Genomic DNA, 239,803 nt, shown 5'->3' on the forward strand with positions numbered 1-239,803 from the left:
GCAATATGTTATAAAACTTTGTATTCTTTATTACATGTCCTTGCTTGGATATTGATGCATATACTTTTCAATAAGTTTTTGTGCATTATCTTGTAATCTTTGATAAAGGATATTAATGTCTATAAATACATAGTATTACTATGATATATTAAAACAGTTTCAAAAAAGCTTTTTGCAGTAACCCTTTAAAGGATGAAAAGACAACAGAGTTTAACAGATTTTTTTCAGTAAAAAAACAGAAATCTGTTATCAGAATTGGCCTTGGATGGTACAAAACAGTCACAAGCACAACCAGTCCAATTTGAAGAACATCAATTATTGAAATAAAAAATGATAACTCCAAAATTGAATATAGTCTTCCTGACTGCTGGACAGTGCAACAATAGAACTATTTTAAAGAAAAATATGATGGACTAGTAATTTCTAACAAAAAAGTGAGTATTGTGGAAAATATGACTTCATAAAAGAGAGAAGTGTTCATGTGTCAAAAGAATGGAAATGTTTTCAGATTGAGGCATCAGGGAAAAATAAAGAGGTACAGCAAGCTTCTCTAAGAAAAAAAAAATTGAAAGAACATTTTGCATCAAAAGCTCATAACATTTGTAAACACTTAAAAAAATATGAGCAGGATTCAATAACAAAAGCAATAGATATGATGATTGAAAACTACTTAAATACTATATGTAGAATATTTAATATAGTTTACAGCCTGGCAAAAAGATGTAAACCATTTTTAGACATAAAGCTGAGATAGAAGTGCAAATTATAGAGCCCTGGCTGGCTGGATGGCTCAGTGGTAGAGCATTGGCCTGACGTGTGGAAATTCCAGATTCAATTCCTGGCCAGGTCACACAGGAGAAGTGCCCATCTGCTTCTTTACCCTCCCCGCTCTCCTTTCTTCTCTGTCTCTCTCTCCCCCTCCCATAGCCAAGGCTCCACTGGAGCAAAGTTGGCCCTGGCGGTGAGGATGGCTCCATGCCTCTGCCTCAGGTGCTAGAATGGCTCCGGTTGCAGTGGAGCAATGCCCCAGATGGGCAGAGCATTGCCCACTGGTGGGCATGCCGGGTGGATCCTGGTTGGGCTCATGCAGGAGTCTGTCTCTCTGCCTCCCAACTTCCCACTTCAGAAAAACACACACAAAAAAGTGCAAATTACAAATGGATTAGATACAGGAATAGTACTACATTTGCATAAAACTGCTGTGAACATAGTTGATTTCATTGCAAAAGAAATTTAAAAATATTTACTAAAATTATTAAAAATAATATAAAAGTATGTTTTATTATTGACAAAGCTTTAACAATATCTTGCATACCAGTTATTATACTTTTCTTAAAAGTTGTGGATTCAGTTACATCATCAACAATTTTTGTTGAGCTAGTTGAATTGGAAAAACAATATGCAGAGACAATATGTTCTTCAGTTATGGAAAGTTTAAGTAATGTTGGGCTTGCTAAAAACAACCTAGAAAAAAGTTTAATAGGATTTGGCTCCAATGGTGCCAGCGTTATGCTTGGGAGAAGATCTGGAGTGAGCGCTAGGATAGCAAAAGAGTTTCCAAACATAATAGGGCACTGTTTAAACCACTGCCTGCATCTTGTTTTACATGATTTGATAAAGGAAATAAAGCAAGTAAATTATTTAAAAATATTTATTGAAAGGTATATACTATTTTTCATCAATAAGAACCAAATTGAACTTACCAAAATATCCAAACAGCTTGGAATTGAAATGATAAAGACTGGTAGAGTTTTGGGACCAAGTTGGGCTGCCTGTAGTTTAAGGTCAACCCCAGCTGTGTGGTTACACTTATCCAGCGCTACATCACTATTTTTATTCAAATAAATAGTACTTAGGTATGGCTGCCCGTCTTGAAAATATATATATTTTATAACTGATTTGGCATTGATGATTGATATTTTAAACAAAATTTCTCTTCTTTCAAATGCACTGCAAGCAAGAAATATAGACGTAATAAAGGCTGAAAATTTTATAAGACCTATTAAAGCATTTCTACTGTTTGGAAAGAAAAAGGGTCCATATAAAAAAAAGTTGATGAATTAATTATTTCAGAAAACTTCAAAAATATACAATTTGTAGAAAATCATCAATTTATTGGGCTTCCTCGGGAAAGACTTTCAGAAAACATTATAATGAATTAAAAAGAAAAGACTAATGGATTGTGAACAATTAAAAGCAAGTTGTAGCCAATTTCAAGATAGGAATAAATTACAATTTCTCAAATTTTTGAAGCCAGATTACTGGAATATTAAAGAAAAATTGTTTTAAATTACCAAATTGATATTAATAATTATTGAGATTTTTGTGGAAAGCATTTTTAAAAATTCCCAGAACTGTGCAATTCCTGAAAGTGTTCAAAGAGCTAAAAATATTGTAAACAATTGCTGTAAGCTCAGCAGAAGTGGAAAGGGGTTTTTCAAACATGAACATAATATGAGAAGAGAGGTCACCTGTTTGTAATATATCAAACACAATGACTATTAGTCTAATAGGCCTACTTCTAAAGGAATGGGATCCTACTCCTACAGTGAAAAGATGGTTAAGGATAAATTACACAGCTGATGATGCTCGGATAAAAGTGAAGAAAATTGCAAGTGAGGATGTCAATCCAGAAGCAATATGGAAATAACAGTTTTATTGTTTTTTGTCAGGTATTATTTAATATTTTTTATTAATATTTTAAAGCTCATAACATAATTTAGTTTTGTGTACCTCTTTTATTGTTCTTATTTAAATATCAAATGCTTGAAATAATGAACTACCTTTCGGTATATAGGGTTTTTTTATACCAAAAAAAGTCATTAGGGCAGAGAACTGGTTGCTAAATTATTTGAATTTCACCATTGCCTGGATGTTATAAGGTTTCTCTAACCATATCCTGTAGTTTGCTAAGAGTTTAACAGAAGGACTGAGACTTAAAACTTTTTTCTGTACCTATCCTTACACTGCCCCATCCCTGACATTGACGATTGCCAGAGCTGTTTTGTTTTTATTGTTTGTTTGATTTTTAGGGATAAGCCCAGAATGATTTGCAGGAACAGGGGGCTAACGTAGCACAGACCACTTGAGGCTGGCCTAAGCAGCTTGGAGGTCTATTTACTGACCTCTTTATAAACTCTTCTAATTATACTCTCATTATAATACTAATATCTCCTTCCAGGGGCAGAGATTTTCTACCATCTTGAACATGTGATGTGTATATAAGCATGTTTTTTAATTGTGCATGCACAGCAATGTCCCCACTTATACAGGTGATGATGAAGCTCACCTTTAAAAAAAATTTTTTTTTATTGAGTTTATTGGGATGAGAGTGGTTAAAGAGTTTCAGGTGTATAATTCTATAACACGTCATCTGTATATCTTCTTGTGTGTTCACCGCCCTAAGTCCAGTCTCCCTCCATCACCCTCTATCCCCCCTGGACCCTGTTCTACCTCCACACCCCCTTTCCCTCTTGTAACTCCCATAGACAAAGTTCACCTTAATGTTTATGCTGGATGTCCCTGAATAAAAATGTAGCTAATTCTTTGCTTGGGGCCATGCTGCTTTGAGAATTCACACCTTCCTTTTGTGTCCTTGCCTGTTGGCCTGAAATAAAGTGTGTTACATCTCGTAAAATCTCAGAGTTGTCTTTTGGCTGGCAGCTACTGCGTAACTGGACATGGTTCTGTCTGGTTATGGAAAGACCCAGGGTGCAGGGCTTTATTCTCTTTAATCCCCAATCCATGTTATTTCTGGGAAGGACTTTATACTTTCTCGATTAGAAACCCTTAAAATCAATGTTACAAGGTACCTTTGTGCCACTTTTGAATAAGAACCACAGAACTATGTGAACTATGGACTCTGGAGACCATGGTGGATTGTGTAGCCATCTGCTTGTTTGTGGGAACCAAAAAGCTTTGGGGAGTGGATTAAGAAGAAAATAATAAGCTCAAAGGTAGTACCTCCTGTCTGGGAAACACCTATTTGACTTGTGTTAAACCTTCAATAAAGATTTGACAGTTGAGCCCTGGCCGGTTGGCTCAGTGGTAGAGCATCAGCCTGGCGTGCAAAAGTCCAGGGTTCAATTCCCGGCCAGGGCACACAGGAGAAGCGCCCATCTGCTTCTCCACCCCTCCCCCTCTCCTTCCTCTCTGTCTCTCTCTTCCCCTCCCGCAGCCGAGGCTCCATTGGAGCAAAGATGGCCCGGGTGCTGGGGATGGCTCCTTGGTCTCTACCCCAGGCACTAGAGTGGCTCTGGTCGCAACAGAGTGACGCCCCGGAGGGGCAGAGCATCGCCCCCTGGTGGGTAGAGCATCGCCCCCTGGTGGGCGTGCCGGGTGGATCCCGGTCGGGCGCATGTGGGAGTCTGTCTGTCTCTCCCCGTTTCCAGCTTCAGAAAAAAATAATAATAAAATAAAATAAAAAAAGATTTGACAGTTTAGGTCCTGGCCGGTTGGCTCAGTGGTAGAACATCTGCCTGGCGTGCAGAAGTCCCAGGTTTGATTCCCAGCCAGGGCACACAGGAGAAGCGCCCATCTGCTTCTCCACCCCTCCCCCTCTCCTTCCTCTCTGTTTCTCTCTTCCCCTCCCGCAGCCGGGGCTCCACTGGAGCAAAGTTGGCCAGGCGCTGAGGATGGCTCTGTGGCCTCTACCTCAGGCGCTAGAATGGCTCTGGTTGCAGCAGAGCGATGCCCCAGATGGGCAGAGCATCGCCCCCTGGTGGGTATGCTGGGTGGATCCCGGTTGGGTGCATGCGGGAGTCTGTCTGACTGCCTCCCCGTTTCCAACTTCAGAAAAATACAAAAAAAAAAAAAAAAAGATTTGACAGTTGAAAGGATCAATGAGTGAGTGGCACCACTGTTTTATGAAGAATGAGAATAATTGTGTGGAGGAAGGAGAAACACTAGGAGAAAGTGGAGGAAGTGTGGTGTGTCCATTGGGGTATGGACTGGGGACTCAGAAGTGGGTTCAGATCCAAACTCTGCTGCTTGTAGGCACTGTTGCTTAGAAAATTTGCTCTGAGTCTCAGTTTCCTCACTTACAAAATAGGGATGATTTTACCTATGTTACATAATGTGGGGCAATGATGAGGCATGTGTACAAGTTAAATGCTCAGTGAACAACCACTGTCATAGAGAGGAATATGAGAGAGAGAGGAAAGCAAGGCCCCTATGGAGTCAAGGAAGAAGTCTCAATCAAAGGACTGTCCCCAGCCATAAAGAGAGCCAGACTGGATCAGAAACCTGGACTCCGTCTTTATTTGAACTTCTGAGTATATAGTGTCAGTAGTCTGAACCTATTGGCATCTTATTACCTTTGGTAGAATACTTGCTCTAGTATTCTGAACATCTGATGTGCGTGCACAGTGGTTGTTCTGAGTACTGGCCAATGCTGAAATAGTATGACACAGTCATCTTGGTTGATAATAAGCCAAAGTAGCAATGGAGCGGAAACATGTGGCTGCCATGATTTACTGGTGCTTGCAGTCTGCTCCCTTGGCCAGTTCTGTGTTGTCATATGGAGGAACTGATACTGTTTGAATTGCTTTCTGCTGATAGTATTTGTCAGTATGAGAGGGGAGAGGAAGACAGGTTCAGCCAAAGCGGTGCCTTTTCTGAATTCTCTCTTTTTTTTTTTTCTTTGCATTTCTCCGAAGCTGGAAATGAGGAGAGACAGTCAGACAGACTCCTGCATGCGCCGACCGGGATCCACCCGGCACGCCCACCAGGGGCGACGCTCTGCCCCTCCGGGGCGTCGCTCCACCGCTACCAGAGCCTCTCCAGCGCCCGGGCAGAGGCCAAGGAGCCATCCCCAGCGCCCGGGCCATCCCCGCCCCAATGGAGCCTTGGCTGCGGGAGGGGAAGAGAGAGACAGAGAGGAAGGGGTGGGGGGGTGGAGAAGCAAATGGGCGCTTCTCCTGTGTGCCCTGGCCGGGAATGGAACCCCGGTCCCCCGCACGCCAGGCCGACGCTCTACCACTGAGCCAACCGGCCAGGGCCTCTGCATTCTCTTTTTAATGAAGACCCTATGACCATGTAAAGGTATATTGAGTTTCTGACTGAGGATATAGAAATGCTCCCTGAATGTTTAGAATGTTTCAGAATATATATATATATATATATATATATATATATATATACACACACACACACACACACACACACACACACACGTATTTTGGAAAAAGGAAAGCTACTAAAATTAATGTTTGTTTTGAAGGCTTCTCTGAAATCATTGGCTTTAAGTTTAAAGAGGCCACAGTCAGATCATTTCCCAGCTTATGGAAAATGTGTTCATTAGGAGCCTTTTGGCCAAGGGAGACTTTTGACCTGTGGCTGGTGTTAGGCTGTGGTAGTGGCCCCTAGCAGGGGTCAGAAGTGAGGATACAGTGCATTTGTAACACAAACTTCCTTTTCACAGCAGGCAACATTACAAGCTTCAGTGAGCCTTGTAGGCTTCATACCAGAGGCAAGCCGACGAATTTGCAAGTGTTTGCTAGCTCTGTTTCTCCACAGGCTCCAGGGATGAACATGTAAAGCAAATGGCTTAAAAAGAAATCATGTCCAATTTTTGCAGCTGGCATAGTGTTCACTTTGGAAGCATTACTAGCCCTGGATTCTGGAGCATATTTCCAGGCTCGTGAGCTGACACCAGATGACTCCATGGAGGTTGATCTATCTTCCCATGTGGCCCACAGTGGACACTCAGAACTCTTAGGGCCAAGTGGTCACCTAATGAGGTCCCCCCCCCCCTAAGGCTCCTGGTTTCTGAGCACCAAGTGTTCCAACTGCAGGAAGGCAGATAAACTGAAGCAAGGAGTATAGCCAGAAGGTGGTGTTCCTTGTGTTTGTACAATCCTCTGCACCACTTGTACCCAACACACAGCAAAAGATGTTGGCGGTGGCTGTGGCAATCAGTTCTTCCTTCAGGAGAGGAAATGTCAATGTATTCAGCACAATACCTTCCATAAACCATTAACATTCTTCGAGTGTCTATTCAAACAAAAAGTCACCCAAATTAGACGGGGAGATATCGGAAATGTCACTTTTAACATATGTTGAGTGTGGAGAACTGTGACAGTTTGGTTTCCTGTAGATCTGGGCTGAAAAACTGGTTTAATTTCTCAAGATGTTCAGGGCTTAATCACCAATTAAAATCGGTAACAACCATGGATTTTCTCAAGCTCTAGGAAATTCATTTTCTTCTGAGGAATGAAGAGGGCTCAAATTCACATATTCCTCATTTGACAAAGCTGATGTGGAATTCAGAACCATTTTCCTCCTGTGAAACGGAGGTCAGAGTGGAGAGGCAGCCAAGCAACAGAAAGACCTGCTTTCTGTTTTGATTTACAGCAGCTTGTCTCAGACGCCCAGGACTGAGCGGAAATAAGCTGGAAGGGCTGAAGCTGAAGCCAGGGGACAGGAGTCACTGAGCGGTGTGGCCCCTGGAGGGCAGGTGAATGTTAGGTACTGGACAGCACGGAGTTCTCTGTTGTCCAGTTGTTTTATCTCTCTTTCTCTCTCTCTGTCTCTCTCTGTCTCTCTCTCTCTCTCTCTCTCTCTCTCTCACACACACACACACACACACACACGTATATAAATTCAGATTCATATCAGTATATTTAAGACTCTAATAAATCTTCCCTTCAATAACCTAGTATTTTCCAAATTTATTTGGCCTGGAAACCCTTTTTGGATACTCTTTTTTTTCTCTCTAAAATTTTATTATGAAAAATTTTAAGTGTACACTAAATTTTAAAGAATTTTACAATAAGAACACGCATACAGTATCTATCGTTTTATTACCTCACTTGATCACACATCAGTCCATTTGTCTCTCTATCCACATATCAATTATTTTTAATGCATTTCAAAGTTACTCACAGGTATCGGTTTACTTCTCCGTAAATACTTTGATATTTATACCATTAACTAAAATTCAAAATTTGTTCCCAGTTTTTTTACGGGTAAAATTTATAGACAAAGGAAGACACAAACCTTAAGGGTATACTTTATGTTTTCACAAAAATATATGCATCTATGTAACTTGAACACCTGACACGGCATAAAACATGACTATCTTCCAAGAAAATCCCTTCACGCCCTTTTCCCAGTCAATCCCTGCCAATTCTTCACCCTTCCAGCCCCAGAGGCAAACACCTCCTGTATCTACCCTTTATTTCTACCATTGATTCTTTTCAGTGTGTACTATGTATGTAGTTTTTGTGTATGACTTCTTCCACTCTGCATAACATTTTCTTTATTTATTTTTAAATTTATTTATTATTATTTATTTGAGAGAAACAGTGACAGAAATATTGATTTGTTGTTCCACTTTATTTATGTATTCACTGGTAACTCTGGTATGTGCTCTGCTAGGAATCAAACTAGCAACCTTGGTGTCTTGGGATCACACTCTAACTAACTGAACTGACTGGGCAGGGCCACTTGGACAACAATTTTAGATTCATCCATGTTGATAATTCATTCCTTTTTATTAGTGAGTAGTATTCTACTAAATAAGTGTACCACAATTTATTTATCCTCTCTTCCATAGATTGATACCTGGACTTTTTCTAAATTTTGAATATTATGAATACAGCAACTAAGAACATTCTGTGTGTGTATGTGTGTGTGTGTGTGTACAAGTGTATGTATGTATGTATATATGTTTTCATTTTTAATGGGTAAAATGCTGAAGTGTGGGATTGCTGGGTCACAGGGTAAATGAAAGTTTAATTTTTAAGAAATCATCAGACCTACTTCTAAGGAAATTTGTCTTTCTCTTAAAAAAAAGACCCACTGATGAAAATACCCCAATACCTCTTTCTTCTGGGTAAGGTTGTATGTAGATACAATACCCAGAACATCCGCAGCTCTGAGAACAGAACTGACACATGGAAAAGAACTGGGTCCTAATAATATCATTGGACACTGAAGCGACCCATTGTGGAGCTGCCTTTCTTGGAGTCATGTGAGTCAGTAACATTTCTCATTGTTTCAGTCAGTTTGAATCAGACATACTTTAAATTTTTTTTCTTTTACCAAATAAAATTTTTTTTATAAATTTTACTGAAGCATCACCTACATACAGAAATATATCTACAGATTAATTTTCACAAACTAAATATACCTAAGCATCTGGCCTTCAGTTCAAGAAACAGCACTGCAGTGTGTCAGGGTGGCCCTGAGGATATAGAGCTGTTATTCACATTGCCAAAAGTAGAAGTGAAAAATAAACTTGAGACCTGGTTTGGTTCACTGGTGAATTCGGACAAGCTTTTAAGGAAGAACTTGGACCAAGGCTGTACAATAACAACATTAGACTTCCCCCATCGGAAATCCCTCACTCTCAACTTCTCTCCCCTGGCTTCTCCATCTCCCCCAAACCTCCCCTTGCAGTCGCTTCACGGACACGTTCTCTCTCCAAATTCCTCTTGGCTTGCACATTTCATTTCCATAAGGCCAAAACCTTACCATTAGTTAAAATAGCAATCACTCAATTTTCCTCGAGTCATCCTGGGTGTGAGGTGAGGACCAGTGTGGTGGAAGTGCAACTAGATAAATACAGTAATCCTGCAAAGTGCCCGTTGTCCACTAAACAGGTTGGAAAACTAGGGGTCAAGAAGTCAGTTGTGTTGCTTATCAGCTGGGTGACATTGGACATGCGGCTCCTTGAACTTCAGATGTTATTTCATCTGTGAAATGGGTAGAATGATAGCTACTTTATAGGACCTTTTTGAGGGTTGCTGGCAAACAGCTTACATACATTAAGAAGGGGCATAGCAAGGGTTATGTTCTGGGGCTCATGGGGTGACATCTTTCCTTTTCTCATCCTAAGCAGGAAGGGATTCTTCCCACCAAACGCTGTTGGCTGAAGCACTGAAGTGGACTAGTGTCTCAGGAGTCACATGAAGACTCAAAGGGGGTCACTTGCTGGAGTTTGAGAGCAAAGCTGCCTATAACCTTTAACTGTCAGAAGACTGGCCTTGTCTTGTTCAAGGCTTATGAAGGAAAGCATATTCTTTTCTAGAAATCAACCCAATTATAAAAGCTCACATTTGAGTAACCTTTGAGCAATCAGATATGAACACTGAGTGAGAATAGTCAACAGATGCTAGTTCTGTCCTTTGGTATTGGATACACCTCCCCTGAGCAGACCTCATGTGAAAAAAAAAGGCAGTGAGGAGTCATAGAAGACAGTGAGCCAACTGTCAATGAATAAGAATTTGGATGAATCAGAACCAATTTACTGGCTAAGGCTTCTCTTCTCAGAGACCAAATTTTAAAGATACTTACATTAATTGGATATTAAATTATATACCAGTAGTTTATGAGTGTATAGTTGACATGATCTTTCCCCATAACTATTTTTCATTTGAACTGTCATTAAATTAGCATTTTTTCCAATAAAGTACTTAAAAATTAGTTTAACCTCACTCTATAATTTATATTTCTAATTCACATAAAAATCAATATATAATTATCAAAAGAAAAGTGTCTACTCTGTACTACCTGAAAATATATCACTTGTTGGGATACATTTTTCTCTATCATTGTCTTTGCAGACATTAGCTGTGTCCAAACCAATCTCAACAAGTCCTTTTTATAAGGTCTTGAGCTAAGGAATCCTCCAGATTTCCTTTGCAGAGATGCCCCATGCTTGAGTTCCTTAACCAAACCTATTTCTCTCACTCTCTTTCCCATCTTAGTCAAGGTTAACCCTGCTCTACCAGTGCTTTAGTCTAGAAAGCTTTGGAATCATTCTTGATTCTTATTTCTCTCTCGTCTTTATAAACCCAACAAGAAATCCTGTTGGCTGCACCTTGAAAACACATCCATATTAGTCCACTTCACATCATTTCTGCTTCTAGCCTTCAAGTCCTACCCTCTTGCTTGGATATTGCAAAATGCTCCAATTACTTTCACTATTTTTACACTTGCCTCTCTGAAGTGGGTGTTTCTCATCCAATCTAGGTGATAAATAGTAGAGTAAGCTTTCTAAAGAACAGATTATACCACTGCTCTGCTCAAAAATCTCTAATGACCTCCGTCTCATTTGGAATAGTATCTAACATCCTCACCTTGATCTGGAAGGCCTCCCCAACCTCCATCTCCTGTATGTCTGGCACGCACGTGCTGACCTCCATTACAGCTGCTCCATCTCTTGTTCTCCCTGCTTATGTCAACCTGGGCATCTTTTCTTCCTTCAACCCATTAAGCACGTTCTTGTTTGGGGATCTTGGTGTCTGCTACTCCTTTTATCTGGAATGTTTTTTCCCCAGGAATAAGCATGACTTAAACTTTTCCCACTTCCGGCCTGACCTTTGGTGGCACAGTGGATAAAGCATCAACCTGGAAATGCTGAGGTCACCGGTTCGAAACCCTGGGCTTGCCTGGTCAAGGCACATATGGGAGTTGATGCTTCCAGCTCCTCCCCCACTTCTCTCTCTCTGTCTCTCCTCTCTCTCCCTCTCTTCTCTAAAATGAATAAATAAAAAAAATTTAAAAAATTTTTTTCCCACTTCCTTCAGGTGTCAACTGAGATATTATCCCACCAGAGAATATACTATATAAAACAACTTTCTCTCACTTCTTACTTTTCCTTATTCTTTTTTTATCATTTATAACCTAATAAATTATATTTAATTTTATTTTTTGTTTCCCTTTCTCCATTTAGAGTGGAAGCATCATGAAAAGAAGGGCTTTGTTTCATTTACTACTCTATCATCAGGGCCTGAGTTCTTGGCCAATAGTAGGCAATTAATGAATACACAAATAAATGCTGGGTTGGATAATACTACCTGACCATTAGTCAAGATTCTGGTGCCCAGATAGAGCAAAACCAGGTAAAAAGTGCTGTATTCTCAGGTCCCACCCCCAACCTGAGAGTTATAGATATGCTTCATATTATGTGGGTAGTAATCTTATCAATCAATAAATTTATTCATCATTATATAAACTGCTACAGAGAGATATAGTGAAATAAAAGGAGTTTGGACTCTTGGTGGAATAGGACAAGTCCCCATTAAAAAACAACAACAACAACATTCAAGACCAGAATTATAAAGAATCAGACAACTCAGAGATATTAGTGGGTCAAATGGTCAGAGAAAGCTTCTTGAAAAATATGGACCCTGTCTTGATCCCTGAAGGAGGGTGTTCTAGTTATGTTTGCTATATTACAAACACCTCCAAATATAGTGACTTAAAATTATGATTTTATTAAGGCTGACAGTTTTGTGGGTAGGAATTTGGCTGGGTGATACCTCTGTTCCATGTACATTGCAGGGGTTTACTCCTTGGTATTCTGTTGGTGGGTGGATGGGTTTGGAGTCTAAGGCTGATCCATTCACTTATCTGGTGCCTTTGTGGGGGTTGCGGGAAGGATGAGTTCAGGTGGAACTGTGACTGAAGCACTACGCGTGGTCTCTACAGTTTGATAGTTTCAGGATTTCCAGACTTCTTATATGCTGACTCAGAGTTCTGTTAAAAACAAGACAACAGGGCCAAAATGGAGTCATTTATACTAGGCACCAAACCACCAGACTGAACCTTAATTATGGTTTTGACTTTCCCAGAAATGGAATCTTAAATCAGTAAAGTCAGGAATTGCCTGATTAGCAGTAGTTAGGTATTTTGTCTGATTACACCCTCACCATCCCCTCCCTATTGGCAAGAACCTTGCAATAACGAACCTGAATTTTTTTTCCTGGTACAACTTTCTTGTCCTTCTCCCTTTTTGCCTACAAAAGTCCTTCCTTTTATATATCTCTGTTGAGGCCCTGAATAGGAACATAAGACAGGGACAGAGTTCAGTGACCTGAGGTAAAGGCCACAGTGACTTTACTGACAAAAGTACTGAACACAGTACTGTGCTGAACACAGCACAACAGAGATAGAATTAGCAATTCTGATTAATCCATAGGTGGGGACATTTGAGCTACTTGTGCCCTTTAATCTGCTTTAAATAAGTTCTCTTCCTGACTTCCTTATTCTTGTCCCTGCTTTCATTTTGTATGTATCAATAAATAACTGTAAGGACTGTGGGTCAGGGTTGTCTCATGAAACCTGTGTAGGGGATTGTGAGGCGGTCTCCCTAGGTCCCTCGGTGCCCTCCATGGGGTCTCTGCGCAGTCATTGTCTCCTCAGATCCCCCTTCTATCTTCTAGAATGGATGATATCTGATTCTTGAATCACTGAATGAAGTTAATAAGGTCTTTAAAATGTAATTAGTTTAATTTTGTTTTTCAATGGGCCCAAGAACCAGTCAGTGTTCTAGAAAACATGGAAGCTCCATGGCCTTTTGTGACACAGTCTCAGAAGTCATATGGCATTACTTCTACAGTCTCAATTGTCAGACATAAGCTGTAATGCTGGTGGTTGAGGCCAGACTGGTTCCCATTGGATTCAGGTGGATGATAGAAGAACTGTGGAGATGGAAAGTGTTGGGCTATTCCCGTTTATTAGATTCTCACAATGGTGAGTGAGCAGACAGGCAGGAGAAAACCTTTTCTCATGGTGGCAAGTGAGCAAATAAGAAAATCTGCCCCTTGCAGTGACAGGTGAGCAAACAGTCAAACCACCCCTCATGGTGGAAGGCCAGCAATCTGCTCTGAGGGAAAGTACCTGGAGCCCTATGTAAGCTATATAACCACGTGGCTCTGCCACATACTCATGCACTAATCATGCAAAGTGCAAGCGAGCAAGCCTAACACAGCTGTTTCCCCACATTCAACCCCTTCAAGGCTACTCACCTTACAATCTATGTGACAGGTATCTTCTGTGATGGTTCTTGTGTGGAGTGAGGTACATTTCAGGCATCCCCAAACTACAGCTCGAGGGCCGCATGCGGCCCCCTGAGGCCATTTATCCAGCCCCTGCTGCACTTCTGGAAGGGGCACCTCTTTCATTGGTGGTCAGTGAGAGGAGCACTGTATGTGGCGGCCCTCCAACGATCTGAGGGACAGTAAGCTGGCCCCCTGTGTAAAAAGTTTGGGGACCCCTGAAGACTGTAGCAACAGCACAAGCTATACCGAAAATGACAATAATTACAAAGGTGCCCTTCACAATGCTGTCTCCTTAAACACTCAAGATATAGTACACTTATGTCTTAAGCAGCCAGTTGCTGGTTGCCCAGGGAGTTAACTGGAGACCCACCTCTACTCGCCTACCCCACGGTGCCAACAAGGCCACCCGTCGTAGGTTGGGAAGCCTACACAGTCCAGGGCCATGTCCATTGAAGCCATTGGCCTCTCAGGAGGGCTGTTGGGTCAAGCAGGAGCACGTTGCCCTGCTGTCCAAAGCCTGGCTTAAGTAACGTGTCCTGGTGTGTATCTGCAACTGGATGGGAACAGCTTCCCGGTGGAGGAGGGCCTCCACAGATGCCACCCTCCACCAGGGTCTCTTGTAGTACTGTCCACAGTATCATGTCCATCCAGCAAGGTAGCTGGTGCGCCCTTCTTATTGCAGCCCCTGCTTCGAGTCCATTACACTGCTCAATGACAAGTCCACGATAGAGAGCCCAGCTGTCTGTGCAAGTCACCAAGGTAAAGGTCCATTATAGGCAACTAGCCATTTATCTCTTGGATAACGGACCTCAACACCTTTTCATAAGTGTTCTGTCTGTTGCCACAAGAGCCATTCAAACCCCCCAGCCAGCTCACAGGGCCTGGTGGGGTCAAACACATTTAAGGCTTGTGCCACCTTAATAGTTTTCTTAGCTGCTGTGAATGCACCTATTATCTTCTAAGGCCAATACCTACTATACATTAGAAGGGGACCAGTGGGTTGCCAATTCCACATGGTGTCTCTGGTCCCTGCCTATCCTTGTTAGACAGGTTCCTCAGCCCTTCCCCTATTCAAACTGGCTCAATGGATCTTGGGGATCCTCCTCTCCCTCAGATGTCTCTGTTATATAATCTTGCAGCCATGCACCATGAGCGCCAATTGTTTTCTTGGCAGCTGCCAGGGCCACCAACTTCCCCTGCTTTTTCAGTGGCTGGAACCTCTGTTGCAGCTTAAGCTGCAGCCAAAGCTCTAACAGGATTCTATTAAACTTGCCATCTAATTTCTCTCTATCTGCCCTGGCCATGATCAAATCTACCCACATCTATGTTCGGCCATTTCTCTTGTTAGTTGCGGGGATGAGCAGCACAGGCAGCAGCTTGCACATCCCTATGGTTCCCCACTGCCTCTACTTCCCCCAAATCTTTCACCATTTGTGTAGCTGTGTTGATGGGCTGCCCCACATAGGGGTTCAAGATAGCCAGTAGTGACCCAAAAAGGGCTGACAGGACACTAACAGAGAATAAGGTCCTTCGCCCCTGCTGTAAATACTTTCTCACCTGGCCCATGGGACCTCATCTTGAAAGCTGCATTTCTCATACCTAGTTCCCAGAGGACCTGCTGCAGCTCAGTATATAACTGCCACCCAGCAAGTCTCCAGCATCCTGCCAGACCGCACAAATGGCAGCCATCTCCGATTCTGATAAGGTATTGTATTCCGGGTTGTCATGGCAGTTCTGAAGATGGTGCCTCAAGGAAGAGTTGTGGTAATGATGGCTAATTTCTCCACTTTTGTTCCATATAGTATGATAACAACCACCCCTATGTCCCACAACTGCAGCAACCAAGCTGCCAGAGACTTAGTGGGCTTCTGCCTGAATTTCACTTCTAACTCCATCAACCCTGTGTGGTGTAGGGCTGGACCACAGAGTGCTCAACTACGTGTGGAGGGAGTTGTGACTGCCCCTGAGGCATTTTCTTCTGCTGAGTTTTTACCTTCTGGGTGACCACTGGCTGAGCTCCGAGTCTGCCAAAGGCCATTTTAGCCTGAACCTCCTCCTCCTCAGAGGAGTAAAAAATGACTACTCCTGCTGACTTAGAGTTACTCCAGTGGTACAAATGCAGCTCCTTCTTCAGCACCCGCTTTGGCTCCTGTGGTTTCCAGCTCTCAGCCTGAAGTTGAAACTGGAGCTCTTGAACCCATAGCTGTTTCTCTAACAACTGCCATTGCCAGTGTTCAGCTTCTAGTGCAAACTGGAATTCTCAAATCAGCAATTCCTTCTCCACCAATTCTTTCAGCTTCTGCTGCTGTTGGCACCCGGCTCTCGAACTCACACAGCCTCTTGCACAGAGCTTTCAGTTTTAGTTCGCAGTGCTGTAAAAACACCCAGCCCAGGGCCCCAGCAGTGTATCAGTAGAAAACTACATACTCAAGAATGGCCACCTCTCCATCCCCCTCTTCAAGGGTGTTGGTGGCTCCATTCCAAGCTGATCTGAACCCTGCTGACTATGCCAGATGTAATGCTGGTGGTCAGGGTCAGGCAGGTTCATATTGGATGTGGGCAGATGGTAGAGGAACTGCAGAACTGGAAAGTATTGTGTCATTCCTGTTTATTAGATTCTTGCAATGGCAGATGAGCCAACAGGCAGGGGAAAACCTCTTCTCATGGCAGCAAGTGAGCATACAGAAAGAATGCCCCTCATGGTGGTGGGACAGTGATTCACTCTGAGGGAAAGTAGCCATAGCCTTACGTAGGCTACGTACACATGGCTCTGCCACGTGTTCCACACTAAGCATGCAAAGTGCGAGCAAGCAAACCTAACACAGGTGTTTTCCCTACACAAGCCTACCCAGATTCAATGGGAGATGACATAGATCCCGGCTTTTCCAAGGATAGAGTATCAAAGAATTTGCAGCCTGGTTTTCAAGCGGCCTCAGTGAGTGATGATTGGGTTAAGAGGCTAGTAGTTGGGAAAGTGTTCGGGGTGAGGGTAAAAGTTTGAGGAGGGGTAGATTAGGGTGGGTACGATTAGGAACCATAAAGAGACCAAAAGTGAGAGTGTGACTGGGAGAAATACCAAAGACAGATAAAGAAAAAGGTTGGGCTGGGGTGAGTTTGAATACCTGGTAAGGAGTCTAATTTTTGTTCTGAAGACAAGTAGTCTTTAAACTCTATGCTTACATATTTCTGAAAGAATTTTGAGAAACACATTTTTAGGTTGACATCCAGTCTCCCCCCCTTGTGCCCCCCATAGTTTAGAAGTAACTGAAAAGGTCAGCAGCTCTATATGGTCATCCAGGCTGGTGGAGATTCTTCACTGTCTTCTTTCTGAACCGCCAAGGTCACTGTCAATATCTCCCTCCCAGTCTGGACCTGCAGCATACAGAACACACAGAAGGTTTTATAGGCCAAGAATGGCATTGGTGCATATCACCTCTCACTTTCCATTGACCAGACCTCAGTTATATGGCTACTCCTGACTGCAGTAGAGCTGAGCCAGAAGAGGGGAACACAGGTTTTATGGAAGAGCCAGTGCTACAGAACATGTTCAAAGCCTTAGGCACATTTGCCAGCATACCCTAAGCATTCAACATAGTCGCTATAGCTATTGTTATAATATCAGCATTCTTATTATTATACATTCTGTCTACAGGCTGTGTTCTGTGCATGGATGGATTGGCGCTTCCTTTGCTGGAGCCTGAAGGCCCCCAAAGCCTTTATGGAAAGGAGGCCGCAGAGCCTTGGAGCCCAATTAGTAGCTAATAAACCTCAGCTGGCAACTCTACAGTTCCTGTTAGTGGGACGAAGAGGTAACCTGTGTAATAACTTCCTAACTCCAGTTTCCAGCACAGCTGCATGTTTATTTCTTGCCTGCCTGCCAGAGTGCATCTTCTGTCGGATACTTAAACCCCTCCTCCCTGACTTACACTCAACTGCTCTTTCCCTGTAAGTCCCAGGGTGGGCTCTGTTATGGCCTGAAGAAAACCAGGGACTTTCCTTAGGATGAGGGGCAAGTTTTGTCCTTATATCTGCTATTTTAAGTGACTCACGAGTGACTGTAAAAGTGACACTAATTTTCTTGAGGAATCCTAGGCTTCTGTGCTTCCTGCATGATGGGAAATTCAAAGACCTGATCACACATTAAAGTCTTTGCATTTTCCCCCTGCCTTTGATACCTGATAATCTGGGCCCCAAAGGGTTAGAGGTATGAACTTTCCCCTAAGGCCCTTAGTAATTATTGATTTGTTTTAATATTGTGATACTATTTAATACTCCAATCTACAGGGAATTGATGTTTAGTTTTTGCCCCAGAAGAATACCAGGGAAGGCCCTGGCCGGTTGGCTCAGCGGTAGAGCGTCGGCCTAGCATGCGGAGGACCCGGGTTCAATTCCCGGCCAGGGCACATAGGAGAAGCGCCCATTTGCTTCTCCACCTCTCCGCCGCGCCTTCCTCTCTGTCTCTCTCTTCCCCTCCCGCAGCCAGGGCTCCATTGGAGCAAAGATGGCCCGGGCGCTGGGGATGGCTCCTTGGCCTCTGCCCCAGGCGCTAGAGTGGCTCTGGTCGCAATACGGCGACGCCCAGGATGGTCGCAACATGGCGACGCCCAGGATGGGCAGAGCATCGCCCCCTGGTGGGCAGAGCGTCGTCCCATGGTGGGCGTGCCAGGTGGATCCCGGTCGGGCGCATGCGGGAGTCTGTCTGTCTCTCCCTGTTTCCAGCTTCAGAAAAGAAAATGCAAAAAAAAAAAAAAAAAGAATACCAGAGAAAATGCAAGCACTGTCTTATTTGCTTCCCCAAACTACCAAGGTGACCATGTGTAATCGATTATCTCCATTGGGTTACAGCCTTTCTAGAAAATCAGGGGCATTCCCTTTCCCAGGCTTAACTCATTCATACAAAATGGTCCTCACATCTCCATGCTGCTTTGTCCTGCAAAATCTCCTCTCAGTAGTGTGGAGCTGATGAGGTGGACAAAAAAATCTGATATTTTCCAAATGAAACAGGAGAAACAGGACAGGATGAGGAAATAAATGAGTCCCTCCCAGGCTGCGTATGTACAGGTACAAAATGAGGAACCCCAGGTGTGATCTTCCCAGGATGGTACAGGGGCTCTCCCATGAGCAGGCTCAGCTGGAGTGTGTCCTGCCCTGTGGTGAGTCAGCATGCAATTAGTTAAGTTGGCAAGCCTTTGGCTTCCTTGGTTAGAATACCCAGCCTCCGAGAGTTAAGCTGCAATGCTGCTCAGAAGAGCAGGGGCTGAGGGTCCGAAAGCATCGGGTGCTCTGGCTTGACGGAGGAATGACGTGCGGTTGAAACAAGCAGCTGCTGCAGTAGGTCTGGGTACGTAGCTCTGCTTTGATTGATAGTGTTTTCTTTTCTCCTGAGAGAACAAAGCAATGGTTGTTTATGTTTGCAAACTAGATCCTCTGGACATTGAGAAGGAACAGATGTGTATTAACCTGCTGTTTATGATGAGAATAAGTAATAAGGATTGTGTGGGGGAGCACATTCTTCATACTCATTTATATTTCTGGTTGAAACGGCTGATTTTCTTAATTCTATCTGAATTCAAGTGCCGTATGGTCAGGTCATTTGAATGTCATGGTTACAATGGAATTCAAAGGGTATCTTTTGGCTCTTATTTTTAGAAATCTTCATATCTACATTCAGAGATACAGATTTGGTTTGCAGAGTTTTTTTGCTGAATTGATAAAGTCAAGTGTCAGAAATCCATTTTCCTACCCCATTTTGGAAAGCAAGAGTCATCTCCTTAGGCTTAAAGAGAAAACTTCTCCAAATGTATCATATGCCTGAGTAAAACCAGTGGCATCTTGGATATAGTCTTTTTCTTTCTCATTTGATGACTTTAGTTTCAGAAGTATGCAGCATGACCTGAAATAACCTTTAGAATCCCGAGAGGGGGTGTCTTTGTTTTGTTTCGTTTTGTTTTGTTTTGTTTGAGTATACTTGATTGGGTCACACAGGCCTTCCCAATCCTTGGGATGTCTTTCTCTGTTCTACCAATTAAAAAATATCTGAGATTCAGAGTAGATTAGAACTATCCCCAAAGACTTGGATTGGATGGAGTTTCCAAGGACATTGGGACTTAAGTTTGTCCGGATCTCACTGCATCTCCATCGGGTTCTGCGGCATCCTCCACTGGCTGCCTGACTCTGACGACTTCTCCCCGGTAGCACTCCCGCAGACTTCAAATGTGGGATGCTGCTTCTCCAGCTTAGATCCCACTTAACAAGTAACTGCTTCCCGGTACGGTGATCAAACCTCGTCTTAAACTGTCTTGGAATCATATATTTCCTCCCTACAGTATAGCTTCTTTTATACTCACCCAAATTTCTAACCAATGGGAGACCCCATTTTGAAGACAAGCTTCTCTTTAAGAAAAAAAAAAATGCAAACACTACCTTAAAACTTGGGTAGGTTATCAGTTATGAATACCTTTGTAATATTAACACCTTCCCATTTAGTACCTCTTTAATGCCACTCTCCCTGAAGTAATGGAGTTTCTTGAGGATGGAGGAAAGGTGGTGAGAATTAGGACTTTGGGGCCTAGGCTCTGAAGGCAGAGGGTGGGCAAGCAGAAGAAACCCGAATGGGTGTTGCAGTAGCAATCAAGGAGGCTGAGCTGAGAAAACAGAGTCCTGAGAAGGGGAAACTGAGTCATGAGAACAGGATCTGATGGCATTGTACATAGTGGTACAGGTGCAGGTGCCCGTGACTTCCAGGGATACATGGCACAGTTAGCACCTAAGGAAATTAATTCTCAGCTTCTCAACTTCAATTTGAATAGCTTTCCAATTGTTTTTTGGTATGAGAACTCAGAAAAGCAAAGCAAGCCAAGCCAACAGAAATGGACCACATCTCATTTCATCTAGGTTTCAAGCTCCTGCCAAAGACTCTCTTAGAATTAGAACTGAGTGAGAAGGTAGTCATGAGGACAGGGTGAATATAGGAATACATTTATTGGAAATAAAAATGAAATAGATAGTTTCTAACAGTAATTCTGATTTGGCTGCCTGATCTGATGAGTTTTGTTTGGCTATTTAGGGTCCTGTAAATATTTACTGTAAATTTAACATGATGCTTTTGCTGCTCAAAGTTTTGCCAAAAACATATTTAAAATATGTGTAAAATATACAAAAAATTAGACTCTCCGATTTTGCAAGTATTTAAGCATACAAAATCTTTAGATATCATCTTTTAGAATGTGTAAAATTCTTTTAGGGGCTTTGTGAGCAAAAACGTGTGAGGATTGCAGGTATGTGCTGTCTAGTAGGTGAGACGAGCCTGTCTGACAGCAAGGCCTTCACCCTCGGACTGTCCCAGAGTCCTGTGCCTCCTGCACCCCTCCACCTCTCCCCTCGACCTCAGGGCCCTGCAGTTCCCATTGTTCCACCTCCACTGCTTCTTCTATGAACCAACTGGTTGATCTCTTTGACGTTTTCAGTAGTTGCCTAGTGATCTGAAGATAGAATGTGTAGCGGAAAAGTTTTCATAAGGCTAAGGGTTGAGGAAGAGGAGGATTTATTCACTGATGTCTTCATCAAGCATTTCCCCCCTACACCATTCATTACTTTATTCATTCAATGAACACTTACCCACCCAATTCCTCTTATGCTAAGCAAAATCGTTAAGCAATTGTCTCGGCCTCATGTGTGGCCCGAGTCTGGTGGAGGAGGCAGGCATGGACATGGGGTAACAATTGAATGTGATCAGTGCTGTAACTCAAGGCAGGAACAGGGTTCTGGGCAAGCGCACAGCAAGATGCAGCGGACGCAGGAATCAGAGTCCCGGAGGGCAGAGAGGAGACAGCTTTTGGGCTGAAACGCTGAAGCCTGAGTAAGTGCTTTTTTTTTTTTTTTTGAAGCTGGAAACAGGGAGAGACAGTCAGACAGACTCCCGCATGCGCCCGACCGGGATCCACCCGGCACATCCACCAGGGGCGGCGCTCTGCCCACCAGGGGGCGATGCTCTGCCCCTCCGGGGCGTCGCTCTGTCGCGACCAGAGCCACTCTAGCGCCTGGGGCAGAGGCCAAGGGGCCATCCCCAGCGCCCGGGCCATCTTTGCTCCAATGGAGCCTTGGCTGCGGGAGGGGAAGATAGAGACAGAGAGGAAGGAGGGGGGGGTGAAGAAGCAAATGGGCGCTTCTCCTATGTGCCCTGGCCGGGAATTGAACCCCGGTCCCCCACATACCAGGCCGACGCTCTACCGCTGAGCCAACCGGCCAGGGCCGAGTAAGTGCTCTTGAAAGAAGGGAAAGGGCATGTGAAGCAAAGAAAAAACTGAAGGAAGGCCTAGAACTAAAAAGGATAGAGCTGCCTGGGGGATGAGCCATTGGGCTGCTTTCCTGGAGCTTGGAGTGGGGGGTTGGGGAGTGAGGGAAAAAGATGGGGCGGGCATGCTCTTTGGAGACCTTTGTAAAAGGAGGAGAGCAAGTTGGCATTCTTGTCTAGCTGGGACTCAGTTCTTGTTCTTGGTCTGGGCCCAGCTCTCCTCGATCCCAGCAAGGCTACTGTTTCCCCAACACTGACCTCTCTGCTTTATGGGGGGTGGGTAAGTAGAGGGGGGTGGAGGGGGAAAGTGTGGCCTTTGAAGTCCTGCCCTGCGGGGGACAAGCTGAGGAGGGGCTTCCTGTGAGGACCCAGACCCTGCAGCCTGAGGGAGAAGGGCTGCCCTGTCTCTTTTCCTTTGTCGTCAGGCACGTTCTGATCACCTACTGTAAGGCCAGTAGTCACGGCCATCGCCACCAGGCACTGCAGGTTCCCATCAGTTTCGGACAGACCGTAATGAAACTGTGGAGCCAAAAACTGGTGGGCCATGCCTTTATTCTAGCCTCGCAACCAGCCGACTAGTACAAACTGAGGAGCCACTGTGCCATTTCACCCCCAGGTGTTGTAAAGTACCAAAGGCTACAGAATTAATATTAATATTTTAGGAGGCTTGGAGAACATTTTATTAATTTGGGTTAAGGTGTGCAGAGAAATTGTGAGAATAGTCTCTGTACTGTGTGATTGGCATAACCAGGATGGCTCTTGCCATTGTATTGTAAATGAAAAGGGAAGGAAAGCATGGATTCCCTGACATTCCACCACACCTGTGGGGAAAGGAATGAATGGCTAGCCAGGTGCAGGAAGGGAAAAGCCAAAATAAACCTTTTCTTATAGCAATGAGTCATTTGCAGGCATTTGTCCCCACGGAAACTACCTCTCCTACGTAAATGAGTGTGTGACTCTGGACAGAGAGATAGCAGATAAACACTAGATAATATAGGAAGGCCTTTAATATGTAAAGAGACATCTTTCTACCATTGTGTTGGCTTGTAAATTTGTTTTCTCCAAAATGATATATGGTTTGCAAATTGAATGTGGTCCTATCATGTTAAAGGACATATGACTATAACCAATAGCGGTAAGGGGCTCCTAATTGCAATTTTTGCTTCTGTACTTCCCACTTACAAAACTATAAAAACTAAGTAGAACAAAAGGCCGACGCGCTCTCCATCAGATTTCTGTCAGAATTCCCGCGGCTTGGCCAAGCTAGACAATAAAGCTTTGATGTGTAAACGACGGACCTTGCTCCTGTCTTCCATATTTCGGGTCCCTCTGAATTTGGATTAACAAAAACAAACACACGGGGCACCAAAACCCACTCACATGTTCTCCGGTTCCACAACCATGAGAATCTTTTCCATTTTTTCCTAGAATCGAAGGCCCCCACCAGTCTAAATCACCTCTGGTTTCCCATCTGCCACCATGTTTCTTACTCTCTGCACAAACTGGCTTCTCCTTCAGCACTTTGCCATCTTGACTGCTGCTTCTCCTCAGCACACTTCCTCTCTCCTCTCACTCTGCAAAAACATGGCTTCTTTCTTCTTCTCCTTCTTCTTAAAACTCTTTGGTGAGAAAACCCCTCCTCCAGCACACATTAGCATAACAAAGCCCTTTTTGGAGCAGGAAGGTAATTAGCAGTTTCACAGATCACATATCTGGGCAGCAGCCATTTTTAACAATAAAAGTGAGCAACTCAGAAAATACAAATTTTGCAAACTCATTTGCTCAACACCTACCATGTGTCAAGGTGATGTGATCATTGCAGTTGGAATCAAAAGATGTAAATTCAAATCTTATGTCTGCAGCTTATTCATTATATGAACTTCCTTGAGCCTCTATTGCTTCACTGGAAAAATTGGGATTCCGTGTGCAAACTTCTGGGCAGTTCTGATGATACAGAGAAAGATAGAATGGGCTCATAAACCAAACTGACTAGTAGAGACACTCACTCATTACATAGTACCAGAATAGAAGAGTGTGTATAGTTTAAGAGGAAGAAATGGGTTAAGCCATAAACTCTGGGGGATCACTGTTCTAATCATTCACATCTTATTAGCATTCTGTGAGCTACACAACAATATCACATACTTTCTCTCTGTATTGCCTCCACAATCCTGTGAAGTAGAATCTTGGAGAAGGGTGAGGACAGGCCTGTCCCCATTCCAATCACCTTTAACAGAGGAAACTATTGTGCTGTGAAGTGATACCCAGAAACCTTGCCTCATTGTTTAAAGCAGAGATGCCAGGAGCTGGCTCTGAATGTTCTTCACATAGGCACCTTTCCAAAGCCTTTCTGTAATGACCTCTTTGCCAGCCTCTTCATTTCCCCCTTGGAAAAGAAAGTGCCTGCATGTCTGCTGCTAAGAGACAAGGTCATGTCTACAGTAGGTGAAAAAAATGGAGAACTTGTAAAATCTCTAGGACACTTTCACTGTTGAGAGGTAGAAAAGGAACTAACCTAATCGGACCTCTCCCGGGGCAAGCACTAGGAGTTCTAGCATCGGGGTGGAATAGGATCCTTTGAAAAAAAATGGTCATCGAAACTTTGAGACGGCCAATTATCCATTCCCAGGATCATGATTCCAAAACAGAAGGATAAGAACCACCCCATATGCTGAAATTAAATTATAAGTTACCCTAAAGAGATGGAACTCTGGGCCCTGGCTGGTTGGCTCAGTGGTAGAGCGTCGGCCTGGCGTGCAGAAGTCCCGGGTTCGATTCCCGGCCAGGGAACACAGGAGAAGCACCCATTTGCTTCTCCACCCCTCCCCCTCTCCTTCCTCTCTGTCTCTCTCTTCCCCTCCCGCAGCGAGGCTCCATTGGAACAAAGATGGCCTGGGCGCTGGGGATGGCTCCTTGGCCTCTGCCCCAGGCGCTAGAGTGGCTCTGGTTGCGACAGAGCCAGGTGGATCCCGGTCGGGCGCATGCGGGAGTCTGTCTGACTGTGTCTCCCTGTTTCCAGCTTCAGAAAAAAAAAAAAAAAAAGAGATGGAACTCTGACACCCAGGCTCCCTGCAGTAAGGGACACTTTGTGACAAAGTCTCAGCATGAGGAAACTTGTCCCACATTTTCCCCAAAAGGTGGGAGTCCAATCACATGTGGACTCAAGGTTCATGCGGGTTTTTCTCATACCTTCGTGCAGGACAGCTTCAGAGGCAGTGTGATGTTTGAAAATAAGTGAAGAAGGTGGTCAGGGGTTAGTTATCCGGACTGTGGCAGCTAATGAAGCCACAAGAGGGCAATGCAGAGAATGGCACTGGTGACTTTGAAGGAGAACTTTAACATCTGCCCAGGAGGGTAACATGAGTTTCTTGGGATTTTGCCAAGAAATAAGGCAGAATCTCCTGAAACTATTTCCAATATTGTTTTTAGTGCTACCCACATTTCCTGATTGCTCTTGATGTTGACCCTGGGCTGGGATAAGCAACTGACATAAAGAAAACCCTCAAAATGTATTTATGATACAAAACAAAGCGATATATACCACAAGGATATGGTTTCAACAGTCACTTGTAGGATCCAGTCTCAATTCTTGCTACATGTTATCTGTGGGGACAGTACTGACATCTGAGACTATACTTCAGACTGTCCTTGGTGGCTTAAGAGGTGATTTGTGCAGTGACAGTGGTGTGTTGAAGAAGTTCATGTTGGTTCATTGGGACCAATTGTACACAGATCTTCACAACTTTACTTTCAGTGACTTTCTGTGGTAGCTTGACATCAACCATGGTAGGAATATTTACACCACAGAAATGGACAAATATGATACTCCAGGGCTTTGTATTTCTGGAGATCCAGCTGTTAAACATTTAGCAGCACACCACTGTCAGTACTTGTTGCAGAAAATTCTTTGATAAAGAAATTATGTACTGGTTTAAGATATTAGGATAAAAATAGCTTTAGAAAGAAATTATTTTGTATTGTGGTATTGTATTGTATATGTGGTAGAACATTATGACAGACATAGGATCAGGTTTGCTTAGCAGAACAAATCCAGAGTTTGCAAATGGGGAATACTCTGGCCAGGTCACCTTTCCAGGACAGGCTACTTCTTTCTTTCTTTTTTTTTTTTTTTTTTCATTTTTCTGAAGCTGGAAACAGGGAGAGACAGTCAGACAGACTCCCGCATGCGCCCCACCGGGATCCACCCGGCACGCCCACCAGGGGCGGTGCTCTGCCCCCCAGGGGGCGATGCTCTGCCCATCCTGGGCGTCGCCATATTGCGACCAGAGCCACTCTAGGGCCTGAGGCAGAGGCCACAGAGCCATGCCCAGCGCCCGGGCCATCTTTGCTCCAATGGAGCCTTGGCTGCGGGAGGGGAAGAGAGAGATAGTGAGGAAAGCGCGGCGGAGGGGTGGAGAAGCAAATGGGCGCTTCTCCTATGTGCCCTGGCCGGGAATCGAACCTGGGTCCTCCGCACGCTAGGCCGACGCTCTACCACTGAGCCAACCGGCCAGGGCCTACTTCTTTCTTAAATGATTCTAATTTAACCCCTGAATGATTCTAATTTAACCCCACAACCCTATATTTATGTTACTATATTAATAAGAAGAAGAATGTATAACTAAACCTTTGGAGCTCAAGTGAAAAAATACTTTAATCATTTAGGTTTTTGGATTGGTAGAAGTAGAAACAAGAAATCAACTAGACCCAGATATGAAAGCTCATTTGTTGAAGTTCATTTCCCTAACTTCATATACAGAAGGATAGGGTAAGACTGGCATCTCACAGTAGATTAACTCTATGGCTAGCATTACCATATGTCCTCTCAAAAATGGGGAAGTCTTTAAGAAGTCTCATCATAGTAATCATCCATTCATAAACAGGCTCTTGAAGTTACTCATCTACTCATGTAAAACCAAAGGAAAATTTCCTTTTGGAAAAAAAAAATGTGAGAATTTCCTAGGGATTATATTAATGTATAAAGTGAACTACTCATTAGCATTTGAAAGTGTGTCCATACAAAATAAGTAAGGGTAATTATGAAACAATCACATTTAATAATTGAGTGCATTTACCCTGTATTTTTCAATTAACCCTCACACCCATCTTAAGATGTGGTTGCTATTATATTCTCCATTTCAAAGATGAGGAAATAGATGCATAGAGAAGCTGAGCGACTTCTTCAGGTTAGGGCAGTGCTGGGGTTTGAACTCAAGGATATGTTAATCCAGAACTCATACTTGGAGTCATAATTCTTTATTATCTCCCTGCAATGGAAATTCAGCTCCTCTCCAATGAACAACCCCCCTCACCCCCTTTTCATGAAACATGATGTCAAGTGAAAGGTAGCAGAGCATGAATTTCCTAACCTGATGAAGTGTTTAACATATTTCATGAACTCAACTTCAGACAGAGAGCAGAAGCTGGAAAGTGGGACAGGGAACTTCAGGTTTCAGCCTCTGCAGCTGTGGCCGCGTGTGCAACGCCCGCGTCATTTCTCCCCATTGTTTCTAGAGCAAAAGGAAAACAAAACTCTCTGCCAACCACTTTTTCACCTTTTTCCTATTGTGGGTTTTGCCAAGAATTTGGAGCAATGTTGTAGTATTTTTAGATAAAATGAGAAGTCTGCTTCTCTCCTACACACACATTTTCCACGTTGCTGGAATCTTGGAAGAAATGCTGAATCCACGAGATTTTCATGTTGTGTTGTCAGTACAAACTTTAGCCTCGGTGCTCATTCTTACCGTCAATAAACTTTATTAAATAATATAATTGCCATTATTATTATTATTATTATTATTATTATTATTATAATGAATCGGTGCTCATTCTAACACTTTTAGGCCTGGAGTTATTATACCCAACACTCAAACTGCATTGATTCCTTCTGAACTTTACAAGTTGTTTGTTTTCCTAAGTTTCCCTTTTTTCTTTTTTCTTTCTTTTTTTTTTTCTTTTTGCTTAATGGTACCACAGTTCCCTCCTAATCTTTTTTAAAAAAAAAAAAAAAGTAAGAAAGAAATGTTCGGTTTACCCCTCCTTCACCTCCCAACTGAGCAATTGTCAAATCCCAGTGACATACAACACACATACATTTTGAATGTATTCCCAGTTTTCATTACTGCATACACCTTGGCTCTGCTGCCGTCCCAAACGGGTTCTCACCTTCTAAATGGTTGCCTGTCTCGAGCCCCATGGTAGTCCTTAGGTTCCGATTTATTTTCCAGCTCCTCCTCCTTCTACACCAGCAAAACACTAGTTAGGAAGAATTTGGAGGATGTATCTGGGTTTCTCCAGAAAAAGTTTCTTGATTAATTAGTGGTGCCTGTTGCCTGACCAGGCGGTGGCACAGTGGATAGGGCATCAGACTGGGATGTGGAGGACCCAGGTTTGAGACCCCAAGGTCACCGGCTTGAATGCGGGCTCATCTGGCTTGAACAAAAAGCTCACCAGTTTGGACCCAAGGTCACTGGCTCAAGCAAGGGGTTACTCGGTCTGCTGATGGCCCACAGTCAAGGCACATATGAGAAAGCAATCAATGAACAACTAAAAGTGCCACAATGAAAAACTGATGATTGATGCTTCTCATCTCTCTCCATTCCTGTCTGTCTGTCCCTATCTGTCCCTCTCTCTGACTCTCTCTCTCTCTGTCTCTTTAAAAAAAAAAAATTAGTGGTGCCTGTCCTGACCAGGGGATGAGAAAGAAACATTCTCTAACAGCATCTCTCTGCTCCATTGTACCCACTTTTGTCAGATGCATGTTTACAAAATGCAGCTCAATTTATGTTTTTATTGCACTTAAAAACATGCAGGGATTCTTTACTGCCTTCCCTAAGGTAAAATTCACCAGCCTAGCATTTGAGAACATAACTTATCATCTCAGCTGCATCTTTTATTGCTCCCCTAGGAAAGCTGACATTTTGGCTCTCAAACTCAGTGTCACAATGGACCAGTGGGCGAGAGAGTGTGAAGTGATAGCCAGGGACCTAGAGGTCTTATTTAACACCACATCCTGTCTTCACTCTGGGATAATCAGCATGTGAACGTGGGAGAGTGTCACATCTGAACATCACCCTTTTTCAGGAGGTTAAGGTCAAACTGACTGAGAACCGCTGCCCTCAGTTTTTGCCAAACCATGCTGCTTACTATCATATACATATATATATCTATATGTATATATCTATATGTGTATAGATATATACATATAGATATATATATGGCTTTCCTGTACCTTAGCTAATTAATACTGAGACTTTCACCTTTATATGTCTACCTGGCAAATTTTTTTTGTTCTCCCAATTTCAGCTTGAATTCTACCTCCTTCATGATGCCATCTCTAATTTTTCAAAATATTTAGAGATGATGTCTCCTTTTCATAAGACCCCCCCCCAGAGCATTTTATTTAGGATGCTCATGTTTAACGTTGCATTATATATAAATATGTTTTAGTGAAAGAGAGATGGAGAGACAGACAGACAGGGACAGACAGACAGACGGGAAGGGAGAGATGAGAAGCATCAACTCACGGTTGTGGCAATTTAGTTATTCATTGATTGCTTTCTCGGTATTATATTTTATATTTATTCTGCATCTGTCTGTTCCTCATATGGATAATAAGCAGAGAGAAAGCTTTTTATTATTTTTTATTTTAAAAAAAAATCTCTCTATGTTACTGGGCTGCCTACATGGTAGACCCTTTATGATCTGGCCTCCTCTGACCATACTTGGCACATCTTTCCTCAGTTTCCCTTTTTCCTTCTTTTCTCTTATCATACTAAACAACTTGAGTGTCCCAAACACCATCTGCTCTCTCTTCAGACCTTTGCACATGCCATGCCTTCTTATCAGGTGAGGTAGATTGCTAAAATGGCCACAGTTCTCCACCCACCCCTTCTGCAATGTGACTTCCTTTCAAGAGGTGGTGATATTTCTCTTCCCCATAGTCAGAACTGGTCCTGGCACTGGCTTCGATGCAGAGCAGCTGAAGTTGCTCTGTACTGGTTCTGAGTCTAGTCCTCAAAAAGGCTTCTATTTTTCCATTTGTTCCTTGGAAAGTTCCCCAGCTGTCATGAGAACAACCCTGGGCTAGCCTGCTGGGGAATGAAAGACCACGGGGAATAGAGATGAGCTGTCTCAGCAGAGGCCATCCTAAACCAGCAGCTCTCAGCCAACCCCCACCAATCCAGCAGCAATCTGTTAACAAGTCTCAGATCAGCAGGATTGCCTGGGTTGGACAAGCTGAATCATGAGCTAAACAAGTTGTTATTATTATTATTATTATTATTATTATTATTTGTATTTTTCCAAAGCTGGAAACAGGGATAGACAGTCAGACAGACTCCTGCATGTGCCCGACCGGGGATCCACCCGGCACGCCCACCAGGGGGCGACGCTCTGCCCACCAGGGGGCGATGCTCTGCCCCTCCGGGGCGTCGCTCTGTCGCGACCAGAGCCACTCTAGTGCCTGGGGCAGAGGCCAAGGAGCCATCCCCAGCGCCCGGGCCATCCTTGCTCCAATGGAACCTCGCTGCGGAAGGGGAAGAGAGAGACAGAGAGGAAGGAGAGGGGGAGGGGTGGAGAAGCAGATGGGCGCTTCTCCTGTGTTCCCTGGCCGGGAATGGAACCCAGGACTTCTGCACGCCAGGCCGATGCTCTATCACTGAGCCAATCGGCCAGGGCCAGCAAGTTATTATTTTAAGCTATTAAATTGTGCACTGGTTTGTTATGCAGCCAGAGCTAACTGACATTAGTTTAAGAGTTACCTTTCTGGTCTTAACATAAACATTACTTCTTTGGTGAAGTCATTTCTGACCCCCTTCAAATCTGGGTTAGACTTTCGTGTTATGGACCACAGAAGCACATAGTCCAGTATTATAATTGCTTGGTAATAATCTCTATCATACATTAGATTGCAAGGTTTTTGAAGAAAGAAGTTCTGTCGTATGAACAGTATCCTTTAGGTCTAGCCTAATATCTGGTACTCCACAGATGCTCAGAGAAATATTTCTGAATGAAGCAATGGATTAAATCAGAGGTTGCAATCTGTGGCCTGGGTATGTTCAGTTTGTCACATATAGTGTTGACCTACATGATAAAACAATTATTTTTTTCAGAATTGCTTATGTACACTTAAAAATCAAGAAATTTAAGATAAATACCCATTTTATTGACTTTTCATCAAAAAATGGAAAGATCTGTCAACATTGGGCTTTCATTTCCTCATGGCACCAATAAATGGTGGCTGTCCCCTTTAGACGGGCACACAGTACTTCTGATCTCTTGGGTCTGTCTCTTCAACACCCACTGTTACTTGTCATCACATCTATGTGGTTCTGTTGCAGACATCTGCAGGTTTCACTTAGCAACTTCCCTGTTATAAAGCACTCAACAGTCAGGAGAGTGGCTGATAAATGTATCCCACTTATTCGTTTCTGCCTCTAATATGAGTGTGACACGAAAAGCCTTTCTCCTCCTGGGTAAGATTTTAAGCATTGCTTATGGTCTCATTTTTCTCCTGTACAAATTGAGTTTGTTTTTTCTCCCTGTAAATGGTTTGCAAGGATAATTTGGCTTATAACCTACTTAAACTAGAGTAAGACCTTTTCTTTCATCTTATAATTCAGTTTTATTATGGCAGAAATAGTGGTTTGGCCAGAGGTATCCTCACTTCTCAGCCCGCCGTGTTGGAAGGCTTATCAGGGATATCATGCTAGTTTTCTCGTTTTTTCTTTTCATTGGGTGTTATAAAGATCTACATAAAATCTACTATTAGTAGCCTTTGCAGTAAATTTTTAGAATTTTTTTAGCAGAGTGAATTGAGATTGGAGGGTTTATTTTTGTTTATTTTTTTTTATGACTACTCATTCTACTTAGAAGACTTATAATTTACTGGTTGGGTGTTTGAAAAAACAACAACAACAACAACAACTCCTCAGCTAAATTATAATTTCAGGTTTTACATTGTTAAGGGAAATCAAAAAAGATATAATGAGATGGAAGAATATTCCTTGTTCTTGGATAGGAAGAATAAATATAATCAAGATGGCCATATTACCCAAAGCAATATACAAATTTAATGCAATTCCCATCAAAATTCCAATGATATTTTTTAAAGAAATGGAGCAAAAAATCATCAGATTTATATGGAACTATAAAAAACCCCGAATAGCCAAAGCAATCCTAAAGAAAAAGAATGAAGCTGAGGGCATTACAATACCTGACTTCAAACTATATTATAGGGCCACGACAATCAGAACAGCATGGTATTGGCAGAAAAATAGACACTCAGACCAATGGAACAGAATAGAAAGTCCAGAAATAAAACCACATATATATAGTCAAATAATTTTTGATAAAGGGGCCAACAACACACAATGGAGAAAAGAAAGCCTCTTCAATAAATGGTGCTGGGAAAACTGGAAAGCCACATGCAAAAGAATGAAACTGGACTATAGTTTGTCCCCTTGTACTAAAATTAACTCAAAATGGATCAAAGATCTAAACATAAGACCTGAAACAATTAAGTACGTAGAAGAAGACATAGGTACTAAACTCATGGACCTGGGTTTTAAAGAGCATTTTATGAATTTGACTCCAAAGGCAAGAGAAGTGAAGGCAAAAATTAATGAATGGGACTACATCAGACTAAGAAGTTTTTGCTCAGCAAGAGAAACTGATAACAAAATAAACAGACAGCCAACTAAATGGGAAATGATATTTTCAAACAACTGCTCAGATAAGGGCCTAATGTCCAAAATATACAAAGAACTCATAAAACTCAACAACAAACAAACAAACAAACAATCCAATAAAAAAAATGGGAAGAGGACATGAACAGACACTTCTCCCAGGAAGAAATACAAATGGCCAACAGATATATGAAAAGATGCTCATCTTCTTTAGTTATTAGAGAAATGCAAATCAAAACTGCAATGAGATACCACTTCACACCTGTTAGATTAGTTATTATTAACAAGACAGGTAATAGCAAATGTTGGAGAGGCTGTGGAGAAAAAGGAACCCTCATTCACCGTTGGTGCGAATGTAAAGTAGTACAATCATTATGGAAGAAAGTATGGTGGTTCCTCAAAAACCTGAAAATAGAACTACCTTATGACCCAGCAATCCCTCTACTGGGTATATACCCCAAAAACTCAGAAACATTGATACGTAAAGACACATGCAGCCCCAATGAATCTGTTCATTGCAGCATTGTTCACAGTGGCCAGGACATGGAAACAACCAAAAAGCCCATCAATAGATGACTGGATAAAGAAGATGTGGCACATATACACTATGGAATACTACTCAGCCATAAGAAATGATGACATCGGATCATTTACAGCAAAATGGTGGGATCTTGGTAACATTATACGAAGTGAAATAAGTAAATCAGAAAAAACCAGGAACTGCATTATTCCATACGTAGGTGGGACATAAAAGTGAGACTAAGAGACATTGATAAGAGTGTGGTGGTTACGGGGGGTGGGGGGAGAGGGAAAGGGAAAGGGGGAGAGGGAGGGGCACAAAGAAAACTAGATAGAAGGTGACAGAGGACAATCGGACTTTGGGTGATGGGTATGCAACATAATTGAATGACAAGATAACCTGGACATGTTTTCTTTGAATATATGTACCCTGATTTATAGATGTCACCCCATTAAAAAATTATAAAAAAAAATAATTCCAGGTTTTAAAAAGAAACCAAGGTGGGTTAATGTTCAGCAGGAATACATTGGCTCAGGTATACCAGTTGTTTATCCTGGCATCTGTTTTAATTGACCAGTACCCAGTCTGAATCAGCAATGAAATCTTTTGAACATATCAATCCTGAAATTGACACATTGGAATGGGAAATATGCTAGTTTTTAATCACGTCTTTACCTTTGGACTAGTTTATGAGGCAACAGGTATAACAACTTGGTCATATCTCTATGCCACCTGGTGGTATCAATTCTCTTATGTAAACACCAGTGTAATTATCTAATTTAGAAGAATCTTTATCTCTTACGGGGCATCCAAGGTTCAGCTCCTCTGAACATGAAAAAGCAGCTCAGCCTGTTTCCTCATTAGTGAAATGAATAAGCAGGTGGAACTTGGCTCTGCTATTAGTCCTGACTAAATTAGTTGATGCCACAAGTCCCGTATGACCATACCACCGACTTATGAACTCATCCAAGATGGAGTCGGAAGTGAGCAAAGTCTGTTTCGTATAGGAAGAAAATAAACAAAAACTTTATTTTTAGTAGCAGTTATTCTTCATTTGACAATGCATAACAATCAACTAGCAGACTTCATGCCTCCTTTATTTTTTATCCTAGTTGGAGAATTACAGTATTTACTCCATGTCTCTTTTTCAAATTCTGCATTCATCCTTTAAAAAAGTTAGCTTTTAGCTCTGGCCTGGTGGCTCAGCGGATAAAGTGTTGTCCTGACACACGGAGAGCATGGGTTTGATCCCCAGTCAGGGCACCTAGGAGAAGCAATCAGTGAGTGCACAACTAAATGGAACAACGAAGTGAAACAATGAGTTGATGCTTCTCACTCCCTCTCTCCCCTTCCATCTTTCTCCCTCTCTTTCTCTTTCCCTCTCTCTTTATTTTTATCTCCCTCTCCAGCTCCCTTCCCCTCTCCTTCTTTCCCTTCCTCTCCCTCACTCAAAACAATGGAAAAAAATTTTTAATTAGCTTTTACTACAAAAGTATTCCATGATTACTCGAGAAAAAATTTAGATATGGTTAAGTAAAATGCAGAAATGCACAAAGTTTTCCCAAATCCTACCTTAATAAAATACTGTAGCATTTTGAAATGGATCAGTCTGGTTATCTTTTTGTCTGTATCTTTCTTTATGTTTTTGACAGTTTTAAAACTTGAAGTTCTTTCTTTTAAACCCTGAACTTAAAAATAAAACATCTTGGAGGAAAATTTTTTTCAAATATTTTACACATTCTTCTGCTATCTTAGGGATTGTTAAACAAAAACGACTTAAGTTGTCACTTTGACCACTGATTACTGTAATGGACTGAGTCATTTTCATTTGAGTCTCTTTCAACTATAATTTTTGCTACTTCTCAACCTCCTCCTCCTCCTCCTCCTCCTCCTCCTCCCACTCCTCCTCCTCCTCCTCCTCCTCCTCCTTCTTCTTCTTCTTCTAATTCAGTGAGAGGAGGGGAGACAGAAAGACAAACTCCCATATACACCAGGACTGTGATCCACCTGGCATGCCCACTAGGAGGCGATGCTCTGCTCATCTGGGGCATTGCTCTGTTGCTCAGCAACTGAGTTCTTTTTAGCACCTGAAGTGGAAGCCATGGAGCCATCCTCAGTGCCTGGGGCAAACTCGCTCCAATTGAACCATGGCCGCAGAAGGGAAAGAGAGAGAGAAGAGAGAGAAGCAAGAGAGGGAGAAGGGGGGAAACAGATGGGCACTTCTCCTGTGTACCCTGACTGGGAATTGAACCCGGGACATTCACATGCCAGGCTAATGCTCTTCCACTGAGCCAACTGGCCAGGGCCACCTGCTTCTAGAAACCTGGAGTATTCTAAGTTTCTGTCATTAGAAGAGAAAGAATGGTTGGCAAATTGTATGTACAATAAGTTAAAAGCAGTGATGGGATTCAGCTGGTTCTCACTCATTCAGCAGAATGGATGCCTGATTTTTGTTGAGTTCATGGAACCAGTTGTTAAAATGGTTCCTCTCTAAGGTGGGTGCCGGGGCAGCCACCCAATGTGGAAATTACAAATTTACATTCCTTACTCTTTTTTAATGTTCATCTGTGCAACAGTGTATTCTAAGTGCCCATGGTAATGTTCATTCTCTTCATATGTGAAAAAAGTTGCAAGCAGGGATGCCAATCAATTAGCATATGGAAATGTCTTAAATAACAGTTTTATTGTTTTTTGTCCAGTATTATTTAATATTTTAAAATTCTTTCTTATAACATAATCTTGATTTGTGTACCTTTTTTGTTGATCTTATTTAAGTATTTTTTATTTTTTAGTAAGAGAGACAGAGACTGACATACAGACAGAGAGAAGGACAGACAGACAAGAAGGGAGAGAGATGAGAACCATCAATTCTTCATTGTGGCACTTTAGTTGTTCATTGATTGCTTTCTCATATGTGCCTTGACTGGTGTGTGTGTGGGGGGGCTCCAGCAGAGTGAGTGACCCCTTGCTCAAGCCAGCGACCTTGGGCTCCAGCCAGTGACCTTTGGGCTCAAGTCAGTGACTACAGGGTCATGTTTATGACCACACTCAAGCTGATGAGCCTATGCTCAAGGTGGATGAGCCCACACTCAAGCTGGCAACCTTGGGGTTTCGAACCTGAGTCCTCTGCATCCCAGGCCGATGCTCTATGCACTGCACCACCACCTCATCAGGCTTATTTAAGTATTAAATGTATAAAATAATAAATTACCTTTTGGTATATCATTTTTTTTTATACTTAAAATGGTCATTTGGGCAGAGAACTGGTTGTTAAATTATTTCAATCCCACCATTGATTAAAAGTCACTAAGTTCGCCATATACCTAGGAGTCTCTCCTTTGATATAAAATGCATGGACTTCATTTCATAAGTTTCTGGGTTTTAAAAAAGACTATTTCTCACTTTTAATGATGTCTTAGAGTTGACATTGCATGAAATGTGATCTCTGAATTAGAGAGATTTTAACATATTTTGAAATGTAATGTTAGCCTGACCTGTGGTGCAGTGGATAAAGTGTCAACCTGGAAGCTGAGGCTTGCCTGGTCAAGACACATATGGGAGTTGATGCTTCCTGCTCCTCCCCCCTTCTCTCTCTGTCCCTTCTATAAAATAAATAAAAAATCGTTAAAAAATTGCAAAAAAGAAAACTATGTTTAAAATAAAAGTAATGTTAAACATTTTTTCATGTACCTGTTCACCATTTGAATGTCTTCTTTGAAAAAAATGTATTTAGTTCCTCTGTTCATTTAAAAAAAAAATAAATTTGTTTATATTTTGGTTATTGAGTTGTGTGAGTTCTTTATATATTTTAGATATTAAACCCTCATCTAACATATGGTTTGCACATATTTTCTTCCATTTTGTAAATTGCCTTTTCATTTCAATTGTTTTCTTTGCTGTGCAGAACTGTGTTAGTCTGATGTAGTCCCACTTGTTGGTTTTTACTTTTGCTACTTATGCTTTTTGTCATATCCAAAAACTCACTGCCAATACCGATGTCAAGGAGATTTATTTGATTTATCCCTTCGTCTTCTTTTAGGAGTTTTACAATTTAAGGTTGTATGTTTAAGTTTTTAATCCATTTTTGAGTTAATTTTTATGGGAGCTATAAGTTAGGGGTGAAATTTTATCTTTCTGCATTTGATTATCCAGAAATAAAACCATTTGATTAGTAGAATTTATTGAACTGTAATAAACTTTAAAAAAAGAGTTATAATTTAGCTAAGGAGTCATATTTGTTAACTGGTGTTAATCAGGTGACTATGTTAATGAGGAGGGGTGGGAGACTTGCTGAGGTAACAAAAAACCCTCTAAATTTTAGTTGCTTAACACATCAGCATTTGTGTCTTGTTTATGCAAAGTGTATTTCTGGTTTGATGACTTCCTGAGGTCGATTTCTACCAAGTGATGACTCAGGGATCTTGTAATGTATCATCTGGGACATGAAGATATTAGGGTCACCACAGCAGAAGAAGAGAGATCCCGAAGAACTCACACCCCCTCTCAAATGCCTCCACATTAAAATACTTCAGTCAAGGAGTGCCACATGTCACTGCCACATGCAGTCCACTGACCAGTAACTACTAGGAAGCTGGATGCTCTTCCTGTATGCCCAGGAAGGAGTGGAGGACCAGATATGGATGAATGCTGCAAGTCTCCATCACAGTGACCTTGGCAAGTAACTTACCTTCATCTCTATGACAAAGGGGTTGAACTAGATGACTTCAGAATCCTTATCTCTTCTCACAATCTCTGACTCTAAGTAGTTGATTTCTTCTAATTATGAGCTCTGTGTTTCTGACTACTTTGTAGGCATTATTTTATTGTTATTCTAAGGATATCAGGTATATGAATACTAGTAAAGGGTAGATGCTTAGGATGCATAGTTGTAGCTGATGGTTAAGCTAGAGGGCTCTGAAAGCACACGATCTGGTTTTGAATTGAGCTTGATCTCATACAGGTAGTATGACCTTTGGCTTTTGTTTTATTTCTTTGTAACTCACTTTTTTTTTATTTGCTTTTTAAGTCAAACGTAAAAAGGGGATAGGAATAGTACCATCCTTATAAGATTACTTTAAGTAGTAAATGAATGAATTCATGTGATGTTATTATAACAATGTATGGAACGTACTAAGAATTCCTTAAGTTTATTTTTTATTATTTTTAAAACAATGACTGTCCTTCTTGCCCTGGCTTGATATGTGTCTACATAGTAATAGCTCAATAGTTGTTGTCTTACATGTCTTGGGGTGATTAGCTAGCCCAACCCATGCCTGTCTCTTTACTCTACTGACCCATTAAATGGAGTCACAAATAGTACTTGTAAGTGATTTGGGTCTTTGCCCAAGACCACCAACTCTTTTGACCTTGTGCTTCATCTCTTTAGCTTAGATTCCATGCCTACTTGACCCTGTCTTGGCTCTATATTCAAGTTGGATCCTGCCTTTGACTCCTGCAAGCTTGGAATTCCTCCCAGGTTTCCCATGTCATTGAACTCAGTTTTATCTCATGGACTTCCTAGGATGGCCCCTTTGATTCCTGGGGAACCCACTAATCTTGGGGGGAAAACTTCAAACCATAACCTGAGCCTCTCAGAACCCCAAATCTGCCTCAGGTTTTGATTCCGACTGAGGCTTGGTCCTGGCTGTCACACTGTGGAGGGAACATCAGACATATAGCTCTTCTCGTTTCACTGGCTATACCCATTGAGCGTGGATATTTCAGATGCCACCTAACCCTTATCAGTGACAAATCTGGGCTGTTTCAATCCTCCTGCAGGCCTCACTGCTTCAAATAGATACATATGAGCAAGAACTTTTTTCTTTTCCTCCTGGATCTTAAGTGTATTGTTCTTGGGAACGAATTGGACATCTTGCAGCAAGAGGGAAGGTGAGAAATGGTGTGTATTTACTCCCTAGTACAAGGATGGTCTGGTTCCCTTCTCTTTTTTTTTTTTTTTTTTTTGGCTGATCTACTGGGGGATCCTCTGTGAATGGTTGCCAGTACCTCTGCTCTGGGTAGGAAAGAGAACAACCTTCACCAAGCACTATCCTTCCTCGGGCTTGGTTCTGCCCAATACAAGAAACACAATATGCTTTCATATCAAGGTCCACTCAGGCCATCCTTTCCCCCATTGGCCAGAGAGAACCGTGAGTCAGGCTAGAATTTGATACAAGTAAGTTATTTTCTGTTTCTCTTGGTTCTTTCTTTTTCATGTCCTATCAGTATGGTATGGATACTTTGTCCACAGTGCACAGCACAGGTGGGAGATACTAAGCCTCTGAGATTTATGTAGAGGGGAAGAATTACATCAAAAAGGTACTGTCACCCTGTCCCTGAAATACTGATAAATGTAGCTGCAATCTGCTTTTCCCCAATCTGCCTTCATAATCTTGTATGACAAACAGGTCAAATTTGTCACTGCCTAATACAATAAATTCTTATCTATGGTTTTGGAAAATGATAAATCATTAGAGAATAATTTCCAAATACTCTGCAAAGGTTCTACAGCCCCATAAAGTTTATCTAACAGTAGCAAAGTAGGGAAGTTGTGCAATTTCAATTTTATCTAAAATTTCAGCCCTTTGGATGTTTGAGAAACAGTAAAAGACATTCTTTCCCCCAAGGCTGAATTTGTCAAACTCTAATAGGAAGAACTTTAGAACCAAACATGAGGAATACACCAAGAAAAAAACAATGGTATCAGGCTTAAGATGCGTGAACCCTACTACTCACAGCCTAATCAACATAATAACTCATTCACACACTGTAGAGTTAGCAAAGAACTTAAAAAAAAAGTACTGTCTAGGTGAATCTTTCGGCAAGGTAGGTTTTTGTTAGTCTGGATTTTTGCAATAAAGAAAATGAAGGTCACTGAGGAAAAAAAAACCCAAATTCCAGGCCTTCCCAGAGCCTCAATGTCTCTCTCTAGCATTTTGCCTTTTGTGTTGAAAGTAGGACTGGGATAAATTTGGGGAGAGAAACTCTGTAGCCCTCAAGTAGTTTCTCTCTCCTCTCCTCTGAGGAGAGAAATGTCAGTATTCTGGGGGCAGGGGTTCTGTGAGTCCCCAGTGGGAAGAGGGGCCCTGGTGTGATCCTCTGTCATGCACCATCTTCCATGCCCAGCCACTGTGGAGTAGCGACTTCCCTCATAGAATGAACTTGGGCTCCCACCTGCACTGAAGTACATCTCAGGCTCAGGACAGGTGCAGAAGGGGTATTAGAAGAAACATTCACTCTGGCTTGGAACAGAAAGGAATCTGTTTTTTTCTTCTATTGCTGGTTTGTGGTTTGAGGTCAAGATTCAACTGAAACCAGTAAAAAGATGATACTGTAAATAGTCAACTGATAGTGGGACTGCTTTGGGGTTCAATGAAAGTTTTTAGTTCTTTATAAAACCCATGAGCTGGTGAGGTACCACTATGGCAGCACTGGGGTGTACTTAGAACTGATTTCTTTAATTTCTTTTTGGACCTAATGAAAATTTATTGTGCCAGACTGCTCATCATTTTGAACTTTAAAAATGTCCCCAGAGGCAGCTAGGCATACACAGTATCCAATGATTGGAAAGCATTTCCTCTCCAAAGGGAGGTCCACTCTTCACTTTTGTGATGTTTAGCTCGGATGGGTTTGTAGTTGAAGGTAACAGGATCCACTCCAACTGGCTTAAGAAGAAAGAGATTTGTTAAGAGGTAGCGATAACTTGCAGAATCTCGGTGAAGGCTGCAGACAGAGACTTGAGGCTGAGCTGCTCGGGGATGGGCCGCTTTGGTCAAGGAATAAGGAAGCAGCAACAGCATCTAGAAGCAGCCACCAAGCTGCTGGCGGAGTCACGCTGCCATGATCCAGATCAGTAAAATAGATGTCGCAGGCCCTGCCTTTCTTCCCAAGTGGCTCAGTTCTGAACCAAAGTCTCCCACTAGGGCTTCTGAAAGGCAGAACCTAAAGCAGTACATCTGGAATTCTAGGCAAATGAGTCCAGCCTGTGCACAGCAGATGGGTTTAAAAGGAGCGTTGAATGAAGTGCTCTATATCTTAACCTACCCCTTGGCTGTCCACTGCATATTAAATAACAAAGTTTATTTCCCATTTATTCATTTGTTCTTCCATCTGTCCTTCTATCTGGCTGTCATCCATTCATCTATATATTCATTCATCAATCAGACCTTTGTACTTTGGGCATTTTTTTTTTTTTGAGAGGAGAGGGAGAGACAGAGAAAGAGAGAGAAGAGACAGAGACAGAAGGGGGGGAGGAGCTGGAAGCATCAACTCCCATATGTGCCCTGACCAGGCAAGCCCAGGGTTTCGAACCAGCAACCTCAGCATTTCCAGGTCGACGCTTTATCCACTGCGCCACCACAGGTCAGGCACTTTGGGCATTTTTAAAATTTGTTTCAAAATGTATCAAAAAATATATTTTTTAAAAAGCACAATTACAATATCATTATCACACATTGTTAATATTTAAAACAATAATCTCTTAATATCATCAAATATCTAGTCCATGTTAAAAATTTCCCAATTGGCTTATGATTTTAAAAGCAGTTTGTTTGAATTAAATTCCAAATAATGATGATTGGGGCTTAGAGCCGATTGGTGTCTCTTTGGCCTCTTTTAATTTATGACTTTCTTCTCTCCTCTCCTTTCCTTCCTGGCCCCTCTCCTCCCCCATCATTCCCTCTCCTCCCCCTATCTCTTCCTCTCCTCTTCAGTCTTTCTCCTCCTCTTTTTTTCCTTCTGCCTCTCCTCATCCTCTCCTCCACCCTCCTTTTTCTTTCCCACCTTCTGCTCCTTCTCTCCCTCTCCACTTCCAATATATTTGTTAAAGACACTGGGTCATTTGTCTTAGAGAGTCTCACAGTCTGGACTTTTCTTCCTGTATCTCCACGTTATCCTCTAACATATTCAGTGGTCTTTGGTATTTCCTATAAAGAGGCACTTGTATCTAGAGGCTGATTCAATTTGGATTTAATTAGAATACTTGAGAGACGAGGTTGTGTACTTCATTCAGAGACTTGCAATTTCTGATTGTCTGATTAAGCAGCCCGCCGTTGATGACCATTGCTTCTATCCCTCATTTCACTGGGGTTTGCAAAACATTTAGATTCTAAGTCCATCATTCCTTCCTCATTTACTAGCTGGAATACTTTGCTTGTGAGAAATAGCCCCTCAACAGCAATTTAGCTTTCTCAAGATACTTTTATACAGGAAAAGCAGACACATTCTTGATTTCTTCTTCCTCTACCTTTATTCCTTACCAGTTTCCAGAAAAAAAACTTCCTAGCTTCTTTTAATGTTAATCAAAAGGATTTTTTAAATGATATCATGGATTTAAGTAAATTTGATTTGCTTCAATCTATTGCAGTTTTTAATTGAATTTATTGGGGTGACTGGTTAATAAAATTATACAAGTTTCAGGTGCACAGTTCTCCCAACTCATCTCTACACTGTATTGTGTATTCACCATCCCGGGTCAAATCTCTGTTTATCACCATTTCCTGCCTGTACTCTCCTCTACCGTCGGCCATGCCATCCCTATCCCTGGCAGTCACCATTCTATTGTCCATGTCCACGAGACCCCCCCCCCTTTTTTTGTCCTTTTTTGCTTGATTCCCCACCTCTACTCAGCCTTTTTTTTTATCTATTAGTCTATCTCTTTTTTGCTTGCTCATTTTGTTTATTAGATTCCCCATATGAGTAAAATCATAGGGTACTTGTCTTTCTCTGACTGGTTTATTTCATTTAGCATAATGATCTCCATATCCACCTATGCTGTGCAAAGGGCAAGATTTCCTTCTCTTTTAGAGGTGAGTAGTATTCTATTGTGTAAATACATCACGATTCTTTTATCCACTCATCTGATGGGCACTTGGGCTACTTCCAAATCTTGACTATTATAAATAACACTGCAGTGAACATAGGTGTACACATATTCTTTCAAATTAGTGTTTTGGATTTCTTCAGATAGATTCCCAGAAGTGAAATTGCTGGGCCATAAGACAGATCCATTTTTAAGTTTTTGAGGTAATTCCATATTGCTCTCCACAGTGTCTGCACCAATCTTCATTCCCACCAACAGTGCCTGAAGGTTCCCTTTTCTCTACATCCTGACCAACACTTGTTTGTTGATTTATTAATGATAGTCATTCTGACAGTTGTGAGTTGATATCTCATTGTAATTTTGGTTTGCATCTCCGTGATGATTAGTGATGTTAAGCATCATTTCATATGCCTATTGACTATCTGTATGTTCTCTTTGGAGAAGTGTCTATTCAGGCCCTTTGCCTATTTTCAAATTAGATTTTATTTGGTGTTGAGTTGTATAAGTTCTTTATAAATTTTGGATATTAAGCCCTTATCAGATGTATCAGTGAATATGTTCTCTCATTCAGTCAGTTGTCTTCATTTTGTTGATGGTTTTGTTTGCTGTGCAAATCTTTTTAGTTTGATGTAGTTATGTTTATTTTTTCTTTTGTTTTCCTGATGCAGTTATTCTATTATTATTATTATTATTATTATTATTATTATTATGCTCAAATTGACCCATTTTTGGCTAGTGTGAAGCTCTGGTTCTTTCAGACACATTTTTTCCCTTCTTTTCTAAATGAGAGGAGGGGTGATAGAGAGATAGACTTCAACATGTGCCCTGATCGGGATCCACCTGGCAACTTTAATCTGAGGCCAATGTTCTGCCTGAGGTGGAGGCTTCACGGAGTTATCTTCAGTACCTGGGGCTGATGCACTTGAATCAATCGAGCCATGGCTGCAGGAGGAGAATAAAGAGAGGGGAATTCAGAGAGAGAAACAGAGAGAAAAGGGAGAGGAGGAGAGGTGGAGAAGCAGATGGTGGCTTCTCCTGTGTGCCCTGAGTGGAAATTGAAACTGGGACATCCACACACCAGGCTGATGCTCTACAATGAGCCAACCAGCCAGGGCTTTTAGACACAGTTCTAATCATCTTGATGGCTTTCTTGATTTCTGGTATGAAAAAAAATTGCAGGTTTAGTTTGTATATTTTCTGCCCCAGATCCAGCAACTTTTCAAGCACCTCTTATTCCTTACAGCAAAACATAGTATTTAGAGACTATAAAATCTAGGTGGTATATTTTTAAAAAAGTAATTTAATCTTCAACTATACCAAGAATTAAAGAACAAAAATGGATGCAACCATGGAGCATATGAAAGTCACATCAAGCCTTCTAAGGCCACTACCTTGTAGGCATAAGTAAAATATTAAAAGAATTATGGTGCTAATGATTTTTTTTTTTTTTTTTTTGGCAATGATGAAGGAGTGGGATTTTGGGAAAAACATTTTTTTGGCTCGAATACAGTTTGTGTTTCACCCAGCTGCCTTCACCTTGTTCTGGGTAGTTTCTGCCTCAGTAATGATGTTAAGAGACAGAGGACATGGATTTACTTCATCATCTGCTGATGAGGAATGAACACACGGACCTGCATACCCCCAGAAGCTGCTGCTCCCAGGCCCTGGTCATGGCGATACAGACAGTAAGGGTTTGTGAGAGGTTCTGTCCAAGAATCTGGAGACTTGAGCTTACATCCTGGAGTAACTATTTTTAATAATCCTTTCCCATGCCCATTCTCTCATCTGTAAAATGGGTAGAATATGTGTGCTTGAGTGAGCATCTTGGGATGGAGAGTAGAGAAGAATAGTCATCCTTATCCTAGCTAACAAGATTTATCTGAGAGCCATCCAGATAAATAAAATATACATACATGTTAAATATTTACTATGATTAAATTTTCCTTCATCCCAAGGTAGTCTTATTCCTGGCTATAGGACTCAACTGTTTTGATGGACACTAGAAGTCCCATTGGCTCACCATCTCTTCTCTACTGGCCCTGCCACAGTGCTTGGAATTGTCTCAATTCTCACCCCTTAGCTTTCAGGTATGGGCCTTCAAATGTTGTCTGAGAGAAGTGATCTTATCTGATCAGATATGTGGGTCACCCAGCAGGTCTCATAGTGAATGAGCATGGCAAGGCTGCTTTTCAAGGGGAGGAATGTCTGGAGAGGTCTGGAAGAGACCACAGGGGCAGTGTAGTGGCTGTCCCACTGTGAGGGATAAGGATATCTGATGCAAGGTCACCAGTAGTATCTTTTTTGATCTGCCTTGATTGTTTTTGGAGAACTACCCATTCCTCTTTGGATAAGTCTTATTGGGAATTCTTTTTAAGTATTCATTCAGGGAAGGGATAAGTATATTATCTAAGCTAGGCCAGTCAGATGTGTGTTTCAGGAATTAAATCCCGAGTAGATCAGCACAGAGACTATCTACTTGAAGGGAATCTACTTTCTACCTTAATGGCGATGCCCTAAAGAGACTGCTCAATACCTCCATCCACTTAGATCAGATCAGCAGAGCTTCCCTGATGCTGGCTTTCCTGACCCTGAGTCTTCGATCTCTTTTCCTGCCTTTCAGTGAATTTACTTCACTCTCTCTTTTCCTCAGCCTTAAGTAAGCTCTGTTTGGTCACTGTTGCTTGATACCAAGAATTCTAACATAAAGTCTCATTCATTTATTGTCGCCTGCACTTCCCTTGCTTTTGAATTCATATTCATAAAATGTTCTCTACAGCCAAAGTCCATAAGTTTAGTACCTATATTTTCTACTATGTAATTTATTGTTTTAGATCTTATATTTAGATCTTTGATCCATATTGAATTATTTTTTGTGCATTAGGACCAACTGTAGTCAAGTTTCACTCCTTTGCATGTGGCTTTCCAATTTCCCCAGCACCATTTATTGAAGAGGCTTTCTTTTCTCCATTGTGTGGTACTGGCTCCTTTGTCAAAGATTATTTGACTATATATATGTGGCTTTATTTCTGGGCTATCTATTCTGTTCCATTGGTTTGCATGTCTGTTTTTCTACCAATACCATGCTGTTTTGATTATCATGGCTCTCTAGTATAATTTGAAGTCAGGAAGTATGATATCTCTGGCTTTGGGTTTTTTTTCTCAGGATTGCTTTGGCTATTCAGGATTTTTTTGGTTCCATACAAACCTGGTGATTTTTTTGTTTCATTTCTTTAAAAAAGGACATTGGCATTTTGATGAGAATTGCACTATATTGCATTGGGTAATATGGCCATTTTAACTATGTTGATTTTTCTAATCCATGAACATAGAATGTTTTTCCATTTCACTGTGTATTTTTCAATTTTTTAAATAATGCTTTGTAGTTTTCAGTATAAATTCTTCATACCCTTTACATTTATTCCTAAGTATTTAATTTTTTTTCTGTTGCAATTGTAAAAAAAGATTTGTTTTTTTCAATTCATTTTCTGAAGTTTCATTGTTGGCATATAGGAAAGCAGTAGATTTTTTTATATTGATTTTGTATCCTGTGACTTTACTGTATTTGTTTATGGTTTCCAATTGTTTTTCAGTGGAGTCTTTGGTCTTTTCTATATACAGGATCATGCCATCTGCAAAAAGTGATACCTTTACTTCTTCTTTCTCAATATGGATACCTTCTTTTTCTTTCTCTTGCCTAATTGCTTTGTCTAAGACTTTTGCACAGAAAAAAAAATGACAACAAAACAAAAAGGCAGGCAATCAAATGGGAGTTGATATTTACAAACAATAGCTCTGATAAGGGGTTAATATCTAAAATATATAAAGAACTCACAAAATTCAACAACAAACAAGCAAAAAATTTAGTAAAAAAAACGAGAGGGGGAGAGTTCCAGAGGGGGTGGGAGAGAGGGTGTAAAGAGGGACAAATATAAGGTGATAAAAAATGATTTGACTTTGGGTGATGGGTATACAACAGGGGTAGTCAACCTTTTTATACCTACCACCCATTTTTTTTTTTGAGACAGAGAGAGAGAGTCAGAGAGAGGGATAGATAGGGACAAACAGACAGTAACGGAGAGAGATAAGAGCATCAAGCATTAGTTTTTTCGTTGTGACACCTTAGTTGTTCATTGATTGCTTTCTCATATGTGCCTTGACCGTGGGCCTTCAGCAGACCAAGTAACCCCTTGCTCGAGCCAGCAACCTTGGGTCTAAGCTGGTGAGCTTTGCTCAAACCAGATGAGGCCGCACTCAAGCTGGTGACCTCAGGATCTCGAACCTGGGTCCTCTGCATCCCAGTCTGATGCTCTATCCACTGTGCCACCACCTGGTCAGGTCCTGCCGCCCACTTTTGTATCTCTGTTAGTAGTAAAATTTTCTAACCACCCACCGGTTCCACAGTAATGGTGATTTATAAAGTAGGGAAGTAACTTTACTTTATAAAATTTATAAAGCAGAGTTACAGTAAGTTAAAGCATATAATAATAATTACTTACCAAGTACTTTATGTCGGATTTTCGCTAAGTTTGGCAGAATAAATCTTTATAAAACAACTTACTATCATTAAATCTATCTTTTTATTTATACTTTGGTTGCTCCACTACTGCCCACCATGAAAGCTGGAATGCCCACTAGTGGGCGGTAGGGACCAGGTTGACTACCACTGGTATACAGCATAATCAACAGTTCAAATGCTGTAGAAATGTTCACCTAAAGCCTATATACTCTTATTGATCAATGTCACTCTGCTAAAGTTAATTTTCTATATAAAATTAAAAAAATTAAAAAAATAAACATGGATATATTAAAAGCTAAAAATAAATTAGGAGAGGAACTGAACAGACACCTCTCCGAAGAATACATACAAATGGACAACAGCTATATGAAAAGATGCTCATCTTCACTAGCTATTAGAGAATGCAAATCAAAACTGTAATGAGATATCACCTCTCACATGTTAGATTGTCTATTATCAACAAGACGGGTAAAAACAAGTGTTGGAGAGGCTGTGGAGAAAAAGGAACCCTCGTTCACTGCTGGTGGGAATGTAAACTGGTATAGCCATTTTGGAAGACACGGTGGTTCCTCAAAGAATTAAGACTAGAACTTTCATATGACCCAGGAGTTCCTTTACTCTGGGTATCTACTCAAAAACTCAAAAACATTGGTTTGCAAAGACACATGCACTCCCATGTTCATCGCAGCATTATTCACCGTGGCCAAGACATGGAAACAACCAAAGTGTCCCTCAATAGAGGATTGGATAAAGAAGATGTGGTACATATACACAATGGAATACTACTCAGTCATAAGAAATTATTACATATTGCCATATATGACAACATGAATGGACCTTGAGAACATTATATTGAGTGAAATAAGTAAATCAGAAAAAACTGAGAACTATATAATTTCACACATAGGCGAGATATGAAATGGAGATTCATGTATATAGATTAAAGTAAAGTGGTTTTCTGGGGAAGGGGGTGGGGGAGGTGAGTAAAGAGGGACAAATATACAGTGATAGAAAATGACTTGACTTTGGGTGATGGGTATACAATGCAATCAACATTTCAAATAGTATAGAGATGTTCACCTGAAACCTATATAGTTTTATTAATCAATGTCACCCCATTAAATTTAATTAAAAGAAAGAATTCTAACATAAAACACACACAGAACATATTTAATACCACAACTTAACCTTTTCTCCTCTAGTAGCAAAGAAGTAGCTAAGATTTGTTACTAAGTGCCCTATCTGAAGGTGTTTATATCTTTATTATCTCTGTTTTTAAAAATAGGTGACTATATTTGGCCTAATTTAGAAGAGAATGCAAATGAAAATCATCAGGAAATAGCCTTTTTTTTTTTTTTTAATCTGCTGCAATGACAAGCGTCAAAAGCCTGAATTGTCTGTCCTGTTAGTGGAGGTGTGTGGAACAAAGACTTTTGTGGGTGTTTTTTGTATTTTTCCGAAGTGAGAAGCAGGGGGTGGGGTAGGTGTGGCGGTGGAGACAGACAGACTCCCGCATGCCCCGACGGGGACAGAGATCCACCTGGCATGCCCATCAGGGGACGATGCTTGGCCCATCTGGGACGTTGCTCTGCTGCAATCAGAGCCATTCTAGCGCCTGAGGCAGAGGCCATGGAACCATCCTCAGCGCCTGAGCCAACTTTGCTCCAATGGAGCCTTGGTTGCAGGAGGGGAAGAGAGAGAGAGAGAGAAAGGAGAGAGGGAATGGTGGGGAAGCAGATGGGCGCTTTTCTTGTGTGTCCTAGCCAGGAATCAAACCCAGGACTTCCACACACCCGGCAGATGCTCTACCACTGAGCCAACAGGCCAGGGCTAAACAAAGACTTTGATACATGCTAGCACAGTGCCATGTGGGGTTACTTGCAAATATTAATACAAATTTTAAATGCTTCACTTTAACCTAGCAATTTTGCTCCTAGGAAGTTATAGATATATCTTATAACCAGATATTACACAGCCATTAACAAGAATGAGACCTACATTCATTCCATATGTAGTTACATTTTCTACTATACGCTAAGTGAAGAAAATCAGAAGTATGCATTTTGTATCACAAATACATAGAAACATGCACAGAATCGCTTTTGGAAAGATTCATGAGAAGTGGGTGGTTGTTGCCTCTGGAATGGGAATGTGGTGGCTGGAGTACAGGGAGGAGAGGAAGCCACTCACTCTGCATTGTATTCTTGAACTGGGTGTTGCGTAGATTTGTTCCCATCATTATGCTAATGAAAGGAGGGAGGATGGACCATTGAGGACTAGTCTCGCTACAAACTCTGCCAGGAACTAAGTGGCTGGTATAGTCTTCTCCAAACTACTTCTGAGACAGCTTGGGTTTACGTGGAAAAACAGAGGGGTTTGGCTTATTTCTTACTCTTTTTGTTTTCTGGGGGCCATTGTTTAACTTCATGTTGTTTTGTAGTATATATTTTCCAAGAGGGGGTAAACATTTTATTTATCTCCTGTTACAATAGTGCTACAGTGCTATTACAGAATATACCAGAGTCAAAAGATGAAAACATAAAAATGAAATAAAAAATCACCTATAGTCTTAACACCAGATAATTACTTTCTAACATTTTGCTGTACTTTCTTACAGTCTTTTGAAACACATCTATATGAATAATGTATAGCTTTACCCAAATGGGATAAAATACTTTATAAAATTAAAATAACCTAATATTTTTAGTAAAAAAATTACCTCATTAAATGTTTTTCTTCAATATAATTTTTAATGATCACACAGCATTCTTACTCTGGTATATCTTCATTATTCACATTCTTAGTCTAAGATTTTGCATTCTTTTTACACACCAGAATCTGAAACTTAAAAATGCTTTTCTGGGCCTGACCTGTGGTAGTGGCGCAGTGGGATAAGGCGTCGACCTGGAACACTGAGGTTGCCGGTTCGAAACCCTGGGCTTGCCTGGTCAAGGCACATATGGGAGTTGATGCTTCCTGCTCCTCCCCCTTCTCTCTCTTTCTCTCTCTCTCACACACACTCCTCTCTAAAAATCAATAAATAAAATATTTTAAAAAAATGCTTTTCTGGTCTGAAATTGGTGTGAATACTGCCTAGTGGGACCCAGAGTCCATCTTAATGTGGTTGAGTGAGCAGCGGTGAATAAAGCAGGTGTTTCCTTTCCTCTCTCCGTCTGAGATCTGCCTTGTAGACATGGCACAGAGATGGCCGTGTTGGAGGAGCTGTGTAAAGGCTGAAATAACCTTCAGCCCCGCAGGCTTTCTGCAACTTCAACCTCAGTGTCAGGCTGTCCCAGGGGAGAGTTTGTATATAAACCTTTTGTTATCAATACACTTTAATCTCCTCCGTGTACCAAGCCCATAACCTTCTGATAATGAGAACTCTTAACTCTCCTGGACATCACTGTGAAAACCTTTCCTCCGCAGATGTCAGGAAGTGCTGAGAAGTCTTAGCTGAGCAACGTGCAAGGGAAACAGCAACGAGGTTCAGGACCCTCATTTGCTTTACTGGATTCAGAAATTCTTTGGGGTGATTGAATCAGGTAAGAATGCCTCTATTTTCCTGGAGAGGGAGGAATGAAACTTGAGTCATCCATTGCCTCAGAAATTTTGATGAAACCCTAAACCTTTACCTATTTTCTTAGCTTTGGAAATGCATTTTGCCAACTATTACTTTTTCCTTTCAAAGTCTTGAGAAATAAGGAACTTAGCATGGTGAAGATGTAAAAATTGGCTTGCTCGCCTGACCTGTGGTGGCGCAGTGGGATAAAGCATCGACCTGGAACACTGAGGTTGCCGGTTCGAAACCCTGGGCTTGCCTGGTCAAGGCACATATGGGAGTTGATGCTTCCTGCTCCTCCCCCTTCTCTCTCTCTCTCTCTCTCTCTCTCTCTCCCCCCCTTTCTCTCTAAAAATAAATAAATAAAATATTAAAAAAAAATTGGCTTGCTGTTGTCTCAACAGAGCCTCATCATTACACTTTTCAGGGTTATGCCAGATTAACTAGAAATTGTAAGGAAACGTTTAATCCTTTAAAATGTAATTATTGGTTCAGCATTCCAAGTTCATTTGCCTTCTGAAGCAGGCAAGATATTGGCTTTAATGTTTGAATTCAAAGTTTAATCACTAATGAGAAATAGTGCTAATGGGTTCAAAAAGAATTGTGATATATTGGCAATAATTCTGGCAGCAAGATAAGAGTAGTGAAACTCATGAAGTACTTCACTGAAATCTGAGGAAGAGGTGGAAACTCTAATGTTAAGTCAAGTGCTACTGTAGACTTGTACAAAAGGCCAGTAGTAGTAATCAAGGAACAGAAAAATTAGTTAAAAAATATGATTTTGTACAAGTCTGTTTGTTATACAGGCTGTGCCACATGGCCACACTTACATATCCAGTTTGCCTTTTGATGAGCTGGGGTTGGGAGGTCCAGATGTCAGTCATTCATTTTTTATTGATTATTTTTTTTTTTTACAAAAGCTAGTTCAGCTAATAGGAAGGCTTACAGAAACCAAAGCTTAGAGAAAGAGCTAGGTCTTCTGGGTTTGAAGTTTGCTGCTGAAACAATAGCTAATGATTATAATCCTCTTTGGGTCATCAAAGCTTCAGAGGCCTATCTCAGATGTGCCTCCTGACTTCTGGGGGCTGTCAGTGAAACTTGGGACCGAGATACAGAACTAATTGGTTCTGCCCTAAATTTGAAGTTGTTCCTGCTGTTGGTGTTGAAGGTGATCATGTTGGTGCTGCGTGGATGAGGAAAGCCCAACAATAACCAGGAAATTTGGAAAGATGTTCCAGTCTCTTTATCCACTCCCAGTTCAGCCCTACCTCTGAAGTGTTTGCTGGTAGACTGTTTTTAAACCTCTAGTCCAGGGGTTGCGAAATTAAATGACTACAAAGATCAGGTAGTAACAGAGATGGATAAGGCTCACTGGTTAGGAACTACTTTCTCCTGTTATAGTATATGACTTTTTAGCTTCTCTAGTCCCTCTAAAAAGTATAGGTACTTTGTAGTATCAATAGTAATGAATTCTCCTCCTAAAACATCCTAAAGAATTTGTATGGACATTTTCTTTTTTTTTTTTAGAACACAGGAGAATTTTATTATTTATTATTAAATTCTTTTAGAGAGAGAGAGAGAGAGAGAGAAAGGAAGGGAGAGAGATGAGAAACATCAATATGTTGTTGTAGCACCTTAGTTGTTTGTTGTTTACTTTCTTATATGTGCCTTAACCAGGGGCTCCAGCAGAGCCGTGACCCCTTCCTTGCTCAAGTCAGCAACCATGGGGTCATGTCTATGATCCCACACTCAAGCTGGTGAATTCATGCTCAAGCCAGATGAGCCCTCGTTCAAGCTAGCAACCTTGGGGTTTTGAACCTGGGTCCTCAGTGTCCCAGGTTGACACTCTATCCACTGTGCCACTACCTGCTTAGGTGAGAATTTTTTATTTTATCCTTATCCTTTGCTGCAGGGTTTGCAAAATGTGTGATATCCTTTTTATCACTGAAGAAGGAAATTTTATTAATACTTGACTTGAGACCAGAGATGCCAACTCCCTTTATATGCCATTTTTTAAAAATCAGGTTGTATTTAAAGTTAGAAGTTTAACAGTTAAAGGTATGGGTGTCACTTCCATGTAGACAAGATAATTTCACTTAGTCTATGACCACAGGGTAAAGCCCTAACCTCAGCAAGGCTTCTTACAAGTACAAGCAATGTATGACGGGGGATCAGTCATCCTCATTAACAGAAGTAATCCATCTAGACCCCTGTACAGACCCATAATCAGCATCATCACCATAAATGAAAGCAGTAATGATGGAGCCAAGGAATGAAAATAGATTTTTGCTTAGTTTCCAATGCCAAATGATGAATGGTGGATGCCAGGAGGAGCACTGTGCTGAGAAGGATTTGGAAACCCCTTCTAAATTTATTCAAGAGTGCTGTAATTGACTGGTCTTGTCTGCTATGGGCTTGGGATGTGGAATTAGTGGTGAGTGTGCTCTGTACTTGCCTGGTATAGTCTGTTCATATGAAAGAGCTAAGACATCTTAAAGTATATGCATTTTAATTTGTGATTGTCTTTTTCTGCATCTTCCACATTTTTTCTTCCATCTCTGTTTTTTTTTTTTTTTTCATAGAAAAAATGGCCAAACGTACCTTTTCCACGTTGGAGACATTTCTGATTTTCCTCCTTGTAATGATGACTGCGATCACGGTGGCTCTTCTCAGCCTCTTGTTTATCACCAGTGGGACCATCGATAATCACAGAGGCAAGTGTCATGGGTCCTCTTGGATCCTGTGCCTAGGCATGGAGGAAATTTCTTGGTTACTGGGGACACTAAGGTAAAAAAATAGTGTCTGCTGATAATGCTGATAACAGGCCAGTTTAATATGTACTTAAGCTGCCTGGGGTGGCCACCCAACCTTTACATTAAGTTGCTCTTTCTGCATTCATAGCGATTTTTATCAAGTTTACCTTTGGCCCCAGAACTGACAGCCTCTGACATGCAGTTACTGTCGTTTGCTTTTCCACTGATCCTAGCACAGTTCAGAATTCTGGAAGGCCCAGTAATGTGAGCTTTTGCCCTGAGTGTCTTCTCTTTCCCTTTGCCTCTTTTTGGCATCATCTTCTCCTGGGGGCAAAAGGAGAATGAAAGATCTGCTTAGTATCAATTCGTCTTTAAAAAGCCTTAAATAAGGAAGTCTTGAATTCAAATTTGTAGGACTGTCAATCAAGCTCTGTAAATGAGGTCAGTTGGGAGGTGGGCCACTGTGGGGCAGCTGAGGTTTTGGTGAAGACGGGCCACAGCCCCTCCCGCGTGTTAGGAGGAACATGGACTCAATTCTCCTGAGTAGTCAAGATTTTTAAAAAAATGTTAGAAATAAATTTCTTTTTTGAAAGTATACTTACAGATAATAATGGGCCCATGGGCCTTTAATGAAATGTCCACTTCAGTGTGAGGTTTTATTATAACTGAGTAAAGAATATAAGTGAATAGAGAAGACAATGGGGATTGAACGCTTTGATCAATGCAAAGGGAGAGCTGGACGCAGGCCAAATGAGGAAGATGATGGCAGGTTGTCACCTCAGTCTGCCCTTCTGTAGCCTTGTTTCTTTTCCAGTGGATTCTCTGTCATGTCTCCATGCTTTGAATTTCCTGAAAACAGTGAGGGCCAGAGATCCTCTGTGCCAGCAGTGAGCAGAACAGGCTCTTGGGATTCTAGAAATGAAAGCCTCTGTAATGCTGACTGGGTTTTAGCTCTTAAAATGAGACTTAATGTAATTATTGTTTATCAATAATTACAGTAACTATTCACATAGTTGCTGTTTAGTGAAGGGTGACTCTGTGGCAAGCACTATAGTCAGGAGTCCACATAAAATTCTCATTTAATTCTCATAAAACTTCTACAAAGGTAAGTGTTAGTCTTAGTACCATTTTATAGATGTGGAAGCTGAGACTTTGAGATCACGAAGAACTAGCCTTTGGCTATTTGACTTAGTTTTGCTTTAGTTTGTACCATATTCCTACATCCGTACCTTTAAGGCAATAACAAAGGTTCCCATGTTCTTTCCTGCTATACTTGATGTCTTGTAGAGAATATGGGCTTGGGGAGGGAACACACAGATTCTAACTCCATCTGGAATGTGATTAAAAGTGCACCAGATTCCAAGTTGGAGGATTTGGTTTGGGCACCTGATTAATTATATGCTCTCCATGAAATCTTGGTTAAGTGACTTTCTGGGCTTTAGTATTCTCCTATGTAAAACCAAGAAGACTGGACTAGGTAATCTCTAAATTTGTTTGCGCTCCAGAGTTCTAGGATCCCATAATGCATTAGCTGTTAATCTCTTGCCTAAGTACTGCCTGAGCACTAATGCCTTGTGACACTAACATCTACTGCCTTGGCCACCCGTGGCTGGTGTCTGGGTTGGAAACAAACAAGCAAGTAAAGTGTGTATGTAAGATGTCTAAATACATAAATAAAACCAAAGCTATAAGCCAGCCATTGCTCTACATTTTTAATATGCATGAACATATTTATTGTTCAACATAACCCTAGGAGCCCTGGCCGGTTTGCTCAGCGGTAGAGCGTCGGCCTGGCGTGCGGGAGACCCGGGTTCGATTCTCGGCCAGGGCACATAGGAGAAGCGCCCATTTGCTTCTCCACTCCCCTCCCCTTCTTCCTCTCTGTCTCTCTCTTCCCCTCCCGCAACCAAGGCTCCATTGGAGCAAAGATGGCCCGGGCGCTGGGGATGGCTCCTTGGCCTCTGCCCCAGGAGCTAGAGTGGCTCTGGTCACGGCAGAGCGATGCCCCGGAGGGGCAGAGCATTGCCCCCTGGTGGGCAGAGCATCACCCCTGGTGGGCGTGCCGGGTGGATCCCGGTCGGGCGCATGCGGGAGTCTGTCGGACTGTCTCTCCCCGTTTCCAGCTTCAGAAAAATACAAAATAAATAAATAAATAAATAACTCTAGGAAGTAGAGTGTTATTATAATCTCTATTTTATAGATGAAAAGTTGGGGTGAAATAGCCTAAGTAATTTGTTCAGCTAGTAATTAGTAAAGTCAGTTTCCAAACCTAGGCTGTATAGTGGTACCTTGACACATGAGCACTTTAAATCATGAGCAATTTGAGAGATGAGCAGTCACTCATGGGATTTTTTGCTTTAAGTCACAAGCAGATATTTGAATCATGAGCTTCTGCCACCCTTCACTAAATAGCATGCCGAACGTTCTGAAAAAGAGGAAGAAACAAACTTCCATGGAAAGGTTTTTGTTGAAACGGCCTCTAAGTGAAAGTGAGGAAAGTGTGGCGGAAAAGCCAAAAGTCAGTAAAGAAAATGATGATTGTTGGGCAAATAAGTTTGTAAAATTTGTTATGCTAATGTCTCCTCCCCCTCTGCCAGCATCTTAGCCTGACCTTGAAGTTAAATATACTTCATAAACCAATTTATTTCTTTATATTCTCTCTTATTATGTGTATATATATATGTCTGTGTGTGTGTGTATTTGTTATTTATAAAGTACACTTTTTTATTTAAAAGCATATAAAACAAAAAATTCATGTGGTTTTTTGGGGCCAGAATGGATTAATTGCATTCCCATTAATTTAAATGGGGAATTTTGATTTGACACACGAGCATATTGCATCACGAGGTCAGCCATAAAACAAATTAAACTCGTGTGTCAAGGTACCTACCACTAGTGTGTCTGGACCCTGCCCTCTTAGTCTCTATGCCACTCGGCCTCTCTGGTATTTGTGTGTGTGTGTGTGTGTGTGTGTGTGTGAGATATATATTTACATATATATCGTATATATTTATATAGAGAGAATAGAGTGTGTACATATAATATATGGTGATATAAGAATCATTAACATAAGGTAGAACCATGTCAACAAATATACAATAGGTTGCATTAAGAATAAGTCTTTAAGTAAAAGAATAAAGTCTTGAGAAGATTGGGGAAGATCAAAGTAGGTAGAGACAGCTGGGGTGGCATCCTGGAGATGAAGGGTTGAGCTAGATGTGGATGTCATGGACATGAACCAGCTCTGAAGGCAGTGGTGGAGATTGGTTGGTGGAACAGAAAGGAGTAATGGCTATGAGTGAAGAGAATGGTAGAAACAAATCCCCAGAGGCTGGGTTTAGTAGATCTTGTGCAAGAAACCTGGCACCTGATATATTTAGTTGGTACAGAAGTGCATGGTGAATGAACGAAGGGTGACGAATTTGACAAGGAATGGCTTGTGAGGGGAAGCTGAAAGGTGACAAACTCAAGACAAAGATCATCCTTAAGGCTGACATAGAAAAGGTCCTGAGATGCTCTCCACTGTGCGTCTTACACACAGAGAATATACAAAGATGTTGTCCTTAGGAATCTGAACCTATGTGCTCTAATTGATGCGGACAAAGAAGTGGGCGGGATTGTCTCTCAAATATATTCTATTTTTAGATTCAGGTTTTCCAGCCACAGAGGGCCCTAAGACCACCCAGAACTCACCGGCCACACAGGGCTCCACTGCTCCTCAAGGCTCAACACGCACACAAGGTCCCACAGCCACGCAGGAACCCCCAGGGACTACTACCCCAGAGCCTCCTCTATTTCAGAACTTCAGTGGCTTCCATATTGGTGTTGGCCGAGCCGACTGCACAGGACAAGTGGCAGATATAAATATGGTAGGTAAAATCATGGGCTCCTTAAAGAGATTGAAATAAATAATTGTATTATTTTGAATCCTGCATTTATTCCTGATTATTATAGCATCATCTTCTTGCAATTCTTTTGACTTCACTGCTGTGTAACACTAGGAATATTGTTTTATAGGGAAGAGGGGATAATTTATTTAACCACAACTCCCTTATAAAGACAGTGGGCCATTTTTTATGAAGTGGCAGGGCTGGAAAACTCAGATACTACAGAAGATAGGCTAGCACTGTGACTGATTGAGGCTGTGTGGTGTGAGATGATAACTTTCTAGTGAACCTCCATGTGGGGACAGTAGGGAGTTGTGGGGACTTTGGTACACTAGAAAGTGTCTGGCTTTAATTGATTGTTGCCATGTAAGAATGTGGACTCAGAGTTGCTATATCAGAATATTTTCAAGAGAAGCCAGAAAAATCTCTGGATTGAAGACCTAAGGGAACATTCTGAGACCTGGGTATACCCAAAAAAAAAATTTTTTTTAATTTATTGATTGAATTTTTGGAGAGAGAGAGTAAGAGAGAAAGAAAGAAAAACACTGATTTGTTGTTCCACTTATTTATGCATTCATTGGTTGATTCTCATATGTGCCCTGGCTGGGGATTGATCCAGCAAACTTGACATATCAGGATGACGCTCTAACCAACTGCCCTACCTGGCCAGGGCAAGAACTGGCTATACTCTGAGGGTGGGTTTTATGACATGGTGAGAGAAAGGGCTGGGATAGGTGTACTTGATCTGACTTGGCTTGGGAGGGACAATATGAAAAAATTCAGGGTTAGATACCCTCAGTAAAGATCACTTAATCATAAAGAAACCATTTTCTTCAGGTTAAAAAAAAAAAAAAAAGCACGCATCAACAACCAAAGGGCAGGAGGGAAGCGCTTTGTTCCTGGGCATGTGGATGGTGGGAGGAGTACCGTTTTCTGTGTGGTACCTTAGACAGGCAGGAGAAAGGTTTTGTTTCAAAAACAGAGAAGCCCTGGAAGGTCTCCAGTGCTGTAATAAAATTCTAAACTGCTGCAGCTCCTGCCTCACCCATAGGGCAGTGAATAGCTGCTGTCATGTCTATCACTACTTTGCCTTTACATTTTTCTACACAAGAGAGTAAAGCCTCTTTTATGAGGTTGCCTTTATTCTTCAAAACATGTATTATCTCACTCACATTTTTCAGTGTCATATGGATTGTTTTTGTTTGTCTTTCTAAGGAGACTTTTCCTCTGCGGTTGAGCCTGTTTTCTGGTGGGGGAGTAAGACAGAGTGGTTCTGACTCTCTTCCTCTTTAGATGGGCTATGGCAAAACTGGCCAGAACGCACGGGGCCTCCTCACCAGACTGTACAGTCGCGCTTTCGTTATGGCCGAACCAAACGGAATAAATCGAATGGTGTTTGTCAACGTCGACATAGGCATGATATCCCAACGACTGAGGCTGGAGGTAAGTGATTAATGTGCAAAAGAAACGTCATGATTTTAAAGAAAAGTCTGTGAGCAATTGTCACTGTAGCTAAGCCCCTCCTAGTTTTTTAGCAAGTAAGTTCCTACTACCTGTAGCATTTTAAGCATTATCTGCTGATTGACAATCCAGCAGATAACTGGGTAAGAAGAATGATCCACATTTTTTTCTGTTCTCCATCATCTTGGTCAACATTTGCTTTTAATTTCACTGATGTTGCATCATCATTATTAATGCCAATATATTTTGAAAGCTTATTATTACATTACAAGGGAACTTCACATATATTCTCTCATTTAATCTTTCTTGATAGAAGTCTAAGAGTGTCAATTAATCAGTAAAACCCTCTCTTGAGTCTTTAGATAACTGAGAATAGATGTAATTAACAAGATGAGAATTAAAAATACAGCACTGAAATAAGGTTGGCCATAAATTGCTGATGTTGGGTGATAGGCTGATGAGGGGCGGGGCTTCAATGTACTACTCGATTATTTTTGTGTGTCTTCGATAATTTCCATAATAAAATTTAAAAGAATAAATTAGCTGTCTTAATCTTTAAACTAGATTGTAGAATATGGGTCTTTGATGATTTCCCCCAGATTTAGATCATGTTACTTACCTGTGGAGAAAGTTGAGCTTAGCAGAAAGGTGCATGGAAAGGCTGTCTTGGGCTACCTGAGACTTATAAGGCAGAGAGAGAGAGAGAGAGAGAGAGAGAGAGAGAGAGAGAAGGGGAGAGGAGGTGGGAGGAGAGGGAGAAATAGAGTATGGTCATGGACACACAGGTTTTCAGGTTTCTCCCTCTAAGCCAATTCCTAGGCCTTGGTCCAGTTATATTTTCTGCCTCATTCAGATTACAGAAAAAGAATGTTTTCTCTTAATGTCTGCTTACATATTCATGAGTGAAAAAAGTGACTGGAGTACCCAGAACAGTGACTATTAAATGTCCGCTATTCAGTGTCATGTTCTATCAGTCTCATCTTTTAAATACTTTGTTCCTCCAGTGTGTGAAGGGTCTAGTGAGAAGGGTGACGGGTGGGCCTAAAAGCATTTCTGCAATGAATGGAAACCTCTTTCGTGTGTGGAAATAAGAGGAGGGGGGATTAAGTGTTTTCCCCACTCCTTCTCTTACAACAAAACTGATGTGGGTCTGTTATATGGATAAGGAAATTCAGTCTTAAAAATCATAATTAACTTTTCCAAATACACACAGTTGAAAAATGGTAAACTTTGGTTCTTAATCTATATATACCTGATTCCATAGCATACATTCTTAAAAGTGACCTTATTTTATTACTTTGGAGGAAAAATGCCTTGATAACCTGCTTCTCTAGTCATTTCAGGGACATACAGCTAAGTGAGTCTTAATCCATGTCTCCATTAGTTTGCGACCTAGTTGGGAAATAAAAGAAAGGTCTGTAACAAAAATATGCAAATAACTCATTCAGTGGAATAAAATACAGTAGTGTGTTAGTTAACTATTAGTTACTAATGAGTAGCCCCAAAGTAGAGTGGCTTCAAGCAACAAACATTTATTATCTTATATATTCTGTAGGTCAGGAATTCAGGAGTGGCTTAGCTAGGGAGTTCTTACTTAGGGTATCTTGAAATCAAAATGTTGGCAAGGACTGTAGTCATCTGAAAACTTGATTGGGGCTAGAAGATTCACTTCCAAGAAGATTCACTCATGTGGCTATTGGCAGAAGGCTGCACTTCCCTGTTTTATTCATTGGAAGCAAGTCACTAAGTCCATTTCATACTCTTGGTTCGCAAAGTTAAGCTTCATCTTGAATGTAGGAGTAGCAAAGAATTTGTGGACATACAGTATTTTAAAACCACCACATGAAGAGTCAGGAAATGGAAATTAGGGGAAAATTTCATAGTGGAAGTGATACTTGAATGGGCATAATTTTACATGGTTAACATGGGAAGGGAGAACTGTTAATTGGAGGACATAGTGTGAACACAGAGAGGCAGAAGGCAGGAATGTAGGCTCCTCTCTGAAGGGACAGAGGTTAGTTCTATTAGGACTAATGTGGGTGTGTAATTGGGAATGTACCTGGAAGGTGTGTTAGTCATAATTATAGAGGTCCTGGGATGCCAGGTTGTTTTTAATTCTGTAGGTGATGGGGATTTTTAGAAAACCTTTGAGTGGCAAAGTGATGCAATCACAATTTTGCTTTAGAATGATTAGTCAGGTGGTGATAACTGAGGTGGATTGGAATAGACTAGAACTAGAGGTGAGGACAAAAATGGGTGGATTCTTTAATGTCAATGCTCTATTGGTGAGGATCCAGTTGGGAAAACCGTAATCAACCTAGGCATTTCAAACAGGGGATTTAATTTAGGGGAACTTTACAAGATATTGGGATGCTGAAAGTGCTATAAAGGGAAAGGAAGATTGAAGGATGGATTTTTAACTCTGCCTGGAAATTTCCCCTGCAGCCTGGCACAAAAGTCTTAAATCAATGGAGTGACAATGAGACTACCTGGTGGTAAGAGGTCAAATTAAATGCTAATGAGATTTGAGAATGAATAGATATAAAAGCTAACACTAACATAGTTTACATGATGAGTGAAGCCCTGTTCTTTATACATAATTAATTTATATATACTATATAATGAACATATATATTAATTAACAACTGTATGAGGAAGATACTATTATGTCATTTGACAGATTGGGAAACTGAGTTGCAGAGGATCAGTAACTTGTTCTAGGTTACACAGTTAGGAACTGTCTGAGCTGGGATTCAAACATAGGCATCTTGATGCCAGAGCTCAGGCTCATTACCACTGAACTATACTGTCTGAGGAATCAGAGATGGTTCTGATTGGGAAATAGTGGTGTCAGTTGTAAAAATAAGAGAATCAAAAGGTAGATTTTAGGGGTGGAGCATGGATGGGAGAGGTGTTCATTATGTTGGTTGTAGACAGAATCAAGTCAATAGTGGGCACCATTTAATCATCTCTTCCTATTTTTACTTCCCTGTGCTATCTGAGACCCAGCAGGAAGGCCCTTAAATGAACTCAGTTATTCGAAGTTAACCCCCCGGTCAGCAGACTGAAGGACTGAAGCCCCATCTCCAGCCTTAATTGGATATTTATTAGCCAGTACAAATAACTCAAGGAAGCAGATAGCAGTTTTCAGGGGGTGAAGTAAAGGGCAAGGAACATGCTGACTCCTAATCTCTGTTCTGAGAGCCTAAACATTTCTGTTACTGAATCTTATCCTGCTGTTTTGCTGTTTCCAGCACGCACTGTTTCTATTACGGGGTCCACTCAGGGCTTTGCCATAGGGCGCCTCACTATCTCTAATCAATTGTCATCCTAACTGTATATTTTCATACCACATTCCCACAATGTTCCCAAGAGTGTCAGTAATAGAAATAGAATGGTAACTGAAGACAGAGAAGTGAGCTGTAGATGTTAATGTAACTTCTTTGTGTTAAAATACTCTCTTTTCATGAAGTAGAAGACATACTATTTATAATAGCTATTTGTAGGCATTGTCATTAGATGATTGAGTTTTTAATTTATTTTTCTTTTACTTTTCTTATAAGTCCCATGTGTCTAATTTTATATCAGAGATTTTAGTTTAGGATAAGATTTCTGTGAGCTGTTTATAGTCTTTTAATTTTGTTTTAAAATATTTAAACTGAGACTCCTGGACATAAATAAAAGTGAAGTGGCTACCCAAGGGAGAAGGATGGGGGTAGGGAAGTAAAGAGGGACAAATATATGGTGATGGCAAATGAGTTGACTTTGAATGATAGGTACACAATGAAATCAACAGTTCAAATGCTACAGAAATAATAATCTCCAGGTCCATCCATGCCACTGCAAAAGGTAAAATTTCCTTCTTTTTCACAGCTGCATAGTATTCCATTGTATATATGTATCACAGCTTTTTAAATCCACTTGTCCACTGACGGACACTTGGGTTGTTTCTAGATCTTGGCTATTGTAAACAATGTTGCAATAAACATGGGGATGCATATCTTCTTTTGAATTAGTGTTTTGGGATTCTTGAAGGGTCTATTTCTAAGACTGCTCCCCCACATGACTAGCAAGTTAATGCTGACAAGATGTTTTTTCTAAAGGGAACTCTACACAGGATTGCTGGGGTATCATTAGGTATATTGGCTTCCCTCAGACCAATAAGTGTAGTGGTTGGTGTCAGGATATATTGAGTTCTTCATTTTTGGAATTGAGAGAGTAAAAAGGACTTTGTACTGTCTGTTCACTGCTCCCATGATGCTTTTTCCTCCAGGTATTGCATGACCAGAATGCTCTCTTCAGTTAAAGTTCTGATGAAGGGTAAACTCTTGGGAAAGATCTTTCTTCACCAACAACCAACATCCTCTTTTTCCTTACCCAGCAATATTTTGTTTCACAGCACTTATCAATATATAATATAATATTATATACTTGTTTTTTGTTTATCATCCTACTTATTAGAATAAAAACTTCTTCAGAATTGAAACCTCATATATTTCTAGAGCTTAGAACCGTGCCTGGATATTAATGCTATGTGTGGAAAGATGAATAGGGAAGAGTACTGACTCTGCTGTTGGAGAGACTTGGATCTGGATTTAGGCTGTGCTATTTATTATGTCAGTGGGCAGATTATTTACCTTCTATACAATTCAGTGTCATCAGCTAAAAGACAGGGTTAAAAATACATACCTCTTGAAGTTATTGTAATTACTTTTAAATGACATACTTAGCATTATGTGTGCTTACATGTAGCAAAAATTTACAAAATGTTAGCTATTGAAATCATTATTGTTATTGTTACTATGGTGGTATACTGAAGCTATAGGTACTGTGTATACTATGGACAGTAGATATACTGTGATGCTATATGGAGAGAAGGGCCACATGACAGAGAAGTCATTGGTATGGATCACTGAGTGAGGGGTCTTGCTAGAGCCTCTTTTCATGCTAAGCCCCAATATTATGTCAATTCTTAGTTATGTTTTTCTTTCTTTCTTTCAGGTCCTGAATAGACTGAAGAGTAAATATGGCTCCCTTTACAGAAGAGACAATGTTATCCTGAGTGGCACTCACACACACTCGGCTCCAGCAGGGTATTTCCAGTATACCGTATTTGTAATTGCCAGTGAAGGATTTAGCAATCGAACTTTTGAATACATGGTCACTGGCATCGTGAAGGTAGGCAAAGAACCCCAGAGGCAGCTTTCCTACTGCTCACAATGTTTATTAGGAGTGAGCTATGGAAGCAGTTCCTATAGTATCTTGGTCTGATCACAGTTTTAGCACCTACCTCCTGTCCCCCTTCCTGACTCCCTTGCAAATTCTAGTCTTTAGCTGTGGGCTGTTATGCATGAGACACTGATTAACTGTAGAGAAGGATTCTATGGCAATAAGCCTCATGCAGTCATCTAAAGAGACAGAAAACATATTATAAGCCTTACAAATTATAGGGCCCCACCTGGTCTGTTCTTGCACAAAATCCCACAGAAAGACACCAACCCATTAAGCACCGTGGACCAGCGTGGCTAGTAATTCTGGGTCCTGAGAGAGAATGGTGTGGAATTAAGAAAATAGACTCACCAAGAAAAGAGGATGGCCTCTTCAATGCTGATGGCAATATCAAAGAGCTATAGCCCCCCAGTTTGCTTTATTATATAGCCAAATGCAAATAAAGAAGTCTTTGATACAAAGTCACACATCTGAGCCAAAAACAAGAATTCTCTCAAGGCATAAACAGGAATCCCTTCACTATACATAAGTAAAATCAAGCAACATCTGAACAAACAAAGGGTGAGAGGAAGGGCATGTAAATTGCTTCCAGTAGCTTAAGCAAGCAAGTGAAGTGCAGGTATGAGATCAGTACAAATACTCAGCTTTATAGCCAATATGGAGGTGGTGGTGGTGGTGGGGAGAACTTAGCCTTTTGCTAAGCCTTGAATTTACAAAGGCTTTTTTTCTACTTGCAGTCTACCCCATATCCTCCTTTTCTTTTTTCTTTTTAATTTGTGTGCTGAGATTTACACTCATCTGATTTCCCAGTTTCCCAGATTCTAATTTGGAGGCAGACTGAAAAAATAGAGAATAAACACAAAATTAGTAAAGCCAATGCTAACAGATATCCAAACAAGTATTCTAATACATTAAAGGGATTAAAGCCTTTTAGATTAGCAAGCAAATTTTTAGCCAATACAGCAGGATCTATAATAGAGTCTTTGCTGTTTTAAATGTCCTTAATATATTAATGTAATTTCAACAAGTCCATGTTGGCACCATCACCATTCCACATTCCTGCAGATGCAACCCAACTCCACTTCAGTCCCATTGAGAACTGACAACAGGGAGCAGGATTCCAGGAAATACATCCAGGAAAAGTCCAGGAGTACAGGAAACACATCCAGGAAAATTCTATATGGCACTCAAATTGTTGTCACACTTCTACACTTTGCAGCTAGCATCCAAGTTCCAATGACCACTGCTTCTAGCTGGTAATGATTCAGGTAGACTGGAAAAGCCATCTGTAGACATGTGTGGAGATGGAGCCCCTGTTCTCTTCAGCTTGGAGAGATGAGACCAGGGGGCCTGTTCTTGGAATTTTACAGCCGTGGGATGGTGAAGAGCATCTTGGGATACACTATGCTGGGCAGCAAAGACTAATTCATAACAGAAGTTGGCAAAAAGGAGAAAGAAAGCTCTGAATTAGGAGTAGGTCCCATCCTAAAATAGGCATAGGGCATTGAGGCAAGAGGAATAAAAGAGACAAGCAAAGCAGCAGAAAACAGGACTATCAACACCCACAACAGAGATCTTTAAGGGATGAATAAAACCCCAAATATTCAAGCAAGACAGAGTAAGTGGCCCTTGTGTCCATAAGAAATGAGATAAGTTTACCTGCTACTTGGAAGAAATACCCTAGGCTCATCCACAGTTATGTGAGATGGGACTGATGGCCCTGGGCACCTTTAGCCTTCAGTGGCAAGTCCCAGCCTGCAAGGTTACGGTCACAGCTGGCTGAAGCAGGGCTGGAAAAGACTGAACCCTCCCTTAGAGAGCGAAGGGGCAGCTTACCTTCCAGTATCCCCCTTTCCCCCCACAACAAAGGCACATCCCTGGTGGGGACTGAGAAGCCTACCTAGCAGGCTTTAGCTCAATGACCTTCCTTTCCACTATTGAAGCAGGGTCCAGATGGAGTCCCATGAGGCCCCTTTGGGGCATTGGAGCCTTTAAGGGCATATTCCAAGAGCTGGTATTTTACCTGATCTCTTTTGGGTTTTGTCTGCCTCTTGGTCATTATAGACTTAAAAGCCATGCTCAGAAGATCTTGCTAAGGGGTTTTAGGGTCCTTGTCTGCCTATATAAACTTTTTCTGTATATCTGGAGCTATTTGGAAAAAAACAAAACAGTGTTATTTGTTGGATCAAATAAAAGAGGGTTTAAGTTTGCAGGAGAAAGAGGTTTGGCGTCTCCTGTACATCAACATTCAAAAGAAATTTTTTAAAGTAAAAAGCACAATAAGGAAGAGTTGCAGTAGTCCCAAGATATGACTCCCCCTTTTATATATATATATATTAATTGACCTTAAATATTTGCTGGGTACAGTTTAATAATACCTTGACTTTAAAGATTGTAAGAAATACCTGTAATTCAAAAGGTTTCACAAAATATAGTAAATGCTTTTCCTACATATGTAGGAACATTGTCAGTTTTAATCAGCTAGGAAGTCCAGTAATAGAAAATGCATACAGACAATGAGCTATAACATGCTTAACAGCTTCTCCTGTTCTGGCAGAGGCTACTTTAAATCTGGAATAAGTATTTACTGTAACATGGACAACGGACTGTTTGCCAAATGAAGGTATATGAGTAACACCACTTGCCAAAGTTGTCCTGGTAGGAGTCCTCGAGGGTTAACCCCAAACGAAGGGATAGATTGTAGTATAGGACACCTTGAACAGGATTTAGCAATCTGCCATGCTGCTTCCCAAGAATGTTGAAACTGTTTACGCAGGGCTGCAACATTCTGGCGATGAATAGTATGAGATTAAATTGTTTGATCTGTCATGGTTGCTCCAATAATTTTCTTTTGAGTAGCTTGATCAACAAGGACATTTCTTTGTGCTAAAGCTCCAGGGAACATGGATTGAGCTTGAATATGTCCTATAAAATATGGAGCTCTATGTTGACTTACAGGTCTTTGAAGAAGGAGAAATTGATGAAATACTTTGTTATCAGCAGTTGTTCCTAAGACAGCAGACTCTATAGTGGAAACAACCATAAGTAAAAATTTGCTGTCTGTATATAGATTAAAGGAGGAACATGACAAATGCTAAAAAGCCATGATAATGGCATGTAATTCTACTCTTTGAGCTGATTTTAAGGTGACTGTTTCAGTATAAACTTGTCCATCAATTATTAAGCCTGCTATTCCTGAGCTGGACCCATCAATAAAGACTGTAGGTACTTCAGGAATGGGCTCATTAACAATTGTCTTAGAAAAGACAAATGTAGTAATTAATGGAAATTGAACTATTTTATCAGCTGGATAGTGAGAATCAATTTGGCCTATAAAATCTGCAAAAGCAATTTGCCATTTAGTGGAAGTTTCCCAGAACCATTGTTATTGATTCTTTGAAAAAGGAACAATAATAATTTGAGGCTCAAAACCTATAAGCTATAAGAGTTGCCTATGCCCCTTGATAATCAAGAAGGCAACAAGATCAAAATACAGAGATAAAACTTTCTTAGGAGTAACAGCTAAATGAATCCATTCAATAGGACCTGAAGCTTGCCACAATAGTCCCGTTGGAGTGTAAACTCGAGGGACAAATTAGTAAGGCAATTGATTCTTCTGGATTTATGCATTTTAGTTGTGCTTGTTGCAAGGCTTTTTCTACAGTCTTTAAAGCTTGCTATCCCACAGCTGTAAGTAGCCAAGGAGAAGCTGGTTCAGTCAAGCCTCTAAGAATATCAAAAAGTGGCTTCAGTTACCCAGTAGTTAATTTCAAGGAAGGTCTAAGTCAATTAATATCTCCTAATAATTTCTGGACATCATTTAAAGTTTGCAAATGATCTGTCCTGATTTCTAATTTTTGTGGATGAATTTGTTGTCCCTCAATAATTTGTCCTAAATAAGAGAAAGGTAAAGATTGCTATACCTTTTCAGGAGCTATATAAAGTCCTGATTCTTTCAAAGAATATTTTAGTTGGGGCAAAATGGTCAACACAGTGTTTTTATCTGGATGAGCAATAAGAATATCATTCTATAATGAATTATGTATGCCTTAGGGTGCTGCCTCATACTGGAGAGATAGTTTGAGCAACATATTTTTGTCACAAGGTAGGACTGTTAGCCATACCTTGAGGCAAAACTCTCCACTGGTACCACTCCATTGGAGCCTGGAAATTAAGTGGAGGAAGACTGGATGCAAAACACTTGCAATCATGAGGGCTTAAAGGAATACTAAAGAAGCAATCCTTCAAGTCAATAATTACAAGGTAAAAATCCCATGGAATGGCAGTAGGAGAAGGGAGTCCTAGCTGGAGAGGACCCATGATTTCTGTAGTCTTATTCATTGCTCTTAAATCTTATAATAGCCTCCAGTTTCTTGATTTCTATTTAATAACAAATATAGGCATATTCCATGGGCTATTAGAAAGTTCAATGTGCCCAAGCTGTAACTGTTCTAGTACTAATCGAGCAGCTGCCTTAAGTTTTTCCTGAGAAAGGGGTCATTGGTCTACCCATACAGGATTATCTGATTTCCAAGTAATTGGGTCTGCACAATGCATTATTGAGGTAGCAGGAGCTACCAAGGCCCCTATGCTAAATTTTGATATCCTAATCCATGCCTTCTGTATTGGGTGCCACATCTACGCAGGTGAGAATTCCCCGCTGTTCTTTCCCTAGTCCCTTAGTGGGCAAAAATCCCTATCAAACATTTAAGTACTGACTAAACCATTATTAGGACTGACAAGCAATGCTCCCATATTTTTCAAAACATCTCTACCCCACACATTAACTGGCAATCCAGGGAGCACACAAGGCTGAAAAAGTCCAGAATGACTTTTTTTTATCTTCCCATTGTAAAAAAAACTAGAGCTTTGTTGAGGGAATTTACTCTTCCCTATACCTTTTAATTCTGTGGCTGCTGAATAAGTGGGCCAAACTAGAGGTTTGTTGAGGGGATTCACTTTTCCCTATACTTTATAATTCTGTGGCTGCTGCATAAGTGGGCCAGGAAGGAGGCCAATATAGCTTAGAAATAACAGATACATCAACTCCAGTATCTAAAAGTCCTTTAAATTTATACCCTTGTATTGTTAGTTCCATTTCAGGGCATTCCTGACCTATTTTTTGAATCCAATAGGCAAAATCAGAGAAGCCAAATCCCTGATTTCCTCGGGGCCACTTTTGCAAGATGTGGCCTGAGAAGCAGAATTAGAATCCTTATACTATTCTTCTAACTGCCTGAAGCAGCTTGAGATAAATTCTTGAAATGAGTTATTAGGGCCTTGCTTAATTTTGCTCAATTCCTTTGTTTTACCTTCCTGAGTATAGCCTTACACATAAACAAGACAATTTATGCACAAAAACACAAGTATAATTTTGATTAATTCTAATGCTTGAATTGCTATTTGGCTCCTAACTCTGAACACACCTCACAACGTACTAACCAAATTAGTAAGTCTTAAGGCAAAATTAACCATTCTCTCCTTCAGGAACCAGGGGCATACATCTTGAATATATTGTAAAAAGCATTCTAGCTGCATAACTCTTCTTACAAAAAGGTCCCCTACTTTTGACCCTAATTGTCCCATAATTTATTAATCCCAACTATATTCTCCCTAAAAACTTTCTTTACTCACTGTGCACACTTGGGGTGTTCCGTCATCTGCCTTTAGTTTAGTTTTATTGTACTTGAGCCCCACATTGGGCACCACTTGCCGCAGACGAGTGAGGCTAGTAATTCTGGGTCCTGAGGGAGAACAGTGCAGGATTTAAAAAACTCACCAAAAAAAGAAGATGGGATCGGGAGGCCTCTTCAATGCTGATGGCAATATCAGAGAGCCATAATCCCCAGTTTGCTTTATTATATAGCCAAATGCAAATAAGGAAGTCTTTGATACAAAGTCACACATCTGAGGCAAAAACAGGAACTCTCTTAAGGCATAAACAGGAATCCCCCCACCATGCATAAGTGAAATCAACCAACATCTGAACAAACAAAGGGTGAGAGGAATGGCATGTAAATTGCTTCCAGCAACTTAAGCAAGCAAGTGAAGTGTGGGGTATGAGATGAGTGCAGATACTCAGCTTCATAGCCAATATGGAGGTGTGTTGGGGGGAGAGCTTAGCCTTTTGCTAAGCCTTGAATTTACAAAGGCTTTTTGCTACTTGCAGTCTACTGCAATTAAGGAACTCAAAGCAATTATAAATAATTCCAATTTTTCCTTGTAATTCACAAAAAGCGAGAAAGGAGATGTAATTTAGAAATTCCTCATTTTTCAAGTCCTCTACAGCAGTGTTCCCCAACCTTTTTTGGGCCAAGGACCAGTTTAATGTCAGAAAATATTTTCACAGACCAGCCTTTAGGGTGGGATGGATAAATGCACAAAATAAATTATGTGACCGGCGTAAAAACTGGTATTTTTAAATATAATTGTCGAACTTATGAGACAAGTGTCAAGAGTGAGTTTTAGACAGCTGTAACAGAGGGAATCTGGTCATTTAAAAAAAACAAAACATCGTTCAGACTTAAATATAAATCAAACGGAAATAATGTAAGTTATTTATTCTTTCTCTGCGGACCAGTACTGGTCCGCAGCCTGGAGGCTGGGGACTACTGCTCTACAGCAGCTTTAATTTGACATGGTTCTCCTACCAGTACCCTGAAACTTTTCTCCTATTCATGGTTTGGGTTCCTTTCTTTTAATCCTCTCTCTCCTGTCTTCCAGCTCATTATTTTCTTTTTTTTTTAATTTATTTTTATTTTTTTATTATTAATCTTTAGAGAGGAGAGAGTGAGAGAGAGAGAGAGAGAGAGAGAGAGAAGGGGAAGGGAGGAGCAGGAAGCATCAACTCCCATATGTGCCTTGACCAGGCAAGCCCAGGGTTTTGAACTGGCGACCTCAGCGTTCTAGGTCGACGCTTTATCCACTGTGCCACCACAGGCCAGGCATCATTATTTTCTTGCATAGGATCCTTACTAGTGTTTTCTTCTTCATTCCTTTGCCTTTTAGGTTTAGTCTCTCTAGTTTATCTCATAAAGTCACCCCCCCCTATCCACAATCCAGGGATCTAATTGGCAAAGGCAGAAATTTCTTTGCTAGCCACAGTTTGAAAAACAGTGCTGCAATCTATAAATAGCTTTATGAAATCAATTTTATGGGTTTCAATAAGCATTAAAAAAAGAAAATAGAATTTGGAAAACATAGTGCATAACATACATTGTGAACTTTATTTTAGGATATATATGTTGATATACATTAAATTATGATTTAAAGAATGTATTGCTTACTCTGCTTCTCAAAGTTGGCCTTACAGAGTGGTGGGATGGAGAGGGTAGGGAGGGTGAAAATACCTAAATATCCTGTCCCAGTGTTCTAGGAATCACATCTCCCATTTAGACCATCTGAAACAGCAGGTCATGCCTGACTCAGCAGTCAGGTGCTAATCAGCACTGTGCTTCTCTATATACAGCACTTTTTTAAGTGGGAGAGGGGAGAGATGAAAAACATCAACTCATAGTTGTGGCACCTTAGTTGTTCATTGATTGCTTTCTCATATGTGCCTTGACTGGGGGGCTCCAGCCGAGCCAGTGACTCCTTGCTCAAGCCAGTGGCCTTAGTCTTCAAGCTAGCAACCTTTGGGCTCAAGCAAGTGACCATGGAGTCATCATATGTATGATCCCACATTCAAGCCAGTGACCCCATGCTTAAGCTGGTGACCTGCGCTGAAGCCATTGACCTCAGGGGTTTTGCCCCTGGGTCCTCAGCATCTCAGGTCAACGCTCTTTCCACTGCACCACCTCCTAGTCAGGCTACACAGCATATTTTCTATCCTCATCCTGAAGGTCATGTCTCTTCACCTCCAGAATGACATCAGCCATGTGGTTCTTCAGCTTTCTCCCTATAGTGGGATGTAAAGTCAGTAGCCATGGCCACCATCACCTCTGCCTGGCCTGTGCAGGTTCAGGTTTGATTCAGACAGATGGTAATGAAACAACGAAGCCAAGAACTGGTAGGCCATTACCTTTAATCCTAGTTTGTACCCAGCAGGCAAGAAATACACATAGTGGGAAAACACTTCCCTTTCCATTCAGGACTCCCAAAGCCACTGACTCATTTGAGTTTCCTAGAATCAAAGGTTTCTACCTCACCAGCCTTATTCACCTCTGTTCCCCATCTCCTTCTCTCTGCACAAACTCTGCACAAACTGAATTCCTCTTCAGCACTCTTCCATCTTGGCTGCTTCTCCTCTCCAATGTTAATTTCAGGAACCAAGAGAGAGAAAACTCCAGGTCTGCTCCCTTTTATAGTGTAGAAATCCAAACCTTTAAGCCAATATACAAATAAGGAAGTCTCTGATACAAAGCCACTTATCTGAGGCATAAATGGGATTTCCTCATAAGAGTGCACCACCCCACATCATGCAACAGGGTGTGAGGAAAAGCTTAATGTTGAGAAGATTTTAGTATTAAAAGGGTGGGAAAGGCTTAGTCTTAAAACTAAGCCTTAGACTATAAGGCTCCTCCTGCCTGCTTACAGCCTGTCCCCCACACCCAATGCAAACTATAAGTGAACAAACATATACAGCTAGTGCTTGACTTACAACCATGATTGGTTCTGACAGACCAGTCATAACATGATTTGGTTATAAGTTGAGTAGGCTATATGTACAGTACTGTGAAATGTTGTTATAAAAATCTTTAAGTCAAAGACAAAAACAATTTCCTCTTGGTAGACATCTTGGGAGGGGTTTGATGAAAAATATCCAAGACACACAAATTGCTGTACCGAGTCTGGGATAACAGTTGAAATGGTGCACATGGAGATGGTAGTGCTGCTGGAAGCTAGTCCGTGCTGTCGTATGCCCAGCTGGGCAACACTTGCTACCCAGATGTGGAGCAGTCGTGGCTAGCGATTGTGGTCGTAAAGTCGAATAGTCGTAAGTTGCATAGGTCGTAAGTCGATCAATACCTGTACATTATATTTGCAAACTTATTTGACCCTCATGAGAATAAGCTGGAGACCAAGGAAATTGTCTACAGGTCTCTTCTGTTTATATTTACTAAGTCATTAGGATTTCTAACTTTACAACTCTTTTTTTTTTTTTTTTTAACTCACAGAGCATTGAAATGGCACACAGACATATGAAACCAGGTAAACTCTTTATCAATAAAGGAAATGTGGATGGTGTACAGATCAACCGAAGCCCTTTTTCTTACCTTCAGAATCCACTGTCAGAGAGAGCAAGGTGAGAAGGGTAATTATTAAAATAAAATCACGTGTTTTCTTTGGGAAACAGCAACAACATCTAAGAACAGGGTTGTTAACTTGATGAATATGGTAGGATCCCAACAGAGTATTAAAGATCAAATAATTTAAAAACATGTTAATAATCCAAGATGCGCAAAAATAAAAAATGAATGTACAAGAGAAACACACATTAACCCATGCATGTCTCTTCCCGCTTTGAGGGCTGTGGGAGTTAGTGTGAATGTTTGAAGGACTCTAGGCTTTGGAATCCTACAGAACTGGTCTCATCTTAGCTTTATCTCTTCCTAGTTGGGTGACCTTTAGGATCTATATGGTGATAAGGATAAGTGATTTATTTATCTTAATTTATTGGCTCTTAGTTTCTTCATTTGTAAAATGGAGATTAAAATGTGCATACCAACTGCTTGTTAAATTAATGAGTAGCTCTTTTTATTATGTTAATCAGAAGAAATCATCTTAGTCCTAGGGAATGTGGCAAGGAAGAGGAGATAAATAAATAAAAAACTGGAAAAGCAAGAAATAAAACTAAAATAATTGAATTTAATACCTAAGGGAGATAGTTATATATTTTTTTTTAAAAAAGTGATGAGCCAGGTTTGCAACAGAAGAGGAATCTTTACTACTATGCCAATGTAAAATAATACTTCAGTTTAACTTGACCACTTGACATTTTATACCTGTCTGCATATTTTTCAGTAACTTTCAAATATCTTCTGTCCCTTGAAAGGACAGAAAAGAACATTTTAAGTTGTAGGTCATGAATGCTTTTGATGTTATATATTTCCTGCTATTTTTAAGAGAGTCCATTAAAATTTGATATGAGTAGAAATTTTAAAGAGAAACCCTTTTTGTAAGAAAATACGTGTTATAAAAATTGTGTCTATTACATAAAAATGGATATTTCATCTCCAGCTGGACAAACCATTTCTTTAGCTGAGGAATGAGGTCTTGGGGTGCAGTTCATGGGACTACAGCCAGTAAGGGGTCTTGCTCACTGAGAGGCGTGTTGGTTTCTGTGCCAGCGTCTACTGTTTGTCACACATGGTGCCCGCACTCTAACATAAAACTGACTAACTTTCTTTGTTTTGGTGACTAGGTATTCTTCAAATACAGACAAGGAAATGTTAGTCTTGAAAATGGTAGATCTGAATGGAGATGACCTAGGCGCTATCAGGTACTCTCTTTACTTTTAAAATTCTGTCTGGATAACTTTCTTTAACTACAAGGTTGGAGAAGGGGAAGAGACTAGAATAGTGTCAGTAGAGGCTGAGAATAAGTAAAGTGGTTAGAAGTCTAGATTCAGGTATTAAGACATGTTGGAGATCCAGCCATGGGCTCTACAGCAAGATGCTCAGCCTCTTGAGGTAAGCTTTTCATGTGTAAAATGGGGCTCATAAAAGGATTATATAAAGGAGAGATCTGGGTAAAAGAAGTTCCGAACAACATCTGGCATTTAATATAGTCAGTATTAGTGCTTATGATTATATCAAGATTTTTTTTTTTTACTTAAGTGAGAAGTGGGGAGGCAGAGTGACAGACTTCCGCATGCACCCCAACTGGGACTCACCCGGCAAGTCCCCCTATCTGGTGATGCTCTGCCCATCTGGGGCCACTGCTCCATTGCTCGGTAACCAAGCTATTTTAGCATCAGAAGTGAAGTCATGGAGCCATCCTCAGCACCAGGACCAATGTGCTCCAACCAAGCCATGACTGAGGGAGAAGAAGAGAGGAAGAAATAGAAAGGAGAGAGGGAGGGGTGGAAAAGCAGATGGTCGTTTTTCCTGTGTGCCTTGATGGGAATTGGACTTGGGAAGTCCATACGCCGGGCCCATGCTTTACTACTTAACTAACTGGCCAGGGCCATATCAAGATTTTATAAATGGAACTTCTATGATAGTAGACAGTTATCTCTTGGGAAAGTGAAAAAAACAATTTGGCCAACCAGGCAAATAAATATGAACTTGAGGCCCTGGCCGATTGGCTCAGTGGTAGAGTGTCAGCCTGGCATGTGGAAGTCCTGGGTTTGATTCCCAGCCAGGGCACACAGGAGAAGCGCCCATCTGCTTCTCCACCCTTCTCCCTCTACTTTCTCTCTATTTCTCTCTTCCCCTCCCACAGCCAAAGCTCCATTAAAGCAGAGTTGGCCCGGGCGCTGAGGATGGCTCCATGGCCTCTTCCTCAGGTGCTAGAATGGCTTTGGTTGCAATGGAGCAATGTCCCAGATAGGCAGAGCATCACCCTTTAGTGGGCCTGCTGGGTGGATCCTGGTTGAGCACATGCGGAAGTCTGTCTGGCTGCCTCCCGGCTTCTCACTTCAGAAATATATATATATTTGATATTATTTACCTGACTGTTTCTAAAAAGGTCATGTGAAATCTAATGTAGGACAATGCTAATTAGTGATAAGACCAGAACTGAGACCACCCACAGGTAGCAGATGATGTGAAATTACAGTTTATGATTGATTTTAGCATTTTTTTTAAGTGAGAAGAGGAGAGATAATGAGACAGACTCCTGTGTGTGCTTCAGCCAGGATCCACCTGGCAACCCCTCTCTGGGGCCAATGCTTGAATCAACAGAGCTATGTTTAGTACCTAAGGCTGACACACTCAGACCAACAGAGCTATTCTCAGTGCCAGGGCAAAGCTCAAACTAACCACTGGCTGTGGGAGGGGAAGAGGAAGAAAAGGGGGAGAGAGAGACGAAGAGAAGCAGATGGTCACTTCTCTTGTGTGCCCTGACCAGGGATCAAACCCAGGATGTTCATATGCCAAGCTGACGCTCTATCCATTGAGCTTACTGGCCAGGGCTGCACCTTTTTGTAAACAAGAAAACATGAGCTCTGACCTGTGGTGGCGCAGTGGATAAAGTGTTGACCTGGAAATGCTGAGGTCGCAGGTTCAAAACCCTGGGCTTGCCTAGTCAAGGCACATATGGGAGTTGATGCTTCCAGCTCCCCCCCCTTCTCTCTCTCTGTCTCTCTCCTCTCTAAAAATGAATAAATAAAATAAAAAAAAAGAAAACATGGGTATTTTGTTTTCTTCAAAAAAGAGGCATTCACATTCATAGGTGGTTTTGGTCACTTCAATTGGACTGACTCAGGTTAGGTAACAGTGCCAAATACCTTAATTTGTAGACTTCCAAGTAATGTGGAAATGCCCTTAGAAAGTGTTTATTAACACTTGGGTGCTGAAGTCAAATGGCTTGGGCTCACTCTGAGCTCTCTTCCTTCTTAGCTCTGTTACTTAGGCGAAGTTATATAACTAACTGCTCTGTGTCTCAGTTTTCTTATCTCTAAAACTGAGGGGTAAAGTGAATCCTTAATAATGTTGATAAATGTTAGTAAAGGTGGTGAAGTCTGTTGGGTAGAATAGGAAATATTTAAGGGAAAGGTTCTCTGTGAGTAAAATAAACAATAAATTAAAAGTGATAAGGGGTGAAGATAAACATTAAAGACTATGACCCCCAGTTCAGATACCAGGGTTGGCTCTATAACTAGGTAGAAAACAGCTAAGAAGTTCAGGTTATAGGTGTAGATTTTAAGACTTGGCCCTGCTGCTTATTAACCCTGTGGCCTGGGGAAAGGAACTTATTTATTTACAACTTCACTCCTCTACTTGAAAATTAGAATAATAGTAAGTCATAGGGTTGTTTGAAGATTAAATGAGATAATGCATGCAAAGCTCTAGGTTTGTGCTTGACATGAAAAAATGTTTAATAATTTTAACTAAGAGGTAAGAAATAGAATACTATTCTACTTCTTCTACAAGCTCCATTAGTGGCATTAGAGTGGTTGGAATTCTTAGTATTAGAGTTACTTCTCTGTGTTTAAACTGAGGATATAAAAACCTCCCTGATAAAATAAATGTTATATATATGGATTGACTGAGTAGGACTCATTCTTCTATTACAATAAATTCATCTACTGATTAAGTGCTACCTGGCAATTCACTCAATAGACTTTCTAAATGTCAGGTATGCAACTGTGTGCATGAGGTATGTTATGATGACTAAGTTGTGGTTCCTATCTTCAAGGGTCTTGTAGGTTAGTTGAATGATTGGGACAGGAGGCAGAAATAACTTTTCATTGTTTCTATAGCTGCCATATGTCATCCTTGATGTAATTACTCCTTCAGTTGCCTTTTGTTGCATAGTGAAAATTGATCCAAAACATAAAGTCAAATTTGGGCTGCTAGGGAACTCAGCCAACACACATAGGTGCCTTCTGTTAGAATCCAAAATATTAGGAATTTAGAAACACAGACTCTCAGATTTGCAAAGCATACAGATAATCTATCTAGTTCAACCTTCAGCTAAGGTCTAGAAAGGTGTTGTGACCTTCCCAATACCACAGCCAAGACTATTTTCTTCACACTGAAAACAATATTGGGACCTGGCTGGCTAGCTCAGTAGATAGAGTGTTGGCTCAGCATGCGGATGTCCTGGGTTCAATTGCTGGTCAGGGCACACATAGGAAATGACCATCTGCTTCTCTTCCCCTCCCTCTTCCCCTTCTTTCTCTCTTCTGTTCTTGTAGCCAGTGACTATATTGGTTCTAGCATCAGCCCTGAGTGCTAAGAATAGCCCGGTTAACTTGAGCATCGGTCCCAGACAGGAGTTGCTGGGTGGATCCTGGCTGGGGCGGATCCATGTGGGGATCTGCCTCACTATTTCCTCTCCTCTCACTTAAAAAATATTGAAGTTTATAATTCCTTCCTACTTTAACTTTTGTTTCCATTCCTTCATTCAAGAAGTCTGTACCAGGCACCTACTAGGTGCCGTACAACACCTCCCAGTCCTTGGAAAAGTGTATTTGCTGGCCTTGAAAGTAGAAATCAAATACTATGGAATCACTTTGGAACCAAATACCTGTGTTTCACAGTCCTTGGGAAAATCCTATAAACTCTGTAAAAGTCAGTTTCTACATTTATCAAATGTAGATTTAACATTTCTCTGCACAGAGATTATCTATTCATTCATTCAATGTTGTGGAATATATGTGCCATGAATTAAACTACTACACTGATGAGTGAAAATAGATGTAGGAGCTACATTGACAGAACTAACAGTCTATTGGTAGAGACAAAAGGCATTCAAATGGTCATACAAATGATGTCCAATTATAATTGGGTTAAGTGCTAAGAAAGAAAGCTACGTTAAAGATACTGGATCTGGTCAGGGGAGACTGGGAAAAGCTTCCCTGAGGAAGTGACAGTGGAGCTGAAAACTGAAGTAAGGGTAGCAGTTAACTGGTAAAATGGGGAGTGGAAGAAGACTTTTAACACAGATGTGTGAAAGTCCCAGACCCATTTGAGGAGCTGATAAACAGTGTGCTGAAGTATAGTGGACACTGTGAGATAAAGTTAGAGGTAGAAATTAGATACCATGATGAAGATTTTGGTCTTTATAATTAAGGGGAATGAAAAATCATTAAAGTATTTTAAGCTGGGTTTGGGAGTTGAGGACTCTTTAAAGGTTAAAAAGAGCAGTGATGATTGAGGAATAAAATAGAATTATGGGCATAAAACTATTCCATAGTCTTTAAATTCTCCACAAATGTGAGGCCACTGTGTACTCCAGTAGCTCTAAGGGAAATATTTTTTATCTTTTTTTCATGATCCTACCTTATGCAGAAACAGTAAATGTTTTCTCCAGATGTGGAGAACATGTTTGGACTGCTTTGAATTCTGAATTAAAATATAAGTTGTGTGGCATTTATGAAGTTCACTTTGAGAGACTCTGGTAGGACCCTAATGAGTTTGTCATCAGTGGAGAAGATGAAACTGAAATCTTGAGAGATCCTGATATGGTAAAACACCACGTGCATGAAGCAACTATGACAGGAGAAAACTAAGGTTTCAAATGCCCCCTTCAGAAAGAAAGTCATAAGGGCAGATTGAATGCAGCTGTGATTGATGGGAGCCACTTCTCAAGCAGTCACCTTGTACAGGTGGCTCTGACAGTGGCTCATTTCCTCACGTAGGGTGCAACAAGTCAGGCTGTGTCTCACTTCTTTTTCCTTTTGTTTCTTTGCTTCTGCCAAGTTTTCTTCCTTGAGTTCCCTCCCTCCCTCCCTCCCTCCCTCCCTCCCTCCCTCCCTCCCTCCCTCCCTCCCTCCCTTCCTTGAGCAGTTGGTACTAACATGGCTTCTATTCATGGAGCTGTAAGGAAGGTCTGAGCAGGTGTTTAAATAATTGCTCCATTGCCTTCTGTTTTGTACACTGAAAATCCTTTCATCCTTACAGAAAGGGTCATCATGTAAAGGAGACCTTTAAAAACACACTTTATAAACAACAACAGGGACAGTAATTTGTTTAACCAACTTGAATAATTGGTGTACATACTTGGAAAAATTCAACTTATGAAATTACACTAATTTATTTGAATGGTATTGGCTTACAGAACTCAGTTGTAGTGTGTATGAGTGAGTTTGTGTTTGCCTGCACATGTGTATAAATCCTCTCTACTATCCAAGACTACGACGTCTTGAATTGTAAATTCCCTCTGTCTATTACCAATGGTCTCTATTCGACCATCAGGGGTCCCCAAACTTTTTACACAGGGGGCCAGTTCACTGTCCCTCAGACCATTGGAGGGCCGGCACATACAGTGCTTCTCTCACTGAACACCAATGAAAGAGGTGCCCCTTCCGGAAGTGCGGTGGGGGAGGGGGGCGGATAAATGGTTTCAGGAGGCTGCATGCGGCCTGCGGGCTGGGCTGTAGTTTGGGGATGCCTGGCCCATTCTCCCCTCTACATTCCACCATCTACTTAACCCCCCTCGAATTCAAATGGGGAAACTTCAGTGGCTGCCTTTCACTAACTATTCTTGACCTCTTCTCTTTTCTTCACCTCATCTTGTCTTTGTCTCCATTAGCATTAACTGGCTTGTGAAACCCTGGTCCCTATTCATATCCTTCATAAATTTCTCTTTCCTGTTCTCCCCCTTTTGTGTTGTGAAGTTTGCTGTCACCTCCCTGCTCTACCTTTCCTATCAGCTTGTCTGTGTTCTCTCCAGGGGACTAGTGGCTTTGGTTGTATAGTGAGCTTTCATCCTGTGTCTGATCTATTGTCCTAGAAGGTGAAGAAGCTTAGTAAGGGCTCATTGATAATAAGGGTGATGATGGTTGGCTGATAACAGAAATGAATTATGCTTGTTAATTTAATTTGTTCCAAGTTTAGAAACCAGAACCGTATAAACCAGCTTTCACAACTGGCAGAAGACATTGGACTTTTTATTTGTTGGAATTCTAAAAAATTCTTAATTCAAAGAGATTTATAAGGTTGTCATTTTTCCAAGTTTTTTTTTCCCCCCAGTATAAAAATAATATGTACTCATCAGAGGAAACTTGAAAACTACGGGAAACTAGAAAGAAAGGAAAACTAACTTGGTTCTAGTTCATCCAGTCAACCCTAGTCAGTATTCAGGTGCATTTTCTTCTGTCCCTTTCCCCACATGGAACTTAGTTTAGTATCATATATGTGCTGCTGAAGCGAGCACATCCCCACATGGAACATACAATAAGAAATAAGCATGACTAAAGAAGGTCATTCTGCAAATGTGAATGCTTCTTGGTTTCTCTCACTCTATAAGCTTTAAAATATTGTGAAAAATATTAATGATATCATCTTCATGTACTGAAGTGGTTCTTTTTCTTAGTAACTCTCCATCTAATTTTTTTTTTGTCTTAAAGTCTATGTACTCTCATGTTAATATAGCTAACTCACTTCTCTGCAGGTTAGAATTTTCTATGTATATTTTTCTATCCTTTCTTTCAACTTTGTTCTTACATTTTAGAGTTGTCCCTTCTCAATATCATTATAACTTTATGTGTTATATAAACTATGACCATCTCTTTTGTCTTTGAATGAGTAAGCTTAGTCTCAGGAATTGTGATTATTATGTATCTGAATTTTTCCCTATATGCTTCCACTTAGTGCTATTTGTCTCACTTTTTCAATGTTCCCCTCCTTACATTTTTAGAATTGATAGGGATCTTTTAAAAAAAAAAGTATTTAAATGGTAGATTGTAGTTTCTAAAGATGGCCACAATAACTCTCATCTCATATACTCTATACAAAGCAACTGTGACAGTCCTCATCAAGAGGTGAAGATGATTTTTCTGGCCCTTGAAACTTGCCTGGCCCTGGGACTGCTTTGTTGACTAAAAGATGGGAGAAATGACACTGTGCCATGGCTGGAAGCTTTTTTTTTTTTTTTTTTTAGTAGATTTTATTTTTTTAGAGCAATTTTAGTTTCACAGAAAAATTAAGTAGAAAGTACAATGTTTTGCCATATACCTCTTGGCCCCCAGCATGCACACCCTCCCCGTCAACAGGGATGAACATACCATACGGAAGTAGTACATCTGTCACAGGCGATGATCCTGCATTCACATATCATCATCATCACCCAAAGTTTGTAGTATATACTATAGTTTGCTCTTAGTGGTGGTGTATTAGTGTTTTATTTTAAATCATCTGGTAATCCTGGGACTTGATAACTTCTATTAACATTTTGTTACATAGCCTTTTAGACCTTTTCCTCACCATATTAATATTCAAATTTTTTTATTGATTGATTTTAGAGGGGGAGTGAGGAGAAAGATTTAGATAGATAGATAGATAGATAGATAGATAGATAGATAGATAGATAGATCAATTTGTTGTCCCACTTAGTATCGCATTCATTGGTTTCTCCTCGTATGTGCCCTGGCCAGGGGTTGAACTGGCCACCTTGGCATGTTGGGAAAATGCTTCAACCAAAGGAGCTACTAGGCCAGGGTAGCTCACACTTATACCTTTTAATTTAAAAATGTGACTCTTTATTGTATAAACAACTTGGTCACATTTTTTCACTTAGAGACACCTTATGAATATCCCTCAATGCTAGTTAGTGTTTTTTAAAGTCACCATTTAAAAATTGCTGTATTTCATTATATGTATGCTAATGTGTTCAGCTGACCAACAATCATTTGATATTTAGTTTATATTTTTTCCATCATAATATACAGTGTAATAAGCATTTGAACAGATGTCTTTTGTATTTGCCAATGATTATCTTAAACTAAATTCCTAGAAGTGAAATTGCTGAGCCAAAGAGAAATGATTATGAGTAATGCTTTTCTCATAAATTGCTAAAGGACCTGGGAAAGGTTTTGCTGGTTTACATTCCTGCTACCCTAGCATGAGCATTGTTGTTTCCTTTGCTCTTGCCAATCATCATGTTGTCATACTCTACAACTAATACTAAGGAATAGACCTCAAAAAGCCAAATCACTATAGTTTTTCTTTCTTCAATATCTAGTTAAATTGAATTTAAAAAATACTCTATTGGCCACTTCTTGTTTTACTTTTGTTGATAGCTGAGTCATACCATTTAAGACACAAGCATTTTGACTGTAAAAACTTAATGGGACCTATTCAAAGAAGACATCTCTCCAATAACATTATCAAGAGGGGATTTTTCATCTAGGATTTTTGAAGATAACAAAAAGTATAGATAGGAGTGTAATCTCCTTTCTGGAGCAGTGATGTTAGAAAGATTCTCCAAGATGCTCGCCACCAACTTTACTTGTACCTACAGAAGGTGAGGGTCAAATAAGTTTGCAAATATGATGTATATGTTTGCTTGCTTATAGTTTGCATGGAGTGTGGGGGACAGGCTGTAAGAAGGCAGGATCCTTATCGCCTAAAGCTTAGTTTTAAGACTAAGCCTTTCCCATTCTTTTTATACTAAGATCTTCTCAACACTAAGCTTTTCCCCACACCCCTGACTTTGCATGATGTGGGGTGGTGCACCCTTATGAGGAATCCCATTTATGCCTAGATAAGTGGCTTTGTCTCAGCGACTTTCTTATTTGCATATTGGATTAAAGGTTTTAATTTCTACACTATAAAATAAGGGAGACCAGGGGCTCTCTCACTCAGTTCCTGAAATTAACATTGCAAAGGAGAAGCAGCCAAGATGGCGGAGTGCTGAAGGAGAAGCCAGTTTGTGCAGAGAGGAGATGGGGAACAGAGGTGAATAAGGCTGGTGAGGTAGAAACCTTTGATTCTAGGATTACTCAGATGAGTCACTGGCTTTGGGAGCCCTGAATAAAAAGGGAAGTGTTTGCCCATTGTGTGTATTTTCTCGCCTGCTGGGTGCGAGCTAGGATTAAAGGTAATGGCCCACCAGTTCTTGGCTCTGTTATTTCATTATCATCTGTCTGAATCAAATGTGAACCTGCATGGGCCAGGCGGCTGTGATGGTGGCCACGGCTACTGGCTTTACAGAAGGGTCCTCTGGCTGCCACTCATTGTCTTTCTTTAATCTGAGAAGTATGGTGTATATTCATTGTTTCTGCTTGTTTGAAATCCAGGCCACTCCTTGGGGAATATTCCGGGCCCAATAACCCTTCCAGTATAACACAACAAAACACCCTTTCCTCTCCCTTTAACAAGTTATAATAGGGCAGGTTGAGGAGGACTATAAAGAGGGCAAAAAAGAGATATGTTAATCAGGGTTCATAATGCCAAGTGTCACAACAGACACTAAAAAAATTTTTTTTAGCAAGAAAGACAGAGAGAGAGAGAGGGACAGACAGTGACGAACAGAAAAAAAGGTAGAGAGATGAGAAGCATCAACTCATTGTAACACTTGACTTGTTCATTGATTGCTTTCCATATGTCCCTTGACTGGGACTCCCAGTCTTCCTCCACTTCTAGTAGCTTGGATTTGGCATATGGGTATTTTGTAAACCCTCAAGTCTCTGCCACAAGAGGGCAGGGTTTTCTCATTTAATTATTTCATGCTCGTATCATTTAAGTTGAATATTCCTGAATTGAATACACATACACATGCCATATATTTTAACATTGTATTAATCTTATGAAATATACACACACACACACACACACACATTCAGAGCTTTGTATCTCTTTTCCTTTATCATCATCATTGTCATCACTGCTGTCAGTCATTACCATCAGCTACAGCAGGGGTCCCAAACTTTTAATACAGGGGGCCAGTTCACTGTCCCTCAGACCATTGGAGGGCCGGACTATAATAAAAACTATGAACAAATCCCTATGTACACTGCATATATCTTATTTTAAAGTAAAAAAAACAACAACCAGGAACAAATACAGTATTTAAAATAAAGAACAAGTAAATTTAAATCAACAAACTGACCAATATTTCAAGGGGAACTATGCTCCTCTCACTGACCACCAATGAAAGAGGTGCCCCTTCCAGAAGTGCAGCGTGGAGGCTGGATAAATGGCCTCAGGGGGCTGCATGAGGCCCGCGGACCGTAGTTTGGGGACCCCTGAGCTACAGGAGTATCAGTGTCATCATCATCATCATCATCATCATCATCATCGTGATAATTTCTTCTATTCTTTGTATAGACCCGTCTATAGACTAAACCACTTCAGATGTATTTGTTCCTTTCATTTACAAATGCTGAGAAATAAATACTACTGTTATCTTTATGATATGGATTGAAACACTGAGATTCAAACAGATTAAGTAACTTGTGTCTGACTCCAGAGCCACTAAAACATTTGACCTCTGTATTAGTTTCTTAGGCCTTACAAAACAAATTACTATAGACTGGCTGACTCAAAACAACAGAAATTACTCTTACAGGTCAAGAGGCCAGAAGTTCAAAATCAAAGTATTAGCAGGATTGGTTCTTCTGGAGGCTCTGAGAGAGAGCCTGGTCTATGCCTCTCTCCTACTTTCTGGAGGTTTCCAGCAATGCTTGGCTTGTAGATATATCACTCCAATCTCTGCCTTCATCTTCATATCAGCTACTTCTCCAAGTGTTTCTTTTCTTTTGTTGTTAGGTCACAAGACATTGTATTTAGGGCCAAGCCTAAGCCACTATCACTTGCTCTCTACCTTGATTATATTCCTAAAGACTTTTTCAAACAAGATCACATTTTGAGGTTCCAGTAGACATAATTTCTTTTTTTTTGGGGGGGGGACACTATTCATCCCAGTATAGCTTCCTATATTATATTTATCCAAAAAGCTCCCATTTATTACACATCTCCATCAACATTACCTTTGAGTGGATGTTCAATATTCTCTTTTCCTATTGCTGAACATTTAGTTTGGAGAAGGTGACAGCTAGCCCATAGGACCTTGGTCCAAATCACACAGGCACTCCCTTCCCTGGGCAGACCAAGGTATCTGGGTCAGTGAGCCTGTAGTGGAGTCTGGACTTCAGCTTCCTTTCTGCATGTGGCCCAAGTCTGAGAGAATGGAATCTTGGGTGTGTTTGTTACTATTTTAGAATATTTAAGAAGCTCAATTTTTTCCTATGCCTTTTTTTTTTCTGTTTCAGATTAGGAAGCACATAGTATCTGAATTGAAAGAGGCCCCAGCAGTCTTGCTTCAAATGCCTCAGTTACATAGGAGGAGAAAATAATTATAATATTCTATTTTAAATTGCTGTTTATTGATTCATAAAGCATAGTTGAAATGTATTATTATTTTTCAGTCTCAGGAAACAGAGATCCAGAAATTTTAACTAAGTTTGCTGCAAACTGGGGTAAAATCTCAGTTCTCTTGTCTTTCCTCAGCACCTTGATTGTATCCATGCTGACTCAAGTCAAGCCCTGCTTTCTCTTGTACATCCCAGCTGTGATATAATTATTTAAAAATGTTTATTAACAGAGACATATTCATCCTTTTATTTCTGTATTGTGACTTCTTTTGAAACTATCTAAACCTTTTTTTTCCTCTCTTTTGAACTTTGCTTTGATGAGTATATCTTGGCCAGATAAAACAAGTTGAGTACAGCCTTCTTAATTCATTTTAGTTCATATTCATCTCCTACCATAGTCCTTTGGTTGCTGTGATAAGGCTGGTATTTTAATAGCACACATTTCAAAGGACAGAGGAAGAAAAATATAGCATCTCCTTATACTGAAATTTAAATAACTTTTTAAAATCTTTTTCATTTTTTTGTAAGAAAAATGTTCAATTAATTTTCTAAACTTAAAAAAAATGAAAATAACTCAATGAAATAAAAATTCAAGTTTGTAGTTTAATTGGTAGACCAATATTCTTAACATGTGCTATCTGTACAGATACCATTGTGTTTTCTTGATGGTATAGAATACAGCTGAATGATTTCCCTCTGTGTTCCTTGGAGTTTAAAGCAATACCAGCCACACACTTGGCTACTAATATGTTCATGTTAGATGAAGACATGATACAACCACCATCTCTCTTTGATCTGATGCATTCTGCTCTGGTCTACCATGACTACCCCTCCTCTGGACACACTTCACCTCATCCCAACTGCAGGTCTTTGCAATAAATGACTTTTCTCCAGTGATCTCCTTGCCGTGTTCCTACTTGCCTTTTAAGATCCAGCTCAAATGTCACATACCCTATAAAACATTTATTAAGGGCACAGTGATGCCTCATTCATCTCTTATGTCCCTAGCATCAGGCACAGAGTCAAGGTTAACAAAAATGTGTACTGAATGAGAAAGTGAATGAACAGAGAGACAGAGCCAGTACCCCATAGCAGGTTAGAACATGAGCCTTGTGATCTGACAAACCTGGATTCATAGTCCTGCTTCTTGACTTACACCTGCGTGACCTTGGTCAGATTATGTCATCACTCTGAGATTTCTTTTCCTTAGCTGTCAAATGAGGATAATGATAGCATCTGACTCAACAGGTTCTTATGAGAATAAAATGAGATTCTGTTTGGAAAATCCTTCACCTCACGAGTGCTAAATGATAGTCAGCATTGACAGAATTGTTCTATGGTTTTTGTCTGATTGCCCTGGAGAGGCTGCAGTCTGGCTCAGTCTGGCCGACCTCAGTGCAATCATATTAGACGGAAATATTTTGGTTGGGGAGTAATGGAATTGTCATGGTCACCACCCCATTTTTAAGCTTTTTAAAAATGGAGTAAAACTACAATAAATCAGACTCCAACTAACTGGAAAACACAACTTGGGTAGAATTTTCCCTGACACTTAAGTTTTAGGAGAAAGAGACAAATCACAAAATAGAAACTAAAATCAGGAATTTTTCAATTATAGGAACCTTCCAAGTTTTAGGGGAAGACCTGAGACCTATTTTCAGCCTAAACTTCTGTATATTTGCACAGTGGCAAATATACACGTTGGGGACTGAATTCAGTTTGATAATTTGGCCTTACACTGTTTTTTAAAAAAGTAAAATGAATGTCAAGATAAAAAGAAAACTGTTATGAAAGCTTTCAACTATATACTTATTTAGAGTGATTAGTCTTATAAATTTCCACATAACTATTATTCAGCTTAGATAATTAGCAATAGTCTTCATTCTATTTCACTCTTTTGCTCCTTCCTGAATGTTCTGCTAGAGTATTTAAAAGTAAATGCCAGATATCGTTTCACTAAAAGATTTCACTGTGTATCTATCAGATAAACACTTTAAAAGTATAACAACCCTCTGTTAAGCCAACAGAATTACAATTTTCTTAATATGATCTAAACCCCAGCCTGTGTTCAATTTTCCCTGATTGTGTCAATAAAGTCTTTCACGCTTATTTTGTTTAAATCAGAATCCAAGCTCAGTTCGTAAACTCTTTATTTGTTGGCCACATGTCCTAGGTCTGTTAATTTGCAGCAGGTCCCCTCCTTTGTTTCCATGCCATTTATTTCTGTAAGAATTTTTAAATAATAAATATTTTGCAAAAACATTAGTTCATGGTTTGTCTTGAAAAATTTGGAACATATGGCAGCCCTGGCTTACATTCCCAGAAGGCAGCACAGTGGAGACTGCAGCCTCTAGCCCATGCAAGGGCCCCCTGATCCCTACAGTCCTCACTAGTCCCTATTCCAACAACCAGCTGACCTCGTTTATGTTGCCCCCCCCTAGCTCCCGTGGGCATTGTGCTGGCCACTTGTGGCCTACAGGGACTCTGTTGGCCAATGAGAACGGAATTCTGAGTGATGACCTTGAAGTCTGGAAAAATCCTCAGTCATTGAGTCAATGTTCAATTTTGTGCACCGTATCGCTTAGGTAGGAATGTAAGCTGAAATGTTTAAAAAGTTTTCAGTGAAGAATTAAATCAAAAGATTTCTTTTTTAAAACATCCTAAATTGGCATGTCTCCTTTCTTGGTCATTCGAGTGAATCTGCTTTGCAGCCTTTCATCCTGTAAATATCTGTTTCACCTGTGTGGAAGTTTGATCCTACAAAGGCCACTGGACAGAGTGTCAAAAGACGCAAACATGAGTCTTGGTCCTCTATGACAAGGGGGCCACTGTGTTGCTTTTCTGAGACATCTTTAGATGGAGGTATTAACAGCCTATTTCTCAAGGCTGTTGTGAAGTTCAAATAAAGTAACAGATGTGACATTAATTTGTACACTGTATAGCTAGCTCTACTCTTAAGGTATTACTATGCATAAGGCTACATTGTTCTGCACAACATCCTTTTTCACACCTCCATGCAGTTACTTTGCATGGAACTCTCTGGAATGCCCTTAAGAATTAACTGCTAGTCACCTGTGGTTCCCAAACACTTTTTATAACCTTTGTCACATTGTATTAAAGCCATTTGTTCATATCTTTGTCTTCTGTAAGATTCCGCAAGTAAACTGCAGTTTATTCAGTGCTTGGCACACAGCAGACTCTCAGCTAATGTCTACTGAATTAGAGTGGATTGATTTGAATAATTATTATAAGTGTGCCTTCCTTGAAGGACAAAGTCTATGTCTAGACAGTTCTTCAGGTATATCATCTGATAACTGACCAGCCTTGGCTCTTGTTTAAAGCTGATGGTAAAAATGATGATGCAATATTCATAAAAATAGTTTTGTATTTTTAACTCAAGTGATCAGACTTCTTGAGTCCATTATTAGTAATTTAAGCTCATTAACAATAAAAGAAACTAAATGTTAAATGCTGTCATTAAATTCATTAAAATTTTTTTTTCCCCCCTGGGGAAAACTTAAGTTCCCAGTCATCATTTTTGACTCTAGTTATCTCTGTGTTCATTAACTTAGGGCTTCTTGCTCTGTTATAGCTGGTTTGCCATCCACCCTGTCAGCATGAACAACAGTAATCATCTTGTAAATAGCGACAATATGGGCTATGCATCTTACCTTTTTGAGCAAGAGAAGAACAAAGGATATCTACCTGGACAGGTGAGAATTTGTTCTTGAAAGTTTCATCTTAATTCATTGAATACTCTGGTTTCTCTTCAGATCTCATAAATCTTTCGCCTTTTTTTAATTCATTGAATATCATCAATTTATGCAGTGTTCAGAATTGCTGATTCAAAATTTCAGAGTAAAGTATCATTATGGATATACTGATATCATTGGATAAAAAGAATTTTCCATCTTTTCTAGTGGGGAAAGAAAAGTTATGAATGACCAATAAACTTTATGTCAAATACTCCTTATATTGATGGCTTCATAAAGTTATAATTAGTTGGATAAAGAAGGCCAAGTTCAAGGTTTTTGCAATATATAATAGTTTTTTTAACCAACTTGGAAATAGGATAAACTGTATTGCTGTTTATTTTTGTTTTCAGAGTTATAAAAGTATTAGGTATCTTCTTAATGGTGTAAGAACCTGAATGAGGACAAGCGATATATCCTTTTCACTGGTCTAGACTTCCTTCTTAATGATGAAATTCCTTTCAAGGACTTCATTCTGCTTTTCTGTAAGAAGGCCTAAATCAGAGACAACCCTCATCCATTAGACTTGTTTGTAACTTTGAAACATGGTGAATGACAAGATCAGAGATGGGGGCCAGACAGTCTAGGCACACCAGAAACTGTTCTGATTTGTATAAAATAAACACTACAGATAGATAAGTGGGAGGAGCGACACCCTGCTATACTTGATGCCAACATCTAAGCCCTAAATGCAGGATAATATAGGGTGGGATGAAAACCCCAGGCCCTTGACTAGAATAATGCTCGGCTATGAAGATGTTGACCCCGTGAACATTTGGTCTGATGTTTTGGCTCCTTTGTTGATAAAACTGTACTTTTATTTATTTATTTGTTTGTTTGTTTATTTATTTATTTATTACAGAGACAGAGAGAGAGTCAGAGAGAGGTATAGACAGGGACAAACAGACAGGAATGGAGAGAGATGAGAAGCATCAATTATTAGTTTTTCATTGCGTGTTGTAACACCTTAGTTGTTCATTGATTGCTTTCTCATATGTGCCTTGACCATGGGCCTTCAGCAGACTGAGTAACCTCTTGCTGGAGCCAGCAACCTTGGGTTCAAGCTGGTGGGATTTTGCTCAAACCAGATGAGCCCGTGCTCAAGCTGGCGACCTTGGGGTCTCAAACCTGGGTCCTCTGCATCCTAGTCCGATGCTCTATCCACTGCGCCACTGCCTGGTCAGGCAAAACTGTATTTTTTTAAATTTTAGCCTGTGTTTAAGGGGGGAAAAAGAGGTTCTCATTTATGATCACTGGATGGGTACTCGGCACTTTGAAATAAATTATCTTTTTAGCATTATGATCTTTGATACTTGCTTATCTCTTTTTCTAAGAAAATTTAAGACATTTAAGATGGAATGGTATAAACAAACCAAACAGAAACACATTCATAGATAGAACAAATAGACAGCTGTCAGAGGGGAGGTGGTTTAGGAGGCTGCATGGTTAAGCAAAAAATAAAACAAAACAAAACTCATAGGTGCAGACAATAGTATAGTGATTACCAGAGGGTAAGGGGGGGGGAAGTAGAAGAGGGTGTTGGGGGGGGGCGATGAATGATGATGGAAGGTGACTTGACTTTGCATGGTGAACACAATACAATATACAGATGATATATTATATTATAGAATTGTACAACTGAAACCTATATAATTTTCTTAACCAATGTCAGCTCAATAAATTCAATAAAAATCAGTCACTTGGAGTAGTTCCAATCAAAAACAAAATAAAAGACAGAATGCTTTGCACCATTTAAAGGTTATGTATTGTTACTTTAGGTTAAGAAATAGAGAAAAGAAGTCTAGATGGTGGATGCTATATTTATGTTCAGTTTTGCTACAGGAAAATTTGGATCAGCTCTTCTCTTTTTAAGCTAATAGGATATTTAATTTTAAAGGGAAAATGCATCTTGGAGGTCTAGGTACAATACCAGAGACAAGATTGACCTTTCAACCTTTTGTAATTTGCTGTTGCATGCTGTACACCATGTCAAAATGCTTCTGTTTGAGACACAAATTTGAAACTGTCCTGCTTGGAACAGCTCAATTGATAATTGGAATAGCATGAGTAATATTATGTACGCTCTCTGCAATGTCAGCATTTTCAGGAGTAAACCATTTTCTCAGAATATTGTACATCCCTTTTTTTTTAATTGTTTGCAAATGATTTTGAATAGTTCACCAAAGCAGATCAAATGTTTGTGTTTTTTAATGGAAGTCATGGGAAATAAAGAATAAAAGGCAACTGGTTCTTTCTTTTGGAAGGGGCCGTTTGTAGCAGCTTTTGCTTCGTCAAACCTAGGAGACGTGTCCCCCAACATTCGTGGCCCACATTGCATCAACACTGGAGAGTCCTGTGACAATGCCAACAGCACTTGTCCCACTGGTGGGGTAGGTAATTATGACAGGAAATCTTTCTTTTTGCATCTCATATGTCTTTTATGCTTAAATATTCATCATTAACTCACAAATATGTTTTCCTCAAGTACATACTGTCCTACTACTTACCTGTAGCCTCTTCTCAAATGCTCCCACTAAATTTCAATTGGATAAAACGATCGTTTTCCATGTGATTGACTGTGAAGAGTTTTGAATGATGAGACAATTTAGCAAATGTCAGAGATGAAATACCCTTCTGCAAACTTGGACAGTCGAGAACATTTTCCTTTGGCATTTTTCCCGTCACAGAGTAGTACCCCCAACTGCCTGCTTTAGACATTTCTCACCGATTATGAAGTCTATAGATTTTTTAAAGCAACAGAAGATCATTTTTTTCTTTTAAAATTACAAAACCTTGCTGTAAAAACTGAAACAACGTGGAAGTATAGAGAGTAGTAAAAAGTGGAAATCCCACTATACCTCTTTCCCCCCAGCACCCCCCATCTCCCCTTTCTGGAAGTCACCTGTGTAATGTCTTCCTATGCATTTGTCCATGCAGTCATGAACATCGTTTTATAACTTATTTACTGATTTTTTTATTGGCCAAGAAGTTGAGTTTTCTACCCAATGTGTCTTAAAAATATTTTTATGACTATATGCAGCTCTGTGTGGTAAGTTTCAAAGATAACTAAGGATACTCCATCATTTCACTGTTCCCTCCTCTCTCAAGTTCATTTAGATTTTTTAGCTTTGCCATAAACAGCAGATGCTAGATCCTGGGTTCTTATTGTTTGTGTTTATAGACCATTTAACCTGTGACATTACTTTTATTAAACACTATTTTTGGGCTATTTATTCTATTCAACCCCATCCAATGAGCAATAGAGTTTTAACAATTATACTTTTCTATTATATATTTCTATTTTTTTTTATTAAAAAAAATATTCCAGGGTATTTTTATTTTTTTCTTTTTCTTCAGATTTGCATATTTTTTTAATAAAAAAAATTTTCTATTTTATAAAAAAAATATTTCTATTTTTATATAAAAAGTGTTCCTTGGTTGCCCTTTATTTGTAAAATTTCACACATTATAATTCATAGTAGATTTGATGATTACTTATTAAATATCAAAATTCATAGGTGAAATGTTTAAAAATTATACTTATTTGCAATAGAATATTATGTATCAACTTAATGTCTTCTGTTAAAGACATTATATGAACTTAATGTGGAAAAAAGCTCATAATACATAACGTTGACTAAAAAAAATCAGGATTTATTATTGCATATGTGTTATTATTGCAGTTTTGAAAACTAGTGTATCATACTAAAAAGACAAAATGAAACAACTGAATTGTTGACTGTAGTTTTCTCTTTATGGTACTATTATAAGTAGGTTTTTTTCTAGGTTTTAAATTATTTTTGCTATTTTTAATTTTATTTTTTTCTACCATGAGTATAGTTTACAATCAGAGAAAAAATTACAACAAAGTTATACCCCTTCCCACAAAAGAATTCCGTTTTTCTCGGCTCCCCTCCATGTGCTGGATTGGTTCCTCCCATGTTTGCAAGATGGTAGGCAGCAGTAACCAAGGTGTCTGCTTTCTCTCTCCACAAAAAGTAGGAGAGAGAGAAACCTCCCCTCCAACTGTGGAATGAAAGTTCTGTCCTGTCTGATTGGGTCAATTTATGTCACATGTCCATCCCAGGAGCACAGTAATTGCTGGGGGAATGGTATGTGTTGACTAGCTTAGGTAGGGGTTCCTGGCCAGTAGGGCCCCAGGCACTGCCGTGGTCACCTCAGACTTTCCTGGAACTAGGAATGAGATTGTTACTGCAAGGAGGGAGATAGCTTACTGAGCAAAGTCAGCATTCACGTAAGAAAGAGAAAGAGGGAAGTGTGGCAAATATCGCCATGCCTTCTGCTTTAGTGTGGTTTCTTTAAAAAAACCTTTTTAAGTTTAGAAACTAGCTTTAATATTTTTTAGGAAAATATATATGCTTGTTACAAATTCAAACAATACGGAAAAGTTCAGAAAATAAAACCATGTAAAGGAGCACCCCCTCACCCTACAATTAGCCTGTTAAAATTCTAATGAAATTACTTCCAGACAACTTTTTATGCATCCATGCACATAAATGCATGTAAAATTTTACATAAGTGGGATCATACTGCAATGCTAGTCTATGATCTGTTTCCTTATTTCCAGTAAATATACTTTAAAACATCATTTAAAATCACTTTGTAATTTTCCATTTTAAGTACCGTAGTTAACTAGTCCCCTAATGATGAGTGTTTTCTTTCCCAGCCTCCTTTCTTCCTTCACACCATTTCTTCCATCTTTTTTTCCTTCTTTATATAAGTATGGTATGGTCACTCTGCTTGTCATACATATTTTCACATGGGGAAGAGTTTCACCTTAGGCCAAATTCTTAAAAGTGAGTTAGCCTGTCAAAGTAAAAGGACCTCTAACATATGCCACCCATCACCCAAATGGTCTCTCCATCACATTTCCACCCACAGTGCACAAGTGACAGTGTCCCCATCTCTCACCAACACCAGGATGTTAGTCTTTCAATTTTTACCAACACAATATGCCAAGAGTCCTCTTTGCAGCCTAAACTTATAGTTACTTATTCATGAGATTGGATATATTTTGACATTGAATGGCTATTTATGAATGGCTATTTACATTTCTATTTTGTGATTTACCTATTTCATCTGTATACCATGGTGTGTCCATTACAATGATTTTTTAAAAAAGATTTCATTTATTGATTTCATGGGGGGAGATGAGCGAGAAGTATGCACTCATAGCTGCTTCACTTTAGTTGTTCATTGTGCTTGCTTCTCATATGTGCCTTGACCAGGCAAGCCCAGGACAGCCTCAGCATTCCAGGTTAATGTTCTATCCACTGCACCACCACAGACCAGGCACAATGATTTTTTTTTCCCAGTTTTATTGAGATAAATTGACACATGACATTGTGTAATTTTGAGGTGTACAATGTGGTGATTTTGATATGCATAAAGGATGCTTTTTACTGCAAATAAGAGATAACCTATGGATTAATCAAAAAGTATTAATAAAGATTATTTTCTTATTGACTTTTTAAAGTTCCTAATATTTTAAAATCCTAGTTTGTCATAAACAGTGCAATGCCCCTCCCTCCATTTGTCAGTGGTCTTTCACCTTATTTATCTAACGTGTTAGATTTAGTAAACCTGTTCTCTAATCATTTTAGAAGGGTCTTCTACACTCTTAACACTTTAAAATATATTCCCCATATTTTAAAATACTTTTTAGTTTCATTTGTAATATTTAAATAGCTGGTCAATTTTGATTCTTTCTGATGTAAAAATAAGCTATAGTGTCAGATTTATTTTTTGATTTTTTCCCCCCAAGGATCAGCTAGTTGTTCCAACATAATTTTAAGTGAGTTTCAATCTAAGGCGATCATGAGCAAGAGTCATAGGCACGAGCAAGCAAGTAGAGACGTGCAGGAAATAGGAGACTTGGCTGTAGGTCTTAGCTACCTGTATAACCTTCGACAGATCCTCTACCACACCTGAGCCTCTTTTCCCTTATTTTTTAAAAGTAAGGTACTGGAAGAGATGATTTCTAAAAATATTTGCTACTTTAATTCAATGAATGATTACGTGTTTTGTAATCTGTACACTGAGAGAATATTTGAAAAGCAGTGCTAGAATGTGTCTTAAACATATATTTGCTTAGATTCACTCGTCATTTTTGCATTTCTTAAAATAATTGCTTTTTTTCACTAAGAACACATCTTGTCTCTTTCTCTTCCAGGCTACCATGTGCGTTGCTATGGGACCTGGACAGGATATGCTCGACAGCACACAAATTATAGGGCGGACCCTTTATCAGAGAGCAAAGGTAAGACGTGCACCCAGCTTCTTTCATCTTTATTTAAAACTCTTCTTGAAAATCAACTGACCCTGTTCACAAGGACGACACAGTTGTAAAGGGAGATAACAAGAGTTCAAGCTGCACCCAGGAGCCTGGAAGGCCGCACACTGCTTAGGCAGTTAGGAACTATGCAGGAATCTCTCTCTTTCTCTGACTGCTGGGTTCGACTGCTTACAGGAAGTACATTTAAAACCAAGAAGTCAGGAAGACATTTTATTTTAGTTAGAGTGCTTGCTTTGGACAGTGGGATGATAGATAGATTGTGAAGTTTGCAATTAATATGGTATCAGATAAAACAGGACTTCAGAAATCTTGGCAATCGCCCTGTTCGGTGCCTGCCAAAGCGCCTCACCACCTCTTAACTTTCCCTTCAGTGACAAAGCAAAGCTCAGCAGCACATCTTGCAGCTCTCGCAATACGGATTCAGATTAGTTCCGGTTTTCTTTGATATGGCAGAGATCATTCATCTCATCTTTTCTTAATGTTTTATATTTTCTTGGAGAGAGAGAACCTGGTCTCCAGTGAGATTACTGTGATTTACTCCACCCTCTTTCCTCTCTTGAATTTTATCTTCTGTTTGTCCATATTAGTTGTCTGCTTCTATAGAGACAGATTTCTGATTGAAAAGACAAAGAATGAACTTGATAGCAGAGGAATCTCTAATAGAGATTGTGTAAGGCCAGTATGCACCATCGTGGCCATTCACATGCAGGTTCACATTGGATTCGGACAGATGGTAATGAAACAACGGAGCCAAAAACTGGTGGGCCATCATCTTTAATCCTAGCTTGTACCCGGCAGGCAAGTAAAAACACACACACTAGGCTCCAAAACCCACTCATTCAGTGCTCACAACTTATCCGAGTTTCCTAGAATCAAAGGTTTCTAGCTCACCAGACTTATTCATCTCTGTTCCCCATCTCCTTCCTTCTCTCTGCCCAAACTCTGCACAAGCTGGCTTCTCCTTCAGCACTCTGCCATCTTGGCTGCCTCTCCTGGCCTCCGCCACGTGGCCTTTCTCTGCTTAGCTCTCTAATGCTAACCCCAGGAACCGAGAGCAAGCAAGGTCCCGGTCTGCCCCACTTTATATTGAAGAAATCCAAACCTTTAATCCAATATACAAAATAGGGAAGTCTCTGATACAAAGTCCACCCCACATCAAAAAGGGTGGGAAAGGCTTAGTCCTAAAACCAAGCCCCAGGCTACAAGGATCCTGCCTGCCCACAGCCTGCCCCCAACACACATTAATATAATTACGCCCATTCCAAGCATAAGGGCAACTAATATCATCACCTGGGCGACGGGCTTCCACGTGGGCAGCGCCATATTTAACAAAGTGAGCATAATATATTTTATCTTCCCAACAGATAGTTAAACCTCTTCCTTTTTATAGCCTACTTACACCTTTGTTGTGCACACATGTGTATGTGTGGGTGTGTAAGTAAATATTTTGTTCCAAGGGTTCTAAAATGTTTCAGGAGCAATTAAGGAAGATCAAAAGCACCTGTAAAAACATCAGCCACTAGCCAGCCCTAATTGCTGCAGTTTCTTTTTAATTACTGTGGTATTATCTGTAGATTGTTCTAAATTAACAGATTCTATTTAGGGAATGTACTGGTGGCACATTTTGGTGTCAGAAATTTTGTTACCTTTCTGGGTTTGGGAGCCATAGAGATTTGTCCCACATTCTGCATTCTCTTCTCAGCAAGGCACAAGTTCCCTCTCAGGGAAGACAGGCTGCAGCTGGTGTCACTTATCTTGAGAGCTCCTGGCTGTTGAAACTGGGATGCATGGAAATGAATTAGGTCTCTGGCTTGCGTTTACGCAGGCTTTGCCTATATTGTATGATACAGATCAATAAAAACAAACATTAATCAACATGTTTTCTCTCACATTTCCCATAAGGTTGAAAAAATATCAACTGACCACAGTGGGGAAAAAAAGTCATCAAAGGGTGGATAGAGTGCAGGGGAGTTTATGCTGATTAAATGGGGCCTGAAGTCTTTTAATCCACCCTTTGGCACCAGCCAAGCCAAAGGACTCCTGGATTCTGAGAATGCCTGAGGACACATTCTTATTCGGGCAAAGAAAGTAATTTGGCCCTCCTACTTCTAATCTTAAATTTTCTTGACTGTCTTTCAAGTGAGATTGGGGCCTTGGGCGCCACATCCTATGTCACCGCTGTTTTGTCTTTGTGGGGAACAGACACAGTTCAACCATTCAGGGCCTTCAGTCTTCAGGGAAGCAACAGGTTGGTAGAGAAATGCACATGGATGGTGGCTGTTTTGAAGCACCCAGCACAACAAAACTAGGCTGAGAGATTCCTTTCCAAATTTGTACTCCCTGGGTACAGTGGTAGTATTTAGCTTTTTGCTAATAACAGCCTTTGTGGGTTTTCTAGGAGTTGTATGCCTTAGCCTCCCAGGAGTTAACAGGCACGCTGACTTCGGCTCATCAGTGGGTGAATATGACAGATGTCACCATCTTGCTCAATTCCACACACGGGGTAAGTGTGGCTGACTCACACTGATTATGCCAACAGGATACAGCTCTGGGCTGATCTTATTATTAGTGTAAGTTTAATTTCTGTGTCTTTTTGTTTTGTTTTTAAAATCTTTCCTTTAGGCAAAAACATGTAAACCAGCACTGGGCTACAGTTTTGCAGCTGGCACGATCGATGGATCGGGGACCTTCAATTTTACGCAGGGTGAGGTGCAAATGCAGTCTAATAAAACCTGTGCTTCCAGGCTCTGAAGCTGCAGGGTTGTTTCTCCTAAGAAACATAATTACTATTTCATTTCATTTCTTTTTTAATATTTTATTTATTGATTTTTTTTTGAGAGAGAGAAAGAGAGAGAGAAAAAAGGGGGTAGGGAGAGGAGCAGGAAGCATCAACTCATAGTAGTTGTCATATGTGCCTTGGGGTTTCCAACTGGTGACCTCAGCATTCCCGGTGACATTTTATCCATTGTGTCACTGCAGGTCAGGCTCTAGTTTGGTTTCTAAACTTAGGGGTGTGCAGGTATTCCATGTTCGTAGGTGACAGTCAGGTTTCCTAAGGGATAGGTATTTTATTGTAACTCAGGTTTCCACTGATTCAAAAGGAATCACAAATTCTCTTTGCATGAATAGTTTTAAATTATGCTTGGGTAAGGAGAGTTAAGGGGTGCAGAAGGGTATTGTCTTTGTACCTTCAACAATGTGAGTCAGATCTTCCAACTTATTAGTGTCTCTTTTCCTTGATCCTTTATTGAAGCCAAAATTCTTCAGGGTGGAGCTGATTTGTTGATGACTTTTTGATTCTAGTCACCTAGTGGATGTGGATTTGCATCCTCTCGTGAATGTGATTTGCTTTTCATAATGATTAATGATGCTGAGCATCTTTTCATATAATTATTGTTTATTTGTATATCTTTCTTGGAAAAATGTCTATTCATATATTTTTCTCATTTTTAAATTGGGCTATTTGTCTTTTTTTTTTATTGAGTTGTAAGAGTCCTCTATGTATTCTGTATAAAAGTCTTTTATGAGATGTATATTTACAAATATTTTTTTTCTATTCTGTGGGTTTGTTTTCTCTTTCTTGTATCTTTGGAAGTACAAAAGGTTTCAATTTTGATGAAGTCAAATGTTCTTTTTTTTCTTTTGTTACCCATGCTTCTGATATCATATCTAAGACTCTTTTGCCAAATCCAGTGTTTTGAGGATTTACCCCTGTTTCCTTCTAAGAGTTTTATAGTTTTAGCTCTTACATTTAAATCTTTGATCAATTTTGAGTTAAATTTATATATGATTTGAGGTGAGGGTGAGACCTGATTCCTTTGTGGCTATGTAGTTATCCAGCATTATTCCTTGAAAAACTGTTTATTTATCTACGGAATGGTTTTGGTACACTTGTTGAAAATCAATTGACCATAGACACATGGTTTTATTTTTGGATTCTCAGTTTTATTCCATTGACTTACATGTCTGTTTTGTACTAGTACTTCTCTTTCTTGATTCCTGTTGCTTTGTAGTAAATTTTGAAATCCAGGACAGATTAGTCCTACTTTATTTTTCTCTCTTATGATTGTTCTGGCTATTCTGAGTCCTTTGCAATTTCAGATGAATTTTTGAATCCACTTGTCAATTTCTACCAAGAAGTTAGGTGAGATTCTGATAGGGAATGATTGCATTGAATCTGAAGATTAAATTGGAGACTGTTGCAATACTAACAATTTTAAGTCATAATAAATCTATGAACGTGAATGTTTTTTCATTTATTTAGATCTTTAATTTTTCAACAATATTTCATAGTTTTCAGAGTATAAGTTTTATACATCTTTTGTTAATTTTATTTCTAAGTATTCTGTTCTTTTTGATTTTATTATAAATCAATTTTTTCTTAATTTCATTTGTGAATTGTTTATTGAAAGAGTATAGAAATGTAATTAATTTTACATATTGATCTTAAATCCTGGTGCCTTGCTGAACTCGTTTATTAGTATTAATAGTTTTTTAGCGGATTCCTTGGGGTTTTCTATATGTAATATCATGTAACCTGCAAACAGAAATAATTTTAATTCTTCCTTTAAAGTCTGGATGCTTTTAATTAAAAGAATTTTTTTTTTGCCTAATTTTCCTGGTTACTATCTATACTACCATGTTGTCAAGAAATGGCAAGAATGGACATTTTTGTGTTGTTCCTGATAGTCGGAGGAGAATAGTCATTCATCATTGTGTGACATTCGCTGTGAAGTTTTGTCAGGTTGAAGAAGCCCCTTCTATACCTGTCTTGTTGTGCTATTGTAAAGTGGAATTGGATTTTTGTCAAATGCTTTTTCTGCATCTATTGAGATGTTCATGTGACTTTTGTTTTTATTCTATTAATATGATTTATCACATTGATTGATATTTTTTGGATGTTAAACCAATCTTGTAGTTCTGGGAGAAATCCCAGTTTGTCATGATGTATAAATCTTTTTTATATATTTCTAGATTCAATTTGCCAGTATTTTGTTGTGCATTTTTATGTTCATAGTGATAATCTATATTGATTTATAGTTTTATTTTCTTATGATGTCTCTGTGTGCTTTTGTATGAAGGTGATATTGGCATCATATAATGAGTCGGGAAGTGTGTTCTCTTTTGTTTTTTTGGAAGAGTTTTTGGAGAGTTGTTATTTTTCTTCTGTAGATGTTAAATTCAATGCCATCTGTGCTGGGCGATTCTTTGGGAATAGTTTATTTATTTTTATGAATTCATCATCTGTACACTACATTATGTGCCCATCACCCCAAACAAAGTTTCTCTTGTCCCCATTTCCCCCTCTTTGCCCACCTCCACCTACCCCTCTCCCCTATTCCTGCTGGCCATCACCACCCTGTTGTCTGTGTCTATGTGTTTTTTTGTTTGTTTGTTTGTTTTTTGTTTTTGTATTTTTCTGAAGCTGGAAACGGGGAGAGAGAGTCAGACAGACTCCTGCATGCGCCCAACCGGGATCCACCCAGCACGCCCACCAGGGGCAACGCTCTGCCCACCAGGGGGCGATGCTCTGCCCCTCGGGGCATCGCTCTGCCGAGACCAGAGCCACTCCAGCCCCTGGGGCAGAGGCCAAGGAGCCATCCCCAGCACCTGGGCCATCTTTGCTCCAATGGAGCCTTGGCTGTGGGAGAAGAAGAGAGAGACAGAGAGGAAGGAGGGGGAGGGGTGGAGAAGCAAATGGGCGCTTCTCCTGTGTGCCCTGGCCAGGAATCGAACCCGGGTCCCCCGCACACCAGGCCGACGCTCTACCGCTGAGCCAACTGGCCAGGGCTGTGTCTATGTGTTTTTTATATACATATAATGTTTTCTTAATTCCTTCACCTTTTGTCATCTAGTCTCCCAGCACCCCTCCCCTCTGATAGCTGTATCCATCTGAAATGAGACTCTTGTAGGCAGCATATAGTTGGGTATTGTTTTTTATACATTCAATCACTCTATACCTTTTGTATGGAGAACTTAATTTCTTTCCATTTAAAGTAATTATAGATAAGAACTTACTAATGCCACCTTATTATTTTCTGGCTGTTTTGTAGTTCCCTTGTTCCTTTCTTCCTCTCTTACTGTTATATTGTGATTTTTAGTAGTTGTTATGATTTAATTTCTTTATCTTTCATTTACTATAGCTATTTGGTTTTTGGTTATCATGAGGCTTACAAGTAGAACATCTTATATTTTAAGCTGAAATGTAATTTCAACCACATAAAAAAACAACCCTTTTATCTTTGTTCCACTGTGTTGCTATAGGTTCATAATTGGACTCTTGAGCCCTCCTAGGGCTATTTTCATCTGTGGATAGCTAATTTCCTTTTTGTGGGACAAAAGCCTGCATTTTCTACTCTGGCATCTTGCTGATGTCACTCTCCTCTTCTTTCTTAGTTTGTGCATTTCAAACTACAATTTTCCCTTTGAGCACTGCTTTCATTGTATCCCATAAGGTTTTGGTATATTGCATCTTCATTTACATTCATCTGAAAGTATTTTTATATTTTATTTTTATTTATTCCTCAATTATAAGCTATTTATGATTATGTTGCTTAATTTATACATATTTGTAGGTTTCCCAAATTTTCTTCTGTTATTTATTTCCAATTTCATTACATTGTGGTTAGAAAACATGCTTTGTATTATTTATCTGCTTTAAAACTTACTGAGCTTTGTTTTATGGCCAGCATATGGTCTGTCCTGAATAATGTTTCATATACATTTGTGAAGCATGTATATTATATTGTTGTTGGATAGTGATCTGTAGGTATTTGCTGGTCTAGTTAAATTCTAGTGTTGTTAAAGTTCCCTACTTCCCTGTTGATCTTCTGACTACTTGTTCCATCTACATGGACAGTGGGTTATTGACGTTCCAACTGTTATTGTTGATTATCTCTCCTTTCATTTCTGACAGTTTGGTGTATGTACTTTGAGTGCCCTTTTATTAGGTCCATATATGTCTATACTTATTATATTTTCCTAATGGATGGATTTTAAGGTTATAGTTCTGTAGTTAACATAATTTTTCCCAGATTATGGATTTTAGGCTAGGCTTTTGCTTTTTATTGATTGTGTGTTTGTGTACTTGTGTATGTGTAAATAATGAAATGGGATTCAAGAGAGGCTCTTTCAGAGACTGTAAGCCAAACAACTGGTACTTCAAGTAGGAGGTATAATTTTTGGAAAATCTATGGCTAATTATCTCATATCATTTTTATTTGGAATGTGGAAGAGGAAGAGCAATAGAAACAAAACTTTGAAGATGTTGAGCAACATATATTTTTCTATTCCATCAACCACATTGAGGATCTAATTATATAGTGGCTCCTATTTTAAAATGAAGAGGAAATTTGCTTCTTTTATTGTTCAGACTGTTTGAAATCATTAAATAATAAACTTAGTAAAATCTCTGAAACCCCTAAAAGCATTGTTGTACAATATTTGTCAAAACGATGACATTTTTTCTGAGGGTTGAAATCGTATTAATTAAAACATTTTTAATAGGAACAACGGTATCGGATCCATTTTGGGACACTCTTCGTGATCAGATCTTGGGCAGGCCATCCGATGAAATCAAAGAATGTCATAAACCAAAGCCAGTGCTTGTTCACACTGGAGAGGTAAAACATTTTTGTTATCATGGTGATATTAGTATATTGCTTTTTAAAATTTATGAATTGTTAAATATGAATGGAAGGTCTCTATTGGCATGGGTGGTTTTATTCAGATATTGCCACATCAAAATATTTAATATCAAAAGTATGGATGCTATGACTAAAAATTAAGGGGTATAATTATTAAATATTTCAACTTTCAATTTTATGATAACTGAAACAATTAGAACCCTTGAAAAGGAAGAATAAGACTAATTTTAATCTTATTTAAGATTTACTTACATTATCTCCTGGACAGGAGTTTACACAGAATTCTCTGCAGAGAAATACATCTTAGTTTATATAAAAAGGAACTTGTTCACATCTCAGTTTTCTCAAAATTCAGGCATTGTTATTAAACAGACAATATTCTTATAATACTCCTTTGGAACATGGATTTTCACATTCTAAATGACAAAATATGATGCCAGTGTTTACAGTAGAAACTGTTGATATAAAATAATTAAATAGAGTTTTTCTCCCTAATATTTAATTAAAATTGTTCAGGAAGAGAAAAAAAAAGGAAAGGAAAGGAATAGAGGAAAATATTTTACAATAATTTGAATATGGAAATGGATAGATCTCTTGGAGAAAACTTGGAAACTAAGGCAAAACCTGGTAACTGAAAATTTAAAGGTCTGTAAGAACAAAAGAAATTATTAATTAAGCTATTTCAAATGATGGGGTTATTTATTTATTTATTTTGTTTAAGGATGATCGCCATAATATTCTAGTAGAATCCTTGGACTTAATATAATTCTAGTAGCATCTGTTGCACATTGAGATTTCACAGTGACAAACCCACCAACATCTTCATTGATGAGAAAATAAGTCTAGGTTAATAAGGCATTGGCATTTGAGATTCGACATTATAACTTGGATAGAAAATTTAATGTTGAATCATGAATTAGAAATATTCAATAAAATCTATGACAGTAGGACAAGACACCAAAAAAACAGCTGGAAACATTTAAACTCCTTTAATAAAGAAAGTTCTGTGATCATCACGTGACTCTTGACCATAGAAAGAATAATATTTCTAACACTGTTCATGTTTTGGGCTCTTAGCTGACAAAACCTCATCCCTGGCACCCAGATATTGTTGATGTTCAGATGATTACTCTTGGGTCGTTGGCTATAACTGCTGTCCCTGGGGAGTTTACGTAAGTTCTTTTTTCTTTATTTTGTGGTTAAAAATGTAATTGTTGTGTATGTGTTTCTATTGGAATCACTTACCATGGATGGATAATTCTGAACTGACTTCTTTGTATTTCACAGTACTGTATTTGGCACAGTGACAAATATCCCCACCCTCTTTTGATGAAACCTACAAAGAATAAATCTCTCTGTGGTTGTTACTAGTATGTAACTTGAAGCAAACATAAAAATTTGAAAACTTATCATTCTAAATTAAAATGATGTGGTGAATTATGATGTCAGAAGAAAGGCTTGAACTAACATTAAAACACAGATTCTTGCCTGACCAGTGGTGGCACGGTGGACAAAGCATTGACATGGAACGTTGAGGTTGCCATTTCAAATCCCTGGGCTTGCCTGGTCAAGGCACATATGGGAGTTGATACTTCCTGCTCCTCCCCCCTCCTTGCTCTCTTTTTCTCTCTCTTTCTCTTCTTTCTTTCTCCTCTCTAAAATGAATAAAGTGTTTTTAAAATTTTTTTATTCATTTTAATTTATTGCGTTAATATGAATTCAAGTGTCCCACTCAATATAACTAACTCCCTCATCCCCAACCTCTTGTCCTGCATTACTCCACCTTGCCCCCTCTCCCTAATTCCCTCCCCCCTTCCCTTTGGGATTTGCTGTCCTATTATCTGTATCTAGGTGTTATGTGTATATAATTTCACAAATCCCTTCACCTTCTCTGATCCCATCCCCTCATCCCTCTTCCCTCTGACAGCTGTCTCTCTGCTCCCTGTAACCCCGCCTCTGCCTCTATTTTGTTCCTCATTTCACTTTGTTCATTAGATCCCACACATAAGTGAGATCATATAATATTTCTCTTTCTCTGCCTGGCTTATATCACTTAGCATAATAATCTCCAGGTCCATCCATGCCATTGCAAAAGGTAAGATTTCCTTCTTTTCGTGGCCACATAGTATTCCATTGTGTATATATACCGCTGCTTTTTTATCCACTTGTCCACTGACGGACATTTAGACTTTTTCCAGATCTTGGCTATTGTAAATAATGCTGCAGTAAACATGGGGGTGCATATCTTCTTTTAAATCAGTGATTTGATATTCTTAGGATATATTTTTAAAAGTGAAATAGCTGGGTCAAAAGGAAGTTTCATTTTTAATTTTTTTGAGGAATCTCCATACACTTTTCCACAGTGGCTGCACAAGTTTGCATTCTCACCAGCAATGCAGGAGGGTTCCCTTTTCTCCACACCCTCTCCAGCACTTATTGTGTGTTGTTTTGTTAATTAGCACCATTCTGACAGGTGTGAGATGGTATCTCTTTGTGGGTATTTTTTGTTTGTTTGTTTGCATTTTTCTGAAGCTGGAAACAGGGAGAAACAGTCAGACAGACTCCCGCATGCGCCCGACCGGGATCCACCCGGCACTCTGCCCACCAGGGGGTGATGCTCTGCCCATCCTGGGCATCACCATGTTGCAACCAGAGCCACTCTAGCGCCTGAGGCAGAGGCCACAGAGCCATCCCCAGCGCCCAGGCAATCTTTGCTCCAATGGAGCCTTGGCTGCGGGAGGGAAAGAGAGAGACAGAGAGGAAGGTGCGGTGGAGGGGTGGAGAAGCAAATGGGCGCTTCTCCTGTGTGCCCTGGCCGGGAATCGAACCCGGGTCCTCCACACGCTAGGCCGACGCTCTACCGCTGAGCCAACTGGCCAGGGCTCTTTGTGGTTTTAATTTGCATTTCTTTGATGATTAGTGACATTGAACATTTTTCATATGCCTATTGGCCATCTGTATGTCCTTTTTGGAGAAATGTCTATTCAGGTCCTTTGTCCATTTTTTAATTGAAATGTTTATCTTTTTGGTGTTGAGTTTAGAATTGCTTTATAATTTTTGGTTATTAACCCCTTATCAGACATATTGGCAAATGTGTTCTCATATTGTGTGGGTTATCTTTTTATTTTGTTCAGTGTCTTTTGCTGTGCAAAAAGCTTTTTAGTTTGATATAGTCCCATTTGTTTATTTTGTCCTATATTTCACTTGCCTATGGAGATAAATCAGCAAAAATGTTGCTACAAGTGATATTGGAGAGTTTACTGCCTATGTTTCCTTCTAAGATATTTATGGTTTCACGACTTACATTTAAGTCTTTTATCCATTTTGAGTTTATTTTTGTCATTTGTGTAAGTTGGTGGTCTAGTTTCATTATTTTTCATTTACCTGTCCAATTTTCTCAACACCATTTATTAAAGAGTCTGTCTTTACTCCACTGTATGACCTTATCTCCTTTGTCAAATATCATTTGACTATAAAGCCGTGGGTTTATTTCTGGGTTCTCTGTTTTGTTCCATTGATCTGTATGCCTGTTTTTATGCCAGTACCAACCTATTTTGATTACTATGGCCTTGTAGTATAACTTGATATCAGGCAGTGTGATACCTCCCATTTTGTTCTTCATTTTCAAGTTTGCTGAGCTATTCGTGTTCTTTTTTGGTTCCATATAAATTTTTGGAATATTTGTTCTATATCTTTGAAGTATACCATTGGTAGTTGAATATGAATTGCATTGAATCTATAGATGGCTTTGGGTAATATAGACATTTCAATAATGTTTATTTTTCCTATCTATGAACACGGTATATGGTTCCACTTGTTTGTATCTTCCTTGATTTCTTTTTAAAATGTCTTATAATTTTATGAGTACAAGTCTTTTACCTCTTTGGTTAAATTTACTCCTAGGTACTTTATTTTTTTGTTGTTGCAATAATGAAGGGAATTGGGCCCTGGCTGGTTGGCTCAGTGGTAGAGCATCGGCCTGGTGTATGGAAGCCCTGGATTTGATTCCAGGCCAGGGCACATAGGAGAAGTGCCCATCTGCTTCTCCACCCTTCCACCTCTCCTTTCTCTCTAACTCTGTATTCCCCTCTCACAGCCAAGACTCCACTGGAGCAAAAGTTGGCCTTGGTGCTGAGGACGGCTCTATGGCCTCCACCTTAGGTATTAGAATGGCCCTGGCTGCAATGGAGCAACACCCCAGATGGGCAGAGCATTGCCCCTGGTGAGCATGCCAGGTGTATCCTAGTCAGGCGCATGAGGGAGTCTGTTTGACTGTCTCCCCACTTCTAACTTAAAATATACAAAAAAATAATGAAGGGGACTGTTTTTTTAATTTCTCTTTCAAACAGTTTATTGTTGGTGTATAAAAATGCCACTGATTTCTGAATATTGATTTTATATCCTGCCACCTTGCTGAATTCATTTATTGGGTCTAGTAGTTTTTTGACTGAGACTTTAGAGTTTTCTATGTACAGTATCATGTCATCAGCAAATAATGATAGTTTTACTTCTTTTCTAGTTTGAATGCCTTTTTTTCTTCTTCTTGTCTGATTGCTGTGCCAAAGACTTCCAGAACTATGTTGAATAAGAGTGGTGAAAGTAGGCACCCCTGCCTTGTTTCTGATCTTAAGGGGATTGCTTTTAATTTTTACCCTTTGAGTATGACGTTGGCTGTCAGTTTGTCATATATGGCCTTTATTATGTTGAGGTGTGTTCCCTGAATTCCCACTTTGCTGAGAGTTTTGATCATAAATGGGTGCTGGATTTTATTAAATGCTTTTTCTGTGTCTATTGATACAATCATGTGATTTTTATCCTTCCTTTTTTTTTTAATGTGCTGAGTCACATTGATTGATTTGCAAATATTGTACTAGCCTTGCCTCCCCAGAATAAATTCCACTTGATCATGATGTGTAACTTTTTTAATGTATTGCTGGATCTGGTTTGCTAATATTTTGTTGAAAATTTTAGTATCTTTGTTCATCAGGGATATTGGTCTATAGTTTTTTTCTTTGTAGTGTAGGTACCTGGTTTTGGAATGAGGATTATGCTTGCCTCATAAAAGGAGCTTGGAAGTCCTCCCTCCTCTTGAATTTTTTGAAACAGCTTGAGAAGGATAGGAGCTAGTTCTTCTTTGAATATTTGGTAGAATTTGCCTGTGATGCCATCCAAGACTTTTGTTTGTTGGGAGTTTTTTGATAACTGTTTCAATCTCATTTGTTGTATTGGTCTGTTTAGGTTTTCTGATTCTTCCGGATTGATTTTTGAATGATTATATTTTTCAAGGAATTTATCCGTTTCATCTAGGTTGTCCCATTCTTGGGCATACAGTTCTTCATAGTATTTTCTTACAATCCTTTGTATTTCTGCATCTTCAGTTGTTACTTCTCCATTTTCATTTCTAATTTCACTTATTTGAGTCATCTCTTTTTCTTCATGAGTCTAGTTAAAGGTTCATCAATCTTATTTACCTTTTCGAAGAACCAACACTTGGTTTCTTTGATCTTTTGTATTGTTTTTTAGCCTTTATGTTATTTATTTCTGCTCTGATATTTATTATTTCCTTCCTTTTACTTCCTTTGGACTTTGTTGTTTCTTTTCTAGTTCTTTTAGATGTAGGGTTGTTTATTTGAGCTTCTCCTGGCTTCTTAAGGTATGCCTGTAATACTAAGTACTTCTTTCTCAGGACTGCTTTTGCTATGTCCCATAAATTCTGAGTTGTTGTATGTTTGTATTTATTTTTTTCAAGGAAATTTTTTATTTCTTCCTTAGTCTCATTAACCCATTCGTCATTTAATAGCATACTATTTAGCCTCTAAGTGTTTGAATATTTTCCAGTTTTTCTATTATAGCTGATTTCTAGTTTCATGCCATTGTGGTCAGAGAAGATGCTTGATATGATTTCAATCTTCTTAAATTTATTGAGACTTGTTTTGTGTCCTAACATGTGGTTTATCCTAGAGAATGTACCATCTGCACTTGAAAATAATGTATATTCTGCTGCTTTGGGGTGAAATGTTCTGAACATATCTATTAAATCCAGTTGATCCGTTGTGTCATTTAAGGTGGTTGTTTCTTTGTTAATTTTCTGTCTGAAGGATCTATCCATTGATGTTAGTGGGGTGTTAAAATTCCCTACTATTATAGTATTGCTGTTGTTCTTACCCTTTATATTCATCAAACTTTGCTTTATATATTTAGGTGCTCCTATATTAGGTGCAAAAATATTTACAATGGTTATATCCTCCTGTTGGATTGCTCACTTTATCATTATATAGTGACCTTCTTTATCCCTCACTATAGCCTTTGTTTTAAAGTCTATTTTGTCAGATATAAGTATTGCTACCCCAGCTTTTTTTCATTTCCATTTGCACGAAATACTCTTTTCCATCCCTTCACTTTCAGTCTATGTGTATCTTTTGTTCTGAGGTGGGTCTCTTGTGGACCTATACGGGTCCTGTTTTCTTATCTATGCAGCTACTCTTTGTGTTTCTATTGCATTTGATTCATTTACATGTAAGTTTATTATTGGTATGTATTTATTTATTGACTTTTTTTTCTTTAAATCTACAATCCTCTTTTTCTAGATTCTCCCCTCCTTGCTCTTTTTATAGCAGGCCCTTTAATATTTCTTGCAGTACTGGTTTGGTTGTAATAAATTCCTTGAGGGTTTTTTTTTGGGGGGTGGGGTCTGGGAAGCTTTCTATTTCCCTTCAATTTTAAATGATAGCCTTGCTGCGTAAAGAAATCTTGGTTGTAGGTTCTTGTTTTACATCACTTTGAATATTTCTTGCCAATACCTTCTGGCCTCAAGTGTTTCTGTTGAGAAGTCAAATGTCATCCTTATGGGGGATCCTCTGTAAGGTAATTAACTACTTTTTTCTTGTGGCTTTTAGGATTCTTTATTCTTTGTCTCTTAACTTTGGCACTTTAATTATGATGTGACTTGGTGTATGCCTCCTTGAGTTCCTTTTTAATGTGACTTTCTGTGCTTCTTGAAATTGTGTGACTTTTTCCTTTATCAATTTAGGAAAGTTTTCAGCTATAATTTTTTCAAACAGGTTCTTTATCCCTTGTTCATTCTCTTCTCCCTCAGGTGCCTCTATGGTGTGAATGTTGTTTCTTTTCATGTTGTCACAGAGCTCTCTTAGAGTTTCTTCAGTCTTTTTGAGCCTCTTCTCTTTGTGCTGCTCTGCTTCCATTTCTTTGTTTATCTTGTCCTCTAAATAGCTGATTTGATCCTCTGCTTCATCAAGCCTGCTGTTGATTTCTTCTAGTGCAGTCTTCATTTTTGATATTGTATTTGTCATTTATGACTTGTTCTTTTTTTATTTCAATATCCTTTTTGATGCTTACTATCTCTTTATTTAGGTGCTTGTTATGTCCATTTGTTGTTCCTCTGAGATCCATAAGCATCCTAAAAATCATTACTTTTAACTTTGAATCTGGTAATTTGGTTACTTCCATCTCATTCAGTTCCATTTCTGGGGATTTCTCTTATTGATTTTTTGGATCACATTTCTCTGTCTGCCCATTTTGTCTGTGTATTAGGTAGCACTGTCTGACTTTGATATTTTTGTGGTATCTTTATGAAGAAGATAGGCTCAGTGGTACTGACCTCCAGGCTACCTGTTTTCCTTGTTTAGGAATACTTATTAAAGGTACTATTTTCCCTCTTGTTGTATGTGAATATTGAATGCAGTTGGTCCTTTCATGGGTTCAGTTATCCATTTAGGCTGTCTGGCTCAAAGGTCAACCTTGATTATGTGTATTACACAGTGTGCAATGTCTGTCATTTTGGGTGTATTTATTCTCCACAGTATCTGGTGCCTGCTAGAATCCACCTTTGGGTATGCTTCTTTGTAGGTAACTGAGTCTAGGGTTGGTGCTGTCTGCCACCCACTACCAGTTGTGTTGTTTCTGGGTCTTGTTGGGTTGGCGTCAGCTATTGTTTGTAACTTGCTATGGGCTACTTGTCTGCAGATACTTCACTTTTTGCTGTTTGTGTCTGCATATTCTGTGCCTCAATAGTGTGGGAGGGGCCATCCTTTGTATAAGAGTTAGCTTCCTCCTGCTTAGAGATGACAGCTGCTCTGTAAAAGACCCAAGCTCTGTAAGATTTGTCCCCACTTTTTAGGTGCTCCTTCTCCTCTTGCAGCTGCCTGGTCTTCCCTCAAAGTCTTCTATGGAAAGATTATAGTGTGGGCTCAATATGGCCTCACCCAACCAACCCCTCTACAGGTTGCACACTTGGTGGTTTAGGGCAGCTGAGGTTGTGAATGCAAAGTTAGTGAGACCCCCTACATCAGGGGTTTCTTGGTCAGGAGCTCAGTATGGGGAATGTAGTCCCTACTCCAGAGCTTAAACCCTCAGCCAATGCTGGATACTCAAATTTTATTTCTCCCCAACAAAGTGAGCAGGAAGTTCAGACTGAGTGTGGCTGACAGTCCCCTATGCAGAAGTTCTTTCAGCTGGTGAGACCCTGGTCTCAGGGAGGATGACTGTGAGTTCTCTCCCGGGGATGACTCTGCCCCCTCCCAGGTGGCTAAGCCCCTCAGCCAAATCCAACAATAGACTCACAGGGACTCACATGTTAAATGTCCATGCTCCAAACCCCTCTCCTTTCCCCCTGTGTAATCTAGCCTAGCCAGTCAGGATATGCAGCATCCAGGCTGGCTGACTATGAAGCTCCACCCTAACCAATGCAAATGAGCCACTGTGCTGGTGCTGATCACAGAGAGTGGAACTTTCTTCAGCTGGGTCAGGTGTGAGGAACCTTTCCTTTGGATACCACTCTAGCAAGGGTTGTTAGGTCCTAAACTAATGCTTTCTGCAGTTTGCTCCTAGATGTGCCAGCCCTGGGCCTCCCTGGCAGGAACCTGGCACAGACCAGTGGGAGACACTGCCTGTGACAGGCCCTGAGCACCCCACTTGGAACTACAAGCAATCCAGATTTTTTGGGTGCCCTGCTGGGCCCAGGTGTACCAAGCTGCACTCCTAGGCTGGCTTTTACCCACACTGGGCCTGGGGGAAGGTCCACTTTAAAGGCCCAGTTTCCCTGAGTTCTGCCTCCTGCAGCCTCTACCTGCTGGTTGCTTTTTGGGCTCCGCTGCTGAAAAAATCCTCTGCTACAGTCGAGCACCTGCAGCAATTCAGGGATTAGGAAGGGTGGTGAGTGTGGCTCTGTACCTTGGCCCCAGGTGTCAGTCTGTTCAGACTTTTTTCACAGACCTCAGTAGGGTGTAGCCCCAGGACTCCAGTGTGTGTGGCCTCTGAGACCCAGAGATGTGGTCTGCTTGCTTTCTGGACAGTTTCTACTGTGTCTCCTGTGAGTTGGAAGCACCAGTCTTAGAATCTGGAATGAGCGTGTGGGGAAAGCTCTGGTCTGAACACCAGAAAGCTGAGTCACTGATGCGTCCCCTGCTTCCTGGCCTTTCAGAATGACCATGTCTGAGGTAGGAGAGACTCCCAAGGGCAAAGGAGTTGCTTTTCCTCGGGCTGGTGCCTCACAGAGAGGATGCTCTGACCAAGAAAGTTGGCACTGCAGTATTGGAGAATGACTCAGCACAGGGGTTCCAGTGGCTGTCCCCCACAGTGTCTCTCCCTGAGTCTCCAACTTTATACTTTCCTCATGTACTCCAGTCCTCTCAGCTCTCCCTCCACCAGAGCCCCAGGTAAGTGGCTGTAAACAAGATTTTCTGTGCGAGCCCTTTAAGATGGAGCCTGCATATCTGAAGCTGAATCTCTTTCTCACAGACAGAAACCCTGCTCTACTCTTTTCACTGCCATATGATGTCTGGGTGCCTCTTCTAGGCTCTGGTGCTCTAGGATGGGGATCCTGGCCTGGGGATGAGCACCCACACCTCTCAGAGTGACCTTCCCCACAGTGAGGGTCCCTTCAGACCCTCAGCAACTGCTTACTCTGGGAGCAGGACAGCCCTTTCTGTATCTCCGCCCTTCCTACCAGTCTCAGTGTGGTTTCTTCTGTGATACAGCTAGTGCTCGACTTATGACCATAATTGCTTCCAACAGAGTGGTCGTAACATAATTTGGTCATAAGTTGAGTAGGCTATATGTACAGTACTGTGAATTGATGTTATAAAAATCTTTAAGTCATATTTTATCATAATTTTCTTTTATTATTGTTATATATCATAATTTTCTTTGTTCATTTTATGCCATTTTTATCATCTCTATACCATTTTGTTTCTTATTTTTACATTCGTCAGGTTTAAGTAAAACACTGCATTACCAGTACAACTGGTTTAATATTTGTAAAGACAATTACCTCTTGATAGACATCTTGAGAGGGATTTGATGAAAAATATCCAAGACACAAGACACAAATTGCTGTACCGAGTCTGCGATAACAGTTGAAATGGTGCACGCGAAGATGGTAGTGCTGCTGGAAGCTGGTCCGCACTGTTGTAGACCCAGCTGGGCAACACTTGCGCTGCCAGATGTGGAGCAGTTGTGGCTAGTGATTGTGGTCGTAAAATCAAATGGTCATAAGTTGCATAGGTCGTAAGTCGATCAATATTCGTACTTGATTGTAGACTCATCTTCTGTGAGTCCAAAGTTGGTTTCTCAAGATTCTTTTTTTATTAATTTTAATGAGGTGACATTAATCAATCAAGGTACATAGGTTCAGAGAAAACATCTTCAGGTTATTTTGACATTTGATTATGTTGCATACCCATCACCCAAAGTCATATAGTCTTCCGTCACATTCTATCTGGTTTTCTTTGTGCTCCTCCTCTCCCCTTACCCCCTTCCCCTCTCCACCCCCGGTTATGACTACACTCTTGTTCATGACCCTGAGTCTAATTTTTATGTCCCACCTATGTATGGAATTATATAGTCCTTAGTTTTTTCTGATTTACTTATTTCACTCAGTCTAATGTTATCAAGGTCCATCCATGTTGTTGTAAATGATCCGATGTCATCATTTCTTAAGGCTGAGTAGTATTCCATAGGATATATATATACTATATCTTCTTTATTCACTCATCCACTGAAGGGCTTCTTGTTGTTTCCATGTCTTGGCCACTGTGAGCAATGCTGCAATGAACATGGGGCTGCATGTGTCTTTAAGTACCAGTGTTTTTGAGTTTGGGGAGTATATACCCAGTAGGCGGGTTGCTGGGTCATATGGTAGTTCTATTTTTAATTTTTTGAGATACCACCATACTATCTTACATAATGGTTGCACTACTTTACATTCCCACCAACAGTGGATGAGGGTTCTTTTTTCTCCACAGCCTCTAAAACACTTGTTATTACTTGTCTTGTTGATAATTGCTAATCTAACAGATGTGAGGTTGTATCTCCTTGTAGTTTTGATTTGCATTTCTCTAATAGCTAATGAAGATGAGCATCTTTTCATATAACTGTTGGCCATTTGTATTTCTTCCTGCGAGAAGTGTCTGTTCATGTCTTCTTCCCATTTTTTTTTATTGGATTGTTTGTTTGTTTGTTGTTGAGTTTTGAGTTCTTTGTATATTTTGGATATTAGGCCCTTATCTGTGCTGTTGTTTGAAAATATCATCTCCCATTTAGATAGCTGTCTGTTTGTTTTGTTGTCAGCTTCTTTTGCTGTGCAAAAGCTTCTTAGTCTGATGTAGTCCCATGCATTAATCTTTGCCTTCACTTCCCTTGCCTTTGGAGTCAAATTCATAAAGTGCTCTTTGTAACCAAAGTCCACGAGTTTAGCACCTATGTTTTCTTCTATGCAATTTATGTTTCAGGTCTTATATTTAGGTCTTTGATCCATTTTGAATTAATTTTAGTACAAGGGGACAAACTAATCGAGTTTCATTCTTTTGCACGTGGCTTTCCAGTTTTCCCAGCAACATTTGTTGAAGAGGCTTTCTTTTCTCCATTGTGTGTTGTTGGCCCCTTTATCAAAAATTATTTGACTATATACATGTGGTTTTATTTCTGGGCTTTCTATTCTGTTCCATTGGTCTATTTTTCTGCCAATATCATGCTGTTTTGCTTATTGTAACTCTATAATATAATTTGAAGTCAGGTATTATAATGCTCCCAGCTTTGTTCTTTTTCCCTAGGATTGCTCTGGCTATTTGGTTTTTCTTATAGTTCAATATAAACTTGATGATTTTTTGTTCCATTTCTTTAAAAAATGACATTGGAATTTTGATGGGAATTGCATTTTGACTATATTTATTCTTCCTATCCAAGAAAGAGGAATATTTTTCCATTTCATTTATATCTTCTTCTATTTCCCTTAACAATGCTTTGTAGTTTTCATTATATAAGTCCTTTACATTCTTTGATATGTTTATTCCCAGGTATTTTATTTATTTTTTGTTGCAACCATGAAGGGGATTTTTTTTTTTGAGCTCGTTTTCTGTTGTTTCATTGTTGGCATATAGGAATGCAATGGACTTTTATATATTAATTTTGTATCCTGTGACCTTACTGTATTGGTTTATTGTTTCTAATAGTCTTTTTGTGGAGTCTTTGGGGTTTTTGATGTACAGGATCATATCATCTGCAAAAAGTGAAACCTTCACTTCTTCTTTCCTGATATGAATGCCTTTTATTTCTTTCTCTTGTCTGATTGCTCTGGCTAGAACTTCCAGCACTATGTTGAATAAGAGTGGAGACAGTGGATAACCTTGTCTTGTTCCTGATTTAAGGGGCAAAGTCCTCAGTTTTATGCCATTTAATATGATGTTAGCTGATGGTTTATCATAGATGGCCTTTATTATGTTGAGATATTTTCCTTCTAAACCCATTTTGTTGAATGTTTTAAAGATAAAGTGATGTATTTTATCAAATGCCTTTTCTGCATCTATTGATAAGATTATATTGTTTTTGTTCTTTGTTTTGTTGATATGGTGTATAACGTTAACCATTTTACGTATGTTGAACCATCCTTTTGATTCTGGAATGAATCCCACTTGATCATGATGAATTATTTTTTTAATGTGTTGTTGTATTTGATTTGCTAGTATTTTGTTTAGTATTTCAGCATCTGTATTCATTAGAGATATTGGTCTGTAGTTTTCTTTTTTTTGTGTTGTCCTTGCCAGGTTTTGGTATGAGGGTTATGTTGGCCTCATAAAATGTGTTTGGCATTATTGCTTTTTTTCAATTTTTTGGAAGACTTTGAGTAGAATAGGAACCAAGTCTTCTTTGAATGTTTGATAGAATTCACTAGTATAGCCGTCTGGCCCTGAACTTTTATATTTGGGGAGGTTTTTAATAGTTGTTTCTATTTCCTTTCTGCTTATGGATCTGTTTAGGCTTTCTACTTCTTCATAACTCAGTCTAGGAAGATTGTATTGTTTTAGGAATTTATCCATTTCCTCTATATTGTTAAATTTTGTGGCATATAGTTTTTTATAGTATTCTACAATAATTCTTTGTATATCTTGGATATCTGTGGTGATTTCTCCTCTTTCATTTTGGGTTTTGTTTATATGAGTCTTTTCTCTTTTTTTCTTGGTGAGTCTTGCCAAGGGTTTGTCAATTTTGTTGATCTTTTCAAAGAACCAGCTCCTTGTTTTATTATTTTTTTTCTTTAGTTTTTCTGTTCTCTATTTTGTTTATTTCTGCTCTGATTTTTATTATTTCCTTTCTTCTGCTGGTTTTGGGTTGTCTTTGTTCTTTTTCTAGTTCCTTAAGATGTGAAGTTAAGTGGTTTACTTGGGCTCTCTCTTGTTTGTTCATATAGGCCTATAGTGATATGAACTTCCCTTTTATTACTGCTTTTGCTGCATCCCAGAGATTCTTATATGTCGTATTGTTATTTTTGTTTGCCTGTATGTATCTTTTGATCTCTGCACTTATTTCTTCTTTGACCTTCTTTGACCCACTCATTTTTTTAAAAGTATGTTGTTAAGTTTTCACATTTTTGTGAATTTGTTTACCTCTTTTTTGCAGTTGAATTCTAGATTCAAGGCTTTATGATCAGAAAATATGCTTGGTATAATTTCAATCTTTTTGAATTTGTTGATGTTATATTTGTGGCCCAAGATATGGTCAATTCTGGAGAATGTTTCATGTACACTAGAGAAAAATGTATACTCTGGCACTTTGGGATGAAATGTCCTGTAGATATCTATCATATCCAATTGTTCTAGTCTTTCATTTAAAGCCAATATTTCTTTATTGATTTTCTGTTTTGATGAAGGATCTAGAGATATCAATGTTGTATTGAGGTCTCTAAGTGTGATCGTATTTTTGTTGGTTTTTGTTTTTAGGTCAGTTTGTAGCTGTCTTTTTTTTTAAATAAATTTTTATTAATTTTAATAAGGTGACATCAATAAATCAGGGTACATATATTCAAAGAAAACATGTCCAGGTTATCTGGTCATTCAATTCTGTTGCATACTCATCACCCAGTCAGATTGTCCTGCGTCAACCTCTATCTAGTTTTCTTTGTGCCCCTCCCCTTATCCCTCCCCCTCTCCCTCCACATCCCTCTCCCCCTCTCCCTCCTTCCCTCCCCCCACCCCCATAACCACCACTCTCTTGTCCATGTCTCTTAGTCTCGTTTCTCTGTCCCACCAATGTATGGAATCCTGCAGTTCTTGTTTTTTTCTTATTTACCTATTTCACTCTGTATAATGTTATCAAGATCCCACCATTTTGTTGTAAAAGATCCGATGTCATCATTTCTTATGGCTGAGTAGTATTCCATAGACTTTGTCTCTCAGGTTTTGTCTTAAAGGGCCAGTGCAGAAAATCTCATTTATGGCCACTTACCTTGGACTCTGGTGGAGGAAGGGCTGAGAGGACTAGAGGTATGTGAAGAAAGTGTAAAGTTGGTGACCCAGGGAGAGACATTGTGGAGGATGGCAACTGGAACCCCTGTGCTGAGTCATTCTGCAATACTGTAGTCACCATCTTTCCTGGGTAGTGTAGTCCCCTCCATGAGGCATCAGCCTGGGGGAAAGCAACTGACCTGCCCTCAAGAATCTCTCCTGCCCTACCCAATGGAGACTGGGCCATTTTGAGAAGTCAGCCAGGATGCTGGAGGCACATCAGTGGCTCAGTTTTATGACTTTGAGACATGAGCTTTCCCGTGCACGTTCCTGAGACTATGACTGGTGCTTTCACCTCACAGGAGACTCAGTAGAAACTGTATAGACTGTGGGAAAGCCACATCTGTGGGTCTCAGAAGCTATACCCACTGGATTCCTGCTGGCCAAACTCTACTGAGGTCTATTAAAAAGGGTTGGTTGGACTGATACCTGGGGCTGAGGGGTGGGAGCCATACTCACCACACCCACCATACCCAGCACTCTTTCTAATCCCTGTATTGCTTCAGGCTCTAGATTGTACCAGAGATTTTATATCATTGGCCAAGCCCAGTAAGCAGCCAGAAGACATAGGCAGCAGAAGGTGGATCTCAGGGAACCTTGGCCTTTTGCTGACTCTCCCAAGGTCCAGTATGGGTGAAAGATAACCTAGGAGTACAGCTTGGTATTTCCATAAACACCTGGGCCCAGCAGAGGCAGCCACAAACTCTTAATTGCTTGTAGCTCTAAGAAGGTTGCTGAGGGTCTGTCACTGATTTGTACTGGGTTTCCTTCAGGGCAGTCCAGGGCTGGCACATCCAGAGGCCAGCAGCAAAGAGCATTGGTTCAGGACCTAATAATTCTAGCTGGTGCTGTGCCCTAAGGGAGGGCTCATTGGACACTGAGCCTAGTTGAGGCAAGTTTCACTTTCTGTGATTAGCACCAGTACAGCAGATCACATCCATTGAACAGGCTGTAGCTTCACAGTCAGCTGGCCTGGGTTCTGGATATCCTGTCCCACTGGGCTATGATACACAGGCAGAAGGGAGAGAGGCATGGAGCATGGACATTCAAAGTATGGGTTCCTGTGAGCCTACTGTTTGGTCTGGTTGAGGGACTTAGTCACTTTTTTAGGGGGGCACAGTCAGTCCCCAGAGAAGATTCTCTCAGTCTTCCTCCTTGAGACCAAGGGCTCCCCAGCTGGAAGAACTGCAGGGGGGACTGACAGCCCCACCCAGTCTGAACCTGCTGCTCACTTCACTGGGGAGAAATAGAATTGGAGTTTCCAGCCTTGACTGAGGGATTAGGCTCTGGAGTAGGCACCACTTGCCCTCTACCAAGAGATTCCTGAAGTAGGGGCTTGCACTAATGTCATCCTGACCTCAGCTGAAACCTGTAGAGGGGTTGGTGTGCTGAAACCAGTCTGAGTCTACACTACAGTCTTTCTACAGAAGACTATGGGGAAGACCATGCAGCTACAAAAGGAGATGGAGAAATTGAAAAGTGGAAAAAAATCTTTTGGAGCTTGGGGCTTTTATGGAGTTGCTGTCATTTCTAAGCTGTACGAAGTTGGTCCTTATACACAGGTTGGTCCCTTCTACATTACCCAGGTACAGAAAACGCAGACACAAACAGAAAATAGAGCAGTAGCTCCAGACAGGTAGCACATGGTAGCTTACAAACAATGGCTAATACCAACCAAGAAGACCTAGAAACAACACAACTAGTAATGGGTGGCAGATACCATCAACACTAGACTCGGCTAGTTACACAGGCAACATGCCCGAAGGAGGAGTCCAGCAGGCACCAAACACTGTAGAGAATATATACACCCAACAGGAGAGACACTGTACAGTGTCTAGTACATATGACTAAGGTTGACCCACAGAGCCAGCCAGGCTGACAGGATAATGACAATCATGAAAGGAACAACTGCATTCAATACTCACAACAGGAGGGTAAATAGCACCCTCAAGAAGCATTCCTAGAGCAAGGAACTCAGGTGGCCTGGAGGTCAGTATCACTGAGTCCATCTTCCTCATAAAGAGACTACAACAAATTTCAAAGTCAAGGAGAGCTACCTAATACAGAAGCAAAATGGGCAAAGAAATATGACCCAAATCAACCAACAAGAGAAATCTCCAGAAAAAGAACTAAATGAAATGGAAGTAACTGAACTACCAGTCACAGAGTTTAAAACAATTTTTAGTGTGCTCAAGGATCTTAGAGCAACAATGGATGATCACAATGAGAACTTAAACAATGAGATAGTAAGCATCAAGCAGGATATTAAAATCATAAAAAAGAACCAGTCAGAAATGACAAATATAATATCACAAATGAAGACTGCACTAGAAGGAATCAATAGCAGGCTGGATGAAGCAGATGATCAAATTAATGACTTAGAGGACAAGATAAATGTAAGCACAGAAGCAAAGCATAAAAAAAAAAGGCTCTAAAAGACTTCAGAAACTTTAAGAGACCTGCAACCACATGAAGAGAAACAACATCCACATCATAGGGTTTCCTAATGGAGAAGGGAATGAACAAGACATAGAGAACCTGTTTGAAAAAATTATAGCCGAAAATTTTCCTAAGTTGATAAAGGAAAATTTTACACAAGTTCAGACAGCCCCATTAAAAATGAACCAAAGGAGGCCTACACTAAGACACATCAAAATTAAAATGCTACAGTTAAGAGACAAAGAATATACTAAAAGCTGTGAGACAAGACTATACTTTCAGGGATCATTTCTATTGTTTGTTACTAAAAGTTGTGAGAGAAAAGCAGTTAATTACCTACAGAGGAGTCCCCATAAGGATAACATCTGACTTCTCAACAGAAACATTTCAGGCCAGAAGGTATTGGCAAGAAATATTCAAAGTGATACAAAACAAGAATGTACAACCAAGACTACTTTATCTAGCAAGGCTATCACTTAAAATTGAAGAAGAAATAAAAAAGCTTCCCAGACAAAAAAACTCACAAAATTCATTACAACCAAACCAGTACTGCAAGAAATGTTAAGGGGCCTGCTATTAAAAGAGCAAAGGAAAAAGAAAATTGAGAGAAAGAGGATTGTAATTTTAAAGAATAAAATGGCAATAAATAAGTACATATCAATTGTAAACTTAAGTGTAAATGGATTAAATGTCCCAATCCAAAGACATAGGAAAGCTGCATGGATAAAAAACAGGACTTGTATATGTGCTGCCTACGAGAGACCTGTCTCAGAACAAAAGATACACATAGACTGAAAGTGAAGGGATGGAAAAAGTATTTCATACAAATGAAAATGAAATAAAAAGCTGGAGTAGCAATACTTATATCTGACAAAATAGCCTTAAAACAAAGGTTATGATAAGGAACAAAGAAGGTCATTACATAATGATAAAAGAAGCAATCCAACAGGAGGATATAACCATTATAAATATTTGTGCACCTAAATATATAAAGCAAATTTTGATGGCCATAAAGGTTGAGATCAACAGCAATACTATAATAGGGGACTTTAAAACCCCACTAACATCAATGGATAGATCCTCCAGACAGAAAATTAACAAAGAAATAGTGGCCTTAAATAACACACTAGATCAACTGTATTTAATTGATATCTTCTGAATATTTTACCACAAAGCAGCAAAATATATTATTTTCAAGTGCTTAATGTACATTTGCTAGGATAGACCATATGTTAGAACACAAAACAAGTCTCAATAAATTTAAGAAGATTGAAATCATGTCAACCATCTTCTCTGACCACAATGGCATGAAATTAGAAATCAAGTATGATAGAAGAACTAGAAAACATTCAAAGACTTGGAGGCTAACTAGCATGTTATTAAATGATGAATGGGTTAACGAGACTATGGAAGAAATCAAAAATTTCCTTGAAACAAATAAAAATGAACATACAACAACCCAAAATCCATGGGTCATAGCAAAAGCAGTCCTGAGAGGGAAGTTCATAGCATTACAGGCATACCTTAAAAAGCAGGGAGAAGCTCAAATAAACAACTTAACCCTGCACCTAAAAGGACTAGAAAAAGAACAAACAAAGGCCAGAGAAAGTATAAGGAAGGAAATAATAAAGATCAGAGCAGAAATAAATGACATAGAGGCTAAAAAAAATACAAAAGATCAATGAAACCAAGCACTGTTTCTTTGAAAAGGTAAATAAGATAGACAAATCTTTAAACAGACTCATCAAGAAAAAAAGAGAGAAGACCCAAATAAATAAATTTAGAAATAAAAGTGAAGAAGTAACAACTCAATTAACAAAAATTGTAAGCAATACTGTGAGGATCTATATGCCAGAAACTTGGACAACCTATGTGAAATGGATTATTCCTAGAAACTTACAATTTTCCAAACACCAATTAGAAAGAATCAGAAAACCTAAATAGACCGATTACAACAAAAAAATTAAAACAGTTATCAAAAAGCTCCTAGCAAACAAAAAGATTGGACAGATGGCTTTACAGGCAAATTTTACGAAACATTCAAAGAACAAACACTCATCCTTCTCATGCAATTCCAAAAAATTTAAGAAGAGGGAAGACTTCCAAAATCATGTTACAAGGCAATCATTTTCCTAATTCAAAAACGAGGTAAAGATAGAAAGAAAGAAAATTACAGGCCAATATTTCTGATGAATATAGATGCTAAAATTTTCAACAAAATATTAAGAATCAGGATTGAGCAATCCATTTAAAAGATCATACATCATGAGCAAATGGGATTTATTTAAGAGAGTCAAGGCTGGTACAATAATTTCAAATCAATAAATATGATTTATTACATAAACAAAATGGATGAAAATCACATGATTATATTAATAGATGAAGAAAAAGCATTTGAAAAAATTCAGCACCCATTTATGATCAAAACTCTCAGCAAAGTGGGAACACAGGAAACATGCTTCAACATAATAAAAACCATATATGACAAACTGAGAGCCAACGTCATACTCAATGGGCAAAAATTAAAAGCAATCCTCTTGAGATCAGGAACAAGGCAGGGATGCCCCTTTTTATCACTCTTATTCAACATAGTTCTGGAAGTCCTAGCCACAGGAATCAAACAAGAAGAAATGGAAGGCATCCAAATTGGAAAAGAAGAAGTAAAACTATCATTATTTGCTGATGACATGATACCTTACATAGAAAACTGTAAAGTCTCAGCCAAAACACTAATACACCTGATAAATGAATTCAGCATGGTTGCAAGATATAAAATCAATATTCAGAAATCAGTTGCATTTTTATATACCAACAGTAAACTCTCAGAAAGAGAAATTAAGGAAAAAATTTCCTTCACATTGCAACAAAAAATGAAGTACCTAGGAGTACTAAATTTAACCAAGGAGGTAAAAGATTTGTACTCAGAAATTATATGATATTGAAAAAAAAAATCAAGGAAGATACAAACAAATGAAAGTATATACAGTATCCATGGATAGGAAGAATTAACATCATTAAAGTGTCCATACTACCCAAAGCAATCTATACATTAAATATAATTCTTATTAAAATGGCAAATGCATACTTCACAGATCTAGAACAAATATTCCAATAATTTATATGTAACCAAAAAGGAACCTGAATAGCCTCAGCAATCTTGAAAATGAAGAACAACGTGGGAGGTATCACGCTAACTGATATTAAGTTATACTACAAGGCAAACTGTATATTAAGTTATACTGCAAGATAAAACAGCTTGGTACTGGCATAAGAACAGGCATACAGATCAATGAAACAGAACAGAGAACCCAGAAATAAACCCACACCTTTATGGTCAATTAATATTTGACAAAGGAGGCAAGAGTATACAATGGAGTAAAAGCAGTCTCTTAATAAATGATGTTGAGAAATTAGACAGACACATGGAAAAAAATGAATCTAGACCACCAACTTACACCATTCACAGAAACAGACTCAAGATGGATAAAAGACTTAAATGTGATCACGAAACCATAAAAATCTTGGAAGAAAACATAGGCAGTAAATTCTCTGATATCTCTTGTACCAATATTTTTGCTGATATATCTCTATGGGCAAGTGAAATAAAGGAAAAAATAAACAAATGACACTATATCAAACTAAAAATATTTTGCACAGCAAAAGATACCATTAACAAAATAAAAAGACAAACCACACAATGGAAGAACATATTTGCTGATACATCTGATAACGGTTTAATAACCAAATATTATAAAGAACTTCTAAAACAATATATGGAAGGTAAATAACCCAATTAAAAAATAGGCAAAGGAACTGATTAGACACTTCTCCAAAGAGAACATACAGATGGCCAATAGGCATATAAAAAATGTTCATCAGAGATACCAAGATGGCAGCAGAGTAGGCAGACACACAGACTCCCAGCTCACACCACCAAACTGGATTACAAATTAATTTAGGAACAATCAGTGTGAAAAACCAACTTTGGACTACAAGAACAGGTTTCAAAAACCAAGGAGCAAAGAAGACACACTGAGCATGGTAGGGAGTGCAGGGCATGGTGGGAGATTCCCTGCTTCCAGGAGTGAAGTGTGTGTGGGGGTGAGTCTGAGACCCAGAAGAGCTCTCATTACAAGGAGAGGAGTAGAAAATATCGCTCACAGTCACTTGCCTGGGACCTGGGAACAAGGTGTGATGGGAGGGCTGGCTTGTCTTCCAAAAGGAAAGTGGGGAGAGAGAGAGACTGACAGTCAGGGTCAGAGGAATGCATGGGATGACCTGAGAAGCTGACTCATTCAGTGAGGAGGCGGCCATAGCTGAGGGAGGGGTTGACAGCACAAGCCTAAACTGTTCCGGGTGACCCACCTCCAGAAAGCTCTCCAGCTCCAATCAGTGCAACAAGACACAGCTAAAAACAGAAAGTGGGGAGGAGGGGCAGTAACTTGGGTCTCCATGGAGATCTGAGATACACCTCCCCCTACTGAAGCAGAGGAAGTACCTTGCCCCCTGGAGAGAAGCTGGCAGATCAAGCCTTCAGAGTCTCAGGTTACACCATCGCATTCCTGGATACAGTTTCAAATAAGCCCTCTGCTAAGATCAGTAAATAAGGTTACCATCGAGTTAAGAAAACCAAAAAGAAAACAAATCAAGACTTCAAAGTGGCTCTACTAGGTAAGGAGATCAAAACTGGAAGAAGCCTACAAGTCATACAGAGAATAATGGGTAGGCAGAGATGCATAAGTCATAGGCTTCAACAAGATAAGTCCTCAGAAAAAGTCCTGGACAAATTGGAAGTGATTAAATTACCAGATGCAGAGTATAAAATAATGATTGTTAGGATGCTTAAGGATCTCAAAGCTACAATGGATGGAATTAATAAACACCTCAATAAAGAAGTTGTAAGCATCAGAAAGGACACAGAAATCATAAAGAAGAACCAGACAGAAATGACACACACAGTATCAGAAATGAAGACTACATGAGAAGGATTTAAAAGGCTAGATGAAGCAGAGGATCGAATCAGTGACTTAGAGAACAAGATAAGTGAAAACACAGAAGCAGAAAAGCAAAAATAAAAGAGGATCAAAAAGTTCAAGAAAAAAAATATCCGAGAAAATCCTAAGAGTGCTCTGTGACAACATAAAGAAAAACAATATCCACATAATAGGGGTTCCTGAAGGAGAAGAGAAAGAACAAGGACTAGAGAAGCTCTTTGAAGAAATTATAGATGAAAATTTCCCTAAATTGATGCAGGAAAGAATCACACAACTTCAAGAAGCAGAGAGAACCCCATTAAAAAAGGATCCAAGGAGACCCACATCAAGACATATCATAATCAAAATAGCAAAGCTAAGAGATAAAGAAAGAATATTAAAAGCTGTAAGAGAAAAACTGTCAATCATCACAAAGGAGCACCCATAAGGATGACATCTGACTTTTCAACAGAAACACTTGAGGCTAGAAGGGATTGGCAAGAAATATTCAAAGTAATGCCGAACAAGAACCTACAACCAAGATTTCTTTTTCCAGCAAAACTAGCATTTAAAATTGAAGGAGAAATAAAAAGCTTCCTAGATAAAAAAAATTCAAGGAATTCATCACAACCAAACCAATGCTGCAAGAAATGTTAAAGGGCCTGCTGTAGACAGAACAAAGAGGGAAATATATATATGTATATGAAAAGGAATATAGATTTAAAGAAAAAATGGCAATAAACAAATACATATCAATAATAACTTTAAATGTAAATGGATTAAATGCTCCAATCAAAAGACATAGGGTAGCTGAATGGATTAGAAAATAGGACCTGTATATATGCTGTCTACAAGAGACCCACCTTAAAACAAAAGATACACATAGACTGAAAGTAAAAGGATGGAAAAAAAATATTTCATGCAAATGGAAATGAAAAAAAAAAACTGGGGTAGCAATACTTGTATCTGACAAAATAGACTTTAGAACAAAGACTATAGTAAGGGATAAAGCAGATCACTACATAATGATAAAGGGAACAATCCACCAGGAAGAGAAACCATAATAAAAATATATGCACCTACTATAGGAGCACCTAAATATATAAAGCAGATTTTGATGGACATAAAGGGAGAGATCAACAGTAATTATACCAGCAGTTCTCAACCTGTGGGTCACGACCCTGGCGGGGGTCGAATGACCAAAACACAGGGGTCACAATATTAAAGGATTTCAATACCCCACTAACATCAATGGATAGATCCTCAAGAAAGAAAATTAACAAAGAAACAGCAGAATTAAAGGACACACTGGATCAACTGGATTTAATAGATGTCTTCAGAACCTTTCACCCGAAAGCAGCAGAATATACATTCTTTTCAAGTGTGCATGGTACATTCTCTAGAATAGACCACATATTAGGGCATAAAACAAGTCTCAACAAATTTAAGAAGATTGAAACCATATTGGGCATCTTCTCTGATCACAATGGCATGAAACTAGAAGTTAACTACTATAGGAAAACTGAAAAACACTCAAACACTTGGAAACTAAACAGCACGTTATTAAAAAATGAATGGGTCAACAATGAGATCAAGAAAGAAATAAAAAATTTCCTTGAAACAAATAAAAATGAGCATACGACAACTCAAAATCTGTGGGACACAGCAAAAGCATTCCTGAAAGGGAAGTTCATAGCATTACAGACATTCCTTAAGAAGCTAGAAAAGGCTCAAATAAACAACTTAATCCTACAACTAAAAGAACTAGAAAAGGAACAGCAAGTAAAGCCTAGAGGAAGTAGAAGAAAGGAAATAATAAAGATCAGAGCAGAAATAAATGATATAGAGACTAAAAAAAATACAAAGGATCAATGAAACCAAGAGCAATACATGAAAAAAATCATACATCATGATCAAGTGGGATTTATTGTGGGGAGGCAAGGCTGGTATAATATTCACAAATCAATCCATGTGATTAATCTCATAAACAAAAGGAAGGACAGAAACTACATGATAATATCAATAAATGCAGAAAAATCATTCGATAAAATCCAGTACCCATTTATGATCAAAACTCTCAGCAAAGTGGGAATACAGGCAACATACCTCATTATGATAAAGGCTATCTATGACAGGCCCACAGCCATCATCATATTCAATGGGCAAAAGTTAAAAGCAATCCCCTTAAGATCAGGAACAAGGCAGGGGTGCCCCCATTCACCACTTTTATTCAATATACTTCTGCAAGTCCTAGCCACAGCAACCAGACAAGAAGAAGAAATAAAAGGTATCCAAATTGGAAAAGATAGAAGTAAAACTATCATTATTTGCTGATGATATGATACTGTACATAGAAAACCCTAAAGTTGCAGTAAAAAAACTACTAGACCTGGGAAAGGAATTCAGCAAGGTGTCATGATATAAAATTAATACTCAGAAATCAGAGGCATTCTTATACACCAACAATGATATATCTGAAAGAGAAATTAAGGAAACAATCCCCTTCACTATTGCAACAACAACAACAAAAATACCTAGGAGTAAATTTAACCAAGGAGGTTAAAGACTTGTACTCAGAAAATTAAAAAATATTGATAAAAGAAATCAAGGAAGATACAAACAAGTGGAAACATATACCGTGTTCATAGCTAGGAAGAATAAACATCATTAAAATGTCCATATTACCCAAAGCAATTTATAAATTCAATGCAATTCCTATTAAAATACCAAGGATATACCTCAAAGATATAGAACAAATATTACAAAAATTCATATGAACCAAAGAATAACACGAATAGCCTCAGCAATCTTGATAAAGAAGAATAAAGTGGTTGGTATCACACTATATACTACAAGGCCACTGTACTCAAACAGCTTGGTACTGGCATAGGAACAGGCATATAGATCAACAGAACAGAACAGAGAACCCAGAAATAAACCCACACATTTATGAACAATTGATATTTGACAAGGGTGGTAAGAGCATAAAATGGAATAAAGACAGCCTCTTCAACAAATGGTGTTGGGAAAATTGGACGGCTACCTGCAAAAAAACGAAACTAGACCTCCACTTACACCATTCACAAAAATAAACTCAAAATGGATAAAAGACTTAAATGTAAGTCATGAAACCATAAGCATCCTAGAGGAAAATATAGGCAATAAGCTCTCCGACATCAGTTGCAGCAATATATTTGCAGTTGCATCTCCATGTGCAAGGGAAATAAAGGACAGAATAAACAAATGAGACTATATCAAACTAAAAACCTTTGCACAGCTAAAGACAATATGAACAAAATAAAAAGGCAAACAACACAATGGGAGAACATATTTGACAGTATGTCTGGTAAGGGGTTAATAACCAAAATTTATAAAGAACTTGTAAAACTCAACACCAGGTAGATTAACAGTCCAATAAAAAAACATGTAAAAGAAATTAATAGACACTTCTCCAAAGAGAACATACAGATGGCCAATAGGCATATGAAAAAATGCTCAACGTCAATAATCATTAGAGAAAGCAAATTAAAACCACAATGAGATATCACCTCACACTTGTCAGAATGGTGCTCATCAACAAAACAACACAGAATAAATGCTGGTGAGGATGTGGAGAATAGGGAACCCTCCTGCACTGCTGGTGAGAATGCAGACTGGTGCAGCCACTGTGGAAAACAGTATGGAGATTCCTCAAAAAATTAAAAATCAAACTACCTTTTGACCCAGCCATCCCACTTTTGGGAATATATCCCCAAAACACCACATCAACGAGTTCAAAAGCAGAAATGCACCTCCTTGTATATGGCAGCATTGTTTACAATAGTCAAGATCTGGAAACAGCCCAAGTGTCCATCAGTGGACGAGTGTATTCAAAAGCTGTGGTACATATACACAATGGAATACTATGGGGCCATGAAAAAGAAGGAAATATTATTTTTTGCGACAATATGGATGGACCTGGAAACTATTATGTTAAGCGAAATAAACCACGCAGAGAAAGATAAATATCATATGACCTCACTCATCTGAGGAAATCGATGAACAATATGAACTGAGGAGCAGAATAGAGACAGAGGCAGGTTCAAAGGATCCAGAAGGAAAGTGGACAGAGGGAAAAGAGATGATAGGCTGATAGGATGGGATGAGAGCAGAAAAGTAAATCCTGGAGGGAAGTGGGGAGGTTACTATGGGGAGGAAGGTAGGTTTGGATGTACTGGGGAACACAGGGGAGGGGAGGATGTATTCGGGGGACACTAGAATCTATGTAAACACAATAAATTAATAAAAAAATTCGAGAAATAAACAATTTGTAAGTTTTAAATTGCAAAAAAAAATGTTCATCAATAACACTGAGGAGCAATTTTATTTTTCATTTTCTGTTGTGTGAGGTTTTAAAACTTTTTCTATATATTTCTGCATCGCTGATTCCAAATCTGAAATCCATTTTTTGGTGCATGCTCTAGTTTTTATGAAATTTTAATTTCTTTTTGTTACAGTCAATGGCATGCATTGGTTTTTAAATTGGAGTTAAAGGGCAATGACTCTTGGATTGAACATAACCACAAGGCAATTAATGTTTTACAAACATCACTTTTACATAATTGTAGTTGTTTTTAAATGTAAAAAATTATTATCTGATAAAAACATCCTCTTATTTTTTTTATTTTTTTTAAATTTTATTTATTCATTTTTTAGAGAGGAGAGAGAGACATAGAGGGAGAGAGAGACAGAGAGAGAGAAGGGGGGAGGAGCTGGAAGCATCAACTCCCATATGTGCCTTGACCAGGCAAGCCCAGGGCTTCGAACCAGCAACCTCAGTATTTCCAGGTCGACGCTTTATCCACTGCGCCACCACAGGTCAGGCAAAAACACCCTCTTATTTTGTTTTAAGATTGAATCATGGCTTCTTCGAGTAGGTATAAATGTAAGAATAGTCCTGACACCTTCTGTTACATATGTGGCTGTTACACACTTCAACGTCAAAGGCGCCATATTTCATCATTTGTGACACATGCATATATTGCCTATTTTCAAGTTCCCCTTGGAGATCAAGACAAGAATTGGGCTCCTCATATTGTGTGTCATAATTGTGAGGAAATGCTTTGTGACTGGACAAAAGGAAAACGCAAAGGAATGCCTTTTGGTATTCCCATCGTTTGGTATTCCCATCATAACAGCAGTGACTGTTATTTCTGTCTGATTTATACAAAGGGCATAGGCAAGAAAAAATGGCATATGATTGCATATCCTAATATTCCTTTAGCAATATGACCTATCCTACACTCTGAGACACTCCTAGTTCCAGTTTTCAATGGTTTTATTTCTTCTAAGGGCGAAGAAAGTGAACATGTTGATCAAGTGTATTTTGATAAGATGCATGAGGATATGGTTGTAGAAGCTAAAGTGTCTTCTTCTGATGCCAAGCAGTCATTAAACCCTCAGCAGTTTAGCCAATCTGAATTGAATGACTTAGTAAGAGATTTGGGCCTATCAAAGAAAGCAGCTGAGTTATTAGCCTCCAGGATTCAAGAAAAGAATGTACTTCATCGGTCAGCTAAAGTGTCCCATTTCTGGAAGCATGAACAAATTTTTGTAGACTTTTTTTCCAAAGCACTTTGTTTACTGTCGTAATATCAGTAGTCTTCTCAGCTAGCTAGGTGTTACCACTTACAGTCCAACAGAATGGTGGCTATTTCTTGACAGCTCTAAACAGAGTCTGAAATGTATTCTACACAGTGCTAATGTTTATGCAGTGGTTTCAATTGGTTATTCAACTCATCTTCAAGAAGATTATAATGACATAAAAATTGTCCTCGACTTTCTGAAGTATGAAGAACATAATTAGGTAATTTGTGTGGATCTTAAAATGGTCAATTTCCTGCTAGGACAACAGAGATGTTTCATGAAGTGTCCTTGCTTTCTGTGTTTGTGGAACAGCTGAGCTTGAGAGAAACACTGGACACAGAAGGAGTGGTCGAAACATGAAGCTCTGGAAGTAGGGATGCAAAATATTGTGAATGAACCTGTAGTTAATTGAGACAGGATCATTTCCCCCCCATTGCACATCAAACTTGGTTTAATGAAGAAGTTTGTTCAGGCTTTGAATAGAGAAAGTGAATACTTTCAACATATTATTTCTGCTTTTTCTGCCTTCTCTTTTGAGAAGATAAAAGCAGGTGTATTCGATGGACCTCAAATTTGAACCCTCATACATGACAAAAAATTTGCCAGGAAGATGAAGAAGGAGGAGAAAGCAGCATGGCAGTCTTTTGTGGCAGTTACGAAGAACTTCTTTGGCAACAAAAAAGCAGAATACTATGAATTTCTGGTTCAAAGCATGCTGTTGGCTTTTTGTATTAATATTCACTTCCTGAATAGTCACCTTGATAAGTTTCCCAAAATCTTGGAGCTGTTAGTGATGAGCAGGGAGAATGCTTTCTTCAAGATCTGAAGATGATGGAAGAGTGTTAGGAGGGGCGATGGGACAGAAATATAATGGCAGACTACTGCTGGAGCATCAAACAAGATTGTCCTCAACAAGTACACAAACGCAAGAGTTACAAATGCAAATTTTTATCTGAATAGAATTTAAATAAGTTTTGCATAAATTTTATGATTAAAACAAGTGTTTCAATAAGTTTTATTTCAAAATTGTAGATAAATTCTGATGCAATCATATCTTTTAGTGTATTAGTGTATTTACTGCATTACAGTGGTACCTTAAGATACGAAGTTAATTTGTTCTGTAACCAAGCTTGTAAGTCAGTCAACTCGTATATCAAACTGCCAATAATGGACCCGTGTGCCAATGCGACAACTAGCGGCAGCTTCCTGAATCACGAATCGTATCTTGGAATTTCATTTGATTTCGAACAAAAATATGGACCAAGTCACAGCTCATATTTAAAAAAATTTGCATGTTGGTCTGTTTGTATCTCAAGGTAGCACTGTATATAAATTATTATATTTTCACAAAGATGATGCCCAAGAAGACATTCTACTTCATTATGTTAAACTAAATGTTGAAAATTTTACAATAAGATGAAAACCTAAAATCTTCAATTGCAAAAAACTATAGCTTACACATAAAAACTAATGTCAGATTTAAGATCAGCACACTCGAATTAGGTAAGAACAAGTGTTTTTGTGAATGCAACAAAAATTTTGTTTTCCAGTGTAATCATCAGAGAAATGCAAATTAAAACCACAATGAGAAACCACTTCACACCTGTCAGAATCACTCTCATTAACAAATCAAGACACAAGTTCTGAAGAGGGTGTGGAGAAAAGGGAACCCTCCTGCGCTGCTGGTAGGAGTGCAGATTCATCCAGCCACTGTGGAAAACAGTATGGAGTTTCCTCAGAAAATTAAAAATGGAACTTCCCTTTGACCCAGCTATCCCATTTTTAGGGATATAGTCTAAGAATCCCAGAACAGTAATTCAAAAGAAAATATGCTTCCCTCATGTTTATTGCAGTGTTGTTTACAATAGCCAATATCTGGAAATAGCCCAAGTGTCCATCAATGGAGGAGTGGATAAAAAAGCTGCAGTATGCATACACAATGGAATACTATGCCATCATGTAAAAGAAGGAAATTTTACCTTTTGCAATGGCATGGATGAACCTAGAGATTATTATGTTAAATGAAATTAGCTTGGCAGAGAAAGACAAATATCATATGATCTCAGTTATATGTGGAATATGATAAACACGGTGAACTGAGGAACTGAATAGAGGTAGAGGCAGGGTCACGGGAAGCATAGACACAGCTGTCAGAAGGAAGGGGGATCAGAGGACACGATCAGGAAATTTGAAGGGGATTAGCAAATTTATATATATCATACATAACACATAGATACAGATGACAGGACAGCAAATTCCAAAGCGAAGTGAGGAGGGAGTAAAAAAGGGGGGGCAAAGGGGGTGTAATGAGGGGCACATTGTTGGAGGGTGAGGGTGTTCTATTGAGTGGGACACTAGAATCCATGTTAACACAATAAATTTAAATTTTTAATAAAAATAAATGGGGAGAGGGCCTGAATAGAGATTTCTAAGAGGACATACAAATGGCCAACTGATATATGAAAAGATGTTCATCTTCACTAGCTATTAGCAGAAAACAAATCAAAATTACAATGACATACCACCTCACACCTGTTAGATTGGCAATTATCAATAAGACATATAATAACAAGCATTGGACAGGCTGTGGAGAAAAAGGAACCTCATTCATTGCTGGTGGGAATAAATTAGTACAACCATTATGGAAGAAAGTATTGTGGTTTATCAAAAACTTAAGACTGCCCTCTACTGGTATCTACCCTAAAAACTCAAAAACATTGGTATATAAAGACACATATACCCCCATATTTATTGTGGCATTATTCACAGTGGCTAAGATATGGAAACAACCAAAGTGTCCCTCCATAGAGGATTGGATGAAAAAGATGTAGTACACATATACAATGGAATACTACTCAGCCATAAGAAATGATGACATATTGCCATATATGACAACATGGATTGACCTTGAGAACATTATACTGAGTTAAAAAGTAAATCAGAGAAAGCTAAGACTGTATGATTTCACACATAGGTCAGATATAAATCTGAAACTCATAGACATAGATGAAAGTGAAGTGGTTACTGGGATCTGGAGGGTATTGGGGAGGTTGCTCAGGGAAGGGTGGAAAGAGGGATAAATATATGGTGTTGGAAAATGATTTGACTTTGGGTGATGGGTATACAGCATAACTGACAGTTCAAATGTTTTAGTAATATTCACCTGAAACCTATGTACTCTTATTGATCAATGACACCCTGTTAAATTTAATTTTTTAAAATAAAATTAAAAAACAAAAATATAGAATGTGACCAATATATTTGCTAAATCAATGAATGGAAAATGATTATGATCTTTTACTAGTGATATTCATTGATTCTTTTCCTCTCCTTCAAGTTATCTGTTTTATTTTAGAAGTTGTTATGAATAAATGTCAGGAAAAGAATCTCAACTTTAGCTTTGCTTTGTCATTGAGTTCCTACATTCTTAACTATTTTGTGATGAGCCTGGGTAACTTTTTGGCTTTTACTACAAGTCATTCTTTATACTTTGCATACATTCTAAATAGGGGAACACTTAGATAATTCTGGTTTGTTTACTCAGGACCATGTCTGGACGAAGACTTCGGGAGGCAGTTAAAGCAGTAAGTTAAAAATGAAATAACATCTATGAATTTATATTTGATGGAGGGAAAAGAATTTTCTGTCCATGTGATCTAATACCTTTTAAATTAGTCTTTGCTAAAATAACTAGAGCTTTACACTTTGTGAAAGTATAGTTAAAGGTAAATATAAAATATAGGTGGTTTAAGAACAAAATAAAAAATATATGAGAACTATAGTTAGATCGAAAGTATTTTATTGGTATTTATGTATTAATTTAAAAATTAATGTTTTATGAATTAAATAGTAAATAAAGTACCTTAATATCTTAAAGTTTTAGCTAAATAAACCTCTAAAATTTAACACATACTGATAATTATGTATTTTTATCTATAATTATGATTTTCTTTATATTTAGGAATATTGTAAATGGTTCTAAAATGATGTAATCTTATTACTTGAACCTTGAAGTAACTACTGTCAATAGCTAGTAACCTCTCATTATGCTTTTTTAGGAAATTGGTAAAATATTTTATTAAAAAGAAGATTCTCCATCTGTAAATTCAGTCATTAAAATGTTCACAGATCCACTGACTTGTCCAACTATAGTGCAGAGTTATGGCTCTAACTTCTATCAAGGACTCTTTGATACTTCAGCATTACAAGGAAGTTTTTTTTTTGTTTTTTTTTTTGTATTTTTCTGAAGCTGGAAACGGGGAGAGACAGTCAGACAGACTCCCGCATGCGCCCGACCGGGATCCACCCGGCACGCCCACCAGGGGGCGACGCTCTGCCCACCAGGGGGCGATGCTCTGCCCTTCCGGGGCGTCACTTTGCTGCCACCAGAGCCACTCTAGCGCCTGGGGCAGGGGCTAAGGAGCCATCCCCAGCGCCCAGGCCATCTTTGCTCCAATGGAGCCTTGGCTGCGGGAGGGGAAGAGAGAGACAGAGAGGAAGGAGGGGGGCGGGGTGGAGAAGCAAATGGGCACTTCTCCCATGTGCCCTGGCCGGGAATCGAACCCTGGTCCCCCGCACACCAGGCCGACCCTCTACCGCTGAGCCAACCGGCCAGGGCCTGCAAGGAAGTTTTGATCATTAGGAAGAGTATTGTTAAGAGAGACATCTTACACTAATGATTCTTATCTATGATTGTATATTAAGTGTAAATAGAATTATAATATACTTTAAGGTAAAGAGTAATTTTACTGGGCTCTACCTCCCCCTCTCCCAGGAATTTGCAACTTATGGGATGCAGAATATGACTGTTGTTATTTCGGGTCTATGCAATGTGTATACACATTACGTTACTACCTATGAAGAATACCAGGTAAAGTAAAAAGTTTTTGTCATTTAAGTGAAATACACCTTGGCCAAGACTATTGTATCAAATACTGGTTTTGTTTCTAGACTTAATAATGCTTTTGAGAGATGATTTTGTTTTAGGACAGGTAAGAAAATGATAATACACAGGTTATATTTGGTAGTTCTAGGTTTATGATTTACAAGTTCAGGTTAGAAATCTGGTCTTACTGACTTTCACTTTTCCTGAAATAAACTATTTTGTCAGAAGTACTGGTAATAAGTCTGGATTGTGTGCTTCTGGTGCCTTAAGCTTCCATAGAACCTGGGAAAACTCCCACTAATAGCTACTATTTATTGAATGCACTAGCTAAACACCTTGCAGATGTGATCTTAACTAATCCTTTCAATAAGCCTTGGAGCAGAGTGTTATTAGTAGTATACCCATGGTGTAGTGTCATGGAGGCAATGATTACTCGAATACAACATGGTGTGCACCGAGGGACCTAGGGGACACTGCCTCACAATCCCCTATACAGTTTTTATTAGTCAGCCCTAACCCTCAGTTCTTATGGATATTTACTGATACACACACATAGAAGCAGAGATGAGAATGAGGAAATCAGGAAGGGGACTTCTTTAGAGCAGACAAAAGGGTAAGGAAAGTAAGTAACTTACTATTACATCTACCCTATTAATGAACCAGAACTGCTGATTCTCTCCTTATTGTGCCGTGTTCAGCATGGTACTGTGTGCAGTACTTTCTGTCAGCGATGCTCTGTGGCTTTTGCCTCAGGACACTGAACTCTGTCCCTGTTCTATGTTCCTATTTAGGGCCTCTACATCCCCCCCCTTTTTAGTTTGTGCTTTCTAATAGGGGTTCAAGTCTTCAATAGGTTAGGGAGGACATTTTTCTACAGGTGTTGGTAGTTGCAGTGGAAGATGAAGGGCAGACATGAAGAGAAACAAGAGAAGCAGGTTTTTAGGGGCCACAGGTATGCCTGTATTTTGCAAAACTCATTCAGCATGCCACATTAGACACTTTAAAGTGCCCTAGGTGATGTCAGGTGCTCCCTGAGGGCTTGAGAGCAAGTTAGGTCTTCTATTTTTAGGGTTTGTTTCTGGAGGTAGACTCACTATCAGCTTCTAAATATCTGGAATGGGACTCCTTCCTAGGGGTTAATGCCAATTCACAATAAGGTTTCATGTTCCTCACTGGTATCAAAAGATGACCTGTTGATGACAAAATTGCAACATATCCTCGCCCCCAAGTAAGCTATTCGACCAGACTCTGACACTCAGGGGCAACTAATACATCCTGGTACAATATGAGAGGCTTAGGCTGTTGCTTGGCTAGTATAAGTCCAGATAAGGAAATGTTTAAAAAATTAAGAGTAAGAACATCCTTGTACAATTGTTCGTATTTTATTTTTTTTTATTAAGTGAAAGACAGTAGGCAGAGACAAACTCCTGCATGCTCCCTGACCAGGATCCACTTGGCAAGCTCCTTCCAGGTGTTGCTCTACCCAGTTGGGCCACTGTTCTGTTGCTCGACAATTGAACTATTTTAGTGCCTGAGGCTGAGGCCAAGGCCATGGAGCCATCCTCAGTGCCTGGGCCCAGCTTTGCTTGAGCCATTCAAACCATAGCTGTGGAAGGGGAAGAGAGAGAGATAAAGAGGGGGAGGTGTGAAGAAGCAGATGGTCGCTTTTCCTGTGTGCCCTGATCAGGAATTGAACCTGAAACTTCCACATGCTGGGCTGATGCTCTACCACTGAACTAACTGGCCAGGGCCTTATACAATTGTTTTTTGAGGTGAGTGTCTCCTCCTGATCCTCCCCTTTTTTTGTGCAGTTGATGCTTAAAAAGGCCATTGGTTCTTTCTGCAATACGTATAAGTTTGGGTGAATTCCTCAAGCTCCCAAGGCCCCAAATAATGTCCCAAGGTTTATTTCTATTTTCCTTTTAAATGTTACTCCATACCTTATACCTTTTGTCATTAAAACTGTATAATTTCTTTCCAATTACTCAGAAATTTCAATTTCCCAAAACCTTAACTTTCAGTGGGGATTAAGTTAGTAATTAGCAATTTTAGATTGATACTTTTATGAACATTTTTCATGACCTTTAGAAACATATTTTTTCATTGGCAAAACAACTTATATTTTCAAAAGATACAACAGAAATAACAGGAACCTTTTATAAACCCAGGCAAAACACACATATTTTCTGTTAAAAACTTTAAAAGACATTAATTAAATTAAACTAGTAGTAATATCAAATGCTTTTCTAGACCACCTGGTTAAGAAAACATTAGGAATAGTTTTATATTTTACAGTATTATTAATGATTTCAGAGAAAGCAAGACTTTTTATTTGTCCTTTGCAGCCTTCCAGGATGACTGAAGAAAAGGGAGGGGATGGGCTACTGAGCTGCTTGGATTTTAAAGGTGCCCCCCCACCTTTTCTCCTTTACATTGAGGTTGTGTTATGACTCTTCCCATTTTTACAGCCTGCATAGGATCCAGAGAGTTGTTAATTATCATGTTGTTCTCAGGATTACAGTAGTTCCCAGGTCTCCAGGAGAAGGCTTTATGATATTTAAATAACCTGGTTTCTCTCTCTCTCTTTTTTTATTTTATTTATTTATTTATTTTAGTTTTACTGTCTGGAAAGGGGAGTGAGATCTTTTCCCCACTTTGAATTATTAATTTATTTTTTTTCTCAGTAGAATCTTTACTATGAACAGCATAAAAACTGGTATGTAACATAATAACCATATTATAAATAAAGACAAAGTTCAAACAAAAAGGCATTTATAAACCAGATCTTCTAGAAGGAGAAATTGAGACACTAGTCTTTCCAGGGGTCATCAAACTTTTTATAAAAACCACCCACTTTTGCAGTGCTGGTCAACCTGGTCCCTACTGCCCACTAGTGGGCGGTCCAGCTTTCATGGTGGGCCAATCGCAGCGCTGTTTGGTTGCACGGTAGGGACCAGGTTGACCAGCACTGCAAAAGTGGGCAGTTTTTATAAAAAGTTTGAAGACCCCTGCAACCTTATTTTACATTAACCAGTACTGTGAATGACCTTTACAAGGTCTAGGTGGGATAAAACCCAAGTGGTGGAGGCAGAGGACTTTTAGTACACATAGAATAGTAAAAATTTCAGACAGACAGACGGATAAATGAGACAGACAAGAGCTTTCAAACTAAAACGGACTCCTCTTGTTTCACAGACCTGTGTACAATTTAACATGCAAACAAGACAATTACAGTACAAAGACACAGACAGGACACATAAATAAAACCCAATTAAACCTAATAGCAGAGGTGCTACTTGGCTTTTAACTCTGAAGGCAATGAACACAGAGTGCAGCAATTAGTATGGCAAGACATTACAGAGTGCAAAAAAACGCCAAACGAATTTAGGATCCAAAATTCCATTCTATTTAAGTTTAAATGAGTGCTCCTTACATCTTTCAATTTTAAAGCAACAATGCCCAGAGCATTTAAATGCAGGAATAAAACTATTTTATTTTATTCAATATCAGAGCTGGCATTTCCAATTTTTGCATGCAAGAATTTAAGCCTCAAAAGGGTCACATCTTGACTATCCAAAGTTGATATCATTTTATAGATTTATCAACAGAGGTCAATCAGTTAACCAGAATTTACCCTAGGGCGCTATCTTTAGGAATGGATGGTGTGTTACTCATTCTGTTACAATATCAGACAAAAACTGAAACAGAAACCAAAATCACACAAACCAGAGAGGGATCTCTAACCTGTTATGCAATATTGCAACCTGGGATTTCAGCATGCAACCAGACCAGGAAGACACCTGCCTGATTTCAGTCAGGGCATTTTGTGACAGGGGATGCTAGAGGGTGAAATCAATTGAACTTCCCCAAGTAAATACACACTTAGCAGCTGTTTAGGAAGTATTGTAGTCAGATCCTCCAGGATCCCCTACTCTAGGGATAATTTCAAGGCAAAAAATAGGGAAGAAACAAAATGATAGTTCAAAGGGCTGAAGCCAAAACATTCAAGAAAATCAGAAAAGTTCAGGATCCAGTCTCGTTTCTGAAATTCATACCTGTGTGTTAATGGATTTTACTGAAATATGATTTTTCTCCCTAAAATTACTCTTAGATTTTTTTAAAAATCAAATGAATATTATCCTAGTTACAATATTAAGTCCAGTTTTAATTTGGTCTGATAATTTGTGTAAACACAACAAGAATAGCAATTGATTATACTGAATTTTTACAATCTGCTTTGCTGGAACTTTATAATAAATTTTCAGATTGAATTTTAATTTGCCCCTCAGGGCACACACGAAAGCCAAGCTACACAGTTGCCATTAGGCTCTGCCTGCAGTCTTTCTGAAAATGTCCTTCTTTGTCCCCATTAAAATATGTCCGTGGTCCTAATGTGGCAGCCAAGACTTGGGCCTTGTGTATTTCTGTCCCGACATTTTGACATGCTGTAATCATTTCTTCTCCATTAGGGTACTGTCCCTGAATAGAGCCAGTACATTTTGGCAATCAGTGTTTGTGTCTACATTCAGATTCTCTACAGCTTGTGTCTGAGCTTCATTCTGGTGTTCTTGTAACCAGACACTTTACTGAGCAGTGGTGGATACTGCTTTCACTAACCCCTTCCAGTCCCACGGGGCCATTTCATATCCTATGCCAACTGCCTCAATCATTCCCCTGCTAAATATACATTGTGCCCCATTTTTAGTGATACTTTCCCTGAATTCTTTAAAGACCCTGAAAGGAAGACTCTCCTGTTACACAGGCTGCCCTTGTGTTCTTAATATGGGGAAAACCTGAACAAATTCTCCATCTTTTTTGAAGCCTTCCCTTAGAAACTTTTCAACTTTACCTTCATATGGAGGTGGGAGTGGGAGAATTGTATCCAGAGTGAGGTTTTGGGGAGGTGGCCAGTGAGTTTGGGGCTCATCAGGAGGGGGAATCTGATGACTTCTGCCCTGAATAGGGTTTAGTGCCAATTGACAATGATTCCTTGTTATTGTACAGTCACCAGCTCTAATGATTTACAGAGCCAGCTCCCCATCTGCTCCCAGACTTCAATGTCTAGGCTCCCTGATTTCGGATATCAAGGATGCTGTTGATGCACTACAATAAGCTGCTTTGTGAGTTGCCTCTCAGTGATCTTACATCCCACACTCAGAGGAGGCCATGAAGTTTGAGCTTATGGTTGTATTGCTCTGGGATCAGGGAATTCCTCATGATTGTAAGGGGAAAGAAATGGGGAAAAAGAGGGGAAAAATGGAGAGTCCCCTGTTCTGAAACTTAGTTGACCTCACTACAGATGTTTGGAGGCTATTCCTCCATCCTCTGTGTCCCACTTAAGTGGGATGTGTTGGATGTCCTTTCGCTTTTCTGGGCTTGGCTGGTTGTTTCATAACAAACAGTGACTATTTGGAGATCGCATGGAGTGCACTGAGGAACTAGGGGAGACCGCCCTCACATCCCCTATACATATTTCATGAGGTGGCCCCGACCCTCAGTTCCTATGGTATTTACTGATACACACAAATAGAAGCAGAGATGAGAATGAGGAAGTCAGTAAGGGGAACTTCTTTAGAACAGACAAAATGGTAAAGGAAGTAGCTTACTTTTGATATATCTACCCCACCTATTGATTAGCCAGAATTGCTGATTCTATCCCTGTTGTGCTGTGTTCAGCATGGTACTGTGTGCAGTACTTTCTGTCAGTGATGTCCTGTGGCTTTTGCCTCAGGGCACTGAACTCTGTCCCTGTTCTATGTTCCTATTCAGGGCCTCTACAGCGTAGATGAAGAAACAAGAGTCTCAGAGAATTAGGGAAGTTGCTGGCTGGTTGCGTTTCTTTGTTGACAAATAGTACAGAAAGTAGTCCATGTTCTTTTTAACAATGGTAGTTAAAAACATGAGAACAATATTGAGTCCTACAATTAATGCTTTCTAATATACCTGCAGTCCATACTAGGCTTGTAGTCTACTCTTTGGTCAATGTTCAGTGATACCAGCAGTGGAATCTAATCTGTGCTCTCTGTTGACCTTATTAAATGTCCCTGCCTTCTAGGAAATTCTGCTGAATAAAGGTTTTTTAATTGGTGTAAACTTGGATGGAAATAATTTTTCATTTATTCATTTTTGAATTTATCTCTATTTAGTATTTAGCATTTCCTCTAATTATGAATGTGGATGATAAATGACAATAATATTAGCACTATCTCTGACTTCATTACCAATAGGAACCACAGGTATTTTTCAGATCACACAGAGTTATTTCAGATCTGGAAATACTTTTTACTCTCATCACTATTTTAAAATCACAGTAGTTATTAAATTGACTACTAGATCTTGTTATTCAATAAGGAAGCACAAACATTATTACTCTATCACAAAATTGGTTTATTATTTGATTCATGTATTTCAGTCTAATCAGTTTCCTCTGTCAATTCATGCATTATATTTTATGTATTTATAAATATTAATTTGAGAGAGGTTCATAGGCTCAACAGATGTTTATAGAACAAAAAAGGTTAGGACTCCTCTTAGCTTGTCTCTTAGTTCAGGAACATGCTCCAGCAAGGATTAGTATAAGTTAATTAGGTAATTAATTCAACAGATATGTGTTGTTGAATTCAACAGATATGTTGTTGAACAGTACTAGCCACTATCTATCTGGGCATAACAATGAATAAGAACCTGCCCCTGTACTGAAGAATGCTAGAATTTATGGTCTGGCAAAAGAGAAGAAAACATGATTATGATTCTGTGAAAGGGATGCACAATGTGGTGTGAAAAAAGAAAAAGTACCAATCTAGGATAAGTATTTGAGTATGGGGAATGGCAGATTTTTCTGAAGATGTAACATCTGAGTTCTTAAGAATGAGTGAGGGCTAATTAGGCAAATTCTAGTTATGGAAAGTATTTCACATTAAGGGAGCTATGTATGCAAAGGTCCAGAGGAGTAGAATTGGTACATTTAAGAGGCCATTATTAGTTGAGTTCCATGGAAAAAGCATGATGGGGGTAGGGAGACGGGCTAGAGTGAAAAGTAAGGGATAGTTGAAGCCTTTTATGCTTTGCGACAAGAGCTTTGACTCAATAAGCAAGGGTTGGGGGAACTGCAGTAGAATTCAGAGAAAGGAATGCTCTGGTCGAATTTGTGATTTAGGAAGGTCACTAGGATGGCAGTGCAGAAAATGAGATCAAAGGGCAAGTGTGGAGACAGAACTGATTAAGAAGCTATTGTTATGATTGAGGTGAAAGGTAAAGGTTTGATCCTTTGAAAGGTAAAGACAATAGAGAGAGAGGAAAATGAAATAATTAAAGAGATTTTAAGGAATGATGAGTTGGAGACTCATAGGACATAGGATGGGGGAGAGAGAGGACCCTGACAATGGCCAGCTATTCCTGGCATGGGAGATGGGAAGGTTGGCACTTGCTGAGCTGAAGAGCATTACAGGGAGAGCTGGCTCATGTGGAGTGATGAGCTCCATTTTTCATGACCTTGAGGCTCCTTTGAAACAACCAAGGGCTTAGAACTCAAGTAAAAAGAGATTATTTAGTTCTATTTCATAGTTCTATGATGCGTTAATGTTTTTTTTTGGTTTTTTTTTTTCCTGATAATATCATTAACAACTCAATTTATCGAGGAGTTATTAAGACTGTCATTTCTCATTATTTTTCTCCTGCTCTATTCCTTGGGAGAAAACACTTATATTTCAAGTACTTAAAATAGACATAAGTTCAGGAACTAGTACCAGCTTTCGGATGAAATGGACTGATAGTCCAAACGGCATAAGCCAGGAGAACCCACTGCCTTTAACAAGTAGTTGATGGGAGTCATGTACTGTAGCTGGTGAGTGAAAATGCCCACCCTCCTTTGTCATAATTAATCTTAAGTTGGGCCTGACCAGGCGGTGGCGCAGTGGATAGAGCATCAGACTGGGATGCCGAGGACCCAGGTTCGAGACCCCAAGGTTGCCAGTTTGAGTGCGGGCTCATCTGGTTTGAGCAAAATTTCATCAGCTTGGACCCAAGGTCGCTGGCTTGAGCAAGGGGTTACTTGGTCTGCTGAAGGCCCGCAGTCAAGGCACATATGAGAGAGCAATCAATGAACAACTAAGGTGTTGCTATGAAAAACTGGTGATTGATGCTTCTGATCTCTCTTTGTTCCTGCCTGTCTGTCCCTATTTGTCTCTGTAAAAATATATATATAAAATAATCTTAAATTAGTCCAATTTCAATTATGTGAGATATCCAAGCACTACCCCTCACCTAAGGTGTGTCACCTCTGTCAGTGGGTTGAGATATGCAGAATGGTGTGCAACATGGCTCTGCCTTTCCTACAGGTTCAGCGGTATGAGGCGGCATCTACAATTTATGGACCACACACTCTGTCTGCTTACATTCAGCTCTTCAGAGTCCTTGCTAAGGCCATTGCTACGGTAATCAAAAATTGTATGCATGGGTTTCTCAGGGGTGCGAGAGACAGAGGGAAGCAAAAAGAACCTTAGCTGTGAGTGTTCAGTTATTTTGAAAACCTTGATATTTAAAGATATATATATATATATATATATAAAACCATGAGGTATTCTCAAGAAATGAAACAGTTAGTACATTTAAATTGAATAAATGCTTTTTGGTGGTAGAGCTTTTTTCATATATTATCTCATATTATCCTCACAATCATCATGTGAAGTATGGAAGTGTCACTTTTCCTCCATTTTTCAGGTGAGCAAATAGGTTCAGAGATGATAGGTGATCAAGCTTATTATACCTAAAAGCAGGAGTTGAACCAGCATTCTCTAATCCTGGCCAGCTTCTCTCTGGTCACTTTAAGAGTTGAACAGGCCATAAATCCTGAGATGCCCATTTTCGATGTTACAACACCTCTGAAATTAGGTTGCATCTTCCAATCAGAGGAATTTTCTAGTTATAATTGGTAGCATGATTTTACTTTCTTTGTGTATCAAATAATAATAGTTGATATAGTCAATAGAGTCTAAAATTTGGTGCAGTACAACAGTACCTGGGAATAAACATATACATTATCTCTACCTAAAAAATGCACACCTAAGCAAGTTTACCTAAAGGAACTCCACTTGTGAAAATCTTTCCTTTGTAAAGCGTTATTTATGAAGATGTACTCTGGTGTCAGATTATTAGTCAACAAGTAGGGTGAAGAGTTAAAGTAATCAACTATTATATAATGCAATATAAGCCCCAATAAGGCTGTGGAACAATTATGGCATAGCAAAGATAATAAAGGCCTTTCAAAGAGAGAGCTTGGATATATTAAATTGAAACAAATCAAACTGCTGTTTCTGTAGGCTTGAACAGTTGAATATTGGCAATTTAATATGCTTCCACCTAATTATTTGCTTGTGTATTTGAAGTTTCAAGACAAGGTATTCAGGATATAGTTTAATTACCTGGCTATTGTTTAATCATAATGGTCTTAATCTTAGGTTTGCTATTTTTGTTCAAAGTAGAACTATGTGCCCCAACAGGGATCCACCCAGCAAACCCACTAGGGGGTGATGCTCTGTCCATCTAGGTCATTGCTCCATTGTTTAGTAACTGAGCTCTTCTTAGCACCTGAGGTGGAGGCTATGGATCCATCCTCAGCATGCCCAGGGCCAATTTGCTCTAATTGAGCCATGGTTGCAGGAGAGGAGAGAGAGAGAGAGAGAGAGAGAGAGAGAGAGAGAGAGAGAGAGAGAGAGAAGGAGAGACAGAAGTGAGAGGGGCAATGGTGGAGAAGCAGATGGGCACTTCTCCTATGTGCCCTGACTGGAAATTGAACCTGAGACATCTACATGCCAGACTGACACTACCACTGAACCAACTAGCCAAACCCTTTTATTTTTCATCATAGAAGCTGTAACTATTTGTAGAACATTCAGATTATACAGGAAAATATAAACGTATAACACATTCCTAGAGAGAACCTGTGTTTAACTTTCATTGCAATCATCAGATCATAGCTCTTCTCATGGAAATAGATTATCCAAATTTTATAATGATATTTAGGAAGAAATGCATGAATCATTTTATGGAAATTTATTTCACAATTTTATGGTATGTATGTAAGACTAGCTATGTAATCTTGAAAAACTATTGAGCATCTCCAAGCTTATATTCTCATTTGTAAAATGGGAATGATAGTATATTATATGGCTATTGTAAAGATTAAATATATAAAGTGATTATGAAAGTAAATTAAATACATATGAAGGGCTATTTAAAAATTGAGGTTAGCATTTTGATGACGTTATTAAAGGTGGCACATTTTGTGAAAAACACAGATTAAACTAGTCAGGATATAGACTGATCTTAACTTTTAAATTTAAAATTATTTTTATTATATTCTTTAACCCTTTGAGTAGTACAAATGTTCATGTATGTCCTCGTGCCTCCTGACCATCCAGGCATGAGATAACAAAAATTTTTATTTTAAAAATGTGAACGGCAACATAAAAAAAGGCAAATGTATGTTCTTCTTGTTTCCATAAATGGGTTATCAAACATGATTTTAAGTTAATAAAACTGTAACTAATTTCATTTTCTGAAAAACAAAACAAAACACAAAACCTCACTCCCAGGGGTCAGCGAGCATGAAAAAACTCAGTACTCAGCCCTGGCCGGTTGGCTCAGCGGTAGAGCGTAGGCCTAGCGTGCGGAGGACCCGGGTTCGATTCCCGGCCAGGGCACACAGGAGAAGCGCCCATTTGCTTCTCCACCCCTCCACCGCGCTTTCCTCTCTGTCTCTCTCTTCCCCTCCCGCAGCCAAGGCTCCATTGGAACAAAGATGGCCTGGGCGCTGGGGATGGCTCTGTGGCCTCTGCCTCAGGCGCTAGAGTGGCTCTGGTCGCGACATGGCGATGCCCAGGATGGGCAGAGCATCGCCCCCTGGTGGGCAGAGCGTCACCCCTGGTGGGCGTGCCGGGTGGATCCCGGTCGGGCGCATGCGGGAGTCTGTCTGACTGTCTCTCCCTGTTTCCAGCTTCAGAAAAATGAAAAAAAAAGAAAAAGAAAAAAAAAAAACCTCAGTACTCAAAGGGTTAATCAGTATAAAATAGGATTTAAAAGAAAAACTTGGTACTGATTCTGAATAAGAAAGGCTCAACACTTTTCAAAAAATTAGAAGAATAATTACAGTGTCATGTTACGCAGTCTTATTATGTGTTAGGATACTGTTCAAAGTCACACATTAAAAAAAAATGTCCTAGTACCTAAAGCTGTGTAGCATGCTTTCAAGCTTATACTCTGATCACTGAGCTATACTGTCTAAGGGAATTAAAGTGTTGTTTATGACCAAAACTTTCTTCTAGTGACTAACGTTATAAATTATGCACATCTAGGCTCCCATTTTAGCTAGGTTCCCCTCTCATTTTGTTAAAGTAGTTAGCTGTTGGAGGGAGGGAGGAACACCTTTAATTAAAGGTATTTCTGGAGGTGGGGAACTTGTGAAAGCATCTTTGATTTTATGTTGTGCGCTCCTTAAGCAAATGTTTTCTGTTTTAGGACACAGTAGCCAATCTGAGCAGAGGTCCAGAGCCTCCATTTTTCAAACAACTGATAATCCCATTAATTCCTAATATTGTGGATAGAGCACCAATAGGCAAGAATTTTGGGGATGTTCTGCAGCCATTGAATCCTACATACAGAGTGGTAAGATTCACAAAGAGATCTTGGAATGCTTCAGAGAAGCCTGTGTTTCAGGGTGGGGTGGAGGGGAGGGGAAGAATGTTGTTAAATGGCACCATCTGACTCTAATGATGCTGTAGATAATCAACTGTTAGCAACAATAATTTTGGTAATTGTGTTTATCTCTGCAGAGGCTCTGCAAACATGATAATAGGGAAATAATTATTTTTTCAGGTGGTAATTATGTAAAATTGGATTTCTAAAATCCTAATTATTCTTTTTCTTCTTAAATGGTCATAGAATCATTCATTAGAGTTCAGAAAAATTGTCTCTTACATCAAGAATAGAAAAAGTATATATAAATCAGGATTTATACCACTAATATTTCATATTAACTGTCCCTCAACTTATATATAATATGTCATTCAATTTTGCTAAATTATATATTAGTTCTAATAGTTTTTTGGGGGGAGGGGTGAAGTCCTTAAAAATTTCTGCATATAATATCATGTCATCTGCAAATAAAAGTAGGCTTTATTATTCCTTTTTGGTTTTCTTTCTGCATGCTTTTAATTGTTTCCCTTCATTGCACTGGCTAGAATATCCAAAAAACAATATTGAATAGATGTTCTTGTCTTGTTTTTATCCTTGGAGGAAAAGTGTTCAGTCATTAAGTGTGATTTTTTTTAAAGGATTTTTAGGATGTCTGTAAGTTTCCTTCTGTTCCTAGTTTGTTGAGAGTTTTTGTAGAGTGGATGTTGGATTTTTTTTTCCAGATGCTTTTCTGTGTCAACTGAGATGATCATATGATTTCTGTCTTTCATTCTATTAATATGGTGTATTATATTAGTTGACTTTCAGATATTAAATATTCATTACTTATGATATATAATTGTTTTTGCATGTTGTTGAATTTGGTTTGGTAATATTTTGCTAAAGTTTTGTATTCATCTCCACGAAGAGACTCTTTTCATGTGTTGATTTTGTTTGTCTTTGGTATCAGGGTAACACTAGTCTCAAGGAATGACTGAGGAAACGTTCCCTCCTAGAGTTTCTGAAATGTGTGTAGATGACTGGTATCATCTGTTCTTTAAATGTTTGATGAGATTTTTCAGCAAAGCCATATTGACCTGGGCTTTTCTTTATGACAAAATTTTAAATTAAATTAATTCATTTTCTTAAGTTAGGATAGACCTATTCAGATTTTCTATTGTCTTTAAGTATCTGTATCTTGGAGATAAGTACAAACTCATCTTTCTAAGAATTTGCATCTCTCAGGAATTAGCCACTTACTTATAAGTTGTTTCAATTTGTTGAGACAAATTTGTTCATAATATTCCCTTATAATTCTTTTAATGTCTTTAGAGTCAATAATGATGTCCCCTCTTTCTTCCTAATTTTGGTAACTTGTACCTTCAAAGAACTTTAGCTTCATTGTTTGTATCTGTTGTTTTTTGTTTTCTATTTCATTGATTTTTACTCTAGTGTTTTATATCCTTCATCCTGACTGCTCTGACTTTATTTTATTCTTTTTCTCATTCTTAAGGTAGAAGCCTGTTATTTTTATGTTTTAGTGTACCTTTTCATTCCTCTGTTGATTTTTTTTTGTTTTTACTATATATATTTAGGTTTTTTTTTTTTCTTCCCTAGTAGTTGTTTCAGGGATTTGAAAAGAAAAAAGAACTGTTTCTCTTCTCAATATTCTACTCTCAATACTTTGAACAACAGATGTGTGGAGGTTTTCCCCATACCAAGCAATCATCCTATTCTCTGTGAATACCAGCGTGGTGTCCTACAATACAATTCAGTTCTGATTATCTACTTGGGGTTGGGACCCACAGGTTGAGAGCTCAGTCTCATAAGACTGCACCCCTCTCCCTATTTCAGACACCAGTGGCAAATTCAAGTTGTCACCTGTGCTGCTGACTGACTGGCTATAAATTGGACCTCTATGAGTGCAATAATTTGCTAGAACGGCTTACAGAACTCAGGAAAACAGTTTACTTACTCAATTACCAGTTTATTATATATAAAAGGATAAAATGCAGGGGCAGCCAGATGGAAGAGATACAGAGGTAAGGTATGTGGGAAGAAACACAGAGCTTTTGTGTCCTCTTCAGCCGTGCCACTCTTCCAGCCTCTTCATGTACTCACCAACCTGGAAACTCTCCGAACCCCATACCTTAGAGATTTTTAAGGAGACTTGATAATGTAGGCAAAATGGATTAAATCATTGGCCATTAGCCATTCACTCAGCCTTCAGCCCCTTTTCCCTCCCTGAAGATCAGGGTGTTGAAGTTGAAAGTTCTGAATAATACTTATAGTTATTGTTTTATACAATCTTATGCCTTTTAAAAGAGTTAAGAGAAGATATGGAAATATATCTTTTTATAATATTATTTATTTACCTACATATTGACCAGTTTTTGTGCTCCTTATTTCTTTGATGAATTTGAATTAATTTGTAACATTATTTCCTTTCAGCTTAGAGGATTTCCTTTAGTGTTTCTTTGTAAGACAGTTTACTAACAAGAAATTCTTTCAGTCTTTGTTTATTTTGTTTATCTGGAATGACTTTATTTTTATAATTTGTTTTTGAATTATAGTTATGCTGCATTCTTAGCTGAGAAAATATTTTTTTCACTTTGAATATGTTATCCTATTGTTTTCTGTCCTTTACTTTCTAATAAAAAGTCAAGAGTTAATCTTATTGTACTTCCTCCTTAGAAGTAATGAGTCATTCTTTTTTATTTTTTTTTGCTGGTTTCAAGATTTTTCTCTTTCTTTTTCTTTCTTTTTTTTCCTTCCTCCCTTCCTCCCTCCTTCCTTCCTTCCTTCCTTCCTTCCTTCCTTCCTTCCTTCCTTCCTTCCTTCCTTCCTTCCTTTTTTTCTTCCTTCCTCCCGCCCTCCTTCCTTCCTTCTTCCCTCCCTCCGTCCCTCCCTCCCTCCCTCCCTCCCTCCTTCCTTCCTTCCTTTCCCTCTTTTCTTCCCTCCCTCCCTCCCTCTCTCTCTTTCTTTCTTTCTTTCTTTCTTCCTCTCTTCCTTTTTTTCTGGCTCAAGTTTGATACAGTGGTGTATCTCAATGTTAAATACTTAGTGATTATCCTGCTTGGGATTAGTTGAGTACTTTGGATCTGTAAGGTTATATTAATCAAATTTGGGGAAGTTTTCAGCCATTATTTCTTTAAAACTTTTTTTGTCCTTTTTTTCTCTTTTCTGTAATTTTGGAGCTTCTGTTTTGTGAATGTTGCTTTTGCTGATGTTGTTCCACATGTTTCTGAGGCTCTGTTAATTTTTCTTCAATCTTATTTTCTCTCTATTCTTCAGATAGGATAATTTATATTGATACACTCTAGTTCACCTATCCTTTCTTCTATCACTTCAGACTTAATATTAAGCTCCTGTAGTGATTTTTCATTTCATTGTTTTGATTTTCAAATCCAGAATTTCCAGTGGGTATTTTATTTTAATGACTGCTTTTCATTGAGGTTCTCTATTTGTTGTCATTATCATCATACTTTCCTTTAATTTTTTAAACATAATTTATGTTAGTTCTTAGAACATTTTATAACAGCTGCTTTGAAACCTGCTAAATCCAACTTCTGGGTCACAGAGAGTAGTCTTGATTTCTGCTTCTTTTTCGCTTAGCATTAACTGTACTTTCCTGTCTATAATACTTTGTTGAATTCTAGATGTTTTTTGATATATTATAGCAAATTGAGCTTCACCTCCACTTACAGAGTTGCTTTGTTTATTGTTCATTCTTTTAAAACTTGATTAAATTGTTAAAGTCTGTTTCTTGCATTGTGTGACTGCTGATATGCTTATAAGTTTAGGTTTTTTTCTAATTCTCTGTTTTTCTTTAAGTCTGGTTCTTGTAGTATTGACCCTGTGATTACATCACTGAATGTTTAGCCAGCTATTGGTCAGAGTTTGTGCTTAGATACCTCACAGAGTAAGAATTTTAATCTGTGTTGATAGATCAGTGCGGGTTGGTGTGCATGTTCAAACTTCAGACCATTTTCCAGTTTTCCTCAGCTTTTAATTTCAACTAGGTTCTTTATATTTCCTCTGTATCTATATACAGACTCACTTGCATGGATAGGTGAATGGTTTGGGGCCAACTCTGGTTTCTGCTATGAATTCTCATAGCCCCTGGTTAATCTGAGATAGGAGGAGAGTTTATTCAGGACACTATGGTTATTTTACTTCCCCCAAACACTATCAAATTTTTGATTAGTCCACCAGTCTTGCCATTACTGCTCCATGTTTGCCTTTCACTGAGATCACCACTTTATTCATTTCTTTATTTTATTTAGTTTTCTAAGGAATTTATTCTATTTTTAAAATTTTTTATTGAATTTATTGGTATGACATTGGTAAATAAAATCATATAAGTAGGTTTCAAGTACACAATTCTACAATGCATTATCTGTATATTGCATTGTATGTTCATTACCCCAAGTCAAGTCTCCCTCCATCACCAGCTATTCCTCCTCTACCCTCCTCCACCTCCCCTCACCTCTTTCTCTTCAGCAATCCCACATTGTTGTCTGTGTCTATAAATTTTTTTTGCTTAATCCCTTTAACTTTTTCAGCCAGACCCCCAACCCCCCTCCCCTCTGACAGCTGTCAGTCTGTTCTCTGTATCTATGAGTCTGATTCTATTTTGTTCACTATATATAATTGAAATCATATGAGATCACAACTTTAAATGGTTATGTTTCCAGCAGGAAAGCTGTTGATCTCAGGGCCTTCTCCACTCTGGTTAAATTGTGGTGCCACAGAGGATGGGAACAAGCAACCCTGTTAAGAATACCAAGGACCTGTGCTCTTCTTTCCTTAAATTTAGTGTTTTAATGCTAAAACGTTTTTCAGTTTTTGGTTGATATTGAAGTGCCAAAATGATTATTTTTAACAGCTTAATCTATCTATCTATATACAGTTGCGTTTTGGAAAGAAGACCTATTGACCTTCATTCTGTCGTATCATAAAAGCCTGTTCTATACCCCTTCCTTTTGAATTGGCATATTGGATCTATAATGGGGTTGTTTCTCATTGTTAAGATGAGGGCATAAACAAGAAATTGTGAATATAGAAAGAATCAAGGAAAATAATACTCTTAAAGATTAGGACTATTTGTCTAACCAGATACTAGATATCAAGTTTATTTATTTATTTATTTATTTATTTTCATTTTTCTGAAGCTGGAAACAGGGAGAGACAGTCAGACAGACTCCCGCATGCGCCCAACCGGGATCCACCCGGCATGCCCACCAGGGGCGACGCTCTGCCCACCAGGGGGCGATGCTCTGCCCATCCTGGGCATCGCTATGTTGCGACCAGAGCCATTCTAGCGCCTGGGGCAGAGGCCACAGAGCCATCCCCAGCGCCTGGGCCATCTTTGCTCCAATGGAGCCTTGGCTGCGGGAGGGGAAGAGAGAGACAGAGAGGGAAAGCGTGGCAGAGGGGTGGAGAAGCAAATGGGCGCTTCTCCTGTGTGCCCTGGCCGGGAATCGAACCCGGGTCCTCCGCACGCTAGGCCGATGCTCTACCGCTGAGCCAACCGGCCAGGGCAAGTTTATTTTTAAAATAAACCATAACACTGGCTGCAGGACTGATCACATAAATGATATATTGATTTTTGCAAGAGATTCTAATTGATTGTTGTTGGCACATTTTGCTAAGTGTTGGTAAGATTGACTAATTTGATCATCTCACTAGTTGAAAGGAATAAAAATAGGTAAAATAAATTAATGATAGTAATTTAGGGAGTTAATAGGAAAGTAAATAATTTAGCAGCACATCTCTGTTCAGATAGTCAACATTGATTCTGAATCCATGAAAAGTTTTTATTAATAAAGTGTTTTTAATGTGAGCTAGGTCCTGAAGGGTGAGTAAGAGTTCACTATGCCCATCAAAACATACCACCTCTGGGGTAAATAGACTGTAAAGGGCTTAAGGTAGAAAAGTGGGTGGAAATTTACCTATAAAATGTCTCGTACTATGGTAAGTGATGGGAGAACATTCATTTCTTTGTTATAAAAAATACACTTATTATTGTCCCTGGCCAGTGGTTCAGTGGATAGAGTGTTGCCCTGTGTATGGTTGTCACAGGTTTGATTTCTGGTCAGGGCACACAGGGGGAGCAACCATCTGCTTCTCCCCCACCTCCTCCTTTACTCTTTCTTTACCTCCCACAGCCAGTAGCTCGTTTGGTTGGAGCATGGCCATGGGCATTGAGGATGGCTCTGTTGGAGTGCATTAGCCTCAAGCACTAAAAATAGCTTGCTACTAGAGCACTGGTCCAGACTGAGTTGCTGAGTGGATCCCAATTGGGCACGTGTGGGAGTCTGCCTCACTATGTCCCTTCCTCTCACCTAATATATATATTTGTTGATGTATAATGTAAGGTAAATACATAGCCTGTCACTCCATCTTGTATCTTATATGTGTATCTTATATCTGCCTCACGATGTCCCTTCCTCTCACCTAATATATATATTTGTTGATGTATAATGTAAGGTAAATACATAGCCTGTCACTCCATCTTGTATCTTATATGTGTAAGGGCAATTATAAGTCATCCATGAAAAGTCTTGACTGCTTTAATTAGTCCATCTCCTATAGATGTGTGGGAGGGAAGTGTAAGAAAAGACCAAAGGCTCAAGAAGACATTTTAATGTGTTGTCAGTAGTATGAACTATAGCTCTGTGTCTTCATCAACATCTGTGTCTACAAAAAGAAACTTCATTGGCCAAAAATTCTTGAGTAATTTACTGGCCCAAAATACTCATGTCCATTGTTCCAAGTATATTGCATATAATATTCTCAGAAGGTAATTCACTTGATTAAATAGAATAAAATATATAAGGGTACCCAGAATTCTAGAATAGTTCATAAATAATGGCACAAATATGAGCACAGCAAAAAACCATTTTATTAGAACTCACACAATGAATTTTTATTTTCAGGGAGAAGTTGCTGAAGTTACGTTTGTAGGAGCTAATCCAAAGAATTCAGCCGAAAACCGGGTAAGCATCAATGATTCATTTTACAAATTTCAATTCCCCTTTTAGCCTTTCATGAACCTGAATATGCCTTTAAAGGTTAAAAACAGGAAGATAAATTGTTCCAACTTGCTTTTCATCCGATTTTGTGGGTGTGGGGAAACTTTCAGTGGAAACAGTTAAGTTGAAATTGAGTCTGGAAAAAAAGCAACAGGAAACATTTAACTGGTTCTACTTAGGGCCACACACAGTACAGTGCATTGAGAACTGCATTGTCTCTAGAGAAGATGTAAATATGAATAAAATCCCATTTATGTATCCCAATTTAAAAATTCTACTGAATTTGGTCAAGCAATGAAAGGGCCAGGAGTCAAGTGTTCCTTTGGTTGGTTCCTCCCTCTTTGGCCTCTCTCCTTCCACACTGCTACATTTGGTCCTCCATCTGCTGCAGCCTGACCACAAATCCCTGAGTGGGGCACTCGCCTGGCTCAGAGCCCCGACTCATGGGCTTTACTTCATTTTGCCTTGTTCATTAACCTATTTGAGGCTGGCCATAATGGGATGGTTATTTATTAATCTTGAAAAATGACAAGTCTAATGTAAAAACAGATAATATAGAAGTGCATAAGATAGACTTTGAAAGGACCCCTTTATTCATAAGCCTTTTTAGAGATAATCACTGTTAATAGTTTGTTACATATCATTTAATATTTTTTGATATATCATATATATATGTAATATATCTATTAATAAAATGAATCCATTTTCCTCCTCTGCAATTCCCTTAGAATGTTCTTATAACTACACGAGCAATATTCAGATACATTCTAGATATAAAAATTCAATCAAGAAATATAGAGGAAAAAAAGAATAGGTGTATGAAAGTGATTTCAGGGTTAGATTTTTTACTGTGTCTGAGGGTGGGAAGTAGCTCTGTTTATATGGCACTATGGTTATAAGAACTTCTTTGTTGAGTATAACCTATCAGTTGAGAAACCAGAAAATATTTGAAATAATCCCTTGGCCCAGCTGTAAATAAGTGACCCCTTCAGCAGAAGTTTATTTGAATACTTCTCTGTCGATAAACCCTTCTTCCCAGGGCCCATTGTCACTTATAACCCAAAATACCTTGCTTCCAAATGAGCCTTCCCACTTCTGTTCATTAAAATATTATTATTGCTGTGATAACAATTGTGGCAATATGACATTGTCAAAAGGGCATTGGGGAAATGTTCTGCTTGAATAATTAATATGTAACTCTTTGAAATAATTTCTCTAGGCTTTCAAGCTGGGCTAGAATATTTACATGTTCATAACATTATTTTTCTGAGGACAGCAAAGTATTGTGGTAAAACTTTAGGATTAGCTGTCATTATCATCATCATTGCCATGGAGAAGCAGAAGAACAAAATGCTTAGGACACTATAGTAAGAATAAAGTTAATTTCTGAGAAAGCTCTGGGACTCGGCATAAAACAATTTCCAGTACTCTTTATTAATGATAACCACCATATCCTCACCCCTATTTATTTATTTATTTTATTTATTTTATTTTTTGTATTTTTTTGAAGCTGGAAACGGGGAGAGACAGTCAGGCAGACTCCTGCATGTGCCCAACCCGGATCCACCCGGCATGCCCACCAGGGGCGATGCTCTGCCCACCAGGGGGCGATGCTCTGCCCTTCCGGGAGGACGCTCTGCCACGACCAGAGCCACTCTAGCACCTGGGGCAGAGGTCAAGGAGCCATCCCCAGTGCCCGGGCCATCTTTGCTCCAATGGAGCCTTGGCTACGGGAGGGGAAGAGAGAGACAGAGAGGAAGGAGGGGGGGGTGGAGAAGCAAATGGGCGCTTCTCCTATATGCCCTGGCCGGGAATCGAACCCGGGTCCCCTGCACGGCCAGGCCAATGCTCTACCGCTGAGCCAACCGGCCAGGGCTCCTCACCCCTATTTATTGAGTGCACACTATTTACTGGTGCTAGGCTAAGTGCTTTACAGACACCATCACGTGACTCTAATTTAATTCTTGCTACTATCCAATGAGTTACATTTTATTATTTCTATTTTACTAAGGCCTAGAGAGATTAAATAACTTGAATTAAGTGCATATCTGGAAGAGACTAAGGTTGGGAAGTGAGGAAAGGTTAGTCATATAATTCACTAATGTAGTAGCCTACACTTGTTCTCTGATCTGCATTTTAGACTTAGGAACTAGGGCCCACTCTATTTTCTACCCCATATAAAGCACCCACTTCTTCCAATGTCACTGCTTTAAATGGCCAGAAGCTCTCTTTATATAGCACCATGGTTATACAAACTTCTTTGTTAAATATAACCCATCAGTGGAGTAACTGGAAAATAATTTGAAATAATCCCTTGGCCCATCTGTAATTAAGTGACCCATTCAGCAGAAATTTATTTGAATACCTATAAATGGCAAGTATAATGGGCTGTGATGGAGAAAGGTGAATTAGACGCAAGTCATGCCCTTAGGGGCAATAATCTAAAGATTTTTGTGGAAAAATGGAGATTGATGGCTTTTGTATTTTTTAATTTGTTATAGCATTCAAATATGGGCTTTATCTGAAGCTGAATTCCTGGTCTGAAATAAATTATTATAGCAATTTTTCAATGGTAAAATAAAATTTGCTTATGGTGAGGTTTTTAGAAAGCCTTGACAAAATATAGGAGTGTCTTTCAGCATCCCAGGACAAAGAGTATTTATTCATTATTTTCAATTCTTTCACTTGGGGAGGTATAGTTACTGATAATTCAGATACCAGCAGATAGAAAGATGAGGAGACTTGCCCATTTTCCATCCTAAATCTTGAAGTGACTAGGGAAACTCTTGGAATATAGATCAATAAGTATTCCATGAAGAAGTTTTACTTATGCCTGTTTTAAATCTCAAGTTTTATCCTGTCTCTTCTCTGCCCTAATTTCCAAAATTACTATCATCTCTGAAATTATGCAATTATACAATTTTCTAAAGAGAGTCATGGTTTTTAATAGACTGAGTTAATTAACATTTTGAAGATATTGTATAGAATGTTAAGAAGAACACCTAAGAATTGGGATGAAATTCTAATACATTTTTTACTTAAGATATTGGTAGGTTATCATAAAGTCAAAAAGGGGAGTATTCACAGACAGGTTGCTTCTGTGATTGTGAAGTGTCTGATCAGTTATGCTAATTGCATTTCAGACCCATCAGACTTTCCTTACAGTGGAGAAATATGAGGACAATTCAACAACATGGAGAACAGTGCATAATGATGCCTCCTGGGAGACTCGGTGAGCATGTCTATTGAATATTTTATCTTTCAAGCCCTGAAAGAAGTTGGTTAGTAATGTAGGGAAGACAAATGGGAAGACTGGCTCTGTAAATGATATTAAAAATAACGAATTCCCAAGGAGCTGCCTGGCCATATTTAGTTGATTAATTAGACTTCATTTCGATTCTGTTTTTCTACAAAACTGTGATGTATGCTTCTGTAAGATTAGGTGCTAATGAGGTTATGGCCTCCATTCTTTCAAACATCTGTTAATTATTTCCTCCCATAGTCAAAGATACAACTTCTAAAATCTCTCTAGCCTTCTCTCAAACTGGTTGAATTGGGTGCTGCGTGAAGTTTGGTGAGATAGCTCTGTAGAGTCTGACATTCCCTCTGGAAAAATAATGAGTCTATAACCAACATGTGCTGAGTATTTATATATAATCAATGATTCTTCATTTGAATTAACTAAAACACAAAAACCTGACTGATTAAATCTTACTGACTAAAGTAAAAGAAATATGTTCATGGAGTTTCTTCACAAGACGTACTGCTGTGCCTTTTGTTACCAAATATCTGGTAGATATTTTGAACATTTAAAAATATGTCTGAAATAAGAAAATGTTTCTGTTTCAAATTTTACAAATTTTACAGTGGCTTGGAAGTGGGCAAAATTGTTGGCAATTTATTTCTAATTCAGATAAACTCAAACTAAGTATTTATCAATATTTGTATGTTGGTTTGGTTCACAACTGACCAATTGAACATAGAAATTAGACTTTGTTGTGGTCCACTTGATAGCCATTAATAAATATGGTCATCCTCCTCTCTCTGATCCTTAGGACTCCAAGGTATAGGTGATTTAAAAACAAGTAATAAATATACATTTATTGTTAACATAAAGTTATACAGATAGTACAAAAGGATGATTTATTTTCAAAAACCCAAAATCAGAATAGCAGTCAACATTGAGATTAAGTATAGCTCTCTGCTTTGTTCATCAGCAGCAGTACCATCAACTACTTATTGAGAACACTGGGCTTATTGCTGAGAAAGACAGAATTTTGAACACACCCCTTGTGTCCAGAGGCTTTACTCTATAAAACTGAAGATATCAGTCAGGATTAGCCTTTTTATCTCACTGTATCTAGAAGAGTATCTGAACCCACTATCATGGTCTACAAGGACCTATGTGATCTTATTCCATCCATTTCGATCATCTCAATCACACTTGCACAGTTTACTACACCCTGGTCCTACTGACCTGCATTCTGTTCCTTGGCTGTACCAAAGTTGTTTCCACTTCAGATACTTTGCACTCTCTGCCCCTACTTCCTAGAATGTTCTTCCTCTAAACATGTGTGGGTTCAGTTTAAATGATATCTCCTCAGAAAGATCTCTGTCTTACTTTCTTTGTTTCACATATAACTTTTAAAATTATTTGTGGTTTACTTGGTTATTGCTTTTCTTTTATTATCGAGAAACACAGAAACTTTGGACCAAGTCTGTCTTGCTCACTACTGTATCCTTAGAATAGAGTCTGGCAAATATGGTCATTAGATTTATATTTTTAACAAATGAATCTAAATGTGAAAAGAAGTGTCAGTTGAAGCAGAGGATGTCAGGGCTAAAAGGATGCGATAGCAGTTCTAAAGCTGGAGACATCTGTGCTCTATATATCAGGTAAAGCTTCCTGGTAGTTGAAACGTGGAACAAGCAAAGGTATTTCTACAAATGGCTGTTCCTTAAATGTCTTCTTCTAGAAAGTAAGTATACATCTCTATTTTGTTCATTGCTATATTCTGAATATATAGACTAGTGCCTTACTCCTGGTCATACTCCCTGAATGTTTATTTAATGAGTAAGTGTATATTTTTCTGATCACACATTTTTTTAAGAGTAAAATTGAGATTCTTTGTTTGTTTCCTACCAACAGTTTCTATTGGCACAAGGGATTAATGGGACATAGCAATGCAACGATACAATGGCATATTCCAGATACTGCTGAGCCTGGGATCTACAGAATAAGATATTTTGGACACAATCGGAAGCAGGACTTTCTCAAGCCCGCTGTCATACTTTCATTTGAAAGCACTTCCTCTGCTTTTGAAGTTGTAAATATATAGTGAAAAGCTGACACAGTATTTAAAGAATAGCTTTGTTCTGGATACATTTAAAAACTGATTTCATATGAATGTAAACTATTATGACTTCTATAGTTGTTCCAGTTTGGAGTTTACTGTGAATGGGACAGAAGATTGTGTGTGTGTGTGTGTGTGTGTGTGTGTGTGTGTGTGTGTGTGTGAGTATGATAAGTGTGTGTTCCATTTACCTTGCTCTAGCAGTTTTGTACCTCATGGTCTACAGCATGATTTCCTTTGGGAACCTGTGGCTGTTTAAAGCAACAGTTCCCTGAATATAAAACCTCTAATATGTTAGTAAGAGTGGTTAAAAATGTGTGAACTAAGTTTAAATTATTTATTTATAGAATTATTGAATGTTAGCACTGGAAAAGTTAAAAGAGACCATCTAGATTGAGTCATCATTTTGCAGATGGGAAAAATAAAATTTTAGGAATTTAAGATTAGTATTAAGACTATCTGACCTTCCCTTCCAATCACATTTAAAAAATACTATCTAATCATTGACCATAAATATATATGACCAATTAGAGAAAGTTGCATGAAAATTAGCATGCTGGTTTTTCTATATCAAGCATAGCCTTTTAAAGCCGTCACTGTGGAGTTGATATGCCCTATCCAGATTTGTTGCTGATGCTCAAATTATGTCTGGAATTGCCTTTAGAGCCCACATACACAGAGAGAGACTTGTAATATTTTAATCATGCCTTGTTTTTCTCTAAGTGCCCTTATCTCACTAAATTGTGTCTCTCATTGCAAAGATTTGTTCTTAGTGATTTTTTATTATTTTCACTAATCAAATTCACCCCAAATCACAAAGTTTTGTCATGAGTGTAGATGTAAAAATGAAAGTGGTATTAATTTGGAAAAGAGTCCTCAAAGGGTAGGCTCTAAATTTACTTATTTGTTCTATTATCACTCACTAACTCACTCAGTCATGGACCCATTTAATCATATTTATAAGACTTACTCTCATACCCAGGATTGTATAAGTGTCTGGCACAATGACAATAAGCTCAATTAGTGAGATCATATTTGGGATAAATATTTAAGTGTTAAAAGGTGACTATTTGAAGGAGAAAATAATCAATTTAATATGTAAATTCTGGGAAGGCATTTAAAAACCAGTAATTTTCAAGTCACAACTTGTATGTCATTTGTGTTGGATACTCTAACTTTGGGAGAAAGGGGCCCCAGACAATTTGGAAAGAGTGTTTTGGAGTTATTTTGGGACATTATGAAATACCCAGTTTAGTGTCCCAAAGAATGAAATATTACAGTCTGACACTGACTGCCTGAAAGTACTAATTGCATTTAAAGTCATCCACATTACCTAGGAGCTTCCAGGCTATAAAATAAACTTCCAAAAACCAAGTCATGCTTTGTATGCATGTAAAAGATTCAGCATTTTAGAGAATAAAACCAACCTTTATTTCAACAGCAAACTTTAAAATTTGAAAATAGTAATGATGTTAATAATGATATTAACACTCACGTATGCAACAGTTGAACATGCATAGAATGAACGTGGAACACTTTGTGATGAATCAATATTCTGGAGGCCAGTTCTATGGAAATTCATTGCTGGAGAATTAGCTAATCAGGATTTCAAAAGATGTGGTACTCATTTTTCTCAATGACCTCAAAGTATTTAGTAAAACTTAGAGGCCTAAAAGAGCAGTTAATTCTGAAAGTGGTTGACCCCAGACAGATTAACTATATTAGAACTCATGATATGATTTTAAGAGGTATTTCTCATGATTCAGAAAAGTGTTTGAATGATTTTCCACCACCTTCATGCCTCCTGTTGATGCTTTCCTCAGTTGGCCTGTGATTCCCTATTGTTTACTTGCAACGGTGCCCAGGCAGCCATGGCATTGCCTGCTGTGATCCTCCTGCACCCAGCCCTCTGTCCACCAGTACTCTTGGTCCCACACAGCCCATAAAAAACTATTTTCTCACTAGCCGCCATCCCTTTCAACCCACGCAGTTCCATTGCTACAGTTTGTAAGTAAACAGAAGACCAGATCCCTGCATTACAGATGCCACAGTGATTCATTGGAACATAAAGAGCACCACAAAGAAGCTGATCTGATCTGTAATGTCAAAACATAAATCTGTGTCTGTGGCTGCTGCTCACTGGAGCCTAACCATGAGGATAAAACTTCTGATTGGTGGATAATATGGGAAAATGGGGGTTAGGTTGGTGGAAGAATTCTTTTGGTAATTTTGTTTCTCATGTCAAAGTGTCTGTGTTTTATTTGTACTCTGTCTACTCTAGTTTTAAGGATGCTGCGACGTCTTTGAACAGTACAGAATGACCCCTCTATATTTTTCAATGAATATTATATAAACTGTCAATTTTCATTAGAATGTTTAATAAAATAATAATTATACTTGGGACAGCATTTTCTAATGAGAAGTGATATAGACAAATAAACACTTTTTTTTTTTCATTTTTAAGAGGTGGAACAAATGGTGATGGATTCCATGTAAATTAGGTTGGAAAGTTATATACACTACTTTGTAAGTAACCACCCAAATATAAGCGAACCACTTCATTAGTTTCTTCCTGTCCTTAAAAAATTTACTGCTGGCAAAATACATGTGGTTGATGTTTTTCACTACTATGGCAACTGAGGCAGGTAATTAATTGGAAAGTTATTTTGTGAGCTAATTCTAAACAAAGAGGACAAGAATGAATATACTCATGAGTACCTTTTTTTCTATTTATCCTCTTAATTTTTCTCTAAATAAGCAAGGGCACTTCTCTTTCTAATATCCACATGTGGATTTCATTTTTAGCCAAAAGATTTCAGCATTGGATGGTCCTTTCATGTCTCTAGTACTTCCAAATAGTATGTTGTGTTCCTGGGTGTCCCAATCTGGGCTGTTGACTCATACTGGCTTTCAAAATTTCATGTTGTACAGAAGACCAGAGAGGGCAATTTGCATACTTTCCACAGGATTAGTTAGAAGGCATTCATCTGTAAGTAACAAAATACTCCTGGTCAACAAGGGTCCAAACACTAAACCAGGGGTCTTTTTAGCTGAGAGAGCCATGAATGCCACATATTTTAAAATGTAATTCCATGAGAACCATACCATGACCCATGTGCGTTATGCATTATCCAATAAAAATTTGGTGTTGTCCCAGAGGACAGCTGAGATTAGCTCCAGCCACCCGCAGCCATGAACATGAGCAGTAGGAAATGAATGGATTGTAATACATGAGAATGTTTTATATTTTTAATGTTATTATTATTTTTATTAAAGATTTGTCTGCGAGCCAGATGCAGCCATCAAAATACCCACATCTGGCTCGCGAGCCATAGGTTCCCGACCCGTACACTAAATTCATTTACAATCTCCCATAGCAGTAAGTCTTGAGGTGACTTCAGGTTTGGTGTAGCCACTCAGTGATGCAATGGCTTTTTTCTTAATGTATTAACTTTAATTCTCCATCTTGTTCCACAGTTGAAAGATGGCTACCTCATGTCTTCATATAATTGAATGAAGCAGTGAAAAAGAAGAGGAGAGTTTTCCTCAGAACCATTCCTTTTTTGGAAGGTAGACAATATTCAGTAAAAACACAAGTAAAATTTTCCTTATATTTTCCTTTCCAGAATTACATCATAAGAGTTTTAAGGAAGTCTGAGAAAGGGAGTATTTGGCATTTTCTGTCTCTAGGAGAGGATGCAAGTTCTGATAGCAAGAAGCAAGACTTTGCAAAAAGAAGGGCAAATAAAATTGTGAAAATGCCTGGGATGATAAACCTTTGAGAAACATCTAATTTTAGAAAGGGGGGAAGAAGAAGGAGGACTAGAAAATATTATTACTAAGAAGAAGAAACAATTAGGACAATTAGAAAAGTACAAGGAAAGAATTCCAAGGTCAATCATATCAAATGTTGCAGAGAACCTAAAAGGGTTAAGGAATTGCATTAAGTCTTTGGAACTTGAAAGTGAGCCATCACATAAGAATAGTAGAAAAGACTATGCACAAGGTCGACAAGTATTATTGGTTGATGAGATATGGTAGGGCTAGCTAGTGGCCATTCCATATCTGCTCTCCCATTCTTTTCTAGAGATAGTTCTAATTGGTCACAGGAATAGGATTACATATCCTAGCCTAGGTATAACTCAGGATTGCATCCGGCAGCTGGCTAAAGCCATATGACTAAGTTCTATCTAATGGGATAAGAGAAGTGATGTGTTCTATTTCCCTGCTTATGCTCTCAACAAAAATAGTCATACATTCCCTTGCTCCAATTCCCTTCCTGATAGCTGTGTAATAGATATGATGACAAGGGCTGGAGTTGGCCATCTTAAGCCCCAAGAGGGAACTTTATGTTAAGGATGGCAATCATATAAAGATAACTTGGGTCCCTGATAGTCCGATAGTCAAATCATCCCTCAGCTGCTTATTCTCAGATGATTAACTGCAGGAAAAGAAACTTCTATTTCATCTATCATTATTGAATTTAATTGTTAGAACAACTAAAATCTGTATTCTAGTTACTATGCTGATTATAGCCCCCATTAAGTTTATGATTTAGGTTTTCTCCTTTCTCTCTCTTTCTTTCTCTCTCTCTTTCTTTCTTTCTTTCTTTCTTTCTTTCTTTCTTTCTCTCTCTCTCTTTCTTTTCCTTCCTTCCTTTCTTCCTTCCTTCCTTCCTTCCTTCCTTCCTTCCTTCCTTCCTTCCTTCCTTCCTTCCTTCCCCTCCCTCCCTCCCTCCCTCCCTCCCTCCCTCCCTCCCTCCCTCCCTTCCTTCCTTTCTTTATTTCTTTTTACTTTGGCTAGGACAAAACCAATATATTTATGTAAAATCAGAATCCATGCCCTGGTTGAACAGCTCTGTTGGTTGGAGTGTTCTTCTGAAATGCAGAGTTTGTGGGTTTAATCTCTGTTCAGGCACATGCGGGAACAGATCTACGTTTCATGTTTCTTTCTCTTAAAAGAAAAAAAAAAGAAATAAAAAAATAATGAAGAAAAATATTTAGAAACCATATCTCTCCTAGCTGGCCTGAGGAAAATGTTATGGTGACTCTGATTCCCTCCCTCCCTCCCTCCCTCCCTTCCTCCCTTCCTCCCTTCCTTCCTTTCCTGATTCTCTGTTTTGTGTTAAATTTTGTCCCCTAACAAGGTGTATTGAAGTCCTAATCCTGAGTACTTCAGAATGTGACCTTGTTTGGAAATAGGATCATTGCAAATGTAGTTAGTTAAAATGAGGTCATCCTGGAGTAGGACAGGCCCCTAATCCAATATTGCTGATAACTTCATGAAAAGAATGCTGTATATATAGAGAGAGGAGGTATGCATAAGGGTGAATATCAAGTCAGAGACCTGAGTGTTGTTGATAAGCCAAAAAATGCCAAAGATTGCCCATAAACCACCAATATCAAAAAGAGAGGAGGCATGGAACAGATTTTCCCTCGTACCCCTCAGAACAAACTAACCCTGTCAATACTTGATCGTGGACATCTAGCCTCTGGTACTGTGAGACAGTAAACAGGGGTGGGCAAAAGTAGATTTAAAGTTATGAATATGTGAAACAGAATTTATTCTTGTATTATTTAGTATTGTATTATTTTCCATATAATGAACTGTAAACCTTTTACCCACCTCTGTATTACTGTTGTTTAAGGAAGGCACCTAGTATGTGGGGTTTTGTTATGTCAGTCCTGGGAAGTAAATATACTGATTAGTGGATTCATTTTTACCCCTTTAGGCACCTGCTTAAAAAACTCTTGGGTGCCTTTCAGGTTAGAGGACTTAGTAATTGTCTGTACTTTCCTTTCCAGGATCATATAGTCATTTAATGGCAACTGGTCTCATCTATCACTGGTTGCCTATTGGTGTCTTCTGTTACTGTCAAAGACTATAGTAATTTTGGAAACTAATTTACATATCATAAAAAGCCCAATGAATCAGTTATGATGAAGCTCTAACTAAAATTTTATGGAGAGTAAACATTCTATAATTTTCGGAATTGCTCTTTTATAGGTTGTGGGTAAGATTATGAATATCTATTATATATATTTATAAGATGACAGAATCAGGACAAATATAATTATGCATGTTTATCCTCAGTTCCTGTTGAACTGGGCTATATTTTTCTCTTCCCAATTTATTATGCAAGTATTTTAGACTCTGCAGCAAATGCAGGCAATGTCAGTGTAGAGTCTATCTTTCTGTTTACATGGAGGCAAAGCCAGAAACAAATTATGATATACTTTAAGAACTTGGTAGTGCCAATTTTAAATTAAGGCAGAAGATAATGTATTTATGTTATAAAAAGGTAATGTAAAAAATAATAACTGATTTTTTTTTCTCCCTATGGGTGATTCACTTCACGTTTAAATAAATGACTACTTGAATAGATTCCCACCAATGGTACACAAGAGTTACCTTTTCTCCACATCCTTACCAACATTTTTGTCCTTTTTTTTTTTGTATTTTTCTGAAGTGAGAAGTGGGGAGGCAGAGAGACAGACTTCTGCATGCTCTCAAACAGGATCCACCTAGCATGCCCACTAGAGGATGATGCTCTGCCCATTTGGGACGTTGTTCCATTGTAACCAGAGCCATTCCAGTGCCTGAGGTGGAAGCCATGGAGCCATCCTCAGCACCAGGGCCAACTTTGCTCCATTGGAGCCGTGGCTGCGGGAGGGGAAGAGAAAGAGAGAAAGGAGAGGGGGAAGGGTGAAGAAGCAGATGGGTGCTTCTCCTGTGTGTCCTGGCCGGGAATCAAACACAGGACATCCACACGTCAGGCCAACGCTCTACTACTGAGCCAACCAGCCAGGGCCACTTTTGTCTTTCTGATGATAACTATTCTAACAGCTGTGAGATGATATTTCATTGTGGTTTTAATTTGTATTTCCCTGATAATTAGTGATATTGAGCATCTTTTTATATACCTGTTGGCTATATGTATGTTTTCTTTAGAAAAATGTCTACTCAGTTGCTCTTCCTATTTTTAGATTGGATTTTTGTTGTCATATATTATTAACATGTATGACTTTTGTTTATGTATTTTGGATATTAACTCATATCAGATGCATGGTTTGCAAATATTTTCCCCCATTCTATAGGTTGCCATTTCCTTTTATTGATAGATTCTTTTGTGTGCAGATAGTTTGATGTAGCTCCAGTTGATTATTTTTCCCCTTATTACTTCTGCTTTTATTGTCATATTCAAACATGTTGCCCAGAAAAATGTCAAGGAGCTTTCCCCCTAATTTTTCATCTAGGAGTTTTACAGTTTCAGGCTTTATATTTAAGACTTTAATCTATTTAAAGATAATATTTGTTAGTGGTGTGAGATAGGGGTCCAATTCATTTTTCAGCATGTAATTATTCAGTTTTCCCAATGCCATTTATTGAAGAAACTATCCTTTTCCCATTGAGTATTCTTGACTCCCTTGTCAAATATTAGTTGGCTGTATGTGTATGTGGGTTTATTTTGGGCTCCTGATTCTGTTCCATTGGTTTATGTATCTGTTTTTATGCCAGTATCATTCTGTTTTGATATATATACCTTTGTAGGATAATTTAAAATCAGGAAATATAGTGCTCCCAGCTTATTCTTACTCAGGATTTGACTATTTGTGATCTTCTTTTTGTTCCATATGAATTTTTGAATTGCATTTTTTATTTCTGTGAAAAATGCCATTGTATTTTTTTTGTAATAATTGACCAACATTCTATTAGTTTCAGGCATATGACATGATTCAATATTTGTAGAACTTGTGAAATGAGCACCAAAATAAATCTAGTTAATACCTATCACCACATATAGCTACAAATTGTATATTTGCAAGTTGCTAAGAGAGTAGATCTTAAAAGATTTCAAAACAGGAAAAAAAAGGTGCCATTGGAATTTTGATAGGGATTGCATTGACTCTATAAATATTTAGGGGTAATATGAGTATTTTTTAAAAAATAATTTTATTTTTTAATGGGGCAACATCAATAAATCAGGATACATATATTCAAAGATAACAAGTCCAGGTTATCTTGTCATTCAGTTATGTTGCATACCCATCACCCAAAGTCAGATTGTCCTCTGTCACCTTCTATCTAGTTTTCTTTGTGCCCCTCCCCCTCCCCCTTTCCCTCTCCCTTTCCCCCCTCCCCCTGTAACCACTACACTCTTATCAATGTCTCTTAGTTTCACTTTTATGTCCCACCTACGTATGGAATAATGCAGTTTCTGGTTTTTTCTGATTTACTTATTTCACTTCATATCATGTTATCAAGATCCCACCATTTTGCTGTAAATGATCCGATGTCATCATTTCTTATGGCTGAGTAGTATTTCATAGTGTATATGTGCCACATCTTCTTTATCCAGTCATCTATTGATAGGCTTTTTGGTTGTTTCCATGTCCTGGCCACTGTGAACAATGCTGCAATGAACATGGGGCTGCATGTGTCTTTACGTATCAATGTTTCTGAGTTTTGGGGGTGTATACCCAGTAGAGGGATTGCTGGGTCATAAGGTAGTTCTATTTTTAATTTTTTGAGGAACCACCATACTTTCTTCCATAATAGTTGTACTATTTACATTCCCACCAACAGTGAATGAGGGTTCCTTTTTCTCCACAGCCTCTCCAACATTTGCTTGTTAATAATAGCTAATCTAACAGGTGTGAGGTGGTATCTCATTGCAGTTTTGATTTGCATTTCTCTAATAGCTAAAGAAGATGAGCATCTTTTCATATAATATGGGTATTTTAACAATATTCTTCCAGTCCATGTATATGGGATTTCTATTTATTTGTGACTTCTTCAATTTTTTTCATGAAAGTCTTGTCCGGTGGAGACCTGCAGCTGAGCAAAGTGCTCACACCTACCCTCAGAATCTAGGCTTGCAGCCCGGGCATGGCACATAACTGCACTTGTGGAGGCGGGGTGAAGGCTGAGGCCACTGAAGCTTGTACACCCAAGCACATGATCACAACCCCTCCCGTGAAGGAGAGGTGGAAACCACAGCAACAGCCCCAGTGGGCTGGCACCAGCAATGCCCATGCCTGAATGCCCTAGGTGGCAGCAGCAGAGGGGGTGGTGGGCCTACAGACATACCACACCTATGGAACACAGAGGCCACACTCAGTGGACCCCAGTGGCCAAAAGCTTCTTTTACAAGGACAAAATGGGAAGGCAGAGGAATGCAATACAAATGAATCAAGAGAAACCCCCAGAAAAGGACCTGAATGAGTCAGATATAACCAAATTACCAGATGCAGAGTTTAAAATAATGATAGTTAGGATGTTCAAAGATCTTAGAACAAACGTAGATGCTCATTATGAACACCTAAGTAAAAAGATAGCAAATATAAAAAAGGACATTGAAATAATAAAAAAGAATCAGTCAGAAATGACAAATACAATATCAGAAATGAAGAACACAATGGAAGGAATTAAAAGCAGGATGGATGAAGCTGAGAATCGAATAAGCGAGTCAGAGGACAAGATAAATGAAGGCACAGAAGCAGAGCAGAAAAAAGAAAAGCCTCAAAAAGTCTGAGGAAACTCTGAGAGAGCTCCATGACAACATGAAGAGAAATAACATCTGCATCATAGGGGTTCCTGAAGAAGAAGAGAAAGAACAAGGGATAGAGATTTTGTTCAATCATATCATAGCTGAAAACTTCCCTAAATTAAGGCAGGAAAACATCTCACAAGTTCAAGAAGTACAGAGAACTCCATTAAAGAGAAATCCAAAAAAATCTACACCAAGACACATCATAATACCAAAAATACCAAAGCTAAGTGATAAAGAAAAAATATTAAAAGCTGCTAGAGAAAAAAAGGCTATCACCTACAAAGGAAACCCCATAAGGATGATTTCTGACTTCTCAACAGAAACACTTGAGGCTAGAAGGGAATGGCAAGAAATATTCAAAGTAATGCAGAACAAGAGCCTACACCAAGACTTTATCCAGCAAGGCTATCATTTAAAATTGAAGGAGAAATAAAAGCTTTCCAGACAAAAAAAAAACTCAAGGAATTCACTACAACCAAACTAATGTTGCAAGAAATGCTAAGGGGCCTGTTGTAAACAGATCAAAGAGGATAAAGAATATAGCAAAACAGGAAAACAGCTTTAAAGAATAAAATGGCAATAAACAACTACATATCAATAATAACCTTAAATGTAAATGGGTTAAATGATCCGTTCAAAAGACATAGGGTAGCTGCATGGATAAGAAAGCAGGACCCATACATATGCTGTCTACAAGAGAAACACCTTAAAACAAAAGATGCATCTAGACTGAAGATAAAAGGATGGAAAAAAATATTTCATGCAAATGGAAACGAAAAAAAGCTGGGTTAGCAATACTTATATTAAACAAAATGTACTTTAAAACAAAGTCTCTAGTAAGAGATAAAGAAGGTCACCACATAGTGATAAAGGGAGCAATCCAACAGGAAGATATAACCGTTATAAATATCTATGTACCTAATATAGGAGCACCTAAATATATAAAGCAGACTTTGATAGATTTAAAGGGCGAGATCAACAGCAATACTATAATAGTAGGGGTTATCAATACCCCACTAACATCACTAGATAGATCCTCAAGAAAGAAAATTAACAAAGAAACAGCAGACTTATTGGACACACTAGATCAACTCAATTTAATAGATATCTTCAGAACCTTTCACCCTAAAGCAGCAGAATATACATTCTTTTTAAGTGCTCATGGTACATTCTCTAGGATAGACCACATGTTTGGGCACAAAAGCAGTCTCAACAAATTTAAGAAGATTGAAATCATATCGAGCACTTTCTCTGATCACAATGGCATGAAAATAGAAATCAACCACAGCAGAAAGACTAAAAAATACTCAAACACTTTGAAACTAAATAGCATGTTATTAAATAACAAATGGGTTAACAATGAGATCAAAGAGGAAATAAAAAATTCCTATAAACGAACAATAATGAGCATACATCAACTCAAAATTTATGGGACACAGCAAAAGCAGTCCTGATAGGGAAGTTCATAGCACTACAGGCATACCTTAAGAAGCTAGAAAAAGCCTGACCTGTGGTGGCACAGTGGATAAAGCATCAACCTGGAAATGCTGAGGTCGCTGGTTTGAAACCCTGGGCTTGCCTGGTCAAGGCACATATGGGAGTTGATGCTTCCAGCTCCTCCCCACCTTCTCTCTCTGTCTCTCCTCTCTCTCTCCCTCTCTCTCCCTCTCTCTCTCTCTCTCTCTCCCTTTCTCTCTCCTCTCTAAAATGAATAAATAAAATTTAAAAAAAGAAGCTAGAAAAAGCTCAAATAAACAACTTGACCCTGCATCTAAAAGAACTAGAAAAAGAACAGCAAGGAAAGCCCAGAGGTACTATAAGGAAAGAAATAATAAAGATCAGAGTGGAAATAAATGGTATAGAGTCTAAAGAAACAATACAGAGGATCAATAAAACCAGGAACTGGTTTTTTGAGAATGTAAACAAGATTGATGAACCTTTAACCAGACTCACCAAGAAAAAAAGAAAGAGGACTTAAATAAATAAAATTAGAAATGAGAGTGGAGAAATAACAACTGACACAACAGAAATACAAAATATTGTAAGAAAATACTATGAAGAACTGTATGCCAAAAAACTAGACAACCTAGATGAAATGGACAAATTCCTTGAAACATAATTTTCCAAAAAATCAATCTGGAAGAATCAGAAAACCTATACCGACCGATTACAACAAATGAGATCAAAATAGTTATCAAAAAACTCCCAAAAAAGAAGAATCCTGGGCCTGATGGCTTCACAATTAAATTCTACCAAATATTCAAAGAAGAACTAACTCATATTCTTCGCAAGCTATTTCAAAAACTTCAAGAGGAAGAAAGACTTCCAAGCTCCTTTTATGAGGCGAGCATAATTCTGATTCCAAAACCTGACAAAGACAACACAAAGAAAGAAAACTATAGGCCAATATCCCTGATGAATTTAGATGCTAAAATCATCAACAAAATATTAGCAAACTGGATCCAGCAATACATGAAAAAAATCATACATCATGATCAAGTGGGATTTATTCTGGGGAGGCAAGGCTGGTACAATATTCACAAATCAATCAATGTGATTCATCACAAACAAAAGGAAGGACAAAAACCACATGATAATTTCAATAGATGCAGAAAAAGCATTTGATAAAATCCAGCACCCATTCATGTTCAAAACTCTCAGCAAAGTGGGAATACAGGGAACATACCTCAACATGATAAAGGCCATCTATGACAAACCCACAGCCAACATCATACTCAATGGGCAAAAATTAAAAGCAGTCCCCTGAAGATCAGGAACAAGGCAGGGATGCCCCCTTTCATCACTCTTATTCAACATATTTCTGGAAGTCCTAGCCTCAGCTATCAGACAAGTAGAAGAAATAAAATGCATCCAAATTGGAAAAGAAGAAGTAAAACTCTCATTATTTGCAGATGATATGATATTGTATATAGAAAACTCTAAAGTCTCAGTCAGAAAACTACTGGACCTGATAAATGAATTCAGCAAAGTGGCAGGATATAAAATTGATACTCAGAAATCAGAGGCATTTTTATACACCAACAATGAACTGTCAGAAAGAGAAATTAAGAAAACAATCCCCTTCAATATTGCAACCAAAAAAATAAAGTATCTAGGAATAAATTTAACCAAGGAGAGTAAAGGCTTGTACTCAGAAAATTATAAAACATTGATAAAAGAAATCAAGGAAGATACAAACAAGTGGAAGCATATACTATGCTCATGGTTAGGAAGAATAAACATTATTAAAATTTCTATATTACCAAAGCAATTTATAAATTCAATGCAATACCAGTTAAAATACCAATGACATACTTCAAAGAAATAGAACACATATTCCAAAAATTTATATGGATCCAAAAAAAGAACACAAATAGCCTCAGCAATCTTGAAAAGGAACAATAAAATGGGAAGTATCACACTTCCTGATATCAAGTTATACTACAAGGCCATTGTACTCAAAACAGCTTGGAACTGGCATAAGAACAGGCATATAGATCAATGAAACAGAACAGAGAACCCAGAAATAAACCCACACCTTTATGGACAACTGATATTTGACAAAGGAGGTAAGAACATACAATGGAGTAAAAACAGCCTCTTCAACAAATGGTGTTGGGAAAATTGGACAGCTATCTGCAGAAAAATGAAACTAGACCACCAGTTTAGACCATTCACAAAAATAAACTCAAAATGTATAAAAGACTTAAATGTAAGCTGTGAAACCATAAGCATCTTAGAAGAAAACATAGGCAGTAGTAAGCTCTCTGACATCTCTCACAGCTATATATTTATCGATTTATCTCCACGAGCAAGTGAAATTAAAGACAGGATAAACAATTGGGACTATATCAAACTAAAAAGCTTTTGTGCAGCTAAAGACAATAAGAACAGAATAAAAAGACAAATGGGAGAACATATTTGACAATACATCTGATAAGGGGTTAATAACCAAAATTTATAAAGAACTCAATACCAGGAAGACAAATAATTCAATCAATAAATGGGCGAAAGATATGAATAGACACTTCTCCAAAGAGGACATACAGATGGCCAATAGGCATATGAAAAAATGCTCAACATCACTAATCATTAGAGAAATGCAAATTAAAACCACAATGAGATATCACCTCACACCAGTCAGAATAGCGTTCATCAACAAAACAACACAGAATAAGTGCTGGTGAGGATGTGGAGAAAAGGGAACCCTCCTGCACTGCAGGTGGGAATGCAGGCTGGTGCAGCCTCTGTGGAAAACAGTATGGAGATTCCTCAAAAATTTAAAAATTGAACTGCCTTTTGACCCAGCTATCCCACTTTTAGGAATATACCCCAACAACACCATAGCACTGTTTCAATAGAAGAAATGGACCCTCATGTTTATGGCAGCATTGTTCACAATAGCGAAGATCTGGAAACAGCCCAAGTGTCCGTCAGTGGACGAGTGGATTAAAAAACTTTGGTACATATATACTATGAAATACTACTCAGCCATAAGAAATGATGACATCGGATTATTTACAACAACATGGATAGACCTTGATAACATTATACTGAGTGAAAGAAGTAAATCAGAAAAAAGTAAGAACTAGATGATTCCATACATAGGTGGGACATGAAAATGAGACTCAGAGACGTGGACAAGAGTGTGGTGGTTACAGGGGGTGGGGGAGGAGTGGGAGGGGGTTGGGGAGGGGTGGAGCACAAAGAAAACCAGTTAGAAGGTGACAGAAGACAATTGGACTTTGGGTGATGGGAATGCAGCATAATCAAATGTCAAAATAACCTGGAGATGTTTTTTCTGAATATATATACCCTGATTTATCAATGTCACCCCATTAAAATTAATAAAAAAGCCTGACCAGGCGGTGGCGCAGTGGATAGAGCGTCGGACTGGGATGCGGAAGTACCCAGGTTCGAGACTCCGAGGTCCCGCGCGGGCTCATCTGGCTTGAGCAAAGAGCTCGCCAGCTTGGACCCAAGGTCGCTGGCTCCAGCAAGGGGTTACTCGGTCTGCTGAAGGCCCACGGTCAAGGCACATGTGAGAAAGCAATCAATGAACAACTAAGAAGTCGCAACGCACAACGAGAAACTGATTGATGCTTCTCATCTCTCTCTGTTCCTGTCTGTCTGTGTCCCTGTCTATCTCTGCCTCTGAAAAAAAAAAAAAAAAAAAAAAAAAAAAAAAAAAAAAAAAAAGAATAAAGAAACTCAAAAAAAGTCTTGTCATTTTTATTATACAGATATTTTATTTTCTTAGTTTTTTAATTACTATGCATTTTATTGTTTTTGATGCTATTGTAAATAGAATTGTTTTATAAATTTCATTTTGAGATATTTTGTTGTCAGACTATATAAACTGTGTGTTGATTTGTGTGTGTGTGTGTGTGTGTGTGTGTGTGAGAGAGAGAGAGAGAGAGAGAGAGAGAGAGACAGGGAGAGGGACAGATAGGGACTGAGACACAGGAAGGGAGAGAGATGAGAAGAATCAATTCTTAGTTGTGGCACCTTAGTTGTTCATTGACTGCTTTCTCATATGTGTCTTGACTTGGGGACTCCAGCAGAGCTAGCAACCAACCCCTTGCTCAAGCCAGCGACCTTGGGATCAAGCCAGCGACCTTGGACTTTAAGCCAGTGACCTTTGGCCTCAAGCCAGCGATCCCACACTCAAATTGGATGGTAAGCCCACGTTTTAGCTAGATGAGTTCATGCTCCAGCCAGCGACCTCAAAGTTTTGAACCTGGGTCCTGCACATCCCAAGCCAATGCTCTATTTACTGTACCAGTGCCTTGTTAGGCTGTGTGTTGATTTTATATTCTGCAACTTTACTGAACTCATTGATTAGTTCTAACAGTTTTTTGTGGAGTCTTTAGGATTTTCTACATATAAAAATCACATCATCTACAAATAAGTACAATTTTACTTCTTTCTGATTTGGATGCCTTTTATTATTATCAGTTTTAAAAAATCATGGCTGATTGCTGTAGCTAGGACTTCCAATATTATATTGAATAAGAGTGGTGATAGTGGGTACCCTTGACTTATTCCTGATCGTAGAGGAAAAGCTTTTAACTTTTCACCATTGGGTATGATGTTAGTTATGGGTTCATTATATATGGTTGTTATTAGGCTGAAGGATGTTTGTTAAATGATTTTTCTTTATCCCTTAAGATGATCTTATGTCACTTATCACACATATTGATTTGTAAATATTGAACCATTATTGCATCCCAGGGATAAATCTCACTTGATGTTTGTTTATGATCCTTTTCATGTGCTGTTGAATTTGGTTCACTAATATTTTACTGAGAAGTTTTACATTTTTATTCATCAGAGATAACTGGTTTATAGTTTTCTTGTATTGTCTTTATCTGGCCTTAGTATCAGGGTATAATGCTGGCTTATAAAATGAGTTTGGGAGTGTTTTCTTCTTATTTATAAGGTAGCATATTATATCTACTCCTTTACACCTTCCTATTTTACTGACAATTTCATTTCAGTATATAGATATATTTCTTTTTTTTAATATAGCTTCCTAATACCATAGTTTATGCATATGTCATAGTGTGTTAATCAGTTTTCTGTTGTTGAATATTTGGATTTTTTCCAGTCTTTGAGATTGATTCCTAGGTATGAGATTGTTGGATAAAAGACAAACACATAAAATTGTAAATTACCAATTTTCTCTCCACAGGGTTTGTAGCATTTCACATTTCCTTTAATACTGAATAAAAACATCTTTCTTCCTAGAGGCATGCTAATAGTATATATACTGTCAGATTTTTAAATATTTTCTAATTTAATAGATGGTATCTCAGTGTTACTATTTTGGATATCTCTTATCACGACTAAGATCACATATTGAATTTACATTTCCCCCAATTTACTGTTTATATATTTTTTCAACTTTCCAATTGGTTATGTGTCTTTATTTTTTCTTAATTTTTATTTTATTTATTTACTTATTTTTATTTTAAAAATTTCCATTGATTTGAGAGAGAAGAAGGGAGAGAAAGAGAGGAGAAAGGGAGAGAGAGAGAGAGAGCAAAAGTGAAACAGAGAAAGAGAGAGAGAAGGAGAGAGAGAGGCATCAACTCATTATTCCATTTTATTGATAGTTGTGTATTCATTGATTGCTTCTTGTTTGCTCTGACAGGGGATTGAACTATGACCTCTGTACAACAGAATGACGCTTTATGCACAGAGCCACCTGGCCAGGGCTGATTTTTTAGTTTTTAATTGAGGTATAATTGACATATATTAGTTTCAGTCTTATAGTATAATGATTTGATATTTGTATATACTGTGATATTGTGAAATTATCACCACAATAAACCTAGTTAACATCTGTCAGTGTATATAGTTACAATTTTTTTTTTGTAAGGAGAACTTTTAAGATTTATTCTTTTAGCAATTTTTAAATATATGGTATTATTAACTATAGTCACCATCCTGTACATTACATCCCTCTGACCTATTTATTCTATAACTGGAAGTTTGTACCTTTTGACCTTTACCCATTTTGCCCATCCCCAAGCTACCACCTTGGCAACTACCAATCTGTTCTTTATATCTATGAGCTCAGTTTATGTATTTTTTATTTTAGGTTCCACATACAAGTGAGATCATAGTGTATGTCTTTCTCTGTCTGATTTATTTTACTGAGTGTAATGCCTGCATGATCTATCCAGGTTGTCATTGCAAATAGCAAGATTTCCTTTTTTATGACTGAACAATGTTCCATTGTGTGTGTGTATCACATTTTCTTTACCTATTTATTCATTGATGGGCACTTAGTTTTTTTTGTTTTTTTTTTTACCTTGGCTATTGTAAGAAATGGTGATATGAACATGGGTTTGCATATATTTTTTGAGTTAATGTTTTTGTGTGCTTTGGATAAATCCCCAAAGTGGAATTGCTGGGTCATATGTTAGTTTATTTATTTATTTATTTTTTGAGGAACCTCCACACTGTTTTCCATAGGGGCTGCACCAGTCTATATTCCCACCAACAGTGCACAAATCTTCTGTTTTCTCCATATCCTCACCAACACTTGTTTTTTCTTATCTTTTTTATAATAGCCATTCTGACAGATATTAGGTGTTATCTCATTGTGTTTTTTATTTGCCTTTCCCTGATGATTAATGATGGTGAGCACTTTTTCATGTACCTGTTAGCTAAATATATGTCTTCTCTGAAAAAATGTCTGTTCAGATACTCTTTGTATTTTTAACTGGATTGTTTGTTTCTTTTTGCTATTGAATTGTATAAGTTATTTCTTTATCTTTGGATATTAACTTTTTATCAGATATATAATTTATGAACATTTACTCCCATTCAGTAGGGTTTTTTTCATGTTGTTGACGATTTCCTTTGCTATGCAGAATTTTTTAGTTTGATGATGTCCTACTTGTTTATTTTTGATTTTGCTGTCATTGTTTTCAGTGTCAAATCCAAAAAATCATCACCATGACCTATGTCAAGGACCTTATGCTTTTCTAGGAGTTTTATAATTTCAGGTCTTATATTCAAGTCTTTAAACAATTGTGAGTTAATTTTTGTGTAGTCCAGTTTCATTCTTCTGCATGTGACTGTCTAGTTTTCCCAGCACCATTTTTTTTTTTAAAAAAAAGACTGTTCTTTTCCTGTTGTATATTTTTGGCTCCTTTATCATTAATTAATTGGCCATATGTACATGGGTTTATTTATGATCTTTCTATTCTGTTGTATTGCTCTGTGTCTCTGTTTTTATGTCAGTACCATAGTGTTGTGGTTGCTGTAGCTTTGTAATATAGTTTGAAATTAGGGATATTTTTCTTAACTTTTAGGTGATCCTCATATGCTTGGTATATTGACTCTTCTTCAGAAGTTTCATTAGTACATTTTTTTCACAGTTTGTCATTTGCCTTTTAACTTTATTTATAACATTTCCTATGCTAATTTAAATTTTTATTACCCACATATTACTTTTTATTTTATTTTGCCTGGATTTTGAATAAAAGTAAAGAAAATTCACTATGCTTCTAAGTTTTAAAGAAATTTACCCATTTTTTTAAGTATTTATACAATTTCATTATTTATATTTAGAAATGCAATCTATTTGTAACTTACCTTGGTGTTTGGGATCATACACCATTTCATCTTTTCAAAAGAGTCCAATTATCCTAATGTTAACTTAAGAAGTCCATATTTTCTTCACTGATGAGCTTCTGTCTTTATTAATTACTAAATCTCTAATGCTCTTGGATCTAATGCACTTGGGTTTCTAAATATTTATTGAGAGAGTAGCTAAACTTCTCCATAACATTGATGCCTCCATATCCAATTTGTGTGGCCCGCAGACTAATCCACAAACTACAGTTTCTGGTCGTTTTGTGACACTGAAAAGTGTTGCGTAACAGTTGCCTTTTGTAGACCTAGTGCGGCCCGCCGAACGGCTGTGATCTTGCTCTGCGGCCCACATGCTGAGTTGAGTTTGAGACCCCTGCTCTAGATAATAGCCTACAGAGTCACAAGTAGATTAATTCTTGGTGTGATGCTCCCCATGGCCCTTGTGATAAACTGTCTTTCCTACTTCCCAGGGCCTTCTCATTTTATGCCCCTTAGATAAGACCTTGTGAAGCTTACCAAAACCCCATTCTTTTTGGTTTGGATTGACCAATTGGCTTTAGCCCTGGAAATCCAAAGCAATTCAAGTTCACTAATAAAGCCTTAACCTATGCTTCTTCTGACAGCTCTATGTTTTGACCTCCCTGTATGACCCCTTGAGGCATGCTGTATACTTTTCCAGGACCTGTGAATAATGAACTTGTCCATTTAAATTCCTCTTGTGATCTTTGTGATCCTTAGTGAACTGCATTAGCTCATCATTCAACAACCCAGGGCTCTACTTAACTAATGTTGATTTAACAAAGTCACAACAATATTATATTTCACTCATCCTTCCTTTTATGCTATAATACCACAATTTTAAAGATAGTGACTTTACAATATATTTTACTAGCTGCTACAGTTAGCTCTTCTTTTCATTTTCAATGTATTCTTGGATATTTAGGCTTGTGTTTTATTCTATATGAATTCTATAGTATAGTTATTTAGACTCCTGAAGAATGTTGAAGGTAGTTTATTGATGGTCATTAATTTTATAAAGAAACTCAGGGAGAATTAACATTTTTGTGATGCTGAGTCCTTCTATCCAAGAATATCATATGAATTTTTGTTTTTCAAATCTCCTGTTGTGTCTTTCAAGAACTGTTTTCCTCATGAGTTTTATACATTTCTTGTTAAATATATTTCTAGCTTTTGTTGTTCTTCTCTTTCAATATATCATATTTTCCACTAGATTATTGTTCTATTATGTGAAGGCTATTGATTTCTGGATACTAATTTTATACCCTGCTACCTTACTAAGGTTTCTTATATTTTGTAGTAGTTTTCCATTGATTACTTTAGGTTTCTTAAGTATAGTAATATTGTCTTCAAGTTTAACAAGTTCTAGCTCTCCCTTTCTGAATCTTATGCTTTGTCATGTTTATTGTATTGGCTATGATCTCCACTACATTATTAAAGAATAGTGGTCATGGAAAGGATTCTGATCTTGTTCTAGAGTTTCCCCATGTTGGTTTTTTTGCTGAGGCATGTATATTTGTCATGTTAAGAGAATATCTATCACTTTTTATTTTAGTGAGTATTCTTAACATGACTAAATATTTTCTGTTGTCAAATGTTTTCTTGACATGTATGGGATAATTATATGATTTTCTCCTTAGCTCTATTAATATAAAACATTATATTTAATAGTGAGCACCTTTGCATTTCTGAAGTCCCATTTTTTAATGACGTATTTTTTAACATATCATTGACTTCTGTCCTCTGCAACAATATTTATAAGTGAAATTGGTCTGTGTTTTGAGTGTTTGCCATATTTTTCAAGTTTTAGTGTCACCAGTATACTAACTTTAAAAGGCGAAAGATTTATACGATATGAAGAGAAACAAGAGTATAACAGTATACTAACTTTATAAGAGAACTTTGAAATTTATTTTGTACTCTGGATTATTTTAAGTATCTCTGGGGTTATCTGATACTTAAAGGTTTTGTAAAATTTACCTGTGGATTTGACTTGTTTGTTTATTAAATTTGTGTGAAAGGCCTTTTGTGATAGTCTTCATTTTTCCTATGGAGATTGGTCTATTCAGACTTTCTATGTCCACAGATGTCCTAGGAAATTATCAATTTTATGTATTATTGTATTTATTTGGTACAGTTGTACAAAAGAGTCTCTTATGATAAGTTAAATTTTCCTTTGGTTTGTCAGTAATGTATTTTTGCATTTGCATCTGTATCTCTTTCAGACTTAGCTGAATGTCCCCTCCTGAGAGGCACTTTTCTTGACAACCCAATCTAAAGTATTCCCTCCTATTTTGTCTCTGGTTTGTATTGTTGCCTTCCCAGAAATTATCACCTTATTTAGTTGACCTATGGACTTGTGTTTTGTTCACCATTGTGGCCCCAGTACCTAGAATATGGCCTGGTTAATAATTATTTCTGAAATGAATGAGTAAATGGATGAACAAATATGTCTTTTCTGTTCTCAGAACCGGATGCAAGCTTCAAAAGAAGGAGAGATTCCTACAATTTCTGATGCACTTTTTGGTGTCTTTCTCCAGGCAGAAATTCTATGGTGCCTCAGTCTGCAATAGGAAAGAGATCTTCTATTTATGCCTCAGTGTGTCTTTGAAGTTGAAGTTCTGCTTTCTAAACACAAGGGTGTTTTTTTTATTCAAAGTATGGTCACCTGTTATTGTGAGGTAGATCAATAGACAAGATAGGTGGTTGTGTCTCTGGAGGCAAGAAAATGGGAGAAAACTGTCAGGATCCTGGAAGACATGTGTGCTCAGTGGCTCTATGCCACTGAAAATTGGTATAGAAAGATCTAGGCAGAGAGCATAACTATACTGAAAAACCACAAGCCAGTAAGAATCAAACAATTATTAAATATGATGCATCATGCTGTTTTGTTCAAACAAAACTTCCCCTTGTAATGTGATTATGGTTCTACTGCTCTTGTATGGGTTTTTTTTTTAGTCTGCCTGTCTAAGCTATAGTGAGCTGTGATGACTCATTTCTAGTCATCACTCTTCTCTGTTCTGTTGCAACTGATGCTGTGGCATCAGTTGGTCTTCACATGGCACAAACCATTAATTATATTTAAGCCCATATTGCATCTTTCCTCCATAATTGGTGACAAAGTAATGTCACTCTTTCAGAACTTCAAGGAACAGTGTAGGCTAATGATTACAAGATGGACCTGCGAACTACATGGCTTGGGTAGAGTCCCAGCCTCATCAGTTATCAGCTGTGCATGCTTGGGCAAGTTAATGTGTTCTTTGCTTTTCCTCTGTCTCTAATATGAGAATATACTTTATTTCATGATTGTCATGAGGTTTAATGAGATGTATGTTAAACAGTTGTCAAGAGTGCCTACCACATAGAAAACACCCAATATAGTTCATAAGATGGTCATGTAAATATTGTAAGACTTTACTTTGAATCAAAATATAACATATAACATCTTACAGATAATTATCAAACTCTTGAAAAAGAGATTAAAAGGCAATCCCTGGTATAAAGAAAGCAAATTTCACAATTGAAAAAAAAATTAATTATAAAACCTGAGATTAGACAGCACTTGTATACTTTGATAAATATGTGCTATTTTTACTACTATCGAGGAAACATACAATAGTAATGATACCTGTCAGGCAGAATATTGAGCTAAGCAAGGATTTGTGTAATGTGCTATAGAAGGTAAAAGGTCATTTACCCTTCTGCAGATTAGAGGCATTGATGATATTCACCTAATGCCAAAGAAATCTCACATGTTTAGTGGAACACAGAAGGACTCAGCATTGGGAGAATATAAGTACACAGGGCAGTAAATGCTTCTACACAAATAAAGACAGAGTGCTGACAATGGTCAATTAAAAATGTAAGGACAATGTGTATCTTTAATTGGACATCAAATGAGTTTTGCACATTGACCAAAATTCGAAAGAGAGCTCAGCACAGCAGTGTACTAGGGCCTGCAGTTGAGGCTTACCACTGCCTTAGCTCAGTTGTCAACCTTGGGTATGTATTAGAAAGACCAGGGAGCTCTTAAAAAATGAGCTCAGATATTTTAATTTTATTGCTATGATGAGAGGCCCAAGTCAATGCATTTTAAAAGTTTTCCATGGCTTCTCATGGGCTGCCAGGGTTGAGAAGCACTATTATAGATATTATTATTATATTGCTAATAAGAAGAATAAAGGAGTGATGAACTTAACAGAACTTGTACCAAAGATGACAAGTGACATCTTGCATAAGTTCACCTGATTTATTCTCCTTTAGATAAAATTTCATCTTTAGTAATGGGTCACAGTTTTTAATTTTATCCTTGTATTATGTAAATTCTTTTTTGAAGATAGATGGGGGTTCTGAAGCTCCCCTAAAAACTAGAGTAGTCCACAAATAAAAGTAAAGTTCTGGTGAACCCTAGAGGAATATCAGTCCAGAGAACACATTTTGGCCCAGCTTTTCCTATGAACAAGGCATTGTACCAAGGGTGGGAGTGTGAAAGAAGCCATTTGAATGTGACACTGGGGAGAAAGGCTATTCTTTACAGTATTGTTTTTGTGTGTGTGTGACAAAGACAGAGAGTCAGAGAGAGAGGGACAGATAGGGACGGAAAGACAGGAAGGGAGAGAGATGAGAAACATCAATTCTTTGTTGTCGCTCCTTAATTGTTCATTGATTGCTTTTTATATGTGCCTTGACCAGGAACTATGGCAGAGTGAGTGACTCTTGCTTAAGACAGTGACCTTGGGCTCAAATCAGTGACCTTGGGCTTCAAGCCAGTGACTTTTGGGCTCAAGCCAGCGACCATGGGGTTATGTATATGATCCCATGCTCAAGACAGTGACCCTGCGCTCAAGCTGGTGAGCCCATGCTCAAGCCAGTGACTTTGGAATTTCGAACCTGGGTCCTCTGTGTCCCAGTCTGATGTTCTATCAACTGTGCCACCACCTGATCAGGCTACAGTATAATTTTTTTTTTGTATTTTTCTGAAGCTAAAAACAGGGAGAGACAGACAGACTCCCGCATGCGCCCGACCGGGATCCACCCGGCACGCCCACCAGGGGCGACGCTCTGCCCACCAGGGGGCGATGCTCTACCCCTCCGGGGCGTTGCTCTGTCACAACCAGAGCCACTCCAGCACCTGTGGCAGAGGCCAAGGAGCCATCCCCAGCGCCCGAGCCATCTTTGCTCCAATGGAGCCTTGGCTGCGGGAGGGGAAGAGAAAGACAGAGAGGAAGGAGGGGGAGGGGTGGAGAAGCAGATGGGCACTTCTCCTGTGTGCCCTGGCCGGGAATCGAACCTGGGACTTCTGCACGCCAGGCCGACGCTCTACCACTGAGTCAACCGGCCAGGGCCTACAGTATAATTTTTAATTGTGAAAAGTTGCAAAATAAATGTAATGTTCTTCAACAAGGAAAATGGGTCTATAAATTAGGGTGGTGTTCCACATCATGGAGTGCTTTAGAGTACTTAATGTGTGAACTGAAACTGTATATCTAGATAATTATCAAAATCTGAGGCAAATTGGCAGAATCATGTATACTGCATGTTACTAAAGTAAAATTTAAATAAAGTTTGAACATATACAAAATAATAATGTATGGTGTTTTGGGATACATGCAATGAAATAAATGAGAAAGAAATGTGTGAGAAAATATTTGGGATGGTGATTCTTCTGGGGTATGTGAGATCTACGAAGGTAGGGATTTTGCTTCATATACTGATGTACTCCATTCCTCAGTCAGTGCCTGGTACTTAGTAATACTTGATAAATATGTGTTGACTGAAATAATGAGTTAATGGGGGAAAATGGAATCAGGAATGGGTTTCAAATGTCTTCAACTATAAATAGTACTTTTGTTTTTTTTAAAAAAAACCATTAAGTGATTATGTCAAAACACAAACATTTGATAGAGGTTCATAATGGATACATGAATTTTCATTATATTAATTTTTTTTATCTTTCTTATGTTTGAAATATTATACTGACATTTTTCAAAGAAGTGAATGCAGAACTGACAGGAACAGTTAGGTGAGAATGAGTTGCGGGAAAGAGGGGAGCTGAAAATGACTGAGATTTAAATTGGGGAGATTGTAGAATAGCAGTGCCTTTGAGAGTTGCAACTGCTAGATGAAAATCAGGAATGAGTGGAGTGTGACAACACTGCTTTTGGATGCTTGGTATTTACACTTTGGGCTCCATTTCTTGTAGAAATGCCCAGTGGAGATGCTCATTCGGACACCATCGGTAGCTGTGTGCGGACAAGGAGCAGGAGGCAGTGTAAGGGCTTCACAGTCAGCTTTACCTGAAGCACTTGCAGAGGGACAAAATTGAAGCTGAAAAACCAGAGAGAAAAAATACCATAGAAAGTTTCTGAAAAATAAAACAGTATTAATATTGAATTTTTATTTAATCCAAAATTTATACTTGATTGCCTTAAGAGCCAATGGGTAAAAAGCCCTGGCATCACTGTTTGCAGGTGGCAAGCTGAGGGCAGGAGCTACCGGAGACGGTGACATTCTGGGCCAATAGGGCAGGTCTGCCATGGCCAAGATGAAAGGAGACCACAAGGCCAGTTGCACAAATCGCACAAACCCCCACAGACAGCTTTTGGACTGAATTTCTGCTGCTGTGCCCCTCCCTTTTACCCAGTGAGGAATGGGGCCATCTGAAACCAGACAGACGCCTAGCACTTAATTATCTGGTCTTGGTCCTCAGGGCTTGCATTTAGTCTGACTCTTTGCAATAGGAGATTAAGACAGGATAGAATAAAAACTCTTTAGTGAGAGTCAAGAGGCTTCGATCCTTGTCCTGGTTCTGTCATAAAGCATCTGGTAAGCATTTGGATAAGTTTCTTAACTCTGAGTCTTATCAAGGATTTGACCCAGTAAGCCTCTGAACTCTATGGTACATATTATAAATATTAATAGATTTCATCTTTGATGTCTTTGTTGATGGATTCATAGTAGCTGTTTGGAAAAGTATATTGAAAAGGATTGAGACATAGTGCTTGGGTCCTGTGGGAAAATATGCTCTGATTGATTAGTACTATCTGTTGTGGGGGGTGGGGGTGATCTAGGCTGGTAGCTAAATGATGACCCTGTATTTGCCCTTCCAGATCTATGGAATTCTAGAAATGCTCTTTTTCAAGGAAATAAGATATACAGGTAGAGTTTCCAGGAGGGGCAGAAAACTATTTCTTACACTACTTCACACCTGTCTCTTCTAGCAAATTTTACAAGTTCCCCTCCTGATTGATAGACAACATCAAACACTAAAGAGGAGGGAGGGGGAGAAGGCTCATTGTTCACTCCAGGATGAATCCACCTACAATTACTCCTTAAAATTTTCTCTATGTTAAATCTACAGTGCCATCTACTGTATCAGACAGGAAATAATACAAAGACTTTAAAAGTACACCAGATGACAATAAGAGGAAATCTTTTATGTTTTAAAACCACATATGTTAATCTCATTATTTAGCAGCACTTATATTTTGATAGGTGAACCCTTTTGAGAAACTCTGACACCATTTTTAATTCAATATAAATAATCATGAAGATGTTGTCAATACATGTTGAAACACTTGTTTCCTTTTTTAAAATTAGTAAATTAATATTTTATAAAAATTCAAAACTGAAAAATACACTTCTGATGTTACTATAGCCACAAGGACCAAAGGTTCTCTTTTGGATGTTAGTTTTAGGAAGTAAAGGAATCTGGGTGGGAGAAGAAAAGTAAGTAATATTTGTTAAGGTCTAGTAAATTTTGCTTCAAATTTGTATTCCAGGTACTGTTTGTATTTGTGTCATGAAAAAAGTGCTTTTGGGAACTACTATATACTCAGTCTCTCTCTCACAGATTCACAATGCACATTAGGATAATAGAGGTTTTTAGACCCTCTGAAGGCAAGAAATATGTTTAACTTTGTCTAAATCAATGCTTTCTAAATTTAGTTGAACATAGCTTATTTATTTTAAGGCATTTCATATATTGGTTTCTCACATGTCAGACAGTGCTAGCTGCCTCACTCATGTTAACTGATTTATGCTTCATTATAGCTTTGTGAGTTTGCAGAGGAACGAGTTGAGAGAGCTGAAGCAACTTCTGCAGTGCATATAGTTAAAAAGTGGTTGTGCTAGAATTAAAACCCAGGCCTGCCTGATTCTTAAGCACATGCTGTTCCCAACCACACTCCATGGCCTGTCAACAGGCCATTTTAATATTTACAAGGCTGAGGACAGGATCTTCTGCTTGACAAGGTGGAGTGGAGAGTCAGAGGAGCCATTTTTAGCCAATCTTTTCCCAAGATAGAGAAAGAAGCTTCAAAGAATTCTCTTGAATAAGTGATTTGTGTCTCCTGGAGGTTAGGAATTTTGACCTGCTTGTGGTAGATAAATATCATCACTCCTGAAAACTTAACCATCTACTTCCAAAGCTTACCTTGTTTTGGAGCCTACCTGGAGAAAAGGAGTGTCTCTAAGGAATTATGAATGTGTGTAACATGCATCAGTGTGTTAGACCCTTACCAGATCTGTGCTGGGCTCTGGGTTTCTTAGCCGTGAAAGCAAAATGTACAGTCGACTTCTCTGAGATTAAGTTTTCAAAAGCACTTTCCTGAAGGGATCATTGACTTTGTACCTTACATATAAGGAGTGGCTATTAAAAAACGGAGAACTCCAGAAGGTCACTTGTAGAGATGATATTTTTAGGCGGACTATTTTGGGTACTTTATATATGAAAGTTAGATGAGAGCAGACCTCTAGGACAGGAGACAGGGAGAGATGGAGACGGGCTCTGCGAATCCTGGCTCTGACCCTTGCTTTCTGCGAGATTCTTATCTCAGTTTCCTCCCGTGTCAAAAGAAAGTGACTATTCGGTTCTTTGGGCTGAATCAAGATGGAAAGAGAGTCTAAATATCTTCATTCTTGCCTGACCTGTGGTGGCGCAGTGGATAAAGTGTCGACCTGGAAACACTGTGATCGCCAGTTGGAAACCCTGGGTTTGCCTGGTCAAGGCACATATGGGAGTTGATGCTTCCTGCTCCTCCTTTCTGTCTGTCTCTCTTTCTCTCTCTAAAATGAATAAATAAAAAATATTTAAAATAAATAAATAAATAAATATCTTCATTCCCTCATCCTAAACTGTTATGAGTCTATAAAACTCAACCAAAACAACCATACAGAAAAACAGCTGACAAGATTTATTAAAGCGTTAGAAGAAACCTGAGTGTCTGACCCACGTTGTGGAAAATATTTTGGATTTCTCCCCTTCTTCAAATCGTGGATTAAAAGAAGGTGAACTTAAAAAAGTTTGAGAGACAGGAGGGAAACTTAGACGTTTTATGTGGATTAGAAATATAATTAGAGAACATCATGAAAATAAATTTGTATTATATAAATGATGTGTGTGCATTAAATACTTTTCCGATTGTGTGCTTGGTTTAAATCTAGGTACTGGTCCCTCCCTTCCCTTCAAGGATACCCAAATTAGAAGACCTTTTCTGCTTCCATAGCTTCAAGGAGAAGCTGTAGATTTTTGTGGCTAGAAGTGAACTGGCCTGATGGTGACCTTTCAGATGACACTGCAGTCCTCAGTGGTCACAATGCCTTTAAGCTGCTGTGGCCTTGACAGTGTGGTGAAGGATCTTGGTAAACTGCCACACAGTGGCCTCCAAAACAAAGGCCAGAACTCTGGAGAGTCAAGGTCAAGTGTTCCAGAGGTCTACTTGCCTGAGAAATCGAGGAGCTTGGAGGAAGAGAAATTTGACTCGTGGAGTTTAGCTCCTCCATAAATTTCTCAGTTTGGGGGCATCTTTGAACACTAAGCCTGCCCTTGATAGAGAGTTGAGGAGCACTGTCTTGCTGGAGTGATGATAGTGTAGCTGCTGGGAGGGGCTAGGGAGTGCTTGGGGTGTGGAGGTCCTCAGTGTGGCTTCTATCCTCACCTCTCAGGACCATGTGAGAGTCCTGGGAGGAGGGGGACTGCAATGAGTAATTCAGATAAACAGTGTGCTTATGTTAGTTCAGACCATATGAGCAGCAGGTGCAGGCATTTCATCTTACAGGGGCACAGTAACAAGCCAGGGGTTGTTTCTTCACTGTAGATGACCTGGCCTGTCTCCAGATCCCCACAGACTTGTGCTGTAAAAGTTTTATTAGGGCTTGCCATAGACTTCACAATGCACCTTTTACCACTACTGACTTCTGTAGCCCTGAGAGTTCATATAGCTGGAGTGGCAGGGCTGAGAGCCCTTTCTCACTGCTGGACCCACTCACCTGGCAGCTTCTGACACCCACTTTATGGCCTAGAGCAGTATTTATTTTATTAGTGTTAAATATTTTTTTTAATTTTTCAGTTATAGTTGACATACAATATTATATTAGTTTTAGGTGTACAATGCAGTGATTAGACATATAACTTGCTAAGTGATCATCCCAAAAAACCTAGTATCTATCTGACACCATACATAGCTATTACAATATTATTGTCTATATTCCCTAAGCTGGACTTTACATCCCCAGGACTATTCTGTAACTACCAATTTGTACTTCTTCATCCCTTCACTGTTTTCACCCATATCCCGAAACCCCTCCTATCTAGCAACTGTCAAAATATTCTCTATGAGTCTGTTTCTGTTCTGCTTGTTTATTTATTTTGTCTTTTAGATTCCACATATAAGTGGAAATGATGTGACATTTGTATTCCTCTGTCTGACTTATTTCACTCAGTACAATTCTCTAGGTCCATCTATGTTGATGCAGATGGCAAAATTTCATTGTCTTTGATGGCTGAATCATACTCTGTTTTATATATGCACCACTTCTTCATCTATTCAACTACTGATGGACATTTGGGTTACTCCCATATCTTAGGTAGTGTGAATAATACTGCAATGAACATATGAATGTAATTATCTTTTTGATTTAGTGTTTTGAGTTTCTTCAGATAAATACCCAGAAGTGGAAATGCTGGGTCCTTTTTTGTCTCTTATTATATAGCCTTTTTTAAATGTCTAATTTGTCTGGTATAATATGTTGCTATCCCAGACATTTTGTTTCCATTTTTGTGAAATATATGTCTATTTGTTTACTTTCAGTCTTTATGTGTCTTTGCAGCTGAAGTGAGTCTCTTGTAGACAACATATGTAAGTGTCTTGTTTTGTTATCCATTCAGTCTCCATATGTCTTTTTTTAAGGCTTTAATCCATGTGTATTTAAAGTAATTTTTGATAGATATGTTTTTATTTGCATTTTATTATTCATATTTTTAAAATCTTTCTTTTTCTTTTTAAAGAAGACCCTTTAACATTTCCTGTAATACTGGTTTGGTGGTGATGATTTCCTTTAGCTTTTTTTGTTTGTTTGTTTGAGAAGCTCTTTATCTGTCCTTTGATTATAAATAATCGCTTTGCTCTTGGGGGCAGGTGGATGTCTGCAGAGCAAAAATCCTTGGGACATCTAACCAGATGTTCTTCTCCTATATTCTAGGGTTCCATGTTTTCCCAAAAAGAGCCTTTGGCTTAGCTCAGCTAATTTGTTTTGACTATTTAAATGTGAGTAACTATATGAATTCAAGGATAGCACTACGAGAGTCACTAAAGTTATGTGCTTTGCATGGTAGAATCAATAAATATTAATGAAATAAAGAGGAATAGAACCCTACAAATTTTTTAAAGAAAAGTTTTTTTTTAAATTTATTTATGAGAGAGACAGGGCACACAGTCTATGTGCCCTGACCAGGGATTGAACCAGCAACCTCTGCACTTTGGGACGATACACTAACCAACTGAACTATCCGGCCAGGGCAGAAACCCTACAAAATTGCTAAGAGCAATAGGCAGACTCCAAAACACACACACACACACACACACACACACACACACACACACGAACAGATTTTAAAGCCAACAATTCTGTTTTGTTTATTATTGAAATGTCTTTGGAATTCGACCCGATTCTGAATGTGGTCCACAGCAGTGTTTGCTTTTCCATTGCAAGAGATAAACTACCAAAGAGGCCCTTGGGTTCTCTCACTAAGCCTGTAACTGTTTGCCACCACCCTAAGGGTCACATTATTCCTCTATGAAGTGTTAATACAACTTGCTAAAGACTGACCAACTATTTTTGTAGGAAATTTTCCCCAACCTCTCTTAAATACCCGAGTCATTGTACTGGCAAGGGTATTCCTTTCCACCGGGGCCTTTCCCCAGGTCAACACTAGTGAGATCTTCAGCAGTTTGGCTGCCATCTATGCCAGGGACTACCTGTGCCCTAAATTCCATTTCGGATGAAGTTGTCCTTGCTAGTTGGATGGTGAGTGAGCGAGTCCTGAAACCTCAAAACACTGCCTGTTTTCTTGGACCACTTTTGGTATCACAGAGTTTTCCAAAAAGCAGATGTCAAGATAAGATTATACACAGGAGAGATTTATTAGGTAAAGTATCTGTTTAGGATATAAGAAGAAGGGGAAGAAACAAGTTAGAGAACTTTCAGACTGAAGTGCATAGTTTGGGAAAAGAGGGAGGGAGGGAAGAAATGGTTGGATGAGAAGATTTTACTTACAAACTCTTTGGTTAGAGCTTAAAGCTTAGTTGACTTTCTGTGATTGGTTGTGTTTATGTTTCCATTTTATAACCTTGGGGCCTTTATGGATTTAGATTTCAGTTTGCTTACATAGGCCACTATGGCATTAGAGTCACATCAGTCTAATGGCTTCTTGTTTACTTTAAGAGAGGAAAATTATACTTCTAAACATTTTCCTGCTGGGGGTTTCAGTTTGAGAGGCAGTCTACAGGAAGGAGTCCCTTCTACATTCATTGTGGTCTGATTTCCTCTGAAACTTACCAAGTGTATATCTTTGAACAGTTTTCTTCAATGAAGATCAGTTTAATATCTACACACTGAAAATAATAAGTACCTCATAGGGTGGTTGTCATTTATATATGTGCAACCACTTAGCAAATAATTTAAGTAAAACAATTGCTTTAGAAATGCTGCCTCCATTCTATTTGATAACAAACATGGCAAAATCTTGGTTAACCTAGAATCTAACTTCCCAGAAATCTCAGTTCACCATGACCTTCTTTCTGTATTTCATAGAAGTAAAGCTGGTATAGAGTGTTAATATTAATTCATAAATTTGAAGCCCACTTTTATACACTCTAAGTTTATGTAATGACAAAAAATAACTTTACCACAGAATCGCCAGCACTGAGAACCATCTGGCACATAGTAGGTGCTCAGTAAATATTTGTTGAATGAATAAGGACCCAGAAATCCTCAAAGAACATTTTTAGAATTTCAATAATACTGTAAATCAGCAAAGTGAATAAACTCACTTTACAGAGATATTCAATGAAAAATACTGCAAGTAAAACAATTACTAGAGATTTCTGTGAGTTTCTCTGAAATACTTAATTTAAGTCAACAAATTACCAATATTCAACTATTCATCAGTATTTTTAATTTAATTAGTATGTGAAAATTAGAATAAGAGATATAGTCCCTTCTCTCAAGGAACTCAGATTCTAATGGGAGGTTGAATCATGGCAAGAATAATTGAAATATGAGGTATTATTGAAAGAAAGCAATGTGAGAGCATGGATGAGATGTGAACTAAAAATGCAACTGCAATGCAGTAGAAGGAGGAAGTTATTTCCAATGAGAGGATCAAGAAATTCTTTGAAGGGTGATTTTATTGTATTTGAGTTGAACCCTAAAGCAGAAATTAACTTTGACAAGTGGAAATGGCAAAAGAAGATAAAGAAGACAGGAAGCGGGACTGATGTGCGGGAGAAATTTGAGGCAGAAGGCAAGGCTTGATTGGTAGAGAAGCAGAGAAAGCTTTTCCCCAGGGTTTTAAAGGGGTAGGTCCCAGGGAAGATGCAGTGTGGGAAGAAAACAGAGAGGATAGGTGAGATCTTTTACCAAGGTCACTGTGAACTTTATATTTGAATCCCCTTCAAAGTCATTTGGAAAATATATAGAATGGAATTCCTTATAAATTGTTTCTTGAATGTTGCTCTGTTTTGACCCTGAACTGAAAGCGACCAAGTTCTTTCTATCAGGGCAAAACAGGCAGAGTATTGGAAATAGTTCTTATCTGAAAGCAATACCCGTACATTTGTTGCATAAACCAAAGACTAATGGTAAAAGAATTTCTGGTGAGCTAAGACATGTCATCTGACTACACTGTAGACGACTGTGTTCAAGGGTTTAGAACGTGCTGAACAAAAGTCAGTCTTTGAGATAAGCTATGTATTTAACTGCTCCAGAAAATTACCTCAGATTGTCTGAGATATTAAATCTTTCTACATTAGAATACATTATTTCCTTATTTGATTAAACATAGTATGTTAAGAATAATTTAATTTCTCTTAGTAACTTAGTGTCATTGTTACGGACATTAATTATTATGTCTGGTTGTATAGAGTAAAACCTTTGAAGCTTAAAGTGTGTCAGACTTTACTAATGGTACTACCCACACATTCAAGTTGTTATTATTTATTTTTTCTCCTTCCTGCTGTCAACTCTTGATATAAAGCAGTTAGTCAACTCATTTCTAATCTCCTAATTGTCTGAGGGGGCTTTTCTTGAAAGTAAAGAGTCTTTGGTATCAGAGTTTGTATTTCAGAGGCCATGATAGAGGTAAAGGATATTTATATTATGGAAAAATTAATTGGGGATTTTCTTCGATACTTGAATTCCAGCTTCAGCCCTTTCCCTAAGTGGCTAGTTAATTTTTTGACATCACTTAACCTCCCCCAGACCTATTTCCATGTTTGGAAAGTAGAAATTTAGAAACGTGTTCTCTGAAGTCCCAGAATGATAGAGTAGGGGTACAGGAGTCAGACTGTAGTTACATTTTTTTACTTGCAAGCTTGGCAAGTTGGCTGGGTAAGTTAGTTAACCTCTATGCCTTTGTTTTCTTTTTTTTTCTTTCTTTTTTTTTTTTTCTGAAGCTGGAAACAGGGAGAGTCAGTCAGACTCCCGCATGCGCCCGACCGGGATCCACCTGGCACGCCCACCAGGGGCCACGCTCTGCCCACCAGGGGGCGATGCTTTGCCCCTCTGGGGCGTCGCTCTGCCGCGACCAGAGCCACTCTAGCGCCTGGGCAGAGGCCGAGGAGCCATCCCCAGCGCCCGGGCCATCTTTGCTCCAATGGAGCCTTGGCTGCAGGAGGGGAAGAGAGAGACAGAGAGGAAGGAGGGGTGGGGGGGTGGGGGGTGGAGAAGCAAATGTGCCCTGGCCGGAAATTGAACCCGGGTCCCCCGCACGCCAGGCCGATGCTCTACCGAGCCAACTGGCCAGGGCCTATGCCTCTGTTTTCTTATCCGTTTTGGTGGATAATAATACTGGTCTGACAGTTACTGTGGAGTGTGGATAGGAAATATGGAGCAAATTCATCTCTCAGTGTCTGTAATCCAGTGGAGATTACTTGTTAATTCCAGCTACTTTTCTTAACTGAAATCTTTTCAGCAAGATTAAGTGTCTAAAAGGTCAGAATTCCTCAGGCTATCTGGTAGTCTCTAAGTGTCATTAGCCACATAAGCCACTGGATGTCACACTTGATCTAAACTACCACACATTAATTGTCCAGTGCCCTTGGCTTGGACAGTCTTGGGTTTTAGAGCTGGACTAAATCGTAGTGATCTTTTTTATTTTCTTAGTGACCTTTGAATCAGAGTTTGAAAACTGCAGGACCTGGGCAAATTTGTTTTGCACATGTTTAATTTTTTTAGTTATAATAAAACTTGAATGCATTTAGCAGAGGGGGCATGTACATTGTGTCCTACTTTGTACCTTTCACTCATTTGGGATACTTACCTGATAGGCAATGGAATATGGAGCACCTAATCTCATTTACAGAGGAAGAAACCGACCACCCAGACACCTTAAGTGGTTTCACGTAGGACACAGGTTAAGTTGTCCAAGACTAGAATTTAGGTCACTTGACTCCCAGGTTGGTCCCTGGCATTGAAGCACTTCAGAGATGCACGAAGATTATTATGCACCTTTAGGAAATGTCTGCTATGCAGAAACAGATGAGAAGGCTCATATCGGACTGTGGCTTTCTCCTGGGTTCTGTCCAATCACTACCCTCAGGCTATTGTGCCTTTCACATCAGCGTTAATTTGGGTGTTTCATCTCATCAATGTTTCATCACGTGAATTTGGTTGGGGGGATGGGACTATGGTTGAACACTGGAACAGGTTTTCCGAGGCACTTAGCAGAGACACAGACTAACAACACAGTCCACAACCTCTAACAGGAAATCAGTGAGACAAGCCAAGGGTCGTGATATATCCTAGCTCTTATCAGAAAAAAAGCAAACCAAGAGAGCTCACTTTGAGAACAAGTAAGTTATAATGTAACTACACACACACACACACACACACACACACACACACACACACACACACACACACACACACTTACAATTCATAGCTGCCAGATGGAAGATGTATGCTGTCACTGGAAAGACTGCCTCAGGAGAGAATAGCTCAGAGAGGGTAATTAGCTCTCAAATTTAGATTTCTCTGCCTGTGTTCTTATTAGAACAGCAGAAGGTTATTTTCTGGGATTATGTTACCAGATTTGCTGGCCTGTAGGACCTACCAAGATAAGAATAAATCAGGTTTCCCCGGCAAATGTTTTACTGCCTAGGGCACTTGTTCAGAGATCCTGCACATTTTGGGGAGAATGTGGTCCCTTCCCTGGGGATGAAAATGTAGAGCATGAGTTATGCTTATCTCTTTGATTGATATACATTTTGAAGGTTCTTAAGGAAGCTTACTAAGAGTATCTTTAACGTTTCTTTAACTCCCTGACCTATGGTGGCGCAGTGGATAAAGCATCAACCTGGAATGCTGAGATCACCGTTCAAAACCTCGGACAAGGCACATATAAGGAGCAACTACTAACGATGCTTCCCACTTCTCCCCTTCACTCCCTTTCTCTTTCTCTCGCCACTCTCTGAAGTCAGTAAATAAAATCGTTAAGAAACAGTTTCTTAAGCTCTTTAAAATTACAGTTGACATTAAATATTAGTTCCAGGTGTATAGCATAGTGGTTAGACATTTAGGTAGCTTATGAAGTGATCTCCCCAATAATTCTAATAGCCCCTGACACCATAATGTAGTGTTCTTACAATATTACTGACTATATTCCCTATCCTGTACACTACATCCCCAGGGCTATTTTGTAATTGTCAATTTGTATTCCTTAATTCCTTCACTTTTTTTGCTAGGAACATTAAAATGTTCCTTGTATCTATGAGTTTGTTTCTGTTTTGTTTGTTCACATTATTATTATTAGATTTCATATATAAATGAAATCATACGCATTTGTCTTTCTCTGTTTGTCTTATTTCACTTAGCCTCATACCCTCTAGGTCCATTCATGTTGTCACAAATGGTAAGACTTCATTTCTTTAAAGTCTATTTTGACAACAATTAAAAAAAAATGTAACATAGAAGTGGAACAAATATTAAAGAGTATTAAGTCAAGCCATTTTCACATCATAGAATTAGAAAAGGGGGTCCAGATAAAAAACTTAGTGATGGTTACACAGCAATTTAGCTGAACCAATCCTCTTTCCTTTTTTTTTTCCAATATATTTTTGTATCCATATCACCACAATTTTCATCCTTTGATTTCTCTTCCCTGCTGCTTTTATTATTTTACACCTATTTTTTATTTACTTTTATCTTGGAGTCCTTTTGACAGAATAAACTACACATAATAAAATGATACAATCTGATAAGTTTGGACGTATGTATATACTCACAAATCATCATCTCAGTCAAGATGGTGAACATATCCGTCACCCTCAGGTTTCCTACTGCTGCCTGGTAACCAGCTCCTCACCTAGGTGACCACTGATCTACTTCTTTTTACTCTAGATGAGTTTGCATATTCTAGAATTTTATATAAATAAAATCATACAGTATTACTCTCTTTTGTCTGGCTTTTTTCCCTGAACATACCTATTTCGAGATTCATCCATGTTGTAGAGCATATATCAATACTTCTTTCTGTTGATTGGTGAACAACATTCCTGATGTGAGTGCACTACAATTTGTTCATTCATTCATTTATTCATTCATCTGCTGATAAATGTTTGGGTTTTTTTCAGTTATTTGCTACTACAAACAAAGCTGCTGCGAACATTTATGAACAGGTTTTTTATGGATGTACACTTTTGTTTCTCTTGAATAGAAAGTGAAGGGCTATATCACACACTAAGTATATGTTTAACTTTTTCAAAACAGCTTTGGCCCTGGCCAGATAACTCGGTTGGAGCATCATCCTGAAGCACAGAGGTTGCTGGTTTTATCCCCGGTTGGGGCATATACAGGAGCAGATCTATGTTTCTGTCTGTCTCTTTCTCTTCCTCTCTCACTAAAATCAATAAATAAATGTTTAAAAACCCCAGATTTTTTGAGATTTATGTATATTTGGTATATAATACACTGTGTATATTTAAATTATACTATTTGATTAGTTTTGACATATTTATTCATCTATGAAAATATCACCACATTTAGGTAGTGAACATATCTATCACTCAGAGATTTCCTCGTGTTCCTTTATAATCCACCTGCCCCTCCCAAGCCCAAATCCAGGCAAACTCTGATCTATTTTCTTTCTTTCTTTCTTTCTTTCTTTTTTTATTAAGGGAGAGACAGGGAATCAGGGTTGCAAAGACAGACTCCTGCATGTGCCCTGACTGGGATCCACTTGCCAAGCCCCCTATAGGGCAATGCTCAGCCTATCTAGGGCTGCTGCTACATTACTCAGCAGCTGAACTATTTCAGCACCTGAGGCGAGGCCACGGAGCCATCCTCAATACCTGGGGTCAAATTGCTCAAACCATTTGAGCTATGGCTGTGGGAGAAGAGAAAAGAGAACAGAGAAATAGAAAGAGGAAGAAAGGGAGTGGAGAAGCAGATGGTTGCTTTTTCTGTGTGCCCTGACTGGGAATTGAACCCGGGACTGCCACACGCTGGGCCAACACTCTACTTTTGAACCAACCAGGCAGGGTTATATTTTCTATCTCTACTGGGTTTTTTTTTTTGGTGTGTGTTTTTTCTAGAATTTTAGAAAATGGAATGATACAGTATGTGATATTTTATGTTTGACTTCTTTCACCTAGCATAATCATTTTAAAATTCTTCTATGGTATATTCATAGTTTATTTCTTTTTCTTAGTGAATAATATCCCATTTTATTGGCAGTTTTTGGTTATTGCAGATAAAGCCTATAGGAACATTTTTATACAAGTTTTACATGAAAATATGCTTTCATTTATCTTGGGTGAATGTATAGGAATGAAATGGCTGAATCATATAGTGAATGTATTTTTAACTTTATAAGGCACTACTAAACTGTTTTCCAGAGTGATTGTATAATTTTTCATTCCTAACAGCAGTGTATAAGCATTTTAATTCCTCCATATTTTTCCAGAAGTTGAATTGGTCTATTTAATTTTAGCTATTCTAATACATGTACAAAGGTAGGTCATTGTGGTCTTTTTTTTTTTTTTTCTTATTTACAGTGACAGAGAGTCAGAGAGAGGGATAGATAGGGACAGACAGACAGGAACGGAGAGAGATGAGACGCATCAATCATCAGTTTTCGTTGCGACATCTTAGTTATTCGTTGATTACTTTCTCATATGTGCCTTGACTGTGGGCCTTCAGCAGACCCAGTAACCCCTTGCTCAAGCCAGCGACCTTGGGTCCAAGCTGGTGAGCTTTGCTCAAACCAGATGAGCATGCGCTCAAGCTGGCAACCTCGGGGTCTTGAACCTGGGTCCTCTGCATCCCAGTACGACACTCTATCCACTGCGCCACCATCCGGTCAGGCTCATTGTGGTCTTAATTTGCACTTCCCTAATGGATAATGATGCTGAGCATCTTTTTTTTTTGGTACTTATTTGCTATCTGTATATTAATTTTGGTGAATTGTTCATTCAAATCTTTTGCATATATATATATATTTAATCAGATTATTTGCTTTCTTAGTGTTAAGGGTTAAGCATTCTTTACATATTCTGGATATATGGCTTCATGAGATATATGTACTTTGCAAAGATATTCTCCAAGTCTATGACTTATTTCATTCTCTTTTGAGATAAAAAGTTTTAAATTTTGATGCAGTTGAATTTATCAATTTGTTCTTTTATAGATTATACTTTTGGTATTGTATCTAAGAAATCTTTGCCTATCCCAGGGTCACAAAATTTTTTCTTTATTTTCTTCTGGAAGTTTAATTGTTTTAGATTTAAATTTTTGGCCCTGCTGGTTGCTCAGTGGATAGAACATCAGCCTGGCATATGGACATCCAGGTTTGATTCCCAGTCAAGGCACACAGGAGAAGTGACCATAAGCGTCTCCCCCCTCTCCCCCTTCTTTCCCTTTCCCTCTTTTGCAGCCAGTGGCTGGATTGGTTTGACCTTGCCCCAAGCACTGAGGATAGCTCTGTTGGAGTGCATCAGCCTCAGGTGCTGGAAATAGCTTGGGACTTGAGCATCGGCCCTAGGTGGGGCTGCCAGGTGGCATCTAGTCAGGGTGCATGTGAGAGTCAGCTTCATTATCTCCTCTCCTCTAACCCGAAAAAGAAATTAAAAAATATTTTTATTCTATCATCCATTTTGAGTTAGTTTTGTATAAAGTGTAAGATATGGATCAAATTTATTATTTTACATATACATATTTAATTGTTCCACCACCATTTGTTGAAAAAGACTATCCCTTTTCCATTGAACTAACTTTTAACTGCTGACAAAACCCTGTTTTATATATATGTGTGAGTATATTTTTGGATTCTATTTTGTTACATTGATCTATTTTACTATCCTGACATAAATATCACAATGTCTTGGTTACATTAGCTTTATAATTAGTCTGAAAGTCAGGTAAAGTAAGATCTCAAACTTTGTTTTTATTTTCAAAATTGTGTTAACATGTTCTATATGCATTTCTGTTTACATTTTTGAATTATCAACATTTAAGTAGGACTGCTGGAAATTTGGTTGGGATTGCATTGAAAATATAGGTTAATTCAGGGAGAATTGACATTTTAATAACAATGAGTCTTCTGACCCACTTCTCTTTATTTACTTGGGTTTTCATTCATTTTCTTTAATTATTCTCTCAAATTACTCTTAGAAATATTTTGTAGTTTTTATTTATAGGCATATCATTTGTCAGATTTATTTTTAAGTATTTCATATTTATTCTTGGTATTGCAAATTGTGGTTTTTTTTTTTAATTTAGACAATTTTAACGGGATGACATTGATTAGAGTACATAGATTTAGAGAAAACATCTCCAGGTCATTTTGACATTTGATTATGTTGTATACTCATCACCCAAAGTTAAATTGTCTTCCATCACCTTCTATCTGGTTTTCTTTGTGCCCCTCCTCTGCCCCTATCCCCTCCCTTCCCCACCCCCGGTAACCACCACTCTCTTGTCCATGTCCCTGAGTCTCATTTTTATGTCTCACCTATGTATGGAATCATATAGTTCTTAATTTTTTTCTGATTTACTTATTTCACTCAGTATAATGTTATCAAGGTCCATCCATGTTGTTGTAAATGATCCAATGTAATTTCTTAGGGCTGAGTAGTATTCCATAGTATATATGTACATCTTCTTTATTCAGTCATCCATTGAAGGGCTTTTGGGTTGTTTCCATGTCTTGGCCACTGTGAACAATGCTGCAGTAAACATGGAGCTGCATGTGTCTTTATATACCAATATTTTTAAGTTTTGGGGGTATATTCCCAGTAGAGGGATTGCTGAGTCATAAGGTAGTTCTATTTTTAGTCTTTTGAGGAACCACCATACTTTCTTCCATAGTGGTTGTACTACTTTACATTCCCACCAACAGTGGATGAGGGTTCCTTTTTCTCCACAGCCTCTCCAACACTTGTTATTACTTGTCTTGTTGATAATAGCTAATCTAACAGGTGTGAGGTGGTATCTCATTGTAGTTTTGATTTGTATTTCTCTAACAGCAAGTGAAGGTGAGCATCTTTTCGTTTATCTATTGGCCATTTGTATTCCTTCCTGGGAGAAGTATCTTCATTTTTTTGAAGTGTCTCTTCAAAAAATGAGAAGAAGTGTCTCTTCCAATTTTTTATTGGATTGTTTGCTGTTGAGTTTTATGAGTTCTTTATATATTTGAGATATTAGACCCTTATCTGTGCTGTTGTTTGAAAATATCCTCTCCCATTTAGTTGGCTGTTTGTTTTGTTGTCAGTTTCTCTTGCTGTGCAAAAGCTTTTTAGTCTGATGTAGTCCCATTCATTTATCTTTGCCTTCACTTCCCTTGCCTTTGGAGTCAAATTCATAAAGTGCTCTTTCATGGCCAAGGTCCATGAGTTTAGTACCTATGTTTTCTTCTATGTAACTTATTGTTCCAGGTCTTACATTTAGGTCTTTGATCCATTTTGAATTAATTTTAGTACAAGGGGACAAACTGTAGTCGAGTTTCATTCTTTTGCATGTGGTTTTCCAGTTTTTCCAGAACCATTTATTGAAGAGTTTTTCTTTTCTCCATTATGTGTTGTTGGCCCCTTTATTAAAAATTATTTGACCATATATATGTGGTTTTATTTCTGGGCTCTCTATTCTGTTCCATTGACCTGAGTGTCTATTTTTCTGTCAGTACCATGCTGTTTTAATCATCATGGCTCTGTAATATAATTTGAAGTCAGGTATTGTAATGTCCCCAGCTTCATTTTATTTTTTTCCCTTAGAATTACTCTGGCTATTTGGGGTTCTTTATAGTTCCATAAAACCTGGTAATTTTTGTTCCATTTCTTTAAAAAATGACATTGGAATTTTGATGGGAATTGCATTAAATTTGTATATCACTTTGGGTAATATGGTCATTTTGACTATATTTATTCTTTCTATCCAAGAACAAGGAATATTTTACCATTTCATTGTATCTTTTTTGATTTCCCTTAACAATGTTTTATAATTTTCATTATATCGGTCCTTTACATTCTTTGTTATGTTTATTCCTAGGTATTTTTGTTGTTGTTGTTGCAATTGTGAAGGTGACTATTTTTTTAGGTTGTTTTCTGATGTTTCATTGTTGGTATAGGAAGGCAATAGACTTCTGTATATTAATTTTGTATCCTGAGAATTTACTGTATTGGTTTATTGTTTCTAATAGTCTCTTTGTGGAGTCTTTGGGGTTTTTGATGTATAGGATCATATCATCTTCAAAAGTGAAACCTTTACTTCTTTCCCAATATGAATGCATTTTATTTTTTTCTCTTGTCTGATTGCTCTGGCTAGAACTTCCAGCATTACATTGAATAAGAGTGGAAAGAATGGACAACCTTGTCTTGTTTCTGATTTTAGAAGAAAAGTCCTTAGTTTAATGCCATTTAATATGATCTTAGCTGGTGGTTTGTCAAAATGGCCTTTATTATGTTGAGATATTTTCCTTCTATATCCATTTTGTTGAGTGTTTTAAACATAAAATGGTGTTGTATTTTATTGAATGCCTTTTCTGCATCTGTTGATAGAATCATATGGTTTTTGTTTGTTTTGTTGATATGGTGTATTACATTACCGTTTTATGTATGTTGAACCATCCTTCTGTTTCTGGGATCAATCCAATTGATTAGGATGAAGTATTTTTTAAATATATTGTTGTGTTCAATTTTCTAGTATTTTGTTTAGTATTTTAGCATCTGTATTCATTAGAGATATTAGTCTGTAGTTTTCTTTTTTTGTGTTGTCCTTGCCAGGTTTTGGTATGAGGGTTATGTTGGCCTCATAACCAACATATGGGATCAATCCAATTGATTAGGATGAAGTATTTTTTAAATATATTGTTGTGTTCAATTTTCTAGTATTTTGTTTAGTATTTTAGCATCTGTATTCATTAGAGATATTAGTCTGTAGTTTTCTTTTTTTGTGTTGTCCTTGCCAGGTTTTGGTATGAGGGTTATGTTGGCCTCATAAAATGTGTCTGAAAGTATTGCTTCTTCTTCAATTTTTTGGAAGACTTTGAGTAGAATAAGAACCAAGTCTTCTTTGAATGTTTTATAGAATTCACTAGTATGAATTCTATAAAATTCATACTAGTCTGGGCCTGGACTTTTATTTTGGGGGAGGTTTTTAATAGTTTGTTTCTATTTTCTTCCTGCCTATGGGTTTAGGCTTTCTATGTCTTCATGACTCAGTCTAGAAAGATTGTATTGTTCTAGGAATTTATTAATTTCTACTATTTTGTTAAATTTGGTGGCATATAGTTTTTTTATAGTATTCTACAATAATTCTTTGTATATCTATATCTGTGGTAATTTCTCCTCTTTCATTTTGAATTTTGTTTATATGAGTCCTTTCTCTTTTTTCCTTAGTGAGTCTTGCCAAGGCTTTGTCAATTCTGTTGATCTTTTCAAAGCACCAACTCTTTGTTTTATTGATTTTTTTCTATAGTGTTTCTGTTCTCTATTTCATTTATTTCTGCTCTGATTTTTATTATTTTATTTCCTTTGCTGGTTTGGGTTGCCTTTGTTATTCTTTTTCTAGCTCCTTAATATGTGAAGTTAAGTTGTTTACTTGGGCTCTCTCTTGTTTGTTTATATAGGCCTGTAGTGATATGAACTTCCCTCCTATTATTGCTTTTGCTGCATCCCATAGATTCTGATATGTCGTATTGTCCTTCTTTTTTGTCTGTATGTATCTTTTGATCTCTGCTTTTATTTCTTCTTTGACCCACTCATTTTTTAGAAGTATTTTGTTAAATTTTCACATTTTTGTGGTTTGTTTACTTCTCTTTTGCAGTTGAATTCTAGTTTCAAAGCTTTATGGTCAGAGAATATGCTTGGTATAATTTTGATTTTCTGAATTTGTTGATGTTAGTTTTGTGTCCCAATATATAGTCAGTTCTTGAGAATGTTCCATGTACACTGGGAAAAAATGTATACTCTGGTACTTTGGGATGAAATGTCCTATAAATGTCTATTATATCCAATTGTTGTAATGTTTTGTTTAAGGCCAATATTTCTTTATTGATTTTCTGTTTGGATGAATGATCTAGAGCCATCAGCAGTGTATTGAGGTCTCCAAGTATGATTGTATTTTGTCGGTTTTTGTTTTTAGGTCAGTTAGTGGATGTCTTATATATTTTGGTGCTCCTTGGTTTGGTGCATATATGTTAAGAAGTGTTATGTCTTTTTGATTCAGGGGCCCCTTTTTCATTATGAAATAACCATCTTTGTCTCTGATTACCTTTGCTGTCTTATAGTCAGCATTGTTAGATATGAGTATGGCTACACCTGCTTTTCTTTGAATGTTATTTGCTTGGAGAATCTTTTTTCAACCTTTTACTTTGAATTTGTTTTTACCCTTTTAGCTTAGATGTGTTTCTTGTAGGCAGCATACAGTTGGATTTTCTTTTTTAACCTATTCTGCTACTCTGTTTCTTTTTATTGGTGAGTTCAATCCATTTACATTTAGTGTAATTATTGATACTTGAGGGTTTCTTTTTTTTTTTTTTTTCTGAAGCTAGAAACTGGGAGAAACAGTCAGACAGACTCCTGCATGCGCCTGACCAGGATCCACCCGGCACGCCCACCAGATGGCGACGCTTTGCCCACCAGGGGGCGATGCTCTGCCCCTCTGGGGCATCACTCTGTTGCGACCGGAGCCACTCTAGCACCTGGGGCAGAGGCCAAGGAGCCATCCCCAGCGCCCGGGCCATCTTTGCTCCAATGGAGCCTTGCTGCGGGAGGGGAAGAGAGAGACAGAGAGGAAGGAGAGGGGGAGGGGTGGAGAAGCAGATGGGCGCTTCTCCTGTGTGCCCTGGCCGAGAATCGAACCCTGGACTTCTGCATGCCAGGCCGACGCTCTAACACTGAGCCAACCGGCCAGGGCCGAGGGTTTCTTATTGCCATTTTATATATTGCTTTCTGATAGTTTTGTATCTTGTTTGGTTCTTCTCTTTTGTTTTTTTTATCATTTGTTTTTATTTGGTTGTATTCCATACCTCTTTCCTCTGTTTCTTCTTTTTTTAAGCCATGTGCTTCTGTGGTGGTTTTTTCAGGGAGGGTTACCATTAAGTAATAGAAAGGATTCATATCATGTTCATTGTAGTACATTATCTTATGAGTGCTTCTGCACTCCATCCTCCTTTGCTACTGTTAATTTTTGTCCTCTCCCCTTTTTTGTTATTGTTGTCATGGATTAATCTTGTTTTTATGATGATCTTGATGAAGCTTTTACTTGTAGTTTTGTTTTGTTTTGTTCTTTGTATCTGGTCAGAAAATCCCCTTTATTATTTCTTAAATTGGGTGTTTTCTGGTGATAAATTCCCTCATCTTTTCTATATCTTGAATGTTTTTATTTCTCCTTCATATTGAAGGATAGTTTTGATGGATATAGTATTCTTGGCTGGAAGTTCCTCTCTTTCAGAACTTTAAATATTGGGGTCCACTCTCTCTGGCTTGTAGAGTTTCTGCTGATAAATCTGACAATAATCTAATTGGCCTTTCTTTATATGTTATATTCTTCTTTTCCCTGGCTGCCTTGAGGACTTTTTCTTTGTCATTGGTTTGTGATAATTATATTTTAATGTGCTTTGGAGTAGGTTTTTTGTGGTAAATAAAACTCAGTGTTCTGTTTGCTTCTTGAATTTGAGGCTCTAATTCTTTCCACAGGCTTGGGAAGACTTGTCTATTATTTGTTTGAATATGTTCTCCATTCCATTTTCTCTCTCTTCTGCTTCTGATGTACCCATTTTTTTAATGTTGCTCTATCTGCTGGAGTCAGACAATTCCTGTAGAGCTTTCTCATTTTTTTTTTAATTTAGGAGTCTCTGTCCTCTTCTCTCTGTAGTGTTTCTAGTTGCCTATCTTGTATGTCACTAATTCTCTCCTCTATCTATCCTGTTCTATTCGCTAAGCTTGTTACCTCTTTTTTCAGTTCATGAATTGAGTTTTTCATCTCTGTTTGATTCATTTTCACAGTTTCAATTTCCTTGGTGGTGTATTCTTTCTGTTCATTGAATTGTTTTTTGAGCTCTCTAAATTACCTTTCTGTGCTTTTTTGTATTTCCCAGAGTATTTTTAGGACTTCAATTTTAAATTCTCTGTCATTTAACTCCAAGATTTCCAAGCAATTGAAATCTTTTTTTTATAGATTTTTCCTCATCTATCTGAGCTACATCTCTGTCTTTTGTATCCATTATATTTGATTTCTTTTTTCTTAAAGGCATTTGATACTGGTATTGTTAATAACACTAATTAAAGATGATTTAAAAAAAGAAAAAAATTGCCTGACCTGTGGTGGCGCAGTGGATAAAGTTCGTCGACCTGGAAATGCTGACGTCGCCGGTTCAAAACCCTGGGCTTGCCTGGTCAAGGCACATATGGGAGTTGATGCTTACAGCTCCTCCCCCTTCTCTCTCTCTCTCTCTCTCTCTCCCCCTCTCCTCTCTAAAATGAATAAATTAAAAATTTAAAAAAAAAAAAAAAAAGAAAAAAAAAAGAAAAAAATTGAAAAAGTACAGTGAAAATATGAAAATTCTATTGTGATAAGTGGAACAAAAACCACATCGAATGGAGAGCTTGAGGAGAGGGGAAATGACAAACAGATAGAAAACAAAGTAAAAAACACACAAAATGCCACAAATAAAAATTTGAATCCGGAATAAAATAATTTGTTTGTAAATGACAATTGAATGAGCAAAAAAGTGAAAGAGAAGAAATGGAAAAACCATGAAAAAAATAAAAATTCTATTGTGTTAAGTGGAACAAAAACTGCATAGACTGAAGAGCCAGAGTTGGAGGGAAATGACAAAGAGATTAAAAAACAAAGTTAAATACACACAAGTGCCCCAAAGAAAAAATTGAATCTAGAATAAAATAATTTGTCTGTGAATGATGATCAAATGAGAGAAATAGTGAAAGAGAAAAAAAGAAAAAAGAAAAAAATGTTAAGGTTTTTGGAATGTAACCCTCATAAAAAAAAAAAAAAACAAGAATGGAAAATGAAACACCTATGAGTAATGAAGTTCAAAATTAAAAGGAAAGAATAAGATGGAAAGAGGATAAAATGACCGAAGTGGAAAAAAAATGGAAAAATATAAGAAAAAAATGGAAAAAAGTTATAAAAAATGTGATTTTTTTCCTGATTTTGAGAGAGGTTATCTTCTTTTTTCTTTCTTTCTTTCTTTTTTTTTTTTTTTTTTTTTTTTTTTTTTGGCCTGTGGTGCTGTACCACAAGTTTAGCCCTTATGGCACTCTTGAGTAGAGATTTGCAGTTGATGTGTTGCTATGGCGATGACATAAGCTAGACCTCAGTCCCGTTGGTAAGCGGAGCTTGTTAGGGTTGTTAGGCTCCGATAAAGGGAGAGTCATTTTTCCCAGTGCCTCTTCTCACATCTCTCCTTCTTGAGCCAGCAGCCTGGGGACCCAGCTGTGATGTTGCCCCAGCCACTGCTTGAAGAGCAAGAGGCTCTAAGAGCTGCCAAGTCGCCCCTCCAACCCCACTCAAAGCATAGTTCTGGGTAAGGTTTTGCCAGCCTGAGCTGCCAGAGTAAGCAGGCAAGGTGGGGAGCTGATTGCTTTTCAGGTACCTTTCTAAGGGCCTCCAGGCATGTCTAGTTTGCCTCTGTGCTCCATGGGTCTGATCTCTACAGGCTTCTCCCTTGTGCCTTGTTTGGGAAGCCCACAGCCCAGCCCGCACAACTTCTGCAGGGCTCTCTGAGGTCTGCTCCACAAGAACGTGCTCTGTAACCTGTATCAGCTGGTTGGAAGTTGCCCCAGCCACTGCCTGTAGAGCAAGAGTCCCTAAGAGCTTCCAAGTTCCTTTTCTGGGTCTGCTCAAAGCACAGTTCTGGGTAAGGCTTTGTCAACCAGAGCTGCCAGTGTAAGCAGGCAGGGTAGGGAGCTGATTGCTGGTAAGGGTCATTTCTAAGGGACCCTGGGTATGTCTTGTTTGCCTCAGCTTTCCATGGCTCTAATCTCCACAGGCTTCTCCCTTGTGCTATTTGGTTGCCCGCAGCAAGCTGCTTGTGTGCCCAGCGCCCAGCCCCCACCACTTATGCAATGCGCTCTGAGGTCTGCTCTGAGGGAATGTGCTTTGTACCCTGTATCAGCTAGTGGAGGCACCCGCCCGGACAGGTCCAGGCCTAGGAAACCTGGCCCTTGTGCACTTCCTGTGCTATTGGTCAGGGAGCTGGGACCACACAGAAACTCTGGCTACAGCCTATGCAGAAGTCCACTGCTGACAGTCATTGGCCTAGCCCCTCTGTCTGCAAATGTGCGTGCCCATGCCAGAGGCACCAGGCGGAGCCACTCACATCCTGCCCACAATCACAGACTGGGAGTGAACAAAGCCCAAAGCCGCTCTGGTGCCAGCCTCTGTAGGCAATCCACTCGGCCACCTCGGCTAGAGTCTGCCACTCGTGCTAGCTCCAGGTCTGTGACCTCAGGCTTAGCCACCGGTGCGCTCTCTCCTCAGCTTGATTATTTGCATTAGCCCTAGCCCAGCTTTTTTCCTCTACCCCAGACCTTCTTTCTCTAGTTCCAAGTGAAAGCAGCCTTTCCTCAGACCAGTGAGGAAAGCAGAATACTCTGTTCTCCGTCTTATTTTCTTCAGAGTGGATTGTGTATTCAGCCACCTTTTCACCCAATCATACCTTTGTTTTGTGTATGTGTATTTCAGATACTCCTGAGATTGTTTTTCTGTCTCTAGTTGTTAAATTTTTGAAATTTCAGGGGAAGATATCGAGAGCACCCCTCAGGGCACCATTTCTCTGATGTCTTCAGTTGTTTTTTAAATTATGACTTTGGATGATTTGTTATTGCTATATAGAAATAGAATTTATTTTTAAATATTGATCTTATATCCTGCAACCCTGCTAAACTCACTCATTAGTTCTAGTAGCTTTTTGTGGAGTTCATCAGATTTTCTACATAGACTACTGTAGGGAATCACTCATCAAACTTTGAACCCTCTGACTTGGATTGGGGAATTTTAGTTAAAAGCCCTGAGTGAATGTCTCTTGGATGCAAACATCAAGAAACTGTGTGAGTGAGTGACCTTTGTGCAGATACAAAGAAATACATGTGAACAGGCATTAAAAAATTAGCCTAGAGGTTCTAGATTGCCCCTTCCTTTGTGCTTGTTAATTAGCAAAACAAAAAGAATGTACTGACCCAAATTATCACTTTCTCCACTTAAGCAAAATGGCCATAAGTCATTCTTTCCCCTTATCACCTGGCCTCCCTCCCTTGTAATCCTGTTACCTCTATTCTGCTTCTGATCAGTAAAAGCTAAGGGAGAAGGAAATTCAGGAGGTCTTCTTTGTCTTTCTTGGAAGGCCACCCCCTCTTCCTCTTGACATAAGTTTATGTCTTGAGTAGGTTTTCTTCCACGTGACACTGGTGTTTCCCAGTGGGCTGGAGTACTACAGGCTGTCACGCTGTGTGTGAATAACAGTGATGTTACTTCTTTTTGTTTTATCTGGATTCTTTTTATTTATTTATTTTTGTTTTATTGCTGGCAACAACCTCCAGCACACTCCTAAAATGATATGGTAGAATTGGACATCTTGATCTTGTTTCTGAACTCAGGGAGAAAGCCTAGAAATTTTCACCATAGCGTAATGTTAGCTATCAGCTTTTTGTAGATGCCTGTTATGTTTTTGAGAAATTTCTTTTAGTTCCTAGCGGGCTGAGCATTGTTGTAGTCATATTATTATTATTTTTTAAGTTTCTTTTTCTGATTTTGGTATTGGGATAAAGCTGGCTTCATCAAATAGGTAGAAAAGTATTCTTTTTTTCAATTTTATGAAAGAGCTTATATAGAATTGGTGTTACTTTTTGAAACATTTGGTAGAATTTATCAGTGAAGCTATCTAGATATAGAATTTATTTTATGTGAAAGATTTTATCTCTACCATAAAGTTTTTAAAATTTTTTTATTTATTTATTCATTTTAGAGAGGAGAGAGAGAGAGAGAGAGAGAGAGAGAGAGAGAGAGAAAGAAAGAAGGGGGAGGAGCTGGAAGCATCAACTCCCATATGTGCCTTGACCAGGCAAGCCCAGGGTTTTGAACCGGCGACCTCAGCATTTCCAGGTCGACGCTTTATCCACTGCGCCACCACAGGTCAGGCCTCTACCATAAATTTAATAGCTATTGACTATTCAAGTTATCTATTTTTTCTTTATTAAACTTTGGTAGTTTGTCTCTTTCAAGGAATTTTCTCTTTTCATCAAAACTGATAAATTTATTTTCATAAGTTTATTATTACTTATTTTTTTAATATCTATAGAATCTGTGTTACAATAGTTATTTGTTGGCTCTCCTCCTTTTATTCTTTTTTTTAATAATTTTATTTTTTTAATGGGGTGACATCAATAAATCAGGATACATGTATTCAAAGATAACAAGTCCAGGTTATCTTGTCATTCAATTATGTTGCATACCCATCACCCAAAGTCAGATTGTCCTCTGTCACCTTATATCTTGTTTGCTTTGTGCCCCTCCCTCTCCCCCTTTCCCTCTCCCCCTTTCCCTCTCCCATTCACCCCTCCCCCCCGTAACCACCACACTCTTATCAATGTCTCTTAGTTTCACTTTTATGTCCCACCTACGTATGGAATAATGCAGTTCCTGGTTTTTTCTGATTTACTTATTTCGCTTCATATCATGTTATCTAGATCCCACCATTTTGCTGTAAATGTTCCGATGTCATCATTTCTTATGGCTGAGTAGTATTCCATAGTGTATATGTGCCACATCTTCTTTATCCAGTCATCTATTGATGGGCTTTTTGGTTGTTTCCATGTCCTGGCCACTGTGAACAATGCTGCAATAAACATGGGGCTGCATGTGTCTTTACGTATCAATGTTTCTGAGTTTTTGGGGTATATACCCAGTAGAGGGATTGCTGGGTCATAAGGTAGTTCTATTTTCAGTTTTTTGAGGAACCACCATACTTTCTTCCATAATGGTTGTACTACTTTACATTCCCACCAACAGTGGATGAGGGTTCCTTTTTCTCCACAGCCTCTCCAACATTTGCTATTACCTGTCTTGCTAATAACAGCTAATCGAACAGGTGTGAGGTGGTATCTCATTGCCGTTTTGATTTGCATTTCTCTAATAGCTAAAGAAGATGAGCATCTTTACATATATCTGTTGGCCATTTGTATTTCTTCCTGGGAGAAGTGTCTGTTCATATCCTCTTCCCATTTTTTTAATGGATTGTTTGTTTGTTTGTTGTTGAGTTTTATGAGTTCTTTGTATATTTTGGATATTAGGCCCTTATCTGAGCTGTTGTTTAAAAATATCATTTCCCATTTAGTTGGCTTTCTGTTTATTTTGTTATCAGTTTCTCTTGCTGAGCAAAAACTTCTTAGTCTGATGTAGTCCCATTCATTAATTTTTGCCTTCACTTCTCTTGCCTGTGGAGTCAAATTCATAAAATGCTCTTTAAAACCCAGGTCCATGAGTTGAGTACCTATGTCTTCTTCTATGTACTTAATTGTTTCAGGTCTTATGTTTAGATCTTTGATCCATTTTGAGTTAATTTTTGTACAGGGGGAGAGACTGTAGTCCAGTTTCATTCTTTTGCATGTGGCTTTCCAGTTTTCCCAGCACCATTTATTGAAGAGGCTTTCTTTTCTCCATTGTGTGTTGTTGGCCCCTTTATCAAAAATTCTTTGACTATATATATGTGGTTTTATTTCTGGACTTTCTATTCTGTTCCATTGGTCTTAGTGTCTATTTTTCTGCCAATACCATGCTGTTTTGATTGTCGTGGCCCTATAATAGAGTTTGAAGTCAGGTATTGTAATGCCCTCAGCTTCATTCTTTTTCTTTAGGATTGCTTTGGCTATTCGGGGTTTTTTATAGTTCCATATAAATCTGATGATTTTTTGCTCCATTTCTTTAAAAAATGTCATTGGAAGTTTGATGGGATTTGCATTAAATTTGTATATTGCTTTGGGTAATATAGCCATCTTGATTATATTTATTCTTCCTAGCCAAGAACAAGGTATATTCTTCCATCTCATTATATCTTTTTCGATTTCCCTTAACAATGGTTTATAGTTTTCATTATATAAGTCCTTTACATTCTTTGTTATGTTTATTCCTAAGTATTTTATTTTTTTTGTTGCAATCGTGAAGGGGATTATTCTTTTGAGTTCGTTCTCAATTGTTTCATTGTTGGCATATAGAAAGGCTATTGACTTCTGTATGTTAATTTTGTATCCTGTGAACTTACTGTATTGGCTTATTGTTTCTAGTAGTCTTTTTGTGGATTCTTTGGGGTTTTTGATGTATAGGATCATATCATCTGCAAAAAGTGATACCTTTACTTCTTCTTTTCCGATATGGATGCCTTTTATTTCTTTGTCTTGTCTGATTGCTCTGGCTAGAACCTATAGTACTACATTAAATAAGAGTGGAGAGAGTGGACAACCCTGTCTTGTTCCTGATTTAAGGGGGAAAGACTTCAGTTTAGTGCCATTTAATATGATGTTGGCTGATGGTTTATCATATATGGCCTTTATCATGTTGAGATATTTTCTTCTATACCCATTTTGTTGAGAGTCTTAAACATAAAATTGTATTGTATTTTATCAAAAGCCTTTTCTGCGTCTATTGATAAAATCATGTGGTTTTTGTTCTTTGTTTTGTTGATATGGTGTATTACGTAACCGTTTTACGTATGTTGAACCATCCTTGAGATTCTGGGATGAATCCCACTTTGTCATGATGTATTATTTTTTTAATATGTTGTTGTATTCAATTTGCTAGTATTTTGTTTAGTATTTTAGTATCTGTATTCATTAGAGATATTGGTCTGTAGTTTTCTTTTTTTGTGCCATCCTTGCCTGGTTTTGGTATGAGGGTTATGTTGGCCTCATAAAATGTGTTTGGAAGTATTGCTTCTTCTTCAATTTTTTGGAAGACTTTGAGTAGAATAGGAACCAAGTCTTCTTTGAATGTTTGATAAAATTCGCTGGTATAGCCGTCAGGGCCTGGACTTTTATTTTTGGGGAGGTTTTTAATGGTTTTTTCTATTTCTTTTCTACTAATAGGTCTGTTTAGGCTTTCTGCTTCTTCTTGACTCAGTCTAGGAAGGTTGTATTTTTCTAGGAATTTATCCATTTCTTCTAGGTTGTTGAATTTAGTGGCATAAAGTTTTTTTATAGTATTCTACAATAATTCTTTGTATATCTACAGTGTCCGTGGTGATTTCTCCTCTTTCATTTTGGATTTTGTTTATATGAGTTCTTTCTCTTTTTTCCTTGGTAAGTCTTGCCAAGGGTTTGTCAATTTTGTTGATCTTTTCAAAGATCCAGCTCCTTGTTCTATTAATTTTTTCTATAGTTTTTCTGTTCTCTAATTTATTTATTTCTGCTCTGATTTTTATTATCTCCTTTCTTCGGCTGGTTTTGGGTTTTCTTTTTTCTTCTTTTTCTAGTTCCTTAAGGTGGGCAGTTAAGTGGTTCACTTGGGCTCTCTCTTGTTTGTTCATATATGCCTGAAGTGATATGAACTTCCCTCTTATCACTGCTTTTGCTGCATCCCATAGATTCTGATATGTCGTATTGTCATTTTCATTAGTCTGTATATCTCTTTTGATCTCTGCACTTATTTCTTCTTTGACTCATTCATTTTTTAAAAGTATGTTGTTTAGTTTCCACATTTTTGTGGGATTTTTTTCCTTTTTTTTGCAGTTGAATTCTAGTTTCAAGGCTTTATGATCAGAAAATATGCTTGGTACAACTTCAATTTTTCTGAATTTGCTGATGTTGTTTTTGTTGCCGAACATATGGTCAATTCTTGAGAATGGTCCATGTACACTGGAGAAAAATGTATACTCAGTCACTTTGGGATGAAATGTCCTGTAGATGTCTATCATATCCAGGTGCTCTAGTGTTTTGTTTAAGGCCACTATGTCTTTGTTGATTCTCTGTTTGGATGACCGATCTAGAGCCGTCAGTGGTGTATTGAGGTCTCCAAGTATGATTGTATTTTTGTCAGTTTTTGTTTTAAGGTCAATAAGTAGCTGTCTTATATATTTTGGTGCTCCTTGGTTTGGTGCATATATATTAAGAATTGTTATGTCTTCTTGATTCAGTGTCCCCTTAGCCATTATGAAATGGCCATTTTTGTCTCTGAGTAATTTTCCTGTCTTGTAGTCAGCATTATCCAATATGAGTATTGCTACACCTACTTTTTTTTGGATGTTATTTGCTTGGAGTATTGTTTTCCAGCCTTTCACTTTGAATTTGTTTTTATCCTTGTTACTTAGATGAGTTTCCTGTAGGCAGCATACAGTTGGATTTTCTTTTTTAATCCATTCTGCTACTCTGTGCCTCTTTATGGGTGAGTTTAATCCGTTTACATTTAGTGTAATTATTGACACTTGTGAGTTCCCTATTGCCATTTTATATCTTGCTTTCTGTTAGCTTTGTGTCTTCTTTAATCCTTCTCTTTTATTTTTCTATCTTTTGTTTTTATTTGGTTGTATTCCATACATCTTTCCTCTGTTGCTATCTCTTTTATCTCATGTGCTTCTGTGGTGGTTTTTTCAATGGTGGTTACCTTTGAGTAATGAAAAGGGTCCCTACCCTGTTTATTGTAGCGAACTATTTTGTGAGTACTTTTGCACTCCATCATCCTTTGCTACTGTTAATCTCCATCTTCTCTCCCTCTTTCTTTTTGTTGTTGTCACAGTTTAAATTTGGTTTTATTGTGTTCTTCTTGGAGCTTTTACTTGTGGCTCTGTTTTTTTTTGTTCTTTGTATCTGATTGGAGAACCCCCTTTAGTAATTCCTGGAGTGGGGGTTTTCTGATGATAAATTCCCTCATCTTTTCTGTATCTGTGAATGTTTTTATTTCTCCATCATATTTGAAGGATAGCTTTGATGGGTTTAGTATTCGTGGCTGAGAAATCCTCTCTTTCAGGACTTTAAATATTGGGGTCCACTCTCTTCTAGCTTGTAGAGTTTCTGCTGAGAAATCTGATGATAATCTAATGGGCCTTCCTTTATATGTTGTATTCTTCTTTTCCCTGACTGCCTTGAGAATTTTTTCTTTGCTGTTGGTTTGTGTCAATTTCATTATGATATGCTTTGGAGTACGTTTGTTGGGGTTAAGAAAACTCGGAGTTCTGTTTGCTTCTTGAACTTGAGGCTTTAGTTCTTTCCACAGGCTTGGGAAGTTCTCATCTATTATTTGTTTGAGTATGTTCTCCATTCCATTTTCTCTCTCTTCTCCCTCTGATATACCTATTATTCTTATGTTATTCTTTTTGATGGAGTCAGATAATTCTTGTAGGGCTATCTCATTTTTTTAAATTTTTGAGTCTCTTTCTTCTTCTCTCTGTTGTGCCTCAAGTTGCTTATCTTCTATTTCACTAATCCTCTCTTCTATCTGACCTGTTCTATTAGCTAAGCTTGTTACTTCGTTTTTGAGCTCGTGAGTTGAGTTTTTCATCTCTGTTTGATTTGTTTTTATAGTTTCAATTTCCTTGGACATATATTCTTTGTGTTCATTGAGTTGTTTTCTGAGCTCCCTAAATTGCCTTTCTGTGTTTTCTTGTATATCTCGGAGGGTTTTTAGGATTTCTATCTTGAATTCTCTGTCATTTAGCTCCAAGGTTTCCAGTATATTAAATTTTTTCTCCATAGATTTTTCCTCATCTAGCTGTGTTACCTCTCTTTCTTTTGTATCCATGATATTTGATTTTCTCTTCCTTAATGGCATATGAGGGTGGTTTTGTTGATAGTATTAATGAGATTTAATAAATAATAAAAAGTTAAAAAAATAAAAAATCAAAAAGAGTTGTTTTTTTTAAAAATATTAATAATGAAATAAGGAAAAATAAAATAAAATAAAAATTAAAATAAAGGAAATTATTTCCACCCTCCTTTTTTTCTCTCCTCTCCTCTCCCCTCTTTCTTGAGAAAATCTTGTGGTGAACTGTGAATTATAACAAACAATGCCTGTAATGGAGGGCCTGAATTGGGGAAAAGTAATAAAGGGGCAAAAAAAAGAAAAAAAAAGTAAAAAAGAAAAAAAAAAACAGAAGGGGGTATGGACCCACAAAAAGCAAATAAGGAAAAAATTTGGGTCAAGAATAAAATGATTTGCTTTTAGGTGTTGGTTGTCTAAGAGTTATGATGAGAGGAATAAGAGGAAAACAGAAAAATGGGGGGACAAATAAAAAAATTACTATTGTATTTAGTGGAACAAGAAGTAGATAAAATGGAGAGCCAGGGATGGGAGCACTGCTAGTGAGTTAAAAAGGTGAAGTAAAAACCCCCCAAAATGCCACAAACATAAGTTTGAGTCCTAGATAAGATAATTTGTTTGTTATTGAGGTTTGAATGAGAGGAGATATAAAGGAGAAAGGAAGAAACTAAAATAGAGGGAGAAAAGAAAGAGAGAGAGAGAAAAAAAGAGGGAACCACTAAAAGAAGAAAAAAGAAAAAAGAGGAGAGAGAGAGAGAGTTAAGGGTTTTGGAGTGCAACCCTCATAGAGAGAAAGGAAGAGGAGAGAAAAGATAATGGTAGATGTAACACTTATGGGTAGTGTAGTTCAAGGAGAGGAGAGAGTGAGACCGGCAGAGAGTTAATCAGCCAAATTGGAGGAGGAAAAAAAATTATCAAGAATGAAGACATGACGTCAGAGTAATGGCGGAGTAGGAAGCGATACCGATAAATCTCCCCCAAAACTCAACAAGATCTTCAACCAGAAACAGAAAAACCTATACTTGGAGCTTCCAGATTCTTCGCAATACACCCAAAGGTATGATTGAGTGAAAAATTGGCTAAATAGATAACCAAACCCCGAAGGAAATAGGGAGTAAGAAATGCTCCGCCTTCCTCACTAACCTAAACAGGGCGGCTTTTTCTGGTAACTGTGAATATAGAAACTGAGGCGGGCAAAGGGGGTGAATAGATCCAGGCCGCCGCAGCAAAAACGGCCGAACCAGGCTATGGCTCAGAGATCCAAGCCGAGGAAAATCTGATCCTGTGGCAACCCGGGCAATACAAGCTAACACTCGCGCCAAACCCAAACAAAGAAAGACAAGCGGAGAGGCCATTTTACCCGGTCTCCTGGTCGGTGCGCAGTTAGTGGAAGAGAGATTTCTTCCTAAGCCGCGGAAGTGGGTGCCCGTGTTGCCCCACGGAGAGGCAGGGTCAGAGGCCTTTCTGTGGGCTGAGGGCAGAGTCTCTGGGCAGCCCCAGTGCCCTGGGAAAGCCACGCACGGGAGGGAGTGAGAACTAATCCCAACGGTGGAGATTTTCCGTGCTGGAGGCTGTTTCACTCAGAGGGAACCGCAGCCAGCCTCATATCCTGGTTTGCGCGCGCAGATAAGGAGTGAGTGATTCCTCCGAGTGCCTCGGCAGTGCGCGCCCGTGTTATCGCACAGAGGGGCAGAGTCATGGGCCTTTGTGTGGGCCAAAGCAGAATCTCGGGCCGCCCCAGCGCCTTGCAAAAGCCGCACACAGGGACGGAGCGAGACTCAATTCCAACGCTGCAACTTTTCCCTGCGGTTGGGGGTTTCACTCAGAGCATGAGACCGCTGGCCGGATATCCTGGTTGCAGACAGTGAGTGAGAGTTTCCTCCAAGCGCCCCGGAAGTGGGCGCCCGCTTGTGTTACCGGATAGAGTGGCAGAGCCAGAGGTGTTCGAGTGGGCGGAAAGCCCGCCTGATTATGCTAGCAGCTCTGACTGACTGAGCCTTACCCAGAGCCCTGTGCTGAGTGGAAATAGAGTGGGGAGTTGCCAGCAATTTGAGCCTCTTACTATCCAGGCAGAGGCAGCAGCAACCCCATACCTGGACTATCAGGCTACTAATTGAGGAAGGAAAGACTAGGAGAAAGGCTCCAGGAACACGGACTCTCTCACTGTCGGAGCCTATAAATGCTAATGAGCCTTGACTCCCAACGAGAATAAAGCACAATACATGACATTGGCATAGAGACTTATCAACTGCAAACCTCTACCTGAGCGTGCCAAAGGGGCAGAACCCGGGGTACAGAGTCACCGACCAGGAAGAGGGAGAGAAAAGAAAAAGCAAGAAGATAACCTCTCAAAATCAAGAATAATCTGCAGACTTTATAACCTATCCCATTTTATTATATTTGTTCGTTTGTTTCTCTTATCTTCATTCTTGAGACTTTTTTTTCCTCCTCCAATTTGGCCGATTAACTCTCTACCGGTCTTACTCTCTCCTCTCCCTGAACTACACTACCCATAAGTGTTACATCTACCATTATCATTTCTCTTCTCTTCCTTTCTCTCTATGAGGGTTGCACTCCAAAACCCTTAAATCTCTCTCTCTCTCTCCTTTCTTTTTTCTTCTTTTAGTGGTTCCCTCTTTTTTTTTCTCTCTCTCTTTCTTTTCTCCCTCTATATTAGTTTTTTCCTTTCTCCTTTACATCTCCTCTCATTCAAACCTCAATAACAAACAAATTATCTTATCTGGGACTCAAACCTATGTTTGTGGCATTTTGGGGGGTTTTTACTTCACCTTTTTAACTCACTAGCAGTGCTCCCATCCCTGGCTCTCCATATTATCTAGTTCTTGTTCCACTAAATACAATAGTAAGTTTTTAATTTGTCCCCCCATTTCTCCATTTTCCTCTTATTCCTCTCATCATAACTCTTAGACAACCAACACCTAAAAGCAAATCATTTTATTCTTGACCCAAATTTTTTCCTTATTTGCTTTTTGTGGGTCCATACGCTCTTTTTTTTTTTCTTTTTTCTTTTTTTTTTTTTATCCTTTTTTTTTTCCTTTTTTTTTTTTTTTCTTTCTCTCTTTTTTGCCCCTTTATTACTTTTCCCCAATTCAGGCCCTCCATCACAGGCATTGTTTGTTATAACTCACAGTCCACCACAAGATTTTCTCAAGAAAGAGGGGAGAGGAGAGGAGAGGAAAAAAAGAGGGGGGGAATAATTTCCTTTTTTAAAAAATTTTTATTTTATTTTATTTTTCTTTATTTCATTATTAATTTTTTTTAAAAAAAAAACAACTCTTTTCGATTTGTTATTTTTTTATTTTTTTTAACTTTTTATTCTTTATTAAATCTCATTAATACTATCAACAAAACCACCCTCAGATGCCATTAAGGAAGAGAAAATCGAATATCATGGATACAAAAGAAAGAGAGGTAACACAGCTAGATGAGGAAAAATCTATGGAGAAAAAATTTAATATATTGGAAACCTTGGAGCTAAGTGACAGAGAATTCAAGATAGAAATCCTAAAAATCCTCCGAGATATACAAGAAAACACAGAAAGGCAATATAGGGAGCTCAGAAAACAACTCCATGAACACAAAGAATATATGTCCAAGGAAATTGAAACTATAAAAACAAATCAAACAGAGATGAAAAACTCAATTCACGAGCTGAAAAACGAAGTAACAAGCTTAGCTAATAGAACAGGTCAGATAGAAGAGAGGATTAGTGAAATAGAAGACAAGCAACTTGAGGCACAACAGAGAGAAGAAGAAAGAGACTCAAAAATTAAAAAAAATGAGATAGCCCTACAAGAATTATCTGACTCCATCAAAAAGAATAACATAAGAATAATAGGTATATCAGAGGGAGAAGAGAGAGAAAATGGAATGGAGAACATACTTAAACAAATAATTGATGAGAACTTCCCAAGCCTGTGGAAAGAACTAAAGCCTCAAGTTCAAGAAGCAAACAGAACTCTAAGTTTTCTTAACCCCAACAAACCTACTCCAAGGCACATCATAATGAAATTGGCACAAACCAATGTCAAAGAAAAAATTCTCAAGGCAGCCAGGGAAAAGAAGAATACAACATATAAAGGAAGGCCCATTAGATTATCATCAGATTTCTCAGCAGAAACTCTACAAGCTAGAAGAGAGTGGACCCCAATATTTAAAGTCCTGAAAGAGAGGAACTTTCAGCCACGAATACTATACCCATCAAAGCTATCCTTCAAATACGAAGGAGAAATAAAAACATTCACAGATACAGAAAAGATGAGGGAATTTATCATCAGAAAACCCCCACTCCAGGAATTACTAAAGGGGGTTCTCCAATCAGATACAAAGAACAAAAAAAAACAGAGCCACAAGTAAAAGCTCCAAGAAGAACACAATAAAACCAAATTTAAACTGTGACAACAACAAAAAGAAAGAGGGGGAGAAGACGGAGATTAACAGTAGCAAAGGACGATGGAGTGCAAAAGTACTCACAAAATAGTTCGCTACAATGAACAGGTTAGGGACCCTTTTCATTACTCAAAGGTAACCACCATTGAAAAAACCACCACAGAAGCACATGAGATAAAAAAGACAGCAACAGAGGAAAGATGTATGGAATACAACCAAATAAAAACAAAAGATAGAAAAACGAAAGAGAAGGATCAAACAAGACATAAAACTAACAGAAAGCAAGATATAAAATGGCAATAGGGAACTCACAAGTATCAATAATTACACTAAATGTAAATGAATTAAACTCACCAATAAAAAGGCACAGAGTAGCAGAATGGATTAAAAAAGAAAATCCAACTGTATGCTGCCTACAGGAAACTCATCTAAGTAACAAGGATAAAAACAAATTCAAAGTGAAAGGCTGGAAAACAATACTCCAAGCAAATAACATCCCAAAAAAAAGCAGGTGTAGCAATACTCATATCGGATAATGCTGACTACAAGACAGGAAAAGTACTTAGAGACAAAAATGGCCATTTCATAATGGCTAAGGGGACACTGAATCAAGAAGACATAACAATTCTTAATATATATGCACCAAACCAAGGAGCACCAAAATATATAAGACAGCTACTTATTGATCTTAAAACAAAAACTGACAAAAATACAATCATACTTGGAGACCTCAATACACCACTGACGGCTCTAGATCGGTCATCCAAACAGAGAATCAACAAAGACATAGTGGCCTTAAACAAAACACTAGAGCACCTGGATATGATAGACATCTACAGGACATTTCATCCCAAAGTGACTGAGTATACATTTTTCTCCAGTGTACATGGATCATTCTCAAGAATTGACCATATGTTGGGCCACAAAAACAACATCAGCAAATTCAGAAAAATTGAAGTTGTACCAAGCATATTTTCTGATCATAAAGCCTTGAAACTAGAATTCAACTGCAAAAAAGAGGAAAAAAATCCCACAAAAATGTGGAAACTAAACAACATACTTTTAAAAAATGAATGGGTCAAAGAAGAAATAAGTGCAGAGATCAAAAGATATATACAGACTAATGAAAATGACAATACGACATATCAGAATCTATGGGATGCAGCAAAAGCAGTGATAAGAGGGAAGTTCATATCGCTTCAGGCATATATGAACAAACAAGAGAGAGCCCAAGTGAACCACTTAACTTCCCACCTTAAGGAACTAGAAAAAGAAGAACAAAGACAACCCAAAACCAGCCTAAGAAAGGAGATAATAAAAATCAGAGCAGAAATAAATGAATTAGAGAACAGAAAAACTATAGAAAAAATTAATAGAACAAGGAGCTGGTTCTTTGAAAAGATCAACAAAATTGACAAACCCTTGGCAAGACTTACCAAGGAAAAAAGAGAAAGAACTCATATAAACAAAATCCAAAATGAAAGAGGAGAAATCACCACGGACACTGTAGATATACAAAGAATTATTGTAGAATACTATGAAAAACTTTATGCCACTAAATTCAACAACCTAGAAGAAATGGATAAATTCCTAGAACAATACAACCTTCCTAGACTGAGTCAAGAAGAAGCAGAAAGCCTAAACAGACCTATCAGTAGAGAAGAAATAGAAAAAACCATTAAAAACCTCCCCAAAATAAAAGTCCAGGCCCTGACGGCTATACCAGCGAATTTTATCAAACATTCAAAGAAGACTTGATTCCTATTCTACTCAAAGTCTTCCAAAAAATTGAAGAAGAAGCAATACTTCCAAACACATTTTATGAGGCCAACATAACCCTCATACCAAAACCAGGCAAGGATGGCACAAAAAAAGAAAACTACAGACCAATATCTCTAATGAATACAGATGCTAAAATACTAAACAAAATACTAGCAAATCGAATACAACAACATATTAAAAAAATAATACATCATGATCAAGTAGGATTCATCCCAGAATCTCAAGGATGGTTCAACATACGTAAAACGGTTAATGTAATACACCATATCAACAAAACAAAGAACAAAAACCACATGATCTTATCAATAGACGCAGAAAAGGCTTTCGATAAAATACAACACAATTTTATGTTTAAGACTCTCAACAAAATGGGTATAGAAGGAAAATATCTCAACATGATAAAGGCCATATATGATAAACCATCAGCTAACATCATATTAAATGGCACTAAACTGAAGGCTTTCCCCCTTAAATCAGGAACAAGACAGGGTTGTCCACTCTCTCCACTCTTATTTAATGTGGTGCTAGAGGTTCTAGCCAGAGCAATCAGACAAGACAAAGAAATAAAAGGCATCCATATCGGAAAAGAAGAAGTAAAGGTATCACTTTTTGCAGATGATATGATCCTATACATCGAAAACCCCAAAGAATCCACAAAAAGACTACTAGAAACAATAAGCCAATACAGTAAGGTCGCAGGATACAAAATTAACATACAGAAGTCAATAGCCTTTCTATATGCCAACAATGAAACAACTGAGAACGAACTCAAAAGAATAATCCCCTTCACGATTGCAACAAAAAAAAATAAAATACTTAGGAATAAACATAACAAAGAATGTAAAGGACTTATATAATGAAAACTATAAACCATTGTTAAGGGAAATCGAAAAAGATAATGAGATGGAAGAATATACCTTGTTCTTGGCTAGGAAGAATAAATATAATCAAGATGGCTATATTACCCAAAGCAATATACAAATTTAATGCAATTCCCATCAAAATTCCAATGACATTTTTTAAAGAAATAGAGCAAAAAATCATCAGATTTATATGGAAGTATAAAAAACCCCGAATAGCCAAAGCAATCCTAAAGAAAAAGAATGAAGCTGGGGGCATAACAATACCTGACTTCAAACTCTATTATAGGGCCACGACAATCAAAACAGCATGGTATTGGCAGAAAAATAGACACTCAGACCAATGGAACAGAATAGAAAGTCCAGAAATAAAACCACATATATATAGTCAAAGAATTTTTGATAAAGGGGCCAACAACACACAATGGAGAAAAGAAAGCCTCTTCAATAAATGGTGCTGGGAAAACTGGAAAGCCACATGCAAAAGAATGAAACTGGACTACAGTCTCTCCCCCTGTACAAAAATTAACTCAAAATGGATCAAAGATCTAAACATAAGACCTGAAACAATTAAGTACATAGAAGAAGACATAGGTACTCAACTCATGGACCTGGGTTTTAAAGAGCATTTTATGAATTTGACTCCAATGGCAAGAGAAGTGAAGGCAAAAATTAATGAATGGGACTACATCAGACTAAGAAGTTTTTGCTCAGCAAGGGAAACTGATAACAAAATAAACAGAAAGCCAACTAAATGGGAAATGATATTTTCAAACAACAGCTCAGATAAGGGCCTAATATCCAAAATATACAAAGAACTCATAAAACTCAACAACAAACAAACAAACAATCCAATAAAAAAAATGGGAAGAGGATATGAATAGACACTTCTCCCAGGAAGAAATACAAATGGCCAACAGATATATGTAAAGATGCTCATCTTCTTTAGCTATTAGAGAAATGCAAATCAAAACGGCAATGAGATACCACCTCACACCTGTTCGATTAGCTGTTATTAGCAAGACAGGTAATAGCAAATGTTGGAGAGGCTGTGGAGAAAAAGGAACCCTCATCCACTGTTGGTGGGAATGTAAAGTAGTACAACCATTATGGAAGAAAGTATGGTGGTTCCTCAAAAAACTGAAAATAGAACTACCTTATGACCCAGCAATCCCTCTACTGGGTATATATCCCCAAAACTCAGAAACATTGATACGTAAAGACACATGCAGCCCCATGTTTATTGCAGCATTGTTCACAGTGGCCAGGACATGGAAACAACCAAAAAGCCCATCAATAGATGACTGGATAAAGAAGATGTGGCACATATACACTATGGAATACTACTCAGCCATAAGAAATGATGACATCGGAACATTTACAGCAAAATGGTGGGATCTTGATAACATGATACGAAGCGAAATAAGTAAATCAGAAAAAAACAGGAACTGTATTATTCCATACGTAGGTGGGACATAATAGTGAAGCTAAGAGACATTGATAAGAGTGTGGTGGTTACGGGGGGGAGGGGGGAATGGGAGAGGGATAGGGGGTGGGAGGGGCACAAAGAAAACAAGATAGAGGGTGACAGAGGACAATCTGACTTTGGGTGGTGGGTATGCAACATAATTGAACGACAAGATAACCTGGACTTGTCATCTTTGAATATATGTATCCTGATTTATTGATGTCACCCCATTAAAAAAATAAAATTATAAAAAAAAAATAAATAAATAAAAAAAAAATCTAAAAAAAAAAAAAAGAATGAAGATAAGAGAAACAAACGAACAAGTATAATAAAATGGGATAGGTTATAAAGTCTGCAGATTATTCTTGATTTTGAGACGTTATCTTCTTGCTTTTTCTTTTCTCTCCCTCTTCCTGGTCGGTGACTCTGTACCCCGGGTTCTGCCCCTTTGGCACTCTCAGGTAGAGGTTTGCAGTTGATAAGTCTCTACGGCAATGTCATGTATTGTGCTTTAGTCTCGTTGGCAGTCTAGGCTCATTAGCATTTATAGGCTCCGACAGTGAGAGAGTCCGTGTTCCTGGAGCCTTTCTCCTAGTCTTTCCTTCCTCAATTAGTAGCCTGATAATCCAGCTATGGGGTTGCTGCTGCCTCTGCCTGGATAGTAAGAGGCTCAAAGAACTGGCCACTCCCCACTCTATTTCCACTCAGCACAGGGCTCTGGGTAAGGCTCAGTCAGTCAGAGCTGCTAGCATAATCAGGCGGGGTTTCTGCCCACTCAAAGACCTCTGGCTCTGCCACTCTGTCCGGTAACACAGGCGGGCGCCCACTTCTGGGGCGCTTGGAGAAAACTCTCGCTCACTATCTGCGTGCGCAGACCAGGATATCTGGCCAGCAGTCTCACGCTCTGAGTGAAACCCCCAACCGCATGGAAAAGTTGCAGCGTTGGTATTGGCTCTCGCTCCGTCCCCGTGCGTGGCTTTTGCAGGGCGCTGGGGCGGCCCGAGATTCCGCTTTGGCCCACACAAAGGCCCATGACTCTGCCCCTCTGTGCGATAACACAGGCGCGCACTGCCGAGGCACTCGGAGGATTCTTTCGCTCACTATCTGCGTGCGCAGGCCAGGATATGAGGCCGGCCGCGTTTCCCTCTGAGTGTAACCCCCACCAGCACGGAAAATTTCCACCGTTGGAATTAGTTCTTGCTCCCTCCCATGCGCGGCTTTCCCAGGGCACTGGGGCTGCCCAGAGATTCTGCTTTCGGCCCACAGAAAGACCTCTGACTCTGCCTCTCTATGGGGTAACACGGGCACCCTCTCCCGGGGCTTAGGAAGAAATCTCTCGCCCAGTAACTGCGCGTGCACCGACCAGGAGATCGGGTAAAATGGCTGCCCCACTTGTCTTTCTTTGTTTGAGTTTGGCGTGAGTGTTAGCTTGTATTGCCCGGGTTGCCACAGGATCAGTTTTTCTTCGGCTTGAATCTCTATGCCACAGCCTGGTTCGGCCGTTTGTGCCGCGGCCTGGATCTATTCACCCCCTTTGCCCGCCTTAGTTTCTATATTCACAGTTACCAGAGAAAGCCGCCCTGTTTAGGTTAGTGAGGAAGGAGGAGCATTTCTTACTCCCTTTTTCCTTCGGGGTTTGGTTATATATTTAGCCAATTTTTCACTCGACCATACCTTTGGGTGTATTGCGAAGCATCTGGAGGCTCCAAGTATAGGTTTTTCTGTTTCTGGTTGAAGATCTTGTTGAGTTTTGGGGGAGATTTATCAGTATTGCTTCCTACCCCGCCATTACTTTGACGTCATCTCCACCAAAGTCCTCCTCCTTTTATTCTAATCAATTGTCTAGAGTCTAATATTATTGACCTTATCAAAAAAATAAGTTATGGTCATTGATTTTGTTTTCCTGTTTTCCATTTCATATTTGTTCTCATCTTTATTATTTCTTTTCCTCTGCATGCTTTAGTTTGCTTTTTCTACATTAAAAATATAATTTGAGACTTTGATTTTAATATTTTTTAGTGATATAAATTTTTCCTTAAGTATTTTTTGTGGTATCCTAGGTATTTTATTGAATTTTTCTTCAAAATATGTTCTAATTTTCTTTAATGCATATTATTTTGGGAAACACATTATTTCATATCCATGTATTTGGGAATTTTCCAAATATTTTTCTGTTAACTTTCAATTTGATTTCATTTTGGTCAGAGAATATGCTCTATATGACTTGAATTTTTAAAAATTTATTGAGATTTATTTTATGACCTCAAATATGGTCTCTGTTGGAAAGTATTCCATTTGTACTTTAAAAGAATATATATTCTGTTGTGATTGGTTGACATAATCTATAAATGTTGATTTAGTCATATTAGTTGACAGAATTTTTAAAATTTTCTATACATTCACTAATTTTTTTCTATAAATTATTGAGTGATACTTCAATCTCCAACCATAATTATGCATTTGTCTATTTCTTCTTTCAGCAGTTTGTGCTTCATGTATGTTGCAGTTCTATTATTGGGTACAAATATTTAGAATTGTTATGTCTTATTCAAATTAATTTCTTTAACATTATGAAATAGACTTTCTTATCCTTCACAATAATTTCATCACTTTTTTTACTTTTTATCTGAGTATGGGTAGCCTGGCTGATTCTGAAATTTATGTCCATTATTATACAGATTTAGGAATTTTCCCTCCCCAGCTTCCTTCTTTTTGGATTTCTCTAATGTTCTGACTCCAGGGTCTTCTTTTTCTAGTTCCTTTGGCTAAGAAAAGTATATTTCAGAGATTGAAGCATACTTTCTGTGTTCTCATGCAATTCTATACTACTGGGTGTGCTCTCAGCATAGAGTGGCAAGAAAAAGTAGTTAAAATGAAGATTCTTTTTTTTTTTTTGAAGGTCAATGAGAATTATTTATTAAGCAACATGACTTTTTTCTTCTTCTTGTTTTTTAACACACCTTTCTTAAGTAACATAATATTTTCTATTTTTGACTTTCCAATCAGCAAACAAGAAATTTTAAAAGATATATGAGGAGATTAAAGATTCACGATAGTGTGAATGAACTGGACTTTGTGGGAATAGCTTTGTTCTCACCGGGGCATGCTGATCTTTGGTGATCTTGGCAGTCCATGTGGAGGCAGAGGTCTACTAGGTTGGAAAAGTCAGCCCTGACAGCCTACTGCCTGAGAGCACCTCCTGTGTTGGGAGAGTATAGGTGGGTGAATATCAGTTCTTAGGGGCCTGTACTAAAACATACATTTCTATTTTATTTAAACCATGATACTCAGACCTATCTTCTGTGTTACAACTTTAAGTTTTTTGGGGTACTACTTTGCACCACCAAGGTACCTAACATTTACCAAGTGTCTTATATATACAGCTAGTGCTTGACTTACGACCATGATTGGTTCTGACAGACCGGTCGTAACACGATTTGGTCATAAGTTAAGTAGGCTATATGTACAGTACTGCGAAATGATGTTATAAAAATCTTTAAGTCATATTTTATCATAATTTTCTTTCATTACTGTTATATATCATAATTTTCTTTGTTCATTTTATGCCATTTGTATCATCTCTACACCATTTTGTTTCTTATTTTTACATTCATCAGGTTTAAGTAAAACACTGCATTACCAGCACAACTGATTTAATATTTACAAAGACAATTTCTTCTTGGTAGACATCTTGGGAGGGGTTTGATGAAAAATATCCAAGACACAAAACACAAATTGCTGTACCGAGTCTGGGATAACAGTTGAAATGGTGCACGCGGAGATGGTAGTGCTGCCGGAAGCTGGTCCGCACTGTCGCAGGCCCAGCTGGGCAACACTTGCGCTGCCAGATGTGGAGCAGTTGTGGCTAGCGATTGTGGTCGTAATGTCGAAAGGTCATAAGTTGCATAGGTAGTAAGTCGATCAATACCTGTAACCCAGTTTTTAAACCTACTTAAGATCACTCCTGCCCCTCTCCCCATACGCTTCCTCTTTAGAGGGGCTTCTTTCATGGTAACTTGGCCTGGAAATCTGAGTTTTTTCTAGGGCTTTTAGGTGCCTGTGTCGCTGCTACCACTGGACCATTATAGCCGTGCAGCTTTGTAACGAGGTCAGAGTGTGTGCAAGGGTGAGGGCAGAGGGTGGGAGGGGGTGTGGAGGTGGGAAGGCAGAACTGGGAGAGAAGAAGGAACATAAAAGAAAAGACTAAGGACACCCACCCTCCCTCACCCCTAAGATTTCTTCTCTCTCCCACACTGTCTTTCTCAAGAGCTTCTTTTCCTGAGTGTCTGGGTAGAAAGAGGTTTTTCTCTTGGATGTCTTAGTGTACCTACTTGTTGCACAATTCTGTGACTCAGGTCACCTTAGGTTAAATCCAAGGAGTTAAAGGAGATTAAAAATCCCCAGAAAACCCACAGTCATTATGGATTAATCTTTAAATTTTGACCTCCCACCCCAAGCTGCCTTCTGGAATTGTCTGTTATAAGCTGTAGGAGAAATAGATTGCAGTTGGTGTACTTGGTTTGGGCAGCACAGAAGTCTGTGAGCCTGATTTTTACTTGTTCCTTAAAGAAGAGAACACGGAAATTTTTATCAGTACCCTAAGTCTCATTTGTAAACGTTTGCAGTAATAATGACTTACTTGATTCTGACTTATTTATTTGATTCTGACTATATGAGACACTAGTACTCAAATGTATATATATTAATTTTCATAGAAATCCTATGAGGGAGTAATTGAAATTTCTTTTAAATAAAAGAGGAAGCAGAATCAGTTATTTTAATTAAAATTTCCAAGTTCCCACCCATTAGTACTTGGAAGAGTAGGGTCAGTTATGACTGGCTCCAAAGCCTGTGGTCTTAGTCAGCCTGCAAGGTAGCATGGGATTTAAAAGAACAATAGAAGCCATGCTGGGGTAAACATTGAATGCTAGAGTAGCAGGTCTCAGTACACAAATTTGGCATAAGAAAAACCACTTTATTGGTCTAAAACTCAATTTGATTTGTGACTGAGCTCCCATCTGATGGGACAAGTAAAAACAAAGCTTGCCGAGGTCATCTTTCCATTTCTGAGACTGTGCTATATAACCTTTGATATCTTACATAGTAGTGGGAATGGAGGGTCTGGTCCTCATCAGTGTGTCACAAAGATAACATCTGAGAAGGCCAATGTTTCTGTTCACACAGCCCCTACATTTCCTTTGAGAAGTCCCTGCTATTTTGGGAGCATGGACGTATATTCAAGGCTGCCGGAACTTGCTCTACAGCTATTCTTCCCGGAGATTATACGTTTGGGTTGATGCTACTCAGAAGTAGCATCCAGATTCCCCCTTTTTTTAAAAGATTTTCTTTATTCATTTGAGAGAGGAGAGAGATAATGAGAGAGAGAGAGAGAGAGAGAGAGAGAGAGAGAGAGAGAAGGGGGGAGGAGCAGGAAGCATCAACTCCCATATGTGCCTTGACCAGGCAAGCCCAGGGTTTTGAACTGGCGACCTCAGCATTCCAGGTCGACGCTTTATCCACTGCGCCACCACAGGTTAGGCCCAGATTCCCTATGATCTTGTTTTTTGTTTTGTTTTGTTTTGTTTTTAAATCTCTGTCTTCTCTCTTATTCTATCCTCCTTCTATTTTTGGAATCAGGGCATACATTTTCCCCCTTGGTTCTCCAAGATACTCTATTACAAATTAATTTCTCCCACTCTTTCACTTTTTTCAAAAACCCCATAAATTCTTTGAATTGCCGAAGCTTTTGGAAAACCACAGCTAGAAAGACTTGCATGCAGTCTCTCTTTGATATTTGGCCAGATACCTTTATTAAAGCAATGATACAGAGATGGGCCTGCTGGAAAGGGGGGGGATACAGTGAGACTAGAAATAAGTTAAGATTCTCCTGGCCCTGGCCGGTTGGCTCAGCGGTAGAGCATCGGCCTGGTGTGTGGGGGACCCGGGTTTGATTCCAGCCAGGGCACATAGGAGAAGCGCCCATTTGCTTCTCCACCCCCCCTTCCTCTCTGTCTCTCTCTTCCCCTCCCGTAGCCAAGGCTCCATTGGAGCAAAGATGGCCCGGGTGCTGGGGATGGCTCCTTGGCCTCTGCCCCAGTGCTAGAGTGGCTCTGGTCGCGGCAGAGCGACGCCCCAGAGGGGCAGAGCATCGCCCCCTGGTGGGCAGAGCCTCGCCCCAGTGGGCATGCCGGGTGGGTCCCGGTCGGGCGCATGCGGGAGTCTGTCTGACTGTCTCTCCCATTTCCAGCTTCAGAAAAATACAAAAAAAAAAAAAAAGATTCTCCTTTTCCTTTTCTTTTCCTCTCCTCTACCCTGCCCTTCCTCACTCTCATTTTGCTTCCCTCCATCCTTCCAGCCCTCCTTTCTTCTTTCTACTCAATTAACATTTTTGAACACCTCCTGTGAGGTATACCCAACTTCCTTAGCTTTTTATCCTCTCTAGTATTGGATACATCAGGGGTCCCAAACTTTTTACACAGGGGGTTAGTTCACTGTCCCTCAGACTGTTGGAGGGCCGGACTATAAAAAAAACTATGAACAAATCCCTATGCACACTGCACATATCTTATTTTAAAGTAAAAAAACAAAACGGGAACAAATGCAATCTTTAAAATAAAGAACAAGTAAATTTAAATCAACAAACTGACCAGTATTTCAATGGGAACTATGCTCCTCTTACTGACCACCAATGAAAGAAGTGCTCCTTCTGGAAGTGCAGTGGGGCCGGATAAATGGCCTCAGGGGGCCGCATGTGGCCCTCGGGCCTTAGTTTGGGGACCCCTGGGATACTTGATCCTGCAAACTGACAGCAGCAAGTTATTTCTAAACTCAGAAACTGAGTTGGTTTTTCTGATTCTGCATAATAGCTTCAGTGACTCTCAGATGATAAACACATTTGTATTCATTGTAACTTTATAACTTTTCACTGCTATGTTAGTTATCTATTGCTTCGGGACAAATTATCCTGAAATTTAGCAAGTGAAAAAAACAACACTCATTATCTCCCAGTTTCGGTGGGGCAGGAATCCCGCACCCATAAACTGGGTCTTCTGCTTTGGAATCTCTCATAATCTGCAATCCATGTGTTATCCCAGGCTGCCGTTCTGTCAGGGCTCTATTGAGGAGAATTCTGCTTCCAAGCCCAATCACGTGGTTCTTGGAACGACTCAGTCCCTCACATGCTGTTGGCTGTCAGCTGCCTTCGTTCAGTTCCTTGCCATATGGCCCTTTCCACAGCACAGTTTACAGCATGGAAGCTGGCTGCATTGGAGCGAGCAAGCGAGAAGACCCAACAAGATGGAAATAATAATCTTTTATAACTTAATCTCAGAAGTGACAGTGCGTATTTTATTCATTAGAAGTAAGCCATTAAGTCCAGCCTGTTTTCAGGATTGGGGAATATATAATGGTGGGAATACCAGGATTGGAATCAGTGGACTGGATCCTATCACAGCTGTACTTTCAATGGGTGACAACATTACAAGAAATTCTAAGGTTTCCCTGACTGGTGGCACAGTGGATAGTGTTGCCCCGGAATGCCAGGGTCACTGGTTTGATCCTGAGGTTGCTGATTTGATCCCTGGTCAGGGCGCATATGAGAAGCAATCAATGACACAATTAAGTGGAGCAAAGAGTTGATGCTTCTTTCTCTCTCTCTCCCTTCCCATTACCTCCCTTTAAAAAATGTGTTGTTTTTAAAAAAAAAAAAATTCTAAGATAAATTGACAGTTTCCTCCTAGCTGGTAAAAGGGAGCCAAAATTCAAAGTCATCTTGCATGTGCCAAACTCAGAGCCAGATGATCTCATGCGCCTTACTTTACTTACCCCTCACATCTTCTTCTGATGTTGGTATTGGTGCCAGAGTCTGCCTGTTTTTCTCACTACTCAGTCTTCTATCCTTTCAAAGAAAAAATAATTTTCTATGGTTTCCCAGATAAAGACTACATTTTCCATCCTCTCTTGCATCTAGGTGTGGCCATGTACCTAAATTCTGACCAGTGGGATGTGAAGCTGAGTGTGCCATGGCAGCTTCCAGCAAATGCTCTTAAGGGAAAGCTAGTTGGTGTCCTTTTCTTTTCTTTGTCCTTCCTCTGTCCTTCTGTTTGGAATGTAAATGCCGTCATCTTAGCCCATGAGATCGAGACCATGCACGTACAGGAACAAGAAGAAAGACCTCTTCATGACACTATGAAGCACAGTATGGGCACTGTTCTGACTCTAGGGATTTTCAGGCAAGGGACAATTAAATGCTATCTTGTATAAGCCGCTGCTATTTTGAGTACTGTCACTGGCAGCTGAACCTAATCCTAGCTAATTATTTGATATTTAGCAGTGGGGTGCTATCTGTAACAGTCAAAATATGTGGTGTTGGTTTGGTGCAGGGTTGGTAAACTTTTATCAAAGGTCAGATGGCAAATGGTTAGCTTTTTGGGACAGCTATGGGACAAATTTTTCCATTTACTTATTTATTTATTTTGTTGATTGATTGATTGATTGTATTTTTCCAAAGTTAGAAGCAGGGAGGCAGACAGACTGACTCCTGCATGCACTGACCGGGATCCACCCAGCATGCCCACCAGGGGGCGATGCTCTGCCCATCCAGGCTGTTGCTCCATTGCGGTTGGAGACATTCTAGTGCCAGAGGTGGAGGCCATGGAGCCGTCCTCCGTGCCGGGCCCAACTTTGCTCCAATGGAGCCTTGGCTGTGAAAGGGGAAGAGAGAGAGAGAAGGAGAGGGGGAAAGGTAAAAAAGCAGATGGTTGCTTCTCTTGTGTGCCCTGACCAGGAATCAAACCAGAGACTTCCACACACCGGGCCGATGCTCTACCACTGAGCCAACTGACCAGGGCCTCCTTTTATTTTTAAACAACTTTTTAAAATATAAAAATGTCTTAGCTTAATGCTTTAAAAGTATAACAACCATTTCAGTTCAAGGGTCAACAAAACACACATGGGTGGGTGAATTTGATGCTCTAGGGACAGTTTGCTGACCTCTCTTTACTGCATCAGGGGTCAGAGGCTGCCCTCCACCTGCCAGGGCAGATGTTGACTTCAGGACTCACTTACCTTTCTGGAGGCATGTTTTCTCATTATTTTAGTTTTGAGTATTTCCCTCGTTTTCTTTATTGATTAGTATATAGTTCATAATAATGAACTTAATTATTACATTTACTCCCAAAAGTTACCCCAGAGTGGACTTTTATAAAAGATGCAAATGTCAAAAAACACCAAAAGGACATAGTGATGGTCATTACTATTTAGTATTTACTCAAAAAGAATACAATTTTAGTTTTTAGGAATGAAAAAAATAAATCAGCAACTCATGTTGTTAGTTTTTAAAACTTTATAATGGCACTTAAAATTCAATTAAAATAATTTTGCCATCCTGGAATTACACTAGTCAATACCAATACAATATTTCATTATTTCCCATTTCATGTCATTTATGATTCCATGGTACCCGTTATGTTTATACTTTCCAAACTAAAGATTATTTTCCCAATGAATGAATATTGCAATTTTACTTAGTATGTTGAGATAGACCACAGGGTTCTACAAAACATTTGTACTCAAAGTACAAGAAGAAGTGCTTTTTACACACTTTTTTAACACTGTTTTTGTCTCTTTTGGCACCTCAGTTAACTTCACATAAGTAAAGTCAATAATAACAAAAAGGAAAACAAATAAAGAATTAATATCTGATATCTAGAAATGGATTTTGCTGATAGTTTGCTTTTCATTAAAAGATAGGGAATAATATATGGCTATATTGCAGTCAGAAAAGTAGAAAAGAACTCATAAAGGAATAAGAATAAAAATATCAATAATTACAATAAATATTTGAACCAGTGATAATGGGGTGATTAAAATATACTTATCTGTGGCCTGTGAGCCCACAGATCTCTTAGGAATTATAGTATCAAATGTCAAAATAGAATTTACATTTGAAAAAATATGTGTAGTTCATTGCAAATCACTTATTGCCAAAAATATAGGTATAAATGAGGCTTTGTGAAATAGATTTTTGAATCTTATAAACACAAATGTATTTAGAAAATAGTGATAATTAATGGTCAAAATGTTTTCAAGTAAATAAAAAGCATGGGTACCTGCTCGTTAGATCATAAACTAGTACATGAATATGACAAACCCATGTTAAAGTCCCTTTGGATCTTTATAATAATTTTTTCTTCTTTTTATTTTTACATAGTCTTCTATATATTTTTTAAGGTGAAGGTTTTCATAAGCAGTCCTTTCAAGTTTGGGATATAAGTAGCTTGGTTAAGGGAAGAAAGGAACCAGCAAATACTTCATGGACCTGCTAATGCCCTATGGATCTTGACGAACCAAGAACGCGTTCCCGAGAGCAACCTTTCATCCTGTCCCCTGCTTAATCTGGCCTAGGGGCTTCTAGCTCTGTCACTGAATGCAGAACTCAGGACTTCATAGCTCAGGGTCTGTGGTGAGGAAAAGTTGCACCAGTAATGAGATGAATAGAGGGGCAGTGAGATGGGGACGGGATGGAGGGTAACGGTGGGGAGAAGGTGATACATTTCTCTCCGTTCACTATGTTCCTATGCCCGCCAGAAAGAAGTCATGGACCCCTTAGTTGAAGCTGTATCTGCTATGGGGAGAATAAAACCAATTCTACAACATTAAGAAAAAAAAAAAAAGAAGAAGGGCTATGAAGAAGGGCTCATGGTATAACTTCTTGTCGAAACTGGGACATGTTTGAGAGTAAGAGGAGCTATTGTAAATACTTATGCAATGGGACAACAGATGTAAGCCAGCACTGCCCTGGCACACCCAGATGTTTTGTCACCCCAGAGGGATATTGTGGGGTTGACATTCTTCAGTCTCTAATAAGTTCCTGTTGGCAGCTTACTTTCTTTAAAGGGCTGTTCTCGGTATATCCCCTCCCCTTAGACTAAGTAATATATGTGAAGAGAGAAAGATAAATGTTTGCAAGGAGGAGGCAGGTGCAGAGTGTTTTATACTTTATTCTGGTAACTTTTGAATGAGTGTGGGCTCTGGTTTCCAAATTACTTTTCACTTCTAGATTGGTTATAAATTTCTCTTTGCTCTTAGCTAATATATAAGGCTTTCTTTTATTTTTTTTTACAAAATTAAAGAGAGCTGAGAAAGCATGGTGTGCAGTCTCATAAATGAGTCTATGTGTTCAAGGTAGACACCGTAGTCCCTATTTAACATATGCATTCTCCACGCCATATAAACTATGTGGGGCATTTTGGGAGCAGTAGAATATTTTGCACCCATTCTTTATTCAATAAAACATCTTAAAAGTGTTGTAGTCCATAAGTAAAGTGATAGGGTATGGGTTCAGAAAAATATTATTTTCCTAATATTTTTTATTCATTATAATAGTATTTGCTATGCTTTGTTCTACCGTTATTAAATACAAACTTATCACCTGGCGGATACATTATACTTTCTATGAATATGTTCTCATAAAACTCAGAACATTTTCATGATGTCACTAGCCTAAAGTAAAATTTCAATCAAATTTGACAATCAGTTTTATAAAGTTGAATAGATAACTACTGCATGTCAGTTAGCAATGTTTATGGTCTAATATTTCTGTCTTCTAATAAGTATATTAAAATTCCTAAGTTATGCTATGAATATTTTCTTTTAAAAGTATTTATCACAAAGTTCACTGATGGTGTCATATTTGAAACATGGGTTTGTTTTTAACAAATGTATCTACAAAATAAAAAAAAAATGACCAAGGCTCTGGGTTAGATTGTAGGTACGTTGTCACCTACTGGGAACTTCTAGATGAACCCAAGGAGAGGGTGAATGACTGTGACCTTCTGTGAATCCTGGGGCACATTGTTCACTCTTAGTTGTAAGTTACTTTTGGGAAATCTTGGATAGAACTGTAGCTGCACAATGATAATATACTTTATCCAACTTTGTAGCTTTGAGTATAAATATAATTTACTCAAAATACTAACTTTCTTCATCGACCTTTATTCTGCAAACGGTACCCTGGAGAATCTCTCTGTCCCTACGGATTCAAATCATGACCCAGTTTTCCAAAACAAAACTATAAAATAGTCATTTGAAAAAATAAGGAAAATGAACTTAAAAATTATATCGAGACAGTTTTTAAGAAAAGCTAATCTATGTGATTGAAAATGTACCTTTTTTTTAAAAAATACTTTTAAGTTAAACTAAAACTAATTCCCCACATAGCTATTATCAGTACATAGCTATGATACATTTCCATCCATTATTAAAAAGTTCAGGAACTGTGGATTGGAAATAAGTTCTCTTTTGTTGAATATTTTTTGAAGTCCATATTTTCTTAACATGAGGTAGCTTTTCAGCAGCACTTTCGGTGCTGTCACTCAAACAGTGTGGTTTGGCACGATAGCAGGTTTGGGCTGGGGTGGGAGGGGAAACTAGTCACCTAGGAGAATCACATTTTGATGCAGTTAAGGGTGGTCTTCTCCTTATACTAATGGGGTGGTAGAGAAGTACAGCCATTTGAGAAGAGGCAGTATTTTTACAGAGAGAAAAATAGATATCTACTCACACTTCTGTTCTGTTTCTTCCTAAGTAACATTGGCTGATTTTAATTTTCAGTAAGCTATTCATGACCAATATTTAGACACCCAATTTTAATTTACTAGCTGTTTCTAAATATTGGTTTGGATATTTTGTTATTATTTCTTGGTTGGTTGATGCATTTTAATTTTTTTCTATGAATAATGTTTTTTTCAAGGAAGCAATACAGTAAGAAATAACTGAAAAATGGATATTGATGTACAATGTATGGTAGGCACTAAGTAGGTGCTAATTTCTGAGGTCCAAAAATATAAACATCATGCAAAATAAACCTTTGGTTCTACACTTGATTTTCAAACTGCCATTTTTTAAAGGTTCAAACTCATTAGAGTAGTACTTGTTCTACATTAATTAAACTTGGGCAAAGTAAATGCAAACTTCTGACTTGGTAGACACATTGACACTTACTATGAATATGTTCTAATAGAATTCAAAGTATTATCTAGAATTTATTAGAGTGAAATAACATTTCAGCAAACAATAAAACCACATCTACTTGCTTGAATAAAATTAATCATAAGGATGGAAATGTCATGAATACTTACATTGTTCCTCACGTAAAGTAATGAGATGGTGTTCCAGTGGTAATTATCATGAAACTTTTGTATTATTGTATGTTTAAGTCTTAGCTCTTAACAATTTTTTTAAAAAGTTCTTATGATGTAATCTGGAATAATCATTTTTCTCATAAAGAGATTCCTATATTTACTAAGTGTTCATTTTGATTAATTTGAAAATTCCTCTGGATGAAACCTTCTATTTTGCCTTGGTTAGAAATATTTTTAAAGATTTTAAAGAGCATTACAACTTTTGCTCTTAGAATTTGGAATATGTTTTGGAATGAGTAGGAATTTGATGGCCCCCCAGTGCAATTACTTTCATTGTGTATAAAAGCTGGTCTGTGGGGAAGTGTAAATTTAAGAAGAAATTTTTCCCTTTCTCATTTTTAGAATTATTTTCGCCCAACGGCTAGTTTGTAGCAAATATAAATTATATTGAAATTCAGTACTTTCATAAGATGAATACTATATATGTAAAAATGTGATTTGGCTACTTAGCTTAGACAAAAACTTCTTGCATTTTTCTATGTAACAAAAGTGAAATAGAAAGGAAAATAAGGGATAAAGTGGGAATAAAAAGAATAAAGCTGTTCCTAAACTTAGTTGCACATTATAATCACCTAAGAATCTTTATAAACTACTGACACCAAAAATGTGGATATTCCGACGTAGTTGGTATAAGGTATGATCTTGCTATTATTAAAACACTTCCCAGGTGTTTCTAATGTGCAGTCAAGTTTGGGGGCCATTGTCCTAGGAAATTTGAGAAGCAAAATGCAAAGCTAAAGATACATGGACTTTCAGAGTTTCAACTGTAGCATTGAGACCTTTGACATCTGATGGGAATTAATAGAACTGAAAGGTGGCAAGGACTTTCTTTTTTGGAATTTATCTGATTTTGATTGGAATCTGGCTTGATTTTGGCTCATAGAATTACATTCAAGAGTTGAGAGGTTTTTTTTTTTTATGCTTTTGTACTTATATTTTCCCTTGAGTCCTGTAGAATTGTACAAGGGCCAAGGGATTTTTAAAAATAGAAATTGTAATACTGTTATATCTTCAACCCCCTAATGAGACTTGAGCAGTAGTAATAGGTGGTTGGAATTGGGTTATTTCTGTTTTGAACAAAGAGTGGGCCTGTACAAGTATGGCAAACAAATAGTGCCCCCTACTCCCCTCCATTCCAGTTTTTGTAGCACCCTCACCCCCCCCCCCACCTGTCAGATGTTTCTTGAGAAGAAGCTCCCCCTCTAGGGGCTTTTGGTAAATAACACCCTTGCTGAGTGTCCAAAGTATCAGTTTCTAATCAGCAGCAATGGTGGTAAGGTTTTCCTGTGACAGCTCTAGGACCACAGCACTCAGCTATGCTGACATGGTCTGATACTTATTGGCAGAAAAAGGAAGGGAAGGCAGAGGATTTTGGGGGCAGATATAATATAAGCAGGCTAGATAGTCCAAGACTGAACCAAGTTAGTAGAACTGCCTTTGAATGCTGAGTTGGTGGTCTGGGTATAGCAATACTGTCAAAGAACTAAGAGAAAAATCTTCACTTTTCTCTTTGTTTGAAATGACGTTTCAGCTAATTTGCTGAATAGCTAAAAGTTACACAGGTGATAGTCTGTAGATGTGACTTACTTTTTAAAGATAGTGGAGAAGAGCAGAATGAGACTGAATGAAAATAAATCAATATGGACATGTCAAATGTTTTAAATGAGAAAAAGTCATTTTAACTTGGAATAATTAATGTGTTGTGGGGATCCTTGGGAAAGGCAGAAGTTCTATGGAAAGAGGTGGGCTAATGAGTTTAAAAACCCTAGGCCTGGATTGTTTCAACCACATCTGCAACATATTAGGTCAATTTCCAGGAAGTCCCTGAGGTTGCAGGGGACAGAGAGATCCTGACCTATGACAAATTAACTGGGTGGAATTTCCATCAAACTTTGGACAGTTTCACAGCCCCATGTAGTAAGTAATGCG

At 38.6% G+C, this 239,803-nt stretch overlaps 1 protein-coding gene and 1 long non-coding RNA gene across 4 annotated transcripts; one reads left to right on the forward strand and one right to left on the reverse strand.

The window, feature by feature from the left end:
* Window positions 1-16,392: 16,392 nt before the first annotated feature.
* Window positions 16,393-53,923, reverse strand: LOC136313687 (uncharacterized). Its single transcript, XR_010727166.1, has 3 exons — window positions 53,788-53,923; window positions 23,877-24,027; window positions 16,393-17,162 (listed from the first exon to the last, which is right to left on the reverse strand). It is a non-coding gene; the product is annotated as an uncharacterized lncRNA (long non-coding RNA).
* Window positions 18,956-161,262, forward strand: ASAH2 (N-acylsphingosine amidohydrolase 2). 3 transcript variants are annotated; one of them, XM_066244175.1, is made up of 23 exons: window positions 18,956-19,131; window positions 51,054-51,169; window positions 52,864-53,060; window positions 53,769-53,900; window positions 57,585-57,808; window positions 59,120-59,269; window positions 64,289-64,465; window positions 73,633-73,760; window positions 74,880-74,957; window positions 89,815-89,935; window positions 92,239-92,364; window positions 96,168-96,254; window positions 98,689-98,793; window positions 98,913-98,994; window positions 103,797-103,912; window positions 105,014-105,108; window positions 135,313-135,352; window positions 136,543-136,638; window positions 144,990-145,085; window positions 148,168-148,314; window positions 155,265-155,324; window positions 158,504-158,592; window positions 160,510-161,262. In XM_066244175.1, the coding sequence occupies exons 4-23, from the start codon at window positions 53,774-53,776 to the stop codon at window positions 160,697-160,699; spliced, it is 2,334 nt and encodes a 777-aa protein (XP_066100272.1). In that variant the 5' UTR covers window positions 18,956-19,131; window positions 51,054-51,169; window positions 52,864-53,060; window positions 53,769-53,773; the 3' UTR covers window positions 160,700-161,262. The 3 variants fall into 3 exon arrangements, with proteins under 3 accessions (XP_066100272.1, XP_066100270.1, XP_066100273.1); XM_066244173.1 differs by lacking the exon at window positions 52,864-53,060 and having other exon boundaries at window positions 18,995-19,131; XM_066244176.1 differs by lacking the exons at window positions 18,956-19,131; window positions 51,054-51,169; window positions 52,864-53,060; ... (13 more) ...; window positions 135,313-135,352; window positions 136,543-136,638 and having other exon boundaries at window positions 145,000-145,085; window positions 148,242-148,314.
* Window positions 161,263-239,803: the final 78,541 nt, after the last annotated feature.

The sequence above is a fragment of the Saccopteryx bilineata genome, chromosome 9 (genome assembly GCF_036850765.1).
Source record: "Saccopteryx bilineata isolate mSacBil1 chromosome 9, mSacBil1_pri_phased_curated, whole genome shotgun sequence".
NCBI lineage: Eukaryota > Metazoa > Chordata > Mammalia > Chiroptera > Emballonuridae > Saccopteryx > Saccopteryx bilineata.

Coding starts and splice junctions, on each gene's coding strand:
- ASAH2 (XM_066244175.1), top strand. CDS start 53,774: ATGGCCAAACGTACCTTTTCCACGTTGGAGACATTTCTGATTTTCCTC. Junction 64,466..73,632: donor TGGTCACTGGCATCGTGAAG/GTAGGCAAAGAA, acceptor TTTAACTCACAG/AGCATTGAAATGGCACACAG. Junction 158,593..160,509: donor GATGCCTCCTGGGAGACTCG/GTGAGCATGTCT, acceptor TCCTACCAACAG/TTTCTATTGGCACAAGGGAT.